This window comes from Grus americana, chromosome Z (genome assembly GCF_028858705.1).
Source record: "Grus americana isolate bGruAme1 chromosome Z, bGruAme1.mat, whole genome shotgun sequence".
Classification (NCBI taxonomy): domain Eukaryota; kingdom Metazoa; phylum Chordata; class Aves; order Gruiformes; family Gruidae; genus Grus; species Grus americana.
Window position 1 is genome coordinate 50,398,019 of NC_072891.1, and position 271,460 is coordinate 50,669,478.

The window sequence follows — 271,460 nt, forward strand, 5'->3', positions numbered from 1 at the left end:
TCTGACGTCGAGCAGAGCAGCAAAGCTGGGGCAGCCAGGAGAACCCTGGCCGTGATGGAGTGGAGCAGCAGGACACAGAAAGCTGCACTGGTAAAGGACGGCAAAGAGGGGAACAGAGGAGGGAGGCTGGGGGATGGCTCAGAAGGAACCTGAGGCAGGACAACAAGAAATTCGGAAGGTGAGGCTGTTTTACAGACAACACCAAGTAGGCACTGGAATAGTACATATTACATCTAAAAAGAAAACCCTGAGCTCCTTTTGAGTTAGAGGCTGCAACTCTGTCTTGGGATTCTGGCACCTTCATTCCAGCTTTGTGACTGCAGAAGCAGCCTGTGATGGCATTCTAGCCTCACAATTCAAGGAGCTGCCTGTTTTGTTTTACGTGATACATGGGACATGAGTCCTGGTCCTGTGCTCGCTGCCTGTTACTTATTCAACATGACAGACACACAGGAAAAAGAAAAGAGTATATTTAGAGGAAATAAAAGCCTACACTTTAAGGCCACAAGCCACAGCTCAATGGCTCTGGAAGATATTTGTAGAAAAATACTATTTTGTATGTTGTGGTAAATTAACGTTTTCTATTTGAATAAAATATTGATTTTTGAGCTGCAGAGTCGGTGCTACAGAAGATAAAAAACAAATTCTTGCTCTCTGTCACAAAAGCAATCAAAGCAGCATTCATTTTCAGAGAGCTCATGGATAACCGGACTTCAGTTTTAAACTGTTGCCAGTACATCAGCTTTGAAGAATAGGTTTAGAGCACACCAGTAACCCAAAAATCTGCCTGCAGTCCTGCCTCAGACACAGAGATGGACAGCATTCAGGAACAAGTTCTGCTCTGGCAGACAGCCCAAGGCAGAATCAGCAGTCCCACTGCCTTCAATTTAATCTCATTTAACACTAATGATGTTAAGAAGAGCTACATTCATGGACTCCAAGCAACAGTCTACACTTTTCCTAAGATGCTTCTGGTATTAGGGCGAACAGTCCTTCAATACTGAGAACTAGCCTAGGTTTTGTTTCAGAAAAGACCTCCAGGTATCACACACAGCCAGCTGCTGTGTGGCTCTCCCCTCCACCTTGGGACACTTTGGGTCAGTGCAGGAGGCAGGGTTGAGCAGAGGGGAAGTACACCGCACTAGACAGCAGCCACACCGAAAACAACATCTTTGCTAAAGATCTATCGGTAAAAAACTGAAGAAACAGAAATTTAAATAACAAAAACACTGCAAATTGTTCCATACTGGGAGAACCAATGAAGGACAGTTCATACTGCTGACTGCTTTAACATGCTTTAGAAGCAAGTTGCTGCCGGTACCAGAAACATCTAGCACCGTAACACAGAGCTTTGCATGGATCATTTGTGCATTTGCATCGCTGCACTGTGCCACATAGACCAGGTCCAGAAATGATATAACCTTGTCAGCTAAAACAAACAAAAAAATATCTGTGCATTAGTGAAACTTAAGTGCATAATCACAGATAAATTCAGTTTGACTGGTATGAACAATACTATGGTTGAGAAAGACACAGGAGGAGCTGAAAGAAACCATGTGACACAACTCTAAGGCCTATCCTTTAATCTTAACTCTTCAACTCTTGTCACGTTAGAAGTCATTAATTAACTTCAAGATCAGAAGATGCTTCTTCATTCTGAAGAATAAAATAAAGCAGAAGAAAGTCCTGGTCCTACCAAGTTTTATGTGGGTAGTTAACTTTATTTCCACAGTTAGTCAAGTCACATAAAGTGAAATCATGTGTAGTCTTCGCATAATATGAACTTTTCCTTGTTAGCCTTTTCAGAGGACAAATCGTTTTGAATTACTAATACAAGCCAGTATATTGTACATTTAATGCCATTTCAGTATATTTGGATTTCCATTCAAGCCCCAAACAAACAAACCAGTTTACTTCCTGCATTCTGTCCTTCAAACAACTTGATAAAGGCAAAACACCCTGTCAGACGGGGCAAAATTCAGTTTTATAAGAATTCATTTTACTGAGAGCTGCTAAAAATATCTTCTGGGGTTTCACGGCCTCATCCTGACCAACAACAAGGAGCTCTGAATTCCACTGGAGATGGAGAAGATTACATGCTGGTACTCAATAGTGCTTACACTGATAAATTAACCTTATTTTTAGGAAGTACAGACTCTCCTTTCAGAAAGTACCACCACCACACCCAGCTTCTATTTTAAGGGACGGGCAAGAATCTATGAATTCAAGTCAGATTAGTTACAGAATCACAGATTCACAGAACGGTACGGGGTTGGAAGGGACCTCTGCAGATCATCTAGTCGAGGATTACCTCGAGCAAGTTGCACAGGATTGTGTCCAGGTGGGTTTTGATTATCTCCAGAGAAGGAGACTCTACCACCTCTCTGGGCAGCCTGGTCCAGTGCTCGGTCACCTTCACAGGAAAGAAGTTTTTTCCTCATATTGAGATGGAACTTCCTGTGTTACAGTTTGTGCCCGTTGCCCCTTGTCCTGTTGGTGGGCTCCACAGAAAAGAATCTGGCCCCTTCCTCTTGACACCCACTCTTTAGATACTTATAAGCATTGAAGAGATCCCCTCTCAGTCTTCTCTTCTCCAGGCCAAACAGACCCAGCTCTCTCAGTTTTTCCTCATAGGAGAGATGCTCCAGTCCCTTATCAACTGTATAGCCCTCCGCTGGACTCTCTCCAGTAGTTCCCTGTCTGTCTTGAACTGGGCAGCCCAGAACTGGACACAGAACTCCAGATCTGATCTCAGCAGGGCAGAGCAGATGGGGAGGATAACCTGCCTCAACCTGCCGGCCACACTCTTCTTAATGCACCCCAGGATGCCATTGGCCTTCTTGGCCAGAAGGGCACATTGCTGGCTCATGGAGAACTTGTTGTCCACCAGGACTCCCAGGTCCTTCTCTGCAGAGCCGCTTCCCAGCAGGTCAACCTCTATCCTGTACTGATGTGTGGGGTTATTCCTCCCTAGGTGCAGGATCCTATATGCCACTGATTCAAGGCAAAGGTAGGAATTTTTTCTCTGTATTCTTCACTGATTCTCCACAACTTCCTGATCCTCCTTCCTTCTGAGCAAGAGGATAAAGAACAAGAGTATCACTTCATTGCAAGACTACGTGAGTGCAAAGAAGTAACGATGACTGAAAAAGGAAATTGAGAATGACTCCAAAATTTTATGATGTATTTACAGTGGACAAAAGTGTGCTTTCTCTGAAAATGACAACTGAGCTGCCAGATTATGCACTGTGGTTTTGCTGAAGCTGTAATTTATAGACTGACATTGTAGTTACAAGTGCTAAATGTTGCCTGGTTGGCCAAAGTCAGAAGACGGATACCCTACCCCTGCGAACTGCCAGTCTGGTTGAGAGAAGCCAGATAGCTGCAACTTGGTAATTCACACTCACAAGGTTTCTGATCAAAAACCTGTATGCCAACCATATGAAACACACTGCTGCTCTAATCCAGCCAGATTAGGTAAATCAGTTCCTGACCAAAAATCATCACTGCTGGGCACCCTTTTCCAGCAGACAAGCCCAAGAGGATAATGATAGGAATTAAATTGTTCTTTCAGACCCAGAGGCGGGGCTGTGCCATACGGGCAGAGCTGCTCAGCAAAGCCGGAAGGACTGCTGTGCTGCCAGCCTTGGCACTGATGGAAGAGGCTAGGCTCAGCGATTGCACTAGTCAAGTCACACGTGATGTCCAAATTCACTTCCTGGTCCTGAGTAGATAGCTGAAAAGCCAGATACAGAGGCAGTTTTCTTTCCATAAAGATACTTTAAAATATGCTTCATGAATGAGGGTATGATCAGCTTACTGGTATATATGTGACTATATTAATTAGATATTAATGAATATATTAGTGTCTATAGTTCATAGAGACATATTGAAGATACGTTCATGAATATTTCACAGAATTACACGAGTCCTTCCTGGAATCATCATTTCAGCTATGCGCACAGTTATTGCTCACCTGAACCGTGCCAGTTCTTCTAAATTTAGTCTGAAACTATCAGTGCTAAATGTAAAGTGTATTGCATTTTTAACGTTAGTTATGCTATTCCAAACATTAAAGCCACCAATATCTGCTAAAATGACCAAATACTGTGTCCCACAGGTATTTACTGTTTAAACAGACCCTTCATCTAGCGGGGAAAAGGTAGAGATGAGGCCCAAGTGCTCTGCACAGGATACTCTTCTTCAGAGTATTGCTAACAGCCCAAGCAATGCTATGCCACCTGGAGTTGCTTCTGGTGGGGAGAGATTGTGTGCTGACTGGAGCACCGATGACAACAGAAAACCGATCTGTAGTTTAATAAAACTTTTCCATGAAACAGTGTTTGCTTTGCTTGGACTCCAAGAACGAGCATTTGTTAATTTTAGCATACAACATGAACACAGATGGGCCTAGTTTTTGCTGTGCTAGCCTAAACCAGTAATAGAAACCTAGTAGCATACACTACAAACTGGCACATGAACAATTTGACCCATTTCATAATCTTTGGATTCAACTTTAGCTGTGAGTTCATTATAATTCCAATATCAAATGACTTGGAGAACAAGAGAACAGCATAAGTCTGTGCAATTTTCTACTTTACATACTTATTAAATAGACATAGGCACATGTGTATTGCCTCTGCAGATAGCCGGTATATGCAATTAAGTGACAATTTTTAGTATATACACCTCTTTTATTCTCATTTTCAAGGATGAAAACACTGATAATATAAATAGGTGGTAGCAGAAGGTGTCGTCTATTTGACTATTGAAATAATTGACAAGTGCAGCCCTACAAGTCAGTTCAAAGACTACTGTAAGAGAAGCCTACTCAGAGAAATGGTAAAGGAGGGGCGATGTGCTGGCACATCATATATGCTGTAAAAGCAAGAGCGCTCTCAGCTATTGCATCTCTAACTCCCTTTGGTCACTCACAAATTCAGTCCAGCTGATTGTCAGCTGCAATTGCAAGAAAGTTCTTGATAAAAACTTCTCCACCGGTAGCTATGAGTAACCTGACCAACCTTGGAACTCTGCTTTCTGTCCTACCTGCAGAGGTATGCTTGTGTTTAGGAGAAGAAAGGAAAGAAAATAAAGAAAAGAAGTGGTACTTCAGGCCTGAAAATCAAACAGGTCAGGCATGATGTATCAAGTTACTGTTTTGGTCTGTCACTGCCAAATGAAAATACATCCTGCATGGTCAGACAGCTGGAAGCCCGTCTTCTCAGTGGTCAGTCATATATTGTCTTACAAGTAGCTGAGATAGATAGGGAGGCGCCTCGAACGGACTGCAGGAAGAAGAAAGGGCCGTGGGGACTCACAAGCTAGCAACGTTTTCAGGAGATGGATCATAGACATGGGAAATACTTGGGTGGTGTTAGCTGCCACACAATTTAAGCCTGTCAAAGTCATGGAGAAATTTGAGTTGTGTGCTTCTGTAACAACATATCTTCTGATATATTTCACAAGAAGCTTGTATTATGTGGAAACAGCTGAATGAGCAAAAGCACAGACTATTTCCCAGCACTGCCCTGCAAAAGTAGTATTTACTGCTTTTCTTTGCATTAGAAAGCCTCAAGATGACATACAGGAATTAAGTCCTGTCATCCCTCTGGTGTGAAGTATTAACCTTCTTTGCATATGCAACACAACAGAAAGCTCAGAAGCATCTTTTGTATCCCGATTACTAGTGTCACTTGCTCAGCTCTAGGCCACATCTACATACCATAAAGACCCCTTTCTCAACAGACATAGTTCAGCCGGAGGAGAAAGATGGCAGCAGAGCACATGTTTGCTCCCAAACCCCCCTACTACACCTGCCCAAGAAGGGATTTCCTGTCCTGTGAGGGAAATTCCTCCGACGAATACCAAAATTTCCAATCGACCAAGCTAACACCCCTGCTCCAGCTCAGCGGGCGAGAATTTAGGACAGTGGAACCATGAGAAAGAGATTGTGGACAGTCTTCCCTTATCCATCACCCAGAGCCCTCTGAGAACACTCCCTCCTGGCAGTGCTCCACAAGAGGGAGAGGTGTTGTGGTCGGTCCCAGGTATGGCTTGCAGGGATTTTTTTTCTTTTTAGTTTCACTGCATTAATCTAGAATTCTGGAGACATGAATAAAAAGCCCCAAAATGTACTTCAAAAATTATATTTCACACCATAAGCATATTTTAACTTAAAAGTCTTGAGGGCCCATTGCCACAATGTGCTACATCTTCCACTGTTACATCAGACATCATCGCCATCTTATAGCGGAGTTCCATGCACTTTGCAGACAGCATTTGTATCTCATATTTCATCACCCATTTAGATACTGAGAAATAAGACGTATTCTATAAAAGAATTAGGCCTAAGTACGTATCAAAACCAGTATTTTACAAATCCTAAACTCAAGCAAATTCTGAGTCTCAGAGACAAAAAACCTATGCACCCACATTACAATCCTCAGAACAAAAAACCACTCATGCCCTGTCTGCCCGTGAACCCTTACAGGATTGTGCTGAATGTTGCACTCCAGAGTAACATAAAACTTTCTTGGTCTAGCTGGTTAGACACCTCCTTCAGGCCCAGCCCCGCCCCCCCGCCCCCGGCTTTAAAAGAGAAACGAGGCTTTTCTCCTATCTACCCTTGAAGCGGCAAAGTCTAACACATGTATGTCAGTGGACATCTACTCCACTCGTTGCGTCGGGCTGATATAAAAAATAATATCCACCACTTTCTTTTTCAGCATAGCTGTAGCTGATATGGGTTTTACCCTGGATGCAGGACAACCAGAAGTCACCACTTCTTTTCCTGATGAGATGTAACGCTCCATTTCAGAGGAAAGCATCCTGGGTGCCTCAGCCTAGAGAGGTGACTCTTCAAAACTGCTGGAATTGCACTACTGACCTGCAAATTACTGACGTGGAAGGGGACATGCATGAATGCATGTAGAAAAAAAGAGTGAGCCTCCACGGGCAGGAAACTGGGCCACCCACTTGAGGGTGGGGAGACCTCCATTTTGGTCACCAGATGAAGTCTGGAAGCAATCACATGAGCAGGAACAAGAACCCAGGTGATTTTCTTACCAGTCATGAAAAAAAAACCAAAACAAACCAAAACCTTTTTTATATTTTTTTTATTTATCAGGGAGTGTAGTGACAGGACAAGGGGTAATGGGTTTAAGCTGAAGGAGGGTCGATTTAGATTACAAGTTAGAAAGAAATTCTTTACTGTGAGAGTGGTGAGGCACTGGAACAGGTTGCCCAGAGAGGTTGTGGATGCCCCATCCCTGGAAGTGTTCAAGGCCAGGCTGGATGGGGCTTTGGGCAATGTGGTCTAGTGGAGGGTGTCCCTGCCCATGGCAGGGGGGTTGGAACTAGATGATCTTTGAGGTCCCTTCCAACCCAAACCATTCTATGATTCTATGATTTACATACCGAAAAAAATCTCTAATGCAGAAGGGCGTAGACAGTAGCCCAGCAATTGTACTATTGCCTTGCAGCAAGAAACAAATGTGGATTTGAACAGAGGAGACAGATAACTTAATTGTCTCAGAAGTCAGCAATCCACTTGCTGTCTAGAGAATGCAGAAGTTTAACACCAGTGTCTGGATTCCACTTGGAGAACCAAACATCTGCTGTCTACCAAAGCTGTCTTCTGGATGTGACCTGTCCTCTGACCAGGCCTATGACAGTCTTTCACACCAACTGCTTCCCCTTCAAAAGAGATGCTTTCTCATCAAGTTAAGTGGTCCACATCACCCCAATAAGCTCATTATAATCAACCGTGCTGGTATTTTCTGCTTAGCTTCTGACATTCTTGTCTGTTGAAACTCCTCTGACCTTGGGGCTGTATCCCATGGATCCTGCTTTAATCCACCCCTACATTTTTCCATAATGAGGCTCATATACCCCTATACAACATATACAAACACACACACACAGACAATGTTTTAAATAATTAGTAATTTTCCCTTACGGGTAAAAATGTTCTGTAATAGTATTTCTTTTTTGTTATGAAATAATGTAAACGATCTTGGTGTGGTAATATTTTGTAACACAGCTGTTACGCAATTAAGGCTGTAGGGTTCAGATGGCTTACTTGCACCTGGAGATACTGACACATGCCGAAGACTTGGATTTGTTGAAAAGCACTTACATATCCCTATGCATGTATATACACATGCGCATAAATACATAAACAAACTGACTTATCTGTCATCTGCCTACATCCTTTTACAAAAAAATACTAGGTACAATAAGGTCCGTGAGGTTTAATTTCTGCTCATTTCCTGTTCTCTTCAAATGAAGATCCCTTTGTAAACTTTGAAAAAGAAAATTTGTGCCTCTTTTTAGGGAGATAGGTCTGATCTCCTCTGCTGAGATATGCTGTTGACTTCAGCTAGTGTGTCTTTGGGTCAGTGCAACTCAATATCCTCAACTTTGATTTTGATTCTTTTTTCTCAGCTTTCAATTTAGTTTTGATGAGGAAAATGTAGAAACTTGCCAAATGTTCATGTTTGCAAAGCAAGTCCTACTGCCAAGAACATAAGAATTTATTTGTTTAGTGACTTTTTTCCTTCTTCTCCTTTAAGGTCATCATTGGGTTAAGGTGATGTGAATGACATAACATTCGCATGAAAAACAGTTTCTCACTTCATCTTCCTCTTTCTTTAATTCCAACAAAGACAGTGGCTGACTTTGCATAACCAAAAGTTTATCTCAAAATCACCATGGACCATGTGGTTGTGCTTAGAGAAGTTAACCATCAGTGGAGTTAAGCATCAGACTGCTGGCTGCCTCAGCACAAGCATCACAGTAAATCATACGCCTGTCCTGGCAGGAGCAGGCATTTTTTCACACTTTCGATCATCCCACAGGTTCTTTCATCTCAGGATCACGGGATAGCAAAACTGTAGGAAATGTAGGATATTAATACTCACCAAAAAGTTGGTGTGAGAAGGGAAGTAATCTGTTATGGTAGGAAAAAGACAACAGAAAGATCAATGTTTGGCAGATAAGGAAGATGACAAGAAGGTTCAGAATCAGTCCTACTTAGAAGATAATACTGGGATAATGGGAATTGTGGTCAAAAAGAGTCAAGCCTGTGCAGGGCTAAAAGGTAGAGGAGGGAAGGGTTTTCTTGAAACAAAATTTTATTAATTCAACACTCTAAGAACTTTAAATTGTTTCAGAAATTAGACTGTTTCCATGTGGTTTCCTTTTTTCCCTCCAGCTCACAGTCTGTCCCACCCAGTCCTGGGGTGCTATACCGGGCCAGACCTGGGACAGGTCACAGTGTGGTTCCACTGCATGAACAAACACACAGACATGGTTGGCACTGAGTTATACATCTGAAACACGTAACGACAAACTGACAGCAAAGTATCTGTATGTATACCATACCAGATATAACCATTCCTTGAAATGGTCTGTAATATACAGCACTTCCATGACCCTGGCACACTTTATCCCTATCATGCACATAAAATCTACCTGTCCTTGTAGCAAGCAACATCAGGCTCCCATAGGAAGGACCTTTCACTACATTGTACACTCAGTGCTGGTCATCACGAGATGGATCTGACAGCTAAAGCTGCAGGTCTAAGCACAGAGTTCAGGGTCTTTGGCATGTATCCGAGTTTCCTCTACTACCTTCCCCTTACATGACAGCTTGCATGCTCTATAGCTCACCTCCAGGCATACTTCACTCAATTTGCTTTCAAGCCCAACTGATTGTACTTCACAGTGCAATGGCTGCCAACATTACTGACAATGTATTTATAGAGACAGTTTTTCAAGCTGAGCACTGCAAGTGAAGTTCAGAGGAGGGTTGAAGGAAGGTCTGCTCTGCATATGCAGAATTCTCTGATAAGAAGAGCCACACTGCTGGCTCTAAGCCTGTAACTTACATGTGAATTGAAAGACCAAACTGCAGAGCCTAACTTACCTCTAGAGTAACTTAGTTACTCCCCCAATGGAAAGGGGTTGATGCTGCCAGCAGGCATGACTTAGCACACTTAAATCTATCTGGGCACCTCCAGATATGAAGTATTCACTCCACTTAATTAGTAAAATAAAGTCTTGATTTGGGGAATTATTGATCTTGCCAATCTCCAAGAAACAATGAGGATCCTTAATACTTCACAGGATTTGACCCTAAGGAGCTGTACCTCAGATACACAAATGATGCCAGACAAAATATTTTGCACTGACATCATTAAAATGAAATCCCTACCTTAGAGATCTGGTTTTGGTTCAGCTTTCTGCATCCATTATTCTAGGATATGTCCACGTGCTATAGAGATAACAAATACAACCTTCTTTTAACTGAACCCTTACATTAAATCTTTATGCCAACAGTTATGCCAAAATGAGCTAATACTGAAAATACTTCTGAAAATACTGTACTGTCAGTCTGCTGTTATGTCAATCACCTGCAGGTACGCAGGGAATCCAAAAGACTTTTTCCTTTCTCATTCTCTCACTCTGTTAAACCACACTTTTAATCCAAGAATTTATTTTAAAGCAAACGTAAGAACCCTATTTGACTAAGATGTATTACCACTGCTTTTTTTTCTGCATGAATAACTCTCACTCTCATTTTCGTTTTCATAATTACAGAAAATGGGCTGGTTTTTAATGTCTGTTCCAGCAGAGCTGAAGATGTTGATTTCAGACTCATTCAGACTTTAAAGTCTAATTCATGCAGTTGATCCACAACATTAACCGGAGTGCAGGTCTCATCAATTTGATAAAGTGTCTTTATAACAACAGATGGTAATTTGTTGATACTTAAAGCTTTAAATGGACTCTGTTACAAAACCACTTAAAATGCTTTCTTAACAAAAAAAAAACCTCACCCGAAACCAAAAAAAAAACCCACCAAACCCCACAAGTGTTCAGATACTTTAACCCAAAGAAATTGCTGACAGATTTGTTTTCAGCCCAGCAGAGTAAAGAGCTGACAACATATTTTTGCTGGATATGGTAACTTGGGTCTATTTTTAGGACTTTTTTTTTTTTTTAAAGTAGACCAAAATAGCAGTGGGCTTAAAAATCACCATCTGCTTCTAGCAATGAAATAATTCTCTGAAGAATAGATAATAGGCCTAAAAAGCCCACCCCCAACTCTTACATTTGCCACAGCAAGACTGAAAGTCACAATTATGTATTTCTTAGAAGCATTGTTTATTTCCTAAAACAATACTGCAGGGTCATTAACACCCCTGTAAGTGTTCAATATACCTATTTATCAGTTATTAATTCACCAGCGTAAACTGCTTACATTTCAGTCAAGAATGAATGACTGGCAAGCGCTATTGCTATTGTTTTTATGACTTAGAACAGCTTAAAGGTGCTGACATTTAGGGCACAATGCAGACTCTCCTCCTTTCTTGCTTTAACTTGGATTTAGTTAAGGTGGGAAAGAATTCTGATTTGTAGGGAATGATTTTTTTTTTTTTTAATGGCCATTACAACTATCCTGCAATTAGGATTTGCAAATGCACATAAAGAAATCTGAGCTGGTTTGCATCCAGCTAGTTTGGATACTGATAACAATGAATCACTATGTCAAGACAGCCCAGGACCTGGACGCTTACTTGTTGGCTGAAGCCTGTCCCGCAGTTGCTCAATCCTCAGCGGAGGATTGCCTCTGACAGCTAGAACGACTGACTGGACAACAAGACAAAACCCGGCCCTGCAGATATCCACTATGCTCCACCAATGCATCAATAGCCTTAGGAAACAAAATGATACTATTACTACCAGTCAGTCCTCACCCTTGTATCTTTTGAACCCTTACACAATTGCACTTAAATGAGGTAGAGGAGGATGATCCATTAGTTTTCTATAAGTGGCTTGATGGAAGACAAAGGCTCAAGCTAGTGTCCCCTTCTCGCCTCCATCCTTGAGAAAAACTTGCGTAACTTGTTCATCACACTTTCTCTTCGAGGGCTGCAGCCTCAAACAACACATACCCATGGTGAGATGCGCTCAGACACTCTCCTCGTGGGCAGTAAGAGCAGGGATTGCATGGAAGGATGGGCAGAAAGTGGCAAAGGCCAAAGAGGGTGAGAAAACAGGTTTTGCTAGTATGAGTGCCGGTGGGACTGTGTTCACTGGTTCTGTGATTTCAGTAAAGATGACTAATTTCAGTTTACAACATTTCAAGGTTTTGAACCACAGAACAGCAGTTATCTTTTTAGTATAATTTTCTGGAAAGGCACTGTGATCCTCCCCCCCATGATACTCCATGAAAACACAATGTCTTTTTCAGACATTAAGATCTAATCTTCTAAAGATACAAAATAAGATAAACCACGGCAAGATGTTTCAAACAACATGTAAAATGACTTATAAACAACCTTTTACAAAAGGAAGAAGCTTTGGAAGAACTAGTATTTAACAGGTACTATTTCTAACATATTTGTCATCATGGTATTTAATTAAAATCAGAGCTCACAACAGCAGCAGTTCAAAAAAGGAGATGCCCATAATTCATATTTATACTTGGTGGATCAGAATTTTTGTGAAAGTTAATTGTCTAATATTTAAAAGACCTGCTAGTGACCACTGCAGCAACAGTATTTAGGCTGACTTTCACATTTTGACACAAAGAGAGCAGAAAAATCATGGAGAAACATAGGCTTGTTGGTCTATCCTGTTCTGGCAAGGACAGGACTTCTTCACAGCAGTGTGCAAGAATCACCTACCTCTAGTAAAAAATTATGAAATAATTTATTCATGAGGAAAATGTATTCTTATTTTGTTCTGAGTCAGTAGTCAATAACTAGTCCAAGAAAGGCAGAGGAGGGGGGAGGGGAAGTCATTAAGGGAAGTGGTGGGTTTGACAACTCTAGTGTTCTCTGGACCTTTTCAAAGGGGACCCTCTTCACTGAAGAACAGTTGCAGAAAAAAAGAAAGAATAGACTATGAATATCCAAGAGTCCTGGTGATCTCACTGGGAATTACACGTTTTTGGAAGGCATTAAAGGAATAAGGTTACGGACTTATGCCCTGATCCAAATTCCATTATGTAAATAGGAACAGAAAATTTTGTTCTCTTAAAAGGAAATTTAATTTAGCTTTTAGTTCCCAGTTAATGAGATACTAGTAAATGTAGAGAACTGCAGGTGAAGTGATCAAGGACAGATGCCATTTTGAGTTGTGGGGGATTTTTTCATATTAAATACTTATCTAGGCTGCATTTTACTCAGATTTATTGTCATAAGACTCTCCATCCTACTGACTGCATCTATCTAAAGTGGCACGCAGATCCAACGGAAAGCCAAGTTGCAACTGATTTAATGTCATCCTTAATGAATGAACGGAAATGGGGCATATCACAGATTCCAAATGTGTAATTAGTGTCTAAGGGTGAGCAAAGAGAGCTATATGTAACCTGCACGTGATCCATTGGTTATTCCAGGCCATATATTCCTTTCTTCACAATAAGGTACTGTTATTGCTGTTACTAAGGATATTGCCTGGTTTGAAACAAACACATCATTGGTTCCTCTTTCTTTTACAGTCTGGATGCTTTTGTGATTTGTTTGACCCCAGTAAAATTGCTTTCATTAGTGCATGGAATCATCTGAACAGGCCCCAAATCTGCACCATTATTTCAGAAACAAGTCCTCCCACCACTGCTAAGCAATACTTAGGTCAACTGGGCTTGCCCTGTGCACACATGTCCTAGCACCTGAACTCAACCCCAGGATAAAGGGTTAACCTTTTGTGCTGCAAGGTTCTGAAAACTCTCAGCTTTTGCTGCACCCAGAATGAGTTCAAGGCACTCAGCAACTCCGTTTGCACAGCAGAACCTTTCTAGCAGCATATCACAGACATGAGATTTTTGTTTCCTTCTCTCAAGTTACACGTACGCATAGGGGACTACGAATAATGTGAATTTCAAGAGAGGAAGAGATCCATTTTGATCTGCTAGCTTTATTTAAAATTAATAAATTCAGCCCATGTATAAACTATCCAGTCATATCCTGTAAAGGTTTAAACAGTGAAACCACAAGGGAAAATAAACTAACATCTCTTCCCTTTTTATCTTAAAAGTGTCTGAAATGAATTGGTTGCTAAAGAAACCTGATATAATTGTGACAGAGTGTTTTGAAACCCTTAGTGGAGTTCATCTGAAACCTCAGCATAACAAGTGGCCTCTTATCTGCGTACTATTCCAGGAAGAAATGCATGGCATTTCGTCATCACAGCTGAAAGACTAGCTGGCTCTGCACGTAGGCTAAGCGAGAATAAGAACCCTCAGCTATAATGAGGGCACGCTGGTAGCTAATGCTTAGTCAGAGGCCGTTTCCTTTAGCCTTTGCTACTGCTTGTAGGAGTTGGAATGCAGGAAAAGGCAAAAATTAAAGAGAACATACTGAAGGTCAATGTTTACCTTCTCTAGTTGTTGTCAATGAAGATTATTTCTGAAGAAATGGCACACTTGCATTAGCATGGTGACATCTTAAACCATCCCCCCTGTTATAAGGACTTTAAGGAGCTTTATTTAATGTGACTGATTGTGAGCAGGATTACTTACAGGACAGAGAATCATAAAAAGCAGATGTAATTTTTTTTAGTCTGACATTTAAAGGCAAATTAGTAAGCAGAAGTTTAAGATAGTTATTTCCTTGTGAAAACTGATCTTGAATTTCCAAACAGGCAAACCAACTTTCTCCTTAACAAAGCTGTTGAAACATAGATAACTGGTAGCAATTGACATTACTTTGAAACCAAAGATGAATCTTCATATGTGGAGGAATATGGTGAGGAACATTTCTTTTTATAGGCTTTTCCTCTTTTGTACATCTTTAAGATAACATCTGTGATGCACTGTCATCATGCTTTTTAACATAAGAATCTGCAAAATTTGAACATGGAATGATCAATCAATAGAATATAAAAATGTTAAATGTGAATGTGTAGCAAAGTTCAGGCTGTAAGTTTGCAAGCCACTTCATTCGGGACCACATTTTGCTTTCTTACTCTGCCTGCAGAAAAATCGACCATTATTGAGAATTTACTCTGCTGTAACTACACTAATTTAAGCACACAACTGCATGCACTATAATACTGAACACACTGGACTGAGTCATTTTACACACATGCAGTTGCTGGTCTAAATAAGGGCTAGATTTGACTTGTTCTGTTTAACTCACTGGCTGAGTGCTGAAAATAGTTGGCACAGATTTTTCTCAGGAAATTCAAACTTACACAAGCAGAGGAAAAACATTGCGAATGAGATGCTGCTGTGTGCAAAAATTCATCTTGGGTAAAACTTTAAACCCTAAAAATAAATCTTGTTTTCAGTTCTCACAAATAGGCTTTTCTATTAAACTCTGAAGGTTTAAAGCAGTTGTTAATCATGTACTGTACACAGTACTAAGCAGGAAAGTGTTCAGTTATTTCTGAAACACGTTATTTTGAGGCTATATTTGAATCTTCCATATTTATGTGATGAGAGTTATGTCACAAAGTTAATCATTCCCAGGATGCTAGCATTCAGGGTAATGAAAAACTTCTTGTGCAAGCAGTCATTAATCAGTGAGTATAACATTGCATAATGCTTTCTGAAGCATGTGTTATGTGATCAGAGTACAAGGCTGCATAATACAGCAAAGTGTTTATGCCATATGCTGACCTTTTCTAAAGCAGAAATGGAGCCATGTGATGCGCCGCTCCTGCCAGCAGTTGCTTATTGCCAATAATTAAGTTTGATGATATGAAGAAACACAAACTTGTATTGCTTTAGAGTTCTAAAAGGAAGAAGCTTTGAAGTTTTTGGCACTGTAAAGCAGAAAGATGGCCAACTTGGCTTGGATACACTACCGTTGTCCATTATAGGCACCGCCCATCAAAACTGGAATCAAGTGCCCTGCTCAAGTGGTTACTGGCATTTGTGTAAAGGAAAACATGTGCATCATTACAGGACTGCTGTATTATCCAGAAGAGCATAAAGGTCACAGGAACAAAGCAGCCAAAAGCATGCTTGGTACCTCAAATCTCAGAACATCACAATAACATTTGATGTTCTTGTGCAATAGTGCTAGTAAGCAGCTATTACTTAATCTCCTACCAGTATTACACAAAAGTATACTTGCGAAATACTTCAGATAAATATGCTGTAATTATATGAAATATAAAAACATGTATAGGACAAAATGTTTTTGTAACTCTAAACACACATACCTGTGGAGATGTGGTTTTAATAAGCTATTTTAACAATGGAAACAATGCTTTAAAAGCTTCTATGAACAACCTTAAAACTATGCGCTGGAAGCAGAGTGGACATATGGACATACATTTTGTATATTATGCATATATACACACAGAGCGTGATCAAAAGTTTGTCCTGCACACAGCTCTTTGTGCTTCTCTATTGGCAGAATCAGGCTGCAGAGCTGGAATAACCAGCTTCATACAACCGCTTTAGCACAGCCAACCATCCTGGTAGCATAGCTATGCCACTGCTGCTCCTACACCACGTCCTCCCTGACTTGCTAGGGTTTCTTTCTGCCTCACTGACGACAGCCTGACTACTTTGGGGAGCTGGTACAGACAGGGGTAGCCAGGCTCTGTAAGTACTACCACCTGTTAACAGTAACTCAGTTCCATCATGGGATCTATGATATCGCACCAGTGGCTAAACTAGTTTCTGATATCCCTTGCTTACTTTAAGGAAGTATTTTCAAGCTTAACTAATAATCCTAAAGAGCAAAGAAGCCTAGAAGTGCAATCACAAACAGACACAACTTAAGACCACATCTATACAGGGACTTAGGCGCCCACGTCCAAAATTTAATTCTCAAAATTCCTGCTGCGATTTTACTTCACGAAGTCACAGTTGTGATGATATTAGGCAACAGCAACTAGACGGTGCTGTATCTAAGGCCTTTCAGGATTTATGAACTAAATTTTCCACACCTAAGGAGGCTGACTCAGTAGGCATCTTCACACTTGACAGACAGGACTCCACAGACTACAAAGGAGATGCTGGGGATGAGGGGAAAGTGAGCAGAATTCTCATTCTTGCTCCAGCATCTATTAAAAAAATCAGTGACACTTGCTGCAGGAGGGACTGCAAGACAGACCTTCCTTCTCTAAACTAATAGGTGAATGGTCATTATCTCCACATCTTAATAAATGAACTTGCAGAATAAGTAATTAAAGTAGAAAAGTTTCATGAGGAGCGATGGAGAGCACCCACTGACCAGGTCACCCCTGTAGGAGGGTTTGGTTCAGGTCAATTAAGTGAAAGGAGAGAGCAGAAATGGAGTTGCTCTGGTGTTTCATGAGTCCTTCAGCTATTACAGAATGAGGGACTGCAGCATATCCTCTTCACTTTTCATAAAAGGATTGATTTCAGCTAAGATCTGGAAAAAAGGGTAAGAATCCAAAATGAAGAAAGTAATTTCGTTCTCCACAAAGAACAAAACCATGTCTGCGTGTTCATTTATGAACTGGTAACTCAGGCAGAACTCTTCTCGTACCATTTTTGTGGCTCCTATCTCCTTTCGTATAATATATGGATAGTCTAGGAAGCATTTTTGGATGCTATGAACTCTACTAATCATTAGGATATAGAACTCAGGTGTTGTAACTACCCACTACAGAAAAATCCACTTTGCAGAGCTGCTAATGAAGATATTAGAAATGACTGAAGTGGACTGTGACTCAAACATGCAGCCTGAACACACCCTACAAGCTGTGTCTCCTATTCATTCTTCCTAGAACCACTGCTTCTTAGAAGCGTGCTCCCTGGCGCTCTCTTCCATTCACCACTACTTGGAAGAGGAAGCTGGCCAAAAGATGACGACAGGACAACATGAACCATGGACTGAACCTTGAGTGGTCACTAGCTGGGGATACTTACATATATTCACAACAACAGATCAGCTACAGACCAGCTTTGAAGACAACAGTCCCAGCAGTATAGACTTATTACACAAAAAATGCAGAGTCAAACTCTCTCCACAGAAACATGCAGACATATTATTAACATTTGTAGGTAATGAAAACACAACCTTCACAACTCTATCCTTACAATTAAAGTTTTATACTTTGTCTGTCTCAGCTGCATGAGACACATTTTTTAAGAATTTGTACAACCGGCATCAGATTTTTTAACATGCTAGAAAGAATTGAGCCAAAGATGATATCACAAAGTCCCTTATGCTTAAGGGAAAATGTTAAATCAATTAGCAGTTGCTAGAATAAAGAAGCAACAATTTGATGTATAAGTTCCTCTAAAAAATACCAAACTTTTCATGTTCTTCTGAAAGTGGTTATATTACGCAAAAAGAAAGCTGCAACATATTCTCAAGTCTTTAATGTTACAAAAGCTTTATTAGCATATGCTTCAGAAATTATAATCAAAGAGTAGTAGTCACTAGCCAGAACTTTGAAGAATTTATAAACATACATGTAGAGACTATGCCTTAGAGGGTTAATGTACTATTTTGAACTCAAGTATTGCAATAGGACTTAGCTTTGACACAGAATGTTCACACCCTCTGTAATAAATTCTTTTAACATACTTCATATTTCTTCCCATGTGAATGAGCGTCCTTGGAAGAATTATCTACTAGATAAAATTTGAAGATGAAATCTAAGTCTAGACTTATTTAAGGGGGGGTGGAGACTGAACTTATAATCTACAACAGTTGTTGATTAATGAGCTGCTCATGATTGCTGTAGGCCTGTCCAAACTGCAGAAGCAAACGATACTATAGGACTGGGAGGAATGTGCTATCCGGATGCCACACCTTTGTTGAAACTTAGAACTAACTTCAACTTCTGCTACGTTTATTCTACTCTTGAATTACCAGATGAGCACGACTAGATATACAGTGACATACATTCCTACATCACTGCTGCTTCTGCAGCAGAATTTCTGCGTTACAAAACTTCCATGCTGTAAGTATGGCCACTTGTAGCAGTCACAGCGCATGCTGTGTGGGGTTCAAGGTTTTTGCTGGTAGTGCTCTTGCACAAACAGATTCAAAACTTCCTGGTTGGATAGTACTATCACATCCTGAGGGGGTTTGATCTCATCCAACAGTCTGAAGAATTTTATTTATATGTACACATATGCACATACACATACATATGCATGCATACGACATGTCAGTATACACACACATATATTATAATGCATAATGAATACATTGCATAAGCACAGTACATTCTGCATAACTCACAAAAGTTCTGTTCAACTCTGTTCCAAGGTTGAAACTGAACATGACTTAAATCTATAATAAAAAAGGTATCTTACCTAATCTTTGGTGATAACACGATCATTTCTGATTACATCTTTCAAAAACCTTTTAGGAAAATTTTTAAACTTTCCTAACTTTGCTTATGAAATGTCAATGTTCTTAAAGTGAAAACAACCCATACAAATTCTTAAAAGCTTTCCCTGCACCCTGGTGTCCAACCTCCAGACTCAGAGAAAACAAAAAGCAACAGAAAAAAAAAGACATAAATAGAAAAGTTAGTCTTTGTAATCCCTCAAAATACACAAGAGGAATTTCATTACCTTTAGCTGAACACATCCCTCCTTTTGGTTTATTTGTTTGCAATTATTCTCCTTTTTCTCATTTTTGGAGATAGCTGTCTTTCTACAAGTGTGCAGAAGAAGAACATCTTAAAATAACCACATCAACATAATCATCATCACACCTCGAGTACACTAACTGTATCAGCCTCACTAGACAGTGAAGCCCTATGGCTTTTCAGCAGTGTCATTAGGTACAAGAACAAGGCTAAAATCCCACAAATGAGAAATGAAAGCACATCTTGTTCCATTTATACCACATGAAATACCAATGGATTTCAATTATATTTTTTTAAATGTAAATCCTCTCTCTAATCTCAGTAGACACCTTTTCAGGGATTTGCTTGCATGGAAAAGCAATGAAACAAAAACTAAGTTGGTGATAAATTAAGATGTTTCAATTACTCTTTTCACTTTGCATCTATGAGTTGGTTTTGCTATGTGAAGTGACACTAGTACCAAAACCCTTCCTTTACTCCCTATGTTTCCCAAAACCAGATTCTGAGCAGCATGATATTCTGCCCTCTCCTGTGTTGGAGAGACCTGTTATTTTTTGTTCTCTTCAACAAATTTGATTATGGTTAAATGCAATGACCGAGGAAAATATGAAACAGCTGCAAATGATACATCCTGATGTTTACTATTCTGAATACAGCTCGTTAAAAGCAGTTCTAGAAAGCAATGATACGAACCTTGGTGTAGGACTATGAGTAGCTGCACGTAGACTGACAGAATTTCAGCTACAATTTGGCACGCATGGCTCTGCAAATCTCATAGAAATGTTCCATAGGAAAACATTCTCCAAGGGCTCTTAACTGTATCATTACATAAACTTAGAATAAATAAAACACCATATTTCTTCATAGCCAGTGAGATACTCAAAAGCACTGAACTGACAAGCCATTCAGACAATTCTGAAAACTTTATCTAGAAATTTAGTAAAACTAGTAAGAATGTGAGTTAGTTCAGTAATATTGAAGAGAAAACACAAATGCTTTCATAGATTAAAGACTAAAATGACATGTGTTAGATAAAGTCACACTAATTTCTGCAGGAAACTCAGAATTTCTAGGCAATTCAGTAAGTTGAACTTGCACTTACACCTTTGAGAGGTGATCAGCTGAAGGTAACAGACCTACCTGTATTGTAACTTTTCAATATCCAACTCAGTGGCGAAGTGCAGAAGAACTCACTATCCACTTGAGCTCAGCAGCAACAGGAGAAAAAGCTGCTTACACCTAGGGACCATGAGATAACCTTTCAGGAAGCCAGCGGGGACCAGGGCTCCCTCACCCATGAGGTATTGTGAAGAAAAGCATGGCTTCACCAGGAACTGAAAGAGCTGAACCTAAGCACTTAAAAGGAGGATTTGCCAGATCATAACTTTCATAAGGAAAAGTCAGCCTTTATGAGAGCATTTCTGTTATAAATCACCCTCTTGTAGAAGCAGAATTCTAATATTGCTGTATTAATCATGAATACTGCAGCCATCACAACACATCACTTAGTAACAGAGACAGTAAGTGCTTAACACACCTTTTGCTAAAATATAGTTCCTTAAGAACAATTTCAACGCCACTGGAAAGTACCTTTAAAAATTGTCCTACTGGTACTCACTTTGTAAAAATATTCAAACTGTTGACTTCAAACAAGGGACTCAAATTGCTGCAATATGACAGGATCTTCTCCTGAGAAAAGGAATGGAGAGACCACTGTGACAGCGAAATTATTTTCTGAGATCAAAACTGCTAGTTAAAGGCACAGATCTACACAGTCTTATGCCACAGTACTTAAAAGTTATTAGATTTTTTAAATAGACATTCACAGAAGCTACTTAATCAGCACTTGTTAGAAAAACAGAGGCAGCTCAATAACCAGACTGTGTATCAAAGTTAAGAAACAGAAACCCGTCAGCATAGACTTAATATTTTTTCTCCTATTAACATAATTATTTCCTACTCAGTAAAAATGAAAATGACATGTTAGCATTTCAAAAACACGAGAAAATGACCCTCTAGGCTTTATATGACTATCAAAACAAGCACCGGTACTTTATTTGCAAATTATCGTGCATGAAATGATCGACTCAGCAAGTTTACCAGTCAACAAAGTGTGTGCTCTACCAGTTATAATCAATTTACATGTAATGATATGTCTAAATATGAATTTAAATGAGTTCTTGTCATTTCATGTTGATCAGCCGCTTTATCATCATAGATATGGACAGTGACCATAGTTAATGTTGCAGAAACAGCAGAGCATGCACCAGTTTCGTGAGCCAATGGTAACCAAAAACGAAGAAATTTGTTTTCATATAAAAAGACAGCATCTGACTGCTAAGCCACATTTATTTTCCAGTCAAGTTAACAAAAATACTTTCAAAGAGGTTATTTCCAGGCATTTGCTGTATATGCCATGTCCACAGCAAATATACATTATGAATCACAACAGTTCTCTCACCTTGTAACTTACTGGATTTCTCTTTCAATGTATGAAAAGAACCCTGAGGCCGCCACAGAATAAAGAACATTTCAGTATCATCCCTGGTATATATAAATATACATTATTAGGACCTGCAGAAGGAATATTCTGGAGATTAAGAGAATACTAGTTTCTTTAACAGCTCATTAGTCGCATCCCTGCACAACAATCTCTAATACAATCATCAAAAATTTAAAATAACTGGGGAAAGTGAAATAAAGTTCCTTCAGAGCAGACAGTGCTGACCAGATGATATGCTGGAAGAATACAAGCCAGGTTTAACATATAAGAATGCATAATTAAAGTCTGGCCTCAAAAATGTCTTCATTTAATACAATTAAATTAATATAATGGCAATGACTTCATCAAAAGGACACCATTATGTGCTAAAGTTAATTTCATTTTACTTAGAATAGTGTAAGTCAGATAAATAAAGCTTAACATTTTCCAAACAATAATCCTTTTCATTTCCCTTAGCTTTATTAATAATGTACGTACTCAGGTAGAATACTCAAATATAATTTTTACTGATACACAGAATCATTTTAAAGCATATGTGGTACAATTTCTTATTTTTGGTGTTCAGTAGTCACTCTTGCTTTGATAAAATGATACAGCAGATTTATACTTAACATCACATATAGGTTTTTTCTATATAAAGAATTTACAGAGCTTTTTCAATTGTGGAATGGTATATTTCATACATATGACATTTTTAAAATGCTGCATGAACCTGTGACCTTGCCAATACACACATGAACCTTCAGAAAGTGTAATGAGCATAAGTTGACACACATTTCTATTTGGACCGAGTACAAGTATGGACACATTCAAAATGTTGTAACATTGGTATGATTTGCTTTTACTTTGGTGGTTGTGATATTCCAGGTACAGATGCAAAGTGCACCTTAATGGTCCTCACAGCAGTACTTTTATCCCACTGTATTTTAAAGGCATCAGCTTCTTCTATTCTCCCTTGTAGCGAGGAGGTCTCTTCTCCTTAAATGCAAGAAGACCTTCAATTCTATCTTTTGTTGGAATAGTCTGCAATGAGCAGAGTAACAATTCATTACTGATGCCAAAAACAATATCAAGAAAAATATTTTCATACGAATCCTAGTTCTTCAATGCATCCAATATGCAATATATAACACAACAGAAAAATGAAAACTGTGACGTCTAGTCAGGTAGAGGAAAGTATCAGACACTTCAAAGGCACAATATAAGGCTGAGAAACAATTTGGGAGGAGTAGTATCTTTTCTCCAAACAGACGACTGTGAGAAATTCTTTAGGGTTTGTTTCTGAGTTTTTGGTGGGTTTTTTTGGAGGGGGAGAAGGGGTAGGTTATTAATCAGATCGCCATATGTTTTAAATAAGCATCTAGTCCTGATGCTTCTATGCTTCTATTTTCATGATCGAAAACTTGTCTCAAAGTCCAGGAATGTACAAACTCAAATACATCATTCCCATGTTTTGCTGGCAAAGACGTTTGTCTCGATTTTCTGTTGGTTAGCACATATACCATTAGTGGCACACGTTAGTGAAGTGCCCTTTATGTTACTTCATGTTAAACCATAACAAAGCAAAAGCAAGGCAGTTCTTGGACTAGCTACACGGCGGTGTATGACTGGCTAGGGATATGGCTGGTAGTGCTTCATTACCTTCACCATAATAGTCTTGGCAAGGAGGTATTTTTGTCCTAAACTACATCTCCTTCCTTAAATTCCTTACAAAACCAGAGTAAGTAGAAGGAAGGTCTAAATACAATGCCAAAATATTTGTAGAAGAAATCATAAAGAAATTTCTAGTCGAATTTCTGCATGTTTCACAACAGGCACCAACAAACCCTGTTTTCTGGGGTTGGTTTTTTTGTGTGTAATCATAGCTACATACCTGAGCATAACAAGCTTCTTCAATTGCTAAACCTGTTACTAAGTCGACCTGAGGAAAAGAATACAATGGTTTTAAAAAGCGTATTTTTGTATATTATTAGATATCATTTCCTGACAGCTAACTTAAATACAGTGTTTCTATATGCCACATACTAAAACACTTCTGCAATGTTCTTCTACACTACTTTAATGTAGAAATGTTACACTGCCATGTACTGAGAGTGATTAGTATTTCTGTAATCTTTTCCTTATATGGTGATACAATTAGTATGTAATACACTGTCGAAACAATGTATGTTTTTCCTTACAAATCACTTGGACTAAAAACCATTAGCTACCTGCACATTTGTAATCATTTCATTTACTACAAGGGAAAAGATTTAACATACTGCACGATTATTTAAAAATTGTTCTGAAACAAGTTATCTTCAAAAGGTCATATAAGAACACAATGCCATGCCACAAAGTAAACATAAATACAAGTTTAAAGGGATTTAAAATAAAGTGAAGAGGCCAGTGGCCATCCTGCATCATCACCTAGTTTTAATAACATTTTTAATTTGTGAGCTGGTCTGAACAGCTGAAAAGGCTGAATTTTCCTCTCACTACTTCTTTGCCTGTCTTAAGCATCAGGTGCTGCAGAACCTACCATCTCTCCACATGGCCACTGAAAGGACTGTGGCTATGCACCACAAGCAATTTGTAAAGGGGAGATAAGCTATTAGAAAAGGTTACCAAAGGAAGCCATGAAATCTCTGCCATGGAAGATGTTTAACAACAGCTTGAATGAACATTTGGCTTGATTGGTTTTGATACAGTAGATCTTGTCTTGGGGCCTCAAGATTGAACTAGATGATCATTCAGAGTCTTTCTAACCCTACTGTCCCTAATTCTATAAACATCACGATTCTGACCTTCCAGTCCACTATACCCGGTAGCTAGATAATTCAGCTTGTAGCATTTTGAACCCTGGGTACCACTGAAATAAATCTTGAATTCCACCATTACTTGCTGTGGAAACCTAACAAACATACTTTTTGCACAACAGCATCTGAGTTTGGTTCTCAGGCCAAAACTTACTGGTGATACGCTTTGCTGAACTCAACTATATCATTGGTTGCTTGTGAGACTTTAAGAAAAAATGGTCTAATCTTAAATTATTCGTCTTGGATTCAGATGTTGCACGCAGTGTGATCCCCTTTCCCTTGTCCCAGGTTGAGCTATAAGGTGTCCTGGTGCAGAGCTTATGCATGTGCTTAACTTTAAATACAAATAGTCCTGCTGAGCTCAGGAAGATGATTCACAAGCCTAAAGTAAAACACATGTCCAGACGTGTTCAGAGTTGGATTTTAACGAGCTTTAGAGCTAGGTCAATAGTGTTCAAGAAGGAGTGACAATCAGAATCAAATACGAAATCAGACTCCAGATATAATTTTAACACTAACCTCTATTAAACTATTAAAAATAAATACCATGCCTTTTGGCCTTCAACTTTATTAGTCACTAAACACTGAGAGCACTGACAGACTTGACAGAGTATGACTTTGAGTGTTTTTTCTGCCCAGACTTTGAAATAGAACTCGTTCATAGTAGTTTATGTTTACTTTCTAGTATTAATAATTAGCAGAGTGCATTACGCCTGGACAGACATGAGGTTACTAAGCCTCATTATTGAAATCAGCATCAACTCCAGTCTCAGGAGTCTGTGACATAAAAAAATTGCATTTCATGTTTTAAAAAGTTTTGACCACAAAGATTTTGAAAGAGTATACACTGAGAAACTAAAAACAGTTCTAGAAAAAAAAAATCACCACAGTAGACCTATTGGCAGCTGACTTCTGCTTACTCTTACAGAAAGTACAGATCCTTACCTCCATTCCCTGATTGATGGCCAGTTTTGCAACTCTCATTGCTACTGGTCCCTAAAATGAAAGAAAAAGCTTATTTACATATCATCAAAATCTACAAGATTATGCAGTGAAGAGTCTGCACATCAATGTTCTCATATTGGGATCTTCTAGACTTTGGACTTCTATTAAATTCATGGTAAATAGGTCAAATGTCCTAAATTATATCACTATAGTGGACATTTGCTTCCAAACTGATAGTTTCAATATTGAGAAAAAGTGAAAGTATACTGTTTTCAAAAGAACCTAATTAGTGTGTTTGGTTTATGTTTCAAAGGTGCTCAGCATACCCACTGTTCTCAAGCTTGCTCAATTCCCTTCAAAAGAAGGCTCAGAACAGCCACCTTAAGAGACTTTATAGGCCTTTGCAAGGTCAGTCTTATGTCGCTGTTATCACACAATGGAGACACATGAAAAGATGTGATAATGACGTAAAATTAACTGATTCAGCTTCAAACCTAAAATACGCTACTGCAAAGCCTGCACCAGTCAAGGGATGACACTCTTCCATGAGTGACTGAGGTTCCCAGCAAGCAGAGAGATTTCCACTCTCCTCTTCCAATGTGCCGCAGAACAGCGAAACATCTTTGGGAATAGTCTCAGTCCTGTGCCTATCCATCAGCATCAGTTTCTGTGTGTTAGGATCATAGAATGGTTTGGGTTGGAAGGAATCTTAAAGATCATCTAGTTCCAACCCCCTGCCATGGGCAGGGACACCCTCCACTAGACCAGGTTGCCCAAAGCCCCATCTAACCTGGCCTTGAACACTTCCAGGGAGGGGGCATCCACAACCTCTCTGGGCAGCCTGTTTCAGTATCTCATCACCCGCACAGTAAAGAATTTCTTTCTAACATTTAACCTAAATCCACCCTCTTTTAGTTTAAACCCATTACCCCTTGTCCTGTCACTACACTCCCTCATAAACAGTCCCTCTCCCGCCTTCATGTAGGTCCCCCTTAGGTACTGGAAGGCTGCTACAAGGTCTCCCTGGAGCCTTCTCTTCTCCAGGCTGAATAACGCCAACTTTCTCAGCCTGTCCTCATAGGAGAGGTGCTCCAGCCCTCTGATCAGCTTCATGGCCATCCTCAGGACCCGCTCCAACAGCTCCATGTCTCTCCTGCACTGGGGCCCCCAGAGCTGGACGCAGTACTCCAGGTGGGGTCTCACAAGAGCGGAGTAGAGGGGCAGGATCACCTCCCTCGACCTGCTGGTCACACTTCTTTTGATGAAGCCCAGGACACGGTTGGCTTTCTGGGCTGCAAGCGCACACTGCTGGCTCACGTTGGGCTTGTCATCAATCAACACCCCCAAATTCTTCACCTCAGGGTTGCTTTCAAACCATTCTCCGCCCAGCCTGTAGTTGTGCTTGGGATTGCCCCGACCCACGTGCAGGACCTTGCACTTGGCCTTGTTGAATTTAACGTGGTTTGCATGGGCCCACCTCTCCAGCCTGTCAAGGTCCCTCTGGATGGCAGACATGTTCAGATATCGCTTTAGAGAAGTGGCCTGTTGCTTTGGGAAAAGTCAAATGCTTTTGATCTAGTTCCAATGTGAATCTGTAACTATAAATCAATCTTCCGGAATCATTGTATGTTAAAATTTTTACTGTATTTTTCCGTTTGTCTTTCTATGAGGGTGTTCAAGACACAAATGAACAATGTTAAATGCTGTATTTAATTTTGGCTGTTACACTTGTGATCCAATAAAGTGAATTACTAATTACTTTCTTCTTCTGCCTCCTATGAATTTGCTACCTGGGACCTTTCACTTGAAAAGCAAGTTTATCGAAAGCTCCAAACTCACATTCCTACTCTGAACAAACCGCTTGCGATCTATGGCAACAGGGGAACAGGTAGCAATCAGCTAACACAAAGACTGCTGTAACAGTTAAACTTCTTACTAAAATGTTCAAGTTCTAAAGCACAGGAATTCAGCAGATTCCATTTCAATTCTTTTATGAAAGACAGAGATAGGAGGTCACTTAGAATGAATAAGAGCATGATTCTTTCATCAAGCTTATACAAAAAGCACAGAAAGCAAACGTTCCACTAGTAGATGCATTTTGCTTTAATACTGATATTACATTTAGTTTTATGTTTTCAAAATAAGGAGTTACAGAGACATGTCCACTTTCATACGGTCTGTTTTGCCTCTTTTCTGAAGCGTTCAACAGCAACAGAATAAGCTATTGAGATAACTGCTTTACTAAAAAAACCCCAAACCCTTAGACTATTTTTTGTTTAAAACTTCAAAGCCGAAATACACAATACAAACACAGACCATATCATGATGGTAAGAGGATTGACAAAGTTTTTTTGCTTCACTATGAAATAATTACCAAATAACATCACTCAGTACATGACAGAGGAAAATTCTGATTGCTTTCCACGTAATTAGAATAGCTTTTAAATACATAACTTCATGATAGATTTTCTTAATACAGTCAGTTGTTTTTCAGTCTTAATGTTTGGTAAAAATTAAAAACTAAAATAAAAATAATTTGGTTTACCTGAGGTAAAAATTCTTTTGCCAGAGCTAATGCTCTTCTGTATGCAGCATCCCCAGCTTCATTCTGATCTACCACATGGCTAATCAACCCTATTGATTTTGCTTCCTCACCATCTACAATACGTGCAGAGAAGATTAGTTCTTTTGCCAAAGACACTCCAATTGTGCGAGGTAATCTCTGTGTCCCCCCTAAAGTTTGGAAAAAGAGAAAATGCAAGTATTCATTTCCCATGCATTTATACCACAAATGTAGATGTCTTGTTTAGTTCAAATATTTTTATTTTTAATTCCATAAACAATTATATGAACATATAGAAATTAAACTATCATACAAAGGCATTTCTAAATGTCTTCCTAAGTTTTGCAACTATGTCTAAAATGAAATCAATTACACGTTTCTTAGAAAAACATGTAAATAACTGAAAAGAGGCAATTAATTGAGATTCTGTTCAATTACAGTCAAGTTACCATATGAATATCAGCCGAAAGCTGAAGGAAAACTACTTGCCAGTAATTACCACATCCAAAAACACTACTTCTTTTTAACAACCTGTATATTTATATGATATTAATCACCACAATATGAACACTTCTGAAGAACTATACTCAAAACAATATATAATCTAACAAGACTGCAGTCCATGCTAAAATTCTCACGTATTAGGGACAATAAAAATTTATATGTAAACTAAAACTACTAGAGGTCTTTAAAAAGCCATGGTTTTGTCTCTTCTTACTTCCATATTATGTTGAAATCTTAAAGCCTGATTACAAAAACTAGGGAAGGACAATGGCAGGTGTGGGTCGGCAGAGAAAGGCACCTAACTTTAGTTAGCTTTTCTTAGTATGTTAAAAACTGCTTTGGCAGATCAGCATTTTCAGAAGGTCAACAAGCAGTAACTACATTAACCAAATATGTGAAGATTGCTCAGCTGGACTAACAATTAACTTTCCAGAATTGACAAACAAGAAGAATGTGGGAATAATCATTATCAAAACTGAAGAAGTAGAGTCAAATCACAGAAGCGGATGTTTGTATGAATTAAACCAGTGGAAATGGCCTTTATCCAGGAGAAAGGATTTTGAAAATGTACAAGGTCTACCGTTTTGACATGGATCTGAAACAAATATTCAATTTATATAGACAGTCTGTAAGTAAAAATTTATTTCCAAATAGCTATTTCTGCAAGAGCATGCTAATATATTCAAATATAAATATATGTATATATGCAAGAGGAATATTTATAGAGGGTGTTCAAAGGGAGGTGGTATAACACTGGATAAATCTATGTTCAACTAATATAAAATAGATTAAATTCAACTAGGTAATGGTGGACTAAGCCAGTATTTTATTTAAGCCATTCAGTTCTCTTACTGATGTTTCCTGAAAATACTTTAAATACATCTCTGAGACAAATAAACTGACTTGAAACAAACAAGAAGTTTTTGGATTTGATGAGTCAGCTTTCAACTAATTTTTTTATGAATCGCAAGCTTCAGTACTACTGTATTCCTCTCCATAAAAAAAGATCTGCCTTCGAACACATTACATCATACGAAAATGCAGAAGGTCTAGGGGACTTCTGCCTTAAGTCTTTGCAGAATATTACAAAATAATGATCTGTAAGAAAAACTGACATGTATTTTCTGGGTTGAAACTGGAGAAATTAAAAAAATGCTTACACTCATAGCAGTTAAAATAAAATTTGTAGAACAACATTAGTAAATACAAACAATGTGATATTCTCTGTGGTCCTACCACTATGAGAGGGTTTTGGCAAGACTGTCCTAATGGTCAAGGCAACAACAAGAGGAACTCCTGTTCAATATTCTACTAATTCTGCTAGTTGTACAGCTAAGCCAGTGATAGTGCTAGGGGGAAAATTTTGCTAACACCATAAATTGGAAAAACCTCTACTCTAGGGCATTTTCAGAAGGTGGGGGGAGGGGAAACAGGGGCAGGGTGGGAACTAGAACAACCCCCCTTGTAAAATACTACAAACCCTAAAACCTAAGCCTCTTACTCACCTTGGCTGCCTCTCTGGTGAGATTCACAGAGAATGACTAAAGATGTAGCTATCAACCTTCATATCAGAACTACATGCCATAAAAACGTGAGCTGTGTTTTCAAGAAGCTTGCTGCTTCTGATACCGAGCTGTACCACAAGCTGTATCACCACAAGCAAACATTTACTGGCTTTTTTTGTCTTAAATACTGAATATGTCTTTTAATTTTTCACCCAAGAAGCTGTCACACCCTAATCAACATCTATCCTTACACACATTTTACGTACATCAGAACATAGTAAATGTCTATCCTGACTCTCTTTAAGAATAGTTTAGTCATAAATGATCCCTTTCAACTTAGTAATGGAATCTATTTGTCCAAATCATAAGATGTGAAACCATACGAGGCTGAATTCACTGACTCCACATTTTCTTCCTTGCTTTCTATACGTAGTATTTTTTTCTCCTTAATAATCTCCCCTGCCTTCACTGTTTTATCTCTTCTATTACTGCTTTTACCAGGAAATGTTGAAAACAAAATTTAATTGAGCAACAATATTTCATAACTTTGACCAAACAATGGATATGTTTAAGCATGAAATAGTGTTTATAGATGAAAAAAATGCTCTTGCCAGCATCTTACACAATAATGATTAAAGAGCAAAAAAAGCAGACTATAGTCTATGTTGTTTGGCTACCTCCTACACTGCAAAGCCATTAAGCAGAGGAGCATATTCTTTGATTAATATTCACAGACTAGAAGCCAACAGTTCAGTGCATCAATCATATATATTCAGTAGTAGGAATAAGATATATACACACACAAAAGCAGTGTGACCCAATTAATCAAATGCAAACAGCACACCAAAGTACATCCAACACACCAAAGTTACATCCATTTATGAAGAAAAGACAGAGAGTACGCTGCAGATAGATGTTCTGTTTTGGTAATACACAAAGAACATATAATGCCTGCCAACTACAATCAGAGCTAAAGGAAGTAACACCCAGTCTTCAAAGACATTATTTAACCAAGACATTTCATCTAAATGTAGAGCAGAATTTGATGGAAGAATAGTTGTTTCATCTTCACGAATTTAATGACATGTTATTTCAAGGACTAGTGATCCGGTATTACTCACTGTGTTGATAAAAGTAGTTGACATACAGTTGCAATGTAAATTTGCTCTTATCTGAGATGGTATATATTCAATGTTGTAATAATTGTAAACAGCAGTTTTAGATGACACTCTAGTTCATGTGAAAAGACATGGTGAATACAAGACTGCTAAGTTCTGGTACAAAAATTGTTAAACAGTATTTTTTTTTCTTTAACAAATAGTTGATTTTGTATGAATATTTATTTACTGTCAGTAATTTATCAATTACAAAATATGTACACAACTGGTTTGGATTAAGGGAATTACGTGATAAATTCCCAAGACTATATCCAACAAGATGAAGCAACTAGCTTACTGGAAATAGATTCATCATTCTGGCAGAGAGTATCTACAGTCAGTAGTTTCTCATAGCTCAAGGCTCTGTCAAAACATATTGGAAAAAATCCTGTTCTGACAAAAATTCCAAACTTTAATTCAGTAATAATTCTGTTTATTAAGTCAAGTAAAAATGAATCTTTCTATCCTATTTGTTCTCACATGAGCTTTGTTTGATTTGCATTGATTTAACTGACAAGTTTCTAGATTTCTTTTTTTAAAGACTACTGTGCATTTCTAATGTTTTATTAATAATCAATGGTGAAACCAAAGTCTGTCAACCACAAACTTTCTTGACTGCCTTGAATAATTAGAAATGGCTTAAATGCATCTTTGTGATTCTTTTGCAGAAAGCTGCAACGAGTAGATTTTTCTCCTTTCCATTGAAACTCATAGAAATATGGAACACAGAAACCTGCTGTTCATAACACCAAATCATTAACAATATGAGTCCATAAATAAACTAACAGGGATAAAATTGTTATTTTAGTGTCAATATTTTTCAGTCATATAAGTCAGATTTTAAAAGTCTGTGTAACAAACATATTTTCCACTTTTAAAGTACCTGCCATCCATTGCTAAGTTAAACAATTTTCAAAATATTGAACACTCTAAAAGCCTAAACACTCTACTGAGACAATATTTAACACCAAGTTTTTAACAGCTTATTTCCCAGATTAGGCCTTGATCCTGCAAACTTGCATGTGTTTTAGCTAACTTAAATCCAGGTATAAATCTTTATGGGCTCAGACATCCCAAACCCTTTCACAGAAGAAAACACGAAGAGCCCTTCACTGGCACAAATTGGATAACTGACTAAGGATGGAAAACAGCTTAGACGGGGAAAGAAAGACATCGGCAAAGATGCAAGTGACGAGGTGAAAACAGGATGGGGAAGAAAAGAAACAAAACATTATCACTGCAAGGGGAAAAAAGCAGTGAGCTGACAAAGAGCAGGCAGTAGGCGAGGCTGCTCTCATGTCTGGCCATATAAGTCGTTGTTTGGAAGAAGACTGAAAACCTGAGCAAAGCCTGAGACGGTGGCCTGAGGCTGACTCAGAGGTTGCCCCGGGGATCTGTGATGACTGAGAAGATAAGTTGTTTGAGCGAGATGTCATAGCAGGCTGCCAAAAGGACTCGTGGAAGTCTGGCTTGCCAGTCAAGCCGAAAAAAGCCCTGCAGGAGCCTCAGACACAACCGTACTGGAGGTCGAAGAGGCAGGATGACCTGCTACCTATGCCAGCCCCGCAGTGGCAAACCCCAGCTCCAAAACTGCCAACTTAATATGCACATCAGTCCTTAATTTCACAATTTGTTTTATTCATCTGTGGCTGTGGACTGGCTTATTTAAAAATCTATCTGAAAAACGCCTAGAATATATCAAACCGCCATGCGTGGGTGGCTTGAAGGTGGCAGCTTGAATTAGAAGAATGTAGTACTTGGCTTGAAGATGTACAAACGCTTACGATGTATGAGAGAACATGTAAATACTCTTTCAGAACTCACTAGCAGTTAAATAATCACAGCTTTTGTACAGAAAGATGAAATCATTGGGTAATTTAGAAAAAGTAATTTATTTTCAAAATAAGTAACCCTCTTGTCGATTGAGAAAGACAGAAGATGGTTTCCCAGCAGACGGCTGCATACATGAAATGAATGGAATAAAAAAAAAAAAACGCATCTGGAACCTGATTTTTATAAAATGGACTCCACTTCAGAAGGGATTCTGCAGCTGGTGTAAGGAGTTTACTCCACATTTCCCTCACAAGTGTGGTACAACCTGCTGAACAGACTCCACTGTTAGACTAAACACCGTGTGACAAGGACTGATCTGCATTACCACCGTGGACTTCCAGGACTCATGGTATTAGCAATGCACATGCTGACAATCTGCCTTATTTTTATTTTTCATTTTTAAACTGAAATTATTTGAGGAAGAAAAGAGAAGTGCCCAAGGCTCTTTATCTACTTATTAATTTTTACTTAAAAGAAAACAAATTCAACACGCATGAGCACACACAGACATTCTGTAAGGCCACGTGCCTTCCTATTACTCCGGATAGGAACTTGGTCTTACTGTTGTTTGGGAATGCAATGATGGAAAGTGAACTTAAACGAAATTCAAAAGTACATACGCATTAAAACATAACTCATCTTGCTGCAGATAGAAATTAATGGCCCAAGAGAAGGTATTTTCCAGTTTCAAAATTACACCCACACATTTATGAAGTCATTAGTCAGCTGTAACAACAGGTAGAAGGGTTAGACCAGTGCTGCTCTGTATGATCATACTTTACAAATCATGTGGGCTTTATTAGTAGTACTAGGTAAAAGCTTTTATTTAACTTGTATTTTAAATAAATAATTTTTAAGTCCATGTTCTTACAGTTTTGGATTTACTATGACAGCTAAAATTTGATTCATGTCAAAATCAGGACAAAAATCCCAGAGACATGAGAAAAACTATCATCATTATGTAGAGCAAGTGAAATACAGAAAAATTAATTACCACAGTAATATCCTATTTTTATTTACCTTTTGAATGAGATCACAGTCCCAAATTGGGACAATTACTTTACTTTTTAATGGACAGAATTGAAATAAAGAAACAACAAGCAAAGCAAAAAACAGACTATTAAATCTGAAGTCTTCACTGCTTATGAGCAAGTGACTTGAATATTTTCTTCACTTCAGTGCTTTCCTTATGGAAATCTACCATTTTATTCTTCCACACAGCAAAGAAATTCATCACTCTGCTAACCCCCCAAACCAATTCCTATTCCTAACCCTGTTCTTTTTTCCCATCCTGACTACTATCAAATTAATCTGCTTTCAACTGTTCCAAAGTAATGGGTTTTTAAGAATTTACCTCTGAAATTATTCATCCCTGAAATTCTCTGACTTGAGCAACACTAAAGAAAGGAGAATCAGTGGCTAACAGAATGGGAGCCCAGGCAAAACAGCAAAGCAAACAAGACTGTAGGAGGACACAACTCTGCCTTATTCAGCTGTCAAATCCCAAGCAGGCAGAATGCTCTCTCAGATAAATATATCTAAAATGAATTCGCACATAGGAAGCATATTTTTCATCTTGAGTAGGATGTCCTCCCAGATGAGGCAGGCATACACTACAGTTACACTGCACCTAGCCTAGTACCAAAGCTATAACATAAAGTCTATGACATTTCACAGTGCTTTGAAAACAGACTCCACCGAAAAACTAGCCAAGTCTTTCAAAGGTAGCATGCATTAATCTAACAGTCTGCAATGCAAAAAGCAAACTCTTCAGTAAATCAGAACTTAATTTTGAGATACCAAGTCTGATACTCAGAAATACTCCTAACTTTTTAGCTTGATCTGTTAGATTTTGTGGTGCTACCTAGGAGCACCAGAATGGCATTTTGTTCTTTTCACTTCCCAAGCTGATGCTTTTATTTTTTATTTTACAGTAAGAGGTGTTATGTGAAGAAATAATCACTGCTGTTATTAAAAATCCTGTAAGTCACATGAATAATTGAAACATTATGTTTGTTTGTGCATGTTCATTTGTATTTTGAATGTTACCTTATTTGCTATTGCTTGTAAGTACATTACCTATATGCAAGAATAATTACAACTTATATTAGAAATTAACAATTCAAATAAATTCATCACAAGTGTAAATATAAACATGCATTCAGTTTATGCTATAGGATATTCTCCATGTGCTAATTTTCATCACCTGGATATTTGCATGCCTAGCTTGAAACGATGAAAGACATGTTTTTCAGAGACACAAGCAGCCTTAGTAACTTCAGCTTCAGGTTTTCATGCTGAATACCTCTGGACTGGGTACCAAAATATGAAAATCCATGAACTGACACCTAAGAAAGTGCAGTTTAAGTGATCTGAACATACCAGGTTAGAAGCCTATGATGGGCTGGGAGAGAAGGTATTTTTCCAAAGCCAGGATCATCCTTTACAGGCTCTACAGAAAACTTCTTTATTCTCTATACAAACATGATTTGGTCACTACTCAGTTCTACTGAGAGCAGGAGACATCCTCCAGACTATACAAAAGATCAAGTATTCAAAGACTGAAAGGTTACAAATTCAACACAAACAAAAGCAAGCAGAAGAATATCCAAATTGCTTATTTGTTCATGTCCTTATCAGGAAATCACATCGCTTTACTACTTTCGACTGACCCTTGGTTTGATATATTGCTGTTCAGGATCAAATGAAAGACAGTACGTAGGACAAGCACCTTGTTTTGAGTCACACTACTGTTAAAAGGCCAGTCAACAGATGGTACATTTAAAACAACCCTTCTTCCCTTGCTGATAAATACCATTCCATTTAATTCACATTGTTAACATTTTGAGAATCAGAGTTTTTGAAGACATTACAGTCCAAATTCATTAAAAATTTTCACTTTAATGTAATTCACTACATATAATTTTGTGTAAAGATATATAGCAATTTTAAACGTATATGGGATAAACTTTCTACTAGGGCAGTTCCTGTGTAACAGTGGACCTACCCCAATAAGTGCAAACTGGTATTTTAACATTTTATTGTTTGGGATTACTCAAATGTTTTTCCTTAACAGAAAACTACAGCTCTTCCATCACCTTCTAGTCAATTTGTAACTCCTCAAAAAAACCCAAAAGTTGTCAGGAAATCAACAAAGAAAGAGATTAAATAAGATTTAAAAAGTGATTATTCCTAGGCTGTAGCTGTCAGGCTGTTATAGCACTAAGGAAAGAAACTACATTAAGAAAACACCTTTACATTCCTCTTACCTGCTGCTGACACACAGCAATACAGAAGAGAAGTCACTGTTTACAGCATGCAATGCAAAACAGCTTTATGCAATGGCGAGTCTTTTCCCTATAGATGGAGAAGCTAGTGCTAATTAGATTCTTCTGTCACCTAATCATGCACAGATGAGTTGGCATTCATGGACCTTTACAGTTTTAAGGATCAAAGAAATTAGATATTAATTTTATTTTCCTTACATCCTAAATCCAAATTCCAGGAAGAGCGACATTTGGAGCTATGTATGCGGGAGGTAATGAAGAAATTAATCTGTATCAGCAGCAAGAGCTAGGATAGCAGCCGGAAACACTGCACTTACTAAAAAAATTCTAAATATCTTTTAATTAACATAAGTCATTAAGAATAATTTGTAACAAATGCAAAGGATCAACAAGATAGGGAGCACCTCTCGCTTCTCACTAGCTGGCCTCATCCTGTTCTTTCAGGCAGGACCATTCTGCTGTGAGCAGACCTAGCTGCTGAACCCTTTGTGCTTCTAGGCGCAGCTACAGCCTGGTTGCTGCTCCTAGCTCTAGATCTCTCAAGGCACTCCTACACAAGGATCCTTGCACCCTTCTCTGGCAGCAATCCACCTGCTTGATTGAAGAGTCAGTGCTAGAGCTCTCTTCAAATCTACAGCAGTTTAGGAACATTTTACTGAAGCCTGGAGACTTCAAAAACTCTATTTCTACATAAGTCCTTCAGACAATACACGGTGTATGAGCAAGAAACTAAAAAAAAAAATAAAATAATTTCTGTAATGAAGGACAATTTACCCTTGGAATCTGAAGAGAATAATGGAATCTTCAGAAAAAGAGTAGAGATGCTGAATGAAACCCCTTGTAGACTGCATTTGCCTGCAAGGCTAGGAATTTGATGAGCAAGCATAAATCCACACTACCTTCTCAGCCTTAGTCTCTTTTCTCTTTCTCAGCAAAAAATGGTATTTTTTTAACAGAATTCCCATCTCTTTCATTTTAAGCCCGAGATGTATCTCACCGCAAGAACTGGCAGCCCTCTTCCCTAGCCAGTGTCAGTTGTAACATTTATTCTTCTTCCAAGTGGACCAATGAAACTGTTGAGAAATTTAAAGCCTTTATCACACCTCAGTTGTTAACCCTAACCAAACAGGGCTGTATTTTACAAAGCATGTCTAATTTAAGACCACACAGCAAACTGTAGGTGTTCTGTGGACATATCCAATGGAATACCAAAAGCATGATAAGCTGCAATGTGTTAGCATGGCCCTTATGCTTTTTGTTATAAAACCTAAATACAATTTGAGACTGTCTACATTGCTGTCTCAGTCTCTCTCATCTGGTTGCTTGTTCATGCATCTCTGTTTCCTTGGGTTTTTTTAAGAGCCTAAAACATCGTATCTGGTGAAACAAAATATTGTATTTAATGTGAAACAAAACTTTTTGGTTTTACTGCTTGATTTTGATTGATAATTTAGTTCAGCCACTGAACTGAACATTCAGGTTTTTAATAGTCCTACCTACACCTAAAAATGTCTTACTACAGAAAATAATTTATCCTTCTTCTCCAGTCTGCTGCTTGTACTCAAGCCACGTACTATTTCATACCAGTGAGAATTTGTGGCAAAGAAACTCTTGGTTGTTCGAACTGATAAAAATAAAATACAATCAATAAAACTGAGACCATTAATGTGATGGTGATCTTACATGCTATTTGCACTGTACATGCAGAATTTCCTTGAGCAGCAGCAATTTTAATTGCTTTGCAGTGATAAACCCCCAGCCCCAGTAATATATACATCCTTTCCTTCCCGGTTCATTATGGGATAGAAGGATAGGTGCAGACCTGTGAGCTCAAGCTGGTAGGTTCAAATCCCACAGACAACCTCCTCCAGCTTATGACACTAAACACAGTCATGATTCCCCACAATATTCTATGTTAGATCATTTTAGCTCCCTAAATATGAAAGTAATGGTGGTTTCATGCAAATATGCTGGATGGGCAAGAGACTACTACTTCTCCCCAAAAGAATAAAGAAACATGTTCTGCAAGTATAAACTAGATATAGCTGATGCTAAATGCACACGTAAAGGAAGACAGGGTATGGGGACAAAGAACTCTTTTAAGGAGAAACCACTGGGAAATCCCTGCAGTTGCAGGGAGCTGGAACAGATGACTGCAACTGGAAGCAGAGTTTCCAGTGACCCTCTGCAAAGCTCCTGAATTTCTTTTTGTGGCAAGATCAGCACTGTATTTCCAAGAAACAGGGCAAATGAGGGCTTCCTTTACCTTAGCTCTTTTCTAGAAACACCTAGAAAAAATACTTAGGATCATCCAAATCATCTGATAAATATGATTTATAACCAAGAAAGCCAAGAAGCTTATTATGAGGACCTCATAGTTCCAAGCTAAAAGGAGAATTTCGCTCCATTCATAACGAGCTAACAAATAACCATTCCTTCTGGCAGGTATTAATGATATTAGCATATTGAGCTAAAAGGTCAAAATTAAACTAACTTCCTTCATCCTCTTTTAGTTTGGATAATTTAAATTTCAGCATAGTCATTCATATTTCTTGAGGCTCAGATGCAAAATAATGTTAAAAAAATGCTTCAGGGTAGGCCTCCGAGAGACTGAATTCTGTATTTTTTTGCTTAAAACACTCATGTCTGTCACGTACATTGCACCCTGTGTTCCTATTTTCTTTACAATTTCACAAAACTTCTACATTAAGAACTAGCTGTTAAGAGAAAACTCAAATTAACTCAGTCATCTGATTAACACTGGTTTCTCAGATCTCAAATTCATATTAAAATATAAAGACCATTAATAAAGAATTGTTAGTATAAAGCTACAAAGGATTGATAGCTTTGGGGGCAATTTTTCTTATAAGCTTGTTTTCAGTTGTGTCTGAGAATCAGGGGACAAAAAGTCATTCTTGGCCATAAACTGAAAATATATGAGGAAAAATGGAGGGAAAGAAGGAAGGACAGGAATCTACTATTTCTGAAATTCAGAGATTTGTAATAGTTGGCTCAAATAAGTCTCCAGAGCCAGAGAGGTTTTGTGAAATAATTAAGGAAACAGTACTTCATAAATCATTTTGTCCAACTTGTTTTGTGGTGAACTAACCTGTGCAGCTGTTCTTTTAAGGGAGACTACACAATTGCCATTTCATTTGCTGAATTTTCTGGAAATTGTAGAAAAACACCAGACATACAATGAATATATTATGAGTTTGGAAACTATTTTTCTTTCTTACATAATATAGTAACAAATTAATATGAAATGGGAATAATTAGACTCTGTACTATTATTCAGTAATGATGAATCTCAAAATAGGTAAAATATTCAATTAAAAACTGTGTTACACTACTCATACCCATATGAAGGATGTATTTTTCATTTGTTTCAAATTCAGCGTGGACCATAAGTAGAATGGATTTAGTTTTTTGTATTACCTTGGCCTGATACATTGATCCTACTTCAAGCTCTTCAACCCTGTGGCAGCTGAAAATGGGGCAGCAGAAAATTAGAAAGCCACGCTTCAATTTCAGGGAAGCGTTGGACGTTTTATTCATCCTTTACACTATCCTTATTGAGAGTTCAGGAGTTGGGTTAGTTGTGTTTTTCAAGAAACCCATCAGTGTTCTATAGTGCCATGATGGGAACCATACAATATAATTAAAATATTAAAAGTTTGCCTCTTACACTTTACAGTATAAATGATCTGTGACTGTATTTTACATGAGTATCCTAAATTCAGTTACTGAATCCTTGGAAGATGTAAGTGTGATTATGTTTTTGGTATAAACAATTGGGTTTGCTTATTCTTTTTACTAGCAACAAAAGACTAGTATTTTTTATTTTCTGTGCCTCAAACCCTTGAGTAATTAAATTTAATTATGTAGTAGAAACAAAAGTTAAGTCTAATATTTTTGATCTTCTATGCCTCAAAACTCTTGAGGAATAATACTTCTTAAACACAGAAGGTGTCCACTTGTAACATTAGTAACAGAGTAGTTGGGGGGGGGGGTGTTGCTGTTTTGATTTATTTATTGACACAAAAAAAGGCAAAAACTCGTATGCACTAACAAAAACATTCCTTCTACCTGCTTCCTCCTCCATAGTAACAGCTAATACTCTTAGAGCTTGCCATGTGCCAAGTCAGGGATTTCTTCTGATTGAACATTAACATTTTAAAATTCAAACCAACTGCTCTAGCAGTACAAAATACGTTTAATATTTTCAGTGAGCTCTAACACATTACATGCTTATCTGAGAATAAGGGAAGTGAGATATGTCAGAAACTGTTTTGCAACTAGTGCAAGCCTGGTAACCACTATGTAACAGGATAAATTGTCTTTTCTAATAGCAGAGGGGTGGAACCTAAGATGACGTGTTACAGCAGATGTGGAAGTTTCTAAATTTACGAACCTGATTACACCTGTTGCAAACTGCACAGAAAAAGTATCTCAGTTTATCACAAGACTGATGTAATTTTGTTTGAAAAAGGGAAAGGTAGAGACTAATATTTTTGCTAACCACTTAACATTTTCTCTAAAGATGAAGGACAATCAGGACATGAAGGAAGCTGCTGTTTGCTGGATTTTTACCTTGTTGATAGGACAAAGCTATTTATACTCCTTCACTTCACAGGAGTTTTGGAAAAAATAAACTGTTTAGCATCACCACAGCATGGGTATCTCATAGATACTACTGAAATTTATTTCCAAAACACTTCTGCAAGATGAAGTATTATCACCTTCATGTACTTTTATCTGGAAAAGTGTCCCCAGAGCAAGGCTGAAAAATGTACAGGAAATAGGGAATGATGTTCATTTTACACAATGGGGAAACAAAATAGACAAAACGTTGAGTACTAGGTAATTAAAGAAGAACCATCTATTCTATGGAGGAGGGTATCCATGAAAAAATATGATGATGCAATCTATTGTGTTTCATAGTGCATATGTACAGAGGAGACCATTTCAGTCATGGGGCATTATAGTGACAGTCAAACTTGTTACAGTTTTTCTGATAATCATTGGAAAATGTGAATTCATCAGTAAGTGAAGTATTCAGTATAAACACACTTGTTTTCATTGAGTGGAACACAGGTGGGTTTCCTCTGAAAGCAGCTCTGTTTCCTGTTGGTTAACATGCATAACTCATTTAAGTCCACCAGACTCTTCAGTCTGAGGAAGCTTAGCCATAAGGAGTGTTCAGTCCCACAGACTGCAGGATTGGCAAGCTTATAGCTCTGTGGTAGACTGACCAAGGAAAATATGTTAGGTTTAAGACTTCAGAAGCACTAGCCTACGTGGCCAGTTGGCTAAAGTATATCAAACTCTGGCCAAAGTGGATGCCTAAGGCCATTAGCCAGAGGAACAAGCTGGCCAAGGAGCCTGGTAGCTCTTCAAGGTTCTCCCAACAGAGGCCCCAGGATCCCTGGCCACTAGATCAGAAGCTTCAAAGCCCCATTTAAGATGATTCTTAGGCTTTAGATGTGGAGGGGGAAACCTATGTAAGAGGTAGGCAGGTTGCGTAAACAGCTGGCCAAGAGTCTAGAAACCCACAGATTTCATACAATTGATTTAATTTTTCCTCTTTTGCTTCTTACTAATTCCTGCCTCGGCTTTGTGTCGAAAAGCTTCTTGTTCTTTTTAGCCATACCACCTACCATTAAGTTCTTAGGTTTTTCAGTTGCCTTATCGTTCACCATAAAACAAAATGGGCTCACTGTGTTACATACAGCTTTGTTTCCCTCCTGAAATTATTGCCCATTTTGTCTCTCCAATGTGATTTCATTAGGAGATTAAGCTTCCCTTGTAGGTTCAGCAGTTTAAGTTGAAGGTTAATAACTTTCCTGAGTTCTGGTGATTTATAAGAAATGGGCTGAGGCAGCATTTCACACCATACAGCTCAAACTCTGGAAGTCAATATGAAATCTGTATATGAGGATCAGGTAACACTAAGAGAGCCTGCAAAAGAGTAGATGTTAATTATCTCATGGCAGGAGGAGAAACAGCTAAATGCTACTTGGTTCAATTTTCTAGTACCCCCTGCAGGTTAATACAAAGGAGTAGCATTTGGCTTCAAAGTGAATGGCATATATATCCTGCCTAATTAAAATGAAAATAAGACCAAAGGTCTTTTATGTTGTTATTAATATTTAATACAATATTTCTAAGCTTCCGTGTGAAGAGAATACCAAAGGGAGCTCTGACTGTATTTTACCCATCTCCTCAATTTCAGGAAATGATAGTATCTTGTTCATATTACCATAGTACCTACTATTATCGCTGGCATTAGACTTAATAGTCTTCCTTGTTTTCATGCTTCCTCACATTCATATCAGGTTATCCTGACCACTCACACTCCTCTGGTCAAGAAGATAAAATGGACTGTTCATCTAACTAAGCTACTTCAAGTACAAAGTAATCTTTTAAATGTAAATTAGGGATTCAAAAACAAATATGGAATTTTGTGAATTCTCTGCATTATGGTGTTACATTTTTCATTTTCTACTGCAGCATCTAATGATCTTGTACTGTATACTACTGTGTAATCAGTTTTCATTTCACATCCATATTCATTACCTCTGTATGACATAGTAGGGTACGCAGATTATCATAGGCCTATTTTTTTCTATAAATGAAATGCTAAAAAAGTTAAAATCCATCTAAAAATTAATCCTTAATTTAAAGAATCTTAGCAATATGATGAACTTATATGTGTATTTACAGGCAGTGCTGGTAGTATCACCCTTTTTAATATCACATGAAATTTCCCAAAATAAAGTGCTATTTTTAATTGAGTATAATCGCTCCAGTTTTTAAATTGCTCTTCACTTTATAAGTATTGCCCAGCAAGCACTTCATATTGCTATGTGGTTCATGTGGTGTGTGTTTTTTTTAAATTGGCCAAAACAGTTCAGCTGCACCTAAGAATGAAACTCATGAAAAAATGTGTTTTGCTCATATTAAAATAATAATTTTTAAAAAGCACCTTATCCAACATCTCTGCTTTGGAATATAGAGCTAAATTCGGCTTGACATTGTAGCAATGTCTGTGGAACATGTCATTTGCAATCCACACAACATATCTGGGCAAGCGTCAGTCTTTAAAAAAATCTCATTATGAACAGCAGCAGTATACATGCCCATGAAATGGAAGAATATACAGAACAATGCATAGAGATAAAAAACTGGCCTAAAACTTTGCAAGCTATACTGTGCAGTTTTATGCAAGATTGCATATTAATAGTAGCTAATTTTTGACTGCCTCACTTTTCAATCACATTCTACCAAAATACACTTTACATATGTCTGTATAATCTCCTACTTGTTGCCCCTGCTTCTTTTTTTTTTTTGAGGATCCATATAAGGAACCATATAAGGTTTACTTTTGGAGGAACCATATAAGGTATATTACCTTCAGCTGCAAGGTACTGGATTTCTCTGCTGCTAAAAGGTAACTAAAATTTTCCTACAGTAACACCAAATGCCATGTAGAGTGCAGCACGTGCTGCAGTTGGGACTGCTAACGACAGAAGAGTAATGTGACTTACAGGATGCCTGTACGGGAGCATTCTGAAATATTACACTAATTTATATTGAAGTAAAAAAGTTCAATTTAAAAATGAATTAAAATAAACTAAGTTAAGTCCATCTTAACTTGGAACTATTTGTATCCACACACAAATTAACACAGCTTAATGTAATACTTTAATCAAATACATTTTAAAATGACCCTTCTCTTCCACCATAGATAAGCCTTTAAAAAACACTGCCTCCATTCCCCACTCTGTAAGGGACTCTGTTTTAGTGGGCACAGTCATTTCTGCTATGCCCCCATCCAAACATAATTTTTATGTACCATCTGTCCATTTGGACACTCAAACTGTGGCCTGCCCTTTTTCCCCATTTGCTCATTGACTGGTCAGCCCCAGTCCCCTCCCCAGCGTTATGGCTCTTCAGCAGGCTTTTCTCACTTCCTCCTTAGCTACTGGTTCTTTAACACGTCCTTTCAGTTCCAGGATCACCTACCATTTTTTTCCACCTAAAACCCTAGTGTAACTCCTCCCAAATCCCCATTGCTTCTCCGGTTCTGTGTCCTTCTAAAGTCTGATTTCCTGCTAAACAAGTCCTGAGCTATGTCTTCCTTCCTCACGCTCCCTACGAGCTGTGAATCTCCGCAAGGTGGTGGCCATACGCTGTGGTGTGGTGGGCACTGCAGCAGGGTCGCCAAGAGCATGGGAAAAGGCCTAAGATTTCTGCCCTGGAGCCTGACTTCAGCCTCTCAATACAAGGAAAATACTGCTCAGGCCTGAACAGAAACAAACATCGTTAGGAAGCTCCAGAAAAATCTATAAACAGCACATGGATGACTCAACAGCCTTTTTGCCTCAGTCTTCACTGGCAACCTCTCTTCCCACACCTCTCGAGTGGATGGACCACAAGACAGGGACTGGGGGAGCAAAGTCCCTCCCACTGTAAGAGAAGATCAGGTTCATGACCAGCCGAGGAACCCGAACACACACAAGCCTGTGGGACCTGACGAGAGGCATCCAGAGTCCTGAGGGAATTGGCTGAGGTAGTTGCCAAGCCACTCTCCATGACAGCTGAAAAGTTGTGGCAGTCAGGTGAAGTCCCTGGTGACTGGAAAAAGGGAAACGGTGTACCCATTTTTAAAAAGGGTAGAAAGGACAACCCTGGGAACTACTGACCTGTCAGCCTCACCTCTGTGCCTGGGAAGATCATGGAACAGACCCACCGAGAAGCTATACTAAGGCACATGGAGGAGAGGGAGGTGATTCAACACAGCCGGCACGGCTTTACCAAGGGCAAGTCTTGACCATAAGCAGTAGAAACAGACAAAAGATCTAAGAGCACATCTTTCATTAAGAATAAAAAGCATCTACCTAGCAGTTTGGTAGGCAACATGAAACCTGCCTCACTGCAGAGGACATGCTGCAGGTATTCTTTTCCCATTAAACTGCTCTTAAGCCCTTAAGCCATTTTTAAGCACCGTATTAAATGAAGCCCCAGATACATGTAGCCCCGGCAGATTTAAATGCTGAAATCCATAACAATCCTGGTCAGATGAATCACACGTGTATAGTTTTGCACATGTGCAGCAAAGCCCATGCCTCAGAATCAGTGCACTTTCACAGCAGACGTAGTTTGGTCATTTCCAATGAACCCAGCACAACTGGTACTGGACTGAATATTATGTACACTTTTAGCCACATGTACTCGTAGCCACTTTTCTAGAAGTTGAACAATCTGAGTTATCAAGTCTCTGAAAACTATTCAGATGCCAGAAAAAACACAGGAAAAGCCATGCTCCAAACGCTTTTGTGTAAGGTCAGGTTCTACATCCTGTAATACACATCATTATCTACAGAAAATCCCTGTTAACCCTATCTGTACTACAGTGCAAGCCACTCCAGAGCTTCAAGCAATGCCAAAACACTACACCATCATTTGTGCCGAAGTGAAGCTCACTCCAGCTGAATTCCACATACCTGTTCACAGGTATCCTGAACAGCCCACTATCTCTCTTGGACTTTTCCTCAAATCAGCTTACGCATGCCAATATGTAAGGCTACAGAGACTCAAAACATAACACAAAAGAAATCTGACATAAAATCAAAAGAGGATGTTTAAAAGTGAAGATCTTTACACTTACATAGATTACTGCATTGTATGAATGGCAATGCAGGTTTACCTTGAACACCATGGAGTTTATTTTCACTTAACTAAAACCTATTTGAAATGTTAGAACGTAAACCCAGAATTGCATAAAAGAAATATGTTTGCATTAAATGGTGTGTGAAATATTATCATAAAGTTTTCCTTCTAACTCAGAATAACTTCCAAATGTTTTTATTCCTAAACTGATAGTAATTACATTACTTTTTTAAACAATAACCAGTAAAACAATGCCCTCATCTCTTGTATCTTGCATCTCAAGACAGATAGCAAAAACTACTTTATTTCAATGAAACCACAACAGTGAAATCTAGTTGAAATGAACTGATACCTTATTAACTCAAGAATCCTCTGCTGAAACTTAGCAATTCTTCTCAGCATTTCATTCTGGTTTGTTGGTTATTACTTTTTTTATTATTATTTCATTTTTTTTTCTGTAGGGGTTTTTTAGTTTCTTATTTGCTGCATGTTATGATGTGGCAGGATATCATTTTGAACAAGTCCTGCCTGAAGACTTTTTTCTAGGCTTACTATCCAAATTCTTAAAACACTCTATCAGGCTGTTGCTTTCTTCTGGAACATTTTAATTAAAGTGCTAAGTTTTATTTGTATTGATCACAGATTTATAATAAGGTTAGTTCATATTTATTTTTAGTTTTTTAAAAAAAGTGCTTAGGCAGAAACCCTAACCTAGAAATGTTCAGTTCATAATGGAAGCTATATAAAATATTTAAAAGAATGGCATTGATTCCCAGTAGATGGGCTCACGCTGATTAAAAGCCTCTACAGTGACGTGATCAGCCTCATTATCTGGAAGAAATTTTGTCATAATTTCCATTACAATATCTGGTGAATTCAAGGGTATAGGAAATAAGCAGTAAATACTTACTTATACTACATTTTGATGTAAAACATTAAAACTAATTTCTAAATCTACTGCAGATTTTTGTATTCGTATAGCTAATTTTCTCAATACACATTGGAACAAAAGATATTCAAGCTTATTTCTCAAAAATGAAATCTGACAATCAGTCCATAACATGCTTGATCACTTTTAAGATTTTTTTGGGAAAAAATTCTCCTTTAGGAAAAGAAACTGCAGGATGGGAAAATTGCAGCATAGAAAGTGACACGGAAGGCTTTGAATTATATTAATTTGTAGCTGAAGGCAAGCAAGTGCAAAGCTTCCCAAGGATTCACATGTCCTCTGAATATCTTAAAGCATCCAGAGAGAGGCAAGGCCCCCTCAAACTGCTCTTTGTGTTTTTCCTTCCTTATATAGTGGTCCTCTAGCATTCTGTTACCCACAGTATTGCTTCTTGCAATAATCTGCCTCCTTCATAGAGGAGAAACTGAACCACAACACTCTCTGTTCATCACACACAGCGCTGCAACTGGAACCAATGTCATGGCCTATTATTTGAAACACCTCAACTCAAGTACAATTATTTCATTGTATCACTTTAATACTTTCAGATAAAGTTTAAACAGAGTGAATAATAACATTTTCTTTATTTCATTAAAAATGAAACAGAAAAATATTTTGCTTGCAGTGTACTTTTCAAAATGTATTTTGAAACACCAGTGCAATCTAAACATTAGAAAATCTACTTTGTTTTCTACTATACAAGGTTGTATTTCCAAACTTGGAAAACCACAATTGCAACAAATATAAAATATATACATGCACATTACGCACATATACTTATTTACATAACCTTAACATAGCATTAATGATTAGGTTTGTACTGTACTCCTTCTGGCTTTCTGAAGTTCTTCGTGCCAAGAGGTAATTATCATTTTTGTTGTTATTCATACACAAACAATGGCTTATGTTTAAAGCAAATTAGTGAACATTACACAGGGAAACGTAACATTGCATTTGTACTTGTTAAGGGCCATTATCCCTTGAATCTGCAAAGTGTATCAGTGTATGACATGAGACGTAAGAGACGTATGGATCTACCTTTCCAGGAAATCAGTTGGTACCTTATATTCCGAACAATTACTTGTCTTACCAATTTGGTGAATTGAAGCTTCACATTACAACAGTAAAGACCTACTTTTAGTCATGTCCTCTCCTTGACAGCACTATGGGTCTTATTCAATGAATACTGACAGTCTGCTTCAAAATGTGAGCTTTATAGATCATAAATAACATAAAAGTCCTCAAATGGGAAATAAGGAAATTCCAACTGGAAAACTGAAAATATGTCAATGAATCCTGACTGCAATAGGCAATCTCTCCTCCTGAGCAGAGCAGTCCCTTAGAGTTTCCTGAAAAACCTTAATGTAGAAAGGTTCTCACTTTAACATATATAGATTTGTGTCCATGTAAGTGTTTCACTTTCATTTCTGAAGCTGAAATGTAACTATATGCTCCAAAACTTTGCACTCTGATTCAAGACAAAAATAACATATGCTAACATCATACTTAAATATATCAAGCCACTAGTACAATCTTGCCATGTATTTATGTTAAAAACATGCATCTACTGGTTATGATGACCTTTCATGCTTAAACTCTGTATGTGTCATAGAATTTGTCAGCACTGGGGGCTTTCCAGTTATTTTATTATTAAAGCGAATGGAAACGGAAACTTAAAAGGGCAAGCTCAAGATAACTTTGGGCATAGTGATACATGTTAACAGGAGATACTAAATATCTTCCAGAACAAGTTATACACAGCGTGTTTTCCTATATTCAGTACAATCTGCAGTAACACAGTTTGATGATAAAATGTCATCCATCTGCATGCTTCTAAATGCTCCAATACCCTCCTGCATGTCAAACACCTTCTCCTCAAACTTTTAGCTTCTGTTGACACTTCATTAGAGAACATTTTGAAAATTCCTCTGTTTTGAAATCTATGCATTTTGAAACACAGAGACTCTGGAACACTTCTCACGATTCTCTCTTGGTTTTGGATACAAAGTTTATCTTGTATCTTTTAAGTGTAGTTTCCTACACCCAAGTAACACAAAAGCCCCCAATGACAACTCAGTGAGCACCCTGGAGCCTTCCTACTCTCCTAACAAGTCATATGCTGATGACAGGTCTGAAGTAAGGACTTTAAGGCCTCCAAAATGCATTCTTCTGCAAACCCTTGGCATACGATCTTTATGCTTGTCATGGCTGAGGTGCTAAACTCATCCAAACTCCCTGCTGCAGAGCTAAGAAATCTTACAGGCTCTACTTTGAATTTAAGAAGCATGTAGACTTTAGGAGGAAAAGTCTTAGTCAAACAGCTAGGACACCTAAACAAATAATGGTGGGTATTAGCTCTCACCAGAAAAAAAAAAAAAAGTGTGGTGGGTTGACCCTAGCTGGAGGGCAGGTGCCCCCCAAAGCCACTCTATCACTGCCCTCCTCAGCTGCACAGGGGAGAGAAAATATAACAAAAGGCTCGTGGGTGGAGATAAGGGCAGGGAGAGATCACTCACCAGTTACTGTCACGGGCAGAACAGACTCGACTGGGGAAATTAATTTAATTTATTACCAAGCAAACCAGAGTAGAGTGATGAGAAATAAACCCAAATCTTAAAACACCTCCCCCCACCCCTCCCTTTTTCCCAGGCTCAACTTCACTCCCGATTTCTCTCCCTCCTCCCCCCAGCAGCACAGGGGGACGGGGAATGGGGGTTGTGGTCAGTTCATCACACGTTGTCTCTGCCGCTCCTTCCTCCTCATGGGGAGGACTCCTCACACTCTGCCCCTGCTCCAGCCTGGGGTCCCTCTCACGGGACACAGTCCTCCATGAACTTCTCCAACATGAGTCCTTCCCACAGGCTGCAGTCCTTCACGAACTGCTCCAATGTGGGTCTCTCCCACAGGGTGCAGACCTTCAGGAGCAGACTGCTCCAGCGTGGGTCCCCCATGGGGTCACAAGTCCTGCCAGCAAACCTGCTCCAGCCTGGGCTCCTCTCTCCATGGGGTCACAAGTCCTGCCAGGAGCCTGCTCCAGCGTGGGCTTCCCACGGGGCCACAGCCTCCTTCAGGTGCCTCCACCTGCTCCGGCGTGGGGTCCTCCACGGGCTGCAGGTGGAATCACTGCTCCACCATCATCCTCCATGGTCTGCAGGGGGACAGCCTCTCTCACCATGGTCTTCTCCATGGGCTGCAAGGGAATCTCTGCTCTGGTGCCTGGAGCACCTCCTGCCCATCCTTCTGCACTGACCTTGGTGTGTGCAGAGTTGCTTCTCACATCTTCTTACTCCTCTCTCTGGCTGAAAAACTGCTGCTAGTTTTGTTTCCTTCTTAACTGTGTTATCTCAGAGGTGCTACCACTGTTGCTGATAGGCTCAGCCTTGGCCAGCAGTGGGTCCCTCTCGGAGCCAGCTGGCATTGAATCTGTTGGACACGGGGGAAGCTTCTAGCAGCTCCTCACAGAAGCCACCCCTGTAGCCTCCCCCACTACCAAAACCTTGCCATGCAAACCCAATACAGAAAGAAAAAAAATAAATCTCTGGACCAGCATCTTTGATGGTATGCTACATTTCAATCCAGTTCTGCTTAGGAATTCATTACTTTTTCTCATGGCAGCCTTGTACGTTACTGCTCATCTTGGAGCTCAGCGCTGGTTGCACAGGAATGAGTCCCTCAGAGGCACCGCATAGGTCAGGGTGCTCAAGCCACACAACTGAGTGCCTGTTTGTGTGGGTCAGGAGCCTTGAGGATCCAGAACTCAGAGCTGTGCTGAGAAGTCTTAAAAGCTTGGTGCATCTGATCCAGTACTGGTTTTCAATTCTGATAAACTTGCTGCAGTTTTTTCATTCCCATAGATAACTTCTGAAATCCTAATTTTAAATCTGAAACATCATGACTTTCCCCACAAGCATTCATCTTTGAAATTCTTTCACTGAAGAAATACTCTTGATTTGTGCTACTTAAGAAATCAGTTTTCCTACTTGCTGGTTACACAGCAGAAAACTTTTGATAATGCTATCTCATAGTATGTTGAATTAGGTAATTTTAATTAAAATATGTCAAACTTATTTAAGAGCTAACAATAATTTACAGTATATAACTGCAAAGACTTCTTTTAAATACCAACATTATCAATTTCATCAGAGATGCGGCACATAATTCTAAGATTTATAATAGACATACTGCATATATTCATCTATTACATATGTAAAAGTAGTTTCTACAGAAAATCAACAACTGAGAGGATGTTTTAGACAGCTGTATATTATTTGTAACCTCTACCTGTACAAGATTTTTCTCCTGGTCATTACAATCCTTGCTGCAGTATATTTTGTATCTCTGAATGTGACTTCTAAAATTATTCTTACGACTTGCAGATCGAATTGAATTAAAAATGGACAGATTTTCAAAAGTGTCAGAATTGCCAATGCTGAAACACGAATTGGAATTTCATAGAGGCAAATGTCAGTATTTTATCATTTATTTACCTCTTAATTCAGAAGGCAATGACAGGGTAACTGAACAGTAAAATTCCGGCCACTAATCTCTTTGTTATTTCATCTTTAAAGTTAACTTGCCAAAAAGAGATTGCTGCAGTCCTTAAAAAAAAAAAAAAAAAAGGCTTTCAACTGGCATACAAAGAATTGTATTTTAGGTTCAACCAGAAGCTGCAGAATGACAACAGCATACTGAGGTTGTTCTTTTTCTCTTGTTACGTGTGAAATGCAATTTGCTGTAATAATTACACCCTGGCTATGTTTTGTTCCTTTACCACCTAAAGATCATCAGGGAAGGGATTTCAATAATTAATCTAACACACATATGCTTTAACCAGATTTTGGAAAGAATGTGTATTTTAAAAGCCTCAAAACATAATGCAGTTGTTTTTAATAAAAAATATAATATTTTCCAATTTGGAATGATTATAAGGGTAAGGATAGTAATCAAAACTGCAGCTACAACACAGAAGCTGTTTCACTTATTCCTACAGACTTCTCAACATGTAGCACCATCCAACAAGTTACTAAAATCGTCACACTCTGAACCACAACTGAGTCATCACACACGTCTTAAGCTCCATCCCTGAAGATCAAAGCTAAAATTTCACTTTGTTCAACATGAAGTCATCAGAGTTTAAAACTCATTTTACTTCATCACATAAAGCCTGAACCTGTCACTGAACATCCTACGTGTCTGTAAACTATTATATAAAATTGTTTGAAAGCTAGTATCTGTGCCTTGTGAACTGCTTTACACCAAGAGAGCAATTTGTCTTTTCAGACAAGTCATCATCTCATAAGACAATATTAGGAAAAGAGTTCTTTTTAGGAAGGGGATGATTAAATGGCTTTGGATGCAGTTAAACTCCTCATTTAAAAACCACTAGAGTTGACTAATTTAAGAAACAGGCAAAAAAAGGTCTGTACGTTTTCATACACCATGCAAAATGAAAAATACAGAATTATTGTACGTGATAAGTGCTGCAAAACAGTAACATTATGAGAGAATTTTGATCAGCCCATTAAACTGGTTAGTGAGGCCTAAACTGTGTTAAACACATATCCATTACATCTACAGACTGCTGTAATTAAGCTTTCTGCATTTTATTGCCATAAAATAACTCTTCATGAACAATGCAACATTTTATGAGTTTCTTCCAATGAAATAAAATTAAACATACATTTGCTAATATAGCCACTGTATCAAGGGTATTAAATGCAACCTTTATAAGTCACTGAATTACTGTTAAAAATAAATTTACTCATCACAGAATGATTGATTTTTTTTTTTTTAAGAAAAAGTTAGCTATAAGCCAGGTATTCAGAGCTGCCTACTTTTAATGGAATGTCTCAAATCCCATAAAAAGAAAATAGAAGGAAAACTGCTTAAATACATACTTGAAACACTTGAATACCACTCATACTGTTTGAACCATCCAACTTGTCTTAACAAATGCCTTTGAGATTAACTTTTTCTGATTTTAAGAGTGATTATTTCTGTTCAGGCTGTTCATAAAATGCACAATTTACTGTACACTCTTCTATATAAATTGAAAATTATTATAAGGTTTTGGACTCCACTCTAGCTCTAGTATTTTACAACATAACAGGTAAAACATATTTCTAGTACCATATTCCCACTTAAGATAGCAAGAGCTGCAATTATGGAACACAGTCAATTATTCAAGAGCAGAAACTTCAGGCTATTGAACTATTTGCTTAGAGCCAGGTATTTCTCCGGCTGAAAGCAAATGAAATTCCAGCGGCAGTCATTGAGGAAAAAAACTGGGCATGCAGAATTCCCTCTGCAAATATGAAGGTAGTAAATGCAATATCTCAAAGGAAAATGAAAAAAAAAACCCACCCCACAATAGAATGTTAGAAAGTGTACATAAGGTGGAAGTCGGGACAGACTACTTAAGAGGAATATAGAAACATCACCCACATAAGCACAAATGGAAGTAGGAGCTGGAGTTGGAGGCGGAGCAAGAAGAGCTTCTGAAAGTATGTTAGCACCAAAAATTGAGTAAGGTAAGTGTGTGTGTCCCTGGTGAATAAGGCATGAGATCAAGCAACAAATGACATGGAAAAGGTATGACAAAGGACATATAGAAAAGCTGAAATATTATTCAGTGCCTTCTTTGCCTTGCTCTTTATTGATTAGGTCTGCGATCAGGCCTGCCAGGGCTCCTGAGCCTCATGGTAGTGTCTGCAGGACTGAAGTACTGCCCACAGTAGAGATGACTGGGTCAGGGACCAGACGAGTAAACCGGACATTGCAAAGTCTCAAGGGACAAGATGGGATGCATCCAAGAGTGCCAAGGAAGCTGGCTAATGTCACTGTGATACAGGTCTCTTCTTTGGAAGGTCATAGCAATCAAGTAAAGTACCTGATGTGAACACTAGAAAAAGGCACATGTCATACCCTTTTCAACAAAGAGGAGCCATGGAACTACAAGCCATCCAGCCTAACCTACGTCTATGGGAAGACTACAGTGCAAATCTTCCTGGAAGTCATTTGTATTCACAAAAGAGGCAGTGCCTGACCAACCTGATGGTGAGATTGTTGACTCAGCAGATGAGGGAAGAGCAAAGACTGTAAATTACCACAGGTCTAGGAGGTTTTTGACAGTCTACCACAGTGTCCTTATTGTTATCCTCAACTAGTTAAGGGGTAGTTATTGAAAAGACAGAGACCAACTCATCTTGGAGATGCACAGCAAAAGACTCAGAAGCAAAAGGCACAAGTTGCAGCAAGTGAAATTCTAATAAAATAGAAGAAAACAATCTTCACAAGGAGGGTGGTCAAACCACAGAACAGGTTGGTCAGGGAGGCCTAGGAATAACTAACCTTGAAGGCATACAAAACCCAGCAGGCCAAGGCCCTGAATAACCTGATCTAACTTCAACAGGGGATTGGAACACATGACCTCAAAAGTACCTGTCCAACCTAAGTTATTATATCGTTAAGAATATACGAGGGAAGTTAATCTTGTATGATACTGGCTTTAATCAATCAGACAGATCCAGCTGTTCCAGCAAAAGAAGTTTTTGCTTCTCTTTAAACACCAGTGAGGTTGCTTCTACAACTGATCTCTGGACTCAGAATCAGATTCCCTGAGTCTGTTTTAGTCAAAATCAGCCTGAACGGTTTAAATTGTAGGTCTTTGCTAGCCTTTTTATTTTGAGTAAAATAAAGAAGAGTTTGCACTAGCTGTTCTGCAAGCAGATCTAAATGAACAATGACTTCTGGCAGGAGGGCAAGACAGGCAGCTGAGGGTAGGATAGTAAGCAGTTATCTTTTCTCTCAGCACAGTTGCTTGTAATATGCTGACACCCTTCCAGATAACTATTTAAATTGTTTAACCAACCACATCAGGAAAAAGTGCATCATGGCTAGGTCACCAGAACTTGCCTTTAACAAAGCAACTGTTTTTTGTCAGGTAGCACAAAGACTCAAATTAGCTAGTGGGAGTGAGGTAAGGAGCAAGCACTGAGGGAGCAGAAAATCAAGAAAATACATGAGTTTTGTCAGCACTTCCACTTCCCTTACTGCTCAGGGAATCCACAGTTGCAGTTGCTGGTAATGATGTAATGATAATTTTTAAAAAATCTTACTTAGATCATGCAAACATCACTTCACTATCAGGTCACTGTTACATTAGAATCTACAGACCCCTCTGTGTAAAATCAACTCAGTACAAGTACTGAACAAAGCTTGTAACAAAGCAGGAACTTAAGGGGAGGAAAGATCAGACAAATTCATGGAAGAAAAATCCACCAAGTTATTAAAAATATATAAACTACATCCAGCTCAGAAAATCCCTAATCAAAAAAACAGAGACTGGGAAAGTAATAAACTGAGGTATCATTTATATACATTTGCCCTGTGGGAGACAAGACACTGGGACAGAGAGACCTTTGGGGTAGGCAATACAAGCTCTTTGGTTCTAAAGCCTCCCTTGCTTTCAAATAAGCCCCACCTGTAAGGCGTAGAATCATAAGTGGAAAACTATAGCCTCTATTCACCCTTGTACTTGCGAGTTTAAATTTGAGCTTATAGACTTCAATCAATTCTTAAACTTGTCTGTGGTCAAATCAACTGTTGAGGATTTTTAGACTGTGTGAAATGTCAGAAGGTAAAATAATTAACAAAATCCTAAAAGCTTAGCCTATTTCAGATTCAATAACAATGCATTTTTTTACTTTGTTTGGTGTACAATTTTCTTCTTGTTTCAATATGGAAAAACAAGACTTGCCTATAAAATTGTGAACCTAAGACTGTGTCAAGAACAAAAGAGTTCTAATAACAACTCCCTCTGCGGCTTAAGGGAATCATTAGGCGATCACAGAGAAAAACAAGGAGGCCATGAAATGGTTTGTACAATCATCTCAACCAGTAGAAAGTGTGCATGAAAGACCTACAATTCAAGTTGCATTTACTCAAGTGTACTTTTTAATTCCTCTACAAGCTTCCTACAATTCCTCTGCCAGTTCAAAATCTTGCTCATTTTCATAGTGTATCCCCATTCAGCTTCATTTGCAGCATCAATCAACTACTCTTCAAATCAAACAATGTTTGTCATAAAATTCAGAAGCAAAGTGTATTGAAGAAATGTTATTTATTCTCCACCTAGAATATGTTGGGAATGCCAATGGCAGTCTTCGTTAGTCCTGCTGAATGATACAAGCAGTTTAGATTATGGTGTATACAATTAGCCTTCACACCATGGTTGATCAAACACGTAATTTGTTTTTCCAACATGTGACATAACAGCCTAATTCTACAGCACTAGCTTCATAGTATGAATAATATAATACCCAAACACTGATTCATATGACTGTAAAACAAGAGGCTGATCTGGACCATAGTTCAACCAGTTTTTATTCCACTGAGACAATGTGATTCATATAATAGACATTTTCTAAATGTCTGAGAAACTATTCCACATGAACTCCTCCATAAAAGAAGGATTAAAGTATGAAACAAATCCTTAACTGGCCAGAAGGCTTGACATAGAGAGGCATGTTAGGGTCAAAGAAGTAGTGCTCTAACACAAAAGGTATTTAGTAGAAATCTAAATAGGAGACCTGAAATGACCACCTTATTTGTACACTTAAGTGGTGAAGTAGTTTCCTAAAAGATGTCCTATTTTGATAAATTGTATTGGTATGATATGTTGTCATTCCACAGTTTATTGTTTAATTCAGCTGTTTTCCAGCCACAGTGCATTTTACTTCTGTATTTCTGTTCAAATTCTACACTTCATGGCTTGAAACAAAACCAATTTGGTTATTTCTTCCCTACTCTGGCTTTCATAAAAAGCTTCTAGTCATCCCAAGGAGTGTCAGATGTTCAAAATTAACACATCATTCCATTACAACCTAAAAATCACTTATTGTTTTGTGTAACACCCACAGGGGATGGAAGACTTCTGGAACGGTTGGATCCTACAAAGAGATACCAAACTCAAAACAAGAAAGGTTCTTTTCACATTAATCTCTTCTCATTTGTGTGCACATGGCTTCTGACAATACAGCCTGGCCTCTTCTGCAGACCAAACTCATGCTACAGTTGAGTAATGTTGTACCTAAGTGAATGCAAAACTAATTGCAACATTTAAAATATTTTTTTATATATATATATATAATTTATATATATTTTCTCTCTGATTTATACTAATTCTTAATTATTTCTCTTATAGTAACAGTTAATCCTTCTCAATTTTCTAATGCTTGACAATTGCAAACAACCCAACACAGCCATGGTGGTTTTTTTCCTGATCTTTCCTACAGGTCTTTACTTGTGGGTTAAATGATGCTGAAGACCATCTCATGATCATAAGAGAAGTTTTTCTTAGCAATTACATTCTGTGTTTTCACTTCTCATTCTGCCACAGTCACCAAATTATTTTTGATTTTTTTTGAATGGGAAGAGAAAAAGAAACTGGGCTTGAAGTAAAAGCTATGCAGGTCACAGTCACACTGACTGTGTTCCACTGATGACCACAACACTGACAATGTTTCATTTTTCAGAAGCTTTACAGTAATTTTTTGGCTCCTCCATTTTAATAAACAAGGTTTCACCTGTTTGATCTTCTGGAATGTGAGAAAACACTTTCTGTTGTTTCTGAGATTACTATAAATCCCTTTGAGCTTCTTCACTGATACTCTTCAAGGGTTCATATTTTATCTTTTCAATTTGAACACTGTTGTGAGCTAACTGTGGTGCCATCTGTTGAGACCAGTCCACTGTTTCTCCCTCATATCCTCAAACATTGAAAACTTCTCAATCCTGAAGTTAGTGTGAAATAGTAACATCACTAGCTTAGAGTAGTGAGCAGCATGAACATTTATTACAGCTCAAATCACAACTAACCACCTACATGCCATACCAATGGGAAATACTGCTACTAACTTCTTGCATGCAATGAGAGCAAATATTTTTACTATCATTGGTAGTCCTAAAAAAAGGAAAAGGAAAAAAGAAGGATAGTTAACGAAGTAATACTTTTGCATCTATTTTTGTTTTGAAATTTTCACAGGAAAACATTTAAAGAAATACAAATATCACTCAGCACTAGTCAAAACATAAACACTTTGCTAATCTTTTAGAATGTTTAATTGTAAAGAATTGAAAAAAATCATTATTTCCACATCTTCATTGTCAAATAGAAGCTGGTTCTTATGACTAACAGGCTTGTGTTCACTAAATTCTACTTTCTTTCTTAGCAACCACATACTTCGTGTAAGTTACTGTTTTCCAAAACAGTAAGAATTTTGGTGTCATAATCTTTCAAGTTTTTCAAAACACAGTTTCACAATCTGTTTCTAAAATAAATAATTGAAGTCAGATTTATGTTAAATTTATCCAGAACAATACGAGTTAAAAAATAAAACAGAAAAACAAAATTGGTCTCAAAGCACTTAATGAAATTCACTTAAAAATATGAGTGTATGCATGCATGCATACATATGCAACGCTCCTACAAGCTGAAAATAAAAGTTATCGTAGAGTGCTAATTCTTAAAATTAATAAAAATGTTCTCAGTGTATTACCAATCCCTTCAACCCCATCCTTTTTTCACACTTAGAATATTAGATGAGCTGTTGCAGAATACCAAGTCCACGGGAGTAGCATGGTGTCATTTTATCCAGAGGCATTACACATATCAAAGAAAAATATCTAAGATTTTGCAACATACTCCAGTTATCTGTCCTTGAAAGCGAGTATTATCTCTAACTAAATCACAATGTATTACATTTTCTTTTCTGCACAAAACACCTTTATACCGGTCAAGTAGTTCTCTCTCCCCCATGCTTTCACTAAGCATTCACCGAAGTGCTGTTCATCGTCCCTACTTAAAGTAATTCAAAAGAGCAAGTACAGTAAGCAACAGTCTGCAGAAAGAGCCATGCATCTTACTGCATGACCCTAAGTTAGGGAACAGCTGAAGTTACAGTAGACATAAGTATCAAACAGTTAAAATTATTTAGATTCACCATAATTTATGTGTTTTCTTTACTAAGTTATCTCACAAGTATAAATTTGGTTGGATTCATGAAAATATTCACAACAAGTATGGTATGAGTTTCTACAAATTTAACCTAGGTTACATAGTTCATTAAAATCTCAGTTCTAGGTAAATGGTAGAGTCTTCAGTTGTGTGAACTCCCATTCTAATTATTTGGAATCATTTGTATGTGGCTGCCATCACAGGGCAAGTTTAAGCAATCAAAATTTCAGTGATACCAACCACAGATAAACAATATGGTCTTTACATTAGGATATTTATCCTTTATTACCTTATCTGCAAAGTTTTACTAACGAATTATAATGAAGCTTAAGATGTCTGCTTTCTAAGAAAACTGAAAGTAGAAGACTGAAAGTACACTTCTGTTATCTATTTTTTAATATTGTAAACATTCACTTGATCTAGAATAATTAAATACTATGGGACTCCTAACAAGCTTCTGCATTTTCCCCAAGGTGTCGGATTTTCAAACTGATATACTATCTCACTGGTTACTTTCTGCTTCTATACTGCTAAACTACAGGTATGATGGCAAAGCATTATGAAATAGCCTTTGCAACAACACTGCAAGTTTACCAGCTGTATCAAGCCAGAATCCACCTAGTTTCATATTCAACATCTGATTTCCTCACAAAAGATACACGGAGGAGAGAGTGATGCGTTATTAAATCAATCTGGATTTTCCTTAACCACGTACTGTAAAAGATTGACTTACTTAAGTGGAGAGGTTTGTATCTTTTTCAAATTATTCTGAAACTTTAATACAATAAATCAGTCATCAAAAAAAAAAATCTTTCTAACGCCTTAAGAAAACTATTTCATAGAAGTGAGTACCTTGCTTAATTCTGATGTATTTAAAAGTAGTAAATTTTAAGGTTTTTGACTTAGTTATTATATTAAATCAGCCACATACTTGATTAGGAGGCAAGGAAATGTCCAAACCAGCCCTTTTCACCATTAAAAGAGCTTAGTAAATTACACTGAAAGACAACGTAAAGATAATTGCCAGACTGACCATGAAAACAACTGACAAACAAGTGCTGAAAATACTTGACACATCATAGGATATAATGAAAAGCAGAATAAGGCATATTATTTTTAATTTTTTGTGTAGAGAAATAAAATATAGCAGGCCAATGTTCAAAAGAACACAAGCAACTTCTGACAAGCAACTTCTGACAAAGAATGTCAATGATTACTAAAAATGAAAATATCAGTCATATGGAGGTGTGTTCTATTTAGATGAAATGATATTCAAATGCAGTTAGTTCTTGGAAAACATTTTCCTCCTACACACATTCTTAAAGCTGACTTTTTCATTATGGAAATGATTACTACTATTACACCACTTCCATATTTCTACATTGCCATGCCAGTGATTGATGTAATTTACTTTAATCAAACATTCAAAAATCAATGAGCTACACTACAGATACTTTATGTCCCAATATCCCACTTCTGCAGTTGGGCAGACTGGTCTGGAGTTATATAATATTTGCAAAATAGGCAAAAATATCCCTACTTAAACTATACTTCACACATATCTGAAGATTGAAAATAAATTGGTAACAGCTTTTATGCAAAACAAATTTTCAAATTCTTTAATAGCACAAGTCACTTTTCATGATCTATAATTATTTCAAAAATAACTGTCACTATACTTTTTAAAGCTGATTTCTCATGGTTAAAATCCTTCAAAGATATTATGTTCACCTACTTAAATCTCTAAGTATCAGGACAGTATCAGGAAGTAAAATCAACATCATCTCAACTTTTCCCCAGAAATTATTTCAATTTTAGTGGGCATCACTATTTTGCAGATGAAAAGGACAGTAAAGACCATGTACACAGCAGAGGAAACTGCCACACCTCTCTTTCAATAAAAGTCAAAAGTCATGTTTGGTCATGTAGAGTCAGTCAACCAAACTCTACACTTGGTCTGTACTTGATGATTCTATTATCTAATCTACTAAAAATATACCATTAGTGTAAAACTTTATAATCTATTGAGCTATGTACTAAAATATTATCTACATTTATCCTTTTAGAAACCTGTAATCTGATAAACATGTTATAGGAATACTAGAAATGCTTATTATACTAATAAGCATTCATTTCTCTCTGTGAGAAAAACTCACGTAACCAAACAGAGAAATGATGGATCTGATTTCGCAAACGCACTTCCCCTAAGCTAAGTGCTTACTGATCCATTTATGTAAATCCCTGACAGTAACACTGTCCCTGAAAGAATTAGACTATGTGCATACAAATAAGAGAAAACAATTCCTTTAAGCAAAGAAAATTTGATGTTTGTGTTAGGGGTTTTTTCCCCCCCCCATGTAGGGGAAATAGAATAGGCATTCTATTCAGGACCTCAGTTATAACTGTTTGGCCAATGCAGAACCTTACCTCTGTCAATGGCTGCTTCAGAGAATGACAAAAGTTCTGCAACAGGTAAACTACATCCTTCACAAGAATAAACAAATAAACCCAAAAAAGCCTCCAAATTTTTCCTGCATCTCCAAACAATGTAATTCTCTCAATATTATTTTCAAAAGATAATCTTTTAGTCAAGATCATTCCATATATTTTTTGCATCTGTAGAGACACTAGCCATATGCATAAGACTGCTGAAAGCAAGATGCCTGCTCAGTATTCAGTCCTGTTTAGGAACAAAACCAGAATAACCAACCCAGTGTGGACCTGGAACAAACATCTCAATGTAGCCCAGTCACTGATATCAGACATGCTAGAGTATACCAATGCTGAGCTCAAACACTTCCTCAGCCACATTCAAAAACTATGACTCTAGAAATACACCACGAATCTCAGAATCACAGAATTATTTAGGTTGGAAAAGACCCTTAAGATCATCCAGTCCAACTGTTAACCGAGCACTGCCAAATCCACCATTACATCATGTCCCTAAGCACCACATCTACACATCTTTTAAATACCTCCAGGGGTGGTGACTCAACCACTTCCCTGGACAGCCTATTCCAATGCTTGACAACCCTTTTAGTGAAGAATTTTTTCTTCATAACCTCCCCTGGTGCAACTTGAGGCCATTTCCTCTCATCGTATCACTAGTTACTTGGGAGGAGAGACCAACACCCACCTGGCTACAGCCTCCTTTCAGGTAGTTGTAGAGAGCAAGGTCCCCCCTCAGCCTCCTTTTCTCCAGGCTAAACAACCCCAGTTCCCTCAGCCGCTCCTCGTAAGACTTCTGCTCTAGACTCTTCACCAGCTTCGTTGCCCTTCTCTGGACATGCTCCAGCACCTCAATGTCTTTCCTGTAGTGAGGGGCCCAAAACTGAACACAGTATTTGAGGTGCAGCCTCAGCAGTGCCAAGTACAGGGGGACAATCACTGCCCTACTCCTGCTGGCCAAACTGTTTCTGATACAAGCCAGGATGCTGTTGGCCTTCTGGGCCACCTGGGCACACTGCTGGCTCACGTTCAGCCGCCTGTTGACCAACACCCCCAGGTCTTTTTCCGCTGGGCAGCTTTCCAGCCACTCTTCCCCAAGCCTGTAGTGTTGCATGGGGTTGTTGTGATCCAAGTACAGGACCTGGCACTGAGCCTTGTTGAACCTCACACACCTGGCCTGGGCCCAGCAATCCAGCCTGTCCAGATCCCTCTGTAGACCCTTCCTGCCCTCAAGCAGATCAACACTCCCACCCAACCTGGTGTCATCTGCAAACTTACTAAGGGCGCACTTGATCCCCTTGTCCAGATCATTGATAAAGATATTAAAGAGAACTGGCCCCAGTACTGAGCCCTGGGGAACACCACATGTGACCAGCCACCAACTGGATTTAACTCCATACACCACAACTCTTTGGGCCTGGCCATCCAGACAGTTTTTTATCCAGCAAAGAGTACGCCCATCCAAGCCTTGAGCAGCCAGATGCTCCAGGAGAATGCTGTGGGAAACAGTGTCAAAGGCTTTACTAAAGTCCAGGTAGACAACATCCACAGCCTTTCCCTCTTCCACTAAACAGGCCACCTTGTCACATAAGGGGATCAGGTTAGTCAAGCAGGACTTGCCTTTCATGGACCCATGCTGTCTGAGACTGATCACCTTGTTGTCCTGTAAGTGCCATGTGATGGCACTCAGGATGATCTGCTCCATAACCTTCCCTGGCACTGAGGTCAGACTGACAGGCCTGTAGTTCCCTGGATCCTCCTCCCAGCCTTTCTTGTAGATGGGCATCACATTTGCTAACCTCCAGTCAACTGGGACCTCCCTGGCTAGCCAGGACTGCTGATAAATGATGGAAAGTGGCTTGGTGAGCACTTCCACCAGCTCCCTCTGTACCCTTGGGTGGATCCCATGTGGCCCCATAGACTTGTGTGTATTTAAGTGGTGTAGCAGGTCACTAACTGTTTCTCCTTGGATTATGGGGGCTCCTTAGCATTACCTAAGTCTCTCTATAGTTTGGTGATACACTTTGAAATTAATTTCTGGAACAATTTAATCCTTAAATGTATATCCTCACACACCCCGAAATAAGAACTGGATATGGTACTAGGACGTCTCCCTGTTCCTTTTATATCTTCTGTACTGACAATCTCTAGGCCAAGAACCACTGTACCTTGCGAATCTCTTGCTCCTGAAATGTGACTGTTCACAATAATCCCATTTTCAATAAGAATCAGCCACTTTTAAGATAATCTCAGAACACATTTTGCTTTTAGAGTATGGAAGAAATCTGCAACCAAAGAGGCAAATTCATCTCAACCTTAACCATAGCAGTACTATCATTTCCCTATTATTCTACGCTTATTTGTAAGGATAACACCACTTTCCTTTCTGTTAGTCAAGTTTGCTTCCTGATGTAATAGCCTAAGGAAAACTCTCCTTGGCACCAACCCAGTAACTGTACATTTATCTCACATTATCTTACACTTGGTTAAGCAGGAGTACAACAGTTCTCAACCAAGCCTATTACCAACTATAAAAGAATCTGAAAGTGAGTTTACTATCCACACCACACAAAGTAAGAAGGCAGAAATCATAAAACACCCTTGTTTAAAAGACTAAACTACCTTTCTGTAAAAGACTAAACTACAACTCATATGTGTAATGAAACTTGTGAAGTAGAAGTTTTGTCAGAGGTGATAATCTGAAGTCCCATAACATCAGGAAACGAAGAGAATGAAAAAGATAACAAATTAGAAAAATAGCATGAGACTGCAATAATATTTTGTTCTACAAGCAATGTTTTCTGGAAAGTCAACGATTTTTCCATTGACCCATCATACTTCACCAGCTGTCATTTTGTTGGTCTACTTTGAAAGTACTACTTCCCTTTTATATGCAGGGGGCAAGGGGAAAAAAAAATCCAAATTTAGACTCACATACACATTTAACATGTTTCTTTATGTTGTGTTAGTACTTGTGCTTACAACATGCAACCTCACTTTACCCTGATTCTGGGAAGTAAAATAAAAAACCCCACATGGTTTTCACTGTCTTTTGATATTTCATCCAACTGCCAAAATCACAGAACCACTGAATGACTCAAGTTGGAAGTGTCCTCTGGGGAACATCTTGCCCAACATCCCTGTTCAAGAAGGGTCACTTAGAAAAGGTTGTCCAAGACCATGTACAGATCAAGGAATCCTGAAGACCATATTTTTCTCATGCAGTACCGGGTGACAAGATGAGCAAATGGAAATCTACAAAAACCTCCTAAAATGTATGTCACCTGACAAACCTGAAACAGATAAAGGTCTAAGAATTATTTTATTCTGCCCACCAGAAAGAGAAATGTCTTTCAACAGTAAAATATACCTTTCACTCTTTCACTGATTTTTCTTTCTTTCTTCTTGTTTTTAAACACATACATATTTTCCTGGGGGAAGATAATTTTGGGTAGGGTGTTTTGAGGGGGTTTTTTTTGGGGGTAGTATTGGGGTGGGTTTTTTTGAAAGGAAACAATAATAAATTTTTGTGACTGTCATTGGTTCCGTTATCTATAATCACCTCTTCTCTAGGAGTAGAAAAGCATATAAAATACTGTCTTTGCAGACATTGAAGCATACTATATTAAATTTAGGTTTCCAATAAGAAAGGTATTGTAAAGATGAACTTATAGTAAAGGACAAAGTAAAGAGTAGAGTCGTCTCACCAGGAACAAAAGAAAACAGTCTTGCCCAGACGTATTGCAGGGAATTCTAGAGAATCAGAAAATCTGTAGTTACAATATGTTATACTCCATACTCTAATTTAGGACACATCTTTTACAGAACGTGGAAAGAATTTACATTTTAAAATGGAGAAGTGTGATGAGCTCAGAATAGACGACATATCAGCATTTTCCACTATTTAGACCTCTGACACTTCCAAGACTGCAGCAAGTGCTTGTTCATTCACATGGGCTTATTTTTTTTTTTTCCGTATGAACAATGAGCAAGTACAATAGATGCTTCATATGCTGCATGGACTATTATTTCTGTACTCTCAGTGTTACTTTCTTCCTCTCTATTTCTTACTTCGAAATTGAAGAAACTAAAACTTTTTATGGTCACAGTGCTATGCTCTGGGTGACCTCCTATTCTGTTGAAGAGATGATATCCAGAAAGAAAGCTGGCACTTCTAAGAGTTCAGCATGAAGACTTTTGATCACCTGCAGTAGTTATAAAGCTGGCTAGGCATAACATCCTTATGAACAACTAAAACATCAAAATTCAGTCACTCTATTTCTGCCTCTAATAGCAAATCTTGCAGAAGTAGTGAGAAATCTTTCACTACTATGGGTCCAGTCCTGTAGGAACTAACAGCCCAGTATATCTGGGTTAAAACTGTCTATTAATTCCCTCAGTTAAAAGAAATTTAACATACAAGATATATATTTCCTTTTCCATTGTGAAACTCACTGCAATTTGTACATGAATCTAGTGTCAAACTTCACGAATTCCAATAAAAGATCAATAGGTACCAGCTACTTCAGGCAGAATTATTATAGCAAAGGACATGTGGTTTTCTAATTACCACATTTCTCTTCCATACTGAGAGCAATCAATTCTACATCAACTTTTTTCTTTTGATTTTTGTTTTTAATTTTGTGTAAAATGAAGACTAAACTGGAAAGTAAAGTTTATACTAAAAAAAAACCCAATAAAAATAAGAGTATTTATTCTGATTTTATGACTTTTTTTTAAAAGAGTTGCTCTAATCTTCTGTGTGAGATTTTATATATCAAAATTCAATGGAAATTATTGGCTAAGCATATACAATTTACATCTACTAAATTTTACTCCTGAAGCATACTTTTCTCTCAGATTTTCTTTGGCATATTTATGATGGCTACGTACAGAGCTATTTTATACCTCTGTATATTTTAGTTGCGTTACAGTCTTTCATATTGTTAGGATAGTCTATGAAATTTTGGTATTGCCTACACAAATGGGCACATAATAATATGTAATATTTGTTCATAGTTGTTAAATCTGCATGTATTTATTACCAGCACAAATTACACGCATATAATTGTAAAGTATCTGTCCCTTCTAAGAAAAAAAGAAGTTTGTCTGGTTCAAAACAAAAAAAACAAACCCAAACAAAACAAAACAAACTACCACACATAAAAAAAAGTTGACAGATCCATCTGAATGTAAAACCAGCAACTTGTACTACACTCTTCCGTTCTGTACTTTACAAAAAATTGCCCTTAAAACCTTCTGTGCTTGAAGCCTCGTAACACTGACATTATGCATGGGATTCAACTTACTACATCTAAGCATCAAAAGCATTTTGGGCATCACAGTGTATCTACAACTCCTGGACTAAGAGCAAGAACACAGAAGCAACCAGAGCCCCAGCCAGACACTCCAGGGCACCAGACACCATGTTTAGGGAACTGAATCCCACATGCTGTCTTCTGCTTGCAAGAACGGCCTTCTAGGAACTGTCTGAAGGTTGGCTCCTTGTGCTACTGTGTGCCTCTGTTTTGACAATTAAGATAACTACCTAATGCCTGGATGCCTGAATTCAAAATTGTAAATTGTCCTACCAGTTCACAGGGTACACAGAGAGAAGCTGGAGTTTAAGCTTGCCTGTGTTTGAATCCAGGTGTGGTAGCACTCTAAGGCTCTTTCAGAAAGAGGGTGGTAGAAAATGTCCAGAAAATACCAGCTTTCTAATTAAAGTAGCTACCCTTCACTGATCTTTCCTAAGAGGACAACAAGTTCTCCCACGTTTACTGCTACACTGAGGATTCTACTACAAGAAAAATCTTGGGGAAGTCCAACATTGTATAGTAAGTAAGATGAATTTACCATGAAATTTTGTATCTGACTCTGCTAATATCCACCTAGCACCTCACTCATTCATACATGCTAGAAGAAGTGATTTGACAGATTTTTTAATTTTTCCTTCTGTTTAGCAGACATATGAATGCACTGAAATTTTAGCTGTATTTGAGATGAAGGCACTTGAGAATGGCTAGATGATTTTGCAGGTGAGACTTATAAAAACAAAGTCCTACATTGTACAGTGAAAATTCCACACATAAAATGTTCGAAGCTATGAACACTTTCAAGGTTTTTAATTAGTTATCATTCACCTACTTTCTACAAGACCTACTTTTATTCCAGCTCTGCTGGGAAAAGTATCACCTGCTGACCCATTACAAGAAAACAGAGAGCCAAGAGAGATATTTTTCAAAGAACTTTCCCCCGTAAAAACAGGGGAAAAAAGTGACTTCATGACAGAAAAGAAAAACTGAACTTAGCTTATGTTCTTGGTAAGTGCAAACCTTTGGCAAAAGTGTCATAGAAATTCATTTGAAACAGTCAATAAAGCAGATGTTAAGCTCAGCAAAATGAAAAAAACTGCCACAGTAACGCCAAAAAACAGTGAACCCCTATAACACTCTAATTTTGAAGAACGACATTCACATGAATGTTTAGATGATTAAACTGCTCTATTTTATACTTCCTACAATATAGGTGAACTAGTGATTCAGGCTGAGGGATTTTCCAAACATGTTAGTTTCAATGTCCCAAAACAACTACACGTTTAGAAGGCCACCAAACATTTCTTTATTTCGTGCTGAAACATAAAAATGGGACAAAAATCCCCCCAAAACCAGCTAGCTGAATCATGATCACATTATGTACTAATAATAGATTCACATAAGAACACTATAAAATATTAATGGGATTTCCTTATAAGTAATTTAGAAATGAATACAACTAAAAGGACTTCAATAACATGTTTTAAAGAAAAACATTCATGTGTCTGAAACACTGAAAGATGTATCAAAATTATTTTCATTTGGTTTGTCTGGCATAAAAACCCAAGTATGTATATTCTGCTTCTATGTAATTTACTAGATCAGAATGTTGTTCCACATTGTTCATCCCTGGTTTTGGTTTCCTGTTTTATCACATATTAGAAAATGACTCACCAGGAATTTACTTTGGTTTTATTCTCTTTTTTCCTTACAAAGACTTTGGGGGGACAGTCAGCAGATGTAGTGAACAGAGAACAGCTTAATTTACTATGTCACTTGAAAGAATTTGAAAACAAAGGAGACAACAAAAGATTCAATGGGCCAAGTCATCAAAATTTGCTAGCATTCCATACACTGAAAGACTGGATATTATATAAAGCAGCCAGACTTTTTCTTGTTACATATAGGAGAATCATACAGCTTGCAGTCTGGTAAGATAAATATCACTAAACAGAGGAGTATGCAATAGCTACTGACCTTTATACAAGTCTCCATTAAAAAATACTCGTTTTAGCAAGAGTCAATGCGAACGTTGCTATTTTCTGTCCTACTTTGTCTTTTTTCATTCAAAAATATATTTTCCTATTATATTTTAAAACTAAAAAAACCCAACAAGCCTTAGAATTGAATTTCATAAATTCTCTCTCTCCTATGAAGACAGGCTGAGAGACTTGGGGTTATTCAGCCTGGAGAAGAGAAGACTCCAGGGAGACCTTATAGCAGCCTTCCAGTACCTGAAGGGGGCCTACATGAAAGCTGGAGAGGGACTGTTGACAAGGGTATGTAGTGATAGGACAAGGGGTAATGGCTTTAAACTAAAAGATGGTAGATTTAGATTAGATATAAGGAAGCTTCTATAGGTATGTCAGTGATAAAAGGAGGACAAGGGAAAATGTGGGTCCCCTCTGGAATGAAATGGGTGAACTGGTTACCCAGGATATGGAGAAGGCTGAGGTACTCAGTGACTTCTTTGCCTCAGTCTTCACTGGCAAATGCTTGAGCCACACTGCCCAGGTCACAGAAGGCAAAGGCAGGGACTGCAAGAATGCAGAACTTCCTACTGTAGGAGAAGACCAGGTTCGAGAATATCTAAGGAACCCGAAGGTGCACAAGTCCATAGGACCTAACGAGTTGCATCTGCGGGTCTTGAGGGAACTGGCGGATGAAGTGGCCAGGCCACTCGCCATCATATTTGAGACGTCCTAACAGTCCAGCGAAGTTCCCGCCGACTGGAAGAGGGGGAACATAACCCCCATTTTTAAGAAGGGTAAAAAGGAAGAACCAGGGAACTACAGGCCGGTCAGTCTCACCTCCGTGCCTGGCAAGATCATGGAGCAGTCCCTCCTGGAGACTATGCTCAGGCACATGGAAAACAAGGAGGTGACTGGTGACAGCCAACACGGCTTCACTAGGGGCAAATCGTGCCTGACAAAATTGGTGGCCTTCTGTGATGGGGTTACAGCGTCCATGGATAAGGGAAGGGCAGCTGACATCATCTACCTGGACTTGTGCAAGGCATTTGACACTGTCCCACACAACATCCTTGTCTCTAAATTGGAGAGACATGGATTCGATGGATGGACTACGCGGTGGATAAGGAATTGGCTGGATGGTCGCACTCAAAGAGTTGTGGTCAACGGCTCAATGTCCAAGTGGAGAACGGTGATGAGTGGTGTTCCTCAGGGGTCCGTACTGGGACAGGCACTGTTCAACATCTTTGTCGGCGACATGGACAGTGGGATCGAGTGCACCCTCAGCAAGTTTGCCGACAACACCAAGCTGTGTGGTGTGGTCAACATGCTGGAGGGAGGGGATGCCATCCAGAGGGACCCTGACAGGCTGGAAAGGTGGGCCTGTGCGAACTACATGAAGTTCAACAAGGCCAAGTGCAAGGTCCTGCACGTGGGTCAGCACAATCCCAAGCATGACTACAGGCTGGGTGAGGAATGGATTGAAAGCAGCCCTGAGGAGAAGGACTTGGGGGTACTGACTGATGAGAAGCTCAACATGAGCAGGCAGTGTGTGCTTGCAGCCCAGAAAGCCAACCGTGCGTGCCCTGGGCTGCATCAAAAGAAGTGTGACCAGCAGGTCAAGGGAGGTGATCCTGCCCCTCTACTCCGCTCTTGTGAGACCCCACCTGGAGTACTGCATCCAGCTCTGGGGGCCCCAGTACAGGAGACACATTGAGCTGTTAGAGAGAGTCCAGAGGAGGGCCACGAAGCTGATCAGAGGGCTGGAGCACCTCTCCTATGAGGACAGGCTGAGGGAGTTGGGGTTATTCAGCCTGGAGAAAAGAAGGCTTACTGCAGAGTAAGCCTCACTGTTAGAGTGGTGAGGTACTGGAACAGGTTGCCCAGAGAGGTTGTGGATGCCCCATCCCTGGAATTATTCAAGGCCAGGTTGGATGAGGCTTTGGGCAATGTGATCTAGTTGAGGGTGTCCCTGCCTGCAGCAGGGGGGTTGAGACTAGATGAATTTTAAGGTCCCTTCCAACCCAAACCATTCTATCATTCTATGAAGAAACTCTTCACTGTGAGGGTGGTGAGACAGTGGAACAGGTTGCATAGAGAAGCTGTGGATACCCCCTCCCTGGAAGTGTTCAAGGCCAGGCTAGATGGGGCTTTGAGCAACGTGGTCTAGTGGAGGGTGTCCCTGCCCATGGCAGGGGGGTTGGAACTAGATGATCTTTGAGGTCCCTTCCAACCCAAACCTGTCTATGATTCTACTAGCACTAAAAAGAGTTGTAGGATGATCCTTCCACAGACATCAGAACTTCACCCCAAAATAGTGTTTGGCTCCCTCTAAAGATTTCAGATACACTGTACAAAGCTGGAATTTTCAAAAATACTCAGATTGAACCTACAAGCTACCACTAAAAAGATTTCTAGTATTTTCCACCCTCAAACAGTAGAAAACATTTAATTCCAAAAAAATAAGACTGGAAATAAATGTAGCCATTCACTTACACTGACTTTCCGAACCATTATGAAGAAGGGACATGTTTTCAACTATCATTGCTCTAGCCATGGAAGTCCAGGCCACAAGTTGTCTTCTGAAATTAAACCTTCAAGAAAAACACTACTGATCATGAAACCTGAGACCAAAAAAAGTGGCAATTCTTTACAGCGATAGTAGATAAGCACTGAGCTCTGCTGAAAGTTCCATCAGAAATTTTAGTATCTCTAATATCACATGAAGTACCCTAACTCAGAAACTCCTGAACTGTATTAAATTAGACCCCCAAAACCGCCAAAACCACCAACCCCCCCCCCATCTTTCTCATTATTAGCTTTAATCTGTGCTCAAAGATCATTTTCATACTAGCCTAGAAAAGCCTCTTCCCATATATACCCAAGAATAGGGTTTACTACATGCAGTGATGGTGCCTGATACTTTAATGAGAGCCAGCTTACTGCTATAGGCAAAATTTAATTTTTCAAGATAGTGGCTTCTACCACAGAGAAAGGTAAATAAGGAACAGAATAAACATTTGTATCTAAAGCAAGGTAAAAGGCTCGGAGCTAGGATGCAGAACAGGGGAGGGATCCCTTTAGAGCTAGGTTTGCTGCTTTTCTACAGCAGAAACAGAAACACTGAAAATAGCAGCAGCATTGCTAGGAACGGCCAGCTGTGACACTGCGCAGTAAGAACTATTTTCTGACCCCTGAACCCTTCTCCCTCAATGGCAGCAGCAAGCTTGACTCTCCAGGGCTCTGGCACATGCAAAGTAGAAAAGGGCTAACAGCTATTTTGCTATCCAGAGCAATCTACCGCCCTAAGCAACTGCCTGCCGTGCCTGTGGCAAAAGACAAACCTGATTTCAACAAAAACATTGGGGGTGGAGGGATGGTGGTGTGAGAATAAACCTCAAACACCACTAAATTCGAATTACTAGTTTTCCTTTTATTGAACAAGCACAACAGTAATACCATGTGTTTTCTCAAACAATTATATATCATCTACACACGCTGAATTTCTATACATTTTCAAGGGTAACCAGAATGTTTCTCAGATACATTACAGTATAATATGGTGTAAAACAACCAGTTCAAATCAGTTATCTCTCTACAGTATTTACTAATTACAAGTATTTTCCTTTTGATTAAGTTGTTGGTTTGTTTTCATTAACAGTCAGACTCTTCTACATGATCAAACCAAAAAATGTTACACTGAACAGAAATCCTGTAACTAATCACCTGGTAGGGTGACCATGACTATTTCCAGACACTTCCTCTGCCTCTGTAAGCCAATGACAGATTGCAGTTATTAACAGGTCAGTGAATAAATTAATTCCAGGGCACTGGAAATTATGTTCATGAAATGAAAAGTGGCCTTGCTGACATTGCATCACTATTTCTAGACAGTGTGCTTGAACACCAAATAAATCTCACAACTTGGATGAGTGCCAAAAACTAGTGACCTAGTTTCATTAGGGTGGGAAAAGAGTAGCAATTGGTCCTATGAGAGCAGATTACCAAAATAACTTCACACACAAATGTTCCGTAGAGAATTTTCTTTAAATCAGACATTTTCCAGTCACTGAAAACCCTCTCTCCCCCAAAAATGCCACAGTCTGAGATCCATTAAAGTTAAAATGCACGTTACTCATGCTGACATTCCTATAGAACATTCCGATTAAACAGAGTAAGTACTATCTTCTTTCCATCTCATTATCTCTAACTCATTCATAACAATTTAACACTGTTTTAAATCAAAACAGCTTTTGCATTTTCAGTGAAAAATGTTACACTTCAGGCTTAAACAAAGAGTTTTTACTAATAAAAGTAAGTCTATTTTTAAATATTCCGCACACACTAATCTGTTCAGTAATCCTCCTTGATTAAAAATTCCTTGGCTTCTCTTCAAAAAATACACTGAGTATGGATGAGCTCAACAGCTGTCGACACAATTTTTAGGAACTTACCAAGCACTGTTGCGTCTATGCTAGCCCCCATTTATACACTCCAGCTGGTACTCCAGAGCCCCACTCCCAATTCTTCACCCCCAGTAACATCTATATTGAGATGGAGACATATTAAAGAGGGGAATCTTAATAACAATACACAGTAGAAGATAATTTCATCTTCTTCTTTTCATCTTTCCAAAGCCTGTTGCTTCCTGTAAATTGCTTTCCATTCACTAACCAAGCAAAGCGCAGAAGGTAAACCAAAATATTACAGGAAAACTATTCTTGCACTGCTAAAAATCCCACATTCTTTTATAAGCCAGACTTGAGCATAAGTCATGCAATGCATTAATTTCAGCCAGCAATCCCTGCTTACGCAAGTTCTTACTAACACATGCCAATGACTAAATTGCAACTCTTCTCTGTGTGCTATGCCCAGTAAGGGTCACTTGTGCAATGACTTACACAAAAGGTCTAGAATCCTATCTCCTCAAAATTTTGCATTTTCTTTTTTCCTTCAGATTCCTTCTGGATTTGTTACTACTGAAACAAATTCTAAAGGATGACCATAGTTTTTGTAATCTTTACTGTGACAAACTCTGATGTCAATTGAAATTTTGATGAAATAATGACATAAAGACTTGTAACCAAGTTTTGAAAGACATGCCCATCATTTAAATTTTAAAATTTTTTGTTTACGAGGGTCTGTAGTGATAGGACAAGAGGTCATGGCCTTGAGCTGAAGGAGGGTAGATTTAGATTAGATGTTAGAAGGAAATTCTTTACTGTTAGAGTGGTGAGGCACTGGCACAGGTTGCCCAGAGAGGCTGTGGATGCCCCATCCCCGGAAGTGTTCAAGGCCAGGTTGGATGGGGCTTTGGGCAACGTGGTCTAGTGGAGGGTGTCTCTGCCCGCAGCAGGGGCGTTGGAACTAGATGATCTTTGAGGTCTGTTCCAACCCAAACCATTCTATGATTCTATAAAAAATGTTGTGGGAGTACCTGGGAAAAAACAAACAGAACAAAAAACTGGATACATGGATATGTTTCTAAAATCTGTACTGATTATTTTCTTCTTAATAAACCATTTCTTTAGAAGAATCAATAGGAAGTTTCAGCATATTATTTCTTTTTCCTCATTATTAAAAACTTTTTAAGTCCTCAGGTTTGCACCTCCAACCTGTCTTGCTTCTCTGTCAGTAACTTCCTAATGAGTGTGCGCATCTTTTCTCCTTCTCTCCTGCACCTTCTGTCTCTGCTTCTTTGCACAATCTATTTGTGTAGATACACGGCTTCTTGCAGACTCCATCTCAAACACACATACAGACTGTGGCAGTATCATAGCTAGGTTCTGTCAAACTATAGACTTAAAAAAAATAAAGGACAGGAGGGAGGAGGGGGAATACGCCACAGAAGGTGACTCACTTAAAAGACTGGCTTATGAGATGTTTGATTCCTATATGTATGAATGTTGCTTTTCTCACCTGTGAGAATCATGCAGGTCTTCTACACATACTTTTTATCTCAACTTCTGCAACTGGAAAACACATTTGGTCATCACTTCTAAAGAACTACTGAAAACTACCAAGAGATACGTAATTTGATCAGCTACATACGTTAGCATCCAATGTCTCATCTTCATCATCTTGTATTAAATTGTGTCTATCACTATGCAGATTAACAAGCTTCTTAACACTACAAGGAATATTTTCATCACCCTTTTTACACATCTTATTTAGGGACAAACCAAGAACTAAAATAAGGAGCTTATGTTTCCAGGGCTGTCAATGCAGAGAGACAGGAGTGATGCATAGCAACTGAGACTTCCAAAATTGCCTATATGCTATGAATAATCTTCCTCACTCATTTTGCTGTCTCCCACTGCTTTGGTATGCTTTTCATATATACACACTGATAGCTGGTAATGATACATTTTTGCTTGATTGTCTCACTAAAAGATAAAATTTTATTTTTCTCTCACCACCTCAAGAAATTAGAAAATAAACTCCCAACCCAGATTGACTGGCTCACACATTTTCATTTTCCTTTATCACTGATTCTTTACAGTTAATAATTTTCTGTACTAGACTCTTACTTTCACCTGCCTGTTTTCTCTGCCTTTCCTAATGCTCCCTAAGGAGTCCTTTCTCCTTAACACTTGTGTTACCATAGAGATAGGTAGAGGAAAAGATGTATCAGTTTGCCAAATAGCGTAAGTGAAGCTGCAGGAAGGAAGGACACAGTTGAGACAATTTCAGTATTGTTTACTCAATAGACTCATAATCTCTCATAAGTAGCAATGAGTCTCCTTAATAGAGGAATGTGGAAAGGTAATGAGACAAGAAGATGGAGAACCTTAACATTCAGAGATGCTGACTATGGAAGAAGCTAAGCCTAGAACTTTGAAGCTCAAGATTTTTGTTTTAGCTCCTAGTCCCCCAGAAGAGGTAAGACAAGTCAGTAGATATTGAGTATAATTTGTCTAATACTTATTTCCAAAATGCTATTTTTTTAATTTGGGGAAAAAAAAAAAGACTAAAAAAAAAACTTCAGTAAGTAATTTTTAATAGAAAATTTTATGCAACTCTATTTGCCTTATCCAGCAAATTTTTATTTTCATCATGTCCCACCTTTCCCCAGAAACATCGGATTTTATTACTTAGTTTTCCTTTTGTTAAAGCTTAACAATGAAAAGTTTAAAGAAAATAACAAAATATAACAAAATCTTTACACAAAAGTGTGCAAATGGAAGGTTTTATCATGATTTTGAATGGACAAGAGAGCTTGAGATAGACACCAGTGCTAGTTTCAGGACATGTTTGGGGATGAAAAGGGTGGTGTTTTACAAAGTAAAAGTCTTGTACAAAAGTACATTAGGCTTCATACAATTTTTAAAATTAATTCCAAACTTTAGGCAAGGGGAAAATAATTTCATCAAAGGGATTCATGAACTCTGATGGATCCTTATGAGTGAATACAAAACTCAATTACCTGATTACTGCAAATGCATTTACAGATAACTGAAAATTTTAACTGGCTTTGGAAAAATAAAGGATTCTTTACCTAGCAGCAGTTCAGGTCATTCTTTTCTCCGTTTACTTTGTTCTCTCCATGTCCTTTTCACTTGAGTATGCCAAGAGAATATATCCTACTTTGCACCTATGCTATGAAACCTGCTGTGAATTCCATTCATATCATTATAGTCTGCCTAAACCGTAGTTTCTATTCAGTGCCATACTATTCTATATATGGTGATAAAATAAAATTGCAAAAGCAAAGTTCGCATTTACTTTCTTTTCAAAGCTTCACTCTTTAGCTACCAATGGCACAGAAATGGTCTGGAAAAGATACAAATGTGATAGTACAAACCATGCTCGCTGAAACAGTACTTGAATGGGGCTTTAAATCTACATGATTTAAGGAGGATGGAAGAAACCAAACTATTTGTTACATTTTTTCATTTTTCTGGCTGTCATTCAAAAATGAGCAATCCATCAATCTCACAAAACAATTTTCAAACTGATGAAAGCAAATGTAATTATATACCTATGAGAATGGGGAAAACAATTGATAACATTGCTCAGGTTGTAAGTATGAATTTTAATTAAAACAGTACTCCAAAATTCAATCTTGATATCAAGAACAATGTTTTTATACCCTGAAGACATGACAAAGGTCCGAAGAGCATTCAGTCATTGTTGCTAAGGTTTGATTTCTCCATAGGTATATTACACTAATGCCAGACCTTCCATGATTTGCTTTCCAAGACCAAGAAAATTCCCTTTATCATCTCTTACACTTCCTCTAATTCTAAACTTGGCTTCTGGGGCTTTCTTTTGTTCTTGTTATATTTCCTCTTTCCTCTGCAGCATCAAAGGACTAACTTTAACTAGACACAGTATACTGGGGATGCAGTGCTGCTCCTTAGGATACTGAAATTTCGCAAACATCTGATTGTTAGTTCTGATTTGTAAACAAGACATCTCCAAATTTAGGTCAGGAAGAAACGTTCTGTGATCTCTGCTAGCAGAAACAACCAGAATGTTAGAAGCGGTCAATTTCTTACACTGAACTTGACATTTCAAATAATATTCTATACAACTGCAGTCATTTGGGACACTGATGATAGCCTTGCATACCTCCTTTTTCTGTAGGAAGTACTAGTTGTGTTTTTAATATGGTTTTGGAAAGTGTTCTATGGCTAGCATGCAAAGGGAAAAGCACAGATTGTTCTGTGGATCGCTCTGCAAAGTTAAGTACTGTATGCTTCATGTAGATACAGGTGATAGTTCTGATGACAGAGTTCTCCTATCATCTTCACTTCTGCTGTATGTTGCCACTACTTGCAAACTATTCTGTCTATATAGAGAGACTGTAAATAAAATTTGCTAAACATTAGTTTTACGTATGGAGCTTTTGCAGTGTTAGTATTGCACAACATTTTAAAGTTTTGCCTCATGATCACCTTTACAATTGATCATAAAGCTCAAAGACAAAATGAGTCATTTGATGAAAATCGGCTTATTTTTATTTACGAAAAGGAAAAATGTAAGAACCACAATTCTCCCTAACTTACAGAAGCAGAACCAATTTACCTCCTTCTACTAAAACTCTGTATTTTGTGTTTAATTACTTTGAGAAAAGAGTGGATGTTCAAACATCTGTTTTCTACACTATTAGCAATTTTTTACTTCAGGCCATTTATTTAACGCCATGCATAAAATAAACATTACAAAATATTAAAATGCAAATAAAGCTATCTAGACTTCAGATGATTGAAGAAAAAGTAGATAAATGTTCTTAGAGTAACTAATTTAGGGTTTTTACTGTATCAAATCATAATAGGATTGTAAATGCTCAGCAGTCCCTCAGCAAAAAAAAAAAAAATTAAGAGTTTTTCTTAATTGTAAGGGAAGAAGAAGAAGAAAGTGCATCTTCTTGGTTGTTTCACAGTAAATAATTTTTTAAGAACAACATTGATGAACTGTTGAAGATGTTGATTCAAGAGCTTATTTAAAATTGTCTTCTATGAATATTTAACTTGGGAACTTTACAATATTAAAAATCTGACACAAGACTGGGATAAGGAAACAGGAGAAGTAAGAGATGTCACAAGAGAGTTTATGGACTCACTGAAAAAAAAAAAGAGAAACAAACTCAAAGCTAACTGTTTCACTTCGCAGGTTTTTTTCCCCAATCAGTCAGTCAGTTGTCACAGGACTAAGAGTTGAACTTTAAAAAAGGTAGAGGATTCAACTGGTGCCCATATGTAATAAGAAATACTTGTGTATGTGAGAACTATGGAGACTTTATGGAAAAAGTAAAGGAGAAGACAAGAGTAGGTTAGTTAGGGCAGCAATAAAGATGGGATGCAGAGGTATAGGTTTACTCATGTAAGATGTATATAGTTATACAAAATAAGCAGATTTTTCTTTCTAAATATCTCTGTAATGATGTACTATGAAGTAGCATCTACATGCAGAAAAATACACTAAACGTGCAGAAGCCTTTAGCCCCTGCCACAGATCCTACCATAAATGGTGACACTTAAATTTTTTCAGTATTTGTCAAATGCAATTATTCCTATTACTGTTGAAACTAAAGTATAGAAATCTAAAGAATATGCTAACAATATATTGTAAGGTGCATCAGATTTCAAACTGAAATCTCTGACATTTTATTTAACCTTTACACTTGGCTGAATTGTACAACTACTGCTGTTAGCAACATCACATTCTGTATGAGTTTTTCACATCTGGAAATTCCCTTGACATCTTTCTCATCCAAAACAGACTATTTTTTTCAGCTTTAAAACAAATCCTGTAACAAGAGACCTTCATGTTGTTTTTAAAAGCGAACAACGAATACTTTAAGAGATAAGGAAAATACACTATGATTACCTAAATCCAGTTTTCATTCTTACACTTGTTTTCTTCCTATGCAAAGAAAATTAATTTTTCAGTGTGTTCCTCTGTCATCTTTTATAATCTATTAATCTGCAAGTACCATAACTTCCCCAAACACATTTTAAAGCTTAGAAAAACAGTCAAAACAATACTGTTACCAAAGTGGAAAAAGGAGAACACAGAAATGCTGCTATTAAATCTCTCCTTTGCTATATATTTTAAAGACAAAAAACAGTCCAGCCTGCTATGTAACAAAGCTTCAGTTTCACCTTTCGAAAAAAGGGTCCAAAGTAACTTTAAGATGTAGAAAGAAGATATAGCTTATTTACAAAGACTTTTTTAAAGATTTAACAGAGTTGTGTTTTTTTTTTCCTTCTGGGTTTGTTTGGTTTTTTCTTTTAAGCCCTCTTCATAAAATATGCTTTTAAACTGAATGCTGTCATGGAAAGCATGATCCCAGGGATTATGTGCTTGGTTTTTATTTTATCTTTAAACAGTGGAAGACAGCTCTGTAACGAAGCAGTGGGGTTTTTGGGAGGAGCAGGGAAGAACAAAGGCAAAATTGATTTTGATGAGTTGAATGAAGTCTTGCTAATTATAATGTCTTTATAAACTAAACAACAAAAAGGAGTGACAGCTGTAAGTACGCAGGCCAGTAGCTACAGTTTTACTCTAGCTGGGTCAAATTATCTGCTGACACAGTGTATTAATTTCAGTAAGTTCCATTAAGTTTTGTCTTTTTTATGAAAAAATAATTGCTGATGTATACCAATACCTCAGCTTTAAACACAAAACTTTAATGGAAAAAACTGCATAAAGAAAACCCAAATTATTTTTTAATATATACACCTGTCTTTGCTACTTATTACCACAGAATATTTTCCCTTGTCCAGCCAATCATATCTCATTCTATCAACAGAGTAAGAAAGTTTATGTATGTTGTCTACAAGTATTTTTATCTTCTCATAACAGATCTGTTACTGAGTGGTATACAAATAAGACACTAACAAATAAAAGTAGATCTGCCAGCAAGGCATCATCTATCAGCTGCAGGCCCAGTATGACATCCATTGTGAAAGTCTAGAGATAAACAACAGAAATAAATCATGGATGAGCATAGCTTTAAAAAGTTACAAAGCACAAAAACCAAAGGATTTTAGATACAATTGCTCCAAAAGACCATTTTCACCTAAGGAGAAACTTGTCACTATGAAACACTTCCTTTGCAAATTGAGAGACACCCGTAACTACATTCAATTAATTAAAGAGGTTTCCTTTCTTTTTACTTCAGTTTGCAAAGTAAAAACAAGGATAAGGAACGTGATTTTTGTGTTAAAAAGACTCTTCCTACATTACGCTGAGTTCTGTACAGACTATAGTATCACACGGAAAATAAGTTGTTTAAATAGCTTTTTGACTACGGATCCAAAAAACAAACTCATTTTAGCAATGAACAGCTTTGAGAAAAGCCACTGTGGCTGATAACAAGAACCTCCTTAAACCGCAGAGCTAACCAAGTCTGGTTTCCCATGAAATCCTGTCTCACATGAACTCATTGCTGTTCAGTGAGAGGAGTATTCTGACTCAAACATTTTCCATAGCTAGGACATCCACAATTCCTCCCTCCTGTGCCCATTTTTCATGCCCAAGAATAGGTTAGTTTGTGCTGAAACTTTTCATCTGAGGATAATACAATTTTCCCTTCATCTGGCCACCTACTTTTAATACAATTCTAGGGACTGTCTTTTTTTGCAGCCACTGCCCTGGAGTCAAATTAGACCACAACTGGCCAACAGACCCCAAGTTCATAGGGAAGAAAAGTAAGGAAGAAATAGGATGAACAAATAGACAGTCTGATATATATGCCTGTCGAGGTTGTATAAGACCACTTATGCAACGAATAGTGATTGGAAGACTTTCTTTAGAAAACAAAAATCATCAATACTCACTCTCAGGTAACTTCCTCAGCAGCGAGTTACCAAGCCATTTTCTCCCTGTTACATACTTTGTCTAGTTCTCTGAATCTTGACTTCCTTACTGGACAGTGGGATGTACTGAAAAATGAAAAGATTTTCTACTTTCCCTAGCCCACAGTCTGGAAGCTAAGGATTTTTTCATAGTAGAGAGAACTGGACTTAAATTTCCAAAGGCAGAAGAATCAATCCTCCTTCCTCACAACCTGAGCAGCTTGTCTGTGCACAAAGCAATTGTATAAAAGGAGGCACTGCTGTCATCCCACTTGGTCTTGCTCTGCTGTCTGCCACGGATGAATTTTCTGAGGAAACTCAACCTGTTACCACAGGTAAGTCATGCTCTACAAATGCCTACTTGGTCAAGACTCTCAGCAGACTTAGAAGGAACAATTCATTTTCGTATACTAACTGGGATTCAACTAACTGCTGCTCAGCCTTAGCCTTTAAAAGGCTGCAGTACTTCTGTGCATACTCAAAAGCACAATGTCTTGCACCTGGGAAATTTACGTTAAAACTGGTTGGTCACTAGACAGCAGCTGACTGCATCTTTTGGTGATCACATTTCAAAGTGGGATGGAATAAAACATAATATACAAGGTCCAAAATGTCATAACTGATCTGCCCTGAATCTATATTTTAATACTATTAAATTCTAGTAACATTCTTCTAACATAGCTTTTTGAATGCAACTTCCTGGGGTTTTTAAAAAAGCAAATAGAAAATAAAGAAGTTTTTCATACAGCCTCAAATACCCACGTTAATTATCACCCAAGTTAAAATCTTTACATCTGTCACATACTCACACAGCTGATGGAGCAGAATAAAAACAGTAGTAGCTTCCCATGCTGCAGGGACCTACTCTGAAGTAGCAACACATCTTGTCAGCGTGTTTCAGATGTACTAAATGGCAGCAGAAACCTACTGAGGTCTCTTAATGGCTACAGCTCTCTTTTCAGTTCCACTGCCCAGTCCTGCTTTGGCTCAGAGCAACTTGAAGCAAGCACTAGAAGAAAATATTCCATTAACCCATGAAGCCTATGGTTCAAGTGGACATATCTGGCATCTCTGCCTAAATGACATATGCAAAATTCCTTCACTCATTCTTCACCTTCCGATGACACAAAGTATGATCAGTTACTAATTAGATGACAAGAGCCAAAAAGGGCTGAAACATTGTCATTGCCCAACAGGATTGGTGCAAGTACAAGCTGATGAGGAAAATGTTGTGATAAGCTTGAATACATTCAGCCAAAACAGTTCTCAGAAAGGCTGATAGAAATAGGGAAAAAATATTCACTGAACATACCCCAAAACATTTTAAGTTTAAAAAGCATTGTAACATGGTGAAAACTGTCAGATTTTCAAGGAGCTGAAGACATATGCCCAAATCATTATTTTAGTATGAGAAAAAACCCCAAGATTTTTCAAACTTCAGCCTTTGAATAGTAATAAAACATTCTGAATGAAACTTATAATGAGTCAGTCACCTAGCATTTTAAGGTGAAAGCATTAGAAGTTTGAAACATCTATAATTAACTGAAGACAAGGAAACATGGAACAACTTAAGTAAGTTGAATACTGAGAATGTATGCACAACTTGACAAGAACTTCTTGAACTGGAGAGTACATCTCCAATACTGTCCTGCAGAATTCTTTAGAAGAGGGTGGAGTGGAAGGATGAAGGGGAAAAAATTGCCGACAAAACAGAAACAACATAATTTTCTGTCTTTTTCTTCACTAGGACTTAATTGTCAAAGCACATTATTTCATGACGACACCACTAGAAGGAAATATATCCTTAAAATCATCTACATTATTATCTTTATCCACTGCTAAAAAGAGACCAGTCACCATAGCCCAGTTTTCCTTATGTAAAATATAGCTCTGACCACAGAGAAAAAGAGATGAGGAGAGAGTATTGACTGAAATCACAACGCAACAATAACCATAAAAATAGAGCATTTGAAATTGCACAATAATTGCCGAGATTAGTGATAGGATGGGATAGTTTCTTACACAAAGTCCCTGCCAGTTGTCCCACTATGGTAGCTTTTACTGTCCTCTCTACATGAGCCGCAGTGGTATCCATTAAAACTAGACACAGTGCTTTCAAAATAGGTTTCACCCATTAGAAACAAAGTAGGGGTAAAAAAACAGTATAAAGTTCCCCAGAACTTCCAGGAATTAAGGCCAAAGCTAGGTGGGGGTTACAGGGATGCACTTGTTTTCAAGGTATCGCCCTTTCCCGAGAAAGGCAGATATCTTAATCCAAGTGACAATGATTTATCCATAAAATAAAAACAAAAGGTTTCATAACACAAAAATCTCCTGGAACATTATTCATTATATAACTTTCATTCACTTTGAATCCAGGAAAAGACAGTCAACTGGCCTTCCAAATAGAAAAGACCCCAAAAATCTCAAAAAATATTGGTGAGACAAAAGATCTATTCACAGCCATACTTTCAGTTTTTAAACTCTTTACAACGAATTTACAAGCAGCATGATCACCTTGTTCCAGTATTTAAAGGGTGGCTATGAAGAAGATGGAGACTCCCTTTTTACAAGGTGTCACATGGAAAAGACAAGGGGTAATGGGTACAAGTTACTCCTGGGGAGATTCTGATTGCACACAAGAGGAAATTTTTTCAAAATAAGAACAATCAGCCATTGGAATAATCTCCCCAGGGAAGTGGTGGATTCCCCAACACTGGACACTTCAAAGATTTGGCTGGATGGGGTGCTGGGCCATCTTGTCTAGACAGTGCTTTTTTCTACACAGAGCTTTCGCTCCTTGGACCAGATGATCCTTGAGGTCCCTTCTAACCTGGTATTCTATGATTCTATGAAAACAGAATTTGAATCCTAAAGTACCAGACGTTACGTTATTTAAATTACCATTTTTGTACACTGATAGTTAACTGATCATTTTTCTTAGTCTGATCCTAGCAAAACTATTCAGCCTTCAGATCCAGACATCAAATGTCATTTACAGAATCACTCAATACTGACTTAGTTAATGAAGACTTTGATTAAAAACATAATATACGAGTGCCACTCCCTAAAAATGAGAAATATACTTTTTAATTAATTTTTGGTAACTAATATGAGCAATAAGCTTTAAAACATGCCATAATCTGTAATAGAAATATAAAAATAAGCAGATATTCTTAAAAACCAATCCAAAATCAAGTATCAAGAGCATGTGTTATTTAGTTATCCATGGTAACAAAAGGAAAACATTCATACCTGCACCTGGAATGATTGCCAACTTTGTTTCAACTAGGCCCATTTTAGCAGAAGAAGCTAAAAAACAGAATGTGAGTTCTTACCATAATATACAGGGAAAAAACTTTGCAAAATATGTAATAATGACCTATAAGATTGTTAATCTATTGCATTTCCTGCATAAAGAATAAATTACTTTAAAAGCATTTGTTTACGAAAATCTTTAAATAGATTCAACTCATCTGACACCAAGGCAAGTTCTGTACCTTATTAATTTTCACAAAGCAGGTAAGCAATTACAGTGAGTAAGAGACTTATCTGCAAAATGTAAAACACTAAAAGAAAAAGACTGTTATTATTTAACATCTTAAAATGGGGTGGAATTCTGTATCTGCTTATTATGAATTCTTTAGCTGACAGTATATTCTCTAAGGGTCAAACAGCTTTATATACTCGAAGTTACTGGCAGCTGTTCAAGACCAAGTGTCCATTTAGTTTCCAACAAATGGCTTTACAGTTCTGACAGCTGGATAGGTCAAGGTTCCTCTTTTCAAGTGCTGTTGTCACTTTTCTTTTGTACCAGCTTAATTGTTTGTGTAGTAATAGTCTCACTAACAACTTTTGATAAAATCAAATTTCCATCTAGAACACTTCAAATACAAAAGAGGAGAATACTTAAATTACTAAGTAAAATATCAAAACAACCACATAACCCTTCTGGCAACACTGATAAAATGAAGGTCATGAGAATAAAATGCATGTAACAAAAACAATCCAGCTATCAGTGGTAAGTTGTCTGAAATGAAACACCAGCAAGTACTTAAGACAGGTTTCTGCTAAACCCCTTTAAAATAATTGGTTATAAACAACATCAAATACGAAATAAGTTTACAAAATTGTTTCCAAAACAAGGATTAGTCAAGCCATCTGCCAGACTAATAATCCTACATTCTATAAACAGGATTCAGACCTACCTGCCACTCTAATATCACAGGCTAATGCAAGTTCCAGGCCACCACCTAATGCAGTTCCATCTATTGCAGCAATAGTAGGTACAGGCAGATTAGCTGAAAAAGAAAGTACTAATTAACACCAGCCACATAAAGAACATCTCTGAAACACCATTTCACTACATTTTGTTCAAAGTACAGCCATGCTATGGGGAAAAAAGTTTCATAAACCAAGCAGGTCTAAAATCGATTGCTCAGCAACACAAAAAAATTGACCCTCCCTCTAATCACTCTGTGGCTGAATAGGTATGCAAGCCTTTTTCTCTAGCTTCTGCTCATTTCTGAATAGTAAACTTGAAAAACATGCATAGCAGAATTAGGCAAACAATAGAACAGGAATACTTAAAAAAGGCACATACACAAACAGTCCCAGTCGATATACAGATGCCTTATCGTAATCATCTGTGATGCTAGCATAGCTGGAAGCTTTTTGTGTCTTAATTTTTCCAGACGTGGTGTGGCCACCACTATTGCCCCTTTTCCCCTGTAAAGCAGCAGCTAACAGCTTAATGGAATGTGGGAAAGTTTTCCATCTGATAAACAGATGCACATGCTGCCAGTACACTTGACAGGTAGCAGGGCTCCACAGGCCTGTGTGACCATGGCATGGTTTGCATTTAATTTATCATCAGTGTTCTGACATGGGGAAGTCATTTAAACATTCAGCTTAAAGCACTCCACCTCTGACAAGTTTGAGTTCTCTTCTCCCCTCTCCTCTACAAACTCAAGGAAGTTTCATGAAAAATTTATTTTTTACTTGAGAAATAAACTTGTACAGTACAACTTTCGTTATATTTAACATAACATTTGCCATAAGCTATCAATTTTAAAATACACAATATTTGAGTAGTACATTTTTGCTACTGAAGTTTCAAAGATAGTCAAAAGCAATTCATTAGCTGAACACTTGTGTGTACAGCTTGTTGAAATGTTAAACCAACTCGTAACAGCAATATTTTTTTCTGCAGATGTTAAAAAAATATTTTCATTGTTTTAATGTTTCAGCTACTCGAATTCAATAACCAGTTCATTCAGTCTTAGTTGGAAACTGAAAAAAGAAAAAAACTTGCTCCCAAAATATAAAAGAAAATGAGGTGTGAGAGAATGTTCTCTCCTTTTAAAATCTAGAAGTGTAATGTTACCAAAAATGATTAATTTAATACATTAATTACAAATAATACTTTCTTTCTTTAGGTAACTAGTTAGTTCTAAATTTAGAAATTGTGCTACCTAGCACACCTTTTTCCTTTCTGACAGACACACTTCAGAAAACTTCATTTAAAAAAAAAAAATCAATTAAATGTCAATGTATATCAGCATCAATAAGTCTTTACACAAACAAGTAGTCTCTCACTGGGTGAGAAAACAAAATATCAAATTAAGTGCAAGACTATTTTTAGCTGCAAATTGACATCCTTTCATGATCAACAGCTACTGAAAATCTAATTGTCTTGAAGAAAAGAACAAAAATTTACCGATGTTTTTAAAGATTATAACAGGTGCTTTAAATCAAACTCTTTGACTTAAAGTGCAAAGCTGCAGGTTCAGATCATGATTAAAAGTGATTATCTGAATCAATTCCAATGTCAAAAGAGACTACTGATTACCATCAGCAACATCAAGCACTTGCAGTCACTTAAAAGAGCCCAAGGTATCCATTCTGTTTGCCATCTACCACAGAAGGCATGAGAGACATCTGCTCCTTCTCTATTTATTTTTTCTTAGTTATATGGAAAGTGAAGAAAAGAAGGCAACTCTCATTTCCAGCAGGGTCAGGTTGCTGACCGAAACTCATAATCCCGTCACCATAACCAATTTGCCAAACAGTCTTGCAGTCCAAGTTCAAGGCTGATACAGCTAGCATTTCTCTTAAAGAAATCTGCCTTTGCCATAGGTAAATGAAAAATAATTTGCCTGACCACGAAGGCATGGTCATTATTAACTGTATTTTCCAGCAGTTAGTGCCTGCATGTATGTTACTTTTCTCAGAGACTAGCAAAAAGTATCTGGAACACTAGTTACACAACTTTTGCTCCAAGGCAGATTACTTTCTCTGTGAAAAGTAAGTTCCAGATTTAGCTACGTTACAATTCAAGTAGACTGTTACACATGGAAATGAACCTTATACAAAGAGTTTTATAAACCAGCTTGATTTCTAGAATTACAATCAGCATTTCCATCAAGAAATACTAAAAATCATAATTCAAAGGGAGAAAAAACAGTTTGATAGCATATGTTAGAATCATCACTTCCCAAGGATATTAATTCTAAAGATCACCTGACATGGAAGTTGACAATGAATGAAAGGCAAAATAAAAATTCTTTACAATAGCTCTGTGCATACCTATCAAAAGAATTGAAGAAATTAATCCTTTTAACATGTTCTTGTGAAGTGCCAGAAAAAGCAATACAGAAATAAATTAGCAATTGCTTTGGATAACAAACTGAGTTTCTAAGTCACTAAAACTTACTACCAAGGATAAAGCTTCTTGGAATATTCATATTTTGTAGGCACTTGTTCCTGTTTATCTGCATAATTTTAATACACAACTGCCAAAATGGTTCAGCTCGTAACAAAAACAGAGAAGATGTCTGACAAATCATGCCCTGTAGACTTAACTGAGTTGTATGCTCTCAAATTTAAAAAACAATGAATTACTTAAATAGACAAGTCAACCTCCACAATGATTCCACATGGCAAGGCTCACTTGCTATGAGTGATAGAAAAAAGCAATTTAAAGGTTTTATTCTCTAACATTCCACATTTTTGTCACACTGTAAATAATAGATATAAATTTCAGGCAACTGTTGTACTACTAATCATTAGTGCTGGATTCTAGATCTGATATGATTTTATCGATGTGCAATCATGAGCTGCATAGTAAAGTCCACAAAAGGAATTAGAACTATATATAAAAGAAACAATTAAACTAGAGTGTACAACAAACAGACAAGAACAGACCACATATATACACAGATTAATGTAGCTAGAAGTAGTTAAAGAAAGAGTAAGAAACAAGCAGCATTAAACTGTAGTCAGAGAATTGCACTGAACTACTATAGTACATCAAAGTGTGGAATATGAAGGACAGTAAATAATAAGCCAGTTCACACAATGAACTCATAAAGGATTACTTCACACATCTACTGTATTGTAAAACATGCTGCATATTCTGTATATACACTTCCATTCTGCATATAAAACAAGTATCCCAAGCAAAAGCCAATACTCATATTCTAATATAACATCAATACTTAATCATATTACAGAAAAGGAAGGTTCTAAGTACAGTGAAGTAAAAAAAGGGCCTATTTCAGTATACATGTCGTGGTTTGTCCCGGCAGGCAGCTAAAACAACCACACAGCCATTTGCTCTCTCCTTCCCACCTCAGCAGGATGGGGGAGAAAATAGAAAAGCAAAAAAAGGTAAAACTCGTGGGTTGAGATAAAGACAGTTTAATAGGACAGAAAAGGAAGAGAAAAATAATAGTAATAATAACAACAGCAATAAAAAAAAAAGGAATACACAAAACAAGTGATGCACGGCACAATTGCTCACCACTGCTCAGCTAGTCCCTGAGCTGTGCTCCCTCCCAGCCAGCCCCCCAGTTCTATACCGAGCATGACATCATATGGTATGGCATATCCCTTTGGCCAGTTTGTGTCAGCTGTCCTGGCTGTGTCACCTCCCAGCTTCTTGTGCACCCCCATCTTCTTGTTAGCAGGGCAGTATGAGAAGCTGAAAAGTCCCTTGACTGCTTGGCAACAACTAAAAACATCAGTGTGTTATCAACATTACTCTCATCCTAAATCCAAACCACAGCACCATACCAGCTGCTAGGAAGAAAATTAACTCTATCCCAGCCAAAACCAGGACAATATGTTAGTCCTAAGTCAGCAACTGAGCCAGACATAAGACAAAAAACATTTCCATATTTGAGATCACAAGAGTGGAAACAGAGTTTGGACTAGCTGAAAAGGAGACAAATATGAAGAAGCAGATCAAAATAATTTTTATGTATAAAGTTATTTGAGGAATAATCTGTTAGGACAGAAGGTGATACAACCTGTATAAAAGGACGTTTATTGGCCATTCAAGACATGATATAGGTGGACTGACCAACAGGTAAACTGAAGAACTAAGAAATCACTGGCATGCAAAAAACTTCAATAAGAGAAACTAAACATAATAACATGATACAGCTAGTTAAGTCCAATAAACCCACAAAACCTCAAACAAAAGTTAGAAAAGATGATATACAGCAATATAAAGAAATGGGTCAGTTTCCCACTCTGTAGTAACTGTACGTCTTCAGCTCAACTTCAGGAATGCATTCCTGGTAAATATATATGTTACATGTAGTCTTAGATTAGGCTGACCAGCAGCATCTTGTAGTCTTGGGATGCCTCCTGCTTTTCTGTGACTTTCCTTTACTGAAAGACATAAAGAGTAGAGTAAGCTAAACTCTCCCACAATTTTGTCACCAGTACAGAATGTCACAGGAGGAGGACTTTGAATTTAAGCACATTAAAAACACATGTAATGTATAGGAAGCAATCTCAAAAAATGGTAACTGTTTTGAAGCAGGTAACTGTTATTTCATCTTTAAGTGACATTCCACACGATGTCCAGTGCTGGTGACTAACAATTAATTTCCCTTCTGCTTAGAGATGATTATATGATGAACGAAAGACCAGCATATGAATACAAGCACCAGGTCTGGAGGATCTGACCAAGATATAGTTTCTCAGATATGTGTCACAAAGCCCACGCAGCTGATTCATATATTGCAGACACCAACATTCCCCAAATAGAAAGTAGAAGTTGCCTGGATCCTATTGACTGAATTGTATGCAACTATTTAGTCCTCTAATTCATTTAAAAAGTTCTTAGAAAATTACAGATATGCAAGATAATATCTGAGAGGAAACTGAATTACACTGGATATTTTCTTAGTAACTATCAAGTAGTCTTTTTCTATTCCTGCACAACCTCACTTTCTCACTGTTGACAGACAATGGAATGGTCTGATCAACTAGGAAGAATCTTCTTTCCACAGATATTGAGGAAGAAGGAAGGAAGAAGCATGAAGAATGAATAAATAAATACAGTAAAATCAAAATGGCAACAATTTATACATGAAAGTAGCCTTGCCTTTATGAAACATTACAAAAAGTAGATTTTTACATAACCAGCAACAAACACATTCTTTAGACAGTGTCCAAGGGCTCAAAGGAAGACCTATCACTATTACTAGTCCCTGTTGAGAGTTCCTGAAATGGACAGAGGAAGAATAATATGGTGATCCAGAATTCCAGACTTTGTGATTTATGTTCCTTGTCAACCTACATCAACTTACCCAGATTGGTTAACTTAAAATACATGACACCCAGAAAAAAGAGTTATTGATTTAGAATGTGTCCTGGTTCTGGCAAGGACAGAGTTAATTTCACCAAGAGCCAGGACAGGTGAGCCAAGCTGGCCGGGGGCTATTCCATACCATGTGATGTCATGCTCACCGTAAAAGGGGGCTAGTCGGGCAGGGGCGGGTTCGGTGTGGCTCCGGGATGGGCTGAGCATCAGATCGGTAAATTGCTGTCTGTTATCACCCATTGTGAAAATCTGTTATCAGTACTGTTGTTGATTGCTCCCCTCTCCCTTGCTGTCCCAGTAAACTGTCCTTATCCCAACCCTCGAGGCTTTGCCATTGTCTTTCCGTTCTCCTCCCCATCCCGCTGGGGGAGGGGTGAGCGAGCAGCGAGTGGTGCTCAGCTGCCAGCTGGGGCAGAACCACATCAGAATGTATCAAATCCAAAGAGACTGACCTCCTAAGAGTGACTTCCTTGCTTGCTGAGCAAATTTATAACTGTAGTGTATTTTCTGTTAGCAACTGTACCACATATCCATACAAAGAGAAGAAACATTCTCAAGCTAGGCACAAAATTTTGAGGTCTAGGTTGTTTGCATGTCAATGAGCTTTCTGTAAGAACCATATATTTGTAGCTTGACAGCAGTTTCAAACAATCAACCTGAAGATCACCTGTAGTATTCCTTCCTATAGCTGAGATACAGGAGCCATCATTCAAGAACTGCAAGTCCAGCAGAATAGAATTCAGTTTCTCTGAAAGAAAAAAGGTCTGCACTGTTACTGCAGCAACAGTTGCAGTTAATGATTCCCGTGAATCAGAAAAGAAAACTCCATGGAAGCCCATTCAATCCCTAACACTACACAAATTGTATATGGTCCCTTAGATATAATGAACTTCCAAATTTGACGTACTCTTTCGCAGATTAGAACAAGTATTCTCAATTCAACTAACCACAGCAGTAAGAATTTGGTATTTAGGTACATTCAAATGAAGCCCCACTTTAAGGTGTGCTTTTTCAAACATTTGATAATGAAATACCAAAGTGAAAGACAGCCACCATAACTCCCCTTGCTATTCCTCTGTTGTCCTCCTGTACCTGGCCAACATTGAAAAAAGTCCTCATCATTCATCTCTCTTCTTACTTCAGTGATCTCTGGCAATCAATCTTCAAAAAGAACAATTATTCAGATGTAAATCAGAAGCTGGTCACTACCTTTAGCACCTACTGAACCAGATTCATAAGCCTGATTTGTCTTTAATTATCAACAGACAGCCAACGGTCTAAGAAGAACTCTTATTTTCCCAGTATTGACTGACAAGAAAGTAATAAGAGTACCCTACTTCCCTCAAAAACTCCAACTAAGACAGAAGTAGCAAGAGAATTCAAATTTACATGACATCACAACTGAGTTCCCACAGAAGGGAGAAACAGATTGTCCAAGCTATTTATTCTACATGTGCATTTCTGATTATTCGACAAATAATGTTGATCAGTGAATAGCTTACTAGGACAAGCAACTTCAGGGGGCATTTCTAGCAGCTCATTTTTCCTTTTGAATAATGGGTTTCATAGAACATAAAGCAAGGAGGATGAATTGTTTAAAAATGTCCTGCATACTGTATTACATGGATTACTGGAGGAAAGTATGCTATAAATTGAAGGATATATAAAAAGTTCCACAATTCATTATCTTAAGCAGACTAAGAAAGTGTGGCAAATATCTAGCTACATATGTCTGCAGCACGCAAGAAACCTTTAAATCACAGAAGGATTGAGGTTGGAAGAGACCTCTGGAGGTCACCTTGACCAACCCCCCTGCTCAAGCAGCATCATCTGCAGCAGGCTGCTCAAGCCATGTCCAGATGGCTTTTGATGATCTCCAAGGAGGCAGACTCCACAACGTCCTTGGTGCTCAGTTACCCTCACAGTAAGTATTCCCTGATGTTCAAGAGGAACCTCCTGTGTTCCAGTTTGTGCCCATTGCCTCTGGTCCTGTCAACGGACACCAGTGGAGACAGCCCAGCTTCATCTTCTTAGCACTTCCCCTTTAGGTGATGAGGTCACTCCTGAGCCTTCTCTTCTCCAGACTGAACAGTCCTAGCTTGCTCAGCCTTTATGCATAGGAGAGATGCTCAAGTCCATTCATTATTTTTATGGCCCTTCGCTGGACTCTTTCTGGTAGCTCCATCTCTCTCTTCTACTGGGAGCCCATAACTGGGCACAGTACTCCAGCAGCGGCCTCATCAGTGGTGAGGAGAGGGGAAGGATCGTCTCTGTCTACCTAATGGCAACGCTCCTCCTCCTAATCAGACCAAGATACCATAGCTGCCTTTGCCACAAGGGCACAGTACTGTCTCATGTTCAGTTTGGTGTCCACCGGGACCTGCAGGGCCTTTTCTGCAAAGTTCCTTTCCAGATCGTTAACCCCCAGCACGTGCTGGTGCGTGGGGTTGTTTCTTCCCAGGTGCAGGACTTTGCACTTTCCTTTGTTGAAGTTAATGAGGTTCCTGTCAGCCTATTTCTCAAGCTAGCTGAGGACCCTCTGAATGATGGCACAACCATCTGGTACATCAGCCACTCCTTCCACTTTTATGTCATCAGCAAACTTGCTGAAGATACGCTCTGTCCCATCATCCAGATCATTACTGATACTGAATAGGACTGAACCCATTATTGGCCTCTGGGGTAGACACCACTGGCTAGTGGCCTCCAAGTAGACTTCGTGCTGCTGATGACCAGCCTCTGGACCCATCCGTTCAGTCAATTTTCAATCCACTTCACTGTCTGCTCATCCAGTCCATACTCATCAGTTACTCTATGAGAATCTTATATAAGACAGTGCCAAAAGCCTTCCTGAAGTCAAGGTAGACAATACTCACTGCTCTTCCCTCATCTACCAAACTAGTCATTTCATCATAGGTTGTAAGGCTGGTCAAGCATTATTTCCCTTTTGTGAATCCATGATGACTACACCTGATGACTTTCTTGTCCTTCAAGAAAGAAGCAGTTTCCAGGATTAGTTGTGCCAGCACCTTCCCAAGGACAAATTTTAATTTAGAGGTAAGAGAGCTCCCTCTCTGTTTCTTAGTACATTTATTTAAAAGTAGTATCAATAATGGAGCCTTCAAATTAATGAAAAGAATGGTCACATGCCCTGAACTAAACACAACTAAACAGAAATTTGTAGATTCCATAATTGATGGGTCAGCCATCAGGAAAGCAAGAAAGAAGAAACAGAAGTCACATCATACCCTGAAAATGCCAAATAAGGATTATAAATTTGGGGGTAATTATTACAAAACAATGTACTTACTTACTTACATCTTATTTATCGCCAGTGAATATTTCAACTAACAATAGCTTAAAATTATATAATACTGCGAGTCTATGGGCTGACTCCTACACCAACAATGTTGAAAGAAAGGTTCAAGATCTGTTACTTTACAGAGTTTCTTTACTAACCCAAAATCTGCAAGTTTTCTGGTTACAAATTAGGAAGGAGTTTTCAAAAGGCCATAGATGTAAATGGGAATTTTGAACCAGCTTTAGTGATTATTTCAAACTACACGCTACCTTACTATAATAACTGGGAATGGATTTTTAATTTGGTTTAAAAATAATTACGTTTATACCTAAATATTTATATATTAATATGAATATAAAATATTAATCTAAATATTAAATCATAATTACAACTCCTGTATATAAAATAAATTTTCATATATATATATACACACATGCATATACGTATCTTGTAACTCAGAACAGACTTCTCTTCCACCTGTTCACTACCCAGATTTTTAATCTCTCTTGGTGCTGTTCCTCTTGAGCATAAAATTAAGATTTTTCCATTCAAAAAATAGAAAGGCATAAACTATGTACCTTGGGTGGCAAGGAGAGGGTGTCCCTGGACAATTATGATAACTGAAATATTCTTTATGTTAGGTACATTTTAATGACAAAATTACACTTTCACATAAGTTAATTTATGTCATAAGAAATCAGAAAAATAATTGCAACACAATACTGTATCTTGATTTCATCTTTGAGATCTTTTCCTGAAGAACAATAACAACATGAAGATGGTATACGAGCTTTGCACTTAGAGAGCAATGTCAGTTGTGTTTTGGGCATTTACTTTGCCTTGTAAAATCTGCTATCGAGTCAGTGACTGCAACAGTTTGCTTGCATTTTCAATTGCAAGCACTGCCATCAAAAAAGGCCTTTCTATTGGGGAAAAAAGCTAACAGAAACCAAATACTTCAACGAGCCCTTTCATCCATTCTATAATACTATGAAAACCAACCAATGTATATAGCAACATATGAAAGTGACTAAGAGAGGCTGTCAAATCTTCCTATATGAACTTGAAGGCAAAGAAGATTGTTCAAACCATTTTTGTGAAAGCCAAGTAATGAAATGGTACAAAGCTTTACCTGTCATAATTGTGAAAAGAATGAAAAAGTGGTTACTTAAAGTAACATATATTTACACGTTTTAAAAATACCCCCATCTGCAAAAACATGACCACACTTTTAGGTCTGAACGGTCTACATGTGCATTTGGATACACACAATTCTTTTTCATAAATTTGCTAGTTACAACTGTGAAAGGCTTTTAGCTACCCTCTAACTCCTGTGCTTTGGATAAGAAGCTTAATAGACTGCTGCTGTTGACAGATTTATTTGAACATTATTATCTTTGCTTTAATACCTTCAAAGTTCAGGCAGACAATTGGTAGCAAGGAAGAGCTGCATTAAAAAAAAATACTTTTTAGTACTTGTGAAGAAATTTTGCTTTTTAATGAACACGGTTACTGCACATTGCTTACAGTTGATTATTAAGCAAAAGATATTAGTAAAGTTTATCTTCCCTTTATTATGACAGTAGATAATGGGTTTTCTTAAGGCTTCCCCCCTCAATCCCATTAATTTCCTGGTTTCCTCCAGTGATCCCTCACTCTTATAAGTGACCTAGAAAAAATATTTTTGAATTCACAAAAAAATACTTAATATTGGAATTTTATGTTCTTAATTTCAAATTTTTCTGTTTGGTACTTAATTATTGTCAATGTGTTTTATATTCTTCATACTAGGAGCAAAGCTGGGAAACTAATGGGAATGAAAGAGGTGCTTTAACCAAACTTTTTAGCTACAGTCTTTTGTAGCCAACTTTCCCATGGTTCTCTCTTTGTATTACATAAAATAGTTTGGATATTTCATTCATCTTCAGTGATATACTTCAGTTTGATAAAGAGATTCCTTAGTTTCTTTGTATTTACTGATGTTTGTTCCTGTAGTCTTATTCTGCCCTTAGTAAAACAATAATGAAGTAAACTTTAGCTGACAGAATCTGCTTTCTGTGCAAATGAAGGAAAGCTTTGGATATAAGAAAAAAAGAAAATTATCTCCTATATTTCTTATCTTTACTGAGAACATTTAAGAACTTATTACTCACATAAGCAGCATAGTACATATTCAAGCCTTGAGTTTACAAAACAAAAGGATAATGCCAAATATAAATAATTTCAGTTACATTTTTACATTCTACTTCTATGTAAGATTTTTTTTTCTTAGCACACAAAATAAAATTCCAAAAGCAGCACAGCTACAATCTCTAATAGTTAAGAGAATCCAATGGGACAAGTTTTTCATTTTTTTATTGTCTCCTTGTTTGATATAATGTATGAATATAACACATATGCCAGTACCAGTAACATTCTTGTTTGACACAATACAAAGAAAATTCCACAGACTCTGACCATTTTAGCTGAACATTTCTAGAACTTTTCTCCTGTATCTAATTTCAGCAGTATTCCATATGCGTAGAATCCCAGTCTAGTGCTAAAGTATCTTTATTTCTAAACTAGTTGAATATATTAAGTAAAAGTTTCAGTCAGCTCATTCACTGAACACTACGGAGGAAACACTCCCTAATGTTTCACAGTAAGCATAAATAATTTTTTTTTTTATAAACTAGCTTGGTAATATTATTGAAGCAGCGCACATACCTAGGCAGAAGCCGTGTTTAATACAAAACTTGAACATGCTATTCTAAAGTCAAAGCTTAATGCTGGGCCCAAGCAACGAGCTTAGAATTTCTTCGATAGAAGAGCAGCATAATACTTTGGGTACCATGCCAGGAGTTGCTGCCCTTTGAATACCAATTGGTTCTAGGAGCAGAGCCAGAGACTGAGACGGGCAAAGCAAAAGAGCTAACAAACTATTGCTTCTCATTCAGGGATTGAAACATGCAATTTAAAACCTGAACAGGGTGAGGAAAGGGTAGAGTTACCCAACGCATCAAAGATACACAATGTGGCTCCCTTGAGAGGGAACAGAAGCCTCGCACAGCAAGTCATACTGGAGGCCTGTTTTAACAGTCAATGTGCAAACTGGGTATGTTGATCTCAATACACCATTTGAGCACGTAACACTCTTCTTTTGGTACAGTTACTTTTTGTGGGAGGAAAATTAAAGAGCCATGTCGAGAGCACAGCTTCTTTTCCTCATAGAACAGCATTTGGAATTACTGCCAGAAGGAAAACTAAAATACAGCTGAGACTATGTTATTTTTTGTCAAGGCTGTACAGCGGTGCCAGGGATCAAAGCAATGAATCAGCAATGCAAAGCCACCTCCTTCCCTAATCTTGTTCTCCCTAATTTATAAGGAAGGACAATCAGCTCATTCTAATACTCAGGTCCTCTGTTTCTGTATCTTTTTATAAAACAGTTTTTAGAAAGTTATTATCATGAGGAATAAAGTGTATTAGCAATTGTGGAAGCAATGCTGTCATATAAATAGCTAATAAACATCTTGGTAGAGAAGTTTAATGTTGCATTCATTGCCTCTATAATGGTACAGAGTTTAGCATTGTGTTTTTTAATTAAAAACAACCCAATGCAATTTGACAAAGCCCATAATTTCAGCTCTGCAAGGACAGTACTGTCTATTTAGGAAACAGACAATACTTAGTCAAAGGGTATCTCAAATTAATTCAATGTTAAGAGAAGCAGTAAATCTACTACTGGAAAACAACCAAGAGCTCAGCAATGCGTTCAGAATGCTAGCAGTCTTGGACTGTATTAGCTATGCTCTACACTTAACTGAACAGTCATAACACAGCAAGACACATACTGTGCCAAAATCTCCCTTTCACAGTGTCAGCAACATAGGGAGACCATGATGCCTAAGGATGGCTGCTAAGCATGGCACTGCTAGATGTAAATTTGTCCTTTTTCAGATTTCACAGCTAGCTGCGATATTTCACTCAGATTCCCAGCGAATGCTTTTTCAATTTACAGCCTATATCTGCTCTTCCCTAAGAGAGAAACCCACAGTTTTTCTCCCTAGATTTCCAAACTACAGTACTCCTTCTCTGCTGCCCAGATTTACCTCCAGCAAACACAGATGGGTTTGGTCAATTTACATAAGCAGTCACTTCTCGGAGTAGTAATCAGGTCTGAAGCATTCATTACTAAACCAGGATTTTTAATGTTAATCAAAGCTCCACAGAAGCCCCAGAAACTCAAATAGTAAAATAAGGTGCTGTGCTGATCTCATCAATGATCACTCTTGCCTATATTTGAGACTTTACAATGGGAAGGTGGGGTAGCAGTTAGCAAACCAGAAATCAAGCAAAACTTATATAATCCTGATCCCACTCTTAGGACCTCTGAGGTCAAGTTTTGACAGCTTGTATCCCAGACCAAACTGTAGCATATAATGTGGCACAACCTAAGAATTTCCTAGGATGCGTGATCTTCAATAGTCAAAAAAATGAACTTTTTGGAGAAGAGACTATTCTCCTGAAGGATGAACAAGAGCACTCTTTTAGGTAAATTAGAAGTTTGATGATGACTGAGAGAAGCCAGAATGACAGAAAATTGCTAAGGAGGAAAAAAAAAAAATCTGTAAATACAGAATTGTATCTGCTTTGAATAAAATATAAAGTACACAATAAAAAAAAAAAATGCAAGTAACCGACCGCAAGATGGTTTCATGCAGGGTGGTCTCATTCAAACTGACTATGTCAAAACTAATCACATCTGTGAAAATAGTGTCTAAACAAAGCTACTAAATATCATGACTTATTAAAGTTATATCACAACTTGCGCATCAAAACTAATCGGATGTCTTAAACAAAACACTATAAGTTTTGTTGAAATGGAATATGTCAAACAGAAAAACAAGTAAAATCAGTATTTTATTAAAAATTTCTTCCTTAGTTTAGTTCAGATCTAGGTTCCACCAGGCCACAAGTAAGGTGTTTTGTTTCTAAATGTGATGTAGAAATCAAGCCTCACCAAACTTAACTTTGATTTTAAAAAGCAATCAGGAAAGTCAGTCTCCAATTTTTTTCCCCATTTGCGGGATTTAGGTGCTTAGGCTTATATTCCTTGCTAACCAGTGGTGTTTCTCACTTACTAAAGATTGGGGCCAAACGTCACTCTGAGTAATTACAAGTATGTGCTGAGTTCAAATTCCTTCTGCAGCTTCACTTTTTCTTACTGTTAAACAAGGTGTTTTTCCGGAGAAGAGTGGTTATTGCATTCAGCTCCATATATAGTCTCAGTTTGTTTTGCAACCGAAATCGCAACAGAAAATATATATGTAACGGTAATATCACAGCCCAGACCCCACAGTCAGTATAAAGAACAATAAAATAAATGCCGAAGATCTGACCCACCATGATGGTGCTTTTTTTCCCCCTCAAAGCATCAAAAAATAAAAAAAAAGGTTTCTGGGAGTCAGTAACATCTGGTTTCATTTAGTCAGACTTGTTTTGTTATGCATGGTTGCAACAGATATATTAACGCTTTTCTCTCCTAGTTTTTAAGGGTAAAGCCAGCCTTACATCAGTAATGAAGAGCCTCAGGGCAGAATACAGTAATGGACAAGCAGTCTTACAATTCCTACCATTGAAATAATTAAAAATAATTAAAAAAAAAAAAAGAAAGAAAAAAAGCAACCCCAAACAAGCCCCCACAATTCTGGTATAATTTTAGCAAAAGCAACCACTGCTAAAAATAGAGGCTGTTTTGATTCCCACCTCCCCCCCTAAAAGCTCTAAGAACTGCAACTAACAGCTCAATACGATTTTTTCAGCTCTTTTTTTAAGTGCTTATTTTTATACCAAGTGATATTTACTGCAGTTTTAATACTTCACCCAAATTTAGCAAGAAGTTATAAATTAATCCCATAAAAACAACTGCAGTATGCTTTTAATTTCCAGAAAATTCTCTTCTGTAGATGTATTCCAAAATGATACTACAGCATTTTACAGAATTAGCGTAAGGATTTTAAATGTAATGAAATTGACAGGAACCAAAGAAAGCCAAAGCATGCCAGCTCTAAAAAGCTAAGTTTATCCAGTTGTTCAAGATGTAATTAACCTTTTGTGTATTTTGTCTATAATGGTCTTCTTTCTGAAAATACTGTTAAAAAGAAGCATCTCCTTACTAGGTCACACATCTGAACACAAATGCAATTATCAAAACATGACCTATTTCTGAAAAGCAAAAAGTAGAACACATTTTAAATGAGATTACAGCATTAAACTTGGATAGAAAAAAAAAAAAAAAGAGTGGGGGACTCGAGATACTGTTCCCTGGGTAGATAGCATTCTGCAGTGGCAAATAATAAATTGAAAATTGCTTCCCTTCTTTAACCATCTCATAACATTCTGGTTGTTGCTGGGCAGGAAAAATATCATTATTATTTTCAATATACAGATTCATTGCAGTAATCACATGCAAATACAATGTCTCACTAGTTCTACAAAAAATTATGTTCTATAATGCCAGATCACTTCTTCAGAAGAAAAAAAAAGAACTGAGAACCTCTGACTTGCTACGAAATTAATGTTACCTTCTATTCATAAGGGCATCACACAACATGATGCCTTGCGCACCCATGTAATGTAATCTCATTTGTAAAATCCACTTTTTTATATTCTCTACCAGTTCCTGATGTAGGGAACCACATTTTAAATTGCTCCACAAAGACCCTTTAGAAAAATGTTAGATCTATCCTATAAATACATCTACTGTTGGCATAATGTATTAAAAATCAACAATGCCTCAAATATATATATAGTGGGAATATATCACGTGACTGAAAAATAAAAGCTACTTATATAGTATGCATGTCCAAACATACATGATATGAAAATTGATGAATAACATTAGAAGTGATAAATCAATATCCTTCTCTAATCCTGTAAAAAAGCATTTAAAAATAAACTGGGAGATGGCCAAGTATCCTGTAACCATTGAAGAACCTTCTAGTGATTGTTTTGTTTAGTGTTTTAAAGCAGAAATGGCAAAATGGGGGGGAGGGAGGGAGTAAGGAGTGAGGGAAGGAGAGAAGGGGGAGGGGAGAGAGACACACCCAACATAAGCAAAAGTTTTGTTACAGTATCAGGCAAGGGCTATGTTCAAATTCTCTCTCTTTTCCAGCCTCCAGCACGTCTAATTGCTGTCACCACATTCCCTCACAAACCTTTCTATCTAGGTACTTCAGTGACCTAGATTCTCAAATATTAATTACACTTACTCACAATTTCATGCTTTTTTCTTGAGAAAGACTAGAGATCGCATACTGGTTTCCTAAACTTCAAGTAATTAACTGTTAGCATAATGATCCACTGTAAGCCTTTTAGATACCACTGAAAATTTGCTTACATATTCAGTAGTTAAACACTCTCAAAGGAACTTTAATGAAGTTGAAGACAATCAAACATTTGTCTTTTCAACTCTGAAGCAAAACAAAGCATCAAATCGCTGTATGTATTTTCCAGTTATCCAATGCAGAATGCCAAATCCAAATACTTCTTTAGAGTTTAGGAATTTTCTCACTTAAAAATTTAAAAATAATCAAATTTAAAAAAACCTGTTTTCTGATCATAGGGAAATCATAACACTAATTGCCCCTATCTAAACGTTAATAGCAGCTCAGAAAGTATTTCCAGTAACTTCAGCCCAAGAAAGTCTGAAAAATCATTACTTAGAGCTAAGGAAGACTCCCAAAAAACTTACAAAGTAACTAAATGGAACAACTTGCTGCCTCTTGCTCAGCATTCCAATAAAAACACTAGCATGAAATACACTTTCAGCTGCAGGATATTAATGATCTATTCACTTCTAGGTATTCTACCAATTTTATTTATTTAAAGAGCCTCGAGGTTCTGCTTCACTTTAAAGGTAAGACATTCAAAGACACAAGTATCTCAATGAAGTACCTAATCAAGGACTCATTCTTCAGTAGTCTGTCATTTACCTGCAAAAACAAACTGGTTTCTAATCATAACACTGCCAAACCAAGATCTGACCCAATGTTATTAAGGAAATGCATCTTAAAACATTCTCTGAGAAATATGTTGCATATATAAATCAAATATATAACATTAATTGCTTCAAACTTGGTACACTGGAATTCTCTTTCTGACAAAACATATCAGCAATGCCCTGTTGAAAAAGTTATATTAAAAGTGATCAGCAGAGAGGTAGAAACATAATGATTTGATGGTGAATTCATAATGTAAAATTTATGAAGAAATCACTGTCCTTAAAAACTGGTACGAGTCAATTAAAATCCCAAACTATTAACAGGTTTTACTGCATTATAACAAGTGCATAGTAAACAAAATTTTAGAAAGTTAGCTACCAAGGCCTTCTATCAACAGCTGATGTTTAATATGTTTCTTAAATGTATTAAAGACTGTATCAGTAACACCAGCCACAAAAATACAATAGTAAAAATTAAATTGTAAAGTACTTGGATGTCACAGAACAAACCAACCCTTACAAAAACAGCAGGACAAATCACCCCTATTTCAGTTGAGATTTAGCTTTTTCTAGCATTTTAAAAAAAAAGTCGAACTTGATTAGGAACATTTTAAAAGAAGTAACACACCATGATTCGTACTATCAATATAAACAGTTGTGGCTATCCTACTACATTGTCAAGAATTAACCACGCACGTTTATGTCATTCCTCTGATGGAACCCTTCTCAAGTTTCAGTTAAAGTAACATTGTTCAAGGGAGAGATTACATACCCATTTCATTAATAGTTGCTCTTGCTTTTGAGACAAAAGAGCTAACTTCACTTGAATGCATTTTTGCTCTTTCTTTAAGGTCAGCACCTGTAAGTGACATTTCACATACATGTTAGCAAGCTGTATACAGTACTGTAAATACATTTTCAAAAATAAAATATTCCTGTGTTCCAAAAAAAATCAAATCTACTTTGACACAAGGACAGTTCAAATGGGTCACATTCCTTTTCCACAGATTTCAAGGAAAACATGGACTGTTTATCAAGGAAAAATGAAACAAAAAACCCCCAAAACAAACAAACAAAAAAAATCAAACTAAACACCACCAGATTTTCACTAAGTATATTCTTCCCAGTGACATTTCTTCTTCTCATATTAAAACAGTTTATGAAAAATAGCATTTTCGCTAATATTTCACCTGACATATACTTTTATTTTCCCAACTGTGTCACAAAGTCTGATAAATATGTGTTTTTCACATTGTGCACTTATTATTCTTTTATTGGTAGATCATAAAATAACCTAGAGTGCATGTTTTTACATTAACAGATTATATTTATCTAAACAAAAAATTCTGCAGTGGACATAGTACCATTTTTCAACTCACTTTACCAAAATGTATTTTTGAATATGTTACATACCATATTTTTGTTCTTCCAAGAAATGCTAAAAATCCAAATTTTTAATCTATTTCTTCATGAATAGATGAAAATAATTCTGTTAAAAAACATACTGTAACTAGAGATGGTTACAATAATGTGTTTTTAAAAATTCACTGATATGCAAAACTGACATTGTCTCTCATGGATGTGTCAAGAAAAAGAGAAACAGACAGTAATAATAATAAATAATAATAGCTAAATACAGAGTAAGACAGGAAGTCCATCTTTCTTACAGAAGAAGAGCACATGAAAGACAAAATCTGCCTATACACATTTATTCTCTAAAGAAGTGCAACATTCCCACTGCAACTTAGCGCATTTTTTTTCTGTTTGGTAAAAATGAACCTATCAAGTTAGTCTCTTGGCACATGTCTGAAAAGGCTAAACAAGGAACATAACCAATGCGAAAAACACTTTTATGTTTCTCTACTCTGAGAATCAAAATACTATCAATTCAGGAAAATGGACTCAATAGATTAAGTAAAGACTGTAATTCTGAATTTTAAATTAAGCAGTCATAGGCTCCCCCTTTTGCCTTTCTGGACTTAACTCATGCTAGACACTCCTGACCCTCTTCATCAAACATAGTTTTAGATACAATTTTGTTGACAACATTAGTTGAAATTCACAACTCTAGTCTAGCTCTGTGAAAATCAGTATCTCAATCTGATATCTTCTGATGGACATCCAGCTGCTGTTTTAAGGTAACATGACCAACAGAGCAGCTCTACATCTCCCCTTCTACTAAGATCATAACAAAGCTCCTCATTTCACTAAGACTTTTGTTCTCCTTCTGTGCATGTCAATAGAAAAACAATGAAGCTTCAGTCTTGACCGTATTTGCATGTTTCCCAATGAATAATGTCAAGTTTAATTTACACTATCAGACACCTTGCCAAAAGCTTCCAAACAACCTTCTAGGTTATGCCCCAACTGAAGACAGTATGACAGGCCAGTTGAGCTGGCAGTATAAAACAGGAATTACTGTGGTCAAGTCTGCACTGCAGCAAAATTGCAATTGCTACCTTAGTAATTCACAATCAATGCGTACAGAAATCTTAGCAGGAACCTGAAAAGCAAATAAAATTTGCATGCATAAATCTGGATAGACCTCTAAATCATATAGAACTGCAAGCAACTTTCACAAATGCATTTAAGTATAATGGTTCTGTAGCTAAAAAACTTTATAAAACTTCGTGACAAGATTTGCTTTAAAAGTTATATCAGCAAGTTTGCAAATGAAAAAATACCACTTCTCTGATACCAGTTAATGCCTGGGTCTAGCTTCTACGACTCTGTCCAAATCACTGCCTATGTAAGAACAAGAAGAAACTGTGTGCTTTACAAACAAGAAAACTGTATGGCTGTGCAAGCTGACTCAAAACTTCTACACAATGAAATCCTGCTCACTGGGCATAGCCTTGAAAATATATAAAGAAAACATCAAAAGAGGGGCACTGAACCTAAAAAATACCTCTAGCACTACTCTTAAGGAAATCTACTGTCAAGATAAGACGAAGGCAATTTTTAGGTTTTGATTTATTCAGAGCCCTTAATAAAAAAGGACTCAACCACAAAAAATCCAATCCCTCTAACAAAAAATACACAGACTGCAGACTTCTTCCTTCATTTAGAATAAACAGTTCCTTGAAGATATTTACAGAAATCTATTAAATTTTCAACAAAAACTTTTGTAAGAATGGATTTAAAGGTAGCTGCCAATGTAAAATTACTGATTTTGAGTACTGTAAAATTTCTAGGACAATAGCTGATCTTAGTGCCTTAACCAACTTCTGTAATCTTACATTTCCCTTTGTAAGTATTTCTCCATCATAACTGTCAAGGAAACAGAAAAAGTTCTTTTCCTAACCCTTTTCTATTTTAGCCCTCCAAAGCATAATAATAGTAACTGAAGCTTTTTCAGACAGAAGACTTTTAGGCAGAAACCATTCGCTGCACTCCAACAGAACACACACCTTGGCATCCTCTGGTTCACAGGAGATGGAACTGCCACTGACTTAATACTTTTGTTCCTGTTATAAGATTCAACCACTGATCAAAGAATTCTTGAAGAATTCCTTGACCCATATAGCAGAGAACTATTCATATGTTTCTTGGAAATCTGTTCTCAAGTCAGAAGTAGGAAAGGTTAAGTTTCTGAAGACAGCCATGAAGGAGAGTGCAGGTTCAACCAGAGACTTCTGCTCTCTCTGCTATTGAAATCAAAGATCCCTCCTCTCACCCCAAGTTTCCTACTCTAAAGTATCTGAAAATAGTATTTGCACAACTGCTGAGAGCAACAAAGTAGCTAAGCTTTTAAAACCACAAAAACTCTCACAGAAGGAACTCTGCAACTTTCCCATGGGCCACAGCTGAAATCTGTGGACATGTCTGGCCTATCTGCTTCCCCACATCCACTCCCAACAGACTTTGGGGGCTGTACTGTGGGTCCCTGACTCCACACCACACTGAACACAGGGCTCTCTAAGCCCTTCTACCCAAAGACGTAAGAAAGGGGGAACCTGACCTAACAGTGAGCTGAGGCAAACTAACTGTTGCAGATTTGATTGTACACTGCAATTATGTCCCCACATCCATCCGGTTTGTACTGAAGCATGAATCATTGCTTTCTCCTTATTACACTTTCTGGCATCTCGATGCTTTGTTCCGCTGATTGAATCTCATCCGCTCAGAAATGCGGCAAAAGCTTGACAAACTAACTGTGATTATAGCGGTCATGCCCCCCACCTCCCACCTCCTTGCTCCCAGCACTTTACAAAATCCCTTTTACACTACGCAGTGCCATTTTCAAATTACTAGCTGTTAGTACACGACAAAAGAGAAGTGCAACAGTGAAAGGCTACTTTGACAGTGCAATCAGCTGCTTCCTCCTACAGCTACAGGAGGATTAAGACAGGTAATCTTAGCTCGTAATGAAACTCTTCTTGAACCAACTTAATTCACAGAAGCATCACTTCCAAATTTACAAAGCAAACCAGTAGGAGAGAACTTTCCTGCAGATTTCTAATGAACAGTCCTGTTTGCAAAATACTGGTACAAACAGCAGTCTTTAGGAGGTCTGCTGAGTAGCAAGTACATAAACTGGTATTTGCAGATCAAACCTTGAAACTACTGTGAGGAACATGCATGCCATTTTAAACACTACCTACACTTCTACTGAGGTTTGTCAATCCAAAAGAAAATCTCTGATTTTGATCCATCACTTTCTTATTTCCCCCCTTCAATACTGGAAGAACATAGAAAGGTTAGTTATTTTTTACCTTACTTCCCGTAAGTATAAAAACCCTGATGTAATAAATTAACACTCTGCATGTTTTTAAACATTTGGCCACTCAATGGTTGGCTGTTGTACACTGTCAGTCTACAGAGTTTTTGCAGCATGTGCCTGTCTTGCATTTCACAATGATGCCAGAGAAAATGTTTATTTGAGAAAGCCAAGGGAAGTCCACCAAGATAGGCAAATTGCTGATATTCACCAGAATTTTTCCACCTACATGTCTATATGACAAGGATGGCTATGTAACTTGGAGAACACACCAAAAGAGACCAAGTTTTACAGTGATGACTCTGACCCCCATGCCTCTTGCCTTATTTGGATATTTTCACACACTTTCTAAACAGAATTTATATACTGTTGAAAAGCTGTGTTGTGTTTGAAAAATCTGTTCCAACATCTTTTGTATAAGCTTCACTTTGAAAATACCATAAATGCCTCGAAATTTTCTTGTACAGTACTGTTCTATACTATGCTTTAACACATACTTCCAAAACACACCACAAAAGCTGTAAACTAAAAAGGCATAAAATTTAATGGTTTATACATCATAACTAAAATTTTAACTTTACTCAATAAATATTTTTATTAAAAAAAATGAGTCTTTTAGAAATCTGGCACACCAAAATTAAACAGTGAAGTTATTTGACCAAGTGTCAAATGGTGCCCAACATGCCTTTTCTCTGAGAAGAGGAAAGGAAGTGACACATGCACATGCATTTGAGGTAGAATAAAGTATGAAATTCTTACCGTAGCACTGTTATTTTGAGCTTGCCCTTTGATCTTGCTAAACACAGATCGACCAGTTCTGTCAGCACACCAAAATTTCAATAAGGAAGTGACATCCAAGAGTATCAGAAAATACTCTTTTGCATACTCTGTCCAATTCCTCTGTATCTTGTTAGCAAGAACTACAAACACTGAAAACTGCAAAGCACAGAGTCACCACCTATAATATGTTTAATAACCCAACGAAACAGATTAAGGAATTTATGAAGGAAATTTACAATGCTTTCAGCTAGGAGTACAAAACATGCACTACCTCACCAGTTAAAAGGTTAAGAACTGCTAGGTACCCACAGCTTATTCCCACACAAAGTAATTAAGCATATTGTGAATTAATATCCCTCCTTCTCCACACAGAAAAATAGACACTTAAGATACTGAACAAAAATACTGAGGCAACTTTGACATATGTTATAGATTAACTTGTAACTACCACAAAAACACCACCTATTAGGGTACATGTAAGTATCTTTCCTCAAAGGCAAATGTATGCAGCTCCTGGAGAAGCCACTGGAAGAAATCCAAGTTTAGCTGAAATCATTAGAGAACCCCAATCAACTTTTATGAAGTTAGGAATACCCCAAAAGGGAGCTGTGCATATGGATTTGAGGACAACACTATAGCCAACTGAAGTTCAAACTCAGAAAGACTTACCAATAATTTTTTCTCCAGATTTCCAATAATTTCAGAAATAAAGTTTTTACATCCTGAAATCTATTCAGGACAACTTAATTCCCAATTTTGAACAGAAACTGCAATACCAAATATATTTATCTAGAGATAGTGTCAAGTCTAAGGCAAGTAAAACTTTATTTAAATAGAACTGGTGTTTGTTAAATACGTACACCACAATGATAAATGATTTATGACTATTACTCTGCCGACAGATATATACTTGAAGTCAAGATCCTTAAAATTCCTTTAAAAATCCCACAAAAGCATAATTTAAATTTGATTATAATAATATCAGCATGTAGATTAATGATTTTTATTTTGCTTTCAACTACCATTTTTCTGTGTGTAACGCTATACGCTTGACAAATCACAGTGCAAAAGAAAGTCAACCACTACTGAAATCTCTCGCCTGTGTGAAAGAAAAAATATTTTATGCTTTACAGAAAAAATACACATGCATTCCAGTAAGAATTCCATTGCACTTCCCAGCCCAGCCAGACCCAGGATATTCAGATCATCAATCTCTACCTGTTAGAGCTACTGCTGATTGTATTTTTGAATAAAAATTAGTTCAGTTTGATCAATTAAGAACAGATAGAATGCTTCATAAATATTAACTATTCTGGACCATCTTTCACAAAGTAACAAAAAAGATTATCACCTATTTGGTAGAGTAATAGAAAAGTCTAGACTGGAAGAAATCTCTGGAGATCACCTGGTCCAACCTTCTGTCAAATGCACAGCCCTAGATTAGGTTATCCAGGTTCTTTCAAGCCTTTGACACTGTCTCCCACAGCACTCTCCTAGAGAAGCTGGTGGCTCATGGCTTAGGCACGTGGTGTACTCTTCGCTTGTCTGCATGGCCAAGCCCAGAGAGTTGTGGTGAACAGAGTTAAATCCAGTTGGTGCAGTACTGGGGCCAGTTCCTTTTATCTTTATCAATGATCTGGATGAGGGGATTGAGTGCACCCTCAGTAAGTTTGCAGATTACACCAAATTGGGCAGGAGTGTTGATCTGCTTGAGGGCAGGAAGGGTCTACAGAGGGATCTCGACAGGATGGACGGGTCAAGGTCAATTGTATGAGGTTTAACAAGGCCAAGTGGCTTACTAAGTCACAATAACTCCATGCAACACTACAGGCTTGGGGAAGAGTGGTCGGAAAGATGGCCAGCAGAAAAGGACCTGGGGGTGTTGGTTGACAGCCAGCTGAACATGAGCCAGCAGTGTGCCCAGGTGGCCAAGAAGGCCAACAGCATCCTGGATTGTATCAGAAACAGTGTGGCCAGCAGGAGTAGAGAAGTGATCATCCCCCTATACTCAGCTCTGGTGAGGCTGCACCTCAAATACTGTGTTCAGTTTTGGGCCCCTCAGTACAAGAATGACATTGAGGTGCTGGAGCATGTCCAGAGAAGGGCAACAAAGCTGGTGAAGGGTCTGGAGAACAAGTCTTATGAGGAGTGGCTGAGGGAACTGAGATTGTTTAGTCTGGAGAAGAGAAGGCTGAGGGGAGACCTTATCGCTCTCTACAACTACCTGAAAGGAGGCTGTAGTGAGGTGGGTGTTGGTCTCTTCTCCCAAGTAACTAACGATAGGACAGGAGGAAACTGCCTCAAGTTGTGTCAGGGAAGGTTTAGGTTGGATATTAGGAAGAATTTTTTCACGGAAAGCGTGGTCAAGCATCGGAACAGGCTGCCCAGAGATATGGTGGAGTCACCATCCGTGGAGGTGTTGAAAAAACGTGTAGACATGGCACTTCAGGACATGGTTTAGTAGGCATGGTGGTGTTGGGTTGATGGTTGGACTTGACGATCTTAGAGGTCTTTTCCAACCTTAATGATTCTTCTAATACTGCTAGCAAGGGAGATTCCAACACTTCTCTGGCAAAACCATTCCTATTTTAATTCTTAGTTATCATCTCACAATGAAGAATTTATTTATTTTATCTGGACGGAATTCTCCTAAAGCAACTTGTACCCACTGCCTCTTCTTCTGGTATTGTATACATCCTTGCAAATACTCGTCTCTCAATCTGCTGGGCAAAGGAAGACCAGCTCTCTCTCCCCCCTGAGCAATCTCCAACCCTCCAATCACTTTCTGCTGGCCTACTAAGTGCTAAGTAAAATAAGTACATGCCTTGATCTGCTGATGGTTCTCTTCCTGATGCAGTCCAGGACACTGTTTGCCTTCTTTACTGCTACAGCACACTGCTAGCTCATGTCAAACTTGCTGTACCCCAGAACCCCCAGGTCCTTTGCAGCAGAGCTATACCCAACCCAGTCAGTCCCCAGCCTATTCTGCCATTTAAGACTATTCCATTCCAGGTGCAGGATTTCATACTTATCTTTGTTAAATCTCATGAGATTCTTGTTGGCCCAATTTTCCAGCCTGTCAAGGTTTCTCTGAATGGTGGCTCCTACTTCCCGCATACCTTCCTCTTCTTCTACTTTGAAGTCATCTGCAAACTCAGTGAAGGCTCAATCCTGTCATTAGAACATTTACAAAGATATTGAGTAGTACTACCAGACCCAGCATCAACCCTCAAGGAACTCAACTTGTGACTGCCTGACTTTAAGCCTTTAAGATTACATCATCCTTTGATCTTGGCAGGTGAGCCATTTTTCATGGTCTGTATGTCCAAACTGTATCTTACCAACTTGTCTACAGGGATGCTAGAGGAGAACATGTCAAATGCCTTGCTAAGGCAGATAACATCCATAACTCTTCTCTCATTCACTGAGTGAGTGGTTTCATCACAGAAGGTAATCAGGTTGGTCAAGCACAATTTACCCTTGGTAAATCTGAGCTGGGTTTTCCCAGCCACTTTCTTGTCTTTCATGTGCCTGGAAACAACTTCCACAAACACTTGTTCCATAATTGCCCTGAAGAAGTGAGTCTGTAGTTTCCCAAATCTTTCTTTTTGCAGATGGGTGTAATACTCGCCCTTTTCCAGTCACTTAGGTCTTCAACAGCCTTTCATATATGATAGATAGTGGCTCTCCAGTACACCAACTCAGATGCATACCATCAGATCCTGTTCATGTGTATGTGTCCAGCTGGTTCATATCGACCTTAACTCAGTCCTCCTCTACTGTCAGTGGTTTGCTGTTTACTTTGTTGTCACTTCTTGCCACAGAGACTTAGGAGCTGACCCTTCTCAGTCAGACCAAGGCAAAGAGAAAATGGAGTACTTCTGTCTTTTCTGCATCATTCATAACTAAGCTGCCAGTCCCATGCAGCTAGTGGACCAACATTTTCCTTGAACTTCCGCTCGACTAACATACATACAGGAATTTTTCTTATTATTCTTGGCACCTTTTGCTAGTTCGAGCTCCAGCTGAGCTTCTTCCATCCTAACCATATCTCTGCATACCTGAGCAGTATTTCTGTATTACTCTTTGGGAGTCTGTCCTATTTTCCAAAGGTAAGGTAAATAAACAACTCCTCCAAACATATGTATAATGGAGATTTGAGAGATTAAAAGACAGGAAGAAAGCTTTTTTTTTTTAAAATATATTTTTAAGAACAAAAAGAAATATTCAAATCTAAATATTTAAAAGCCACAGAACACATAAACTTATAATGTACTCAATATGTTCCGGTGTATTCCTAAATATTTTCAAGATGTTATATTCAAATTGACTCTATCAATACGTATAACTCAGTTACTAATTCAGAACATTAAGAAACGTAACATCATTTCATCAAGAATCATGGTTTTTAATTGTGAGGTATGAGAGATCTGAAAGTTAACGATAAAGGGAAAAGTATTACTGAAATACCTACTAAACAAAGAACTACTAGCTTCTTTTATGAGTATTACTGAGAAGAAATATCTTACAAAGCAGTACAACTTACTCTCTGACTTTTCAGTTCTCTGAGATTTCGTACTTTAAACTTTTACTTGTTAAATGCATGTTTGATTTAAATTTAAAGATAATTTCCTCAAAGATTAATCTCTAAAAGAGCAATGTGTTGCTGGCAAAACATGGCTTTGCATAACCCTTCTTTTTTCTTATTCCTTAAGGATAGATAAAAATCTAAGATTCATTCACATTAACTTTGCCTATGCTGTAGAGTACCTCAAAACTTTTCACTGAAGAAGGAATCTGTGTTGGGTTTGCGTGGCAAGGTTTTGGTAGCGGGGGGGCTACAGGGGTGGCTTCTGTGAGAAGCTGCTAGAAGCTCCCCCTGTGTCTGACAGAGCCGATGCCAGCCGGCTCTAAGATGGGCCCGCTGCTGGCCAAGGCCAAGCCAATCAGCACCTCTGTGGTAACATATTTAAGAAGAAGAAAAACACTTAAAGAGAGAGCTTTTGCAGCCGGAGAGAGGAGTGAGAAGATGTAAGAAACTCTGCAGACACCAAGGTCAGTAAAGATGGAGGGGGAGGAGGAGCTCCAGGCGCTGGAGCAGAGATCCCCCTGCAGCCCGTGGTGAAGACCATGGTGAAGCAGGCTGTCCCCCTGCAGCCCATGGAGGAAGAATGAGGGGGTGTAGAGATTCCACCTGCAGCCCGTGGAGGACCCCACGCCGGAGCAGGTGGAGGCACCTGAAGGAGGCTGTGGCCCCTGGGAAGCCCACGCTGGAGCAAGTTCCTGGCCGGACCGGTGGACCCGTGAAGAGGGGAGCCCACGCCAGGGCAGGTTTGCTGGCAGGACTTGTGACCCCGTGGGGGACCCCGCGCTGGAGCAGTTTGCTCCTGAAGGTCTGCATCCCATGAGAGGGACTCCATGCTGGAGCAGGGGAACGATGAGAGGAGTCCTCCCCCTGAGGATGAAGAAGCGGCAGAAACACCGTGTGATGAACTGACCGTAACCCCCACTCCCCGTCCCCCTGTGCCGCTGAGGGGGGGAAGGTTTGAAGCCAGGAGTGAAGTTGAGCCCGGGAAGATGGGAGGGGTGGGGGGGGGAGGTGTTTTAAGAGTTGATTTCATTTCTCATTCCTCTACTCTGTTTTGCCTAGTAATAAATTAGATGAATTCCCTCTCTAAGTTCGGTCTGTTTTGCTCGTGACAACAATTAGTGAGTGATCTCTCCCTGTCCTTATCTCGATCTACAAGAATTTCGTGATGCCTTTTCTCCCCTGTTTGGTGAATGAGGGGAGTGAGAGAGCGGCTCTGGTGGGCACCTGGCCCCCAGCCAGGGTCAACCCACCACAGAGTCCCATGACATTTAGTGTCAGTCTCCACATAGTTTTATCCAGTCTTTCATATCTTCTAATACTTCCTTGCTATTTATTTTTTAATTTGAAATTAAACAGACATGTTCACCACTTTTATGTGGCAAGTATGACTTGGTTCTCTATGTTTTACTGCATTTCATACCGGAATTTAAAAAAAAAAAAAAAAGCACTTTAATAATTTAAACAAATTCGGTAGGGAAAAAACCCCACAACAGTGAAGAAGTCACATATCACAAAATATTAAGCAAGCGCCAAAAATCTTCTCTTATAAAAGGGAATGGAGAACCCCAGAAGTTGTATGGAATCATTCAGAACTCAATTTTTCAGATGCACAAAATTCTTAGAAAGTCGGCACACTCACTATAAAGATCCAGAATGATTTGAAATGAATACAGGTTAGGGTACATATACTCATGATCATTAGGAAGAAATTTTAATGTTAGGTATAAGGAACCAAAAAGGTAAAACCTGAACATTACCATGGTACCCAGCCTTAAGAGTGAATTAATATATTAAAAAGCTGCCTCTGAAGCCCCAAAGAGCTATAAACAAACAGTCACTGACTAAAAACACAGACCTTGGCCCTATGCCTATTTAATTAGGTTGCCTCTCAGTCTTTGATACTGTTTCACAAACATCAAGGAGGTAACGATACATTTTTAATAATTCCCTGTTAATAACATTTTGTCTAAGAAACTAGTTCAAAACATAGGGTTATCACAAGATTTTTAAAGCAGCAGACTTCATAATTCACCTTTAATAACATCATAGAATCATAGAGTGGTTTGGATTGGATCATCTAGTTCCAACACCCTCCATTAGACCACATTGCCCAAAGCCCCATCCAACCTGTCCCTAAACATTTCCAGGGATGGGGCATCCACAATCTCTCTGGGCAAACTGTTCCAGTACCTCACCACCCTCACAGTAAAGAATTTCTTCCTAACATCTAATCTAAATCTACCATCTTTTAGTTTAAAGCCATTACCCCTTGTCCTGTCACTACATTCCCTTTGAAACAGTCCCTCTCCATCTTTCCTGTAGGCCCCCTTCAGGTACTGGAAGGCTGCTACAAGGTCTCCTTGGAGCCTTCTCTTTTCCAGGCTGAATAACGCCAACTCCCTCAGCCTGTCCTCATAGGAGAGGTGCTCCAGCCCTCTGATCATCTTTGTGGCCCTCCTCAGGACTCCCTCCAACAGCTCCATGTCTTTCTTATACTGGGGCCCCCAGAGCTGGACGCAGTACTCCAGGTGGGGTCTCACAAGAGCAGAGTAGAGGGGCAGAATCACCTCCCTCGACCTGCTGGTCACGCTTCTCTTCATGCAGCCCAGGACACGGTTGGCTTTCTGGGCTGCAAGTGCACACACTGTTGGCTCATGTTGAGCTTTTCATCAATCAGCATTCCCAGGTCCTTCTCCTCAGGGCTGCTTTCAATCCATTCCTCACCCAGCCTGTGGCTGTGCTTGAGATTGCCCCGACCCACGGGCAGGATCTTGCATTTGACTTTGTTAAATTTCATGCAGTTCACACGGCCCCACCTCTCCAGCCTGTCAAGGTCCCTCTGGATGGCATCCCCTCCCTCCAGCATGTCGACCACACCACACAGCTTGGTGTCCTCAACAAACTTGCTGAGGGTGCACTTGATCCCACTGTCCATGTCACTGACAAAGATGTTGAACAGTGCCGGTCCCAGTACCGACCCCTCAGGAACATCACTTGTCACTGATCTCCACTTGGACATTGAGCCGTTGATCACAACTCTTTGAGTGCGACCATCCAGCCAATTCCTTATCCACTGAGTGGTCCATCCATCAAATCCATGTCTCTCCAATTTAGAGAGAAGGATGTCCTGTGGGACAGTGTCAAATGCTTTGCACAACTCCAGGTAGATGACGTCTGGCACTCTTCCCTTATCCACCAACACTGTAACCCCATCATAGAAGGCTACCAAATTTGTTAGGGACAATTTGGCCTTAGTGAAGCCATGTGGCTGTCACCAGTCACCTCCTTATTTTCCATGTACCTGAGCATTGTTTCCAGGAGGATCTGCTCCATGATCTTGCCGGGCACGAAGTTGAGACTGACCAGTCTGTAGTTCCCCAGGTGTTCCTTTTTTGCCCATTTTAAAAATGCAGATTATGCTTCCCCTTAAGAGTAACCACCTACTTTCTCTAGTAATCATTTGTTTTATTGACAGGAACCACAAATCCTGTTGCACACAGGTATAGACACAAGTTCCTGCACACACCACTTGAACTGAGTACAAAGAAAAATGCATTTACACGTAACTTTGATAAAAAGCAAGGTGAATTCTAAATTTCAAAACAAAATGAGAAGGGTGCTGGCTGCAGTCATTTTAATCAAGGGAAAAACAGTTTGGCATGAAAGATGCTATGCATGTTTCCTACATAAGGAAGTAATTTAAATGAATAAAATAATTTATTTTTTATGCAAGATTTTATATTCCTGAAGTTCTCAAAATGTGGACATATGATTTTTAAGTCAAAATTGATATTGGTATTCTTCTGTAAGATCTGCTGTCATAATTTACTAGCATGACTTCGATCTGTACTTTTTGCACATATCCCCTTTGTGTCACAGAAACGTTCCTGAGAATCATCAAACTGTGAAGAACAAACAAAATGTCTGCAATTCCTGCATATTTGAGCCTTTGACAGCATGGCAGTCCTGAGCATTCCATCTGGTAAGATGGCAGTCTTGTAGCTCCACTGCTATAGGTTATCTCGTATCTTGCACTAATTCACACCCAGATCAGCGTATTTAAAGCACTAGGTGCTAAATCAGTTCCCATAAATGGGATATTTCAGAAAGCACAGCTTTTGGGGTTTTCCGTACTCTCTTTTTAAGCTTTAGAATGCCAAGCCTTTCTTAAAGCCAAGGTGCTAATTCAGACTGGTTTCCTCCTCAAATCCAGGACTCCTGAAGATAAACAACCCTAACTTTATATACAAAAGTTCTACAATTCCTCTTCAATGCCTATGCAGATTCAGACCAGATATAGATTAAAGTCAGCTGGCTCTTTTTCCATCCTGTCTATCCAGCTCTAAATTTAGAAGCACCCAACAGTATTACTCCTGTTAACCTTTTCTGCCACAAAAAGGCAGCTTATACCTCACATGCCTTTCCTGAATTCATCTTCACTTGAAGAAGGAAAAAAAAAAAAAAGAAAAAAAAAGAATCATTATGAGGATCCTAGTCACATCTCTTAAAAAGAAAGCCAATTTTTTCCCAGATAACCACCAACACATTTTGGTGACACTTCCATCATTCTACAACTGCCATGGACACTCCCTAGTCCCTAGCATTCTCTTATGGAGTCAAAACATTGTGTAACTATCAACAACAGGGCTTCCTGCTGTTTCCTCTGTGGCACTTGAAAGAGACCAGTAGTGGTGGAAAGGTAGAAGAACAGGACAGTTACCTGTTTCCAAACACTAAGTTAAGTCAATATAAACTTTGATTCTGTGCTATGCCTCACTTCTAGTGACCTCTGTCAGGCTAGCAAATCAGGACTAGCAGAAGACAGGCACAGAGGCAACATCATCCTTGACTCTCAGATAGATACAGAATCAGTGGAGAAGATCCAGGAGGAGAAGACAGCAATGAAGGCAACAGCAATGAAGGTCACCTGTCAAGTGGCTAGGAACCACAAATACAGACCTCTAGAGTGATCAAGTCATGATAAACCTGTTTGTCCCAATCTTCAAACAATCCCTCATACAATAGCCCAGCTACTTAAACACGTCAAGACCATGAGTTTACACCTCACATCACAGTAATGATAAATATCAGTATTTAATAAAAAGCAATGTATGTTGCAATTATTATTTAATACAGTTGTGGTTTTTTTAACAAAAAGAAAAAACAAGTAAAGCTACTTCCTACACCACTTGTATTTCTACATTATTTCCACAATAAGCATTACAGAAGTACTTCTTTAATCCAGTCATTCTGGTAGCCTGAATACCCAACTTCCTCAAACCACTTTTCATTTTCAAATTCAATCTTCACTAAGATAACTTCTACATCATGCCTATAACATGATGTGCACTTACTTTCTGGTAATGAGACATAACTGAATTCTTACACAGAATAGCATAGTTCAAATTAGACAACCATACAAGCTGCACCTTTTATCCTACTGTTTGGCTCCAAACTAATGGTGGAATCATTAATTGTGATTTCTATTTATTCTACACCTTCCATAAGATCAGCACTAGAGTTCTTGGTTTTTAAACAAAGATCTAAGAATAATTTACTCAACAGAAAAAGAATGCATGGATATTTTAACACCACTACTACTGAAAAAAATAGCATTAAAGTAGCACGGCATCTCATTTGTATCAATCGCAATAGCTTTGCGGTGAGTCTGCTAGTATCTAATCCCTATAATGACAAGTGACATGGTTTTCTATCTTCTAATTAATAAGCAGGCATTCCTAAAAATTGCTAGTGGTGACATTCACCTTTCTTCTTTTACCTTAAATGGATAGTGATATTCAGACAGAACATTCTTAGTAAATACTACTAAGCCTTTCAACTCAAAGAAATATGATCACACCTGAAATTCTGAGCAATCTGTTGTTTGTTCCACTTTGATTTCTAGTAAATTAAGTAATCAGAAAAAAATAGACATCTTTCATTGCACTATTACAGATGACTGACTCAAATCTTTTGCATGTACCATACATCTGACCACTGCACATGTTTTTTTAAATGTTAAAAGGAATTGATACTGCTGGGTTTATCTATTTTGATTAGTAATAATTACAAAAATAGTTAACTAAAAGCACACCCAGTTTTATGAGCTGTAAATAGAAAAGGAGGAAGTGTGTTATGTGGTAAAAAGGAGAAAGTCAGAATCTCTTCTAAAGAAGTCCTGAAGTAAGTAAGTATTCAGGCATAAATCCTATTAAAGCAAGGAGGAGTTATTCCTGAGAAAAACCACAATTTGAACTGTTAAATCACCTGAATGTAGATGAAGGTGTGGGTGAAAGCCTTTTTCTTCTTCTTCATTACACTCCATCCCATCCCTTGATTTGAAAGGCATCACCCAGTATCTCTTTAGCTGCCCATTTCCGCCTCCCCCCCGCAATGATCAGTATTAGACATATTGGTATATTAGTTGGAAACTTCCAGCAGGTCAAGATTCAATGACACTAGATTCTGTGCAGCTATGCAGCTAGTGATACTTTCAGTGGAACATTTAAAGCAGCAGGTAAATAATACATGTAGTATATGAAAATAAACACGCCTTGTGAAGAATATCTGTAACAATAATCATGACTTGTTGCCTCCCAATTACAAGATGATCATTCTCTACATACAGCAGACCACAAACAAACTTGAGGAAAGATTTGAAGTAATGGCCTTAGAAAAATTAGATGAGGTGACTGCTGAGTTTGACTGGGAATCTTTTCAAGCTATAGCAGGTGAGAACAAGGACTTTTGTGGGAAAACTCAAACAGAAGAAGAAAAGCCTTCAAGGTTAAAGATATGGAGCTCAGCTTTGGCCACTTTAAGTTTATTCAGAAAGCTTAAATCTTTGAACTCAAAAAAACCCAAACAAACAAACAAAAAAAAACACCCCCAAAAAAAGAAGCATTAAAATGGCTGGCATTCCTGCACAAACATTTCTGGCTCATATTAATACTGGGTTAGCACTCAAGGCCAAAGTCTTGCCATTCCACACAGTACTGTGTGAAAGTAAGGACTAGTAAGCATTTGAGCCATGAGCAGGAACATCTCTTAATTATGCTTTGTTCACACAAAAGTCAGACAGGAAAACAGCAGCTGCAATTCTATTTCTCATAAGCACCAAGTTAAGCAGCTCACAAGCAGTACTTCCCCTTATTCCAGTGTCCCCAAAGGCTTCAAACTGACTCAGAAAAATAAACAAGAGTGCTTGCAAACGGCAGAGTTTCCTATCCATTGAATATATTTTCAGCACCAATGTTGCAAACTTAATTCTATTTTCTAAGGACTTGTTATTTTAAAATATTTCAGAGATATTTGATCTATTCTATTTTTAAAAGACTATCCAATAGACTTGTCAGCAAATTACTTCAGAGAAAGAAAGGAAAGGAAAGGAGATCCAACACTGGAATATTACCTGCCATCTGGAGGAGCTTAACAAATTATACAGATTGGTGGTATTTGAGCCCAGAACTCAATCACTTAAAAACCGTGTCCATCCACATGCAGTCAGCAAGTTCCAGCTGGTGACAGGAATTCCACAAAGACATGTTAAAATATCAACAAGAGACTATTCTAGACCTAAATTTCTTACATCCTACAAAACTCTGCTGCTTCACTATTAACCTAAACTACCAACATTAAGTTGGAGAACATTGTAGACAACTACATATCTGCACCTTCTTATCATTAAATAGCTTTTTGGGGACTGTATTTTGTCTAAAACAGGCAGGATCTGACTAAGAGTAACAGCATTTCTTTTACCTATCTTTTCAATTTCTTCTGGTGTAAAACAATAAAAGAGTTGCCTGATCTGTATAAACAGAAGCACACATATATTTCTATTTATTAAAACATACATATAGGATCAGCACTTAAATAGGAAAAAAAAATTTTACACAGAGAAAATGATCTGAAGAGAAATTTCAGAATTTCTTCATTTTCGTATTACCTATATTACTTTTACAAAGGAAAACAGTTTGAAAAGTATATATTACCCGCAGCAGGGGGGTTGGAACTAGATGATCTTTAAGGTCCCTTCGAACCCAAACCATTCTATGATTCTATAAAACAAATGTCCACTGACTGCATATAAAAGAACTAAACTACACACAAGATTCATATCATTTTCATTATGGCCAGGTCTCCATCTCTTCCTATGTCACTGCATGAACATATTATAACTGTGAATATATAAGCAACTCCATGCTATATTTATGTGGATTCAGTTATTTTGTTCTCCTCTAGCTTTCAAGAGCGGTACATTCAATTTAGATGCTGAAAAAAAATACATTTTACTGCAGTAAACCTACAACAAAGGTGTCCTTAAAGGAAACCAATGTAAAGGTAAAGACAAGAGAAGAAAATGTAAAAATTAATTATTGGAAGTTTTTCTTCATATTTGTGGCAACTAGCACACATATAAATAGTTGCATCATGGGTTATTCTACGCCATTTATAGAAGGAAGCAGATATGAAACTATCTGTTGTAAATTGTCTTAAGATGAAAATGCCATAGATTCAGATATGTCTAAATACCTCTGCTACATGATCATTTTATTCTTTTCAAGAGCAAGTGGAAAATAATTCTTTACCATGCAATAACTATTTTTGCCATGTGTTGCGCACATGTATTCTATTTCCAGCACACATTACCACCAGGCACATGAGAGCAGATTATTTTTGCCAGCAGGTTTTCTCAGCTACGGATATAAATGGCAAAGCAGGCTCAGTTCCCTCACCAATAAAGAAATCAGGTGCCATAGGCACTGAGTATACCAGAGCAAAAGGTTAGTTAGCTCATACAGTGCACCGTGACAACCTACCTCAGAGAACTGTGAAGAAAACCAGCAGCCTTTCTTCACAAATCAAGATGTCAAATACCCACAGACAGCACATGAGTATTTCAAGTGGAGGTGACCACTCAATTTGACTTAATACTTATGGAAGAGATCTGGATTTTACATACCACAGTGGAAAGTCAAATATTCAGAGGTACATAATAGGACTTAATTCTTAAGTGGCTCATCTAAGCACAAATGCATCTACCAGTGCTGTCCTGAGTAGCACAGGCCTAGCCAAGAGTTATCCTTACCGACATAGTATTAACAAGGCTAATCAATACTCTGTATCTTTCTATTAAAGTGATCTTCACCTGGTTTTAGCCACTTTAAAACCACAGTTATATGGAGCATAGACGAGTGAGTGTAACATCCAACAAAAGAATGGATCCATATGCCTGCCCTGAAACTGTAGCAAAAGCTCCAGCCAGCATATGAAACTAGCTTGCAGCTTTTGAGAAGATGTAGGACAGTCTATGACAGACATGGAATTTACACATAATAAAGATTTGATTGCTTTCTTTTAAGTAGGATTTGAAGATGATGAAAAGAGTGAGAACTACATGAACTAAAATCGTGACCCTCCATCATAATCATGTTAAAATGGGTCTGGTATCATGCTGGAGTCAATCAAATTGCTCAACACCCCTACTGACTTCCTATCATCACCAAACCATGAACAACTGGATATTACTAAAGGACAGAATTCTGTCTAATAAAGTCCTTTGTGTTTTCTGTGCAATAAATAAAATTCCATCTCAAAATATGCAAATATGCAATATGGGAATCAAAAATGTATTATTACAGAGATGTACAAGCAGTTTGGAAACACAGATTAAGTTCCTGAATTGTCTTAATGCAGGTTAGGACACTAACCCAGCTTTCAAGAGATCTGAAAAAAATAAATTAAATGTCTTCACTCTTACATAGAACTTTCTCTCTATCCCAAGATTTGAAATGAAAGACTTAAAGCAAAAGCACATTGTTGATGCAGGCCTATAAAGAAAGACAGCCAAACAACATTTTGTAATTTAGGAATATATCTCAAACTGGTAATCTAATACCTAATACTCTAAGGCACTGCAATTCCAGACTCCAGTAAAAAACTGCAACTGTCCACAGGTAAAGCCGTGAGAACAATAATCCTCATAAGGCATCTCTCAAAGTTTGTGCAAACTGCCAGCCATGAAGGGCTAGAAGTACAGAAAGAATCTTTTTCCAAAACCTGGGTTTCTACCCGAATAGCACTAAAGATACTTTTGGATTAAAAATAGCTCAAAAGCACCTCCTTAAATACTGAGTTCTTAGTTACAGTTCACCATGTCACTGTGAAAATACAGTGGGGAAAAAAGAATAACCCTCTAGGGCTGCAACACCTGTTGGAACAGGCTTAAAGTGACTTCAAGCATCCCACTAGCAGAGTTAAAAAAGAGTATGGTAACATTATAGTAATATTGGTATTCATTATCATATAGGACATTTTTGGAGCTACCCCAGCTACTGACTCAAGATTTCACTGCTGTTGTCATACAAAACTATAATTTTGTACTGGGTTTCAGTCTGGCTGGCAGGTAAGCCCCCACCCAGTCACTTGCTCACTCCTTACCAGCAAGATGGAGAAGAGAAATGGAAGAGCAAAAGAAAGGGGGGGGGGGGGGGGGGGGGCAGGAACAACCCCTGGGTTAAGATAAAGGCAGTTTAATAAGTGCAGAGGGGAAAAAAAAGAAGAAAAGAAATGATGCAAAAGCAATCATCCACCAAACCAATGCCTCACCAGTCCCAAGCAAAGTTTACTTTGGAAAAACAACTCCCCATTTTCACTGCTGAGCATGACATCCTATGTTATGGAATATTCCCTTGCTCAACTCAAGTCTGCTGTGCCAGCTGTGTCCCCTCCCAGCTCCTGCCCACCTTCAGCTGACTCACTGGCAGAGGGGACCTTGATGCTGTGCAAGGACTGTTCAGTGACAGCTAAAACACTAGTATCTTATCAACACTGTTTTGGTCACCAATCTAAAACACAGCACCATCAAGGCTGCTATAAAGAAAATTAACGCCATCCCAGCCATAACCAGTACAAGTTTGTAAGATAAGACCACTAATACTCAAAGCATTTGTTAGGATATAGATCAAGCACAGGTGAAACAACCCAAATACTTCAAAATACCTACAGAGAGCTACAGAAAGCTGATACATAAAATGATATCGGAGGACAAACCTGAAATGCCCTGTGACTTCGAAGAGCCTAAAAATACCAGTGAAGGCCACATAGATATTCCTGTAGCTTTAGATATTAAATCAACAGTTATCTAGCTCTAATACACCTGCAAGAAGCTACACAGCCTATAGCTTGCTTGAAGATGACAAATTACATCATACTAAGGATTTTCCTGAACATGAGAATCTCATGCATACCAAGAAGACTTTGCTCACTTCCACAGAAACAAAGACTGTTCAGATACAGCATCCTGTCCAGGAGTGTACCCTACCAAATCTAAGATTTCAGCAGTGCTGAATCTTGCAGTCCCCAGACTTTGATACACACACAGACACCAGAACTGGTCTGGTGATGGTTATGCAAGTCTCCAGTTAAGTCTGTTTTATTATGGTCAAGTTCATCTGCGCATCTCTATGTTACACACGTAGGTAATTATAAAAATTTCTTACATGCTGTCATGTGCACCGATAGTCATCCAATTACAAGCTTCAATGATACAGAATAGAAAAGGGGAAGAAAAAAAAAAAAGTGTGATACATTTAAGTGAGTAGCTGTACATGAAGTTTAACACAACTCCCAAGCAGTCTTAAGCAGTGCCACAAGGACTACATTCCAAAAGACAAATCCAACTGTAACAAGCACGTGAAATGCAGGAAGTCATTTACACAGGTAACCTAGAAAAAATGGGTTTGTATAAATCTGATAGAAATACTATAGAACACATTTTTAAAACCAAAATTAAATCTATTGCAGTTGCAGTAGATACATAATATAGCTACTGAAGATGCACTTCCAATCCATACAAGCTCAAATAAGCCAGTTACATCACCAAAGACATCTGTGGATCAAACCTTAGAAAAGCATACTAAAAAAAGATGACAAATACAGAACAAACTATTTCTGATTATTCTCTAAATATTGAAATAAAAATCTGGGTATATTTTATATCCAGAAAGCAGAGTCTCTTTATAAGAGGAACTGGGAAAACAAATTGTCAGACCACCTAAGGACATCCACTACAGAACATCATTTTCCCAACACAAAATGTTCTGCATCCATCTGGTATCTTTTCCATTTTAATTTAGTCTATTCTGGTAAAATCCACTCCAGAAAAGACTTCACTATTTGAAAATTCATTATAACACTTTAAGTAAGGTCTGCATGTGCATTTCATTATTCTAGGTACTCAAGTGAGGTGCTTTTCACTGCTTCATAATCATGTTGACAAGATGTCACTTTCATTTAAATTCTGGGACACACTTGAAGATACTTTTCAACAGCTCCTGCTTGTGTCAAGTTTGCACTCCAAGTCACTACCAATTTTTACTCAAGAAACTCTGTATTATTTCTGTAACCATCCAAAAGATATTGAGCATTGTGTCAAACATCTCACAAAACTGCAGAAGTTTTCCAACTGTTCAGGATCCTATTTAATTTGCCTATTCACAAGCTATATGGTTATATTTATTCGCATTAATAAAACAGCATTCAGTCATTTGGTTATAAAAGTCTTGGCTCTAAAGTTACGCTCAAAGCCTCTATTTTCCATTTAAAAAAAAAACCCAAGCCGCACTTCCAAAATTTTCACTTAACTTAGTATAAACTAGATGTAGGAAGGGAACTCAAAATGGCTAAGTGTATCCTTCGGATGTTTGTCTCCCTAGGTTTTCTGTAAAGCTAGTCAAAAGAGAGGGTACCCTACAGAACAACTCAGGCTGCCATACACAAGAATCCAAACAAATACATTTCTCTTTTCACCAGTATATCTATGCTTTGTGACTACTTCTCCAGAACATAATAACAAATTACTTAGTAACTAATATTAAATTTAATAATTTTAAGCATTCAATTTGATCAATTTTTACCACCCATTTATGACAGTTTTTTCAAGGGCTTTGGGAAAGTCATGCCTGTTTCCTGTTACCCTCCTCTGGTTAAACTGAAGAACTAACCAAATTCCACTCTCTCAGAAATATATTTTACCTAGAATTTAACAGGGGTTTTTTGGTGGTTTTTACTGAAAAAAATTATTTCCAGAAAACATCACATTCATTGTATGCATTTGTTCTAATGGTTAAAAGCCTAAGACAATTCATTAAAGTATTTAAATAGAATAATTTTAAAAAACAGGGGGTTTTTTTAATCAGCAGTTAAAACTTACCACAACCTCACTGTGTTCTCCAACAGCCAAATACACGCTTTAATTCTGCTTTTATACTTTCCAGCACACGTAAGTCAGCTTAATGACACCAAGTATAGTACAGCCCTGCGTTGCTCAAATCTAGTTCTAAAGACAGATATCCATCACATAAAATAGCCCCATACTTTAAATAACTGAAGTAGGTGTTGGTTTGTAGCTCCATGTGATTGCATTACAGAGTGCAGCCTTAGTAAGTCTTACACTAGTAAAGCATTAGCTTGACCATTTGTTTTAATTCACTGTTCACAAAAACATTGATTCTGCTTGGCAAGAATCACCGTGTAACTAGAGGACCAATTCAAAGAGATTTAGTTTTCAGGTAAATCTTAAGTAATGGCATGTTTCTCAAGTCCAGGATGGCTTCAGTTCTAATAGGGAAGGAGAAGAAAGAATGCTTGTTGGGATCAATTAATTTTACATTTTACATTTCCATTTTTGAATCAGATGTCACCAGCCACACAAGAGAAGGAATGGTCAGATGTTCTGTTTCATCAGCTTTAAAAGGCAAATCTCAAAATTACATCAATCAAGGAAAAATACTGCTAAAAATATGACTCTCTAGCTGGCTTTCATAATTTATCTTTCACTAATAGCCTGATCTTAAATTTGTTATTCATCAGCTTTGTGCTCACAAATCACAGTAAGCTACAGTCTACAGCTCATTCAAGACCAAAAAAGGAAGAAAAATTGCACAGAAATATCCACAAGTAGCATCCCAGCTGAATACAACCAATTATCAGAAACTTTTTTTTTTTTTTTAAAGTTTTATGCTGTGGCAATATTAGCTGTGAATAAAGTTGTCTCTACTTCCACTAGAGTCTATGAAAAACTTTGATACAGGAGAAAAGTACAGTGTGGTTGGCAGTACTTTCAATTCAAATAGTCTTCCATCAGTGGAAGAATGGAGTCTCTCTTAGAAATATAATGTTTTTATAAATTGTTCCTTCCACTAAAGGAGTAACTAAACTAAGGTTGTCATTAGAGAAATTAAAAACTAGAGGAGAGTGACACACAATATTTCATAGACAAGTGTTTAGAGCACACAATGTAGGAAGAGAGAGACATCTAAACATGTCCAGTACAAACCTGATGACAGGAATCTTGCATCTCAAGTAAGGGATGGAATAAAGAACCAAGCAGCTACAGATTTAGTCTCTTCTGTTGAATTTCATCCACTTTAGCTTCTGTACAGTACTAATTACACAGTACTTGTCACTACTCACTCAAATGGAAAGAAAGCTTCCCGACTACTTTTATTTAGCTCATTTTTTACAAAAGTTCCTCTGAGACTTTGTATGACCAGTCCATTCTCAATTTCATAGTTCTTCAAGAATAAAGGTTTTGCCTCAGTCTTATTTTGGAAAATCCGTAATAACTGGATGTGGTGAATTAACTTAGGCTGGCTACCAGCTGCCCACCAAGCCGCTCTCTCACTTTCCCTCCTCAGTAAGACAGGGGAGAAAATACAATGAAAAGCCCCCAGGTTGTGGTAAGGACAGGGAGATCTCTCACTTGTTACCATCATGGGCAAAACAGACTCAACTTCGTAAAGATAAATTTAATTTATTGCCAATTAAAAATAGAGTTGGATAGATATAAAACTAAAAATATCTTCCCCTACCTTACTTCCTTTCCTGGCTCAACCTCACTACTAACTCTTCTACCTCTTACCCTGCTGCTGAGCAGTGCAGGGGGTGATGGGGAATGGGGGTTGCAGCAAGACCATTCCACTTCAGCTCTGCACTCCTTCCTCCTCACCTTTCCCCTGCTCCAGCATAGGGTTCCTTCCATGGGATATAGTCCTTCACTAACTGTTGTAATGTGGGTCCTTCCCATGGGCCACACTTCTTCAAGAACTACTTCAGCATGAGTCCTTTCCATGGAGTACAGTTCTTCAGAAACAGACTGTTCCAATGTGGGTCCCCCGTTGGCTGCACCTGCCCAAAAATCTGCTCCTGCACAGACTACTCTCCACAGGCTCTTGCCAGGAGGCTGCTCCTGAGAGGGCTCTTCGAGGGCTGCAGCTTCCTTCAGGGCATGTCCACCTGCTCCAGCGTCGGGTTCTCCACGGGCTGCAGTGTGGATATCTGCTCCAGAGTGGTCCTCCATGGGCTGCAGGGGGACAGCCTGCCTCACATGGTCTTCTCCATGGGCTGCAGGGGAATCTCTGCTCTGGTGCCTGGAGCACCTCCTATACCTCCTCTTTCACTGACCTTGGTGTCTGCAGGGCTGTTTCACATTTTTTCTCACTCTTCTCTCTCACAGCTTCTCTACATGGATTTTTACCATTTCTTAAATATGTTTTCATAGAGGTGCCACCAGCATTGCTGACAGGCTCAGCTTTGGGCAGCCATGGGTCTGTTCTGTAGCTTGTTGGAGCTCACTGTGTCCAATACAGGGACAGCTCCTGGTCTCTTCTCACAGAGGCTACCCCTCTCCTACCAAAACCTTGCCATGTAAACCCAATACACTGGTTTAAAAACTCCATTCTCAACTACAGAATAATTTTAAGAAAGCTCCATATATGAAAAAAATCCCACCTTTCCTAAAATTTTCTCAAGTCAGGCACTGTAATCAGCAATGAGAAGGCAGACAAGTGATTCTTAGCTCAAAGTATCATAACTGATTAGAGCTGATTTAAAGACCACACTGGTGTTGACAATTCCACCCATTCCTTGTGCCTGCCTCCTCAACAGGAAAGTACATGGTTATATTATCATATTTTTATTGAAAAACTTCCTGGAAACCTCCCATTTGTATTTTTTCTGCAGCTAAAAGGTGTATGTATATTTATCTATTTTTGCAGCACAAACTAAGCTTGCAGCTATTTACTGTGCCACCATGTGCTGCATTAACTACAAGTAATTTTTATTTGCTAATTTCCCAGTACCTTGTTCTACAATTAGCCACAAGGTTAAGGTAAACATGGGCAGAGTAAAATGTATCAAATAACACACTGAACTCATCTGAACTACACTGCAACACTAGAATCATGTAAGTGATTAATTAGGAACACACCAGCTCTGCTGTCCTTAAGGCTGAGAACAAGCTTTTGTTTAAGATGAACTTTTCTAGCTCTCAGAAACCCACAGTCATTCCAATTTCTTCTGAAATTCAGTGTGCCTCCTCAGGGTAGAAGGCAGGGTAGCATTTGGAGTTATCTGACGGAGGTACTTCCAAAAGAAAGACATTTAAACCAGTTTCTCTTATTCGGAATTTTTCTGTATAGACTAGGGGATCAAACCACAATCCTAACTGCAATCTTTATTGGCTCAGTTGTTCAACACGTGCTCTAGAAAATCATGACAGCTATCAGTTCTTTCAGAAAAACAACATCAGAAACAAAATTAAGAAGTAAAATAACCGATGTCCGACAAATGCAAGCCATAGACTCCAAACTCAACAGATTGATTGATATGCACACACTCACAAAACGTAGCTGTCACACGGCTGACCAACTTGCTGGATTTCACGTAACTCATGTTGCTCTACGGGAAATGGAACTTTAATTGAATCTAGTGGTCTACAAGCAGCCAGCACTAGTTTGAATCTGAACCTTAGTGAAAGTCTGGAATAAAAACAAGAGGAAGGAACCTAGCTATAATCTACCTCTGAAGACATTTATTTTGGGGAATGAAATGTATGTACAGCAACAAAAATATTCAAAAGACACTAAAATATTTTCATGTGTGATCTGAATCCTCAGACAGGATCAGTGGGGTAATACATGAACTTTTTTCTCAGTTCCTGTGCAGGAGCTGGAATCTGGGGGACCAAAATATGCTCTGGGAAAATATACCCTCTCTCCTTGCTTGCTTAACAGAGACTGCAGGGGAAAAGAGGACTACACTCACAGTAATACTTCCCTACTACTCTTGCTAGTTCTACAAAAATAAGAGTAGATCAAGTATTTGAGAGCTATTATACAACTCCTCTCCTCCTCCACATCAAAACCTCATAAAGGAGGAAGTCTTCAAGGATCTGCTCTACCAGACTTGTCTACTTCATAAATTTCTGCCAGAAAAACTACACCAGCTGGAAATTGCAGCCGGGAACCACACACCACACAGCCAATTCAGCTGTGCTGGAAACAAAATTCTGATGTAGACAAGTTATGCCAACAGGAAAAGTATTTGTGCTGGCTTTACTCACACCACAGACCCAAACGATGAATTTTTGCTGGCAGAAAGATTACTTCTGCTTTTCCAAGAAGGGGGCTTTATTGGCCAAGCTGAAGTGACTTTTAGGGCAAAGCGGTTTGAAGAGCTCCAATATCAAAATTTTTCCAAACTGTCTTGAAAGCTGGTTACAACAAAAAAAATAAGTTAACTATCCATATTGTGATAGGTCTCAAAGATTTCTGAAAGAAGGTCTCCAAAGAACAACACTTTTTTTAAAATCTATCAACTAAAAATTGCCCCAAAACTTGCTTTCTTTGTGTGCATGCATATACAAAGCAAGTAATTCATCAATCTCACAACTTCTATTTCAATTAGTGCAGTTCACTTTGTAGAAGCAATAGTGAAGAGCTTGTTCTTAATAATTACCCTCTAAACACAGTCACCAAAAAAAAATCTCAATAAATTAGAGGTTCTTGCCCCTGAAAGCTTTCCTTCTAACTCTCCCATGCAAAAAGAAATCCCCGAGTGGTCTGTTCCTCTAGGGAATCATAGCATTTCATTCTCCTCTCATACAAGATGGCAGAGTTTTTCTGCATAACGGAGGATGGATGGATGCAGGGAAACTGACAAGAACTCACATGTGGACTTTTAGGAAAGAAATCTCTGACAGGACTGTGACAGTCAGAGTTAAGCAACTGTCCTCATTGGCCAGGCACCAGAAGAAGGAAAATAAAACAGTAACTACTCTGAACTGTAAAACAGTAGCATGGGGTTTTATTTAGTAGTATGAGCTGTAAGCTGAATCAATGGACTATGGGCCAATAAGTTATTGCCTGAGACAAACACATGAGGAGTAATTTTTTTTTAAAACACATAGAAATGCCTTCTTGACAGAACATAAAAAGAGAGCTGGAGGACCATGACAGTCCTAGGGGAAACAATAGTACAAAGAACAGCACGTTGAAAGGGGGAAAGAAAGGAATATAAAAGGAGTCTGTTTCTTTAATTAATATAATCATCAACAAATAAAACTGTTTAAAAAGAAAATAATATTACCTGATCTCAAACATGCATAGTTTGTCATTGCAAAATATAACATAATCTCCACTTCACATCACCAAACATACAGACAAGAGTGAGAGAGAAAAAAAAAAGAGAAACAAAAGAAAGGAGAAGACTTGGAATCACGCAGCAGGCTTCAGCTTGCCAAAACAACATTTCCAAATGCAAAATTCTGTAATAACTGAAAGTTCTATAAATATTATTTTGCCTTTTATTCAAAGTCTTAGGAAACTGAACAATAAAAGCTTTAAGGTGCAATATTAGCCTGTTCAACTCTTCGGACCACAAATATTACTGAACACTACCTGAAAACCAAAAAATAGCTTTTAGGGAATGTGTTTTATTTGTACCTTCTTTCAGACATCATGTAGTTAAGATCAGAAGAAGCTGTAAGATTGTCTCCAGAATACACTGCCACTCCAAAATAAGGTTTTGCAACAACTTGCAGACAGTTCTTCCTCCATTCCTCACAGTACCATATCTCCCAACAGTACTGTGTACACACTTAATTTCCAGAAATGTTCTGAAGATGAAAAATAGTGAAAATCTCCTCACAAAACTACCTGAGCAATATCACTAATACACATGTTAAAACTACATTACTAATGAAAAATGAAGCTATTCAAACTGCCTATGTAAATGTAATTCAGTTCCTTGTGTGAACACAGCATAGCTCTTAATTACTTGATTACAGACCTTTTACCCACAGGACACCTGCCTTATCCCATGCACAGACAGTGCCTTCCTCCAGGATGGAACACTGCCAGGAAATAATGCAGCCAAGCTCTTCTTTGACTTCTAGGTGTCCCTTTTGATGAGCACTAAAGCATCAATGAGGAACCTTCTGCACCCATGGATGTATAGAGCATAAGAAAGAAGATACAAAGAAAACAGTAGTAAAAGATTCAAAGTGAATCTTTATGCAGAAATGAAAGAACATGATTGCTGGCACATCTCTATGAACTTTTACACAATTCCTTTTTTTTTCCCCTCCCATTTCACCATGTGAAAATGCCATAATTTGGACTCATGCTCAAATCCCCAGCAGTCATCAACAGAGTTTAAATCTTTTAATCACCCACACTGTCATTTTGTGAAAAACAGTTGGATGTCATGTTTTGTGGACTAGCCCTTAGAAGGAAACAAGACACTTGGCTTGTGGCTTTCAAAGATTTTTGTTGATAGCTGAGGAATGGCAAGATTTAAGGATCTTGGATTTCATTCCACACATAAAAGAGAATTACATTCTAGGCCAAAGTTTCTCAATCTGTGGTCTGTAAAACATCAGATGGTTGTCCAAAAAATCATCATAAAAAATGTATTTTTAAAACCATACATTCCCACACATGCAAGCAAGAAAACATAATTGAGAAAATACAAAAAATAAAGCAAACATTCAAAGTTTAGCCTAATTGAATTGCACTATGATGCATAAGAATATGTGGCAACATTTCACAAGATGATCCTTTCATTTTTTAAGGAAATTAAGTGTTCTTGAAACAACACATTGTCCTTTAAGTTTGAAAACACTTTTTTCTGTTCTACTGAATTTCCCGAGTAAGTCCCCTCCAGAAAATGCCTTGTTACATCCAATATGTTCCTCCCTTCATCCTACTTCCCTAAGCCATTACCTGTTTTCTCCATGTCCCCCTATGCTTTCTCTAGTTTCATTCTCTTTACAGACACCCCTTAAAGTCATCTCTAGAGGCAACCCTTCCAGCCACTGAGCTCTTTCATTGACAAACCCTGCCTCAAGGCTTCTGGTTCACCCTGAATTTCAGTTACCACTGTCAAAACATCCTTTATTTCAGTGGTTCAGCTGCAGGAGTTTCCTTTCTTAGAACCCTCCTTTTGCTTGTCTTTTTTTTTTTTCCCCAATAATAGACACCTGGTCCACATACCCTATCTCTACTCCCTGGTTTAAGGTCCAGATATAGCTATCCAGCCATAGTCTTTCACACTGCTCTTTTCAGGGCTAATTTTCCTTCCTAATGTTCACTCATAAACATCCTTGCATCTTGTCTACAGTCAGCTGTGTGTATACATACTCCAAGTTGTGGGGTTTTTTAGCCTACATTAAATCTTAATACCAAAACAGCTCTGCAAAGTCGGCCAACAAAGAATACTGGAGAAGTAACTGGAGCTTGTAAATACAATACCAATAGCATCCCTGAGATCCTCTCCCTCAAAATTAGTATTTCTGTTCTCATATTTCCTATATAACACTACCATAAAATTCATGGATGTTAAATAAAAAAAAAGTTTTAAAAAAATAAAACAGTTGATAACAAATCTCAACTAATGGCCAGCTTTTTATTTTATATGAACTACATAACACCTAATTTGAAACCCCAGTTGCATGTGTTGTTCTGATGCTGCGTTCTTCATCAGTTTAAAAACCACAGCTTTTAAAACTTGTTGTTTTAAACCAAGATACAACCTTTAAATTAAATATACTGATCAATACATGCATACTTAACCTATTTATATGTATTACTAAATGCTGAATCGATTACTCCCTTTTTTCAAGACAATTCTTTTTACAAGCCTTGTAAGTAACAAACTGTATCTGGATGAAAACAGACTTGTTAAAAGCAATGAAAAAGAATTTTAAACTCAACTAAAAGTACTTAGGTATGTTACATATGGAAAAACTGGAAAAACTATTTTGCATTTAAAACTGAATTAATTATGTTATGTATGGCTAGCAAGGTTAATGACTGCATATACGATCAGAAAAGAAAGACTTCAGAACTGATCTGCGTCTCTTTCCTGACAGTTCTATTTGTGTATTAGAAAGAAGAAACTGATTTACTTCTGTTTTCAGTTTCAAATGGATTTAAATTAGATTTGAACAAAATAACAACTGGATGGGACATCTGAAAATAAGGAGACTATTCACAAAAGACATGGGTCCTTCAATTGATTTTGACATGCCGACAAATTCTCTTTCTTAGTGTTTGGTAGTTGAGAGCTTTTGTTTTCCTGAGCACTTTGATAGGACACATGTACTGCTTGATATATGTGGGTTGAGGTGTTGCTTTTGGGGGCTTTGGGGTTTTTTTTATTTGAGAATACATTTAGTCTGCAGTAACAGTCATGGTCATAATTAATTTTAATTTTAAGTATGTTTCTTTAATTAAAAGTTAATGTGTTTAAAATATGGTTTTGATACGGCTTTCTACACATCCTCTTTATATGGCCTCTAGTATCATTTGGTCCTCATTCTGATGTACATGTAAGACTTTCTAGGACCTCAATTAAATAATTTTCCACCACCATGAATAATTTATTACATATTTTGAAATACTTTATGACACAGAAAGAATAAAACCGTTATTTGGTTCTCGTTAGCAACTGAGGAAAATCATACAAAAATGTTTTGTTTGCTACTGAGATGAATATATACAAAAGACATGTTTCCTTGGAATCTGGGCTTTTTTTGTGCACTATGAGATACAGATTTCCAGCTTCTCAGGAAAATTAAGTTTGCATACCAGCACAGAATATCCCCGGGACTTCACTCCGGAATATAACAGTTCGTACTTTCTTATCAGATTTCAAAGCATCCACAGCTTTTGACATCTACAGAGAAAAGGAGGAAGGGGAATAACCAAACACTTCTTAAAGTGCTTAATTCCAATACTTCACCTTTATACTAAAACTATTCTTTTCACTTACCATTTTTAAAAGATTTTTGTTAAGTGCATTCTTGGCATAAGATCTGTTTAACCCAAGCACCACGATTCCTGGAGGAGAAGAAAAAGTGTATCATTGTTACAATGTAGCAAAATACATATTATCTATGTAAATTATTATTTTGAAATTATAGAAGAAGTATCGAGGACTGCAAAAAAATGCCAGTGTAATCACTTAACCACTGAGTTTTTGAAAGAATATGAATTTACTTACATTTTCCAACATTAAACATTTCAGTGTTCAACAGAAATGACATTTATTTTAAGAACAAAAATACGACCCTCACACCTTCACATGGAAATAGTGCTTACAAAGGCTGAATGTATAATTACACAATTGCATGCACAAATTTCATGTTTGTGTGTGAAGTGCTGACATGCAATCAGGAAAGATACTTAATTGTAAAGTATATGTTTCCATATTTAGACAGCCTGCCTTCAGAGACTTCTCAAACCAAGAAGTGCTACCACAGCAAAGACTAAAAACTCTGATACAGGTAAAAGGAAGTCACAAACACAGAAAGAATGTTATTAATGGAAAACCTGAACTTTTATTTTAAAAGAAAAAAATCATACAAAAAATCTCCCCAAGACACAAAAACTGCACCTAATGCTTGGTACACAGCTCCAATCATACATTCACAGATCCCTTAATCCAGTTAGAGATCAGTTGTCTCACCGACTGATTATATATGCATTGGTTTGAATGTTGCATTAGAAACATCATTTGTTTGTCCTTATTTTGCTCTCCTCTCAGCTTAACAGGCATGATCATCAAACAGGAAAATTCTGAAAAGGTTATCTTGGTAATATCTAAGTTTACCAAACCTATATTAATCTTTTAGACAATTTCTTCCTGAACACACTACATGTGTCTTGCTTGCTCCCAGGGTACAATCAATTGCTATGTAGATAGCTCCTAGAAGGGGAGAGGCACCGGGCTAACCCAAACGACCTTCACTCCCTTGTTCTGTAAGCCTAAATTCCCACCTGGAATCTCTTTATGTTTTGTTAAGCAAACAACAACGTTCAAGCAGTGCTCCTGTCTGTAGCACTTTTCTTCTACTGTCACACCTTACTCTTCAGGAGGATTACTCCAAATTCAAATACTCCACATGTTCAAAGTAGATTAGGCAAAATCAGCACCACAGGTTAAAGCAACAAAAAGGCACTCAATCTGGCTTTGATTTTAAACTCTAAGCCACACTGGAAATCTGATGTTTGAATAAACAAGAGATGCTATCATCCTAAACTGTTCTTCAGTTAGGAAATAAAGCCCTTTTCAGAAGCATTTTTTTTCAACAGCAATGATGCTTTTTAATTACACTTGTATTTTTCTTCTCCCCATCAGAGTCCAAAGACTGCTGCTCCACCAATATTAGTGTATTCAGAAGGAAATTCCAATTAACTTTAAAGTTCATTTAGGTTTTTTTTTCCTACGAGAGATGATCCTTGAAGACAAATCATACAAGTTGATTCTTCTTAGCAGTGTCATATGAAGTCATAAATCTACCACTTCTGTCTCCCTCTCCAGAAAAATAAGAGGTAAATACAGATGACACCCACACAGCTGTTCTATTTCTTAAATAGGGAAAAAAAAAAAGATGAAGCAAGAACTGCAAAAGGAAAAGCATAAAAGGTTTACACGAGAAAACTATATATAACAAAAAGATGTTCCTTGAATTCTCATTTGAGTCAGTTTTGTTCTAATATGCCATTACTATAGTACCTGGGCATCCTTAAAACAAATACAGAGGTTTTTTTAATACTGCAGGAAGATTTGGGAAGTTCTCCCAATGTATTCATTGGTGAACAAACTACAGACAGAATAAGTACATGTTCAAAATCACAAAACAGAAATTGAAAAATAGACTTCATGATTTTCAACTGAAAATTTAATCCTTCTCCCTTCCCCAGCCCACCCCAAGAATCTGCTGGCAAAAACTCTTCGTCACATGGGTATATCAATTTTAGGTGGGATAAATTTCCATAACCAGGGAAAAAAAGAATAATCAGATTCTATATAACACTGCAGAGCCTCACCAATCCAATTATAAAGAAAAGAAAAAAATAAGCAAAGCTTTCAGACAATACTGCCATACAGGTAACCATTCTGACAAGTATTGTTAGTCATACAGAAAACCTGATTATATTTATGTATTTTAAAATACCTGTTATATTGTTATCCAAAGAATTTAATCACGGTTCATTCTTCCTAAAGCACCCACATATAAGTGTGCTTTCCAAAATCTTTTAAAAAAAAAGTTTGAAAAATCTATTTGTAAAAGAAAAAAAAATTAAAATTCATCATCCAATTCATCAAGTATCAGTAGAAATAATAATAATTATTATTATTATTATTCCAGTATCTGTATAGTGTCAAAGAAGGCAGACACACTAAGAAGGAATAAGCATTCACATAATGCTAAATTCACTATTAATTAGTTTTCCCTGGGAGTCATCTCCACATTATTTCAGAACACTCTTCAGCAAATGACATGCATCTACTAAAAATTACATCAACATATTAAAAACTTTCACCGTATTTGCTAGGCTCTCCAAGGGTCTGGGATGATTCCCAAAGCTGTCTAATATAGGAAGTCATATCCCTGTGTACTACTTGCCTAACCAATCATCAGAGGAAAAGCATATGCAAATGTACAATATGTTCTCTGCTTATGTTACCTCTGTCAAAACAGAAAGCTGCCTGTGATACAATCCTTAACATTTAAGAGAAAACTAAAGTCATATATAATAAAAACAAAAAATGTCATGAAAGATGATAGCTTCAAAATACCTGTGAATTCCCAGAATCATCCTCATTTCATAGTATACACTAAATTCAGGATTTGCATATAAATAGCCCATATTGAAAGGTTCTTGTATTTTAAGAGTGATAGCAAAAATATACGATGCTATCATTATTTAAAACTCCTGAGAGAGAAGATCATATTTCTTTCTATACTGTACAAAACAGGGTGGACCAATTTAAGTCAAGTGATTAGATCGTGGTTTAACTATGCTTTATATCAGCACACAGGAAATCGTACTTTAAATAACGATTTTTATCTGTTTTATCTTGCACTTTTTATTTTTCAAAAAATATTCATCCTCAATGTTTGTTGTTAGAAACACATTTAAATGGTTACTTGCAAATAAATCCCGGCTTTACACTCCTGTTAGTCATTTTGTCTGAGTTAGAAAGATTAGCTACATCTGTATAAAAAGTACTCATGGAAATACATTTATTTGTATTAAGTATACACACTCACACAAATGATCTATCCAAATGTACTTGTTCACAACTAAAAAAGATAAATGAATCTGAATTATGCACTGAAAAATGGAGGGAGAATCAAAGAGCGCTAAGTTATTTTTATGCTTATCTCACTTAACCACTCAGATAAACCAAGGTAGCCAAGTTGACTTAGATGTTTATTATTCTGAAATAGTTTCTTAAGCAAAACAAGAATCTATGGTGAGTGTATCATGCACAATTCTGGTGGTTTCTATTGATCGCCTTATCAAGAAGTATTTAAGTAGAAAATCATACAGATGTGTACTAGGCAGCATTTTTAAAAAACAGCAAAAGACACTTCAAAATCCCCTATCTGCACTTTTTTATCTCTAAACACCACTTAAAAATCTTTCCTGCATTTCTTAAATTAGTAGGTCTCATCTGCTCAGCCTTGCTTTATTTAAAGAGAGCAAAAGAAGGGAAAGCTTTTCCAATTTATCAGCTAGCTATCAGTTTCCAACCTCTGAACAAATAATTTCAACTGAGGCCATATTTGTTCTGCCCATTCTATGTATGTTAAAATTCTAGCTGATGAGGCCAAAAAGCTGTCGTACATACTCTAACTGAACTAAAACCAGCTGGAAAATACAAGCACAAAGAGTCCTTCTAGTGTAAAATGTAAACGTTACAAATATTTGTATCAGATTCCAGTGAGTGACACTGCAACACTTGAGTCAAGACTACAGAGACATTTCTCCTAATTCCATCTATAACTTAAAAAGCAAGAGCCCTAAGTTCATTAAAATTTGTAATGAGATCACTAATGCAAATTGGCTAAAAGTTCTGAAATGTCAATAGTTGTAATATATTTCATCCCTATTCAAGTGATAATCAAATAGAATCTCAAATAAAGTAAAAGATATATATATAATTAAAAAATACTAATACACTGACATTCACCTATACTCATACAAAACTGATACTAAAAGCTTCACAAGTTGCAATGTGTTCAGAACACCCAGGCATTTTGCAATCACATTCTTCAAAAATCTCACATCTTTTGTATTCTACTTCAGTTCAAATTTGGAAGCTGCAAAGACTGGAATTAAAATTTCCATAACTGTCCCTTTCAAATATAGTCTCATTTCAGTTTATGTTTAACATCTTCCCAAAAACTGTGGTATATGAATCACATGAAAGTGTTATGAAGCAGGACAGTTTGCTACTTTGCCTGCAGGGAAAGATTTACCTAGAGCTACACGGTACGTGCCTCTACGTGAGGCAGTTAACTGTCAGTTTTCCTGCCTGACCAGCATCCTCAGCTGTAAAAGCCCCTGGACAACACAATCCTTCCCCAAGTAGCCCGGAAAGATTAGACGCGGACAAGAGCATGATACCCACAGCATAAATGAGCATGTGTGTGCCACAAAAGGTAGTCAGAGGGACAGGGTCTGTCCCCGTGTGTAGTCAAGAAGTATGTAATGGAAGATACACGATGAGGCAATGGCACCAGGGTCCCACTTGTGAAGGTCTAGAACATGAACTGGTGGAAAAAGGAATGGTAGGTTAGAGAAGAGCAAGAAAGACCACAGGGGCTTAAATGGAGTTAGTGTCCTAACGCAGCAGGGGTACTGCGTGCTGTAAGCAGATAAAGATAGATGAACTCGACACACAAAGCAAGGAAGAGAGCATGTACTAGCAGCATGGGGAAGAAGCAGATATGCTTCTTTTGCAGAAACGTGGTCTGCTCTTTGTGCTGCTGAAGGAGGCATATGAAGCTTATGATTCCTTCTGGCTTACTTCTAGACCCTTGTCTTAACCTTTATTAACAAACAGTATTTTTTTCATTGTCCTCCTGAAAGGCAAAGACAAAGAAAATCCCTTCTCCTGAAGAGAATTCATGAAATGCAAATACATTGGCTGACTCCTTCCTTATGATATCCACAGGTGATTTAACACTCCAAATGCTATCTTCATGTTTTGGGGCATTTTTAATACCACAAAGATGTATATTCCGAGAAAGAAAGAAAGAAAAAAGAAACCTTCAAAAACATTTTTTGACTGAAAAAATAAAAACAGGTGGGCTACTGACGTGAAAAACTTTAGCTACCTCTGCATCTTTTCTTCAAAAACCTCCTTCAATTCTGTGCATAATCAAACTTACAGTATCTGCATCAAAACCACTAAGCAACGAACTTAGGATAGACACACAGTACAAAACAACTTCGTAACATTACAAAAGCAGTGATTTCTAGCTGATTCAACGGCTGGAACACAGTACCTAGTTCTGTTGCTTGTAGCGTAATAGCAGAAATAAAAAATCATTATCTTAGGCAGTACTGAAGTATTTCCTACCACTTGTTGGAAAAGTACAAAACAAACAAGCAAAACCACTCCTCCTTCAACATTTTTCAAACTCTTTGCTCCTGCCTTGCCTCCTCCTCAATTTAAAGAACTCTATAAAATTAAAATGGATGTTTAAAACTAATTCTGAGTTCCACAGCTGGTTGAGAAAATAGGACTAAAGAAGAACTTAAAGGAAATGGAAAGAGTTGGGAACAGAACAATCACCAAGACAGAACTCAGGATTAGATTACATCATCAACTTTACTGACCCTTAATAGTGACAGAAAAACCTGCCCTCAAATGAAAGTAGAGCCGGAGTTTTCCTTTGAAAATAATAATCTTCTAAGCCTCATGCTAAAATTCAAAGTTTTAAAGTTACGTCTCTGTATATGTATACAAATCTATATATAAGCACACTCAACTCACAGGCATTTGCCTGAATTTGCCACAAGTCTGAAATAACTGAGTTAACATGCTGAAAGAGCTAAACTGAACTGTGCATCCCAACATATCGTTATTTCAATACATACTATCCACATAAAGAGATTCATGTGCTGCAGATGAATAGAACCTCACACTACGGCCCTCTCCACTTCAGTAGGTATAACACCATGGCTCTAAAAGCGTGCACTTACTGTTTCTCCACCATTCCTAGCCCTCCTGTACCCAAATGGGAAGGAAGTGACAAACACCAAAGAAGGTGAAACACCTCCAATGGAAAAACATCTCCAAAGTCTGGTGAGCACCAAACCAGAAGAGGAAGTATAAAGCATCCATACTGTGATTTACTGGCTCCAGATCACTCTGGCACATCGATTTTCTTTCTTTGTTTAACCAGGTGGGTTAAAGCAAGACTCTTGGTATAGTTGAGTAGAACTAGGTCAGCCACAGTTGCCAGCACTAAAAGCCAGGAGGAGGGTGAGACGGTTACTAGGAAAGCTGCATGACATGAGCAAGAGTGCTGAAGCTATACTTTCCAGAACAGAAAACATGGATACAACTTCTGCGTCCTTGTCTGCCCCCGCACACAAGCACATGACAGATGCGAGATGCAGCACCATGGCAGTAGTTTGCTGCTAAACTTCATTTTCTCCCATTAAAGTGGCCACCGATGCCAACTCAGAAGGGTGTACCTCGCACACACAGTACATACCGTGTCGTGCTCTGAAAAAGAAGAGCCAAGTGAGACCAAGCTGACCCAGTTATACAACTGCCATGCCGGCAGCTCCCAGCAGCCTGCGAAGAAGCCACCGGCGGTGGTGCCGAGGAGGAGGAGCCGCTGCTCTCTTCCCGCCCCTCGCCGCCGGGTAGCTCCCCCCCCGGGACCTCCCCCTCCCTGCCCCGCCGTGGCGGCCGCCTCACAGTGCCGCGGCGGCGCGCAGGGGTCACTCCGGCCCTGCTGCCCGAGCGCTGCCGGAGCTGGGTCAGTGGGGAAGGGTCACCCCGCCGCAGCCGCCTTCCCCTCGATACCTTTGTGCTCGTCATCCAGGTACCGGACCCGCAGCTCCTCCTCTTCCTTCGCCTCAGAACTGTAGCTCCTACCGGCCGAGGGGAGAGCGGTGGCGGCGCCTCCCCGCACCGGCGCCCGCCGGCCAGGCCGGCCGAGGGAGGAGGTCGCGGCGGCTGCGGCTGCCAGCCTGACTCGTCCTTGCAGGAGACCCAGGCCGCCCAGCGCCGCCGCCATGGTGCTGCCTGCGCCGCCAGCGCCGCCTCAGCCTCTCGCGACCGCCGGCTCCGGTCCCGCCGCCCACGTGACCGGCTGCGGCACGCACGGGGCGCTGACGGCCCCCTCCCCCCTCCACACACACACACACCGCTACCGAGGCGCGAGGCCCCTGCGCGCTTTCCGCGCGCTCAGCGGCCGCCTGGGAGCCGTTGGGTCGTCGCCGGCCGCGGGAGCCCGCCGGGACGGGGCGGCTGTGGCAGCGCGGCGCCGGGCCCTGGCCCTGGGGGCGGTGTAAGCGTGCAAGCAGGCCGGCCCCGGCAGATGCCCGTGATGAGAAAAGACTTATTACCCAGGAGACATCTGAGATTTTTCACACACAGCTTGAAATACACTGGTGCGTGGAAAAGTTCATATTGGTAACAATTGATACTTAGTGTTACTGAGAATTCTTAATAGTGGTGGAACTTGCGCAGCACGTTTATGTGTGGTGAACTTATCTAGATCCCATCTTAAAGGGAACATGCTCAGGCTTTGTTGCACCGTATGAGGTGGTACCAGAATGAAAGCACATGAGCTATTCTGCTTTTGCTTCTCTTCAGGTATCACAGCCATGCCCAGGCCTGGTGGTGGCCTCAGCACCGACCAGAGCAACCATGGTCACTAACATAAACCAGGTAGCACCTGTTCCAGCACGCTGAGATAAAAGGCTGCTCACATTGGTTTCACCTCTCACTCTACGCTCACCCTCGTCTTTTTTGGGCACTTGGAACTACCGTTGCCTTGCGAAAGTAAGGATCAAATTAATACAACTTGGTCTTCAGAGCTGGGTTTAGTTATCAAACCAACATGGCTGTGGTGTCCGCCTGCCCTCCGTACAGACCGACAGGCCCACCAGCATGAAGCAAGTCAAAGGATGTAAGTAGTAAGGGCGGAGGTGGGAGGTAATTGCAGTCTTTAGTTGCAAATTCACATCTTACAAGACCGCTATGACCTGTTTCAAAAGGATGGTAGAATTTCACCAATTGTGTATCAATACATATAGTTGGACCAGAGTATAAGTATATATTAGATATAAATAAATAGATTCACTTGACTCCTTACACAGGACTTGGGAAAGGTTGCTATAGCTGCTGTTAATCCAGGACACTAATGAGGCTCCTAAACCTCTAAAGTTTGTCGTCTTCAAGTTTATTTACTTTGAAAAATTAGGCCTTGAGAATTGAAAACACGCCTTTGAGTCACTCCCTGTCATTTTCAGAACTCGGTGTTACTTAATCAGGGATAAAGCTGTACTGCTTCTGTGCAGAGGGTCAGATGGAGCCATTTTGGTTGTCATTTGGGAAAACTAGCTATTGCATTCCTCTCCTTCATGCGGTTGCTCAGCAGCTCCTCTACTGCCTTCCTTCTGGAGAAATGAAAGTCTAAAAATAATGTCCTATTTGTTCTTGTAGCCCATGAAGGGCAAATGAGGGGGGGAGGAACAGGCAGACTATAGCCTTGCATTTAGTATGTTTTACTGTTTAAACAGGACTGTAGCTTGTGATTAACAGCCTGTTCAGTAGTGCGCACAGTATGCTAAAGACTTTTGCAGCAGACGAGAATAAAGAATGCCTGTCCTGGCAATTTTGTTCATAGTTGAAGAACATCTTATTTTAAGAGAAAGAATTTTGACAGATCATACCCAATTGTGTCAATAGAAACAGAGAGATAGTACTATTCTAAAAGACACAGGATAAGGTAAAAAAGTAATTAAAAGCAGAACTAGATTCACTACAGTACCATAATGTTGCCTTGAAGCTGAAGGCAGACGTGTTGTCCCTGTACAGCTGTCATTTGCAATGGTTCCCAGACTCAAGGACTAGCGAACACTTTCCTGAGCAGAGGTCTGTGTGTGGAATCAAGCCCAATAGCCTCATATCTGTTGTACAAACACCCGCAATCATCGTTAAAGCTGAAAGAATTTTAGAAGTACAGTTTTCTTTTACACAGTCACTGTTTGATTTTACTTTCTTAGCATAAAAAGTGAAAACAAAATTTAATTTCTATTCACTTTTTCTGTAGTTTCCCACATCCACATTGCTAAGGCACGTTTATACCTAGATAAAAAGTTTTATTTCCAATGACCTCTTCAGTGGTTTTTGCAAATAGAATGGTTGTGAAGAATGGTAATATAGCTATCATTGCAACATAACACGGTTAACGCTCTTTAAGATTTTTTTTGCAGACTACAGAGTAAATGTTTTTTTAAAAATGAAATTCTAAATTTTTGGCAACAAGAGACATAAAGATGCCTGCTGTAGTAGGTCATTCTATTCTTTGAACTGTATCTCTCTGTATTAATGCTTAAAACTGCATGATACTCATATAACTATGTTTTATTTTGGTAATTTAATACTACAGTGCATTTTGTAATACTGTATATTCAGTTCCTCTCATTGCACTGACATTCAAGCATGAATCAGGACTCTTGGATGAAAGCAGAGTTTTCCATATTCTCTTGTTCCCTATTTTTTTCACTGTGGTTTAGTTCTAACAACACAGCTTTAAAGTCAAAGTACTACATGGAAAGCACATTTAGTTACAGAGGGAAAGTATATTGACATGCAGATTATTATTTAAACATACATCCTAATAAGAAAAAAAATGGAGCAACTGGAATAAAACTGTTGAGGAACTACCTAAATAGCATGACATTGCTTGGTAACCTGATTGCTGCTGCACACAGAAATCCAAATATTGATACTTGGTGATGGGTAAAATAAATTGATTTAGCACAACTGTATATATCTTGACTCAGCCTCCCTTATGCCCAGAGAAGCAATGTTAGCATGAATGAAAATAGAACCAGTGTAGACGGAGAATAGCTCAGCAATTCTCTGCACTCAGCTGTTACTTTTAATACAGTCAGTCAGTCATAATCTAATGCAGGTGAAAAAACTTGAAGGTCCTTCACCCTAATTCATTTTACATTTGGAATTACCCTGGAACGCCCATTCACATCAGGCTGCAGGTTCTCACAGTGTACAGGACTGAGACTGAAAAGGGAAATGTGCAGGCCCTTTTTTAGCTTTGCTAATGGCTTTTCTTTGAAAATACAGTCTGAAGGGAGGCGGATTTGGGGTGGGGGGGGTCTTTTTTCTGTGTTTTTGATGCAGTACTGTTGCAACTTAGGCAGCACAGTGTGTAGGTGCAGAAATTGGGAGACTGCCTACATGGTTAGTGGGGAGAGGTTTCTTCAGAACATTATTCAACATGCTTCAGTGCAGGACACCTGCCATGATTCACTTTCTAGAGGAACAATCTCACTCTTAATTAAGTATAATGGCGGTGTGTGGCCTCTAAACTTAAGAACTAGATTAGGTACCTGAAATCAAGGAGTGTGAAAGTACTTGTGGATGTTCAGTTAGGCATCTAGTATTATTAAAAATACTAAGAAAACATTTTAAATGAGACAGAAAAAGTAATTGCAATGAGACAGAAAAATAATTGCATTTCTATTTATACTAATATGCAGCTTTACATGTAACAGTGAAAAGGTGCAGACAGTATGTACAATGAAGCAGCAATAAGGACAAGAAGGAATTTCACCTAGTTCTAAGTTGCTTTAATTTTCTTGTATTGTGCATGTAGATGAGGTGTAGCGAATAGTTTCATTTTCTCTGGATGAACACATCAGTGTCTAACTAAAGTGAAAAGAGAATGTGTTTTGGGGGAAAAAGGAGCACTCAATTTTGGGTTTTTGAGCTAAATCACTTGTCTTTGTTGCAAGTTGGAAATTAATTGTGTCTGTAAAGTGACTTGATATTTGAGAGTGAGAACCATTAGCTACCTGTTCTCTAGGTTGGTTTATAAAGTTTGTTTCAATTTCACACCACCTGCCAGGAGCTTCTGTCTCTTCTAATCACATTTGCTTTTTATTAGTGGCAGAATTTTCCTGATTATTATGTTATCTAGCTAGCATACTTGTGTTTCCAATCTTGATTTTTAACTATTTAAAAGCCTTTTTGATCTTATTTTAAGACTGATAGTGCTGAAGAAAAGTCCTTCATTGTTATGTATTATTAATAAGCATGTAGCACACAGTATGTTCCCTTTCTGGCACCATGCCTATTCAATATGTTTGGCAGGCAGCTGTTTCCTTAGATTGTCTATTTTCTTTCTGCTCAGTGCAGCTTTGAGATTATAATGCTAAGATATATGATATTTTTACAGCTTGCTTTTTCTCTTCAGAAATTATTCTTACTAAACTCAGTCTACTTGGGTGTGCTTAGAAATTTGCTTACATGGCACTCGTTACCTGGTTCCAACCCATATTGTTGAAAAAGGTACTTCTGTGTCACTTGTACCTTGGAGCACAGGACAGATTTTGTCTTTGCATTCATGTCAACCCTATTTAGTTGTGCTTATACTTTGCATCTTGAAAATGGAGACAACTGTATTGGATTGATTTAGTGGACAAGCACCTGGCATATATGAGCCAATTACACAAAGGACTTCTTAAAATCCTACTTCCCAAACAGGGAAGGTAGAAACAACCACATTGTCTGCCCATTCTCTGCAGATCACAAACAAGGCAGAATGCTAAACAATTACAGGAACATAAATATGCTGAGCAAGGCCTCTTGCATGGGTTAATTGGCAGTAGTTGTCACAGAGCTACAACCATGTAATATTGGAATATCAGAGCCTAAGGAGGACCTTAGGTACTTATAAGAGGAATTGGGCAGATACTTGGTAAAGAAAATACATAGAATGTTTTATTTTGGAGCAGGGCACACAGTTTATCCCAAAAGGGCATGAAATAAAGGTATTTATTTCTATGGAGCTAGATGTAACCAAAGATAGTTGAAATAGAGAATTGACCAACAGCGGAGATTCCTAACTATTGAGATATTTGTATCTAATTACAACTCCCAAGTCTTTGAATGTTGATATGTCTCCTTTTGCCAGAGCTTTTAAAAAGCTTTATTGTGTTTTTGAAGTAGCCTAGCAGAACAGACATTCCCTGACTCAGTTCAGTTGCATTCAGGCAAACTTCAACCAAACTGGAACATCGTTGAATACTTTTCTCTACAGTGAACGTACCCTGTTCAGCTATTTATAAATATTGTAAAATCTTTTCTTTTCTTCACGGTCAGACTCCTAGACAAGCCTTTGTAATGAAGAAATACTCCCCTTCTGTCTTTGTATCCTTTTGAAGAACTCCAGAGCCAACATTATTGTTAACTATATCTTAGAGGATCTTTGCTTTGGCAACTGAGAAGGCAACCCCTCATATAGTATGGGGGGTGGGGGTGTTGAGTGTGTGCTAGTGAAAGCTGCACAGGAAGCACAGAAACCAAGTAGAACACTACTGATGTAATTGGCATTTAATTTAAGATAGTTGATATGAAATTCTAGTAGAAAATGGATTTCACAATTTTATCAGGGTGCCTTTATGTGTGGTAAAGAGCTATCTGGGCTGCTGCTAAGGAGGCAGTAGAACAATCCTGTCAAAACTATGCTGTCTAAAAGAATGAAATAGGACTAGGTATTAGCTCAGAAGCATTTCGGAACAAAGAATTACTAGCTTAATAAAAACAATATATAAATGCAGAGAGTGGGATTTCCATCCAGACAAGCATTTGGTGAAATAAAGGGGCAATCTGAATAACATTTTGTTTAAAAGGTCTTGAATTAAAGTAATAAAGGACATTTCAGTGGAACTCTCAATGAAACAAAAATTACTGTCATCATTACAATCAGAAGATTAAAGAATATTTTAATGCTTCTGTCCTGATGTAAAGTGACTTCTAGTAGGAGGAGCTTACCAAGAAACTCTGCACTGCTAAAGGCAATGCACTTGTCATGAAATCCAGGTCCCTTCTAGGAGCTAAAAGAAACCTGGTCTTTTATGCTCAAGTTATAAAATGTTATAGAAAAATCAACAGCACTTCATAGACTGTTTTTGTCAGATGTAATTCTTTATTACTGTTCATAAGCAAGCCAGGAGTTGTCTATTACATTTCTGAATGGCATAATTACATTTCCCTTCCGTTCAGGTAATTTCTTTTTCTTTTTAGATGTTTTATGTCTAAATACAATAACTGAGCTTACAATGGCTGTACTGTAGATAATATGTGACATTTAAGATACTCTTTACCTTTTTGCTAAAAGCTGCAGCATTTTTGAAGAAAATCAGTTGCATAGTTACTGCTTAAAAATGACGCATTATGCCAAACCACTCTGAAGATAAATTTTAAGCTGTTATGATGTAAAACGTATTTATGTGCATTGCTTTTCCTTTTTAGTCTTTTGTGATTAACAGTATACCATGCAGACATCAAATGAATGTATTTCATTCTTTCTAAGAAATGCCTCACATCCATTTTCATGCCATATGTGGAAAACACTGTGGACTTTTTTGATCTTCTATTCAGTTTCATTAGACTAGGTTATCTTTTACATTCTAACTTTAACTGTATTTTCCTGTATTCTTTACTCTCTACATACTGATGCAATTAAGACAGTCTGATAAGCTGAATAAGCATTTTCAGTGAAAGCTTATTCTGTCATATATAAGAACTCTTCTAATGTCAAAGAATCTGAATGACCTTATGACCTGAATTTCCAGGACAGAGTGCAAGGTTAAATAATTGCAGTCTTTATGTGTCACATGGATACAAGAATAGCTGAATTGGGATCTGCATAAACTAAGGCCTCTATGTTTTGTCAAAATGGTTTCATCATAACCTTTTTTCTGCTTAAACACTCCAATGTAAGTCATTTGTCTGTGTAAGAAAGCAAGATCCTTAAGATCAAGAACAATGAACCTAGCAATTGGTATGTGAAAATGAAAGAAAAATATATACTGAGTGGCTAGTATTTTATGTGCACAGGCACAAACTGAATACTGAGCTATTCACCAATGCCAGTAAACAGCCACTTCCAACACAGCAATTTTCAGATTTCTGATTTCTTAAAATTGTTTAAAGACATGTTTTTGCAGATCCTCTAAATTAGGATCTCATCTAGGAATCAGTTTTTGCAATTTGTGAAAATTAAGCATCAATTAAAGAGAAATTATGTACAAAAATTAACCAGTCTGCAGAGTCATAGTTAACATTTTCTTTCTAGGTAGTATCTTTTTGTGCATGTCACTTTATGTCTGGAAGGTGAAGCTATATTCCAGTTGCCTTATGCCCTGTGGAGTATGTTTCATCTGCTAAGCAGAACACAATATACTGTGTCTTCTCAGCCCTGGCAGCAGCTGGCGGGGGGCGGGGGGGGAAGGTTTGTGTGTCTAAGTACCTCAATAAAGTGGAAGACTTAAAAAAAACTAAATAAGGTTTCAAAGACTAAGCCAGAATGTTAGGATAATACTGCCCACAGTATTCTACTTCAGAAATGGCCCATAACTTTCAGAAATTTTGTGGCGTTTCTGCTGTTTCAACAGTATACCTGAAAAAAAATTAAGAATATGGTTTCCTTCTTCACTGAAGTCTTTCAAACATGCCATTTTCCTGTGGTATATGCAGTCTAACAATAGGTGGAAGAAGTAAAAATATGAACAAGAATGCGATTGTACCATGTTCTGAAACAGTATTTTAAAACTGCTTAATGAAAGAAATTCCCAAGGTGTTCAGGAGAGCTAGTAAACACTGGAATACATATTTAATACAATTAGGTATATTGGGACAGTTCTTGGTGTTATTCTTAATCCATGTGTTAATCAGACTCTAATTATGACCTCAAGATTGATATTTCTTGCAACAGAGATATGGAGTATCCTTGGCATTCTTTCTTCTCCCTTATCCTGCACCTTCTGCCAGTGAAGCTTAAAGAATGCATGCCACACTTGTTTGGATTCATGCATCTTGGGCAGAGCAGGCCTAAAATTGATAATTCTTGCAATAGTCACTGTGCAGAAGCGTAGAATACCATAGCTTTAACTATAGAATAAAGCTTTTGCAGTTTTCTTTGTAGTTGTGATATCACCACGGCATCTGGCTCCTCAGTGAATATATGAGCCTTGTCAGTATACCTTCAGTTGAGCTACGCAGTATAGGATGAGGTGGGAAGAAGATGAAACCTCTGAGGAGATATCACTGCTTACCAGGGTCTGCTTTGACCCCAGAATAAGATTTTTAGTAAAATTTCTAATACAACTAATAGCCCTTTAGCCTGGAAAATATGGAGTAGGAATTTGACCCAACAGAAATCCACATCCATGTGTATGTCTGCATTATACTTAAAACACTTAATAATAACAGAATTCAGCTAAAGGGAATGTCATTTACAGAAAACTGAAATTTTTTTTTCATTGCATAAATTAGATTGTGCTGGACTAAAAATATTTTTTTTAAAAAATGTTTTTATGACTCTTAATACATTAAACCTATGGCATTTCTTAACATAAACTTACTAAGACAAATTAATGCACAGTCATATTTCCCAGCAGTTGACTGTGTTCCAGTTTATCAAAGCTCAGCCTGAAGCGTTCTAAGCATGATTTTTCAAAGGTGATGAGAGGCTACTACCTCTACGGAGCTTATTTACAACTGCAAGTAGTCATGAAAACCCACTGTGTCTTACATTAGATACGAAAGAGCAAGACTAAGGAGTATGCCTAAAACTTTTGGCAACGTCTGATTGCAACAGATGTTACATCAAGTATTGTGAACATCTGAAATAAATAACCACTATGTATGGACCGTCACACAGAACTGTAATGTTAAAAAGTGGAAGCGTATTCAGCATTTATATTCTTTTCTCCACCCTTTTAACAGAACACCATTGTGCTTTAATAAAATCTTGCTTGCTTATAGTCTTGTTTTCCTTTTACTCAATACTGTGTTGAATTCATCATAATCCTATGTTTAAAGCATCAGTGTTGCCATGGAAATGACTGATGTCACAAATTCAGTTAGAATTTCCTGACAGGATCAAATATAAAAAGAAAATGGGGCTACAGAAGAAGAAAACCATTGTTCAAATAGGAAAGCTTAGGTAACATGCTAAAAGTAAAAAGTACACAGGGATCTACAGAGAATAAGGTGATTTATTATTTAAGTCTGTTGGAGAAAAATCCTCCTTTAAAATTTTCTCTTTCAAATACAGCGTGATGATTTTAGAGTTACATGTAAAAAAACGTATTCTCATAAAACTAAGGTTTCTAAACACTTACACCTTGAACTGTCGCATATTCCAAACTAGAAATACACAAAATAGCCACAATAGTGAGCAAGAAGTGAAGATAGGTGGGTTTTCTTAATGAAAAAAATAGGCAAATAAGTTTTTGTCAAGAGATGGTTCACACACTCTTTATTCATTACTGCAAAAATTAATTGAAGTACCGTTTATTTATTCAGAATAATTTTGGTATGTTCACAAAGTGACATTTCTTTGAGATGAGATTTTGCATCTTTTCGGTCATTTTTACTCTATCTAAGATTTCAATTTCATGGGCTGTCTGGAAACTTCTTACTGGCTGTATTATGTGGTCTGTCAGTCTTGTCAGATACAGTATGTCTTGGAGAAAAAAATGCACTTAAAAGATGCTCAGTGTCACCAAGTGAGCTACTTTTCCATTCCCAGTATAGAATGTAACCAGCTGTTATGCTGTTATTAATAGAAAACTAGCAACATAGGTAAGCAGATTAATGATAACAATTTGAAGACAGAGCAATTTTTGAAAAAAGAATATACAAAGAGGTGCTGCAACCTTCCAAATATATTTGTAAAAATCCCGGTAAGTGGCTGTGTTGGGTTTGCGTGGCAGGGTTTTGGTAGCGGGGGGGCTACAGGGGTGGCTTCTGTGAGAAGCTGCTAGAAGCTCCCCCTGTGTCTGACAGAGCCAATGCCAGCCGGCTCCAAGACGGGCCCGCTGCTGGCCAAGGCCGAGCCAATCAGCGCCTCTGTGATAACATATTTAAGAAGTAGAAAAACACTTAGAGAGAGAGAGCTTTTGCAGCCGGAGAGAGGAGTGAGAAGATGTAAGAAACTCTGCAGACACCAAGGTCAGTGCAGATGGAGGGGGAGGAGGAGCTCCAGGCGCCGGAGCAGAGATCCCCCTGCAGCCCGTGGTGAAGACCATGGTGAAGCAGGCTGTCCCCCTGCAGCCCATGGAGGAAGGATGAGGGGGTGTAGCGATTCCACCTGCAGCCCGTGGAGGACCCCACGCCGGAGCAGGTGGAGGCACCTGAAGGAGGCTGCGGCCTGTGGGAAGCCCACGCTGGAGCAAGTTCCAGGCCGGACCGGTGGACCCGTGAAGAGGGGAGCCCACGCCAGGGCAGGTTTGCTGGCAGGACTTGTGACCCCGTGGGGGACCCCACGCTGGAGCAGTTTGCTCCTGAAGGTCTGCACCCCGTGAGAGGGACTCCATGCTGGAGCAGGGGAACAATGAGAGGAGTCCTCCCCCTGAGGATGAAGAAGCGGCAGAAACACCGTGAGATGAACTGACCGTAACCCCCACTCCCCGTCCCCCTGTGCCGCTGAGGGGGGAAAGGTTGAAGCCGGGAGTGAAGTTGAGCCCGGGAAGATGGGAGGGGTGGGGGGAAGTGTTTTAAGAGTTGATTTTATTTTCTCATTCCTCTACTCTGTTTTGCCTAGTAATAAATTAGATGAATTCCCTCTCTAAGTTTGGTCTGTTTTGCTCGTGACAACAATTAGTGAGTGATCTCTCCCTGTCCTTATCTCGACCTACAAGCATTTCATTATGCCTTTTCTCCCCTGTTTAGTGAATAAGGGGAGTGAGAGAGCGGCTCTGGTGGGCACCTGGCCCCCAGCCAGGGTCAACCCACCACAGTGGCAAAGCAATTTCTTTCATTATTATAGCACTAAGGAGCCTTATGAATAGGATAAAATTTTTAAAATATATTGTTTTCCTCAGTATTTCCCTATTGGCTAGCTTAGATTGTTTTCTGCTTACATTGCATTTTGGATATCCCACTCTTAAGTGTCCACCTTTTCTCATGGACATGTAGGTTCCAAAAGCCTCTGGAACACAGCAGAGTAACTAGATGTTCTGAAAGTTGGGTGTTGAAATGCTCTGTATCATGATACTCAGCTCCCTCTGTGAAGAATTTAGCAGTAAAGTTCACTTTTTATGCCTGAGAAAACTGACAAATATACTATTTGTACAGAGTAACAGAGGCCACAGTGCTTATATTAAAGATGAATCATACAAGTGGACCTCATAAAAGATGAAGGTGAAGCATACTGTAGACCCTTTCTGTTCTGTCCCCTTTCTAATAGCGGGACAAATAGACCTTAAACTTGGAGCCAGGAGATGGTTGGAATGTGCACTTAGATGTGAATAGGTGAAGAACCACCATTTACATGTGACCTGGGAGATCTAAGCCACTTCTTATTATTCATTTAGTGCAGTATTTGAATACTTATCCTGTATTAGCAACAGCTGCACATCTAATACACCAATCGAAACCCCATTGGAATCAACGGAGAGGTCACACTGACTTCCAAAAAAGAAGTGAATCCAGCCAAGATGTTAAAAGGAAAAGCTTGTTCTGTAAAAAGGAAAAAAGTCTTTGCAATGTTATAAAGTCGGGCACTTTGAGGTTGCTTACAGCTAACATATTCCATCTTCATAATGAGAAAGAGTTTATGCTACCTAAGGTTAGCTTAGTATCTAATTGGAAGCCAGGCATAAACTTCTTTCAGTCAGCACTTCATTAAATTTACAAGCATTCCCACACACGCTTGCGTGTGGGATGCAGAATGGATTAGAGACCTTTAACTACTTGAAGGCTGGCTTTAGCAGAGAGGATTAATCCAGACCCACTGGTTTTTTTCCATATGTGAAGGGCAAAAGCAGAAAACTCATATTATACTCAGATGCCACCTACATTTGTCCACCTGCCTACGTAACAAAAGAGGTTTTAATTGTAATAAATGTAGCCATTCAGACTAAGATTTGCCATGCTGTATGCCTGCCTCAGGCTTTGGCTAAGTTTAAACTAGATTGGCCTAGTCATTTATAAGATTGGCCTGGGAGGAAATGAATTGTCTTGAAAGATATGCCAGCAAGCCTTATGGTCATCTCCATATCTGGTTACAAAGAGCAACACTTTGTCAGTGACATCACTGGAATGCCAAAGATGTGCCTTTCACTAATGCTTCACGTTTCTGTCAAAAGTCATGCAAACTGGCTAAGTTGCAGTAGTTCCATCCTGGAGGGCCTACAGTTAAGAAATGACTCATATGAAAAGACAGGTATGCTGTGGATAAAACTGGTGTCATATCGTAATATCAAAGCAGTGTCATAGCAGGAGTTAAATCCATGCAAATACATGTTAATTTTTTTCCTACTCTGTTTGAAACAACTCTTAAAGCTACATTTTGCATATAGTGACTATAACAACCAAAGTAAAGTACTTTCTTTATACATTGCTCCTGTTTTCCCCTCAGTGAAGCAATGAACTTCTCTAAAGTAACAAGTTATTCATATAGCTGTGCAAGATTCTCAAAAATAGTAACATTGTATGACCTGTTACAGAATCAGAGAGTCATAGAATCATTTTGATTGGAAAAGACATCTAAGACCATCAAGTCCAACAGTTATCCTAGCACTGTCAAGTCCACCATTACACTATGTCCTCAAGCACCACATCTACATGTCTTTTAAATACCTCCAGGGGTGGTGACTAAGGCATTTCCTGGGCAGCCTGTTCCACTCCTTGACAACACTTTTAGTGAAGAATTTTTTCCTAATATCCAATCTAAACCTCCGCTGGCACAACTTGAGGCCATTTCCTCTTGTCCTGTCACTTGTTACTTGGGAGAAGAGACTGACCCCCACCTGGCTACAACCTCCTTTCAGGTAGTTGTAGAGAGCGAGAAGCTCTCCCCTCAGCCTCCTTCTCTCCAGGCTAAACAACCCCAGTTCCCTCAGCTGCTCCTCATAAGACTTGTGCTCTAGACTCTTCACCAGCTTCGTTGCTGTCCTTTGGACACGCTCCAGCACCTCAGTGTCTTTCTTCTAGTGAGTTCAGGTCATGTCCTCACTTGGAAAGTTTGCAAGAGCTTAAAGCTAAATGTGAAAAAATCTTTGTGGCATAGCTATCTATATGAGACGTCAAGGGTGGAGAGAAGAGAATTAGGAAACTCACTCGAGCTCTCAATCTGTGTTGTCCAAACCCACCTCATAAAAGTTTTCAAGCAATAAGGTAAAAGATCAATTAATTCTTAGCAATGCTGACTTGTTAGTCATAAATGACTTGTAAAATTTCTCAGGGTATTTGTAGGTGAGCTTGTTGTCTCCCTTAGTCTGACTCTCAAAGAAAACCTTGTGTACAGAAATCGTAGGTAACAGGGTTTCCATGTGGTCAAGTGTAAAGAAGTAAATGTGGTCTGATCTCAACAACTCCAATGCCCCTGCAAGACTGTTGTTACAAAGGAGTGGATACTTTTTCATCCTCTCCCAGGAAAATTTCAAGAGATTATAAGACTTGCAATTTTCCCTTCTAAGAAGTACTAAAAATACAGGAAAGGACTTTTTGTAAAATTAAACTTTCACCTCTGACCTACATATTTATTTTTCTCTTCTTAATGACAACTTACACAAGCAAAATGACATGCGTTTGCTAATGCTGTTCTCCCTTAAATGGTTTCCTAACATGCTCAGATTCAATTCCCCAGTTATGCCTTACTTAACATTGCTGGGTATATTTTTTGTTATGCTATAATGCTACTGAATTATTTTATTTTATACACTTAGGAGTTTCCAAAGATTTCCAAAGAAAGTAACTCTCTTTACAAGACTTGGCAGATGAACAACAAAACAACTTTGGCAAAAAGGCTATCTTTTAACTGACTAAACAGAAAATATATATTCAGTTTTTATGTACATTGGAAAATTTTACTACAGAGCACTGTAAATTTATTAATTTTGGGTTTTAAATTAAAGCAGGCAACTAAAATTGGATTATTGTTGGACAATTAATAAAAGATAATATTTTTATTCATTCAGCTCTATGACAAAGTAGTAGAAGACTTCCACTGTGTCTTCAGATGAAATTAAAAGTATTAAATATGTTTCAAGATAAACATAGTAGGATCCTGGTACCACTTAACTCATTAGCTATATTCCTTTTAACTTCATTAGGGCCAGAATTTCACTTTATTTTATCCTGAAAAAAACATTTCGTTAGTTTTTTGTGTTTCAGTTTAATCCCAATTCTGAATATTTCTTCTGCCTCCTCTGCCTTTCTGTTAAATTAGATGTATTTTCTCATAAACCATATTACTAGAAGGACACAATGCAATTCAAATCTCTGCATTTGAAAGTGACTCTGGATTTTAGCTGCTTTAATTTGAGTACAATAAAGGTCTTATTTTTAGAAAATTTTAGTTCCTCACTCAGAAAGCCACGCTCCTTAAAAGGTAAGGTAACTGAACAGGGGTTACAGATGTAAAAGTGGCAAGGAAGGTAAAGACACTGAATCTAGGCAGATCTACATTTATGGTGGTACATGGTACAGTTACAAAAAGAAAACTTACATTTAATCTGGATCAGGAAAAACAGTTGATTCATATCGATGAGAACAAGTAAGGGAATTACTACAGTATGAACTGAAAATCCAATAATTTGACATTTTTTTAGATTAGCCTGGAAAAACAGTAAAGAATATGTTCTTTTGCATTGGTGGTAGATGTGACTTAACTGGATTTTTCCAACTGTAGTGTCTGTGATTCATTGTCTGAAATCAAAGTAAGGAAAGGCTCAGAAAAAATCAATGGCTAGTCAAAGGAATTACAAATTCCTTTTCTTAAGAATTACATTTTCCAAAAGTAATTAATGCATTTTTTATTACTACAGCCTAGATAATAAATTTCAAAACATCTTTGTTGTACTGTACAGCTTTTTCACATTATAAATCTGAAATATCACAGTTTTCTGTTTATCTGCATTTTTGAACTAAAGTGAGTTCCTAGTTAGATCTGTATGCAAATTTTGATCCAATAAGCTTACGCTTTTTCAAGAGAGAATTGGGTCTTCTTACCAATATAATTAATATTGCTTTACAATAAAATAATAGTAGTAATAGTTTGATATTTCAAAAAGGAACTGATGGGGTGATAAAGTGTTTAATTAGGTAGGAATCAGGTACAGGTCAAGATAAGATAGGAACTCTAAAAGACAATGAAAATAATTTATAAGTGAAATAATCCCTTCAAAAAGTGTGATTACAATAGACACATATTTCTTAAATAGAACAATAATTCAAAAAGCACTCAGGGAGCAGAGTCAGCTAAACCACTACCTGACATTTTCGTGTATTATTAGGGAACAGTAAATTTTCAATAGTGGCTGAAGTCAGATATAGAGCAAATCATTATGGCTATATACACATTTTTACATGTTATAAAAAGAAAACATGTCATCCAGTTATATTAAATTTCAATCCGTAAGCTTTTATTTGTAACAATAGTGATAAGCTGCAATAAATGGAAGATTTGATGAAATGTAGATGGGGAGAAGAGTAAACAACTAACATCTAATGTAAGCCAGACTGGAAATAATACAACCATCTCTTAGTGGGGACTGGGAGTATGATTCCCTATTTGTTATGCTATAATGCTACTGAAAAATTACTGAATAATTCCAGGTGTCACTGGAATGTACCAGTGACTCCTGCAGCATCTCCACTACTGTATATATTTTAGTTGTATGATTTAGTTTTAGATAGTCCTGTGAGGAGCAGAGAGTTGAACTCAATGATCCTTATGGGTCCCTTCCAACTTAAAGTCATAGAATCATAGAATGGTTTGGGTTGGAAGGGACCTCAAAGATCATCTAGTTCCAACCCCCCTGCCATGGGCAGGGACACCCTCCACTAGACCAGGTTGCCCAAAGCCTCATCCAGCCTGGCCTTGAACACTTCCAGGGATAGGGCATCCACAACCTCTCTGGGCAACCTGTTCCAGTCCCTCACCACCCTCACAGTAAAGAATTTCTTCCTAACATTTAACCTAAATCTACCCTCTTTTAGTTTAAATCCATTACCCCTTTTTCTGTCACTATACTCCCTCATAAACAGTCCCTCTCCAGATTTCCTGTAGGCCCTGTTCAGGTAGTGGAAGGCTGCAGTAAGCCTTCTTTTCTCCAGGCTGAATAACCCCAACTCTCTCATCCTGTCCTCATAGGAGAGGTGCTCCAGCCCTCCGATCATCTTTGTGGCCCTCCGATCATCTTTGTGGCCCTCCTCAGGACCTACTCCAACAGCTCCATGTCCTTCTTATACTGGGGCCCCCAGAGCTGGACGCAGTACTCCAGGTGGGGTCTCACAAGAGCAGAGTAGAGGGGCAGGATCACCTCCCTCGACCTGCTGGTCACGCTTCTTTTCATGCAGCCCAGAACATGGTTGGCTTTCTGGGCTGCAAGTGCACACACTGTTGGCTCGTGTTGAGCTTTTCATCAATCAGCATTCCCAGGTCCTTCTCCTCAGGGCTGCTTTCAATCCATTCTTCACCCAGCCTGTGGCTGTGCTTGAGATTGCCCCGACCCACGGGCAGGATCTTGCATTTGACCTTGTTAAATTTCATGCAGTTCACACGGCCCCACCTCTCCAGCCTGTCAAGGTCCCTCTGGATGGCATCCCCTCCCTCCAGCGTGTCGACCACACCACACAGCTTGGTGTCCTCAACAAACTTGCTGAGGGTGCACTTGATCCCACCGTCTATGTCGCCGACAAAGATGTTGAACAGTGCCGGTCCCAGTACCGACCCCTCAGGAACATCACTTGTCACTGATCTCCACTTGGACATTGAGCCGTTGACCACAACTCTTTGAGTGCGACCATCCAGCCAATTCCTTATCCACTGAGTGGTCCATCCATCAAATCCATGTCTCTCCAATTTAGAGAGAAGGATGTCCTGTGGGACAGTGTCAAATGCTTTGCAGAACTCCAGGTAGATGACGTCTGTCACTCTTCCCTCATCCACCAGCTCTGTAACGCCATCATAGAAGGCCACCAAATTTTTTAGGTACAATTTGGCCTTGGTGAAGCCATGTGGCTGTCACCAATCACCTCCTTATTTTCCATGTACCTGAGCATTGTTTCCAGGAGGATTTGCTCCATGATCTTGCCAGGCACAGAGGTGAGACTGACCAGTCTGTAGTTCCCTGGGTCTTCCTTTTTTTCCCTTTTTAAAAATGGGGGCTATGTTTCCCCTTTTCCAGTCAGTGGGAACTTCACTGGACTGCCACAGCTTCTCAAATATGATGGAGAGTGGCTTAGCAACTTCATCCACCAGTTCCCTCAGGACCCGCAGATTCATCTCATCAGGTCCCTGATACTTGAGATATCCCATGATATTGCTGGCAAACATAAATCCACATACAGCTGAGCCTGTGTTCCTAAGTAGGGACACATATGGTTTGTGTAGCTACAGATAAGCACATTAATTCCTTGACAATTATCTAAACATTGATTCTTTGATTGTACTCATAAGACAGCAATCTTATCAGCACTATTCCCAAGTACATTGCAAATATGGATTAGTTTTTATACATAATGATTTCTGAGGCAGAGAAGGTTTATTAAGGACATAAGCAAGTAGGGCCAAGATAGATTACAGAACTCCACAAAGGTAGGGCTAAAAGAACTTCAGTAGAGTTATTTGTCCCCTTTCCCCAAAAAAATAACATCCTGACAGATCCTTTTCTAAGGTGCTCTTAAAAATTTCCAGCAATGGAGACTTCACAGCCTTCACAAGTCATCTGGTCCAGTGCTTCTTAGCACTTTCTGTGAGTTTTCCCTCAGTGTCCAGTTCTAATTTTTCTTGCTGTTGTTGAAACCTGTTACATCTCATTTTGTCCCTCTTGAATAGACAATAAATAATTACCTTACTCCTTGCAACAACATTTTATGTGCATGGAGATTCTTATCTGTAGTATTCCTTAATCTTTTCTTTTTTTAGGTTAATTATCCTTAACTTCCCCAGTCTTTCTTGTAGGTCCTGTGTTTAATGAGCTCCTTCTCATGGCCCTATTCTGGATTCTCTGCCATTGGTTGGATTTTGCTTCATGTTCTTTTTACAGTAGTGTCCAAAACTGAGAACACCCAAAGCCTTAATAATGCAGAATTTTTATCTGCATCTTGTAAGCTGCTCCTGTTTATATGTCCCAATATGCTTTTTTCCAACAGCATGATCTTGTTAACTCATGGTCAACTGGTAATCCATTACAAGTCACAGGTCAGTGAATGAGCCAGTTGCTGCTTATTGTGCAATTGTGCGATTGAACATTCTTCTCTGAATATAGTATCATGCATTTACTGTTGAATATTGTCCATTGAGTTGCATATCCTTTCTCCAATTTTGCCAACATCATTTTGAATCTTAAACCTGTCTTCCACTTTACAGTCTCTTTCAGCTCCAAATTGTCTGCAAATTTAATAAACACGTTATTACAGTTTCATAGTTATAATGGAAATATTTAACAGATTAAACTAGGCGTGGGCTACTGCAAAATCCCACTTGGTCTAGCTTTTGTTTAGCGATGAAAAACTGTTGACTCACCACAAGATATTGTCATACTATGCTTTTGCATCCCCATTTTAGCAATTTCATCTTGATCACACTTCCCTTGCCTACTATGCATCTGTCATTTGAGATGGAAGACTCTTACAGGAGTCAAAATGCATACCATCTATTTATTCTTCCCTGCCCCACGGCCTGTTCCCCTGTCGTAGATTAAGATATCTTAGTGTGTTCATTATGAACTCCTGTGTGTTCTCTCCTGTTTCCTTACTGACTTTCGAGTGTTTGCAAATAGATTGATCCATAATTTTTCAGTTTGCCTCCCATTTTTAAAAGAAGCAATATATTTCTTTTTTTCCCAGACCATCACCCCATTTCTCAGAAAACAGCTATTGCAATATTGGAGATAGCTTCAGATGATTGTTTAAGCAAGAATCTTGCATATCATTACTTTGGATTTGTAAGAATCCAAAGTTGAAATTCTTTGGTCTCTGCCAATTTGAAAGCATCCAGTTCACTGAAGTATTCTTGTGCTGTCCCATACAGATACTGTCTTGGTCACATGCTTGCATTAACTTTGTCAGAGAATGCTAATCCAAAAATATTAAACGGTTAAATTTTGTCTGCATTATCTATCATTAGTTCCTCCTTTCTCTCCTGTAGCAGAGCAGCAATTCCCTTCTCAGTCTTACAGTGCCAATGTGCATATATGCCTCTTGTTCTTGTTACATCTAGCTCATTTTCTACCTCAGACCTTCATATGTGTTTACATAACTGAACCTAGTTTCCACCTTCTATATGTTTTGCCTTGCTTGGTGCCCATGAAACCCATCATTAAGCAAATTGTTCCCTCCCTACATTCCCCATCTCCTACTTTATGTCCTTAAGTGTCACTTCTTTGCCATTTCTCCTAAGCCGCCTACTTCTTTGACTTGTCTTCCTGATTTCTGCATTTTTTCAGTCTGCTGATTTCATTTTATATTGCTCCATCTCTTTTTAAAAGTGATCAGCTCTCATGTCATGGTCACTCTAATCCACTTTACTTTGCACTCTCAACATTCTCAAACTCATTGGTTGGAATCCAGCTTTAAAGACTCTTTCACTATTTGCATACTTCGCTGTCTGCATCAAAACATTATTACTAACTCAGTCCAAGAACTTGCTGAGCAGTCTGCATACTGTCCTGTACCTTCCCCAAAGTCACACCAAATTTCTGCAGAATTTAGTTGAAGTTGCCTCTGTTAACCACAGAACATCCTTCTCCTGTGAAAACCCGATTAAAGATAATCATGCATTTCTTGATCTAACATGTACCACCATCACCCATGCAGTTTATTTGGAGGGTTAGAAGTAGAAGTATTCTTCCTGTATTTTGAACTATTTTTGCTTGTTCCATACTATCAGCCCTTCAAGCCAGATGGTGAGGGAAGATGAGTAAGAAACCTTTTGCCACACCTAAAAGGCATAGAGGTTATTTGGTCTTGCTTCCTTCCTGTGGCATTTTGGATACAAAAGGGAGAGTCCAGTGCAAAGTTTACCAAACAAAATCCTTGGATCTTGGTGTATATCACAGCTTTGGTAACAGCAGCATGAGATAGAATATTTGATACATTGTATATTCGTAGGTCTGATCCACATGCTTTAATAATAGTGTAGGAAACTAGACCCGTTGATTTTCCTAACAGCTGGAATATGCCTTATTTTGTAAATTACACAATGAGAATAATGAGATGATAGACCCTATGATTATTTTCTTAACTATACATCATATTTTATTCAGTAAGGCATGACTTCAACCTGAGGTCTGAAAGACTAATCAGTGAGCAAAACCCTCTAATTAAAATGTACTTTTTAATAATGTACTCTTAATGTTCCCTAAATCCATAGGCTGATGATTGAAATGGGTTTTTGATAATAATATATGCTATTTTCTCTAGTTTTCTTTTTCTCTAGAAACATCTGTGGAACAGAAGGGATGAGACTTTCTCTTAAAAATTATGGGAACACATAAAATATACAGTACACTTCCTGTTATAGAAGGCTATTTATTAGTCTAAATACTTGTGCAATATTTGGCAAATGATCAAAACTGGTTTCTCCTGATCTGGTTACAATGTTCTAAATTAAAACCAAAGCCCATTTTCAAGTGATATTTGTCATACAAACTGAAAAGTTTCTCTCATGCTGCATGTGATTGTACTTTCTGCTTGACAGGATAAGCTCCAAATGTTGAGTACAAAGTTTGCAACAAAGTTCTTGTGAGAATTAGACTTGCCATCTAGCAATTCTTCTTATAAGAAGAACTAAAGGAGTCTTTCCCCCAGTGCAGGATTTTTTTTCTGTGACTGTATGTTTACTTAACTTTCTGCCTGATGCTCTACTTAATCAGCTACATTGAGAGAAATTCTTTTGATTTCATTGCATATTCTGTTGCTCTTTACCCCATTTTAATGTTCTTTCCCATAACCTTTGAGTGGCAAAATGGTCACAAACAAGAACAGAAGAGCTCCCATTTCTCTAGTGAACGCTTCAGAAATGTACTAAGGCATAAATTTAGCAGAAGTTTTGAACAGACACTGTCTTCTGCATCAAACTGTGAAAAAATAACTTGGAATGCTACAGAAATGCACTTTCAGTGTTACAAAAATTACTCAGCACCATATGCAAAACATTTTATTTTCAACCCAAGTTCAAAACCTGTTATACAAACCTGTTTATTAATTATCATTATTGTTTCCTAAGGGTTTTTGACAAGTTTTGAGAGAAAACTGGGGCAGTTCATAGTAGCAGCTTTGAGTGTATTTCACCATTACATATGTATTGAAAACCGATGCAATACTTAACATGTTGCACAGGAAAAATGTGCTTGGGTCATGTTTCATGTTATAAATAGAAAGATAGGCAAACGCATACAGTGTATTTCCAAGAAAAACACTTCATATTCCAGTAACCTGTCCCTCTTTTCGTATCTCGGATTTAGTAATCTTTTTACTGAGTTGCAGACTGCCCTTGGACTTTTAGTCATCCTTCAATTTAAATAAATATTGGCATCTGTAGTTTTATTTCTTTTTTCCTTTACCTAAGTGCTTTAATAACCATCAATGGTCCTGACTGAAATTCCAGTGAGAGAATCTGCTGCAGTTCAGGAAAACCTCCATTTGCCATATGCTGGCAACTGCCCTGTGGATATTTCAGGACTGTAGCTTCAGCTGAACCAGGGAAACTTGGAAAGAGACTGAGTAAAAAAATGTGTTTATGCAGTCTTAAAAAAAATTGTCTTTTGTCCCATCTCTTCAGTACCTCTCTAAGGACCACATTTTGCTTCCTGTTGGAAAGGATTCAAGTGGCAACGAAAAGGGTTTTTTTCCTATGAAGTAACTGCAATATAATTAACTACAGTTTTTGGAGCCAAGCATTTTGAGAGATGATGCAGAAAATATTTAACGAAGCTGAGGCAGACAATCAAAAAAAATAATAATGAAAGCTAGTTATTATACCATGTTCTGTAAGTAGACTTGTATAATAAATAACAAATATGGCCCAAGCTACCAAACCACAGTTACATGACAAAGTACTCTGTTGTTGCTTTGCCTTTTTACATTCTTCCCATTGCCAGCACCCTTATTACCTTGCACAAAAGGATTCTACCATAACAAAATGCGATTCTTGTTGAAGGCTGGATCCCGTTTCCTTCACCTGATGTAAATGATGAGTAATACAATGTTGCTAGAAAATTCATGCCAAATTAAAGCCACAATAAGGTAGTAGAATTGAGATTATCTCAGTATACAGGAATCAGAGAAAAATTTAGATGGAAAGCATTCTGTGTATACAAGAACACACCATAATATTCAAATTGATATTGAGAGATATAGTCTGGAGGGCAGGAGTAAACGAAATCAAGTTTCTTTAGGCTCAGCTCTAAATATTTCCATTTTTAAAATTTAATTAGGATTACTCCTTTATCCTCAGTTACCCATAAATATTTTTTGAGGAGATACAGATAAACACAATAAAGATGCAGGCAACTGAAGAAAGAAACATTTAAACTGAGCAAGGATGCTGAAGTCAAGAGAACTGGCAATGGCTAATTTGAGATTTTACTCAGGGCTTGCTCATGGGACTAAGCTAATGACCGACCCTGTGATTTCCTTATTTTAGGAGATAGCTTCAGCAGCTTATGGAAAAGCTGAGCATCTGGAATCTGAACTAACTGCAATGGATGGGAAAATGAAACAACTTCAACTAGATCACTACAAGTCTGAGGGAAGCTTTGTGAGATCTGCCCATGGGAATCAACAGGAGGGAAAAAACATCTTACTCAACGATTGGAGGACATGCAGTAATCACTCTTGAGCAGCAGCACTGAATTTTAGGCCGTTGTTACCCTGATACACTCCAATGCTATTTTAGGAAAAACGTCTGCTTCCAGCCACCTTATAAACACATAGTGTAGAGAGAGGAGACTCTGATGTGGAGTCTCTGGAGTCTCTCTATAATCTCTTGAGGCCACACATGAACAGAGAGAGAATATCTTTCTTAAGGAGCATTATCACATGAGTTTTCTGTGAGCTGGATTATCAGAAAAATAAACATTAACAAACACCGGAGACTCACATGAAAGCAATCTAGTGAGTGAAAGCATCATATTAGCAAGTGTCACACGGACAGATCGTAACAGATAGTGATAAGATGGCTCCACAAGGCTCTCAGGCTTTTCTTGCTACTCAAATTCGTTGTATTACATCCTACTTATAAAGTAATCTTCTGAGAGCCATGCTACTGAAGTGTTTATCACATCAAGCGTGATCATAATACATAAAGGTGAGGAGTTTGTAGCATTTTTTTAAGGTAGGGAAGTTCGCTTCCTTCTCAACCATAATCCTGCACTTGTTAAGAAGATGAGAGACTTCTGACAAAACAGAGTGGTTTATAAAGAATTCAGACTGCAGATGAGTTATTGTTCCCTTTGCATGTCAATAGGCCACACTTTAATTTTTTCCATACATGAAGAGACTAGTGCATAGGTATTACATAAACTACATAGCAGGGACCCAGTATAGACATAGAAAGTTACCTAGTAGACTCTCAGGTACAAAGCATTCTTTTCAATTTCCATATATCTCTCACTGTGTTGCTAGGATTTACAGTGAAATTTATTGTTGATCTAGAAATTGATGTAGATTAATGCATTAACCAAAACACTGTATCTCCCCTTCATATCTGTTAAGACTAGCACTGATGAGTCATTCTATAGCCAATTAGGAGAAATCTCTGGCTTGGTAGCCCTTGTCCTTATGGGAGATTTCAACTTCCCAGACATCAGCTGGGAATACCAACTGTTGTGACAAGCAAGTCTGGGAAATTCCTGGAGATTGAAGATAATTTATTGTCACAAGTACTCAGCCAGCTAGAAAAGGTGCCCTAGTAGATTTGTCATTTGTGAATAGAGAAAGACTTACAGGAGATGTGGTGGTAGGTGGCTGTCTTGGCCACAGTGATCATGAAATGCTTGAGTTGAAAATTCTCAGTGTAATGAGAAAAAAGTTCACTAGAGTTGCTGCCCTGTATTTCAAGAGAGCAAACTAAGCTACTCAGGGAGCTACTTCGCAATGTCCCCTGGGAATGTGCTTTTGAGGGCTCAGGGATCCATGAGTACTAGTCAGTTTTAAAGAACAACCATTTAAAAACACAGAAGCAGGCAATCCCCTTGTGTTGCAAGTGAAGCAAGTGGGGCAGAAGACCAGCTTGGCTGAATGGGGAAATCTTCTTGGAACTCAGAAGGAAAAAGACATTGGATGATCTATAGAAGCAAAGTCAGGTTTGCAGGGAGATTACAGAGACATGGTTCACATATGCAGGGAGACAAAATGAAAGGCTAAAGCTCAACTAGAGTTAAAACCAGCCACTGCTGTACCAGAAAAAAAGAAAGGATTTTTAAAGTACTTTAATAGCAGGAGGACCTCCAACAAACATATAGAAGGCAGAATTGTTGAAGATGGTCCCATGGCAAATAGGGGTGCAGAAGAAGTGGAAGCAGGCAGTGCTTTTTTTTGAGTCAGTCTTTAATACTGATGATAGGCTGTCTGGTCCTCTGAGTTGATGGACCATGACTGCGGGAAGAGTGTCTTGTGACAGTTGTCCTCTGGGTTGTGGCCGCTCAGGTCTTGAAGACCTCCAGGCTAAGGGATCCCACAGCCTCTGGGCAACACACTCCAGTGCTTCATGATTCTCCAGCGGTGATCCCGGCACCACTGCCTCCCAAGGAGGGTCCTCGCCCACGGCCCAGCCCCCTCCGGCAGCCCTGCGAGACCCAGCACGGAGGAGCTCCCCGGCACCTCGTCCGCAGCCCGTGGTGGGGGTCCCGGCAGCCAGCCCTCTGCTCCCACTGCCATCCCTGCGGAGCAAGAGGAGCCCCAGGAGAAGCCAGGGCAGGCTGTGCCTGGGCCCTCCACTTCCAGCTGGGGCAGTGAAGGCTCCCCTGAAGGGCCACAGCGACCCCCAAAGAGGAGGACCGGCAGCTCCGACACCTCTCCGGACAACAAGAGGCCAGCACCGTGACGGTGACCCTGGAGGAATGACAGAGCCCAGAGGGTTGTGAGAAGCAGCAGAGTCTAGTTGGAGGCCTGTAGCTAGCGGTGTGCCCCAGGGGTCAGTGCTGGGTCCAGTCTCGTTCAACATATTCATCAGTGACCTGGACGAGGGGACAGAGTGCACCCTCAGCAAGTTTGCTGACGATACCAAGCTGGGAGGAGTGGCCGATGCACCAGAAGGCTGCGCTGCCATTCAGCAAGACCTGGAGAGGCTGGAGAGCTGGGCGGAGTAGAACCAAATGAAATTCATCAAGGGCAAGTGTAGGCTCCTGCACCTAGTGAAGAACAACCCCACGCATCAGTACAGGTTAGGGGTTGACCTGCTGGGAAGCAGCTCTGCAGAGAAGGACCTGGGAGTCCTGGTGGACAACAGGTTCTCCATGAGCCATCAGTGTGCCCTTGTGACCAAGAAGGCCAATGGTATCCTGGGATGCATTAAGAAGACTGTGGCCAGCAGGTCGAGGGAGGTTATCCTCCCCCTCTACTCTGCCCTGGTGAGGCCTCATCTGGAGTTCTGTGTCCAGTTCTGGTGTCTCCAGTTCAAGAAAGACAGGGAACTACTGGAGAGAGTTCAGCAGAGGGCTACAGAGATGATGAAGGGACTGGAGCATCTCTTGTATGAGGAAAGGCTGAGAGAGCTGGGTCTGTTTAGCCTGGAGAAGACTGAGAGGGGATCTCGTGAATGCTTATACATATCTAAAGGGTGGATGTCAAGATGATGGGCCAGACTCTTTTCAGTGGTGCCCAGTAACAGGACAAGGGGCAACGGGCAGAAACTGGAACACAGGAAGTTCCATCTCAATATGAGAAAAAGCCTTTTTACTGTGAGGGTGACAGAGCACTGAACCAGGCTGCCCAGAGAGGTTGTGGTGTCTCCTTCTCTGGCGATACTCAAAACCCGCCTGGACGAGATCCTGTGCAACTTGCTCCGGGTGATCCTGCTCCAGCAGGGGGGTTGGACCAGATGACCTCCAGAGGTCCCTTCCAACCCCCACCATTCCGTAATTCGGTGATTCTGTGGTTCTGTGATGCTGTTTAATGGGCTTTAACTTACGGTCAGCCCTGGACTGATCAGGAAGTTGGACTAGATGACAGTTGTAAGTCCCTGCCAACTGCAACTATTCTATCCTATTCTATGCCATCCCATCCCATCCTGTCCCATCCAGTCCTGTCCTACCCTGTCCTGTCCTAAACAACTGTTCATGAAAGCTGCTGAATGAAATGAAACCAGAAAGTCAAAATCTTCTGGAAGCTGTGGCATCTTTGGAAACCTCTGCTGTATTTCCCACTGGCAATGCTTTCTCTTGCAGGACTTCAGCAAGCAATGCTTCACGGTCTTGTGACAGTTGTGCTCTGGGTTGTGGCCATTCAGGTCTTGAAGACCTCCAGGCTCAGGGATCCCACAACCTCTCGGGGCAACCCATTCCAGTGCTTCATGATCCTCACAGGGATTTTGGTTTTCCTGCCTTATCTCCAGCCTGAACCTCTCTAGTTCCAGGAGATGCCACTGTCTCTCACCATCCCACCAGGCAGTGCTGGGAAGAGCCTGTCCCCATCCCCTTGATGCCTTCCCCACAGGCACCAGCCCATGCTGTGACGTGCCCCGACACCTTCTCTGCTCCATGCTGAACCAGCCCTGGCCCCACAGACCCTCCTTGCCTCCCCTGAGCCCCTCTGGCCTGACAAGCTGTCTCCAGGACCCCAAAGAGGTCGTAGTGCCCAGATGAGGCCTGATGGATGCTGAGGCAGAGGGGATCATCACCCCTGTGCCCTCTGGCTAGTGGAGAAGGCAGGAGAAAACCCCCAAGAGCCAGCCAAGTGCTTCCTGGGAAGAATCAGGGGAGCCCAGAGGGCTGGCCAGCAGCGCTGGTGTGTGGGGAGAGCCTGTGGGACTTTGTCCTGCAGCCTCCCAGGGAGGCACGAGCTGTTACCAAGTGAACCCTCCTGCCGCATGTGCCTGGAGACGTCTGCCATGGCCAGCGTGACCTCACGGGGCCACTGGGGCCCTGGGAAGGCATGGCCGAGGCCTCGGTGACTGGCGTGAAACACCGATGCAGAGCACAAGACAAGAGATGGGGGGATGGAGCGGGTGGTGGTGTTGTGGTAACCCCAGATGCCTGTGCTGGGGCTGCAGCGCTGCCGGGGTGAGTGCCTTGGGAAAGGATGGATGCTGTGGCATCCCGGAGCCATAGACTGTGACATCGCCAAATGATGTCACCGATTCCCCGAGCGATGGGTTCTCTCATCACCGATGGATGGACTGAGACATTCCCGAAGGACGGACCATGATGTCACCTAGCGATGGACTATGACTTCCCCAAGCAATGGATTGTGACCACGCATCCCTCGCTGCTTATATTCGGGCGCCGGGCCACACCCAGCCGGTTTGTGCCCGCACTCCGGCTGAGCAGTTGGCGAGGTTTGGAGTGTTGAGCGAGGCCTTTGGTGCTGGTGTTGTGCTCGGGGAGTTGTTCTGTGCAGCTCTCAGTGCCCGACCCCAGAGCCGTCGGAGGACTCCCCCCGGCCCTGCCAGGTTCAGGCAGCCGGGGCACCCAGGAGGCGCGCTCGCAGCAGCGCAGGTGAGCTGGGAGGGGGCACCTCACCCTGGGGGGCTGCCAGGGTTTCCTCCTTGAGGGACCTGGGCATGTCTTCCACCAGCCAACGGGCCAGCCAACGCTCGTGGCCTCTCCTCCTTTTCTAGCGTGACGCCCGCTGCTGCAGCGCCGGTGAGAGGGAGCGGCTCGTCATCGCCAGCTCCCTCCAGCCCACCGCAGAACATGGAGGCCATGGCCACGGAGCTGGAGGACCGCTGTCCCATCTGCCTGGGCAGCTGGGAGGAGCCCAGCTTCGTGATGCCATGCCTCCACCGCTTCTGCTACCCCTGCATCCTGCGGTGGGCTGAGACCAAGCCCGAGTGCCCCCTCTGCAAGAGGGGAATCCACTCCATCTTGCACTCGGTGCGGGCGGACGATGACTACGTGGAGCACGTCATCACACCACCCGTGACTCCACCAGTCATCATCCGCCAGGCAGGAGGAGCTCCCAGGCACCCAGCCGCCCACCACCTCCATCACCCTGGAGCACCCCAACAGTGGGCTGCAGAAGGGCTGCCCAGGCGTCCTGTGGGTGGCCTCCACACCCCAATCTGGATGAGCAGTTTGCGAAACAACTCAACGCTCATCCAGATCCTGCAGCCCCTGGTCCATCGGGAGCAAGAGGAGATGTTTGCCGCCTTCATGGGCACCCCGAACAACCGCGGGCTGGAGAGAGAGCTGCCGGGCCGGATGCTGGGGGTCTCCCACCAAAACCCCACGGCGACACTGGTGCGACAGCGTGCACGTGTCGCCGTGGAAGGGCACAGCAGAGAGGCCCACCGTCTGCTGCGACGGCAGGACGCCTGTGCTGCCGGGGGGCGGGAGAGCAGCCCCGCGGGTGTCCCCGGCCCCGCTGCCTCCCAGGGAGGGTCTCTCGCCCCCAGCGCAGCCCCCTCCGGCAGCCCTGTGAGACCCAGCATGGAGGAGCTCCCCAGCACCTCATCCGCAGCCCGTGGTGGGGGTCCCGGCAGCCAGCCCTCTGCTCCCGTTGCCATCCCTGCGGAGCAAGAGGAGCCCCAGGAAGAGCCAGGGCAGGCTGTGCCCGGGCCCTCCATTTCCAGCCGGGGCACTGAAGGCTCCCCTGAAGGGCCACGGCGACCCCCAAAGAGGAGGACCGGCAGCTCCGACGCCTCTCCAGCCAACAAGAGGCCAGCACCGCGGCGGTGACCTGGCAGGGTGCCTTGGCGGACGGCCAGACCAGGACTGGGCCATCAGCTGGGGCCTGCACCAGCCATCAAGAGCTCCCAGCCCCCCAAATCCAAACATCCCAATAAAGGAAATACATGAAAACTACAGAACAAGTCTCAGTGTTTCTTTGCCAAGAGGGTGGTCAGAGGCTGCAACAGGCTTCCTAGAGAGCTGGTGGCTGCCCCATGCCTGTCAGTGCCTTACAAAGAGGCGTTTGGACAAGGCCCTGCATTCTTTGATGACTATAACCTGTTAGGGAGGGACGGGATCCACCTGTCCAGAAGAGGCAAGGGAATCTTTGGCAGCAGGCCGGCCAACTTGGGGAGACGGGCTTTGATCTGAAGGACTCGGGGGGTGGGGTCCAATGCTCATGCCATCGCATCCAAGTGGGCAATAAGCCAGGCCAACCAGAGCAGCAGACAAATGGTTCTTAGCTGCCTCCCAAGATGAGAACCATAAAGGCAACCACCTCAAGGGTGTGTATGGCTATGGTGGACCCTGCGTGGAAGAAGTGGGCAATAAGTAAGATTACAGCCCAGGACTTCAGGAGAGCTAACTTCGGCCTTTTCAAAGACTTGCTTGGGAGAATCCCATGGGTTAGGGCTCTAGAAGGTAGGGGGCCCAAGCAAGCTGGTCAATATTCAAGCACCACTTCCTCCAAGCTCAAGATCAGTGCCTCCCAAAGAGTAAGAAATCAAGCAAAGGAGGCAGGAGACCTGTGTGGATGAGCAAGGAGCTCCTGGAAAAACTCAAAGGGAAGAAGGAAGTTTACAGAATGTGGAAAAAGGGACTGGCCACTTGGGAGGAATACAGGGACGTCGTCAGAGAATGCAGGGATGCAACGAGGAAGGCTAAGTCCCACTTGGAATTAAATCTGGCAAGGGATGTCAAGGACAACAAGAAAGGCTTCTTCAAGTCCAGCAGCAGCAAAAGAAAGACCAGGGAAAATGTGGGCCCGCTGCTGAATGAGGTGGGTGCACTGGTGACGGAGGATACAGAGAAAACTGAGTTACTGAGTGCTGCCTTTGCTTCCGTCTTTACTGCTAAGGCCGGCCCTCAGGACTCCCAGACCCTGGAGGTAAGAGAGAAAGTCTGGAGAAAGGAAGACCCCTCGGTTGAGGAGGATAGGGTTAGAGAACATTGAGGCAAACTCAACAGCCACAAATCCATGGGCCCTGATGGGATGCACCCATGAGTGCTCAGGGACTTGGCAGATGTTACTGCTAAAGCTACTCCCCATCATCTTTGAAAGTTCATGAAGAACAGGAGAGGTGCCTGAGGACTGGAGGAAAGCCAATGTCACTCCGGTCCTCAAAAAGGGCAAGAAGGAAGACCTGGAAAACTACAGGCCAGTCAGCCTCACCTCCAATGCCAGAGCAGCCTGTGCCCGGGCCCTCCACTTCCAGCTGGGGCAGTGAAGGCTCCCCTGAAGGGCCACGGCGACCCCCAAAGAGGAGGACCGGCAGCTCCGACGCCTCTCCAGCCAACAAGAGGCCAGCACTGCGGCGGTGACCCAGCAGGGTGCCTTGGGGGACGGCCAGACCAGGACTGGGCCATCAGCTGGGGCCTGCACCAGCCCTCAAGAGCTCCCAGCCCCCCCAAATCCCAACATCCCAATAAAAGACAAGCATGAAAACTGCAGGAAAAGTCTCCGTGTTACTAACGGTGCAGGTGGCGTTGCTCTCCTCGCCCCTTTTGGCTTTCTTGCCGGGAGGGTGGGATGTGAACCCAGAGGGGTCAACCCTTCTACGCGTGACGGGTACTCTTGCCTTCTTCCCCCCAAAGGCAAGTGCTGCCCAGCTCCAGGCCTGCAGCTCTGCAGCTGGTCCCGGGGCAGCTGTTTCCAGCTGAGGGGTCTCCAAGACCAGCCCATGCCCCATCACTCATCACCCCAGGCTTGTCCTTGTCCTCCTCATGAGGGGTATCCTCATCGCTCTATACAGCTTCCTGAGGAGGGGAAGTGGAGAGGGAGCTGCTGATCTCTTCTCCCTGAGATCCAGCGGCAGCTCCCGTAGGAATGGATCAAAGCTGCATCAGGGGAGGTTCAGGCTTGATATTCAGAAACCTTTCTTTACCGAGAGGGTGGTCATAGACTGCAACAGGCTTCCTGGAGAGGTGGTTGGTGCCCCATGCCTGTCACCGCCTTACAAACAGGCATTTGGATAATGCCCTTCACAACGGACTTCAACTTTTGCTTAGCCCAGGAGTGCTCAGGCAGTTGGACGAGATGATCACTGCAGGTCCGTGCCAACTGGAACTATTCTGTTCTACTAGCTGTCAATGCCATCAAATCAGCATCATTTGCTTTTCTCCAATTTCTATATTTTTCACTGCCATGAACATCATCTGATGAAGAATCTCAAGATCTTTTTGAAAGTAATCTCATCACTCTTGCAGAAAAGGAGAAAATAGAAACAATTCCTTCCAGCCCCATACAATATTTCTAGGCCATCTATGTTGTCTAACTGTTGTTGTCTCTTGCTGAATACAGTTTTGCTTACATAAATATTTTTGATATTTACTTGTTCACATTTTAAAGTACCAGGCTTTTAAAAACATGTGATGCCAAGACTTTTTTTGAGAATAGGAACTGAATACTTTGCACACATATATATTGGCTATCGTGTGGACCTATATTTTATGCGTACTTTTAGTTCATGGATCAGCCCCTGTGAGTTTATTATTTCACTTTTGTTCTCCTGTAAACTCCCTCTCGTATTCCTAAATCCTTAAAGGGAAGAAGGCCCACAAAAAAGAACACTGTGTTCTGCTGCAATGGCTCTCACTGCATTTTATCAACTTCTCAGCTATTTTATACGACACAGTATTTTGCTTTTGTATTTTCTAATTGTTACCCAGAGCATTAGTATCCTGGCTTTCAGGATTCACAAATCCCATGGAAATCAATGCAATATGCCCTCAGTACATTTGTATACAAAACTTAAGAGAATTTTTAGAGGTCCAATTCATTAGCAAAAACCATGTTTAGTATGCCTCAGAAACACAGACATAAGAGATGCCAACTCTGGCACATACAGATAGCAGGGTAGACTATCTTTTTATGTATGTAAGTTATTACATATTGCATATATATTACATATATAACTTAGATGCCCATTCAGGCATTTGCATATCCAAGAATCTGAATAGCCTGGAAAAGTGTAGCAACTGCCTGACATTTTAAGTTGTGCATCCATTTGTAGGGGGGAATAAGGGATGGTGGAAGAAAAACCGATCATGTTAAGTGAACATCAGTAGTGTTAGATGGCCATTTAGCTTCCCCAGAACCTTTGAACTGATGCAGGCTTTCTCAGATCAGCTCTCTGTGAGATACAGTACAAGCAGGAAGGATGCATGCATGCAGGAAATTAAAACCCACATAAAATCACTGCAGAGTTGCAGGCTCTGCATTTGGTCCTCCCGAGCATTTCTGTTGTAATCCTGTGGGGGTCCGTAGTGTTTAAGGACGACGAATTACTATAACTCTAGTCATGGCCATTGGGATTGGCACACAGGTAATAGCTAGTCAAATCATAAAAAGCATAGATGAATTCCTGCTATTTTTTGGAGTCCTAAAACTGAATGTCTTCTGATGCTTTCTCTTTCAAGCCAATTAACTCTATGCTTCTACTGTGATCTTTTGCTCATAATTTACCGAGTCCTTTTAGAGTTGGCGTTGAATAAATAATAGTTGAATATCTGGCTGCCTTCTCTTTTGTACGTAAGCAAGTTCCGTATAACTCCAGTGATATGAATAAAGTGACTCATATATCACTGCTGTGTCACAAGGGAGTTAGCCTTAGAGACAGGAAAATCAGTAGGAGTCTGTGCCATGAGTGAACTGTAAAGATTATGTCTTGGTAATGTCACTCATCTTACTGGAGTAAGTCCCTTTCTGCACGCATAAAAAGTCTGCTTCATTAAGAAAAGTAGAATTTAACTGAGTTAAAAGCCTTAGGATTTGGTCCAGTATTTTTAATTTTTAATCTGGCACTGTAATGGAACAATATGTGCAACTCATTTTTATGCAATAAATACCAAAAATTGTTTTGTTGTATTCTTGTAGTTACCAAGCTCTTATTGTGCAATAAACTGTAAAACTATTTTTAAAACAATATGGTGCTAATAAAGGCCATATTAACTGGATTCTTTGAGAGTTTTCTGCTAAATTCTTTGTATACTGCCTATTTTCAACAGCATATTTATGTACTAGCAAGTAGAAAAATTTTTAGAAGTTGTTATGTTAATAAAACTTCAGAAATGTGTTTAGGGTGCAATTTTATATTTCTGCTACATTCTACAGAAAATAAATGGTTTTAGTCTCACAAACTGTTCACATGGACACAAGGGCCATTAATGAAAACATCCAAAATTATAAGAGAAGATTAACCAAGAGCTGCCAGTTACCTATCTCCTGTTCACAAACAAGGGGGTATTTGGCTGTAGAGAATGTTAGTAAAATTTAAATGTATCCTATACAATATGTAAGTTTTACTGAAGGCAGAAAATTGAGGGGATTCAGAAAATCATAATGTATGAGCTCAGTATACGTATGGGCATATCCACATTCAATCTTTGTACCTACCAAAATGTAGGTGTTACAGAACATGCAGATATATTACTGTGTTTATACATAATTTAGGCAGATTTAACAAAGGACCTGATGCTCACACTTCACAGTGTTGATTAGCTACCAGTCGGCATCACTAGGGAAAAACTTATCTTGCTAATCAACAGTTACTTGCCATGGACTTTTCTTAAAACTTTCCATGAAGTCCTTCGTACTAATGATTATCACAGGCAAGGTTCAGGACTAGCCAGACTAATCTAGCATGGTAATTCCTGTGTTCCCATGAAAATTGACCATTTCTTTTGGTAACTCTCTGGTGTTCCCAGTTTCTGTATCTGGTCTTCCATAACATTCTCATTTGGAGGCACGCTCTACAGTCATTCTTCAGTTGCTTTCTAGTTATCCATGTTCCTTCACATGAGAGATTCTAATTTCAGCATGTTTTGTTGTTTTGTCAGTTAATTGCTGAGTTTACAAGAGTTTTTGTAGAGTTTTTGTAACTTAAAGGATGTATTACCACTTTACATCCACTTAGGTAAAGCCCATTTTGTGCTCAAACCACCCTTGCAATCTCCAACGGACAGACTAGTAGACCAGACAAGGATATTCTTTTCATGGAGGCCAATTCAGTTTCCTACAGTGCAGGGAAGGCAGGCTGGAAGGGCACAGCAATCCCACTTCCCAGCCCCGCTGGTCATTATACACACGTGTAACTATGTACCAGCTGGAAGCTGGAGCAGGGGAAGAGTCCGACTGCATTCTCTCCCTCCCCCCCAGTCAGTGTGACTTTGTGTCTTTCCGGGTAGGGTGTGCTGAAGGAAAGCAGGCTGAAGACGGATGAGGAGGGTGAGGGTCTCTGTGTGAAGAGGCCACCTACACCACATTTACTGCAGCGGAGCAGTGGAGAGTTTCATCTGGCCAGTTTGCGATTGTAGTCAAGAATGGGGCTTTGCATGTACCACCCACACGCCTGCATTTTGTAACTTTATGTCATCTGTGGAAGACACTCCAAATATTAGCTGCAGAAATAGTAACTTCAGCACGGGAAGATCTGTCATCAACTGCAGCTAACATCTCTGTGTTGGGACTAGGACAATGAATGTAACAGAAAATCATGTTATAATTAGATCAGGTTTTGAACAAAAGACAAATTATTTATTTCTTTCTTCAAATGAAGCATAACACTAAGGTATAAAGGGAGTATAAATAACATCTGATTGTGCTCCTAAGCTCCATGCTATAACTTTCTTGCAATGACATCCTTCAACAAATTAACTACATCATTACTGTTAAGTATTAATTGCACAAAACAGATACACAAAATATATAATGAGCTAGAAAGAGGACAACATTCTTTCATTATGACAAACAACTGTAACAAGAAATGGAAAAAAAAAAACCCAAACCAATAGATCTAGGCTTACACAGATGGCAACACTGAGAGTTTTAAGTCCTCTCCTTGAACACATTACATGTGATAAATAATATGCAAAATATTTAAAGAATTTTATTGTTGCTTACAGAAGATACTTAGCAAGCAAAGAGACAGCAGCAATCACTGCCTCATGTCTCATATCCCCATCATTCAATGCAAATTTTTACATTTCATGCAATAATCCTGAGCTTATTTTCAGTAACATTGAAATGTCATCTATAGTAATTACCAAATACATACAGAGCCCAGCTATGGGGTCTATTGTATTCTTAAGGCATGAAAAAAGAATAACAGTTTATTAACTCTGAATGCCACAAACACAGCACAGCAGTTAGAAGGCTCAAAAAAGCTCAGAAAGTGCCAGTGATTTCTGTGCCAAGGTCCTCCCAGAACATGACTGTGAATCATCAGCTCCTGAAAAGGTACAGAATCAAATCCTGGCCTTGCTGACATTAGGGAGTTTTGCCATTGCCTTGACTGCTGGACCAAGCTTCAGAGCTATCAGGAGTGACTCAGACTCCTCTTCATATCCCCAAAAAATTGACAAACTTCCTCTCACTCAAGTCAAGTATGAATGTAAAAAAACAATACCTACATATTGTTTTCTGAATTAGTATTTTAAGTCTATGGAAAGGTTCCATTCAAAATACAGTATGGTAATTAATAAAAAGCCTTTTCAGAAAAAAGCTTATTTGTTAGTCTGATTTATTAGTATGTTAAAAGAGGGGTGGAAGTATCATGAAAAGAACCTCTGCCAAGTCTATGCTCTATTTATAAATTATTTTTAATTTTAAAATGAAAGACTTTGGTAAGCCAAACCAAGGATATGTGATGCAATTATAGTCTCCATGGTTCAATGGCTCTTCTCAAAGACAAAGAGCACCACAGCCCTGTCCAGTCATCAAGTGAAGAACTTAGCATCTGCATAAATTGTAAGGGGCTAATAGTATCTGGATTGCACAGTTCTTCACATAGTCTCTTATTTTACACTTAAGTTCTTGCAAAATGCCCTGTACTGAGCCAGGGTATTCCAGTTCAGTTAACTAAGCCACTGAAACCAAGGCCAGATTGGTGGTAAGACTTACTTCATACTTACAATTGCATTATGTCCCACACTGGGAACTAAAATAGGAGATAGTCTCCTCCAACTCTGCCACTACTATTGCCTGCCCCTTATGTAGATATTTGCCTAGTTCAGCTCAAGAGTTTACAGAACCAGTAGCCTTATCCTTCATCTACAGGTGGCCCACGGTCTGCCGTGGAAAGAACGGTGGTATGCAAGAGGGACAGACTCTGTCATGCAGCCTTTGTGCATACTTCTTTCCCTGCCTGCACTCCTTGCACAGACAAGACACCCCTTGACAAAGATGGTGTTGTCCAATTATGTCACTGCAAGGCTCTGAAAACTTTGCAGATGCACAAATCCAACTTAACTAATTTAATCTAAAACACCGAGTTAGAATATTGAAAAAAATGGTTTGTCACAACAAACCATTCCGGAAACTCATTACTGTCTCATTTGAGATAGAAGGAGAAAAAAAGGTTGTTAATATTAGTTACTGGGTTAGAATTTGCATGGGTTTTGGTTAATGTCCACTAATAAATTAGTTAAAGAAGGCTAAGGCTATAAATTGGTACTGTTTCACTTATAAATACTCACTTTATCTCTATTCTCTTCTAAAAAACATGTTAAGGAAAAAGGTGGCCAGAAGGATTATACATGTTGCAAATTGTAATTTGGTTGTTAGGCTGTAAAATCCAAACATGTAGGTGAAGTTGAGCACAGTGTAAGAAAAGCCAGTTTTTAATTAACTTATTTACAAGTTCATAAAAATCAACTGAACTGGAGTAGATGTTCTGTGTTTGTCACCAATATTTTATTGTAACTGGTAACTTGCACGCTTTATAGTAGAACAAAAAGAAAATAAAGTTCACTATATACAGCCTTTGTACAGGCTACTTGACTATACACAAGGCATAGTGATCATAACACAACCTAGTCTTCATAATAATTTGTGCACAAAAAGACACCAATCAGACATTATGTGAACATTACAGTGAAATGACATCACAAGTCCAGTGAAAATTCAGAATAATACAAAACATATTGATCTACTGCAAATGACATCCTTTAAAACAATAAGCCTTTGTTCAGTAGTAACTTAACCAGAGTCTGATGCAGAGATTTGTTGTGTAGTTATAAGTCTTTTAAGTGAAGCAACCTCTGCAGATAAGTTTGCTATGCCCTGCTTCAAATACAGGTTCTCTGACTCAGAGACATTGTAGATATTGTCTTTTATTTCAACAACTCCAGTTTTGCAACCACTCTGAATTTTTACATTGAGTTCCTTCTGATGCCAGAGTTCTGGTTTAAGTGACCAGTCTTGGATGTTAGTCACTTGAACCGAGAAAGGAGTGTGAGAAGAATGCACCAAGCTTTGTGCACCATGTTTTTCAAGCTCAAAATGCCTTTTTGAGGACATGTCAATGGGTGACGACACTTTCTGTGTTGCATCATAGTCATTATCCATTGCTTCCACTTTAACTTGCATGGCTTTGGCTTTAATTCGAAGCTTGTGAGGCAAAGCTGAAGAATTCACTTCCGGAACTTTAACTGTTGCATGAACATTTTTATGTTCAACTGGGGAATGGATTGGACCCTTAGGAACCTGCTGTTCATCTTCTCCATCAGATGACTTTCCAACTACACCATCATCAGTTTCTGATGTTCTGGGGGAATTACTGGAGGACCTATTAACTTGTAAGAGAGGAGGAGAATGTGAGTACACATTAAAGGTAGCCCCCATGTAGTTTGGATATATGGATGTTTTATATGAACTTCTGTCATCTCTTGGCTCTCTCTCTAATTCCATGGGCTCCTGTTTTATAATCTGGAACTTATTTTCAGGACTTCTGCAGTTGCTTTGTATACGACTTGGTTGAGTATGTTCTACAGATGGTATTTCAGACACATCAGACATTGAGCTTTGAGGAGAATGTTTAATGACAGAAATACAACTGCTACCAACTATAGATGGTTCATGTTCATCTACAAATGAATTAATATTTGATTTGGAAGTCTGATAGTCTTGGAAATACACAGTTGTTGAGCTACTGAGTTTCTGTATCTCTTGGGCATAAGCTGCAGAACTAATTAAACCAAACTTGAGCTTCAACGAAAGCAGCTCTGCCTTCAAAGTGGCATTCTCCTCTCCCAGTGCAATTAGCTTGTTCTCTAAGACAAGGTCATTCAGTCGTCGTTTTTCACGAGATCTTTTGGCAGCTTCATTATTTTTCCGTCTTTTCTCCCAATACATAGCATCTTTCTTTTCATCTGGAATGAATTCTCGCTTTCTCCTGCAAGCTGAAGATTTGCTTTTTCCACTACTTGCTTCAGTAAGAAGTATATCTTCATTAGTAGACAATTCTTCAGACACTTCTGCTAAAGTAGACTTAAGTACCATGATTTTGTCCACACTGCTACTTGTGTCAACAGGTCCGTGTTCCTTTTTAAGGGTCTGCATTTTTCTCAGCTGCATCAGAAACAATTTGTAGTAGATCTACAATGAGCAACAGAGCAAGCTATTTTCCCAGTACTTCTCACTCCACAACTTGATAAATACAATAATTTTAAATCCACGCATATTCTTCCTTTTCCTTCATATTCTCAGACAGAAGTGTATAGAACCAATTTTCTTGGCAGAGGACAGAGGCAATGGCAATCTTAAAAACCTGGAATAAATAGAGAATTTGATTACTATTTAGGAATTGCTGGTTTAGGACATGCAAAAGTAGCTTTTGATAAAAAGCTCAGACTAGCATTTGGATCATTAAACCAGCTATATATTTGGGTCCTTCATGGATTAAAAATAACGTAAGCTGATTTAGAGAAGCTGGAGTGCTTTCTATTGTCTTAACACCACTATCCATTAAAGCCATTAAAGATTTAATTATTGTTTTTGCATCCTATAAATATATATATACACAGATATATGTATCTATATACAAATATTTATAGACACACACACTTGGAATTTTAAAATGCCTTTTTGATCAATCATATAAATTAAAACTAGTAAATACACAGATATAATTTGGGCAAATACCTAACTTCTAAAAAATACTGCCAAGAAAAAAATTACATAAAATTACATAGTTAGAACCTGATCCAAAATTCAAACTGGAGTCAAAATTACATAATTTTTTTCTTGTCTCTTACAAAGAAAACTTTAAAATCAGTATTGAAACGTGCATTAGAGAAATAACATTTAATTAATAATTTGCATTGGAAAAACAGTCTTATTACATCAAAGTAAAGTTTAATACCACTGAGGCATGTGCACCTTTAGAAAACAGCGTCTGCATTAAAGCGGAAGTTTAGATCTAAAAGTCTTACCATTAACAAAGGAAAACTAGCTTAACCTTTAGCTTCAGATATTTTAATCATTAAATTTGAACTTAGCATTTAAATTGGCCTTTGCTTTATTTAGTCCCTCTTAATGCAAAAATACTTTATTCTCATAAGATCATTTGGTCTTAATCTGAGATACAGCTTCTCAATATCTCATTTTCCACAGTTAGTCATGTTCCTGGTAAAATAAATATAGTATGCCAAGTGCTTTTATAGAACTGACTATTGAGTCAGCAATGATTCTTGCCTGTATAACTGAGAAAAAAAGAAAAAGGAAAAAAAAAGAAAAAATCAGCCACTTCAGATTAATGTCACTATTTATTGGGAATGTTTTTACAATGACTAATGAAACTAATTTTAACATTATCAGTTGGGAAAGTTATAAAAGAATTAATGAATTGTATTCTGCCAGTTTCTCTTGTCTTTTCCAGAAGGGAAAGAGGAGTGAGTGATGTAATAACAATTAAGCAGGGTCATAAAGACTCAGGTTTCAAGCTGGGTTCTGTTCCATCAAACCATGCCAACTCTTCTGTCATGAAAAATTAACACATTTAATAGAGCAGCTAAGTAGAATTTCCTAAAATCCATGGTTAATTACTGACATGTAACTATTTGTCTTCGATAATACGGCCTTAATGGCAAATAGAGTTAGAAGCCAGCCACACCAAAGACAGCATCTAACATTTTAATGCAAAAGCAGCACCACAAATTGCCATGTTTGTAAAGGAGAAATGTATCTCTAATATACAAGTAATTACATAGTTAGATCCTGATCCAAAATTCAAACTGGAGTCAAAGGGAGTTTTCTGTCAAGTTAAATAGGAGCTGGATCAGGTTTAAAAACAAAAATAAGCCCCACAACAAAGCAGCATCAGTTTGTCCAAACTTTCAGTATAATTTGATTTGCTGAAGAAGCTGGATAGCCATTCCGTCCATTTCACTGCTACGTGTAATCAATGGTGTAATTAATATGCATACCATTTTAAATCTAGTGAAACCCAATACTTTAACAAAAAAGAAAATCATTGTTGAGCACACAGAATTTAAAAATAAAAAAAGACAAGGCCACCTGAATTTCTGTGGCATTTGTAGAATATTCAGTCTCTGTAACATGACTGTACATTAAAAGAAGAAAAATAATGGGGTTTTATTTCGTTACCCTATAGTATTGGGAACACACAGCTATCGATCCGTAATTGTCTTGATATACTACAATCAGTGTATTCACTTGTACCATTAACAATTTCTGCATTTCTGAGGAAATGCATACACCTTCTTACGGCACCCAGCATGAAGCAGTGTAACAGGTACTGAATACCTATAGAATCATCACTCATCTCTTAGCCAACTGGGCCATCTCAGCCAACTCTCACTGATGTCAAAAGGGTTCAAATGAACTTTTGTAAAATTCCAGGGCCTTACCAATACAGAGGTCTTACTGAATTTAAAAGTACTCAAGAGCTACACTCAAACCCAAATAAAAATATTTATTCTCTTAGAAAAGGGATACTAATATGCATACATCATTATTTTCTATATATTTATCTGCCATATACCCAGGAACATCTACACTTACTTGAAACAGCAGCAACAGCAGCAAGTATTTAGAAACATAGGATTTGTGCACATTTTAGAAGAATGAAACTATACTCATGCAGATTTAATACAACTTTTTTTCCTTCTTATATTCCAATCTTCCATTTCCACATGATATAGAAGCAATATGTTTAGTCTTGAACAAGACTGTTTCAGGATAAGAACTATGACTTTGTGTCTACATGTATGGTCTCCAGCTTAAAGTGATCCCACTTTGGTGTTTGTCCAACACTGCGATCTAGGAAAAGTACTACTAATGATAATAACAATGATAATAATAATTAGCAAAAAAGATGGTTTGTGGGGGTTTTTTCCCTAAATGAATGTAAACTAATGGCATATTTCATCAGTGTGACAGCCTATCAAGTAAAAACTCAACTGCATGTCCAAACATCATCTCCTGCAGCCTAAACCTGGCACTGAGCTGCACTTAACCCATCAAGCTGCAGAGTCCACGCCCCTTGTTCCACCAGACTTCTATAGTTTGGGCCATTCCAGTGTACAATCTGCTCACTGTAGCACTGAAACTCCTGTTTTGGCCAGTCTCCCTCCTGTACACATTGTTCCTGGGGCAAATAGAACACAAGTAGAATGCAAGTCTACAGCAAATACTGTGTATCAAAACGACCTTGTTTTTGCATGCTGTATTCAACACTGCTCTCTGCCAGAGTCTATCAGTAAAGCTGTCCAGACAGACATGTAACCCACTAACATAGTCTTACCAGTTTGCTATTTATGCAGTTAGTTCTAATGCCATTACTTTAGTGAACTAACAAAACAACAATAAATCTTTAGCTCTTTTCACATCTTCCTTGAGCACTTTTATCATGGTAAGTGGAACTGCTGCTTTACAAACAGGAGTCAAAGCCCTTGTTTATTGATACCTCTCCATGTGGATGAGCCCAATGCTGAGTCTGTAAACAAATTAAATTCCATCTGATGATAATGGCAAAATGCCTTCAATGAAACCAGCCATTTCACTTCAGTTGCATTTTATAATTCCACTGGAAAACATCAGTATTTACACATAAATTAATGAACTGTAATGATTCCTCTGACTATATTTCAAATTCCAATATTTTCCCTTATGATTAATTTTTCAATTGCTTTATCACTCCCTCATAAAGTGTTATAAAACCAACATTTAATACTGCCTTACATTAGTCACTGTTAAAGATTTTTTTTTTTGGTTGGTTGATGTTAATGGCATTGAGTGCCAATTCAACAATGTAATAACACTCGATCCTATTAACTTAATTACAGACCCAGTCTTGCTCCCACAGCAATTTTGCCATTGGCTTCAATAGAAGCAGGATACAATCCCGGATCCAAGTATTAATGAGACTGTTCTAAAGAACTCATGCTATTGAAGCAAGAAATTAAGTACGTAGAAATCATAAAAAGTTAATTTATCCATGGACTTCAAATAATACTTAAGTGATCTGATTGTGTCAAAACAGTACATTAAGGATCTGATCCTGGGGATTTGTGCATTCACACTGGAATAACTGAAATCTTTCCAAAGGTTGAAGGACAGGGCCACAATCTTACCTCTCTCCCTTCTATGTAATTTAATTATGTTAAGTCGTTTCTGTTTTAGAGAACACACGTCAGTCTCCCCGTGTACGTATGTTTCCCCACAGAGTAACTGTGTATTATTGTTTGTATTTAGCAAAATAATTCATGCTATCTCCAAGGATGATCTTTCAAACATATTCCAGAATAAGATAACTGATTGTTTAATTCTGTTGCTCTAACATTTTGATAGTGATTCTATGAAGCTAAATGAAATCCCATTTCTAGCTGTTGGATGCTCAAACACAATTCACTTTTGCATCACTATGCGTCCAAAAATGTGTCTCAGTCCTTCAAAAATAGAAGAAAATAAGGCCTAAGTATACCTTGTTTCAAAAAAGAACCACACCTCTATCACCATCACCACTATATGGCAAACTGCAGAAAAAAAAATAAAAGCTCATATTGACAGGTGTCTGTGTCTATTTTCAGTTGTTGTTGTCCATGTTTTGCATAGGCATCATTAATTATATTACTGCTACCATTCTGCCATGGTTTATTTATTTTGAAAATCTGTCTACATACCAGAAGAGCTGGTGCAGAACCTGCTCATACATACCAAAATGATCCGTTTGCATTCTAAACTTTGAAAAACTGAAAAATATAGTTTGCAGTTTACCTTCAAAGTGTTTTAAAAACAGTTGCTATCTGTCTCAAGACTTTTATGAGGTACAGAAAATATATCATCCTCATTACACACACAGGACAAGAAACTGAATTTAAGCTTAGATGGTAAATACACAACCTGCCTAAACACTGCTGTAATACTTTGGAGCCACTCTATCTCTACTGCTTTTCACAGACAAAAATCATGCCATGAAATTCTGCACCTCTCAGGTCTATCATGATTCACAAATCTTCTCCAACAGAGGATGTGGCCACATTCCAACCTCAACTGAAATCCTTCAACATACTTTGTCTTGCCTCTTATCTAGCACCTTTAGTAAAATTATGCTTCTGTTGAAGAGAAGCTTTAATGCTGGCTCCACTGGAAGAGTCGTATTATCCCTAAGATAGATTTGCGGGCAAGAGGGTCTAGACAATGTAGACCATATGAAGTTCAAACTTTCTGGAAAAAGCCCTAGGTGACCACATTTTATGCTATGATGGATAGGTTATCCACGGTCACAAAGGGGAAAAACATTTACAATACAAATCTTACCACCAATTATATAGTTGCACTCACAGAGGCTATGAATCCATTACAACAGCATGAAGCAATGCAGAACTATTGATCCTGTACAGTTCCCTTTTCTTACAACTTCACGGGCATCTTAAGGGCTTACAGTTTCAGGATCAACATGTAATTAGGTCAGTGGAACACTGATGATGATGATAGCTTTGTACAAGATGACCCATTTTTGCTAAAATGTTGATCATCTTCTTGCAAGAAAAAAAATGGGAGATGTCTACTCATTATAGTCCATTGGGAACACCAAAATAATTTATTACGACACTTTTCAATCGAATATAAAAAATTAATAAGATCATCACAGAACTTGGAATTCTATTGCACCTTAATATTACGCACCTCCAAGATGTACCCAGAAAGTTGATGTCATATGTAATTTTTACAAAAGGCTTTCATTGTTAGGAAAATTACTTAAGTTACTTTTTATCTTAATAACTACAAATTAACTCATTAAAGTACAGCCTGCTTCCCAAAGGTAAATTACACAAATTATGCAAATAAAATTATTATTTGGAGAGCACAAAACATATGTTAAAGGTAGCTGTTGCTCAAAAAGGTCAGTCAAGGTTAATAGGTGCAAATTTGACCTATATATTCTTCCATTTCCTTAGGAAGACAGTATGATTCTATCAGATCTGTTAAACTGTTTCAAAATAAACTGTTTACTGCTCTGATTTGGGGTGGGGGGATGACAGGGATGACACAAAATCTAAGAATGTTACTCAAAGCACCAGGAAAAACTTTATAATTGAAAAGCAAAGGAAATGTATATATTACTTGCGTAAATATTTAATTATATATAATATATAGTATGAGTATATACATCATGCCATTTTAAATATCACATCACTTTCCAGTATATTTAATGAAACCCAAGTAGAAACAGTTACTGTACTCTAGTTACAGTACTATGACAGTACGCTTCTCATCACTTCAATAGCTACTTGACAGCAGGAAAAACTAGACTGCAAAACTTAATAGTAACAATGTTCTGGAAATAAGATCTCAGTTTTTCCCCAGTTAAGAATCATTAAAAAAAAAATCAAATATTAATTATTCTGACAACAAATGGCTTTCTATTATTGAACTGTGTTCTTAAAATGCCAAGCATGGACCAGACCTTCAGCTGACCTAAATTTATATAGTGCTATTTAAAGGCAGCAGAATTATGTCAATTAATCCCAGCTGATGCTCTAAACATGCATCTTGTTATATAACAACTGAAGTACAAATACGTAAAACAAACACTGCCTGTAAAATGTTCGTATCTACCATTCAGTGCAAACGGAACAGAAAAATAGCAATCTTTGGAGCTCCAATTCTGTGAGGTGGCCCAGGCAGTAAGACCACTGCCCATGCTGAGCACCAGTTTCTTTACTGGGTTGCATTCCACTCATAACAGGAGGTCTTGCAGCACTGGCACCTATACTGCTAACTGCTGTGAAGCCACCGCTGTGGCAAAATCTGGTTAATTACTGAAATACTTCAGGACAGACTGAAAATTACACCAAGATGGAGCAACTCAAGAAAGGGGAAAAAAACCCCCATCTTAAGTAAGGCATTCTTTCTGATAGAAGATAGATTTGTGTAGTATCTGTCACCAGATTCAGTCTCATAGTATGCTAATTTAGACATGAATCAATTCAACATGTGAATTAGGAAAAAAACCAGGATATCTATGGAGGTCTTAATAATAATTAATTTCAGACCTACCTTTTAATAGAAGTTTTTAACAACGTTGCTTCTATGACATTTTGAGTCAAGTCCAAGTATGCCCTTGCTTACACAACCTTATTTTTGACAGCCATGCTTAGCATCAGTATTAGACAGTTACATATACCTTGTTTCAAAAAAAAAAACCCCACCAGATTTTTGTTTATTATTTTCAAACACTGTAAAAAAGAAATCAACTGTCATTTTCTTTTAGAAAGAACTGCAGGAATTAGCCATCTATTTGCATTTTTTTTCTATTACATATCCTAAGCACATTTATATCTCATAACTGGCTGTAATGATCATGGCAAGGTCACCTAGAAGAGTCAATTAAGCTGATGAGTCAGATACATTGCTTAACAGTGTGTAATAAGACTCAAACAGAGGATTTTATTGTTCATATTATTGCATCATAGTTATGTTATAACAGCAGCGAGATTGCTGTCTGGAAAAAACTATTGCATAAGGATAGTTTGCATAACTATTTGTTAAAATAAGTCAATTTAAAATGAGCTAAAGGTTTATTTTATTTATGACTTTTATTTCAAGATAAAGAATTGAAAAAAACAGCATGGTACTGATACCTTTCACAGACTCTATTTAGACTTTATTGCAACAGAAAGAGTATCTGTATGTTCCACAAATTTCGGCCAAAGCACGGCAAATAGTGTTCCTTCTTAGGATGAGATAAACTGTGAGGAGGTCATGTAAGTTCACATTGCTTATAGGAAGACTCTAAGCTTTTTGACACCTCTCAAATCAGTTCCTTTAAAACAAAAAACAAACCACAGCAGAAACTTAAGGCTTTGAAGTCAAATCCAGGAAGCTGGATATTTTAAAAACTAGTTAAGAGTCTTTTGCAGAATGAGTTAAAAATATAAAATAAATAAAAATGGAAGGTAGAGACAAATCATTCTAAAGAGTGTTGGCACTTTGACAGTCAAAGACATCTGTAATGTGAGAACTTTCATAACAATAGCTGTTAGTGCCAATGATATTAAGGATCTTTATTCATTAATTCTTGAACTTGTTGGTTTAAATCAGGTCTTTGGGCCAAAACACGAATCCTTATTCATTCAAGTTTCCCATCAAAGTCAACACTTTGATTGAATAGGGACCGTAAAGGTGATGCACATAGCAATATTTTAAATGAGACTCTGGATTGAATTAATTACTGAGGAGGGCAAAGATGACTCAAAGTAGGTTACATACACAGGAGTGAACACAATGAAACTGAGTGCAATCATCCAAGTTAAAAGGAAAAAAAATGGAGTTGTTTTACACTACACAGGAGTGAACACAATGAAACTGAGTGCAATCATTCCAGTTACAAGGAAAAAAAATAATCAGGTTGTTTTACGCAACAGTAACTCCGAGACAGCTTCACGATCAAAGCTGTACTTGACCCCAATAATCAAGTAGCAGAAAAGTTTATGCATGGTATCAAGAATATCATATTTTTAAAATACTCTGCTGCTACCACTTACAGCAGGTATACCAAACACAAAGACAGTGGTTGGGGTACTCAGTTTGGACTTTGGAGGTTTTGGTCACAAGCACAGTAATGTTAGTTTTGTCTGCTTAAAGGACCATTTTAGTCACACACAAAAATCACCTCATCTTGAAAGCCAAGTTATCACCAGCAACTTTCAAGCTATGCTCCTGTCGAGGATAGAGCACAAGCTGACCCCTGAGTACAGGACGTCCAGCCACGGCTTTTGCCACCGCAAAGCCGAAGTGACTTGGCAAAATAGCAGAATTGGGCAATAGCCATTTTCGTTGTTGTTGTTGCCCGTTACGTAAGGAGAAAGCCGAAAATACTCGGGTCGCAGGAGTGGGGGGGTGTCCTAGGCTATCTTATGCCTACCTGCAAGCCATACCCCTCCCGCGGGGCGGGGAGGCAGTACGGGGTGGGGGGGGGTGGGGGGGCTTTGTCTGGCGCTCCTTGCATGCAGGCGACGGTGGGCAAGGGGACAAGGTGGGGGGGGAGACGGGCGGAGGGGTGGGGACCCTCGCGGTGCGGGACCGAGCTGCGGGGAGCCGGCGTTCGGCGCCTACCCGCAGCTCGGTCCGCACCGCGCCCGCCACAAAGGCGGCCCGGCGGTCCCCTACGTGACCGGCAGCGCATGGCGCCCGGCCCGCTCCCCCCTCAGCACGGCCCCGCGCTATCAGCCCGCCGCCCCCCCACCCGCCGCCGCCGCCGCCCCAGCCCAGAACAAAGGGCTAAGGGGGAGCGCCAGCGCCCCCAGCCCTCGCTCGCCCGCCGCCGCGCCCCAACGGCCACCAACGGCTCCCAACGGCCGTTGGGGAGACGGCGAGCCCCGAGCGCGGAGCGGCGCAAGCCTGAGGGGAAGGTGGAAGCGGGATCGGGATCCGCGTACGGGCTCCACTTCCCGCCGGGTCTGTCACACTGACCTACTTGCGCTGCTGCCGGCTGCCCCCGGGGACCGGTTCCGCTGCGCCCGGGGGGCCGGCGGCACCTGGTCCCCCGCCCGCCGCGGCCGTCAAGGCACGGGCGGGACGGCTCTACCACTCTACCTCGGTGTGGCTGACATCTAAACGCCTTCCTCCCTTAAATTAGACGTTCTCTTTTTTTTTTTTTTTTTTTAAAGAAACGGCAAGTGAAAGCCCGTACCGGAGAGATGGCTCAGCGTCTGGGCGAAATGCCTTCCTAAAAATACAGCCTTATCAAAACGTCTCTGAAGGCGTGGAGTTAAAAATCCGAGCAAATGGCCTCGAACGTCTACGCGCACAGCTCTGGAGAAAAGACCAGAAATAGCACATGAAGCCACAATTGCTAAAATGCGATGGGGCTAAATATAGACCAACACAAATCTCGTTTTAAGGCACCCGGCACGCAGCCGGCGAGCGCGCCTTGCCTCCCCACTTACCCAGTTGTCTACTTCCCTTATTAAACGCACTTTAACAAAATCTGTTACAGTTACGGGTTTGGGGGTTTTTTTTGGCTTTTTTCAGAGCGAGATTGTCCTAGTTTCTTTGTACCGAGATTATAAAATCGCATAATTAGCTCCCTCTTCCCTACCCGGCTGCCAGCAAATTCTGTGGTTACATAATGCAACATTTCCAGGAACTATGATGCGATCGGTCCCGCAGCGCCTGAAAAACAGCGACAAAAGTGACGAAAAGGGCTGAGGCAAGCGCAGCCCCGCACGGCGCGGGGCCGGGCCGCTGCCACTAATCCCACTTGCCCGCGGGCGGTCAACGTCCCCCAGCGCCGGCCGAAAAGGGGGAGCCTCGCCGGCAGGCTCCGGCAACACGCAACTCCCGGGGGTTTTGGGACCGAGGCGCGGTTGGCGCTCGGGACCCAGCCCTCCGCTCCGGCCGGCGGCCGCCGCGGCAGTCCGCTCCGCGCCACTCACATTATGCAACGCAGGAGATCGGCTCCGGCGGAGCTGCCACTGGCTCGCTGTGGGAAGAAGCAGGGGGTGGGTGTGGGGGGAGTAGGGCGGCGCGCCGCGAACGAGCACTCTCCGTGAGGGAAAACCGTCGGCGGGTATTTGCCGGGCTGCCTCCCTCGCCGCCACACACACGCCAGCGCGCAGAGCCGGGCCGCCCGGCGGACCCCTCCCCTCCCGGCGGCAGCCGGAGCAGGCTGGGCTCGCGTTATGTAACAGCCGCTCCCAGCCGAGGCGAAGCGCGGCAGGCGCCGCAGCCCGGGCGGACGCCCTAACTTTGTACCCGCACGCCTTCCTACCTGCAGCACACCGCGGGGCGCCGAGCAGACCCCGCCCCGCGCCGGGCCGCGGGCGAGGCGAGGCGAGGCGGGCGGTGGTGCGATGCGGTGCGATGCCGTACGGCGCTGTGCAGGCAGCAGCGGAGCTGCCGGGCGCGAGCGTGCAGCAACGGCGGCGGCGCGGAGGGATGTGTGTTAGTAGGTCAGGACTGCGCGGCGCGGGGCTCATAGCCCGCATGCCAGCCGCGCCGCGCCGTGACTGGCGGCGTCGTCGTTCCAATCGGCGCCGGGCGCTGCCCGTGGACGACCAATGGCAGCGGTTGGGGGCGGGGCGGGGCGGGGCGCGGGGCAGTGTGTGGTACAGTAGGTCTGTGTGCTGGCGATTGCATAACCGCCGGCGGGGCGGGGGGCGGCGCGGGAGGGGGAGGGAGGGAGGGGGGAGAGCGGCGAGAGCGGCGCGGGGGGGGGCGCCGGCACTTACGTAACCGCCGCGGCGCCACGCGGTAGCGCGCAGGGGGGCGCTCGCCCCGCGCAGCCTCCGCAGGGGCGCAGAGCCGCGGCACCGCGCCCCCTACCCGGCGGCAGGGGCTGAGCGCCGCCGCCCGCGCTGCCGGGGGAAACGGAGCGCGGTGGGGCTCTCGCAGCCTCACCGCTGCCTTCGTGCGTGGCGTCATCAGATTGTATCTGTGCGGCGTGTAAAAATCAAACCCTCAACCACAGCGGGAGCGTTGTCGTCTGAGAGCAATTGCTCAAGACCCGGGAGCCGTGCTCCTGAGGCACGTACCTGCCACCTAGCCACGCATACGGGTAATCGGCCGGTGGATCGCGCTTCGGCTTTGACTCGCGGAAAATAGTAATAATAGTCGTAAAAGGGAGGAGAAAAATGAAACGGGGTGGAAGGAACCCGCTGACGGTGGCCGGGCTCCGCACCGGGCGTGCTCGCTGCCGGCACTTGGTACCGTGGGTTGCAGGGCTTACCCTGCGCGGCACGGCCGCTGCTCGCCTTCACTCACCGTCAAGGGTAAAGGATTTTGACAGCATTTCTTCCGCAGGCTTCATCTCTGCCCTCATCCCTGAGGAGGCAGCGCGGAAATGCTGCTCAAAAGCGTGGAGACGCTTTGGAGGAACTCGCCCGCGCTGCCCTCTCGGCGCCAAGGGGCGCTGCCTGCAGTCCCACCTCTCCCGCACCTTCAAGCCCTACTTCTCTCTGCAGGGCATTACAAAGAGCGGAGATTCAATAAGAGAGTCTCGTGCTGGTTTGACCCTTGTTTAACCTCCGTTTTAGAAAATGACACATGGCCAGCAAGAAATTCAATTCTCCTCTCGGAATGTGTTTGAATGTACACGCGTTCGATTAAGTGCATGATATGTATCTTCCTCATTTTTTCCCTCGCAGCAGGTTTGTCACTCATTGTCTTTTCTTCCTTCACTTGTAAAATTTATGGAGACAACAGAAATTTTTATTTATTAAATCCTAGTTACAGAACATTAATGATTCCTGATTTCATTCTGTTAAACACTCTTACCAAAATAGCGCAGTCCTCACTAGCATAGCCCTGTTATATTACTCTATCATCCTGTATTTACATGTCAACAGAGATAGCCCTCTGGAGCAAAGCAAACCTAACAGAAAGCAAATTCAGACACCAGAAGAGTTCACTGAATACTTTTCGGTTTATCTCAGCCCTCAATCTTCTATCACGCTTAGCCATACCATCCCTCCACAATAAATCTGAGTGCCTTGAATTCATTTGTATATATCTCCCCAGATTATTTATTATGCAAGTCTAATAACATTTACTGGCATCAATTTTCCCCTCTTCCCTGTTTCTAATACCTAGGATATGGAGCCTTGCTAACAGACTATGGAGCCCACCATGACTGGAAAGGGGGACTCAAGAGCAGCCTGAGTCCAAGACATCAACCATTGCCTCCTGGGAGCTGCACAGTCAATTTTTTTGCTGTGCTTCCACTTGCCAGTGGATGTACATACACACAAAGACAGCCTGCATGCAACTGGAAATGTCAGGCGTGAGCTCTAGTAATGAGCTCGAAGACCTGCTTGCTCGTAAATATTGTTGGTCTGCTTAAAGTCTTAGGCACGCTGGAGAACCTACGCGAGGAAAAGTGTGCAGCACACATTATGTCCCGTACCTACTGTGTGTATTGTAGTAATACAATGCACTGAGTGTCCCAGGACTGTTGAAAACTAAAGTAAATACCAAAACCTCAGGCAATATTTTAAAAGGAAAGATACATGCCATTTTCACCATGGAAAATATTTGCGATGAATCCTGGGCATATAATTTTAACAACTTTAAATCTCTTATCTTGAAAAAATAAATGCAGTAGCTCAAATCTGCCTTCATAACTTAGATTCCTGAAATATAGAAAAAAGTCTCCAAGGCAATAATAACCTTCCTACGTGGGTGGACAGTCCTGGAAATAATATTCCAGATGGAGTTTGGTCGCCTAGTTGCTTATATATTTGTCACTAATTATAATCAGCCATAAAACCAGATCTGATCTTTCTCCTAGATTCATAACAAAGATAATTTCTATATTTCACATTATTTCTACTCTGTGGAGGTCAGGAGAGTCAAAATCTTCTACAGCAAAATCTGTTCTTACTCTCCAAACCTTACAGTGGGTGCTTGGTAAATCCAAGGATAAGGTGAGATAGAGGGCTGAATGCTGATGTGGTCGAAGGAACATACTCATCATTTTTCTTCCTCTCCTGAGGTACAGAAATAAATAGCATGAATAAAAGCCATAGCTAGCATTCTGCACAAAGGGAGTCTAAGGCTTTCGGGAGAACTCTAAAAAGAGAATCTTTCTATGATTATCCACCTCTGCTGATTTTCCTACTGGAGGGATGAAGTAGGTCATGAAGACCTTTAGTTAAATTCTCAGCTGACTGTAGCATGGTAAGATTTATACTTGCTTTTGGACAGCACAATATTAACTTCAGCTGCTTTAGATTCATTAGTATTTATTGCTACATGACTTAAACCCTCTTAACACTACCTCTGATTTTGGCTTAATGAGTATTGCTGAGACTACACTGAGTCATAGTACTACATGGAGGGCCTAGAAAAGGGGCATTTGAGAAGTAATTAACAAAAATATTACAGAAAGTAATGTCTGTCATCTTTAAGATTGATTGACTCCTTTGCATTCACTTGTGTCCATGCCTCTTGGGCTTTCTGTAATACAAGCTTTGAGTATGACCCAGCCTGAAATTCAGAATCAGTTGAAGTCAACATTAAAAGTCCCAGTGCCTCCGAAGAGGAAAGGCTTTTATTCCTCTCCTTTGTTATAGTGCACATACAGTACAACATAATAATTGAAATAACATGTAGTTTGGAGCAAAATAAGAATAAAATGCTTTTTAAGATTATGATCCATTTTAATGATTTTTATATATGCGTGTGTGTGTGTATACATACACACACAGACACACACATGCTGGAATTAACTGAAGATACGGTGACTTCTGCTATAATTCTTGGTTTCCTTGCATTACATTCTTTATATCTGTAGGAGGTTTACTACGTAACAATGCAATCACAGAAAACTATATTCACCAATCTTTTTATATATTTAATGTGATCAGTGCTCAAAAATGTTTAATACTAACCAAATCCTCCAGGGCTTCCTGCTCAGGATGAGTAGCAGTGAAAGTTCCATAAAATAGATGATATTGTGATTTTACAAAGATCAAAGCCAGAAATAAAATACATTAAAGAAAAAGGCAAGTCATTTGACTACAGTTCAAAGTATTAATCAAAATATTTCCGTGCATCTGGGAACATTTGTGGAAACTGTACTGGAAAAATATTTGTGCTGTAATGCACTCTTGCTAAAAGCAAACCCAAGAGAAATAGATGTTCACATTGTAACTTAGGCAGACATAAGTGAGGCAATGTTTACTGGAGCTGTTAAATGTGAAGAAACACCAAAAATTGCACAATAAGTGCACGGTCTAAATAAAGAAAATTTACATGATACTTTTGCACTGCAACAGCCAGCTTAAGATTGATGGGTCATTCACAACCTTCACATGACACAAAAGTACAAAAGCAAACTCCATGACTATGAATGGCTTTGAAATTCTCAAGCAGAGCTACAACATAAAACACAAAAGTAAGAAGGTTATGATGTTCAAATATTTTAGCTGAGTCTAAAAGGAAACAAAAAATGTCCTGTTTCTTAGGACACAGCAATTCTGCCCGCAGAGCCACTAGCACGTTACCCTACTTAGATTCAGAGACAATCTAGAGAACAGCAGTATCTTCAGGACTGAAGGAAGTATCTGATTTCACCTGAATATTTTAAACACAAAGAGCAGAAGTATTTTCGAAAATGTTCTTTTAATTAATGAACACATACGCCGCTAATGCGTATAACACTGCTGTTACTGAAACTCTGAGGTAGTGCTGCCAATACTGTGGAAAGTAGAAACATGTATCGCCATTCATTTTCAAGATTAGACTGAAAAAAATCACTGGAAAGCCCTCAAGAATGTGAAAATGTGCCATTTTACGAAGTTTATAGTATGTATATAGAAAGCGGGAAATGCTATGAATATCCTTGCGAAAAAAAAAGAAGGGGATGAGTTGTAGCTTCTCTCTACATCTGACTGAGCAGCAGACATGATGAGTAGGAAATCTGGAGCACATCCCGTAAAAGTACTGGAGAAGGAAAGCAGCAGGCATCCTGCGGTAGCTGAGAAGGCAGGGCGCTCCTTACACCCACATGCGTTTGAAAGGAAGGGGGAGATGGCACGCAGTTAGGGAGATCGGTGATTTCTCATGGCCAACAGCACAGGAGGGAGACAAGTGACTGTTGCAATGCCACTGGGAACAGCTGTTTTCAGCCTGTGGTGAAATGAGCTCACCAGGCAGCACGCCGAGTTCCAGCTTCATGGCACCTTGCTCAAAGGTTGCCAAGGACCAGTGAGGTTCGAAATGTGTAATTACTCAGAGCTGCCTTGCTGCTGATATTTGAATCATCCCAGTTAAATGAGAGAGGCCAATAATTTGCAGGATTTCTGATATGAAGTGATTTCTTCAGAAGTAAGACCATTTCTGCTAGAGAGGTTCCGCATGTCCAGAGGCTCTCCTGGTCTACAGCAACTGAAGCAATTGTTGACAGGTTCTAGTCTGAAGCCCCAGCAAATGAAGCTTTCTAAGACAGAAGCAAAAAACCTCCCAAACATCACACAAGCAAACAAAAAATCCCCACATGTTTTCACATTTTCCCTTTAAGGTAGTTTTTTTTTCACATATATTTGAGCAATCTTATCTCTAAAACAAAATCAAATTCTCTAGCATAAAAGTTACCCCAATGACAGAGTTAACACAAGCCTGATTCAGTTAGTCATCTAAATGAGATTACTTAAAAATGATGATACAAGTCAAAAACTTTACCGCCTGGTCTCCAGCATTGCCAAGACAAGGGAAAGTCAAAACTCTTATGCAGAGTTTTTTAGATATGACCTAACACTATTCACCACTACTTCTCCAGTCATCTACTTTTCTGCTTCATTTGTCATACTCCAAGGTGAGAGATGTGTAAAGAAACCAGTGGGATGTTTTTTTTGCAGTCATTTCTTATATACATTTGAGACTTGGTCTTGCCATTTAATCTTTGTTCACATTAGTCATCCCACTGACTTTGATGATTTACATTTGTGAGTAATCCTTACTTAAGTGACAGCACTAAATCTATAAGAAATGTACCTCACTTGATTTTCACCAAAATGTTTGGAAGTCTAGTATGCTTGACCACTGAAGGCAGGCAGACACCGAGGACAGACATTTTTCTATGACGTGCTTTAAGGAATGATGCTGAGAGCAAACATCGCATGATGGATTTTTACAGCCACCATAACAACTAAGAATAGTAAAATGCGTATTAAAATACTGAGCAGTTGGCTCTCCTATGACAGTAATTATCAGTGAGTCATTTGTTGAAGCCACTATGCTTTGCAAAATAGTTGGAAATGTGTTCTATTGAAGTGAAAATTGAGTAGTAAACTTAAAGACATCAAGAGCTATAAAAAGTTTGTCACACAGCAATGATTAGCAGAAAGACAAGAAGAAGCCTTTGTTCTGTGCAGGGGATGTCTGTGCTACTGCTTTATGGTTATTGTATGTTAAAGCTGTGCAAGCTAATCATAGCCTAGTGAGAGAATAGAGAATGGAGTCTCAGACCCTCGGTCTCAAGGACTGTAGAGAGTCTAGAAAACACTCTTAGCGGGGATCACTGAAAAGCATGCTCCTGGTTGTTCAATAGCTGTTGTTGCACAAACTTCATCATTTAAAGTCAGGCAGATGGCTTAATTCAAACTTTTGCTCCTGAAATTCTCTGCTCAGCTACTTGGTAACCTTGGACGATTAGAAATAACAGTCATCATTCCTTTTCACCCTTTACATGCTCAGATGACTAAAGTTTTTCCTTCTCTGCATGCAGCAGGGAGGTGCCCTTCTAGCAGATGAGTCCAACTGGGACGTAGGGATGTGGGAAACTGGGACCTCTTCTACTCAAGTCCAGAGCAGGGCTTTGTCTGATAGACATTTGGAAAAATCTCTACCAACCACTGCTGGTGCAAACTGCTGGTGCACTGGTGGCACCCTAGTTCTCAGTCTGCAGAATTCTAAAACTGGCATCCAGGAGGGTGGGTAGAAAGTGGCCTCATATGCAGAAAAAGACTTAAAAAGTCACCAGATCACACACTGAGAGCAAAAGTGAGCTTGCCTTTTATAGTGTAGCCATCAGGACATTCACCATGAGAGAAGGGTATCTGTGTTTCACTACTTACTTGAAGGACACTTTGTGCATTGAGTGGGCTGGACCCAACCCTGAAGAACATCCTGTGTTACCTGAGATAAATATATAGTCATCATGAATTTATGCAAACATGTTGTATTCATTCTGTCCTGAACCACCCTGATTCCCTCATAGAGCACCACATGCAAAAATAATACTTATTAGCTAGCTCAGAAATAGTTCTCTAAAAATAAGTATGATGGAGACTTACGCAATAATGTATACATAGTTTTCTTCATTGTGTTTCATGCAAGAAACAGATGGCAAATGCAAAAAAGATATGAATGTAGTAAGAGAGTGGGGTTGGAGAATATGTAGTCCAATGGAGGCTCAGCAGTCTGTAAACAAAGCTATTTCTGAGGTATCTTATCTGTTAATGCCTGTGCCTTTCCTTTAGATAAGAGATGGAAGTCTAGTGTGTTAATCTATTTCGACTACTATACTCTTGTTCTTCATGCATTAACACCAATCCCTCAACAATATTCAGTACAAATCTCTTATGTTAGAACAGGTAGACTTGGATAAAATCTACTGTGAAATTAAACTGGAACTAGAGAAAAGGAAATTCTGATTTAGTGTTCCATATACCTATGTGGTTGCAACACTTAAAGAGTTACAAGTATCTTCTCTCCAGGAAAATTAATTCATTTATGACTTCAGAGCTGCTGCTAACACAAGTCATAGCAACACAGGAAAACATTAAGCTTGACTGTAATCCTGCTTTTACATTGAACTGTCTGAAACACAGGGCAAAAGTTTGAAATAATGCAGTAAGTCAAGTAATGGTTTAAAAAGCCTGCAGTGTTAGTGGCAAGCTAGCTTTACAGAGAATTGCTAGCCATCCAGTATTACAGTGAAATATTTTTATTGCTAGACTGACTAGAGAAATTATATGAATTAACTTTAAAAGCTGAGCTGTGGCAGGCCAAGAAAGAATGGGGCCACAAACTAAAGGGATGGAGGTTTTTTTCCCTGCCAGCCCATTATTATTGCCTGCACATGGCATGCACCCTTGCAGGCCACCTGGCCTCCCTTCAGAACATGGCAGAATCTGTCCCTTATGTCTGCTACTGATGACACATCCTACAGGAAAAATTTCTCAAGATTTGCTAAGTTATCTTCTGAGGTGCATCTTCTCATGTTCAAAGAATACACCAGAAAGGGAGGACAGAGCTGAGCACAGTTGCTGTTTGCTCAGGGGCAAAACCTGATGTAGCTGCATGGGTTTGTGTTTAAGGTGTGAAACACTAGCTGTGAACTTCTTGCCGAGTGGTGGGAGAACTGTGGTCCAGAATTAGGTCAAGGGGACCAGGCTTCCGCTGCTGGTGATGAGTAGTACAAAAAGATCCAGAAACTAAATATTCTCTCAAACGTCCCCAGAAAAAATCAGAGGAAAATAAGGGATCAATGAAGCAAGACTTCCTGAGGGTATTTAACAGTGAGTAAACATGGAAAGAGTAAGAGATTGTTTCTTTTTCAAGGCCAAATCCCAAATGCTCTCCATGCAATTAGTGAATATAAAGCTAGAATTTGTCTCCATAGTCCCTGTAAGTTCTAAGGACAAGGCCATGTTTTTAATTGGATGTTATTTGTGTTTGGCTCAAAACATGTGTGAGAAGAAAAATGGTATTTCCTTGATACAAATAGTCTTCTCAGAAATGAGCCTTTTCCCTTTCAAACTGAGTATATGTCTGGAAGGCACAACACACAGCATCTTTAGCTATATGAGCTTAGGAAGACAGTTTGGATACAAAAGTCTGCTAAGTGGTAGTTGATTCAGCTGTAGTCCTGCCTAGTGTACCTAAGCTAAACTCTGCTTGGGCTAATTAGCTATAAACGAATGTTCTCAAGTCTCAGAAGAATAAGCATGGAAAATTCCTTCCAGACTGACATACTATTCTCTAACAAAAAGCTGTTTTAGTTTTCTGTCAACAATTCTCATGGAGATGAACTGATGTTAGTTCCAGTGGCCAGTAATGGGAATGCAGTAAAATGGTCAAGAACACTTTTCATCCAAATCCCCAATTTGCCATTTTTGTTTATTGTTCCTGAGATATTATTCTTAGAATAAAATCTGTTCCCTCACAGAATAGAAAGAAAACAATAAAACCTACTAAAAACAAAGGTTAAAGAAGTGCTAAGCAAGATCATTTTCTCAGCCATAGGTTCTTAGCCCTCATTCCTACCCTAGGCCATGGATGACCTGCTTGCACAATTTGTGAACTGGTTTCCTGGGGAAAACTTGGGATCAAGCAGACAGCCGGCAGATGGGGAGCTGAGTAGATGGAGAGCTAACAGAAGCCCACTACTACCCACGAGCTTTTGTGAAGATCCTTCATGTTCTCTTCCATTAGATGACAAGGGCACATCCTTTAAAGGGTGAAGGAGACAGTAAGAGGCCCCAAGGTTGCAAATAAAGATAGACTACCACTTCAAGAATGCCTCACCCAATATATGTCCTATTGCCTTTTATGTTCCTGAGTTGTTCTTGAGGAAAAAAAAAAAAAAGGACTGGTATGGACAGGTTGATTGAATTGCCACTAACAGTCGGGATGTTTCTGCACAGACCTGTGCGACGTAGCAGGCGCGTGGTGAGTCCTCTGCTACTGGGAAGAGCTTCCACATGCAATTCAGCCACATTGCAATGCAATGCAGTACACATCAGTAATGTGGGCTTGATACGAGCCCATCATAGGACAAAAAAGAGGCTCTGCTGCTCTGTCCTCCCCAGAAAGAAGTTAAACTGAGTCTAGAGGTGAAAAAAGGTTGAAATGCTTCTTTGCATGCACAGACACTTTGATCGATGAGACTCTTCAGGTAATTGAGCCAATTTAGTGTTCCCCTCCTCAGTGGGTATTGGATCCAGAACTGCAGCTTCCTGAAAATAGGATCAGTTGCAGGACTAACCAGGGCAAAAGGAAATGGCTATTTTTTTGGCCTTCTGGCAGCCTTACTCCTCCTCAGCCCTCATTTACTGCTCCTGTTACAGAAGTCCCAGGCAAACATCCTTCTCGCCCTTTTCAGGGCAGGCAGCCCTGGTCTTGCCTGCCTTTAAGGCTGATAACCAGTCTAGCTTCGTGATGGACATCCTGCAAGCCCAGGGTGCCCCAGCACTGAGGCACTTTGTTCAACAGGCTGCCATAGCACTGGGAAGTCTGAAGGCCTGGCATTTTGTCTCCCCAGCAGACTGCTGGGCAGACTGCTAAGGAGCTGGGTTGGCAAGCTGGCATGAAACTGGGCAGGCGTTTGACTGAAACCTGCCTGGCAGGCGAGTTTGGAAATGTGCCTGTGTTTTGTCAGAAGATTTGTTAAAGCAGACGCATTCCCACAAAATGTTCTGATTTTGATTAATGAGTGTTTCAGGGCGGATATCATGTTCCCCTGGAACTCTTCTGACCATCTTTGCTGACAATAAGCTGCATGTTTACAGCACACCCTATTGCAATGGTCCTTCAGTGCTTCCTGCTCAAAATGCTCATGCAGAGAAGAGACTGAGTGCTACCCTGCAGGAATGCTAAGCTCCACCGTGCCCGTCATGAATAAGGACACCGTATGACATGGGCAAAGACTCCCGGCCTGGGCCGCTTGATATTAGAGGAACACTTTGCAGGCAAACAGAGAGAAAAAGCCCTTCCCATGCATAAAAGTACCTCACAAATATTCATAATTATGAGTTGCATTGCTCAAGTTAGTTCATCTCACACAAACCTGCTCTCAGTTTCCATTTTAATATTATGAATTACAGGCACCAGAACTGCTGAATTAGGAAAATAAGGACATGGAAAACATTATGCAGGTTAAAGAAAAGAAACTCCAATCATTCTCTGCTTTGCTTTCTTTGCTCTTGCTTCTCATTACTGCTCTCCTCAACCCCTCACCCCCCACCCCCAATATGTCTGGTATACATTTAAAAAGCCAATGTTACGTGTTTTCATCCTTGTCTTTTTGAGAATAACAACAAGGTTCTGCTTGCTCTGACAAACTGAACTTATTCTCAGGCCCTGTATTTCAAAGCAGGATTTGACACACAGGAAACCCAGAAGAGAATAAGCCTGTCATGCTTGTTTTTCTTTTTGGTTTGACTGATTTTTTTTTTTTTTTTAAGATATTGTAGGGCGCGTAATGATTCTCCTGCACTTTCTTGCATCTGTGACTCATGAGGTAGGCTGGGTCTAAGAGAGAGGCCAAGCCACAAAGTTCACATACAGATTCTTGTTTTTCCAAGGTCTGAGGAAGTTCAGATTTGAGGTTTTGGGTTTGGACTATCTCAGGAATGTACAAGGATTCAGTTCCTAGCTAAGTAATTTGACACATTTATCTCCTTTCCCTTCCACTCTTACCACTTTGGATTTTATTTCACTGATTGTGTTAGCCATGACTAGAAAAATGAATGAAAAGTCATCACTATTAGATCGTCTTTCTGCTGGGGGGGAGGTGAGGGGTGGAAGGGAGAAGGAAAAGAGATCTTCCACTGGATGCTAATAATATTTCCCACACTTGGAGTCAACTATGGCTAACTAGATGCTGATATTGCTACTTATTAATAGTATATGAGTTTCTCACAAGTAACATCAGTGGCAATGACAAAATCCCTAATGACCTGTAGGAACAAGGATTTTCAGGCTCTTCTTTTTCATTTCAAATATTTTTGTTGGAGAGTGAGGAAGCTATTAGAGTTTGACAATGAAAAGATATATCTGAAGGGAAACATTTATGACAAAAAGGGTGTCTCAGTGTAGGGACTTGTTCTAACTTCTGAAGACAGTCAGTCTCAAGGCTTTCTCATATTCTCTACTGAGGTAACTTAACAGAGGACATTTTGTTCCTAGTTCTCAAGTGTTTATCTTGGACTTTGAGATCAGTATTGTCCAGAGGCGCACAGCTGTATCAATGCATGGGCTGATTTTGAGACCAATATGAAACACAGTGGAAGCAGATAGCCCTACACCAGAATTGCTCCAATGCTTTCTGTCCAGCAAGACTGGGAGAACAGCAAGTGTAACTTTGCCCTCTTGAATTGCCCTTCATTTTGAAGTTCTACAGACATCCATACAATCTCACAATATCTACGTGAGTATCATGGACTTAGTGCCCACCTATAGATCTTTGACTAATTTAAATGTGACCACATGTAGAACATTAACCTGCTTACAGGAAATCAGGCTTTGGATAAAGACCAGCTGGTGTGAGCTGAGATCAGGCAGGAAGGCCATTCTGAAAAGGTTCATCTGAAAGGCATATAGGTCTTTTAATCAAAATAGTGAGAGACTCTGGCATTTGCATACCATGCAAGGACCCACAATGCCCTTTTCCAAGTTCAGTGTGCTAAAAAAAGTTATCCCTCTCTGCTTGTGAGGAACTTGTCCATCAGGAGATTCTTACTGTGGTCATTTCTAGGATGGATGACTGTAATATGGAAGATAGTGTTTGGGCTCCAACATTTATCATGACTGCCTGCCCTCTCTCTGCCTCAGGCCAGCATAATCAAATTAATCTAGAAATCAAGTTCTTTCTATGCTTTCCACCCAGCTTTTAATGCCAATTTAAGCATTTCGTTAATTTGTGGATCAGGCTTCAAATTCATCAAAGACTAATTTTTGATGTAGGGCTAATTTTACTCTGGTTTTCTCTAGTTTTGGTTTTTTTTTTTCTGCAGCAAGAGATTAGAATCCTAACTCACCATAAAATATCTAAGGGCTGCTAGCTCTTCATCCTTTTTATTTCATTTTCTGCATGTTGCTATGTAATACCCTCTGCAATCCTTTCTCTCAAAAATCACACATCTGCATGTACACTTTTGAAATACATAATGAATTTCTTCAGGCATATTTGCTTTTTCACAAGTTGGTGGTAAAAACATTTTATGGCAGTATAAAGCTTGGTCCTAGTACTTAAGAAGGGAAATAGCAATAACTGGAAGTTTAAGAGGGGAGAAGTAGATTTGGGTGGAATCAACATCTTGAAACACACCTTGAATGTTAAAGAGAGTAGTTGGTCCTGATAAATCAAATAAAACAAGCTTAGTTTAGGAAAGGGCTAAAGACCGTGTTATGTTTGCCATTTAGCATTAATAAAAATTTACCAACTGGTTTTTATGGGCTAGTGGTAGCTTCAGTAAGGCGGCTAGGGAGATGGGGAACTACGAAGATTATAAAGACTGGTGTCTCTAGTAAATGCATGATGTAGATATGCAGATTGTGACTCAAACAGAAACATAACCTCTTTGAAGTAAAAGATCACACTACGCACTATTATGGTCAGTGCGTTAACAGCCCACATCAGCAAAAGAATCTAATGGGAAAAGGAGGCAGGAACTCGTCCATACAGATGTCATGGCCAAGAGGTAATCTAAAAAAAAGAAACCAACAAAAAAACCCCCCAAAACAGTAGAGGAAGTAGCAAATTGATGGTAGTAAAACAAGGAAACAGACATAAGAGGAGCATGAGTAAACAGGTTACGGAGGTCAGTAAAGATGCCAGAAGGCAACTGGAGGCACAGATTAACGGGGCTGGACTAAATGAGACTGACTAATGCCACTATTCTGGGCGAGTTACAGAGAACTTGACTGTGAGAACCAGTCCAGTCTTTGGCGTGCAGGAAGAACCTGGAGTAAAAATGTCAAAGACATGGTATAAGAGAACCATATGCCACCAACCAGTGGGCAAGCAAGCACTGAGGGTGTGTACTGTACAACCTGACCTCAGATGGTGGGACACAATAATCTAGTTTTCAGTTAAATTTTCTTACTGTGGAACTGGGATATTCTTTCCATGTTCACTTTTCACAGCTGTGCTTCATGGCTGAAATTCACTCAGTTTATTCCAGTCATAAATCTTGCCCATATCCTTCTGTAATTTGAAAAGAATTAACCATAGGCATTCTGAAAAAAACCCGCCCTAGTAATAAACCATATCACTGGATGTAGAAATACCATTTGTTGTATTACTCTATTTCAACTTACAGATTAACAGCAACATAAAAGGTTTTTTTCTTCCCATTCTGTTCCATCTCCTTCTGTCTTTCTCTATTTGCAACAAATAAAAATAAATCTATTTTAATCAATAAAAACCAAATGTTTGTCACACAACAGTTTTCTGCAACAAACTAAACAAACCATCAATGTCAACACTTGTGCCCTGACTGACTCTCCCAACCAAGCCAATATTTAACTGACTGTTCATAAGGAGTCTTTTTTATGAGCCTTATGCTATACAGGGTGCAGCAGCAAGAAAGAAATAGGGTCTTATGTTGTTCTTTGCAAAATTTGGCTCAAGAGTACACATTAGCAAAAACTTCATTATTACAGTAGGTACAAATCTTTTGATGAGGGTATGCCCTGGTACCCCGGTGACTGACTTGTCACCTGTTATTCAGCAATGTGGTCTGCTACTCTTCAGTGCACAATCACGCTCTATGTGCAGCAGAATAACTCTCATACTTGTAAGTAGTTTTTATTTAATTCCAGGGCTCTACAGAGCAACGAGCACACCTCCCCAGCAGAAGAAATGAGATCAGGCTCCTCTGTATCATGGCATATATCAAGGCTTAACTCCAAGAACACTTCATGGTTAAAGAGTGAAAAAAAGCTTTTTTCAGACTTGTACACCTCTCTGCAGGTTGTGGTCCAATGAACCGCATGAAAGCTAACTTCATGTAGGTCAGATGGAGTTTTAGCTGCCCTCTGTGTGGTTGCCTCTGACCATCACCTCTGTATAATGCTGCCGGTTTTCATACTTTGATTGCTGAGAGGGATTTATGCAGCGAACACCATGTCAGCACAGTGTGTTTTCTATTCTTCTGAACTATTCTAGATCAAGGTGCAGTGGTCTGTGTTACTGTTTGAAATGGTCACGGTCTGCACATAGGACCAGACCTCACCCAGCCAAAAATGTTGTGTGTTCAGTGCTGACTGTGGGCTGAGCTGGTGGGTGTTTCACATCCAAGCAGAGCGAGCTCCAGTTTCCCATTGTAAAGCACCAAGGCTTTTATTACAGTCTCATTAGAGCAGATGCTTTGTGGGTTGGGCAGCCATAAACTAGTTCTTGATTACTGTTACCTCGCTGTTGGTTAAGTTGTTGGTGTTCTTACTCACTGCAGGCTGAACTTCGGAGCCCCACCAATTTGGCATTTGTACTTTCTTCTTAGGAAGCAAGTTTCCATCTTTCTGATATCCCTCACCACAAATTCAACACCTACTCATCTTTTTGATGTGTCTGAAGGTGATCTGTCAATGGTTATTGTCATGGCTTACCAGCCGGGCTTTCGGGCAAAGGGACTGTCAGAGATAGGAAACTTGTCCAGTTATTATGTAAATATCGGTATGCGGTTCCAGATCGGATGGAGTTAGTAGTATCTAGCTTCCGAGCAGGTTCACAGCAAATTTTGCAATGGCTGGAAGCTGCAAGTCACTCCTTGATTTCAGGAGTGAAGCAGACTAGCCTCCAACTTACAGCTAGAAAAACCTCCATACCACCTGAGGCCAGCAACATGGGTTCCCTGGCAGCTTCTTTCTCTGACATATTTCTACATCCTGTCCCTTTGTACAATACACACATAGCTCTGAGTAACATGGGTTTGAGCTTCTGAATTTAAAAATTTTATTTGCTCTCTAGAGTAATATCAGGTGGGTATTTCCATTTCTGGGCTCTATTTAAGTGTCTGATCATCACCCATGCACAGATGCCTGCAGTTTCTATTTCCTTTTGCAAAATGCTCAAATTTGGGCATTACCAGTCATCTGTGTTAGTTGCTGAAGTCGCAGTAACGTGTGATATACATGACTGGACATTAATGGGCAAAAAGTCTCCAAGAAACAGGTTCCTCTTTGTCAAGGACTGGCATATGTTTCCTAAAGTCATACAGGATTCATTTTCAAAAAGTGACTTGCTGCAGTTACGGAGCAAGGATCAGAGCTACTACTGCACAGACAGAACTTGGTGTCATCCTCAGCACAATTTTATGAGTATGCCCACACTATTTGGCATGCACAAGGAGAACTAGCCAGGAGATTTTTATTTTCTGAAGCCTGAGCTACGTACAGAGCCTGAGTGGTGTGCAGGGCTGGGGTCAGGTGAATTCCTGCCCAGTGCCACGCTGTGGCTGAGAAGCAGCACATCAGGTGCCCAGCGAGATGGGATGCCACGAAGCAGCAGCCTCAGCAGGGCTTCGTTTTTCAATAAAGCACGTTCCAGGCCATATTAAGCACTGCAAGGAGATGCTCAGCTAGGTAAAGCCAGCGCGTGGTACTGGGCTAGAGCTACTGAATCATGAAGGGTCATCTATGTCACTGTGTCTGGTTTGCTACTTCGTCAGCTTGCTTAGTTTCTTCACTCATCAAATCATCTTTCTGACCCTCGGCTAAGTATTTGAAGAATAAGGATCATTACACTGGTTTTACCTTATAAACTTTATTTTACATTGCAATAGTTCTGGGTTTTATAGAAATTTAAATAAAGAGGCTGACTAGATGGGTGAAAAACTGAAGACCAATAACATGGTAAGAGAAAAAGAGCGAAGAAGGTGCAGTCAAGAAACAGCTAGGATGGTGGAAAGAGAGCTCTACATCTGGCTGCACGGGCAACACACCCTGCCCAAACCATGCCTTGCTTAGACCATATATATACTTTTATATATATATACAAACTCCACTGATTCTATTTGCCATTTGGCCTGCAGCAAACTTGCAAAGTAGATGATATCAATACAGAGGAGCTTTGAACATACAAAGCCTGCTTAAGTGTATTTTTCTGCAAACCTAACCACCGTGCTGGTAAGCAATATTCTAGAGTCAGTTTCAGTGGGCAGACACTGGTGTAACGGCATGCATGATTCAGGAACCCCCTGCAATGATAAACTGTCATTTTTATACACTGCTGTGACAACTGTAGTGGGGGAAAGCACCATGAGATGACAGAGGTGAGGCTTGAAATTTAAAAAAGGATTGTAGAAAATTTTGTTTCATGATAGCACAATATCGCAACATACCAGACACAGCATGTTCTCCCATCTCCACAAGGAGCATGCTAGTAATTATGACCTTCACACCATGAGCTGCTTAATATTTCTAGATGTCTGTGTTTCTTAAACATAACTGTATTGCTGATCATGATTTCCTGTGAACCAAGTATTATTAGTATTAGTACTGCAGCTAGATGAGATGCACGGGGCTGTTGAAGCTGTTTGACATAGTGACAGCAAAGCAAGTAACTCCTGCTCTCCTCCTTAGACCAAACAAAACCTTCAAGTAGTCTTGCAGGTTCTCTAGTTTTAAAGACACACATGAAGTGTGGCCCTCAGAATTGCCTTCAAAATAGAGGTAAATTTAAAGAAATAAATTGGATTTTCCTTTACCATTTTCTGTGTTCATAAAAATGAAATTGCCATAATATGAACAGCAGGGGGAAAATAAGCAGTGAAAGAAAATCACCAATAAAGCACTAATCGTGAAGCTGACAAATGTATTTTCATAGTATTATTTGAGTTCCAAAGATAGTTCTGAAAAAGGAGGTCAGCCTGGAATAGGGGCATTAAAAAAAAGTTGGTTAAAGACAGGAAAGGTCACGACACTTTGCACAGTGCTCTACTTTCTCCATTTAAAAAAAATACAGTTAAGGAGGGATGATGATTCAGTGCTGGAGGAAAAAAAGCAATGTGTGTGATTGGTGAGCACACTCACCCCATCTATGAAATCATCTACATGCGTGGCTAGATGAACATCTGCTGCATAAAGTCAGCACTGGTTTCAGTATGCCACAAAACAATTTGGCTTTTGCTTATTTTCTGAGGAATGGTACAGGAAGAATGTATGCTATACCCGAGTAGCTAATAATGTAGCATTTAATAATGACACCAGTGAGCAAGTAATGCTAATAAAATTCAGTATCTTTGTCTCAAATGTGTTGTTAATCCAACGTGATTCAGAAATGGATGAACGGGGGTGGGAAAGTAATCAAGCATACTTGTTTACGCTATTTCCTCTATTCTTTTCAAGAAAACTAAATGCCAGCATGTGATCAGCTCTGACTCCAGCACACAGTGCATTTGCAACGACTGTTTTAATGGACTGCTCGAACGGATGGCAGAATGAGAAAGATTGTCCAATAAATTCAGTGTATACATACAATATAAATCTGGCCTGTATTTATCAGTGATTAAGCATGACAAGGAGTAGTAGCTTATCCAGGAAATTCCATATGCTACGTGGGCCAGATCCTCAGCTGGTATAAACCAGTTTAGCACCAGTGAAGTACTAGCAGTACAGTAGGGACGATCGTAGCTGCCAAGTTTGATGCTGCACCATGTGTCATATTCTATGCCAATTATTTAACAAGCTTATTAGGTATTTGCATCTAATTTGCATATAACCAACTTGCTTTTTGAAAGCCTGCACTACTGCTGTGGGGGTGGAAAGCAGTCCTGATGAACAAAACCCTCAGCTTAACTACTGAGCAGTCACCAATGGAGGTTTTCATAGCCACTCACGTTTCTGTTGTCCGTCCCCTGTGACCAACAGACCTATACTGCATGTTCTAGTAACTAAAAATGATGGCAAGGAGTATGTTTCTAGGTGCTGCAACTGAGAGTCCTTGCCACTTCCATCCTGCTCCCTGTCCCCAGCCCCAAAATCCTGTACCTTATAGCAGGTACAAAACATCAATTACATGTGAGCAGGTTTAACTCTACAGATCCAGGTGAGATTTATGCTGGTAAACTACAGCCAAAAGATTATAATGAAAAATGCTCCCAGGCATTTAGTTTTCCAAGAGAGTGCTAGTAACCTTCACGAGAGAGGTATCCGGGGTTCTTAGGAAGGTTCCTCTGTGCAAGTGATGGCTGAGATTTGGGAGCCACCACTTTGCAGGCACACCTTATTTCAGTCATTGTACCCCACCCAGTTCCTAAAAAGACAGGTCTCATTAACCCAAATATCAACAGCAGTAGACCATCTGTGCAAATTCACATCTCTAGTGCAGTATTTACATCACAGAAGTATATGTTACGATGCTGACATTTACACCTTTTTTTCTTTGACGTGGCTTTGGAATGACAACCTAGGAGAGTGTTGCACAGTATTCTCCTGTATTCTGCCAGCAGAGGAAGTGGTGGAGAAAGTCATGCTGTTATCTGCTGGAGAGCAACCCTCTGAGTGCAGCACCCTTTGGGAGTGCAAATGTTGGGTTTCAGGATTTCCTGGGTTCTTTCCTTGCTTCAGGAGTGGATTATAATTTAGCAGTTAGAGATGCTTTCTGGTTTGGGTTGACTGCAGGCAACTAAATTCAGGAGAATTCTTTTCTATACATAGATCTTATCACTTGAGATAAAAGGTCATGCACATTAAAATGGAGTCTTATAAACTGCTATGCATTGTCTAAACAGCACAAGGATAAAGGCCTATCCTGCATCATGAGCTTGGCTCCTTATTCTGAGATGCAGCATGGCAAAGTAGGGGAGAATGAAGCCTACAAAGCTTGAGAAATAACTTTGTAATCTGACTGTAAAACAGATGAACAGTTGCTGGTTTCCTGATTTGGAGCAAGATCACGAAGTGCCCAGGAACACAAGAGGTTGTATTTAAAGCTGTAGTTTCTTGGCTTGTGTCTCGTTACACTTTCTCCTTACGTTACAGAAAGTATGGGAAGAGCCCTCTGTCAGCAAAAAGTGAGTGGCTGAGTACCACTTGCAGAAGCGCTAAGACACGCTAGTAAAATGTGAAGGTCATATAGGGCCCACAACCCCACCAGGTTTGATAAGGGACCAGGCTTTGATATATGCCTCAGTGAGCAAAGGCATCACAATCTGACCTAGATGGGAAGCTTGTCTGGGAGCATACCAGAGTGGTGATAACATCCCAGTGTGAATGGTTACAGCCAATGTGAACTGAATGTCATACAACTCATTCTCTGGAATAACAAACTAAAATAAGATGAATGCAGCAGAGATTTTCTTCAGCTGGTGCTGAGACTGTCTGCTGCCTTAGTTTCTCCCTTTGGAGCTCTCTAGAAGTATCCCATGAAGCCTATGTCTGAGGCAGTGTTCCTCCTTGTCATCTTGTTTAATCCTTTTTTCCTTTGCTGGGTTAATTTTCAGTGTCCCTTCTTCTGCCTCTTCATTCATTCGAAAGGCCAATATCAACACATTCTGGCACTTGCTGTGGAAATACATGCCCAAGGTGTGCTCAGCATGGTATTAGTAATTCCAGCTCCAGCACTGCCATTACCTCTCACACTAGAGACATCAAATTGCAATACGTAATCTTAACACAAAGCTGTCAACCGGTTACTTCATTATACCTACTGTATAGTATTCCCAGGCCAAGACCATATTAACAGCAGAGTTAAGACAGAGAGCATAGATTAAAAATGCAGACAAAATACTCATTATAAGAATATTGCAATTATCTCCAAAACAAATATTAAAACCCCTTAAGATTCAAACGTCAATCTATACTAATCGATATTCACAGTAAGGTCACGGAAACAACCTCAACTGTGACAAGTAGTGACAGCCTGCAATAAACAAGCAAGTTAGCCTTATAACACCAACAGCTGCAGTAGCTTGAAACGTTTCTGCAGGTTTAAAGTAATTCTTTTTTCCTCATATGTTCTCTTTACAGTAAACTTTTATTTGAACAGTAAATACATGTAGTTTTGTTTAGCAGCGTATGTGGTATGGCTTTCTTCTAAAATAGAGCGGAAAATACAGGAAAAATGGTTGTTATGTTGGACGTGCAAGCAGCTTTGAACAAAAACCATATGTCTTCATGCTAAGAGACTCCAAGAAAGTTTAGTCTATGCTATGCTATTAATCAGATCACCTGCTTTTATAACATACATTTTTGTCTTGCATTCGTAGAGTTCATGACAATAAAATGACACTCATCCTTAGCATGTAATTACATGTTCAACTGCCTACAGTGTAAATAGTGTGCCCTTTAAAAACAGTTACTGGCATATAACTAATTAATGAAATTATTCAGGGTTATTGCCCACATGCCAGCAATATTCATTACAGAACAGCTTACATTCAGGTCTAACCAGTTTGCAGCCCCACTGCCTTGCCACATTATTTTCCATGATAATGCTTTTACCTGGTTTAAGAAAACCACATTTTGAAGAAAAAAAAAAAAAACAAGCTATGGCAGAAAATAAGGCTGGAAATAAACAACACTGAGGGCAAAATCGAGTCTTGGCATCATGAAGTCGTGTGCGGCTACAAGGGAAGAGCCTGTAGCCCACCAGGCTGCAGGCAGAAAGGGTGAGAGCAGCTGCTTGAGGAGGAGGGGGGCTAGGGGGGCAGGCATGCTTGGCAACATGCTTTGAGAAGTTGCATATGATCTCCCTTCTGGGTCCTGTTGGGAAAGGAAACATCAGCTGAAAGGAACCAGGAGCTTCCCCCATAACCTGGCACTCGGGGGAGTCCTTGGCTGGCAAAGGACCCCGTTCCTGTGCGTGCTGCTTTGCCCTTTCTCTCTCTTTCTGCGTTGAGACTGGCAATTTTTTATCCCTTAACACCCAAGCCCCAGCAATGTGAGCTGAGGTTATGCCGTTGGCCCTAGAACTGAATTTCCTTTGTTTGCATGGGTTTAAGCAAATTCCTCTTAATCACTTAATGTAATTTAAACATATAGTTGTGGGCCACATGGGTGTAAACAGGTAGTTACGGCACCAAAAGCGTTCACGGAACTGCCTTTGCTTACACTGAAGGCTGAATTTGGTCCAGTATTTTTGCACGGAAAGGCAATGTGTAATGTTACTGCAACACATTGTCTCTGGCACTGTCTCGTTGCTGTTGGCACAGACACAGCTCTTTGATATTGAGTAGGTGAGTGATTTCTCTTGCCAGCTTTCTATCTGTAACTTTGACTCCCAGTAATATTTACTAGCTGCCATCAGTATGGCAGCTTTTAAGTTTCATTTCAGTCGTAGGCCAGCCGTTAAAACAAAGCTAGAGGCAGTGCCTGTCCTGACAAGTCATGATATTCTGTGGTGATGCACTTCTGCGTCATCTCGCAATGACACTATGTGCCATGGGGAAGAAAGGAAGGGGGAGTAGGCTTACATGTGTATTTATCAGAAAGCACAAACACACATTTCTGTCTTCATTCCTGTGAACAAAATCCATCCACAGGTCTCTGGAAAAGAACAGACTGCAACACTGTAAAACAATCAATAAAATTAGTTGGGGAAGGCTGTTTTTTGGGGATGGGAAAGGAAAAAGGTGAACAGTGATGAAATACCAAATTTTACCTACTACATCTTAAATATTTTAAGACATTAAAGGAGAATAGTTTCATACCAACAGCTACCCATAAGCCACAGGAACCAACATGTACTTTAACTGCAGCTTGTCAACTGCAAGGTATTTTCTATCAAAACATCAACAAATGTGATTCAGCCTGTAGGGCTGACTGTACAAATCCTATGTAATTTATTGCCTCCCTTCTTCTCTATGCTGATATATTAGTCTACTGATTTACAATAGAGTACTGCAAATACAATGCCTCCCTGAATGCCTAATAACAGAAATAATACTCCAATAGTATTAGAAATAATATTCTAATCAAAATATGAGAGCGGAATTAAAAAGGTGCAGAGTTTCTCACCTATGGAGAAGTGTGCCTCACCAACAGGGAGGGGTTGGTGCAGGAGAAACAGGGAGGATATTTGGCTCCACATGTACCCATGCTTTGCTTGATGTGCAATTTCACACCACAGCCAGCTGAATGCAACTGGGGGATTTGTTCAAAGGAGCTCCTGGTCCGCATCCTCGCTCCCCGATTTGTTCACTTGCTCCTGCTTATATCCCATTTCACTCTCAGAAGTTGCAGGACTGGCCAGTAAGCAGCTCAGACAGATGGTGGATTAGCCCCTGCGTTGGTTCAGTGGACTGATCCAACGCACCCTTTGGCAGAAAGATCACTGGATCTGATGTACTTCTTACGCCCGTGTGTGTGCCAGAGCTGCAGCCATCTCTGGCTCCACCTCGGGGACCTGACAGATGAAGTGCCTCGCAATCCTGTTCCACCCCAGGCAGCCACACAGCTCAGCTGGCTCCTTACAAAGTGCTTTGAAGATACATGGCGCAACAGAAATACTAGTAAGTGTTGTGAGTATGAAATGCAACTTTCGCCTTCTCAGAAGTAGCACAAAGGGACCTGGGCTTACCCACCAGCTAGATGCCGAAGGACAGTGCCGAGCCTGGGCTGAAAGGCAGGGCATGCTGAGGATCCATGGGACAGCTGCAGTCACCCCGAACCTCACCTAAAGCCAAAGAGCTGACTTGCATCTGTGGGGCTGACAATCAAGCAGCTGTTCCCATCCCCTGCTAAATTAAGTTAAACAAAGACAGCTAATTTTGTAATTTAAAGTGGCGGTGTTGACGTTACACCCAGTGCGGCTTTTCTTTGAATGCTGCTCGTCAGCCTGCCCTATTTTTCTGAAGGTTGTGGGGATGCTGTAATGAAAGGGATGCAAATATTTCATAATGCTAGTACATCTTCATAAAGGCACTATTTCTGAAAATTGCCGATCATCACTCGGGGTTTGTTATTGCGAGCAGCACTCGGGGCTTGCAGCCCAAGGAATGCCACTGCTGCTTCTGCTCCTTCGCACGACTTGTTTATCCTGTATCCTCCATGTCCAGAATGTTCTTCACAGGTCAGATTGTAATCTCAGGTGAATTATAAGCAGAACCATGTACCTGGAAATGTCTGTGGAGATACATGATTATGCATGCTGTGTGCCCGAGATTAGAGCTTGGCCCAGCACCAGCGCTTAGGAAACCAGACCCTACCCAGGAGTTAAGAAACTTGCTTACATTTGTTGTGTACTATTTTAAACGTAAGAACAAAGAGGAAAACACTCTGCACTGATCCTTGCTGATGTGGAAAGTCAGACTAAGACACCTATTTATGTTTCACAATGTTGAGGAATATCTATTACTTCAGGACGACAGTCGCGCTGAGTCTGTTGTGCAATAGGGATTTACAAGAACTTCTGCAAACTTACCCTCTTAGGTACTAAATGAACTTAAGCCTCCCCATGTTTACTACACAAAGTTCATTTTAGCACTAAAATAGTTCGTGGCACTGTTTGTCCCATACTTGCTTCACACCCTTCAGAAAGCAGCATGCCACACGGGGCTGGAGGCTGATCCTTGCTGACACAAAGGGCACGGTCTTCGAGCCAAGAATGGGGTCTTTTTCCTCAGGATTTTTCCACAGGGTTTGTTTGGTTGGTTTTTTTTCTTCTTTTCCATAGGGAACAGAATAAATCTAATAAAGCCTTAGAGTTTCCAGGAATACCATTTAAATGGGGCAAACACTCTGAAGCGTCTCTTCTCTCATGTCAGAGGCTCAGGGGGGCTCGAGGGTGGTGTCTGGTGCTCCCACTTGCTCAGAGGCAGACGATGGGGTCCAGGGAGGTGGCCTGAAAGCAAGTGTCTCTCAGTGGAGTCGCCACAGCCTGGGGAGGCCACTGCCTCCGAATCACAGAGAGCAGCTGTGCGCCCACAGCCCCAGCCACAGGCGCCTCACCGAGGCATCTTAAAAAGGTAGATGGGGTGAACCCCAGCCCGCCGGCGGGAGTTTCCCAGGATGCAAACAGCAGTCAGAGCCTCCACGCAGGTCAACAGCCAGATGCCTGGCTTTCAAAGGTTTCTGGGCAAAGCGACATCAAGCTCTTGTAAAACTAGGTGCCGAAGTTGGGCTCTTAGAGCAACAATTAGTTGCTTACATAAGTGACCTGATTTTTCAAATGCGCTGAACATCCGACAGTTCCCATGGACTCCAATTAGGGCTGCTGGCTGCTCAGCAGTTTTGGAAATCAGACCATTTCTTTGGATGCCTAAATATGGGCTTGGGGATGTTGGCTCTAGCCACTCCAACTTACAGATTCTGGTCATGCTGTTTCTGCAGCAGAGGCAACCCCAAATTAAGGTGAGCAGAATTAGAAATCATTTCAGAAAAGGAACCTGACTGCACTTTGAAAATTCGTCTGGTCTGCTGACATGATTAAGAAACTAAATAGAAAATCATGTATTATTTATTGATAATTGTCTATAGGATAAAACAAGAGTGTGCACGTACTTCATCCTTTGGTATTTGTCACTCTGCTTGCATTTGGAGAGAAGCTGCAGAACACCAGAAACCAATTTTGAAAAACTGTCCATTTAGTATGTGTTCCAGTTGCCCATCACAAAGCACAATATACTTTACCGTGGGGAAAGACTTGGACTTCCTTTCATAACAAAGAAAAGAGAACAGTGAGAAATAAAAGGACTAGCAGGCAGTGGTCAGTGTTGAAACTTGTTCTCAGGTTGTTCTGCAAGACTTCCTTCCCTCTGCCCCCTCCTCCTTGCCCTCCACAGGGAGAAATGCCCTGGGGTGACAGGGAGCAACAGGCTTCAGAAACATTCTGACAGTTACATAAAATGTTGCATTCCTCTTCAAAATTCAGCTGATCCGAAAGAAGCTCTTGTTTGCCATCGATAACATTTAATAGTCATCTATCAGCCAGGTTAGCCAGGAGTGAAAGTGTGCAGTGCAATCAGAGTTTGCTCAGGTTTCTTCTAGTACTGGCGTGCATCAGACAAGCTCTGAAGTTTTTTTAGAGATATTCATACCTCTGTTCCTTTAGCAAACCTTTTCTAAATACCTCTTGACTTCCACTTCCCAGCCACTCTGCCAGCTCTCTCACCATTGTCTGTTTAATGTGCCTCCATGCTACGCTGTAAATGTGAAAACAAGGTTATGAGCCAATGCAAGTTGTCTGAACAGTGACGGAAAAGTGCTCTTGTTAGAGTACTTGGCTTAAGTGTCTGTATCTGAGCCCCCAAAATAGGCATGCTTGGCAGGTTTGATGTTAAATGAATCACTAATACTGGTTTTCAGCAAATTTCCTGTAAGACTTTTACACTGATTTATTCTCCTGGCAAGATTTTTCTAAGTTCTGAAAACATATTTAGATATTATCACTAACTTATGTAACACTTACAGAGAGCGTGGCAAGTAGCATGGAAAGGGAGCTAATTTTCATTTGTATAGCTGATAGAATCACGTAACTATATGTTTGCCCGTGGCCTGTTTGCATGCTGATTCCTGTCCCTGTAATTTTAATGTAATTATGTAGAATCTTCACCATGACTCACATAGGAAACTTCAAAGACAATGAAGTTCATTCATTTGTGTGCTATGTATTTCCCAAATTTAAACAGGAAAGTTATCATCACAGCATCCCCCAAGGGGAGCCCAAGTGATAACAGTTGCCTTCCCTTTCCCTGTAAGTACTTCTCAGAGTATTAAGTAACTTTCTCATGGACATTCCAGAGAGGGTAATGTATAACCTACGCCTTCACAGAAGGCAAAGAAGGCAAAGAAATCCCTGCTCGCCTCCTGTAATGGATCTCTGCTGAATAAAGGCAATTCATTCTTAAACATATTTACTTTGAGGTGACAAGGGCATTTCATAGCCTGTAATAGTAGTTTCATATAAATACCCGTTTGCTCAGGAGAGCTTTCCCTGCGGTACTGGAGGTAATGCTGCTTGTAACATTATTTCTCTCTCCCTTCTGTTTTTGTTCCCCCTAAACGTCTAAACACCGATTCCCCATCTTCTGGCAGGTGTTTCTTCTAAATAAATAGAAAGAGGAATAGTACTCTGTGGCTGGCTAACATAAGGCTGTGTTCTTTGAGAAAAACCCCACGGTTCAGGTTTTTAATCCTCTGGTTGAAGAGGCCTGGGCATAGCGCAGAAGAATTAGCCGTATGGGCTGCCCAGGAGCTCTGTTGCAAGGGGTTCAAAGGAAACTCGGCTGTATGCTCTGGAAAAAGGAAAGATTTTTGTTGCAGTGCTGAGTGGATTTTACTGTTCAGAATAGGAGAATTTTTGTACTGGTTTCTTTTGGCACCTGTCCCATCAGTTCACTGAGGAGTTACATTTAGAATTTGATCTATTGTTCTTCATTACCGATGGGAAGGGGAATTTTTATTTTTTAATCAGAAAAGAAAAAAAAAAAAGAGAGAGAATGCCCACTTTCACAAGACATCAAGAAATCAGGTTGCAGATCCAGAGGATCCCAGCGGTGCTGCACCTCTGACTATAACTCGTCGGTGACGTGGTGTTCTCAGACAGGTGACCAGCTGTAGAGACTGAGCCACTGACACCTGAATTTAAAAGGCACCTTCACTGCCTGAACTACCCTCACCTCCCTCTTGTCTGTCCCGGCCTCCACCCTGAATCCCACTGCAGTTCTGTTGGTTCAAAGGAGGCCAGAGCTGGTGCAGATTTCCAGCACGTGGGTAAGAGAGAGGTGTTGGGGGTAAGTATGGGCTATGCTTGTGTACAAGAAAGGTCTTGTTTCAGCTTTGATTGGAGGCCTCGAAAACATAAGTAATGGCAAAATTACTGCTTCTCCAACTCCTGTACAGATCAATGTACTTAACTTTAATAAACATATTAATTAAATATCATTCCAGTTACTGACTGTTTGGAAATAACAAACTCATCCCAATAAAATCTCTCTGTCAAACATTTGTCAGTATTTTCTCTGCAGATTATACATGTATTACCCACAGAAAGCCCACCTTGGTACTGTTCTTCTAAAAGATGACAAAGTTAGGCATTCGGGATTTGGGAAATCTGAGCATTAAGGCTCCCTGCGCAAACTTGATTCATTCTGTGTTGTACATATGTATTGTCATCATGTATGGTGACACAGTCACGTTGAGGTTTCTTCTCGAAAGACCTCTGCCTCATTCAGTTGCTTAGGAAGGACAGTGCCCTGTAGGTGCTTAATATTTTATTCTTTCCTTGTTCAATATGCTGTTGCCTAATGCGTTATTCATCGAACACTGTTCAAGTCTGCTCCGAAAAAAAGAATATAAAATTTCCTCAAGGGCTTTTCTGTGGCGCTTACCATAATAGTGCTGGAGTGATACACAAATGTTAATGAATCATTTCACAGATTGAGAAGAGAGGCAGAGATATTCAAAGTTGGTAGGCAATTTCAGATGTCTGCAACCTGTTTCTTATGATTATTTAGCATTGTATTTTCAAAGCTCAGCTTCCACTAACTACAGATGCAGCTGTAAGCATTCAGCATTTCTGAAACATGGTCCTATAGCCTCAAGTCAGAAAACCAGAAAATATGGGGAAATAAAATAGTGGCCAGGCCTGGGAAGTCACCTGGAAGTTGCCTAGTTAGGGGTCCCTCCTGGAAAAAGCCAGGTTTACAAAACTGGTCTGAACCAGCCCTAAACTGAATCTTTGATCATAAAGATTCCAGTCTGGGCTTGAGAAAAGTTTTGTCAAAAGTGGAATGTGTACATGAGTGTCTTGATTTTGATAGACTGGCATTTTGTGACAAAAACATTGTACAGAAAAATTCCCATACAGCTTCAGTTGCAGCAAAGACACACCAGGAAACCAAATTAAGGTATTTTGGTATTTTTTGGTATTTCTTAGCTTTTTGAGTGCTTCAGAGTGCATCCTCAATAATAATCTTATAGCAGTGTGTGTGTGCAATCTGGTTCCATATCAGTGAAGGCAGATGTGTTTGTATTTACATTTGCACATAGACATAGATGTGCTTGGACATGGTACTACATAGACTATCAGTATTTTTACATTCGTTCGCATACTATGATTAAGCAAGCTAGAAATAGTATATAAACAGGCAGATAATCTGCTATTTGTGATATTACTTTTTTTAAACAATGACATGAAATTGCCTCAAGCTTTAGCTTACTCTGGAGGATCTCGTTGTTGGTGATTTTCACAGCTATAAGCAAGTATATAAAGACAATAAATTAGTTTCAAAAATATTTCTGTATTCATTGTTGTTGCTGTATTATTTACATCTCCAGACAGGTTTCTAACTCATTCAGGAAGGATATTATGTGGGGGGTTAGGAGATGGGGAGGACTTTGTAATGGGAATAGGCTATACTTTTACCATAGATGTTATTCAGAAAGAATTTTAATAAACCCACCAATTGTATTACATCAGTGCATCCTCTTAAATCCCATGGAGATTTTCCTAAACAGAGCTAAGCCATTTGCCTCAAACATCTTATCTATTTCTGTCACTACACAAATCCCCTAAATATTTCAGTCACTGCAAGGCCAACTGAAATGGTAAATTACCTCATATACTAAAGGGAAAACTGTTGAATAGTGCTAGGTTTGGATCCTGATGAAAATGAGGCTGCTGGGATTGAAGACAACTGCAGGAAAATCAGAATTATAAGCAGTTCATCCCCATCCAAGAATTACACTGTTGCCTATTGGTAACATTCCTTTATACTTCTCCTTGCTTTTCTTTTGTCTGATGAGACATTCTGCTATTTTCCTAAGCACATGTTGAAAGAGAGCTGACAAAGGATGGCCTCACCTATTATTCTTTGTAATGGAAGTGTTTGCAGACAGGTCACCAGAGGCTACTGCAGCTTTTGGAAAAGCTGACGATAATATAATGAAAGCATTTCTGAAACCTAAGGCTGCCACTACTGTACTTTTACTTCCCCATTTGACAGTGTCAGATGCTTTTCTTAGTGCTCCTTAGCTAATTCTGGAAGCAGGGACTTTTATTAGATGGATGATTTAACCTGGGAATAAAGCTAGCAGCACCAGGGGACAAACCCAAGTGGCTCAGATAAGGTTCAAATTCACTTACAAACTTATTCATAAAATTCTACAATGAAGGGCAAATCCAAAGAGCAATTAGCTTCTGCCACTACATGAATTATCTTTCTGACAAAACCACCAGAACGTTAGCTGTGATCCCAGGAACTGACAATTCCTAATGATGACATCAGCCTACAAAGGGAAAGCAGAAAGAAATGCATAGAAAGGATTATTATCCTACCTTATTCTCTGGGATTATTATTTGTGGTTTGCGGTACCATTGAGCTTGTGACACAGACATTCAGTTCTAAGCTTTGCCACTGGCTTTTTTAAAAACATCCTTATTGGGAAAAGACATAAGGATTCTATTTTCAGCAAAAGTCTGGAGTTTTGTGGCTTTTCCACAGCCTTTATAGGTGACTCTGAAGTTTAAGGGCAAGCCAGGAAGCAAATGGCATCTTTAGTAATGGAGAGCAGAACACATACCTGTAATTCTCATGTATTTTTAAAGCACTTATGATTGCATATTATTAAATACAGAAGGGAAAATTCAGCCACAAGAGGCTGACTGATCTTTCCAAATGTGCCCTTACGTACACTAGTAAACAGCTTGCTGGCAATTCCAGCGTAAAACAGGCTCTGCCCTCACGTCATGTAGGATGCCTTCAGGAAAAGGCTGGGCGTACACCTTGCTGTATGCCAGCAGATACACATCATCAGTGCAACCCCATCCTAAGGCCTTGGAGGAGGTCCCAATGCTCTGGACTCTTCAGAAATCAAACCCACCTCCATACCACACTAGTTCTGGCATGGGCATCTCTTGCCCCCAGCCACCTACAGGACAACTCCAAGTCACAGCGGCACCTGTATCACATTAAAAACCTCCAGTTCCCATTCTCATTTCTCTACCCTGCCCATTGCCCCACCAGTGCTGGCCCCTGCACTGCCCTCCTCCTCAATAATGAAGGGAATTTGGGGTCTTCCCCTCACGTCAGGGCAGCACGTCCTCCCGACACAAACAGCCCTGCACCTGGCTTGCGGCAGTGCCCCTCCTCGGGAGAAATGCAAGCCTCAAGGCCATTCTGCTCGCTGCTTTTATAGCAAAATTGCTCACTGTTTGCCAGGGACTGGCCTCGAGAGCTTGGAGTGTTGCCATCCTGCTGTCAAACATCCCCCACTGCCACCCCTGTCTTTGTTTTCATTGATGTCTAGCACTTTAAAGCATTAAGTCTGCCCGGATATGATCAGATGTCAAGTGGGATGACGGTGTGGCAGTGCTGTCACAGAGGAAAATTAACAGCATATTTCTATTTTGGCAGAAGCCAGTTGCTCATCTGGGACTGGAATCTCATTGAGTTGTGACTTGTACTGTTTGCACCTTGAGAGCAAGCAGCATGGACAAGATGCCTGGCTGAACACACGTGTCTGCATAGCATCTAGATTTTAAGAAACAGCTACAGCTGCACTAGCAGAAATAAATATTTTCCTGTGAACTGACTGTGGTGCGTGGATTCAGAAAATTCCCTGCTGGGCTTTTTAAAGAGGCTGTCATATTTACATGCCTCCAAGAAGGAAGTTAAAAAAATTAAAAATAGTTCTCTCTCGTACAATGATGACATGATAATACCAGGTTTTTTTCCTATTCTGAATTGAAACTTGTGCTCAGGAGGAAGAGGAAGGGAGCCTTCAACTCTGATTTTGGAACTCTGTTGAAGGCTGACACCAAAATGTAGTTAGATAGGTTGGGCGCATTTTTTTCCTGAAAGAGGTCAGAGGAGTGAAATCCCAATATCCTCTGCCTTCCTCGTGGAAAGAGCCCACAGCATATTTCTGCTGAGCAGCACTCTGATTGTTTATACTTTTCTTGGGAAATTTCTTTCTTTTTCTTTTTCAAACTATGTCATTTTCTGGAAAGCAAGAGAAGCAGCAGTATACCTAGATGAACTTAAAAAAACCAGAGGTTCACACACACCTCTGGATAAAAGTTTTCTGACTGACAGTTTTGAACCAAAGTCAAAGGGGGAGGTGTAACCCCAAGGTTGGTTTTGTTCGGTTTATAATTGTTTGGAAAGCAGTGGCAGCCTCTCCTCTAGTGGAACCTGAGTAAAAAAAGAGGATGAGGAAAGGATGTAATTTCCATATGATCTGTATGCACCTGCATGCACGCGTGCACACTCCGTGTTTTACAGACGTGTGGCTCCAACTGCAGCTTCCCAGGTACAGCACCCGAGGACCGCTCCTGATCCGTGCAGGGTGAGAGAAGGAAAGAGGCAGGGTGGGTGTTGCAATGAGCACACACACTCCCAGCGGGCGAGGGTTGCCCGGTGACCTCCGTTCTCCCTCTGGCATGACCAGACTCTGCAGCCTTCCTGCCATGGGGCTCTTTCTCAATGCCGTAGCCAAGCCACAAGCCTGGAAAGCAATGCTGGAACTATCGGAAAAGACAAGAGTCTTGTTGCCAGGTACTGCTCAAAGCCAGTTCAATCCACTATAGAAAACATCGGTGATTTTTTGAAAGAAAAAGCACACTGTACCTGTCTGTAAAGAGCTAATTGAAGTCAGCAATAAAAAAAGGATTAGCTGAACTGTGAAGTATTTACTGAACTCCCCCACCTACAGTATACAGTTTCCTTGAATTTAATATCTTAATTGCATCCACAGTTTCTTTGGGCACAAAATGAGAACGCAAGATTGCCATATCCCCTGGTGTGCAGGCTGCCGTCAGCTCTGAGTCAGTGCCTTCCATCTCTTTATCTAGCTCTCGTAGTACAATACAGTTCTTAGATATGGGAGAAATGAAGAAAGACGTGATTAATACTTGAAGCTGTTCACTAGTTTCCATCCTCTTGGCAGAGGCTGTAGCAGCAATGATCAGATCGGTGCCAGCCTTCCTATATCATGGTTTGTGCAATCAAAATCCCCGAAGGTTTGGTGCAATCTACAAAAAAACTGGAAGGCTGCATTTAGACCATTGATTTCTGATGTTGCCTTTGGCTCATCTGTTGTAAAATGAAAGCATTCGGTTTTGGTTTTATTTTCAATAGGATTGTTAGGAGTTAATACAACTGCTCGCTCAGTATGGGCTGTGCAAACACTAGAACCAAAACTCAAGCTGAATAGTTTTCATTCTACTGTTACCTTCTAGTCAAAGATTTGAAGCCACTTTGCAAAGCACTAATGAAATATCCAAAACTCGTAACACTCCTTTGAGCTCAATAGGATTCACTCTTACTTTTTGTGATGCTTCCTTTCCCCATGAAGAAGACGAGACACCACAGTTGTAAGTAATTTGCCCAGATTTTGCAGGCCAGGACAGTGGAATGTTGTCTGTGAAGAAACATTGCCTAAAATGGCAATGGAGTCCTATACTCCAGATACCATAACTCACACTCATTTGTCCATGAATTAATTTTAACTTATTCCTGATAATTATCACTTGAACACAGCTTCTAAACTACACACCTATAGACCTAGGTATGACTCCATCATAGTTTATCCATGCTGGGTTCCTTTCTGCTGCAGAATAAAGCCCATATTGTTATTTTTAGACACCAAGCAACAACATGCTTCAAGTATTCTATCACCACACAGATGTCATTAAAATGGCTCTTCAACTATTTGATTACTGACTGATGAATCTTTAAAAAAAAAAAAAAAGAAAAAGCAGAGCAAAACTGTTCAGCAACATCAAAAAATAATGAAAGCAAGGCTCTCATCCAATCTCTCTCACAGAGAGAGATTTCTTTGGAAAAATAATAAAGCAGACGTGACAGTTTACAAAGAAACAATTGCAGTAAAGTATTCTAAAGTACAACAACAACAAAACAGCACAAGAACCAAGTCGGCTAATATTGAGACCATCAGACTAAACTTACAGATTGCAGAAAGATTATATTTTTTCCACCAAGAGAAATACTTCTTTGCATCACTCCTGTTGGGGAAAAATCCCTCCCAAGTTAGATGTAGCAGCTTAGACAGGAGACAGAAATTCTGCATCAGGAAATTAGCCAGGTAATTAAGTATTTGTCAACAGGAAAAAAAGCTACAGGCACAGATGGATTCCCAACTGAGATTTTTAAGCTTTTGGAAGTAATATCTTCTCCTAAGCTGTTTAGAATCTTTAATGATGTTTTTAAGTGAAGGGCAGTTAAAACTGAATGAATCTGATGGAAATATTGTCACCTTTAATGAAGACAAACCAGTAAGTCTGTTGCCGTTTGCCATGCCATTCCAGTAGCAAAAATATCTCCAAATAATTTGGCAAACAGATTGGAAAATGGCATAAAGCTCTCGATTAGCAGAGATCAGGTTGGTTTCAGTACTGGCAGGTGGATAACATCTGGCAGCTTGTGGATTGAGTCAGTAAAGGAATGAGAGTGACATCATTAAATGCCATAAAAGTTTTTGCTACAGTCAATGGGGATAATTATTGTAAGCATGACAGATAATGTAGGAGGAGCAGATCTGAACAGCTAGAGCAGTGAGATCAGGCCAGCCATTTCACATGAAGGAAGAATTTGTACACTTTGGAAGGAATGTGTAGGCAAGAGTGACCTCTCCCTTCCACCTCTGCTCTTCAACCTATTAGGAAAGGACAAGTATAGCAGATCCAGATAGTGATAAATGAGGAAACAGCAATAATTAGCTAAGCCAGAGGAATGGCTAACTGCACCAATGCAGGCATAACAGGTGGGTTAAATTAAAGTTTTGAAAAATTTGCTGACAGATATCTACTGATAGCTGACAGAAAGGTTAACACTGAAGAATAAGCAAGCTGCCTTTTTTTAGAGTACTAGCAAAGGACATGAGTATGTCCATAACCCTAACACCTGGCATGGTTAAACTGCTCCGAATTGTTTTAGGCTGATGTTATCCAAGATACAAAACCACACTGGTGACTAACTTACTGACTGTCTGTCAAGTACATCCTGGCTGGATACAGCCAGTATTGTCTCCATGACCATATTTTTGCCTGCTTATGTTCCCAAATATTTTTAAGAGACAGAAATAATTTTTAGAAGTGCAGAATTGCTGAAAGAAAATACCAAACATTTGCTAAGATACCAAGGACTCTTTAATTACCTTGCTTTAACAAGCAGGAGAATCCACCTATGGGATTTTCAAGATGTCCCCGGAATCTGTCAGAGGGAGCCAGCTGGGCAATAATGCTGAGATACCAAATTCTACTTACCTCAGACACATCTCTGCAGGTGACATGAGTGTTACAGTTCACTGCTACAATTACACAACACACACCATTATAGAAACCCCATCTCCAGTTCTTCTGGACTCCTATCAGGCCAGATACAGATAGTGCACCTCTGCTATTCTGGTACAGAAAGTCCTAAAGTATTTCATATAGAACAGACAGTATTAACTGGTGTATTCAGAGGAGCCCAATGCAGTTAAGTGTTTGGATCCCATGAACTTTTCTGCCTAACTCCAATAAGCTCTAAAAAATCCTGCAATTTGTACAGAGACATGAAAATTACTTTGTTTTCCTAGCTTTATTTAAAGTTATATTGCATTTCAAAGCCTTCAGTTGAAATTCCCCTCAAAGTTTAAGAACTTTACAGTCATTCCTTCAGCATTTAATTTTCAACAAGATTTAATGTTACAACACAAACATTATGTTAGCTACAGTTCAGTCCTTTCCTAAAGAAAAGTACCATCACCAATATAATGAGGATAGCCAGGAATTTTTATCAAAAAACAAGGAAAGAAAAGTCTTAGAGTAGAATCTTTTACCTTGGTTTTTTTTGGTTGTGATTTGTTTTGGTTTTGGATTTGGGTTTTTGTTGTTGTTGTTTTGTTTTGTTTAATTTTTGGGGATCAAGATATATGAGACATACACAGAAGGACTGTAATCCCAAGTCTTCCTTTTTACTTTGACCACAAGGTCCAACAACCTCTTCAACAACTTCCAGTTCCCGAACAATACTAAGCCTTCTGTTTCTCTGTAAGTACGAAAAAGCAAGCCTTCAAAGCATAAGAGAATTAACTGAAGGGAGGAAAGTCATTGAACTTTGAGATATTACAAAAGCATTTATATAAATTTAATTTGAAAACGTTGTTATTTCAAAACTCTGAGAAAGGGTAGAATTTGCAGACCACATGCAGAGGCAAAGAGGTGATAATTAATTCTATGGAAGGTCCAAGGGCATAATTTCAAAACACAGTGGTGAACTTAATAAGCCTGATACAGAAGACAAAAGCTAATTATGTGAGTAAGTAGGGAAAAGGCTTCTGATAAGGAAATTCCCATTGTGTTTTGGTCCCCTAAATTGAAGGAGGGTGGCTTTCTTTTCAAGATTTTTTCATACCGGTAAAAGAAAATCATTAGAAGTTATTAATTCAGAAGTACCATAACAATTTCGTCTTTTGAGATAATTTACAGGGATGTATCACTGGCTACTGGAGAGAGTGTGGGCTGAAAGGTAACTTCATGCAGATATGGTAGACTAACCAGAACATATGGACATTAATTGGATGTTTAAAATGATGTAATATTGGATAAAAGGTGAAATTACTGCTTCCTGCATTAGTAATATAACAAGTCTCATTAGTTTACGCCATAAAAAGAAATGCCTTTAGCACCAAAATGTGAGTAATAAGCCTAATTTTATTAATTCTGGTCAGTTATCATGCATGTTTAATACCTGGATACATAGATGGCAACTTCAAAGCTTTCTTCTATAGAAGAAAAAAGATTAGAGCCGTACAGGCTTCCTCCAATATTTTGATGACACAGTAGCAAGTGGAGTTTTGTTGTGGGCATATGGAATTAGTTTGCATTAACAGAAGAAATATGTGCAGTACACCCAGAAGTGACTTATCCTGCCACTGGAAGAGAAGTGCATATAAACACACGGAATATCATGATGACATCCACACTACTCAAACCTCTAAGCAAGTATTAAGACATAGAGTGAGCTGACTCAAAAGAGTAGAGCAAAGATAGTAAACCAGCACTATGTTTGAGTATCCTAAACTAGGTTGAAAATGAGCTGCCAAGAAGATACCAACCACCCAAGCAAAATCTTAGGATTCGATACACATTACAAAAAATCATTTTTTTTAACGGCACAAGCAGGAATATTTTGTTCTTTTGCTTCTATCTTACAATTTTATTAAAGAAAGTTGAAAATATAAGAAAGATGCAGGAAAAAGAAAAAAAAGAGGTCAAATACTGAACAGATATCCATTTAAAAAATCCATTGGTCTTGTAAGACAGTTACTGCTTTTCCTCTGTGATACACAGCTTTGTCTTCCAAATAAGATTATTTGTATTTGTTTCACTTCTGCCTGCCAATTTAAAGTGCACTCAAAGAATTCCAACACATTCATCAGGCATAATGTTTACTTCAGGCATCTCTACAACTTGTATTTTCTCCACTGAAATATTTCTAAGTGCTCACAACCATGGTCTTATTCAAGGTTTTCACCCTCTTCAGCTCAAAAAATATTTTAAAATGTGGTAGAAAACAACATGAAAAGCAGAAGCAGATCAGAAGGAATTTTCCTGACAATGTCATTCTGCCATCCATACAGCCTAGTATATTACCAGGAGAAGTTCAGAAATTGAGTGAATTGCTAGTAAATGTCTCTGTGATTCACAGATCAAGATTTTCATTTAACTTTTTATTAAACCAGGATTCACAAGCCTCCTTTTGCACACATCACACTTGGAAGTGATGTACGCGAATTTTTTATAGCTTTTTCTCATTTGTAGGCTCCATTAGGCAGAGTGGATTGGAAAGACAGGAGCGTAACAGGCACGGCTGCACAGGGTCTGCCAACGCTTCAGCCATGCAGGTTTGCTGCCTGCGTGCCAGCAACGCTCACGGCCAGTCATAAACTTTGCAGGCCGCAATACAAACCACACCAGCTACTCTTTAAAACTTTTAAATAAGCACTGGGATGGTTTGTCACAGTAGACCTTGGAGCACAGGAAGAGGCCCTGGAATTATTCACTAAGCACCATCATATCCTTATTCAAATCTCTCCTTAAACTTTCCCTTTTCCATGCTAACACTGCTCAGCTTGTCATGATAAATACTCTGTATCGTGCTGCTCCGTGCTGCCTTGCAGCTCCCTGAGCCCTAGTCCCCCTCCGCTGCACGCACCCGCAGGTCCCAGCTGCTTTGGGGTTTCAGGTTCGGTTTCATCAGGTGATTCCCAACGGTTGGGACAACTCCTTCAGCTTGTGGCTGACTCCACAGACCAAGGCTATTTGGCCCGTTTTCTTTTCTCTGGTTTGCTACTTCTTTGTCTAAGAAGCTCCAACAAACGTAGGCACGTTTGATAATGGCGTTGTATTATGAAGAAAGCTAGCACACAAAGTTGTTTCCTCTTCATCTGATAAACACTGCCTACAGATTAGCAAATTATTCACTGAAGCCAGCCCTCCCCTCCCCTCCCTTCCCCTCTCCTTCCTTCTTTCTCTTCTTTCTGCAGTGGATTCCATCCTGGTGGGCACTGCCTTCTTACTTTCCGTAAGATGTCCAGCAGAAACACGTGAAACAGTGTTTTAGTATTGCAAGGGTAAGCTGCTTCTCCTGTCCGTAAGAGCACTGCCTGACAAATAAGTGTCTAAATAGCAAAACTCAAGCTGTTTGCCCTGGAGGGATCTGAAAGCCAAGCAGATCTGTTCTATAGGGTTCTTGTTGTCTCTTCCCAAGCAGCTGAAATCAGTCTTGATAATGGGCACAGGCAACAGGGGATCTGTTTTTTTCCAGGCCAGAAACATCCCAGCAAAGATCTGATTCACGGAGAGAGGTTTCCAGCAGGTAACTGGAGCTCTGCAGTTTCTCTCCATGACCGTAAGTGCCAGAAGGGCCTTGGCTCACACACTCAGGTCAACACGCCTTTCTTCCCCTTTCCAGCACATGAAGGATGCTGACAGCCACGGCACCCTGCAAAAACTATCCCTTCCCATCCCCAATTCCTGAACTTGAAAGGCAGCTGAGCAGGGAGGAGGTACACATCCCGATGGACAACGGAAGTCCCCATAGCCTGCAGTCCGCATTTGGGTTCTTTACTAAAAAGAGAGCCTCACATAAAAAAGAAGGAGATGTATCCAGAAAAACAATAAAGGACTCTGAAAGAAAACCTCATTTCGCATGATGCCTTTTTTTGTTTTTTTTTTTTTCAACTTCTTTTGTTTCTTTACAGCCTCTCACACATAAACACACAGCATCTGGGATGTGAACAAGCTTAGACCTAAATTTGAGGTACTTGTAGAGTGCCTTTGCTATCAAGGCTGTAAAGAAATTCAGTGTGGAAATAGACACTAACTAACCTTGAAGAGAAATTCTTCTTAGCTTCTATGCTATTCACCATCTTTCATATTTGCTTGTAATACTTCAGAATCTATCACTAGCTGTCATAGCTACCAAGGGGGTAGATTTTCAAAGTGCATGCCAAAATCCATCTAACAGAAAGATAAGGTAGGTCTTAAATCTGTAGTTCTTTTCACTAGGAATTAATGATGCAGCCAATTTGGGCATCACAAGGCACACAAGCATTAAAAATATAATGATTTAAAGAAAATAAGTTATGACATGGCAATTTTAAAAAATGTGCTTCCAATCACCGATCCAGCCCAAAGCAAACAAAAACAATCATTTCACAAAATAAAGTGTGTGCCACAAGAATGTACTGCTGGCTGGTGTTTTCAAAAGAATTCTATTGTTCAAAGTAGCTGACATTGCCAAAAGATACAATAATTTTATGACATTGGCTTAATGCACAGTAAACTTCTCTGTGTACCATAAAATGGAGAAAAAACTGCAGGATTTTAAAAAGAAGCAAAATCTGCAAACTGAAACATCTCAGCTGCATGCCTTGGCCATGAATCAGTCCAAAGGAAATACTAAATACAGAAAAAAAATTACCTGAATTTTATCAAAAGCCCAACACCTAGCTGTTTGTTTCTACAGTTAATTACCTATAGACAGCTATAACAGAAGTTTGGAGGTCTGTGCTTAAGGTAATTGCAAACGGCATGTAAATTTAGCCAGCTAGTCAGTGGAAAAAAGGAAGACATAATTAATCAACAGGATTAGATAGAAAATTTCTTTATATACAATTGTAAGGAGCAACTGTGCTTTAATTGTAACATTGAGAGAATTTGTCTTTCAAATGCTAAATTATTCATCATGTTAGATACTTGAATGATCTTTTCTTAAATCTTCCATGTAGGAGGTAAAAATTCTACAGACAATACTTAAGCAAAGATACTGGAGGAAAATTTATATGAAAAATTTAAAACTCTCTCATCTGCCTAGACTGATAAATAGTAAATATGAAAAGGGGAAAAAAATGAAAAGAGGAAAAAAAACCCTCAGGGGAAGAGCCATGATTTGAGAAGCCTGTTTCTTAGTATAACAAATAGTGAGTCATCATAATAGAGAAAGAATTAGTCACTCTGCAGCGCTACAGTATATCCTCTGCATGAGTTATGCAGAAGATATGCAGAATATGGACTAGAGTCTAAATCAGGACATAAATGGCTGATTTTTAACAAAGGTTCAGAGAACAATCAACCAACGACTGAAATCCTGTGCATTATAGCGTTCTGTATACTGCAGCATGGAGCCATCAACAGAATACAAACTGGATTCAGGCAGGCAGCTCAGAGATGTGGTTAATCACAGAGCCTAATCCTGACATCTCACACAGGCAAAGTTACCCTGGATTATACCAAGAGATCTTGCCAGAATGAGAATGACAAGAACAGGATTAGGCATTCCTTGCAGAAATCAGTCGACTAACTGTTGACGTCACCTGTCAGGATTACACCAGTTATCTGGCTTCCTGACGCTGTTTTTATAGGCAAATGGGGCAAGATTGGGCCAAATCATCCAATCTTTTTTATGTGGGGAGTAGTCCATGTTAAAATTTATAAACCAGAGTATTTTATTCTACACCAAAACATCGTCACACATGAAGTTATACAAATATCTTTACTTTGGTAATAAACATTCCAGATTTATTCTTCAATAACTTAATGTGGAACGCTTACCAATGAAAGAAGACATTTTTTAAATCCACTTTTAAAGGGATGAGACATTCTTATTATTCTCTTGCATAAATGCTTAGAAGATATTGTATTTTAGATTTACATATTACTTGAATCCTAGTTGACTTTCAATGTAAATAGAAATGCTGTATTTTTACGTTTTAGCTTAACCTGCCTCCAAATGATGCTGAATGAAAAACCCCACCACTTTTAATGAAGGATAAGTATGTCTACATAGAGATACATGGAATAGTTATAAGGCAGTATATAATGACATTAATATAATTCTTAATTTCCACACACGGACAAGATTTTGGTATCCAGAGACTGGCTGGTTCTGTAAATAAGGACATTTGTACTCATTTATAACAACAGTATCGTAAAAGTATGCCAACAAAACACAGGATCAAAAGAAAACCAAAACATATTCAGAAGAAGGAATGAGGGAAAAAATTCACTGCTCTGTTAGTGCATAAAAACAGGTTTGTCTGGCTGTGGCACACACGTTACACCTTGCACTGTGGGCATGAGCTCAGTAAAGTAAAATTAAAGAATTAGAGAACAGTTGTGGATCCATGAAGGACAAAGGACGCCCCAGCCCCCAGAAAGACGGTTCCCTTGCAGGAACGCGTTGGAAGCCTCTTGCCTTATGGCACTTTTACTGTCTCTGAAAGGCCCAGATTATTTCTTCTCATCACTCTCTGTTAACATGCCAGCGTTTTCTGTTTGTTTCCACTAGAACTAACAGAGTCAACAAACTAAAATGCTGCTGATTCAATCTGACCAGGAGTGCTTTTTCTAAATTACTCTTATATTTATGGCATGCTCAGGTTTACGCTGTGCTCGGTATCCGTTCCAAAATATTTCAGTTGTTAAAGAAGAGCCAAGTTACCCAAAAGAACAGTTTATCTACATAAAAAAGTGATACCTAGAAATCCTGCCAAGTGAGAAAAAGGTCAGCTATTTAAGCAAGCAGTGAAGTTAACAAGTAACCCCCCCCCCCCTCCACCAAGCCTGTTCAGGTCTGTCGTGTGTGTGCTGTAAGTCTGAAGAGAGACAAACTAACATTACCCTTGTCTTGTTTAACCTAACCATTTCACATCTGACTTTTTCAGTTTTTCTAATGAGGGTTCTTTGTGGGCACATTTTATTCTTATTTCTTGAGGTATTTCGTATTTTAACTTAGCTTTTTCTACAAGCAAAATAGTTTAAATCTAAGGGGTGTGAAGGGCCGTTTCTTTTAAAAATGTGTTTAATGAATTTATAATCACACAATTTTTAAGAGGAGTTACAGCTCAATCCACTGGCGAACTGCTATTTGTACATCAGGATTTAGGCAGAATACCTGAGATGCTGCTGTTTGGGGCTTCGGCTCTGAGTTTCCCAAGCTCAGGTGCCAGCAAAGCCTGGAGCTGCCCAGCACCTCGTCTGATTCCCACACTCCCAGGTACCTACAGCAGCAACACTGCGGATGGCCAGAACCACCCATCTTTTTGGTGCCAAACTTAGCTGCTCAACAAAGTGACAAGGATCCAAGAACAAGCTGTGTTTCTGCCCGAGCACTCTGGGAAATGCACATTGCCGTGGGCACTCTTAGAGCTCGCCTGACCTTTGGCAACAAGTCACGTTACAGTATCCTCTTGCAGAATTTCTCCTGTTCCTAATGCTTCTTGTATTTCTTGTTTTGCAGGAGAAAAGCTTACACAGGAAGGGTGGGGATTGCTTCCAGACAGCTTCACAGCTAGCCTGGTGCTGACAGCACTTTCCTAGGAGAGAGAGAGTGGAGATAGTGGGATTTTGGACAGCCTCAGGCTGAGGAGGGCAACTCCTCTTTCCTAGGTGAACACTCCAACCATTCGGCTATTTTCCTTAAGGCCAGCCCTGCTACCATCTTCCTTCTCCCCCAGCCAAGTATTGAGACCTTTCTAAACAGTCTCTTGACTCCAGAGACAGCCCCAAACAGCCAATCTGAGGGACGCAGAAGAACTAGGTGCTTGAACTGCATGCCTTGGCTCCCTGCGTGGGCACGATTTCCAGTATCTTGCTTTTTTGCAAACTTTCCTGATAGTTCTAGGAAGCAACTTGCTCAGCAGTAAGGCTGTGATTTTCTTCTCAGCAGGCACTACCGAGAGAGCTTATATGCGTTACATAAGGTCATGGGTGGTTTTCCCCAGGCCACCCAAGCTCCACTGCTGGGTGGATAAGGAGGTCACTATTGTATGTCCCTTCTCTCTCCACCCATTTGCCCGTGCATTTTCACTGTGCATTTTTCCAAACCATTGCCGTGCAATTGCAGTTGTGGATCATTCCCCACTAGAACTGAGGCTGTGTCAACCTAAAGGTTGCTCAGCTAAAACGAGAGGTGCTACAGGAGGTGTCCTCAAGGCATTTTGGGTGTTTTTTATGGTTCTCATGATTAGGAAAGTTCAAAATATGTTCCCGAGTTCAAGGCCAAAAATGACATACAGAAAGAATCCTTTACAAATTAAACTTCTCCTCAGCCTGAATTTGATATAACATGCAGCTAAAACCACCACCCTCAAAATAGCGATTAGGCCAAATTGCAGTGATTTGATGGACTTTTGTGGACTTAGTACCAGTAAATACTGGTTCAGGTTTTCCCCTTGACAGCATGAAAATATTAGTCAGAGCACTTTGTTGGAAACCAACTAAACTTTTTTTATGTGTGCATGAAATAGGAGACATCAATAAGATTTTGAGATACTGAAGAATTAGATTAAATTAAATCCCTCATAGAGATTTTAGTGCCGCTATGGTCAGGGTAGTGTTCCAGATTCAGTATCAAATTCAGTACTATATACTCGCTCCCAAAAGAGGATGGCTGATAACTGAAATCAAAGTAATAATAAAGGAGCTATTCACTTGTTGGCTGATTGGGACTCCAAATTCTCATCAAATCAGGAGCAAATACAAAAAGTGAGTCTGATCACTTCTATTTTAGGGGTTTTTTTGATTTGTATTCAACATGCAGATATGGAAAGATGTTGTTTTCTTTTTCAAAAACATGACTCGATTTTGTTGATTGTTGAAAATTAGCTTCATGAATATTTCAGTAAGGAAAAAGCATTTCATCAAGTATTCACCGACTTCACAGAGCTAATACACAATTGACTTAAAATAACCTATGTTTACAAGGCTGTATTACATGGAAAAAGAGCAACTTGGTTGGTCCAAAGCTGGGTATTATTCATCCCAGATATCAAAGCAAAAGATCTCTGAGCCTTTTGGAGGCAGTCAGAGTGAAAAATATTGCAAAGGGCATTCCTTACCAGGGTATATATTTTTAAGAGTAAAGAGTGGGTCAGGTCCAGAACTTCTGAACTGAGTGCCTCTATTTTGCCTCCTGAATCCATTTCAGCATTTCAGTGAATGGACTAGACATATTCAGATAAAATGCTGAGAAATTTTATGGATTTAACAATATTGAAAATCAAAATCACATTAATATTTCTGATGATGCATAGCTTGTAGCAAGATTTCCTTGGGAAATCACAATTTTGTGACTGAGAACCAGAACAAATTTGGCTACCAGCTATGATAAGTAAGTACAAACATTCTTGTTTGACAAACTGGCTGGAAGCCCATTTACTAAAAACTGTCACCATCTTCATGTTGATTTGCCAAACACAAGGTTACAAAATTTCTGTTGGGTGGGTTTGAGTTCATACATCAAATCTAGAAGGCATACAGATTTCAAATACAAAGTACTCTTGTCATGTACTTACTGCTGTTTTGAAGACATGTTTAATAAAAGTCATCAGTAAACATATGTTTGCTAGGCTTTTTACAAAAGCAAGCCACCATCAAATCTACTGGGGAATTCATGCTATAATGGGATTGCTTTGAGCCCTGTTATACAGGGTAAGACTCAAAAAAGTAACTTAATCTTACCTATGGTTTCTTAATAACAAATCTAATATTCCCCATTTATACTCTGCATTTTCTAATAACAGTAATAACACAGTTTCTATGAATATCAACAACAGTGTTTTTAACTGCTGTGCTTAACAAGTTTAACGCTTTGGCTTGTTACCTCTTAGATTTCATAGAAGGGAGAATGTCCAAGAAACATTTTGCTTATATACAACACACCATGGAAAGCCAGGGCAAACTCCAGAGATCTGAAAACTAGTCTAGAGATAGTACTTAGGCTTGTGGTTTTGGAATTACACTGCTGAAATTAAATGTAAATATACATCATTATATTTTTAGCGTGTAAATCGTATTACCCGAAAGTGTGGCCATCTCAGGAAACCAGATGATGTTACAATTTTTGCCACCTTTTAAAAAAAAACCGGTCTAGAAAGATACTCCACTGCTGTAGATGAGTACAAGCATGCCGATTCTCACCAGAATCTGCACTAGCTCGAGTGGGCAGCACAAAAAAAATCTCTTGGATGTATGACCCAAATTCTCCAGAAAAACAAATTCAACCTAAAACCAAGGATTATGTTAGTTCTAAGACACTAGTTCTAGGACAACCTTAAGCTACAGATAAATGTCAGTTCTTAATTAGAAGGTTACATTGATGTATATACTATACATCATATTTGTGTGATACATACAAAGACACTCCCTAAAATGAAGGCCAACTGATCAATTACCAATGTTTCATACAGTGTATCTGCAGTGCTAGTTTTGCCCAATGGAGTCTGATTCTGCAACTTTTTTAATGAAGAGTGTATCCTACAGACATTTGCACACGCTTCTGAACAAACACGTTACCCCAGTTGTTTTCATCTGTTGAAGTTTTAAATGCTTTCCATATTGAAGCCCTGCAAAAGCCTACTGATTGATTATCATTGGTGTGGCTGCCAATTAATATATTTAAATTCTTATATTTCTGAGCTTATATTGTGTCTAAATTTTTCAGTTTTCATCTTTGACTAAAGCATATGAAGTGTTATTTTTCTAATTGAATTTGAGAATGATTTTGGAGAAGTATCCTTATTGCCAGTGCATATTTGGCAGAATGACAAATATAAACAATGTAGTGCCCAAATATACTTATCAATTGGTATTGAATGGTGTAACATGAGCTCAGCTGGACTTAATAGCAGAGTCAGGTAATTATCTCCCTCCTTCCTCCACTAGTTCCCCAAAATGACGGAAAGTTCATGCAATCAGCAGTGACAATATATGACCAAGTCCCAGGTATTACCGCATGCTACCTGAGAAGATCAGACCACTGCTATGTGTCAGCATAGACTTGCAATTAATGTTAACGTGAAGGGTTTTTTGTCCCAAAAGAATGTAATTAAACAGTGAAACGTGCTGATTTGAGATACCATTGACTAGTTTGTGTCACAGAACTCCTTAATGAAAATCAGTTTCTTTCATAGCGAGCCCTAAATGTTATCAATCAAAACCCACTTGCCGATGGATGTGGACACCCTTTGAAATAATATGCTATCAGGATAAATAAGGACACTTCCATTTCTCAGCATCAATGGAAAAGTGCTCAAAGCTTTTGGCTGCCTGTTTATGAATTTTAATGAGGCCTGGATTTGTCTCAGAAGGAGGCAGCCTTAGTTTTCAAAGTGATTCAGACAAGTCAGTACAATATTAGAAAACAGTACAAAAGCATGAGCGATAATATAATAAAGCACTTTGATGAAGCTATGTTGGGGAGGGGAAGCCGGTTTATATAAAATCACCCCTGCTGCTTCTCCTCCTAAACTACAAAATTACCAACTTTGGATCTCAGTTTCCAATGTCATTTTTCACCTTTTGTTGCTAAATAGTCTGTAGTATAGAATGAACAGTAAAAATAGAGGCTGATTATTATATTTTAGTCTCAGATGGAGGATGATTTGACACTTATCAGCCACCAGACAACTACAGGGCAGACTCAAGTTCATTTTGGCTTCAGAAATTATTTGCTTACTTGAATTACTTTAGCAAGGTATTTAAACCCAGAATATGATTTATCTTTAGGAGAACCTAATCCATTAGCAAAGCCTTCGATGTTCCCAGTCTAATCTCTACTCTTCAAGTCCCCCAGACACGTACACACATCTGTGTACCACAGCAGCCCTGCAATGCCTTTGTTCCAACTACAGCCACTAACGGAGGGAAAAGCTGCCCTGGCTGGGCCCAGGATCCTATTCCAACTTCTTTCCTCAATGTATTTCTTACATTTCCTATATTTCCTAGCTGTGGACAGACCTATGTGTTGTTTTCTTATCTGCAAAATGGACAACATCACTGCCCACTGTTGCAATCCCAGCACGAGGCTCATTTCTGCAGCATCCCTGATTTCTTCCACAAGCTGGCCTTCAGGGCTCTGTGAAAACTGGGGCTCTACTGGCGTGGGCTCAGGAAGAAACAATAGGTGAAAAGAAGTCAATATTTGCCAAACGGAAAAGACCAGTTACCACGTGAGGTTTCCACGGCCTAGTGAGTCATGTGGAGTGAGAAAGGTCATGAACACCGAGTTCATTAAAGTATGGTTGCTTTAGGTGAATGCCATGGTGGCTACAGCAGATCAATGTTTAGAGCAAAAAGCCGGCTCCCACGTGGATGAACTACCAATGACCTGGGAGCTGGGAGGAGGAAGGGTATCTGTCCTTTTGCTGTAAGCAAAATCCAGCCCAGGACCCCCACGAGCTGGGAGAACCAACTGATTTCTCCCATTCCCCCAGCTCCATCACCTCATTTCTCAGTAGGAGCTGCTCCCCTCCATTCTGCCATGTCTCTGCCTCTCCTACTGGAAGAAGGTGGGGTGGGAGGGTCCCTCATTCAGCCTCCCTTCTGCTGTTCTTCCTGTTGGAAAGATGGCACTTCTGTAAAATCTAGCAGGTGAGCAGAAATGAAATGGCATGACGATTTCTATCTTGATGATAAAAATCTCTTCATTTGCTCTCTCCTCTGAGTTACTTAGGACTTGCTGTACTTATTTCAGGATCTTCACTTTGTGTTCTGAAAGCAAACCCTTAAATGCAACAGCAGATGGAAATCCCAGGCTTCTTGGGAGCCTATGTGAGTTTTCACATGTTTAAACAAAACTCTTTCAGTTCCTCCTTTGACCTTACTGCCAGGAACTTCTGAAAACACTCACCATTCTGCAGAAATGAATTAGAATCACGTAAACTCAACGCTGCTGTTCTTCTCATCTTCTTTTCATGTCATTATGCTCATTTCCTTCCACTTCCTTGTTTTATCCTCATCTTTAACTACCGGATTATTTTCTTCTCCAACCTTATTCCACGTTCTCATATTCCTTGTTCATGCCTCTTTCTTATGCAGCTGCTCAAAAACATATCTGTTGTTCTAATTTCTTTTAACTTTCATGTACATTCTGCTCCGTCTTCCTTCAAACTGCTTACTTATATTGAAGTGCAGCTTTCAAAGTCTTTTTAATTTCTCTGCATTTACGCTTAGTGCCACCCTCAAGCTGATCTTTTTCGCCTTTGTTGTATTTCTCTCATCTCTCCCATGCTTCTGCTTGTTGTGAAGGATAGAGGAGACAGTATTCTTAGCATGGCAAAGACATAAACAGAACAACTGTGCATTTGAAAAAAACGGTTTGTTATAGTCAGGCATGACAGACTCTAAGCCAAGTTAAGTATTGTCATAGTATCCTTCAAAAAAGGTTGGAAGTAAGTGGGAAAAATTCAGTTCACTCCCAAACTCATCACTGTTTACTACTGTATGGGAGCACATGATACGTTGATATGTTCATCACACTCAGTTAATGAGATCGGTTGATGGTACAAAGCACATTTAGGAAGTGGTAAATTCATGTGATATGTAAAATGCTTTATTCTGACATTTAAACACTGCCGCACCCAGAGAAAAAGTTTTTCTGCCTCGCAATACGTTAACCATTAGCCCAACACCAGAGTATTTGTTAGCTGACTCTGTTTACTGTCTGGGCAGGTGATAGCCACACCTATCCATGAGGAGAGTCATTAACATTTTCCTGGAAGGGGCATAAAATAGTTTGGAAGTCTGAAACTTTTACCTGATTAAGGGCTAGAGCATTGTTACAGGCACAGAGCATACATTTGGATCATTACCAAAAAAGCGTGATCTCCCAAACCCCTTCTACCTTCTGTAAAAGGAAAATAGATATATAAGGACTGACACCAGAACCACAAAGTCATGCAGGTGTGAAGCATCATGACCAGATATCAGCCAGATGATATCAAGTAAAGGACAGTTTTGGATCTAATCTAGTAGGTAGGCAGATTTTATTCTCTTTTCATTGCTGCTTACTTGCCTCCATAACCATTGGCATCTCATGACCTACATTCAGATTCTGTCAGAGGAATTATTTCATATTCTTTTAACTCAGCTTTTCTTAGAGCAGTTATAGGGTAACTGGCAAACATGAAGGTCTTTGTAGGCTTTGCAACAGTGAGTCTTTAAACATGTAGTAGTGCACCAGTTTTTCAGACAGTCCACAACCCTAGCACATTGCTTCAGGACATCTAAATAGTAAGCCTGAATTTCTTGAATTTGTGGTGTTCAGACTGTAGCCACATCTCTTCCACATTCTTAATTCCTATTACTTTTTGCATTATCCTGGTGCCTGGAAGTCATAGTCATGGATTTGGGTCCCCTAGGTGCTGACTTAGGAAGCACCCTGTAAGATAACCATGATCAGTGCCTCTGTAAAACGAGTATAAGAAAAAGTGTCCTGACCCCAGCCTCCCAGTGACACTTTTTGTTGTCCGGGAATGTATACTACAGAGCCTCATCTGCCAACAAGAGTATATATGCATATATATGTACGTGTAAGGTCAGAAGATCCCCTCCCTAAGTGGGTCAGTCTGTGGAAATCACTCAGCTAAGCCACATGAAAAGGCTGCAAGCTGGTCCAGGGGAAAATTAAGAGAGTTTCTGTTTATATGAGAGCTTTTTGCTCAGGATTACCAATCTCTTGACAAAAGGGCTGCTTAAGAATGCAATAAAGATTATGAAACTTGATAAGAACGTACAAAGACTTTAAACAGGGTTATAAAGATAGTACTATTTATTAAAAACCACATCCTCATGCATCTCAGGGCACCCCATCCAAGGAGAACAATCAAAACATTTAACAAGTGTGTGAATTTGGAGCTCAGGTACTCCCTCAGAGGTCTGGTGCTATCTTAACATAAAAGTGACATTTATTGCCCAGTAGATGGATGAAACATTTTATATCCAAATTGGCAAATCAGTTCTTTCAAATGCTCATGGGTTGCAATACCTATTTTGCTAAGAAGGAAACAGCAGATGTAGAGCATATGTAATGAGATGACCTTCCATGCCCAAGACGTGTATAGCAATTGTGGCAACTGGGATTAAAAGTTAGGCATTCCTGCGTTCCAGTCACACAGTAAGATTTAGAAACTTTTTCCACTTACCATAGAGTAAGCAGTGACAATAAGCCTTTGCCAGAAAGAAGTGCTTGAATATCAAAACAACTGTCAAGCTTTAACCTCATCAGGTGGGAATGAGCTTCAAAACAGGAAAGTATAAAGCAGTACAAGCCCTAAAGCCACATTCTGTGTCTTGAGATGGAAGTTATGAACCACAGAAATCCTGTGTCAGCAGATCTCAGATCATGGCAGACATGCAGGGAATAAAGAGATTATCAAAACTGGGATGAGCTAAACCCATGACGTACAACGCTGCAAATGATCTGCTATTCAACAGATGCCAGCACAGAGCTTTCAACGCTGGGGACAGATGTTTGAAATGCTTAATGGGAGGAAGAAGCCCTGCCTCTGCACGTTGAACCTGCTCCTGGAGCGTCCGTAAGTGCTTGGCCAGGCAAGTACGGCAGCAGTTTAATTTTCTGCTCCCAGAATTATGACTTCCTGCACAGACCCTGCTGCTGATCTAGGTGAAATGCTCAGGTTTTATGTTTTGAAATAAGCAGGTCTCTGGCAACTGCATGAGATTTGTTTGTTTTTCATACATACAAGCGCAGCAATTCTAAACATTGCTGTTAAAAAGGAACATGAATATTTGTTACAGAGGATGTGAATTCACAGACTAGTAGGTAGTCATAAATCCAGTCTTATAGTATATTAGAAGAAAATAACGTGTTTACTCAAGTGATCTATATCTTAATAAAAATACAGTGATTCATATTTCCAGCCACTGCAAACAAATAGTCTTAAAAACATCCTCTTAGGTATTGGGGAATGGCACTCTTGTCATTATCCCATTTTACTGATGAGAAAATCAAGACCGCAGCTTCTTGCAAGAGGGATTCGTCATAATTTACATCTGATCTCTGGCACTGAGAGGAATCCTCTATGAGCCCCTTTCCAGCTGTAACTTGAATTACCTTTACTCCTGCTTTGGGTGTACGTGATTCTTTCAAGACCTCAAACTGGGAGCAGGACTACTTCAGCTAAGGCTCAAATGATTAACTATCATGAAAAAGCATACCTTCCTCTATGCGACTAGAACAATTAAAATACAAGAAATTATATGATCCTCCTTTTTTATTTTATGGGAATCTGAAAATATTAAGCACTTCAGGCCTTCCCTTTCTTAATAATCATTAGGAGAACTTGTTTAAATGGATAACAACATCAAAACAGTAAACTTGACTGGCCTATATAGTCTGTGTTTACTGCCGATTTGTTTTTCTTTGTTACATTGATTGCTGAGGTTTCTTTTTAAGGATTAATTTTTCCTCAGATACATATAATTATTCCAGATAAAAACCTGGGTTGAGGTTTTCATTTTTGCCTCATAAGTTCTGACTCCACAGATTTTTTTCTTTTAATTTGGAAAGGCTTACGGCCTGAAATTGGAAACACAAAGACTATACGGGCATTGCCCCTCTCTCTAGGTTAGATATTGAACTGTTTAGCCACCCTGTGGATACTTTAGTTTACGGTACAGAAGCTTGTAGGAGAACAGAGAAACAAGGAAAAATATTTCCGTTTTCAGAAGATTTCTACTCTGTACTTACGAAAGCCAAACTCTCCATCAAAGGAATCTTTGGTCACCTTAACCCCATCATGACGAGTCCCAAAAGAAAAAGCACCTCACAAAAGAAAAAAGGACAAATTGATATTCTCAGTACCTGTGTACTGAACGTCACCTACAGAAAGGCTGTAACAGTGGTTAGGAAGAGAGGACACCATTATGTCTTTCAGGGGTTTGTTTCAAAAAAAAAAAAAAAAAAAAAGAATGCATGAAAAGTACTGGATTTTTCCGACAGAAATTTCTATGGCCTGTCTAGTTTAAAATGTTACTGAAGCTACAAACTGCCTTGGACATTCACAGGAAAGTCCAGAAAACTCTCTTCTGGATATTTGATTAGAGGTGCCTGGGGGTCTTGGAATTTATTTAGACACTATAATATCTGCATAATGAAAATAATTTTTCAAGCTTTCAAAGGTTTTTTTCCTAGCTTCCCACATTTCTCCAGACGCGTGATTTCAAGCTACAGTCATCATTCGTTCCCCACCCCCTAAAAATTGATGTATTAGACTGCTTCACGTTCTTTATTCTCCATTACAGAAGAAATAAATACAATTGTTTCTTCCTGAAACATTCATTTTCCCAGTAAGCCACTTCTCCCTACCCTGTCCAACATTGTAATATTTAAATCTGATAAACATGGTGAAGAATCTTAGATTTTGTGGGATCCCAAGGCATCAGGGAATTAGCAAGTGCTCTTCTTGTATTTTGCAGCAGTGCTAATAAAATACATAATTGCCAGAAAAGATTTTTTTTCTTCTTTGTAATCAAAGGCAATTGAACATTATTTACTGTGTGGTCAGTATGAGCCTGAATAATATGAATTATAATCACAAAAGAGCTTTTAGGTGAGTGAGAAAAAACAGCCAGTTATATTTTCCCTTTAAAAAAACCCAACCAAACCCAGGAACACAAAAAAACAATGCCATTTTAGTGCATTTCTGGGAATACTTAATTAGAACTACACAGCACAAGTCAATATTAAAGCTCCATAACAAATTTATACCTTTTAAAAATTCACTGGGATTCAAATCCAAACAAAGGCTGCTAAGTGACAGAGAAAGAAATAGAATTACGGCTGTATGCTAGGATACTGGCTATAACAAACAATCATGCCATTCTCTGTTGTCAGTTCCATAGAGGTCCCAGTAGAAATGATTCCTCTTGTGCACCAGAAGAGAAAAACGAAAATAAAAATATCCCCAAACCTGTTCCCTGTATGTACTTACATACTTCCTAAATGGAGTTATGGCCAGACAATTAAGAGGAGCACATCCTATACTGTGAAAGATCAGTGCTTAGAACTAATTTCTCAATTTTTTTTTAATATGGGACTGTCATATGGGATATGAATGGCAAATAACATGCTGAACTGCACATTAAAATTGATAACAACCAAAATTTTTAAGAGCTCTATGAGCTTTTCCACCACACAGCTTCATCAGCAGAAATACATCTTCTACAGACATCTTTCATTTTCATTATCACTGTTCCATTTAGTTTCAGTGCAGAAACACACTCAAATTGACCCAGCTTCATGTGGAGACAATCTAAACTTTGTATTAAAAAGTAAGCTGGCCTGCAAGAAATTTGGTTCCAATTAATTAGATCTACAGTTTGGCTTCAGGGTTTTTTTTCCTACATGATAGTATTATTATAGAGAAGCATTTTTCTCCTTCTGCTCATCCACAGTCTTAAAAATTATGTCCAGACGCTTTTTCTACAGCTCAGCCACTGACTGATCTTTCTCTCAGCCCTTGAAAAATGCCACAACATGCCTTCCACATTCATTCACAGCCTTTCCTTCTGACCTGCCCATTTTTCTCCCTGACTACTCTTTCACATCTGCTGCAACTTTCCTTCCTACCACGCATCAGCCTAAGCTGTTCTTGCCTCTCTGGATCACCCATGGTCCATCCTCTTCTCCCCATCCCTTCCTGGAGCTGATTCCTGCCTCCACGCAGATGGCTACACCAGCCATCGCTTTTCCAGCCAGCACCATCCAGCTTTCCCAGGCACTGCTCTGAGACACGGAAGGAGTGCCCAGGGAAGGGACAGCAGCCACCCTCCTTTGTGAGGATGCTTGGTGAAATATTCAGAGTGATTGTGTCCCTGCCACGCTGATCAGTATTGTCTCCTCAATAGTTTCTTCTCCAGAGGCTGCTGACTTTCAAGAAAGACTTAGTGGTTTACATTGGAATACCCTGCAAAATGACCTCTCTGTTGCGTTGGTGCAGTGACTTTTGGCTGGTGGATGTCCCCAGCCCCTTGGGACCTGTAATGTTGGTATTACTGTATTAACAAAGAACCCAGAGCAGAGGTAGCAACAATCTATGGAGTTCAGATCTGACTTACTTTTGATTTCCTTTCGTCTTATTAACTTTTCAGCATTAAATAAAGCTCTTTGTTAAACCTGATGACGTTACAGGGCCATGAGAGAGAACTTATGAAAGTCACTATTGGCATGTTACATGCTGTACAAAGTACTCTAAGAATGGTATTTGCATAGTTCTGCAGTGACTGGATGAGCAACGACATGACATACAGTCTATGTTCATAAAATGTCACATAACCAAAAATTTTGTTCAAGGAGTTACATGGTCGAAGCATGAAACAGTTTTAATATAAAACAAAACCCTTGACTTTGATTAGTACTTAGAAGTGAAATCTATCCCTAGGCAACCTCTTTGACACGCAGGCATCAGGAGAGCAGCACAGCATCTTGTTAGAGGGAGACTAGGCAATGAAGGTGCTGAACGAGAAAAAGCATCTTATAGACATGTAGCATCCGGCGCTTACTAGAAACCCAGTAAGTGTCTCAATCAGCATACCTCCACAGACAAACAGTATTTCATAGTTCAATGTTAATTATCCCTTCCTTTATATTAAATTCTACCTCAGTGACCTTGCTGCTCTTCAAAGGAAATGTGAATAAGAAAAGATTTTGCATTCCTGCTAGCATTCATATTTCATACACAGACTAAAGTCTGAACACATTTTAAAAAATTCAAGTATAACTAAGATGTGGCAAAGCAGATCATACATATTAAAGTGCAGTGTGGATTGCATATACTAAATTCCCTGTATCTATCTAGGCACATAGCAAGAACCCAGCCTCTTGTCAGAGATGCTTCGACTAAGCACAGGCATCATAGGTGTTTTAATATTTTGTGGTGTAGGTTTTCACCCTTTAGGTTTTGGTGTGTGAATTTCATTTTCAAAATAAATGTTTGTGGATTAGTTTCGGTCTGCAGACTACAATTTAGCGCATGGATGAAAATGAGACAGACTCAAATCTAATTCACACAATAAAATGCAGCTGGAGGTACTGAAGTACAGCTGGGATGCACAGGCATGGAGTTCATTGATGGTTACAAATATTCTGAACTATCTGAGCATTTCCAAAAGCAGTGAATATAACACATATTAACTTTTCCTTTATGAAATCACATTTTATTTTTTTCAACATTTCATGTTGAAGAATGAAAGCTAGAAAAATCTCTTTTAAAATGCACTCTGTTTTGCCTTGCCCAGCAAAACATTACTTCCCTTTTCTAAACAATTTATGTTGAAAAGAAATGATCAACCTGATTGGATTTACTTTTTTTATACACATCATATATCAAAGCAATCCTGAGCTGAATTTCATGTTCCATAATCCTGTCCAGAAATGTTTTTATCATGAAATAATAATCACCACCTTGAAATTCAAATCTATAACAGATAATTGACACATTAACTCTAGAATGGTAAGAGGATATGTGGAACTATTTTCAGCTGCTATCAATTGTACATGGCTGTGCTTCTGAAGCACTTAGCGCACATGGATTGCTGATACATTTTCTGAAGAGGATAGGCTTTGTAGAATGATTATTTCTGTAAAGACATACCGTAGGTTTTTTCCTTCACTCTCCATAATGCACACAGTAATGTCTGGGAAAGTTAAAACACATTGTAAAGAAAGCAGACCATACAAAATAAATTGAAATTGTATTTCAATTGCATTTTACACCAGTGGTGACATTGCTTTATATATCAAGAACACAAGATGCACAAATATTTTCTCATTTGGCTCCTGAGTTGAAGATGACATGACCGGAAAAAATTGCTTATACAACTAAAATTTCATCTGAATAGTTGTGTGTGTGATTCATGCCATTCTATTTAAAGTATAATTTTAGTCTACTTTCACTTGCCCTTGAAAAGCTTTTCCAGAGAATCTTGAGAAAGTCTAAAAGGGAGGGGAAAGATAGGAGGTAGAAAAATATGGTCACCTTTGTCCTCACTGTACTTAAATAGGCACCAAAATAGCTTATTGAGGTTATAGGCCATACCCAGTAAGAGGTGGGCTACAATGGAATTTAGCAAGAAATTAGGTGTCTAAAATGTGATCCCGAGAACCTCTGCTGTCCAACTCCGTTATGTCTTCCTTAATGACTTTGAGGGTACATCTCCAAAGCACCAAGCTGGTTGTTACAGAGAACGCCAGTGCGCTGGTGCAGGATGCAACCTGGCCACAGCAGCAGGGGCCATGCTTAGGGTGGCACCAGGCTTGGTGGCTCTTCTCCCAGCAGTGGACATCCCTCTGCCACTTGTAGCACCGCCAGGCTGCGCAGCCCTGGTCTGGGCTTGAGCTAGGCTCCGAAAGTCCTCCCCAAAAAGGAGACCAAATCTCAATTTTCTCACAGATTGAAACAGTGGACGTAGCCCCAAAAGAATGTATTAAAACACACAGAGACAGTCAGACCCAGAGCGCGGTCACTAAAGGAAGAGAGTTTTTATGGTGTGATGAGAGATAGTCCCATTTTTCAGTGCAGCTGTGCCATGTCTCCTCCAAGGCACACACCTGACACCACCGGTCAGCAGGCCAAGGAGGGGCCTGACATATCACTGGCTCATGAAATTTCCTTGTACATGTATGCACATCTCTCATCAGTTGAGCCAGTGACCATTTCAACACATTTTCTTGTCATTTTGATTTATTAAGAGAGGGAAAGTTGAGTATTTCCAGCTTTTCTTATGTTGAAAACTAAGTCCTAATCCTAAGCAGTCTAAACTTATCGGCTGGTCATCTTTATGCGTGAAGAATCACCAAGTAAACTATCATGGTGAGCTGTACCCATACTCTGGGTTATAGAGCCTGCCTACCTTTCACATAGCAGCAGTTCAGTCTTCAAGAAGAGGAATCGTTGGTGCTTGTATTCATGCTCTTGATGGTGTATCTACACTAAACCAGATCTTTTTCTAGCAAAAGATGTTTTTAAAGCTAATACTCTGCAAAGTAAATATTAGAGATTTCCTACATTCAGCATATTGTTGCAGATCAGTTTTGTGAACTTTGTTGAGCAATGGAAATCTGGGTGATGTAGTTTGATGTTTACAAAACTCACACCTTTGATTTTGTAAAAATACTTATGAAGTCTGTAGCGTGTGCACATAGAGCATATGGAACTGAAAATACCCTCGTTATCTTCCCTGAAGCAAATGTTTCTGTTGAGATGCTCCACCAGAACTCTCTTACAGGCTTTCCTACGTATATCTTTCAAGCCTTGGCTCCTCCACAGATACCACTTAAGCAAAAAGGTAGATATGCTGTTAATGTTATTGGCAGATTTGTATGGGGAGCTTTCTTGTGTGTAGTAAGGCAGGATTGCCTGCTCTGCTCTAAGTCTGCTCTGTTGATGCCTTTAGCAGAGGATTATCATCTTCTAGCTACCATTACCTTTTACCTGGTTGCCTTAGCCATTGGATCCCATTCATGAACAGATTGGAAACAGACTTTTCAAAATGTGGCATGTTTTCAAATCCTGGATATTTAAAATATTTGCAGTATGGAAAAAAGTCACATCACATACCTAAATCTGCTCTCTCAAAGTCAATTCCGAGTAAGCCAGCTTTACTAGAACATGTGGATGACCAGCCTGTGAACTTGAGCTTGCAGTTCCTCTTCAGATAGAGGAAAAAATGCTCCCAAAACCTTAAAAATAAGTATATGAAGTAGAAAGTACCTATTCCAAGCCATTCTACAGATTGAAAGAGGTCCATTTAGAAAGAAAATATCTTCTCATCCATGCAGAAATTAAGCTGTTGTGAATATGCCTATTATTAAAAGGAAGATAGGTTCATCATTTTAGGAGATCACTGGAAATTCCACTTCTTAGTAGATTCAGAATATTTTTTGCCCCCCCCTTTTTTTTAATATTTCTCCATATTTCTTCTTCTTTCCATGCCTCACCATGATTTTTAGAACATCAAGAAGGCCATTTGGCCTTTAAGCTCTCTAAGCAGTAGGAGGAATAAAGTCTAGCTTGCTATGACCAGCTAAACTGCATACCTGTTACAGCCTCTTCCTCCATGCTGCTCTCCTGAGTCTCTTCTAACAGGCCAGAGATGGGACATATCATAACTGCTCATCTGGATCTAAGTGTACGCTTACAGCACCAGCCAGTCTACACATGCACGTTGATTGACTAGATCACTTCTGCCAAACATACTGCATCTTTGCAGAGAAAACTCATCGATTACTGACTCAAATCTCCCTCTCTTGCCACCCTCCCTCTCTCCTGTTTAGACACTGATTTCAGCAGACATTATAAGGAAACATATTTGAGACTTCTATTCCTTCAAAGTTGGTAACAATTGACCAACAGATTCAAAGTTCTTAGGCAAAAAGGAAGACAGACAGACAAGTAGAGATTGCATAATCATAATTTCCTCAGGAAACTGTGTTAAAAACAGATTCCTGAGTCCTTAGATGTAATAATTACAGTCATTACTACATAATATACATTTCCATTAACATTAACTCACTGAATACAGATAACCTTTGGAATTTAAAGTGGATAACGCCCTTTTTTGGTCATTTAAAAAAGAATTAAATCTGAGGCAATTAAGAATCATTAAAGTAAATGATTCACGGAGACCCAGTTTTCAAATCTGAATGCCTAAGCTAGCAAGATTTCTACATTTAGGTGTTGAAGCAATATGCTAGATGCTATTTGTCACATACCCAAGTATTGTGCTGGAAATTTCAAAAGCTAGATATGGTCTTGATCTCCTTTACTTTACACAGACAAAAGTTTGAATGGCAAACTTGTAACCCATCTGTATTGTTTTGTCTTACTACACAAATTCTCAACTTGAGTAGGAATAACTATACTGCTTACTTATGACGAGGCACATAACGGATCAAACAGGGCATATCATAATTTTTATAGGATCACAAGCAGTGGAGATGTATTGAATAATTATTCTCTGTTCAAAAACTGGTGAACATCATATGAAGCTAGCAGGTAGCAATTTCAAAGCAAACAGGAGAAGATACTTCTTCATACAACATGTACGAGTTCAGTGGTTGAATTTCTTGCCACAGAAGGTTGAAGATGCTATCAGACAAACTGACAAAAGGACACAAAACCGCCAGTGGTCTGTAAAACACAAATCACTCAAAACCAAAGGATTATTCTGGAAAAGTGTCTCTTTACATCTTGGGCATCTGCTGCTCACCACAATTTCTTCTGTTTCTTTGTTTTGTGGAGAAACAGGATTTTATTCGGGCAAGTATCTGTACTGTATCATATATCTGTCAAGCACCCTGACCCCCCTCAACACAGCAGCAAAGTCCCCTCTCTGCTCTCATGCCCTGTGGTCAAGGACCAGGAGATCATACTCAGGTACTTACTGCTCATTACAGCATGGAAAACATTCAGACCATTGCTGTTCCAAATGTCAAAGTTTAGCAAGAAAGCAGAGTTAGGGGAAAAGGGACTTTTATGCTCAAAACAATTCTTCATAGAATCGTGGCATCATAGAATGGTTTGGGTTGGAAGGGACCTCAAAGATCATCTAGTTCCAACCCCCCTGCCATGGGCAGGGACACCCTCCACTAGACCACGTTGCCCAAAGCCCCATCCAGCCTGGCCTTGAACACTTCCAGGGATGGGGCATCCACAACCTCTCTGGGCAACCTGTTCCAGTGCCTCACCACCCTCACAGTAAAGAATTTCCTTCTAACATCTAATCTAAATCGACCCTCCTTCAGCTTAAACCCATTACCCCTTATCCTATCGCTACACTCCCTGATAAACAGCCCCTCCCTTACATTCTTTCAAGCTGAGTTCTCAGTCTATGAAAGAGAGGACCCAGTCTTCCTGCCGTACTGGGACCTGGTACATAAATGCTGAGAACAAGCCGCACTATATTTCAACATCACTTTTAATTAACGGTTTTAGAAGAAAGGAATATTTTTTCTTGTTATTTATTTTGATACTAATTGTTTTTATATAATTTTGGTTGTTCTTCAGCAGTCTTGCCTCATAAGCTGTTATGTATATTTCCTTTTTAAAATTAACACTTTTATAATTGCCAACACACAGTGGTCAGAAAACATCAAAAACATTTTTTTCATCAGAACATATTTCATTCCTTAAATATGGCTTCACACAGCCCTTTCATACTAATGCTTTATAAATTAATCATCAGGAATAGATGCCAAGTAGGTTATACGTTTTCTTGGTGAAGGGGAAATGCAAAAGGCCAACCTCCTGTTTGCTCTAAAACAGAGTCCTCCTGTTTAATAAAAAAGTTATATTTCCAAGAAAGTTCCCATTCTGCTCCTATGTACCTAATGTAAGACACTTTCCCAAATTAAATACACTTACGTTGTCCTTGTTTTGAAGCATGCTACTTAAGAGTGCATTTATAAATATGAAGAACATCCTATGCACATTGTTTGCACAAAGTAAATTAAGTTCAGGTAAATCAAGGTAGGATAATACAATACTCTTCACAGGAAGAACCAGGGAATATTTTTCCAATGAACTGCACTGAAAAATGTCATTTCAGATTGATAATGAATGTGCAAATGACCTCAAGCATAAGAAATAGTAAATAAAACAGATTTTGAAAATTTTGAAGTGAATACAATATTTCAGCGTTTTATCTTGAAAGAAAGTTTTATAATTTCAATTTATTTTTTTAAAATGAAATTTCAGGTCAAAGAGAAGATTTCAGTTGAGTAAGAATTAATTTTATTTTAATGTCCAGACACAAAATGAACACATTCATTATCTGCAGAGCTCTGCTTGTAGGTCAAAAGGTGACATTTGCATAAAATTACATAGAACTTACTTCATTAAAACCTGAATATTTTATTAAAAGACAAGCTTTTAAGGCCACACTTATATAAAATTACTTAGCATTTACTTTCTTAAAAGCCTAAATCTTATCTAATGTTCACTGCTTCACCTAAAAGTTGACCTACATGATCAGTACACCTAGGGAAGGTACTTATGTGTTGAAAAATATATGCAACTTCATAATTTCCTCAACTATCTCTAATTTTTGTGATTCATACATGGATGAAATCCAGAGCATATGAAATAATTTTAAACTTTATCTAATAAAAATTACTCTCAAGTCTACACCAGACCAAACACAATTAATTTCTTGCATCTCTACATTTGGAAAGGCAGCTTTTATACATCATGAAACCAAAACAATGTCAAGAGAATATCAGAATTGTGAGGAGAACACACAGAGACTTGCAATTAAAACACAAAGCCTTTAAGCTCACTAAATTCCCTTTTCCAATAAAGAAATAATACCTGTTTCTGCCAGAGTTTTAAAGACCAAATTGTAGAACCAGGCAGCTCCCCTAATCAGACTGGGATGGTGAGAAACTCTTCTACCAACACACAGAAAACACTTTCTTCAGTTTATACAACTAATTCAGTCCAATGCATGAAACTACTGATAGCCGGAATGAGATATAAAAAAAAAAAAAAGCAACACTGAAACATAGAGCTTTCTCTGTTCTTATAAAACTAGACTAAAGAACCTGAGATCTACCAGCTATAGAAAGACCTGGTGATCAGAAACAATCCTTTCATTTCCATGTCTGCAGATAATGCTTTGTTGCTTGACTAGATACATTCCTCTAGTGTCTAAAACATATTTTAACTTTAGAAAATGGATTACATATACAACATATTTATGATAGTGCTACTGGTTAATAAAAACATTTTTAAATGCCATTTGTGTTCATTTTAATTGAATTCCAGCTCTATTCAGAAGGAATTTGACATCAACTGTAAAGAAAAGAATAATCACTGAGTAAGTTAGAATTACACCATTGACTATTTTTAATATAATAAGCTACAAACTGCTTAAATAAACATGCACAGGTATATTATAGGGGGGTTTTTTTAGCCTTACATATAAATCTCAATGCTAAGTTCATTAATTTGCTAATCAAAATGTTTTGGTTCTTACTGAACAACAATCTAATGTTCTTTAAGAAACTAAAATTACTATTATAAAAAATGAAAACTATTTATATAAAATTGGCTTGCTTGTTGATGTAAATCAATCTACTTGAAAAAAAAAATGCCTTGGACTACCTTAAAGTCTTGTGAGATGATCCTTTTCTTTCTACAAAGGAAGATACTAATTTTCAGAGAAACCAGGACCACGCAGATTTGTTGTTCTGTAGGTGCAACAAAATGATGTTGAATCTCCTGTGTCAGACTAGTCCAAAATAGGGCTGATTTTTGGTAGGTTTTCCGATAACTGACTCTTTATAGATGAATCATAACATGATGCTGGAAACTTGGCAATTACATCAATGACTCTGCACCATGCATTGTACATGACCTGCATACTAAGGGGGAACAGTACGAGTAGAAAGAAATGCTTTTTGCAGTTGCTGAAACTCACCTCGTCTCATTATATCCATTGTGTTCACAGTCTGACTCGCTTAGAAGACAGATGTAAAACCAGCAGTGTTCTACAATCCATAAGTTACTTGCTGTAACTGTTTGAGTTCCCATGAAATGCTAAAATAATCATGAGATTTGCAGCTGAAGAAAACTCCAGAAAAAAATATTGTGAGACCGATTCAGATTTGTAGCAGTGCTCACAAGATATTTAAAAGATTCAAGCCAAAGTTTCGATTGTGTGAGAAAATGCAAGTGAAGTACCTAAGCAAAATTGGCCTGATTTTCAGAGACACTCAGCAGTCTGAGCTCCCATTTAGTTCACCTCTAAGATTATACAAAATAGGCTGTTTGTATAATGTACAGCCTCGAAGGAAAGGTCTCCTGTGATCTCTCATAAAAGAATCTTGGCAGATAAATGCAAGTAACACAAAAGACATTGTCTTTCTTTCCTGAAAGTAAGTGCCATAAGCCCAGTAGGTTTTCCAAACACATTGTTATAAGCACTTTGTTCTAAGAGGATGAAACTATCTACAACATTTTTAATGTTCTTTTTCCTTAAAGTGCATTTCTATTTGGTGGCTTTCATCCAAGTTGTTCCAAATTGCTTTCTGAAGAGATGAGGAATATTTGATGGAAATAGGAATAGCAAATGCTACACAGAAAAGACAACAATATCTAGGAACAGAGAAAAGAAGTTCAATCTGTTCCAAAGTGGAATTTTGTTTTCTTTCTAGCTAAAGAGAGAGATGTCCTGCTTCAACATGCGTTGCCTAAAAAGGACCCAACATTTCTAGGTGGGCAATTATCCGCCTGAAATACATACTATATAAGTACATATATATATAAACGTGCACACACACATATGTATGTACAGTATATTGGTGTATATATATCTGCTTCCCACTGAATGTAATTTATGGTTTACTGCTTACAAAATTTTTATTTTCACTCTTACTTCCACATTGTCATTTAAGAAAGTCACAGTCTTAGCAGCGCAGAATCCGTTGCAGACTCTGAAACTCAAGAGTTTGTTTCCTCTTGCCATCATTAAGAAACCTGTTGTTAATTAAAGGGTGAGGGAATTATGACAATGTCTACTGACTACACAGACCCTAGATACGAGTTCATTTCCCTACCTCCAAACACTGTCCCCTTGGACCCTTTCCTGTAAAGGGGAACTGCAAATTGGAAATGGAAGTGCGCAATGTCTCACGGAGGGAAGACCATCTGTAAATACAAGGGACAGGGCCCGGGAGGGAGAGGCATCACTTTTTGTCCCTTCCTCCCCTGGCATTGCATGACTCCGCAGGGCTCAGGGAGCGGCGGCGGAGCTGCAGCACAGACAGCGCTCAGGGTGCCAAGGCTGTGGCATGGGTGCCAGAGATTATGCGCTAATGTGCCTGTAAAACCTCTTCCCACACAATGCCTGGGGCTATGAGTTTACCTCCCTCTTTGTGATGTGACACGGAGATTACAGACAGAGGGTGTTAGAGAGTCATCTGGGCAGAAATCAGGTCAGCCCGCAACTTGCCACTACCACAATTAACGTTCCCTTCTCATAGGATGGGCCAACACTCAAACCAGAGCTGTTCCCAAAGATCTAATCTTCGTTTTACCAGCTGATAAAACTAAAAGAGCAACGTTAAGTGACTTGCCTAACAGATCTTAAATGTGCTTTAACACAAAGAGCCTATGAATATTTAACTATTGCTTGGTACCTTTCCTGCAGCAGATGGAGAAAAATTCAGTTCAGAATAGACTTTAGGTGAGAGCTCCCCACCGGTCTGCAGGAGGTGGATGTCAGTCTCTGGATCACAACAGGCAGGGGAGGAACTTGATCCTAGGTGGAGCAGGTCTCACTGCTGCTGTCCTTTGTAGCAGAAGGCGAAAGAGCACAAGGGAATTTGGTTTTGTCGCAACGCAGAGGGGGAAGGCCTTTGGAGACGAAACTCTTTTGCTTCCCTCCGTCCTGCCAAGGACATGCTCATCAGTGTGAGCACTACCACCCCGTGCTTCCTCTCTGGCAGCTCTGCTCTCAGACATTGGAATATAATACGTGTAAGCGATTTCATATTAATCCGTACTGGAACACAGGAGAATGTTACCGTCTTATTTACTTTTTATAAACCCTTAATAAGGGCAGACAGAGAGACTGGATGACAGGTTAATGTTCAGAACCGCCTTGAGCCCAGGATATACTGTACCCAGCCAAAACAACACCCAGCTTGCACGATCTACAGCTGTGAAATACAGAAGGAATTAATACAGCTAGTACGTGCTTATTCATATAGTCACTTCAGAAGAAAATACTTCTAATGGAATGAATCCTGAGTACTAGATAAGACGAATAAGATTTCCCCAATGACTGCTTTCAATCTTTGTTTACAACATCAAAAAAAATATCTGAGACTCAATTATTTATCTGCCCATTATTTATTCATTCACCTAGTAGTATCTCAGTAAACTAGCATGTGGTTTGGCTGCTCAGTTTTCCCCTAAGGATTCTGGCCAAACACTCCTGCACAAAGGAAAGCCAGGGAGTATTTTCATTTGAAAACACAAAGAAAGCAGCCATATCTTTTCAAATCTCTTTCATTACAGCTTTAACTGGTGATGGACCTATTCCAGACAGTCTGGTTCAAGCTTGGTTAAAGTCATCAAATGTTTGGAGACTTCTGAAGTACCCTCGTGCTTTATTGTGCCCCTGAAAGTGGCCCCCAGAAACCCTCCTTATCTCTGGAATACACTGAGAAGGTGTATTTCATTACACATTCCAAATACAGAGGAGAAGAAACGAACATGGGCTTACACAGGCGCACAAAACCCCTGCCACTGTAAACTGAACTACTTTATTTGAGGATATTGTTATTCTCAGAAAGTGTAACTCACAACTTCAGCAGGCTTGCTCGGTCTCGCTCTGAGTTCCCCTTTCTTGCTTTTTGCCTGCGAGTCAAAGCTCCTACCCTAACTATGCAAAACCTGCTGCTTTCACTTCACATCATTTCCCCGAAATTTATTCCTCTCTATCGCTTGTTTCTCTTTAGTGAATTAAAAACCCCCAAACAGTCACAACAAAGAAAGGGTCAGGTTTTCTGTCCCATCATTGTTAAAAGAGGCAAATCTGTGGGTAAGGAAGGATTTGGACAAAATTTGTTCAGGTTCTGGTAAAGAAAAGTATTCAGAATGTGGTAAAATCTTTCCATTAACCTGAGCCAATCTTCACCATCAAAGTATCTCACATTTCTAGTCTTAACCACACCATCTTGTAAACCATTTATAGCTGGAGTTCAGCATGAACGCACCAAAGCTCAGCCACCACAGTGACTACCTATTAAATTAAACAAAGAGGGGAAAAACAACGAACCCCCAAGTCTTCAAACAAAACGAGCCAGAAGCCGGTGGCTGGAGGAAAACAGCTCTTGGTGTAATAAATGTAGCGGGGAGGGTCTGAGGGGCAGCAACGTACCTTCCTTACTAAAGAAGAGAGGTGCTAACAGGCAGGAAAATCTAAATGAACTGAGGTAGCATAGCAAAAATCAATTTGGTGGAAGAATGAGCTATGGGGTGGGACTCAGTTGTACTCAACCACTCACTTAGGTAATCCATATTTTAAACACAGTTGGTATATTCTGAGGAGAGCTATGGTTCATTAAGAAGCTCTGAAGTCCTAGAAAACTGCATCAGTTGCTGTAGTCTGTAATAAATTTTATCAATGAAAAGGGATATAAAAATCGTGATTAAAAAAGATTACAAAATTGGCTTAGAAATGGAAGCCTTCACAATACTGAAATGTAGAGCAAGATGGCATACTATATGATGAAGCAGTTTAACTATGACTCCATACAGTATGTATGTTTTTTTCAAGTCATCACCTTCACAAGAGGAGACAATACATATTGTGGGAAGGCACACAGAGAGGGGTTTTTTTTATTTATAGCAAGACAAATTAATCCATCTCCATTTATTGTAATCGCTGTCACTTCACTTCCTGATCCCAAGCATTATTTGTAAAGTTCCTTAAGATCCCAGGAGGTAGGGTAAGGCATCCAAGTCCAAAGTACTACCTTCTTATAACACTGCATTGAGAATGAAGTTCATCCCAACTATCATTTATATCCAGATGAAGCACTGAGTGCCATTCCTGTGGCAAGAAGATTTTGCCTTGGCTTTTTGTCCAGGGCTGAAATTTACTTTATTCTATATTTATCATAACAAGAGGACTATGCTTAAAGAATGCAATGAATTTCAGGTTTTGTAATAAAGCAAAGCCTCTCTAATAAGTCTATAATTAATGTACTGTAATTCAGAAATCCAAAAGATCTAGAAAATTCAATAAACTGAAACACTTCACTGTGTGTGCTTTAGTTCAGGCATGTCCTGCATTTACTTTCTCAATAATCCTCTTTAGACAGGCAATTTACCTAAAACTAGCATAATTGAGCATATATATAATAATGCATGTGGTAATATGTCTCACTAAAACAGTTGTATAGAACCTAAATTTTCTCATCTCAAAAAAAAAAAAAAAGGGCAATAAATGAATTATGGCACTTCAAGACTCTAAGCCTTTATATCATACTCATCCACCTCACAATATTACATCATAGTGGTCAAATGTAAGCCATGACAAAATTAATTCCTAGAGAGACAGACGCACTTTTGCTATGAGCTGACTGACTTCTCTAAGAAACTCTGTCAGTCCAAGTAGTATTAATGATGTCAATGATACTCAGATGGCTCAGTATGCAAAACACTTTTAAAACTGGAACATCTGGCTTCTGGAAAACCAAAAAATCTTATTCCTCCCACCCCACCTATGTTCTTGTTCTTGCACTACACTTAGCCCTGCAAAGGAAGCTGATAGAAACCTCTGTCATGCCATTGCCCAGTCTTGCTACAGTTGCTCTAGAGTGGAACCAAACAACCACAAAGCACAAGAACACAAGGTCACAAACAGTGAAAAACCTCTTAAGGGCTCACGTCCCATTCAGGCTCTACAATCAGACCAGCAATACCAACAGGACTGGGAAAGAAGGTAATAACTCTCTACTGGACCTCATCTACACATAGGACAAAAGGGAGGTTGATTTCTGCTGTTGCCAGTGTGGCCATTTTAAACAGGAAGAACAATTGCAACAAAAATATGAATGGTTTAGTGTCTTCTGTAAAAGAAGAAAGTCCTTGTACCATCTGGAAAATGCAGAGGCACCAATGGCTGCAAATAGCCCAGTGATGATACCTGTCTAAAGACAAGCCTCACACTGGCTACTTCAGAAAGATTGGAGAAAGCTTGATCAAAACTCATTGTTATTTCTCATGGATGCCCTTTAGGCCAAGCTTACATGTTCACCTGCTGTAAACTGTAGTCTTACATATTCATTATTGCTTCTTTGAACAATTCCTAATTGACAAGACAGACATTTCATGGCATCCAGCGATGAAGGTACCTTTCAGTGGAACTGGCAAAAATTTCTGATTGAAATTGCCACTGTCTATCTTTTTCCTTACCCCCCGCCTCCCCCCCAACTCATTATGCTTGATATTTCAGTGGACTCCACCAGGGATTTATTATAAATTTTAGTATCTTAGCCACAAGAAGAGGGATTGGGTTGTGAGGGGTTTTTAGATGTTGTTTTCCAATTGAGTATTAAGTGCCCATTGTAGCACAAGTCCCTCATGGTGTAACAGATGCCTTTGTAATTTAATTCATGTGAGTTCCATGAATATTCATATATATTACTTAAAAACAATTCAGCTACAGTAACACTGTTCTGTGTCCCCTAGTCAACAAATAAGAAGTGCCCCCCTTGCCACACACTTATCTCTCAGTTATTAATGCACAATAACAAATTCCAAACTCTCAGCTGGGAACAATATATTGTAATTGCTTAGTAGGCTATTAGGGCATACCTGTCTGTCAGAATCAAAATACAGAAAATAACACTGCTGTTATGGGAAGAGAATGATTGATTTCTTCTGCCATCTCGTGGAAAAATTATTAATTGCAAGACAATCTCAAACTATTTCACACCAGTGTCATGGCTTTACCCCAGCCAGCAGCTAAGCCCCACGCAGCCACTTCCTCACCCCTCCTGGCAAGATCGGGGAAAGAATCAGAAGAGTAAAAGTGAGAAAACTCCCGGAATGGGATAAAGACAGTTTCATAGGTAAAGCAAAAACTGCGCATGCAAGCAAAGCAAGACAAGTTCATTCTCCACTTCCCATGGGCAGGCAGGTGTTCAGCCATCTCCAGGAAAGCAGGGCTCCATCACGCGTAATGGTGACTTCGGAAGACAAACGCATCACCTTGAACATCCCCCTCTTTCTTCTTCTTCCCCCAGCTGTATATGCTGAGCATGACGTCATATGGTACGGAATATCCCTTTGGTCAGCTGGGGTCAGCTGTCCCAGCTGTGTCCCCTCCCAACTCCTTGTGCACCCCCAGCCCACTCGCTGGTGGGGTGGTGTGAGAAGCAGAAGAGGCCTTGGCTCTGTGTAAGCACTGCTCGGCAGTAACGAAAACATCCCTGTGGTATCAACGCTGCTTTCAGCACAAATTCAAAACATAGCTATTATGTTTTTCCATAGTAGCTACTATGAAGAAAATGAACTCTATCCCAGCCAAAACCAGCACAGTTAGGAATGAGGTTCAAACTAGCTTTGCTTCCTACATGAAATATCTGTTGCCTATAAAGTAGTAACCTGGTTTGTTAACATCTTATAGTCAAATGTTTTTGATCAGTTGACCTAAACTCAGCAGCTTATCTTTCTATATGCCTTGTGGATTGTGTAGTCTCTGTCATAAAGCTCTGATTTATTTTCCTTGCTACAAACTATTTTTAGATCTTCCTTTGTGGTTCAATTTTATACAGAAAGATAATATGCTTCTTTTAAAATTCATTGCACAACATGTAAGTATTTATTCTCACCTGGACTGCTGGTTGGAATCGATTTTTTTCCCCAGCAATTTTTTTGAAAATTGCAAACTAATTGTTCTAACAATAAATATTCACTGATTGCTTAATTAAACTTATTAAAATGCAAATTAAAATCCCAAACCAATGACAATAATTAAAAAAGAACACATTACCAAAATGATGAAAGATCAGATTTAACTTTTTCCATTATCCAATATAATGTCAATTAAGTATAATTGGAAAATGAGCAAGCACAAAAAAGTCTGAAAACAGTTTTTGCCACAGAAACTTAAACAGGACTGTGTTACCTCACACAGTGCTCAGAATAAGACTATAGAGAACTATTTTGCAAGGGGTTTAGGTCGCCTTTGTGTTCTTGCAGTCCATCAGAATTTAAAACACAAGCTAACTATTCCTTCTGTCTTCTCCCCTCCAGCCATATGATATTCCATCTGTAGGAAACCTAAACACTTATCTAAATCCTGTATCTTTAATCTATAGACACTTGCTAAACTACATTCACAGAAGAACATAGATGGTAAGCTCTAGGAAACCCCAGCGAGAGTGTGGTGGAATAACAGTAATGCTTGGGGATTTAACCATGCAGCTCTTTTTAGCATTAATGTGAGTCAATAAAGTTAATCTCTGTATTCCACTTTGAAACTACATGTGTGAGGGTTTGAATTATTTCCTTTTATCCTTTGATAATGCTTCAGCATATGAATACAACCAAACAAGATGACACTGGAGCTCAGTGACATTTAGTCCTTGTAAAATGAATCAGAATTGCCTGGGTACACTCTAAGCCAGCAAACATTTCGGGGACTTCTCCATCCTGTTCTCTCCTCCCCATCTCTCACCTCAGGAGTAACATGCCCTTTTGCTGTATTTCTGATTTTTTCTAGAGAAGATGCCGCTCTATTATGTTGCTGCATGATGTATTTCAATTGTTCAAGAATTCTCCGTGGACAGTGTCAAGATGAACAAATTGAGTGATTATTTAAATAAAAGCCACTTGACACGGCAAGCTATTGTGCTAGCATATTGCTGCACTGACCTCTTTCAAACTGTACTGTTTAAATACCACTAATCTATTAAATGCCCTTCCTGCCTCACTGTTGCTGCAACACCTTTGTGCTATAAAGCATGCTGAACCTGTCACGGGGACCTCAGTTCTTGGAGAGGAGAATGGTTATTCTTTTGGCTGTGTCAAGATCTCACTACTTGTGGGGCAATCAGAACATGAAGAAACACAGAAGCATCTACTGTTAGTGGGGAAAAAAACTACAGCTCCACACAACTCTACTGCAGCTCTGAGCCCTGAATCAGTGGCGTAGAGTCCTTGCCTATCCTTCCTCTCGGCCACTTTTCTTAGCCCACTGCTGTGAGTGGACTCAGACAAAAAAACCAAGATGCAGCACTAGCCCCTGTATTACCCTGGTCTCCAGCATGTGGTACAGTAGGAGACTGTACACAAGCTTGAGTTCCTGGCTCGCTGCCCTCACCACCTTTGCTGCGTGCCAGTGTTTCCAGAGGCTTTGCAACCTCAACAGCAAGGTTGCAAATAGCAAGGAGTTGAATTACGATCTCTCCGTACAGGCCTAGTCTGTATCACACTGATGTGAGAGCTGCCATGAGCCACTTTTACTCTGACACAAATATTTTGCTTGTTAAAGTGGGACACAGCTTATATACAGTTCTTCATTATGTAACCCTATGGAAAAATGTGCTCCAGTACCATCTTTCATGTCATTACCACAACCAGACCTGTTGTAGGTGGTTATTGTTGATGTTTATTTAATGGGAGCAGAACTGAAGTCACATTTCGGTCACATACAAATTAATGAGACTATAAAATTAAAGTACTGATAAAGTACAAATGATTATGCTCTCTCCTTCCAGAAAGTGTAATGTATGTTCTTTTGTAAGAAAAATTCACATAAGTGCACTTTCACATTTGTTTTTTTGCTGCTATTCTATATCTGCTGCAAATAGCATTGCTTTCTGGTCAAAATCTTCCACTCAGTAATGAATTACAGTATTATAAATTAATGTTAAAATGTTATCCCTGATATCTCCTCAAGTAACTTTCCTGCCTTGCCTCAGACCCAGTGCCCCAACCTGTACTGAGGATCCCTATGACATGTATTCCGCTTCAGCATCACTTCCAGACCCGAGATCCATTCTCTCAACCTTGTGGACTTGGACAGCTTATAGATTTGGTAAGACAACTGAATGTCTGGAGTTTCTTGTGTTGCCAGCCTTCAGCATGCAAAAACACTAACCACTGAAAATTACAAGATTTGAACACATGAAGTTGAATCAAAGGAACTTTTATCTTGTTTTTGAGACTTCGAAGTCCTGTTGAATCTTGTTTTCCAGGTTGTCTTTGAAGGATAAAATACTGATACAGTTTCCCGCCTCGAGGTGTGGGGTTTCAGAATTCTGCCAGATATGTTTGAGATCTGGTAATGCTGTAGCTCCTGCAACCCGTTATAATTAAATCTAAGTATCCTTGTCATAGAGAAGTCAGTAAAGATTTCTGAGGTCAGCCCGAGTCATAGGACAATTTTGTAGCAATGATAATGGAATCATATTTAAGGAACTGAAGTACATGATGAGCAGTAATAACGATTCTGCAAGACAAATTAGATGGTTAATAATATGTAAACAGACCCACAGTTTTCAGATTATGTCATTAGTAATAGCTGTGTAACTCCAATGCCGTCAGAGGGAGTGCACATACAGACCTAAATGGAAATTGCCTAACTGTCCTGTTGATAGGGAAGAAAGGGAGGAGAGCTGGGTCGCGCCCTCCCAGCTGTGTTGGCTCTGCAAGGTCAACAGGAGCAGAAGGTAGTACGAACTTAATTTTGCCATTGGAAAACATGCCATTTTTCCATATTCACATTTCACAGTACAGCTAATGCTTAACTTTTCTTCTTTACCCTCTTACTTGCTGTCAGGCATTTTGTTTTCAACACATTCCTCCACTGCTTCTTGACACACTTTGTTTCTCCTATTTAAACTCCTTGTACATAAAGCAGCGGTGGCGTGCAAAGTGTGGTCGCTTGCCTCAGAGAGGACATGGGGGTGACTTGAGTTTCTCTAGTCCTTCCACAAGGAACCTCAACTCATTTTGGTCTTTTGATTCTAAGCTGTGTGTGTAAAGCAGAGGATGTGACCATACATGTCCCCATGGATATGACGTTGGCCACAATGCCCTTACCTGTTGCAGTGGAAATGGTGTCAGCTTCAATGTTAGAGATTCTTGTTACTATAAGTCTATGCAATGACAGGACAGTAATGCATATTTACAAAGTGTTTTGGTGATTCTTTCTCAGACAGTTACAAATGATTTCTTAGATGAGAGCTTTTTACACTTGATGAATAGCAGATGATTGTCACTACTTTACTGTTTAATTTTTAAATTAATTTGAAGTATAATTCTCCAACTATAAAGTGCTCTGAGACTACCAAGAAATGAATCACATTAAATGAACTTCATTATAAATCATCATCTTTACATGACACTCTAAAGTGTGCACTGGAAGAAATTAATGCATCAAAGCAGGTTTCTCAATGTTTCATTTAAACAGAAAATGCATTTCAGAATTAATTAAAATGAGAAAACTCTAGGTGAGTATTGAAATTGTTTGTGTGGAACTCCTATACTATACCAGAGTTACCTAAAAACCAAGCTTATACTTGTTAAGAGCATACAAATTTGTAAGCCCTGTGAAATTTTACACCTATGCATTAGTTTCAGCTTCATGTTATTCAAAAATTTAAGAGTTACAAATCTGAGTAGTGACCTGCAGTCTTATACCACAGATAAACTTCTACTAATTACATTTAAGAACAAGAAAAGCCAATAATGCAGGAAGGAAAACAAACAGAAACTTTGCGTTACACTTTCTACATAAACCCATGACATCTTCATATTGAAAAGAACACCACCAAACACACAAAACATAAGTATTAAACTTACTTCCAAATGGTCATTAAACTATACTTCTTGGAAAAAAAGTACAAAATTAAAAGAGACACTGTCAGGTAAAATATGAAGTACATATTGGAAGCTGCAGTTCGTAACCACAGTTTGGTCTCCTGGCAAAATCCAATCCTTTGGAATGAGAAAGTAAAAGAAACAAACTAGCTCTGAACTAATATGGAAGCTGCTAATTTTCTATAAACATATGGATATTTGCAAGTCTTCAGTGCAATGACAGCAACCAAAGGCAACAGGTTGAATATCCAATCTACTCATCCGAGGCAGCCATGGCAGCAATGATTAGTGCAGGAACTTGTATCTGCTCTACTCGTCTGTTTTTTCTAGTACCTGCTACTTTTTTACAGCACAGAATAAAATAGAAAATATAAGTCTGAATGGTTAAGTTTGTCAAATTTTTCAAAAATTTGTCAAAAGCACAAAGTGCTGAGAACGAAATGCTGTAGTGAAATGATGGAAACCAAAACAACTTAAATTTAGACATCACTCACCCCTTCAGAATTATTATAAAGAAAGAGATACACAATACACAGATTTAAAGCAATAATTGCAAATATTGTATTAGAGTACTTTTTACATGGAGCTTCAGTGTTTTATCAGTAAAAAGGTTTGCTAAGATTAGCCATGTGGAAGGTAATGCTACCTTCTGCACGTCTATGGAACAAACAGAAGAGAATGCAAAATAAAATACCCTAGAGCCATTCTAACTATATTTAAACTTAATATACAAGCTAATTCTTACACTTCAATAAGGTTTTAGCAAAGAGTTTAAAATTTTCATCCAGCTGTTTTTTTGAAATTTCAGGGAAGTCTTAGAGTTATTGACAAAGACTTTCAATGACAAAACCAACGAGCTTTCTCAGTTGGAGTGGACTCACTAATGTATCTTCATTGTAAAAAGGTTAGGGATGAGGGCAGTTTATTCTTCGATGCATTTATTTTGCTACACGTGAGCAGACATTTCATGGTCAACAACTGAGAGCATGAAACACTAATGTGCAGAGTCCAGACAGCAGAGTCTTCAATGGTTTGTTTTTCTTAGCTGGTTTATATTTACTTGCCAAGGCAAAGGTCTACAAAATGAGTATTTTACGACCCCAGACCAAAAACCAAAAAAGGCAATACAGCTGCCCCTGATCCTTCACATCAGGGGAAAAAAAAAATAAATAAAATTTTTAAAAGTGTGGTAGAGGGACTGCCTCTTTTTTTGCTCCAAAATAAATATTTCCTGCTTTTTCAAAGGAGAGAGGGAGGAGGGAAGGAAAACTCTGACTTAATGGAGCCTAAAAGAAAAGAAAGTTTGTTGAGATCCTACATTTGTCCTTCCCTAGAGAATTATCTCATTTAAATGCAAGTCCCAGTCATGGAAAATGGGAAAAATAAAAGCTTTGTGAATGTAGGCATGAAAAATACTTATACTTGCAGTAAACAGTGATGAGTCAATATCTACTTATTTGGAAGATTGGTTTGGTGTAATATATAAACGTAGGTACTTATTAAAGCCTGAATCTCTGGAGGTTGACAAGCACCACACCTTTACTGTTTCTGTCCATGATAATCTTGAAGGGGAATGTTTCTGTGCAACAGTTAAGTGTCACTAAGGTCATTATGTGGTATTTAATTATAATGTTGGAAAAATGGAGCTTCACACACTTATCTCTGATGTAAATGTAGTTCAGTAACATGTAGTTATGAGTGACCTTTTCTAAAACTAAAATGGATGTGAATACATAAGAAGGAGCAGCATACTCCACTTGTTCCACGGTATTTCAGCAACAAGGCAGATCTAAACCAAGACACACAAGTGAATCTGAAAATGCCATAAGTACACTAGAATTTATAAATAATAAAAACAACAGACATAAACTGTATTGGCATATAGCTATTGTTTTCTCTGTATATTCCTTTGGATTATGTTTTCATTGTCTTCTAGTTATACTTGCCATCTGTACTGAAACTACTTAACAGAATGGTCCTTTGTCACTTAAAGAAAAATAGATCATCAAGATGAAGAAACACAAATTCTTTACTTAAACAGAAGTAAATGGTAAAAACAATGCCTTATAAGTAAATCTACTAGAGGTACAAGAAAAACTGCAGAAGAAACATCAAGCATAATGGGCTGTGTGTGGATTAAATACCAGCATAGCTGCAAATGAAATCTACGGGGGTAAGAATAAAGACGAACATAAGCAAAGTGCCATCTGCAAAACAGGAGCACCGTCACTAGCATGAGAGACAAGGTGCAAAGGTGGAAGCTTGGAAGACTGGTGTCTTGGTAAATCAAAATTACTACTTGAATAAATGTATTACCCAAGTACAGGGCTTCATTTTACAGGAGATGAACTAGGCAGTAAACGACCAACTCAATTACCTAGTTTTCCATAAGGTTGTCAACACAAGATGTTTTGTTGCATAACAAAGGATTTCAAATAAACTCATAGCTACAGTGCCATCACGGGTAACACGTCTTAATACTCTGCTGTTGGCAATGCCACGCTCATACAACACTTTAACCAAATCAATAAAAACCTTTGAGAAAGTGTGAAATGAAGCATATGGGCAAATCTGTCTGACTATCACAGCTCTCTGGGATATTGCAAAAAGCATCTGCCTCATTCAGTGCCCTTCATTTTATTAAACCCTAGAAGTTTCAAGTGGCCTTTTTTTAAGATTGTGAAATTAATTGACAACATATGATTTTTTTTTTTTTTTATATTTTTTTTTTAAACACAACAGTGTCTAGTTTTCAGGATTACTGGTAATAAACTCATGCTTCTGAGAAAAATGCACAAACTTTGGTCTATTAGAAAATTTATTTAGGGCCTACTGGTAAATCAAGGCATGCTAATGCACAATTGTATTAGTGGTTTTATCCTGTTACTGAACACAATACAGCATAAGTTTATAAGTTCTCAATGATATGAAAGCACATATGCAAACTGAATTTCAAAAGTACAGCAATGAAACATCTCATTATGTATCTCTCCTGTCCCATCTCACACTTGCAAAAAGAGCTGAGGTATTTCTTAGGACTGTTTCCGTGATTCCTGATTTCTATAATCACATTTTCATTGTTTCTACAATTACTTAACGCTGTCCTATTGCAAGTACATTTGCAAAAGTCTGCCTACTGCAGACATATAACAATATTCAAAACATCTCTGTATTTCCATGGAAAATAGTTTCAGTGAAACTTTTTCCTTGTTGCCTCAGCTGCATCTCCACATTTCAGAAGTAATTATTTAAAGACACCCACACACCTATCTGATTTGATCGGCAAAATGCCTCCCCTCTCCACCTAAAAATCACAGGTCAAAGCTACACTTATGGTTCAAATGCATCTTGTTCACATCCTCTGATGATTCCAACAGAAAAATAAAATGTCTCTAATTTGCATATCTCTGTTTCCCCCAGTCTGCTTACGTGACCGTCAGTCCATGCTGCCACCTATGGCATTAGAAGCAAGGAAGTCCAAGAGAGCATGGCCATTACCTTTAATGAGACATAGCTTCTGCACTGACAGAAATATGCAGTAACACATATTCAGTAATACTGCAAGGTAATGGAGAAAATTAATTTTTTAAGCACAACTCTCAGGACATTGTACTCTCTCATTAGAGCTCTCATTTTTGAGGTCTGTGTTCAGCATTTGTCACAATAGCCTCAAGAATAATTTTTGTGCTTTATGTCAAACATATACTCACAAGTCTTACCAGATCTGGGCTTACACAGAGAAGAATAGCAAAGAGTAAATGTCAAAATAAAAGGGAATCTCCTTCTTCCATATCCTTTTTCTTGTAAAGTGAGACCTACACATGGGTTTGGTGGTGCAGTAAGGTTAACTCATTAAATAGAAAACTCCGGTCTCTTGAAAGAGTCTTCTATCACATCTTTTAGCGTTACTTTATTTCTGATATGCCAATTTTTTTCCTGTTTAGCATAAACTGAAAACCTCACTTCTGTTACCTAACAAGACTTTTATGCAACCTGGACATCTGTAAGCCTGAAATGTAAGATGTCTTAACAATTGTGGGCCCTTAGAAAAGATGCATTTTGAAGTACTGCTGTTCAAATCCCTTTGTGTGTGTGTGGTGGGTTTTTTGGGGCTTTTTACTATGATAAGTCAAAGTCAATGCAAAGAAGAGACAAAGGTCAGAGACCAAGAGCAAGCCAATATTACACTGACTTTTTTTATTTGATTTTCAACACTAGCTGGAATTTGTATTGCAATAAAGTGAATCAGACTGGTTCCTCTCTACTATGTTCTATTCTAAAGGAAAGTCAGCATTCCAAAGCGGAAGATTTTCAAATTATATCTGGATCGACCAGAAATGCCAAACCTTGTGACAGTCAAGATTCACTCCAAAGAACTGATGATATGGCATCTCTCCCTGAGTTCAGCAAAACCAGCGCAGGTATGGCAGACCTTATCAGCTCAGTTCACTGCTGGCTCTCAGTCTTTCAAATGGGGCTGGGATCTCCTTGTGGGGATGGCACCATGGCACAAGCAAAGCAATGTAACAGAAAAGAAAAATATTCTTGAGGGTGGTTCTTAAATGAGCTGGGTGAATTTGTACCTTCTAATCGACACCAGTGCAGAAAACTACACTGGAAAGAGATGGCATGATATATAAAAGCAAAAGACCAAGTTCATAATTTACAATTTCCTTCATTTACAAAAATTTATAATGCCAGGTGAAATGTCACCCTGCTTCCAAAAACATAAGAAATTCTTTGCTAATAGCTTGCTGGATTCCATCCCTGAAACAGTGGGACTTACTATTCACTCTCTTTTCCTTGAACCTTTTCTGGGAGATTGCTTTATTTTAAGATAAATTTTAAGAAGTATTATTTTTAAAGTTCCTTTCTAAAAGTGCTGAAAGTGCATCTTTTGCCAAAACAACACTGTATTTAACAGTGTTATGTGAGAAGGACGTTCAGTTTGTTTAACACAGCTTCTAAAGCAGTGGGAAATATTGGCCACTTTTGCAAGTATGTATTTATTCAATGGTCTGATCAGCCTCTGTGAGAGTACAAAGATACGCACATGCATATGTGTACAGCAGGAATCCAAACACGTAAGATTTTAAAATATGTGCAATTCCCTTCAAGGTGAAGTTTAAAATTATTCTAGTTTTAGTGGAATTTCTGTGAAAAACTCTCGAAGAATCAGGTCTAGCATTTCCTCAGAACAATGTAAACCATGGACTTTCTCAGGAAAATATCACACCTTTATTATTTTGACAAGACATTACAATGTTTAGCGGAAATATAAAATCTGGACTTGCAATGCAATATCCACAGAAAAATTACTAGGTGAAATTATGTACAGCAAAACAGTGTCTTCAAAAACTTTAAGTGAAAGCAAAGCAACTAGATAAATGTGGAAGTTACATTATTACTAAATTGCTACATTAAAGGACTGGTGTAATAAACCTGGTGTATTAAACCCACATAAAGAACATGTAAATTGATTTTTATTTAAAAAATCAATTAATTTAAAACCTGCATGGGACTTGCACAAAATGCCTTCTGGGACTCCAAAAAGCAGCTTCTCCCCTCGCTATGGCGCGTCTCCCCATTTTCAGGGGCCAGCCAGAAGCAGAAGTGCTGGAGCGGCGGGAAGAGGTCTGCTGGGCTGTGCTTCTCTCCCTGGAGAGAGGCAGCACCAACGACCCTGCCTGAAAGCCTGTGTTCATTCACTTGCTGACAGAGCAGATCCCTGACAAGACGAAGATGAGTGCCTTCTTATCGTTGGTGCTCTTTCTGGAGAGGGCCAGGTGAAATCTCACCAGCCTTCAAGATGGGCGCTGTACCCCCACCCCTCTCGACGTCTCGCTGTGCTCCTGGGCAGCTGTTAGCATCCACCACCGCCTTCCCTAGAGCCACGCGGAGCTGCCGCAGTGGCCTTGATGTGCTCGGTGCCCTGGGACAGACCCCAGGTATCAACCTCTTGGAAGAAGGGAAGAAAGACCCCAGAGCCAGGGGCCAGCAGGGAAGGAACCAGGCTGGCCAGGGGGGGCTCAGCTGGGATGCGGCCCCAGCCTTGCCCCCAAGGTCCCTGGCCTTCAGACTCCCGCTGCAATGTTGGCTGTTTTCAATAAAAGCTGCCGTGGGGCAGAGCAAATTCTTGTTCTGATCCCACTCTCTCCCTTGCTCAGACACAATCTGTCAGATCTGCGCCTCGGGCTGGAGGTGGACCCCTTCCAAAACGGCAAGATCCCAACTCTCCATCCCCCTCCCTGCAAAAGCCCCTCATATGTTAGCATGCTTTAAAATGCATGAACAAAGTCGGTATATTAACTCCCACTTATTTAAAGCAGATTATTGCAAATATGTATGCTGATTTCCAAGCAAAGCCACAGAGAAAAAAAAAAAGGTGTTTTCATGCATGTTATTTTGGCAAATATTTTTCCCAGGGGCACAGGCTAGCGAACAGAATGATTACAAGAAATTACAGTATGTACCATGAATACTTTTTGGTATGCACAGAACAATTTAAGGTGTTATAATGTCACACTGCCTCGTTAAAAAAAAAAAAAAAAAAAGAATCACAGGCTTTTTAAGTTATTCAGAAAAGAATACAATGTTCGCTCTGTGTTATAGATGCTATTAAAGAAAAAAAATACTTTTAAACCGTGCTTTAATAACACTGTGATTACAAGTTGGGGAGTGTTTATCTAAAAGAACAAGATGAACATTTCGTATGGCCTTAATCCAAAACCCTTTGAAGCTGAAGAGTTTTTCCCGATGACTTCAACGGGCTTTGGTTCAGGCCTCAAGACCATTTGTCATGATAAGATGCACCTAGTCCTTTCAGAGCAATGTCCCCACAGACGTGCTACCTCTGCACACACTGTCCATAATCAGGCAGCCTGCACCCAACCCAAGAACCCCACAGCCAGTTAATGCAATAATCTCCTGGGGAGCAGAAGATGCCTTTTTGTAATGCCTTTGTGCCGTATCTAGCACGAAGTGTAATCTATCGCCAGGCTGCTAAGCTTGTCTGCAGTACGAATTCCTTGCACCTCATGAGTTTCCCCTCACGATACCTGTAGAAGCACCAGCAATTTTGTTGTTTACAGGACAAACAACAACAGAAACCTAAATGACTTACATGGGGTCCTCCACGGTGCCAGAGACAGAGGTGAGTGCTCAGTCCAGAATTAACCCCACTCCTCAAACATGGTTAGGAAAAATGCTTGGTCTAAGTAGGTCCGTAGTTTTGATTTTCCTTAGGGCAGTTTAGGAGACTACCACCCTCAGCAGTTCAGCACCAGTTTTCAGCGTGAGGCTCCTTCCCATGAGGGATCCCAATCCCCTGACCTCCTCCAGCACAAAGTCAGTGGCCTGGCACCTCCACCACAGAGTCAGACAAAATGAACGGCTTCAGGCTGAGGCGGGTAAGGAGGACTCACACCATTCCCTGCTGTGGCTTTTGCCAGGTGTCCCAGACCTAGGAGGAGGCCTGAGCTTAGAGCACCCTGCCAGCCTCAGCAGTGAATTCTGCATCGCTTTGGATGGGTTCGTTTCTTTTAATGCGGTGTAGCTCTTTCCACAAAACAGCCTTAACAGACACCAACAGCAGAGGACTGTTACGAGTTGAACTGCTTACATCAGATGCCT

General features: G+C 39.4%; 3 protein-coding genes and 2 long non-coding RNA genes across 9 annotated transcripts; 3 read left to right on the forward strand and 2 right to left on the reverse strand.

Annotated features, from left to right (window-relative positions):
- Positions 1–18,321: 18,321 nt before the first annotated feature.
- On the reverse strand, positions 18,322–141,862 carry AUH (AU RNA binding methylglutaconyl-CoA hydratase). Of its 3 annotated transcripts, XR_008574712.1 has the most exons (11): positions 141,510–141,862; positions 134,439–134,506; positions 134,255–134,342; positions 103,004–103,090; positions 85,536–85,628; positions 84,583–84,639; positions 28,343–28,530; positions 25,798–25,848; positions 23,928–23,975; positions 22,013–23,077; positions 18,322–21,240 (listed from the first exon to the last, which is right to left on the reverse strand). XR_008574712.1 is itself a non-coding variant. In XM_054810555.1 (10 exons), exons 1-10 carry the CDS (start codon positions 141,721–141,723, stop codon positions 23,000–23,002), a joined length of 972 nt encoding a protein of 323 aa, XP_054666530.1. In that variant the 5' UTR covers positions 141,724–141,862; the 3' UTR covers positions 21,883–22,999. The 3 variants fall into 3 exon arrangements, 2 of the variants coding, with proteins under 2 accessions (XP_054666530.1, XP_054666531.1); XM_054810555.1 differs by lacking the exon at positions 18,322–21,240 and having other exon boundaries at positions 21,883–23,077; XM_054810556.1 differs by lacking the exons at positions 18,322–21,240; positions 103,004–103,090 and having other exon boundaries at positions 22,539–23,077.
- LOC129199685 (uncharacterized) lies at positions 29,356–60,055 on the forward strand. Its single transcript, XR_008574715.1, has 4 exons — positions 29,356–29,492; positions 35,294–35,341; positions 57,191–57,343; positions 59,828–60,055. It is a non-coding gene; the product is annotated as an uncharacterized LOC129199685 (long non-coding RNA).
- Positions 141,863–141,965: 103 nt separating the features above from the next.
- Positions 141,966–168,022, forward strand: LOC129199684 (uncharacterized). The gene is made up of 3 exons (XR_008574714.1): positions 141,966–142,099; positions 142,305–142,620; positions 164,350–168,022. It is a non-coding gene; the product is annotated as an uncharacterized LOC129199684 (long non-coding RNA).
- Positions 168,023–176,261: 8,239 nt separating this feature from the next.
- On the reverse strand, positions 176,262–191,026 carry NFIL3 (nuclear factor, interleukin 3 regulated). 3 transcript variants are annotated; one of them, XM_054810552.1, is made up of 2 exons: positions 190,771–191,026; positions 176,262–180,300 (listed from the first exon to the last, which is right to left on the reverse strand). In XM_054810552.1, the coding sequence occupies exon 2, from the start codon at positions 180,105–180,107 to the stop codon at positions 178,731–178,733; it is 1,377 nt and encodes a 458-aa protein (XP_054666527.1). In that variant the 5' UTR covers positions 180,108–180,300; positions 190,771–191,026; the 3' UTR covers positions 176,262–178,730. The 3 variants fall into 3 exon arrangements, with proteins under 3 accessions (XP_054666527.1, XP_054666528.1, XP_054666529.1); XM_054810553.1 differs by lacking the exon at positions 190,771–191,026 and adding an exon at positions 189,691–189,818; XM_054810554.1 differs by lacking the exon at positions 190,771–191,026 and adding an exon at positions 187,640–188,726.
- Positions 188,726–189,834, forward strand: LOC129199811 (serine/arginine repetitive matrix protein 1-like). The gene is made up of 2 exons (XM_054810857.1): positions 188,726–189,455; positions 189,668–189,834. The coding sequence occupies exons 1-2, from the start codon at positions 188,915–188,917 to the stop codon at positions 189,832–189,834; spliced, it is 708 nt and encodes a 235-aa protein (XP_054666832.1). The 5' UTR covers positions 188,726–188,914.
- Positions 191,027–271,460: the final 80,434 nt, after the last annotated feature.

What these genes read in the sequence shown, in the direction of transcription:
- AUH (XM_054810555.1), bottom strand. Translation starts at nt 141,723, where the DNA reads ATGGCGGCGGCGCTGGGCGGCCTGGGTCTCCTGCAAGGACGAGTCAGG. An exon ending in CTGTGATATTAGAGTGGCAG is followed by an intron (nt 84,640 to 85,535) that starts GTAGGTCTGAAT and finishes TCTGTTTTTTAG; the next exon opens with CTTCTTCTGCTAAAATGGGC. An exon ending in GGCAATCATTCCAGGTGCAG is followed by an intron (nt 28,531 to 84,582) that starts GTATGAATGTTT and finishes TCCAAACTTTAG; the next exon opens with GGGGGACACAGAGATTACCT.
- NFIL3 (XM_054810552.1), bottom strand. Translation starts at nt 180,107, where the DNA reads ATGCAGCTGAGAAAAATGCAGACCCTTAAAAAGGAACACGGACCTGTT.
- LOC129199811 (XM_054810857.1), top strand. Translation starts at nt 188,915, where the DNA reads ATGCCTACCTGCAAGCCATACCCCTCCCGCGGGGCGGGGAGGCAGTAC. An exon ending in CGGGCTCCACTTCCCGCCGG is followed by an intron (nt 189,456 to 189,667) that starts GTCTGTCACACT and finishes TTTTTTTTAAAG; the next exon opens with AAACGGCAAGTGAAAGCCCG.